The 250,892-nt window shown below is 36.5% G+C and overlaps 8 protein-coding genes and 2 long non-coding RNA genes across 13 annotated transcripts; 7 read left to right on the top strand and 3 right to left on the bottom strand.

Moving 5' to 3' along the window:
- The first annotated feature begins 8,664 nt into the window (after positions 1–8,664).
- LOC109073584 (netrin-4-like) lies at positions 8,665–20,688 on the top strand. The gene is made up of 10 exons (XM_042733885.1): positions 8,665–9,206; positions 9,587–10,047; positions 11,193–11,537; positions 11,772–11,898; positions 13,417–13,605; positions 13,976–14,192; positions 17,994–18,121; positions 19,505–19,573; positions 19,691–19,861; positions 19,949–20,688. The coding sequence occupies exons 1-10, from the start codon at positions 9,119–9,121 to the stop codon at positions 20,083–20,085; spliced, it is 1,932 nt and encodes a 643-aa protein (XP_042589819.1). The 5' UTR covers positions 8,665–9,118; the 3' UTR covers positions 20,086–20,688.
- A 19-nt stretch (positions 20,689–20,707) lies between these two features.
- LOC109073572 (mitochondrial intermembrane space import and assembly protein 40) lies at positions 20,708–23,364 on the bottom strand. Its single transcript, XM_019089676.2, has 3 exons — positions 23,200–23,364; positions 22,062–22,160; positions 20,708–21,951 (listed from the first exon to the last, which is right to left on the bottom strand). Exons 1-3 carry the CDS (start codon positions 23,219–23,221, stop codon positions 21,635–21,637), a joined length of 438 nt encoding a protein of 145 aa, XP_018945221.1. The 5' UTR covers positions 23,222–23,364; the 3' UTR covers positions 20,708–21,634.
- A 17,563-nt stretch (positions 23,365–40,927) lies between these two features.
- LOC109069212 (sodium-coupled neutral amino acid transporter 3-like) lies at positions 40,928–81,722 on the top strand. 2 transcript variants are annotated; one of them, XM_042733883.1, is made up of 17 exons: positions 40,928–41,197; positions 56,679–56,864; positions 58,325–58,357; positions 58,541–58,637; positions 58,744–58,859; positions 64,586–64,659; positions 65,107–65,199; positions 65,892–65,973; positions 69,514–69,596; positions 69,794–69,852; positions 72,259–72,423; positions 73,720–73,799; positions 75,305–75,405; positions 77,198–77,322; positions 77,485–77,629; positions 78,156–78,259; positions 79,445–81,722. In XM_042733883.1, exons 2-17 carry the CDS (start codon positions 56,770–56,772, stop codon positions 79,544–79,546), a joined length of 1,554 nt encoding a protein of 517 aa, XP_042589817.1. In that variant the 5' UTR covers positions 40,928–41,197; positions 56,679–56,769; the 3' UTR covers positions 79,547–81,722. The 2 variants fall into 2 exon arrangements, with proteins under 2 accessions (XP_042589817.1, XP_042589818.1); XM_042733884.1 differs by lacking the exon at positions 58,325–58,357 and having other exon boundaries at positions 40,939–41,197.
- Positions 81,723–84,874: 3,152 nt separating this feature from the next.
- Positions 84,875–147,193, top strand: LOC109069213 (guanine nucleotide-binding protein G(i) subunit alpha-2-like). The gene is made up of 9 exons (XM_042733882.1): positions 84,875–85,750; positions 131,481–131,523; positions 133,978–134,119; positions 137,664–137,824; positions 141,539–141,667; positions 143,107–143,236; positions 144,066–144,218; positions 145,908–146,126; positions 146,209–147,193. Exons 1-8 carry the CDS (start codon positions 85,633–85,635, stop codon positions 146,097–146,099), a joined length of 1,068 nt encoding a protein of 355 aa, XP_042589816.1. The 5' UTR covers positions 84,875–85,632; the 3' UTR covers positions 146,100–146,126; positions 146,209–147,193.
- A 1,563-nt stretch (positions 147,194–148,756) lies between these two features.
- LOC109069216 lies at positions 148,757–151,378 on the bottom strand. Of its 2 annotated transcripts, none has more exons than XR_002014184.2 (3): positions 150,700–151,378; positions 150,483–150,564; positions 148,757–149,720 (listed from the first exon to the last, which is right to left on the bottom strand). It is a non-coding gene; the product is annotated as an uncharacterized LOC109069216 (long non-coding RNA). The 2 variants fall into 2 exon arrangements; XR_006155866.1 differs by having other exon boundaries at positions 148,757–149,717.
- Positions 151,379–153,211: 1,833 nt separating this feature from the next.
- LOC109069215 (PAK4-inhibitor inka1-like) lies at positions 153,212–156,251 on the top strand. The gene is made up of 3 exons (XM_019085882.2): positions 153,212–153,396; positions 153,548–153,593; positions 155,195–156,251. Exons 2-3 carry the CDS (start codon positions 153,591–153,593, stop codon positions 156,116–156,118), a joined length of 927 nt encoding a protein of 308 aa, XP_018941427.1. The 5' UTR covers positions 153,212–153,396; positions 153,548–153,590; the 3' UTR covers positions 156,119–156,251.
- Positions 156,252–199,350: 43,099 nt separating this feature from the next.
- LOC109069217 (E3 ubiquitin-protein ligase TRAIP-like) lies at positions 199,351–204,464 on the bottom strand. The gene is made up of 16 exons (XM_042733881.1): positions 204,256–204,464; positions 204,017–204,120; positions 203,630–203,687; positions 203,440–203,526; positions 203,308–203,347; positions 203,087–203,214; positions 202,906–203,000; positions 202,458–202,571; positions 202,157–202,244; positions 201,934–202,023; positions 201,030–201,118; positions 200,787–200,942; positions 200,670–200,709; positions 200,467–200,574; positions 200,146–200,196; positions 199,351–200,033 (listed from the first exon to the last, which is right to left on the bottom strand). The coding sequence occupies exons 2-16, from the start codon at positions 204,112–204,114 to the stop codon at positions 199,917–199,919; spliced, it is 1,359 nt and encodes a 452-aa protein (XP_042589815.1). The 5' UTR covers positions 204,115–204,120; positions 204,256–204,464; the 3' UTR covers positions 199,351–199,916.
- Positions 204,465–204,570: 106 nt separating this feature from the next.
- Positions 204,571–210,575, top strand: LOC109070997 (protein SAND-like). 2 transcript variants are annotated; one of them, XM_042733879.1, is made up of 6 exons: positions 204,571–204,718; positions 205,339–205,596; positions 207,019–207,435; positions 208,070–208,835; positions 208,937–209,084; positions 209,393–210,575. In XM_042733879.1, the coding sequence occupies exons 2-6, from the start codon at positions 205,467–205,469 to the stop codon at positions 209,531–209,533; spliced, it is 1,602 nt and encodes a 533-aa protein (XP_042589813.1). In that variant the 5' UTR covers positions 204,571–204,718; positions 205,339–205,466; the 3' UTR covers positions 209,534–210,575. The 2 variants fall into 2 exon arrangements, with proteins under 2 accessions (XP_042589813.1, XP_042589814.1); XM_042733880.1 differs by having other exon boundaries at positions 204,622–204,713.
- A 574-nt stretch (positions 210,576–211,149) lies between these two features.
- On the top strand, positions 211,150–213,451 carry LOC122138888. Its single transcript, XR_006155865.1, has 2 exons — positions 211,150–212,940; positions 213,052–213,451. It is a non-coding gene; the product is annotated as an uncharacterized LOC122138888 (long non-coding RNA).
- Positions 213,452–214,330: 879 nt separating this feature from the next.
- Positions 214,331–230,614, top strand: mst1rb (macrophage stimulating 1 receptor b). Its single transcript, XM_042733878.1, has 21 exons — positions 214,331–214,561; positions 216,111–217,404; positions 220,337–220,513; positions 220,587–220,709; positions 220,883–221,053; positions 221,373–221,533; positions 221,939–222,077; positions 222,207–222,343; positions 222,667–222,846; positions 222,948–223,047; positions 223,729–223,947; positions 224,064–224,210; positions 224,328–224,481; positions 224,612–224,704; positions 224,820–225,032; positions 226,040–226,120; positions 226,931–227,112; positions 227,353–227,462; positions 228,253–228,418; positions 228,510–228,646; positions 229,743–230,614. Exons 2-21 carry the CDS (start codon positions 216,202–216,204, stop codon positions 229,960–229,962), a joined length of 4,113 nt encoding a protein of 1,370 aa, XP_042589812.1. The 5' UTR covers positions 214,331–214,561; positions 216,111–216,201; the 3' UTR covers positions 229,963–230,614.
- Positions 230,615–250,892: the final 20,278 nt, after the last annotated feature.

Raw genomic sequence — 250,892 nt, 5'->3', positions numbered from 1 at the left:
AGTGAATGCCAGAGAATGCCATTTATTTTATTTCAATCAGTTTAAAAAAAAAAAAATCCATTTCCTCCAGCTAAGAAAAAAACATACTTTGGTAAATTTTGACTTTTTATGTCATAATTATGAAATAATTGTAAATTATAATTATAATTAATGATAATAATTATAATTATGACTTTTTATCTCATAATTTCTACTTTTTGTTACAATTGCAACTTTTAATCTCATAATTTTCCATTTTGTTTAAACATAATGACTTCTTATCTTACTGTTTCATCTTTTTTTATCTCATAATTATGACTTGTATCTCATAATTACACCTTTTCATCTCATAACTATGAGTAGGATTGGAAAAAGTTGGAAACTTTCCATAAATTTCCTGGGATTTTTTTAGAAACTTTAGGAAAATGTAAGAAATTTTCAAAAACTTTTGGAAAGTTTCGGACATTTTCCAGAAATTTCTCACCACTTTGCAACCCTAAATATGACGTATTATATCAATTTTATAATAGACATTTTACAAATGTTTTCATTATTATGATTTTCCCCCTTATGTAGCAGAAATTGTCTACCATAGTTTTGAATCAAGTGTTGACAACTGTAAAGAAAAAAACAAATCACAAAATGATGTGAAAAAAATAGACCAAACAACAGCTAGCAATGTCAAACTAAAGAGTTTGATTCCCAAGTTAATTTGTCAGTTCACTTTCTGATTCTTAAATGCATGTTGCAAGTTTCTCTGGACAAAAACAGCTGGCAAATGTGTACATTTAAATGAGGGCGATACTATTGACATGGAGAAGGTGAGCCAACTTTCATCTGCTGATTTTTTGATTGTACTGTATATTAAAACCATCCACTGAATTTATCTGTGGAACTTGCACACACAAAAAGTCCTCCTCTTCCAGTTATTCTCTCCTTTTACACCCCTCATCTGCCCTTCTTGCCTTTATTCCACAGGCGGTTGTGGGTGTCACGCCTGCTTGAGTGTGACTCCTATTTTGCAGTAATGAAAGCAACATGTGCTTCTAACTTTAGCTGCTCATGATACCCAGATGTTGGTTTTGGAGAGAAGCAGAGGTGGGCCCCCAGCTTCCCAGTGTCACATCGCCAAAGAGACATGGAAGAATATGAAGCTTCTATAAGTCTACATCTTTGTATTTGATCTGTGTTTTTAAACCGCTGGAGTCTGTTTTATCTCAGTTAGCAAACACATCAAAGATTGCAAAAAGCGTTTGAGCTGGTATTTGTTCCACAGCAGAATATGTGGAACAGCTGATGTAATGTAAAACACACACACGTCTACCATAACAACACACAATCTAGCTAATGTCCCATTTTACCATTAGCTAATTGGTTAAACATGGTGTCTAATATGATTTTAAAAAGTCAGTTTAACAGCCCTGCAGCGGTGAAATGGGTGAAATGTATACACCATCAGGTCAGCGAGTGTCACACTGTAGTACTCCAAGCCTGTGTGTTTTATGAGAGGATAAAAAAGAGCTGTGCCTTTTTAATGGAGACCTGCATGACCTTAGAATGGTCATTAGGGGTCAGATGAGATCACGTGTGGATACCTAGCCTGCATGTGGCCATAAAAAAGAAAGGATAGGTTTTAATTGCTGGTGATGAGAGACCTGGTCACAATTCAGGGATCACAGTTCCTATTAGAAACCCCTAACCCAAAGTATTGACCTTATAAAACAAAAACTTACTAAAGAAAAAAACCTAGACAAATAGAGGGGAACCAAAACCAGAATATCATAAAGATTTGGAGGTGGCCATTTTTGACTGCTGGCCAAAGAAATAAATTATAATGGATATTAAAATGAAATATTCGATAGCAGTATATTTACAAAAACTTCAAATACAATACTAATACATTCTAATGTAATCATTTAATAACATTCATTATTAAATTATAGTCAAATTATATATTAAATATTACTATTAAATAATATATACTATAATTTAAACACATACACACACACACACACACACACACTTAGATTGTTTGACAGACAATAATAACAAAATTAATAAAATACTTATTATAATAAAAAATATAATAAAAATATAAAATTATAATTTTAAATATTTAATCATTTCATATTTCAAATATATTAAACCAATTCAAAATTTTGCAGATTTTATTATGATGAAAATTACAAAAATATATAATTAATATTATATAGTTTAAAATGAAAATTTATCAAATTTAATTATAAAATAAATTGCTGATTCTTTGACAGATGATAATAATGAATTAAAAAAAAGATAAGAAAATAATAAATTATTAGATTAGATAAGATTAGATAAGAAAATATGAAAAAAATAAAATGTAAAAAATCTACAAAAAAAAATAATAACACTGATTCTTTGACAGATTATAGTAAAATATTTATTATAATATATTATAATAAAAATCATAAAATTACAATATTAAATATAACATAATTAACAAGATAAAATGTAATAAATCAAATAAAAATATAAAATAACTGGGTGCAATGCACAGGTTTAAAGCATAACGGGTTTACATTATTTATTAATGGCACTCCAATCCACCATGCCTCCTTTCTTTTCAAAGCACCTCATAGTGTGCCGGGAAATTTATACTCTACTGTTGCACATTTTCGCTATACAGCTCATGTTATTTACAATCCCTGTCATAGATATTAATATCTTGCAGAGGCAATTCAGAAAACTAGTAGCTTGCTGTAGTAACCCTCAACGATGAGACTTGGAAATTGCTAAATCCCTTGGTAAGCACTTGTCTTATTTACTTAGCGAACCCCTATGAAGGATGTGGGGTGTGTGCTTCTGCGTGTTTATACAGACCTCCATATGTGTGGGAAGCTTTACTCTGCTCGAATAAAGTGTGGTTTCAGCTGCGTCAGTGCAGCAGGGCACTACCAATCAGGCACAAACCTCTTCAATCAAAACCACCCTTCTTAAAATTCCTCTCATTCCTGCTTCTTAAGACCTAATAATGTTGAAATTAAATGGATTTGGAACGCTGGCACATGTGCGAGTGTTTATGTGCAACGAATCCCGTCATAGACAAACATACCATTGCGTGATCGGCCATTCGCATATATAAACAGTGACATGAGCTACTGCATGGAATGGTTATCTATACACAATAGACCCACACAGAAAAACATTAGCAACCCTGGAGACACGCACGCATGCATGTAGTCACACAATTGCTTTGGCAAGCTTCCTACATGTTCCACAGGGGCTCCGGACTGTCACAGCCGTTCATCTGGCCTCTATCAGTGCCCAGCTTGACAGCTTAATCTCACTCATTCATTCTCACAGATCAAAGCAGCACACTGCAATTTAAACCTATTACCCACGTATAAAGACATTCGCATGTTGTGACCCTCTCTCACACACACACACACACACAAATGTTTGCAAACAGACATGCAAAGACCATCACAAGCCCACATTTATTCACACATATTTTCAAAGGAAAAAACAAATCAGAATGTGAAATAAAACAGATCAAACAACAAAACATTGGCCTAGCAATGTCAAAGTCACGCATTCAATTAATTGGCACAATTACATAAGGGTTACAAAAGACAAAATGACATAAAGCTAATTCTGTCTCTTAAAGTTTCTCATTCAACATCAATGAATACAAATGTGGGATATACACACAGATGTTCTGATGTGCCTAATTTCAAACATCCCTCATTACGAAATGCATGTTTTCCATTATACAGTACCAGTGGTGGGTAAACAATCATCTCAAGTGCTTGAATATACTTTGATGCCAAAACCTCTTAGCAATCTTGAATATGATGGTCGGATGATTTAAATTGCTGTAATGAATATGGATTGTTTGGTAACATCTGTCATTCATAGCAGGGTTGATGTGGTTACATTAACAGCTCCCTGGGAAACAGCAATCTACAAATCACCTTTGACCTTTATATTGATGTTTGCATTCCACACATTAAGCTTAACTTATTCTGTCCTGTATATGGGGATATTTATTGTGGTGGAGATTTTCTACTTAATTTGATTATTTTATTGAATTTTAGGGCGGAGTGAAATGCTTAAATTTTAGAATGTAATGGCCAACTGATTAAGAACAATAACCAATCATAAACTGAGCAGTGTTTTCCATATGAAATATCAAACAGTGACTAAAAAGTTACAGTCTGAAATAAGCTAGAAAAGCTGTTATTTACATGCTTTGTTCATTTAATCAATGATATTCACACATTTTCAAATAAGAATGATGATCTTGGAATTGAAACAAAATTCTCAACTCGTAAAACTGAAGAGTGTGAAACATGAAAAAAGATAACGCAAGATTTAGAAAGACACATGGCTGACAATTTAAAGTGTGAAAAGCCTACAAAGTGGGTAAAATCTGGCCAACACACAATATTTCCCACATATAGGCAAGCTGATATAAATGAATACTGTGCAAAGAGTTGCTTGCCATTTAAATTCCTTCCCTGTTGAGAAAGTCTTGTTCAACAATACAGCAGCACACTGTTTTGTGCAAATATTTTAATGAGCGGCTGAAAAGCTTTATTGGGTGCAGGCTGGATAAAACCCAATTATTTTCCCAGCATTTAAATGAACCACAGTTACCATCAAATCAATTAACTTTTGCATTTTTAGCTGAAACAAGCATCCAAGTATGAAAAAAATCCTTTTTTACTTACAACAACAACTCAGACTAAACAGGCATCACTCACAGAAACTGTGAGAAAAAAGAAAGAAAGAAAGAATAAACACACACACACACACACACACACACACACACACACACACACACATTAAAAAAATAATTTACAAAATAAACTTTTTTTGTATCTATGACAACTATTCAGCGAATCTATTTCACAAAAGAGAGTGTTTCTTTCATAACTTCTGATCAGGAATGCCAACTATGTGTCATCTGTTTTATTTCTAGGTGGAAATGGCTGTTTCTAATTCCAGGCAAGACCATCTCTTCCTGTTTTTGGCATGCACTCAGTCAGTGGATATAAGGTGTGTTACATTGATAGCCTAAGGCTCATCCAGTAGACCAGACATCCCCGACAAGCTCACAAAATGCAACCTAGACACTAAAGTTGCTGTATTATCCCTAATTTGTAATGCCATGAGGAGACCATGGGAACAGCCAGAGGAACCCCACACAGTTAAACTTTTGAATTATGCAATGGCATCTGGTTATATTTGACCATGTATGAGGTCAGCGACAACAGATAAAGGATACTTGAATTAGGTTTCAATGTCAGCACAATATAAATTATGCATCGATATTCTGCTGACAAACATGAGAGACAAAAACATAATGTTTTTGGCTGTAATTTTATCCTACATGTATGCCCAACAAAAACACACACATATGGCACACACATACAATTTAATATCAAATCCTGAATTATGCTTTGATTCTGTCAAAAAGGTTGACGGCGTCTAAATCAAACCTTCTTAAAAAGACAGATTCATCCATTTTCCACATCTGGAAGTAATAAATATTAATAGCTCACAGCTAATTCACCATCAATAGGATTAATGTGATCCCCAATAAAGATAGTTATTGCTCATGCAGTCTGCAGGGCAGCAGAAAAGCCCACAACAGAATGATGTGAGGTTTGGAGATGAAGGTCTGCTCTCTGAGCTTTTTTATGACCTGGAGGGCAGCCAGCCGCTGTAGTGAGTGTCAGAGAGGATAATAAAAGCATGAAGAGATATATGTAGGATATGAGAATGGGGGAGGAAAACTAATAAAGAGCACAGAAATCATTCAGAAATCAAAGACATGAAATTTAAATCAAGCAAAAGATAAGAGGAATCAAAAAGTACGAAGCAATGTGCAGTGAGTGTATAAGCATAGGCTGACACTATGTCTAAACTACACTAGCAGTCTGTAGAAGCACCTAGTCATTATGTATTATTAAAAGCACAAAATGTGAAATCATTAAATTAAATATTAAATAGAATTAAATAATTAAATTGTAAATCCATTTTTGCATCTGTTTTTGTATTTAGTTAGTAGTTCCTTGCTTTAAATATAAACTAGACATCCAAACTTTTGTATTATTAAAAACACAAATTTAAATAAAATAAAATAAAATAAAATAAATTAAATTAAATTAAATTAAATTAAATTAAATTAAATTAAATTAAATTAAATTAAATTAAATTAAATACTGGTAATGTTTATTTTTATGTTAGTTAATAGCTTTGAATATAGCAATAAACTTTTTCCTTTCAATATCATGTTCACTCAACATGCTGTCACCATGCATAGAATTTCCTGCACAGAACTAACAATTTTTACCTTCAGATTTAATCCCTTCTGCAATGACCAAACATAATGCATAGTGCATTTTATTTACATTAGTATTTATGTGCATTAGGTGGGATTGTCCTTTCATTCACTCAGTTATTCAAGTACAACAGATGAAGGTAACTATAAGAACCTAAGTTTAGTTCAAAAGAACCTAGAAAAAATCCAAGGGGGCTTGCGGGAAATTTGCACATATTGTAAACAGCTTTTACGTGACTACAATAAAACTTTGCTTTGTAACGCTCTACCATAAAACCAAAGACTTCATTTAAGCCTTTTGTTTAACGCATGTGGCTTTGAAATACATTTTTTTCCCACCAGCACAAAACATTCCCTTTCTGCTGGCATGACTCTTTCTTTAGTTATCAGCTTATGAATTAACATACCCATTATCCTCTGATGTAGCAGAAAGCATAATTAACTCATTGTCTTTATTTGTGAACGAGAGCTTTATTTCACAACAAATATGGAAAAGATATGGAAACACACATCATTTAATTGAAGATTAATGAGTTTTCATCTTTGTCTTGAGATTTTTTATGTGTAGTTAATGAGCGCAGCATATGTTTGAATATGAACTGAGCACATAAAAGGCAAGACAAGTTGGCAAAGACACACAAAAGCATTCAGCCATACAATGAAACCACTTGGGGGATTTTTGTCTATATTGCGAATGGTGAAACACTTGGTTAAAGGAATAGTTCACCCAAAAATTAAATTCTGTTGAATACTTACCATCAGGTGATCCAAGATGAGTCTGCTTCTTCATTGCATATGATTTAGAGAAATTAAGCATTATGTGACTTGCTCACCAATGGATCCTCTGCAATGAATGGGTGCCATCAGAACAGAATCAGGACAGGAAATATGTACAAATTAAACACTGTTTTCAAGTTAAAACAGTTCTAAACAAAGGTGGATGGACTTTTTCACTGAGGAAGTGTTATTATGGATTATGGACTTGTATATTGGCCCAAAACATGTTTTTATGTAAAACGTCTTAATGATGGATTTGTTTATTACAAGCAAGCACATAGCTTTTCACACATCATTAATTGATTAATTGAATGACTAGAGTTGTGTGAACTATTTTTAGTTTATGGATTATGTTGACGTTTTTATCAGCTGTTTGGATGGATTATGTCAAAGTATAGGCTGAGAATTTTTCTGAACTTCAGTCAAATTTAATTCCAAATTGTTGCAACTCAACTCAAGGCAGAAAATTTGGGACAGTTCAGCTCTTACCTCATTTAATACCTTTCAAAATATACACTACCACCTCCTTCAAATGTGCAAATGGTAATAGTTTTATGTAGAGAATTTATGATTTCCATAACCACTCTTCCAACATAATATAGTGCTGTATTTCCTCATATACATCTATAGAAGTCCACATATATATTTTTGTATGTATTTCAATTTCCCTTAAATGAAACATCAAAGGCACCCATAATACAGAACTAGTGCTGTTTAAAACCAGGAGGAAAAGGCACATCAGGTAACATCTCTCACCCCATTAAGGAGAGCAGGTTTTGGTGCTGTTATATATGTATAGACAGTTTCTGGAATTCTCCATGTGGCTGGATCACATTAACTTTGTTCTCCAGCCCCAGCGAATCTGACCTAACTCACACATGCACCCACCTGCAAACTCATAAAAGACAGAGAAAATCATTAGTGCTTTGTCAAGAAGAAATATATTGTTTCAGTATATAATATAATGTTTCAGTAAATTAATGTAATTGTTTTTATATTTTATTAATTAAAAAACTTATCTTAATATTGATAAAAAAAATTATAACACACTCCAGTATTATTTTACTACATATCAATCTGGTCAAATCATACATTTATATATATATATATATATATAATATATATATATATATATATATATATATATATATATATATATATATATATATATATATATATATGTCCTTTTTCACTGTATGGAAAAGAGCAGTGTGGACATTCTTATGAATGTTTCCTTTTGCGTCCCACAGATGAAAGATAAGTAAATGTCTTTGGAATAGCATGAGGGTGAATAAACGATGTCATCATTTTCATTTCTAGTTAAATATTAACTAACTAAAACTTTTGTTTGAAATAAATAAAATAATAAAAACATAAAAAATTAATTCATACGTATGTGTCACTTTTCTATTATCTTTTGGTTTCACAGGATGCTTCCTTTAGATATAGGACGTTCAGTGGCATGAATCATAGCGATAATCATGTCTGGTACCGTGAATAAAATGTAATCAGGATCACTTGTTTGATGTCTGCAGGGAACTGTACTAATGTATAATTCCACTGTGGGGCAGAAGAGAGCTCTTTTTCGATCCGTTCAATGCTTGAGATTCAGGCCAGTGGATCACAGTCATGCATCTCTGCTCTCGGGAAGCTGGAGCAACGCTGCGCGTTAAGAATAGAAGCGACATACTGCTATTACCAAAGTACCCTGCGCGTTTTTATCCCTCTTTTACCTTCAGTTAGAAAGTGCTGTCATGTCTAAAGGTCAATAGTTTCCTCTTCATTTGAATGCGCAAAAACAGGGAAGGACAGGTGCATCCCAGATCACCACCAATAGCAGAAACTTTTTCTCACTGTCTTGCTCTGAAAATGGATTACCAGCAGCTGGATTTCATGCAACTTGTCAAGAAAACTCTGTTTCCAAACTGACAGTTAAGGAGATCTCTCCAAACTTAAGTGAAAATGCACTGGGACATGATGGTTTATCTGTTATAACTGGATAACTAACCTGCCTTTACATCCAGACTGCTAAACATGAAACCTCTTTGGAGTCCTCAGTTTGTGATGTTGATACTGAAGTGCGCAGTGATCTTATTTCCTGGATTCCTGCAGGGCTTCACAGGTAAGTGATACAAAACAGTCTATTCATATATTTCCATATATATTCACACATGTATATACACTTTTTTTTAATGTTTATTTAAAGTTTAAGTTGTGTAATTAATTTCGCATTTGGATAACACTTTTTTTTAATCTATTTTCTATTGAAATATCTTTCACTTTTGTTGTCATATCAGTGCTGCAACATTTTTTTTTTGGTTCTGTGAAAGCTCTACTGTGAGGTTTATTAAAGGCTCAGGTTGTCAAACATTGTGCTGTGACATGCCAGAACCTGACTGTAGTGTTTACAGAAGTTCAGTGTTCAAAAAGGTGCATTTCAAATCAGCAGCGTGAAAGTTTCTCTGGATTTGTTTGTGAATGCATGTTTCCTCTGTTCCACAGAGTCCAGATGTGTTGGCCGTGCTTGCAGCCCTCCTATGGGTAACTTGGCCAGTGGCAGGACCCTTTTCACGCTGACTAGCTGCTGCACTAATAGCTCTTCCTGCCTGCCAACCCAGCCACGCTGTCTAGCAGAGCTCCATCCTCCTGCCCTCATGGCCGATGACCCGTTTATTCATCCAGATACCTGGTGGGGCTCAGCGGCTGCCACTGGAGAACAGGAAGAAATCCGTCTTGACTTGGAGACACAGTTCTGCATGAGTCACGTTGTGTTGTTATTCCGTTCCCCACGTCCTGCTGCTATGAGGTTGGAGCGCTCGCAGGACTTTGGCCAGACCTGGGAGACACTAAAGCTGTTTGCCAGGAACTGCACTGAGATGTTCGGGCTTCCTGATGATGCAAGTCAACCAGGATCTCTCTGCACTTCCAGATATTCTAATGCGGTCCCGTGCACCCGAGGAGAGGTAAGGAAGGAGATAAGCACCACAAAACATCTTTCTTTTTTGTAAATTCCATTTCTGCAGCATTGCAGTAAGTGTAAATGTGAAGCATATAGGGCTAGGCAGTATGACTGTATATATTGTTACCGCGGAATAAAGTGTTTAAAGTGTTAGAGATTTTGCTATATTGTGTATTCCACAGTATGCAAATATATTTGCGTGACATAGTACTACTTAAAAGTTATATATGCCTTTGAGTGATAGAGAAACATGCATGAATGAGAGCGGGATGCACTTGATAGGGTTATAAAATGCAATAAGCAGTAAAAAAAAACTCAATCTGCTGCTCGTGCTAACTGACACACAGCTGAAAAGCCCTGAACACTGCAAACACTGAAAGCTCCTCTCAGATTGCATGGCAATTGCAAAAACAGATCTCTTTAGAGTTTTATTGTGATTGAATGGTCAAATATGCACACAGTTATGTCAAAATGCCCATTATGTGGAGTATTCAAGTAAACAAAGTCGGTTATGTCTTAAACAGAAACAGTTGGGTGAAAACCGAATGTATATCAGTAAGTCAGATCCATGAAGTTGGTCTTAAAGGGACAGCAGTATGTCATTATTAATGTTACTCATACTCACTGCACTTGACTGAATCACTTTTGGATCTTTAATAAGAATCAGTTCATGTTTGATTGATACAGTAAAGACTATGCAGTGTTTTATTTATACACTTTATTTAATTTCTTTAATATTATATTTTAATCATAATAATATACTGAATAAACCTATAAACCTAACCCTTTAAATCAAAATTCTTTATAGCCTATCTCTCTAATACTTTTAAAATGAACAGTTCACCCAAAGATAAAACTCATGTCATCATTTGCTCCCCCACATGTCATTCCAAACCTTTAAGCATTTTTTTTTTTTACTGTGTAACATAAAATCATAACAGTGTCAACAGAGTCCCATTGACTTCCATAGTGTGTTTTATCCAAACTATAGAGTAGATGGGACTGTAACATTTTTCAAAATATATTCTTTTGTGTTCCATGGAAGAAAGAGTCACGAGGTGGAGCAAATGATGACAGAATTTTCATTTTTGGGTGTATTATCCCTGTAAATATGATCATTCATAATGATTTGCTTCTAATTGTTTCTAGATCATATTCCGGTCCATAGGATTGGGAAGTGGGATTGTTGACCCCTACAGTCCCGAGGCACTGTCCCGTCTGACAGTGACTAACTTACGAATCCAGCTCCTAAAATCTCAACAGTGTCCCATCTCAAAGGGCCAGCGAAGTGTCCCAGAACAGTCAAACCCACCCTTTTTACCCACAATTCACAGCAGGACGCTGACTGCTCCGACACAAAGTTCTGATCCTTTGGATTCAACCCCGTTTGCTGTGTACTCTCTTCTGGCTAAAGGGACGTGTTTATGTAATGGCCATGCTGAACATTGCCTTACTGAAAGTGAAGGACAAGACAGCCTGCAACCTAGTAATGTGGTAAGTGTGTCGATTTTGTAAGTGACTTTTGGGGACGAACAGCAACGCAGGCACATTTAAATGACAGAGTGATTGTGTGAAGCAACTTGTTTCCTCTTCTGCATACTTGAGGGTGTATGTGAACTCACCCAGTATTTAGGAGAATAGGAAGTGGGCTGTTATATGTATTTTTATAAGGCTTTGTGAGGCTTGAATGGGCAGCAACTGAAAGTGAATCATTCCTCTGGAGCACAGGTGTCTGGCAAGTGTGTGTGTACCCACCACACAGCGGGAGAGCACTGCGAGAGGTGTGCCCCACTCTACAACGACCAGCCCTGGAGAGCGGCCAACGGAAGCAGCGGGGCGAGCAACCCATGCCAGAGTGAGTGCATTTACTGTACGGGTTGATTCAGCCTTAAATTCCTATAATCCTTGAAAATTGAAATTGCGCTATGAAACATATTTCTATCTTTTTATCACGTCCTAATTAGTGGCACTTTCTAATGCAGGAGGGATCCCATGTATATCTAAAACCACGAAATGATTTACTTATCCTCAAGTTGTTCCAAACCTCTATGAGTTTTTCTGCTGATGAACATAAGATATTTTGAAGAATGTTGCTAACTAGGTTCCCATTGACTTTTACATATGACTATTATATATGAATCATGATTCCTATATAACCAAATATGAGTTTCATCAAGTTAGTTTTTTTAAGCATTTTACATTTATTCAAAAAAAAAAACTAAAAAACTCAGTAATAATGCAGTAACATTAACAATTTTTATTCATGTACTCTTGTTGAGCTATTCATTTTAATCCAAATATATTAGAATTTTTCGGGTCATCAAAGCTCTGTAAATATTGGTAACAGAAGTGGAGATTTTCTTTAAATATCACCAAGCTGATTACTCACCAAAATCTCCCGCAGATCATGTTTTCATGCAGTTTAAAGTTTGATTTTGATGTTACAAAGAGGTTATATACAGTAAGTGTTTAAATTGTTTACTTACTTTATATTGTTCAATCAGACTGATTCGCAAATGCAGAATGCACACAAACACAAGAGGCAGAATTTATCACATGAACCAATACCAGCCGATCATAACCAGTCATATCCAATCAATCATATTGCGTTGCAGCTATTGCCTCCTTTTACATGACGTTCCCCCGTCCATTCTCAATTACCCCCCACCAAACTCACGGCATGCATTAGGGGGTCTGTTAAAACTCAGTGGGCTCAGGGGAGGCGAGAAAGATGTGTACTCATGCTGTAAATTTACCTGCTGGTGTAGCGTTTGGACAATGTTTCTTTAGAAAAACAAGTTATTTATACACCTTTAATTTTATATTTTGTAATATTGGCATTGTTTTATTTTTGTACTACAATTTTTTTTCTCGTCTAGTAAGATACACTGCCTCCCTTGCAGGGGAAATATATATATATATATATATATATATACATATATATATACATATATATATATACATATATATATATATATATATATACACATATACATATATATATATACATATATATATACATATACATACATATATATATATATGTATACATATATATATATTACATATTTACATATATATTATATATATATATATACGTATACATATATATATATATATACATATATATATATATATATATATATATATATATATACAGATATATACACACATATACATATACATATATATATATATATATATATATATATATATATATATAAAGCAATTTTAATTACAGTGCAAAAAGCTGTTACAAGGACTTTTATGTAATGATAAATATTTTTCAGTTTCTTGGATAATTTCCTGATCCATAATGTCTCATTCTGTCCCTAACTTTTTCACTTTGTGTTCTCTTTTTTTTTCACTGAAGAGTGTGAATGTCACGGCCACGCAGAGAGCTGCCACTTCTCCCAGCGAGTGTGGTTGTCCACAGGGGGCAGTAGCGGGGGCATCTGTGACAACTGCCAGCATAACACTGTGGGCCGCCGGTGCCAGCGCTGTCGCCCTGGATACCACCGTCACCCTGCCAGACCCCTCAACTCCCCGCATGCTTGCACACGTAAGACAGCTAGAAAGAAAGGAAGGAACAAAAAGAAAAGGACAGTAAGCTCTCAAAGGATTCTGTCCTCAAATAATTATTCCCAACTGATCCCAGAATGTACTTATTTTATTAAAGCACGTTGATGGTCAGTATGATACAGTATGAAAAAAAAAATCCTTTGAAATAAAATAAACCACCCATCAATGTCCTAGCAGCCACTCAGAACTATTCACTTTTTTGTATCAAAATGGTTAACCTTGCAATCATTTAGTCTTTTATTGCCTCCTACTGGTGGCAGAGTGGCACGATCAGTAAAGTGACTCAAAAACAGTGGGAAAGCTAATGAACCGATGATCAAAGACCAAAGATTTTTTTTTCCATGGCACAGGATGCTGGTGTGACCCAGTTGGTTCGGTGCCAGTACATTCCGACAGCGGGACACCATGGTGCCATCCTAGAAGTGGACAGTGCCACTGTAAACCTGGTGTGGGCGGCACCACCTGCAGCCACTGTCTACCAGGGTACTGGGGCTTTGGAGAGGAGGGCTGCAAATCTTGTGTGTGCCCTTTGACCTGTGATCCCGTCACAGGTCATTGCCTAGACAGGTCAGACTACATTTTCAATTCTTTCTAAATTTACTATTTGTGATTTAAAAACTAAAACACTGAGAATTTCAAATGTAAATATAGCTGCAAGCAGCGATGGCGGGCTCAAGCCATCAGTGCAAACGCCACCCCTGTGGCATCGGGAAAACTGTGCCCACCGGGCACATGCATTTACAGTAACTCTCTGGCAGTCTGGTTTTAAAGAATTCGGCAATTAAAGGGTTAATCCAAACCATCAAGACTGTGAAAGACACACACACAGAACAATATATAAAACTTTAGTAACACTTTTTAATAAGGTTTCAGTTATTAACATGGACTCTATTAATGAACATGAACAATAACTGTGAACTAATATCAACAAACATTAATTATTTTAAAATTAAAAATTAAAAAAATAATAATAATCTGTTAATATTAGTTAATGCACTGTGAACTAATATCAACAAACATTAATTATGTGAAAATATATTGTTCATGTTAGTTAATGTATTTACTATTGTTAACACATGAGACTTTATTATGAAGTGTTACTGAGACCTTTATTGATTTACACCACGTGCATAATTATTAGGCATGTTGATATTGTGATTATTTTCTAAGCACATTTTACCAATTCCAAACGACATCAATCTTAATAACTACCATTAACTTTGTGTTTAATCATTTATGAGTGATATATAAATATCCATGAAGGCTGGAAGAGAAAAACTCTTTATTATTAGGGTTTTTTTTTTTTACAGATGAAATGAGCCAAAAAAAAGAGTTGTAACTCAGACTGAAAAGTCAAAAATTATTAAATCCCCATGAGAAATATTCAAAACTATTGCAATACAGAAATTGCAAAATTAAGACATGACCATTGGACAAAAAATGCTGACTGGGACAGGGGGGTTAAAGTTTTATTTTAAGATTAGTTTATGTACTGTGAAATAACATGAATATTAATATTTTTAATGATAGGATTAACTTACATAAACAGATTGTTCATTGTTAGTTCATGTTAGTTAATGCATGTATTAATGTAAACCAAAGAGAGATTATTATAAAATGTTGCCAACACATTTCATGATCTATAACCATTTTGAAAAATAATTTTAATGAGCTATAAACATTTGTGAAATGATTATATAAAACTATATTACCAGTAAAATTCATTAGCTTTTAAAAAAACGCATTATTTTTCTTTGAAAGATTTTTATAAAAGATTTAAATGCTCTTTACACGTTTCTACAACAATTATTTAAAAGTAATCCTAAAGCGCCATCTAGTGGTGGCCATGATTGGTATTACACACTGCACGTTTGGTGTTGCTCTCTGAACCGGTCAGAATGAAGCGCCGCTAAATGAAGCGTGAGAACAGAATACACTGGGCATATGTCTACGTAACTCCAGGTTTACACACTCTGTCTGTAATGCGTATTTTTTCCGAGCCCATGTTAATGGATCAGAGCCTTCACACTGCACACGGTAAAAGATGTGAACAGAAAAGGTTAGAAATAGAAAGGTGTGAAAAGAATGAATATCTAGCGCATCAGCATAGAGGGTTGTGAGTGCACAGGACACAGTTTGAGCAGAGGAAACTCGTTTTAAGTGCGCGCACTGAGCGAAATCAGCATGTATCTGAGCACCCGTGTCTGGGTTTTAAGCGTGCCAACAGAGAGATTCGCGCTCGCGCATTATTTAATGTGCTTTCGCGTTACAATAACTCGCTCTCGCTGCTGCTTCTGTACCGCATAAACATACTGCATACGCACTGCAGACGGAGTACGTGTGAACCTGTATAATGTATAACAAATCTATTTCAACACCCGAGGCACCGCTGCAATGAGCTCTATGACCAATGCACGGCAAGAAAACATCCCTAATAATTCAGCACTCCTGAATATAAGGAGTTTTTCACTTCCAGCCTTCAAGGACAATTATATATCACTCATAAATGATTAAATAACAAATGTATAGTATTTATTAAGATTGATGTGATTTAGAATTGGTAAAATGTGCTTGGAAAAAAAAGTATATCATCAGAATATCAATGTGCCTAATTATTATGCACTCTGTGAAAAAGCATTTTTAATGATTTTATTGACCTATAAGCATTTGTAAAATATTTTGCCTGCATTACAGCTTAGTCTTCATCTGTGAGCTGAAGACCCCCCCTCCCTTCACACACTCAATCTCCAACAACAAAGTCAGCCACTCAGCCCCTCCCTTTCCTCACACAGAGAGAGTGGCCTCAGAGCGACATCAGATGTCTGACAGTTTTTTAATTTTCTGTTATCCATACAGTGTTGTAAATTTGTGAAACTATGCATATTTCCTCAGAATGATATGTTCTCTGTATGAAAAATGGTTTTGAAGTGTTTGGAATCTGCAATTTAAAAATACAAGACAATTAATGTTTCCCTTTTTACTGTTATTTCAAAAAATCACCACGGCAAAACCATTCAAGCTATCCAAAATTCCTTCGCAATTTAAGTTCCTCAATGTTTTGGCATCATGTAGAAAAAGTTTAGTGTGCATAGTGTAATTTTCCTCTGAGCAGTGTACATTAATTCCCAGCTATATTTTTCCAAAAATCCATATTCAAATCAAAATACCCGACTTCCTGTTGGTCGTAGCTGATGACTGTGAATTAGAAAGTTGTCCGTCTTGATAAGAACGATATATGTGTCGAGTTTGGTGTCTGTAGCTAAAACTAACCCCCCCACTTTTGACAAAAGGTGGCGCTATAGAGTGCCTCCTCCACGCACATTTATGTGCTTTTGCCAGTGTCTAGCTATCATTAATACTGATATGTGTTTTGAGTTTCATGTAATTCTGAGCATGTTAATTGCCTCAAAATCACCAGAACAGAATATTCAACTTTGACACGTTGCCATGGCAACATTATATTAGATATCAATATCCCCACAACAGATTTACATTGGCCGTGTTTTGTCATTATTCTGATGAAGTTTGAAGCAAATCAAGTAAAAATAAGATGCTGAATTCAAAGCATTTTGAAAATGACACACTTCCTGCTGCCAGTTGGTGGCGCTATAACTTTGACTCCTAATAGTAACATGTATGCAATCGGCATCATACATCAAACAATCCGATGAAGTTTGATCAAACTCAGGCGATGTATGTGGATGTTATTAGACATTTCCTGTTTCTCATTTTTTGCCCTAATTTCAACGCCTCGCCACGAGCAAACCGTTCAAGATATCAAAAAATCCCCTGGCAATTTTGCATCCCCAATGTCTTGACATCATGTTCACTGAGTTTTCGAGGCAAACGGTTGAAAGACCTCAGAGGAGTATATCAAATTCCAGAGCATGCTTTTTTTAAACAGCCTTGAATAACTCACTTCCTGTTGGGCGGAGCCTATGACATAGAGCGCGAAAGTTGTTCGGCTCAATGAGATCTATAAGTGTACAGAGTTTCATATAAATACATGCAAGTATGTGTGAGCTATGGTTCAAGATTTCGGAATTTGTTCCAGGGGGCGCTGTAGAGTCCCTGTGCCACGCCCGGGTCCCAGCCTCTGCGCCGTCCTGATGGCCGCAGGTTCCAATGTGTGTGCCAATTTTCAAGAGTTTTTGAGTATGTTAAGGCACCCAAAAACCACCGGAAGGTTTAAGGAAAAATTAAAAAAAATAATAAGAATAATCCTTAGGAAAACAATAGGGCTCTTCGCCCCTTCGGGCTTGAGCCCTAAATATCTGGTTTTAGTGACTTAATTAGGTCGATTATAATTGGATACCTGTTGGGGATTTTTAAATAGATTTTTGTTGTCGTATCATTTTCCTTTGACAGCAAAGGCGGTATCAAGCTTTACAATGTACCAATTGGTGGGAAAATTCCTGAACTGTCCCACTTTAAACCTCAAGAGGATGAGAGGGTGTGGCCTAAAGAACTGGCCGTCTCTGCGCTGTACTATACAGGTGAGCTGAATACAGGAACAAAACATTCCACACTAACAGCAGCTATTGTTAAACGTGGGAAACCACAGCATGAAATGTGACTTCAGGATGTGGCTTTTCAAAAATGTGGCTTTTTATGTGGTTCCTTCACCTGTAAGGCTGAGATAATTATGCAATGCTGTGTAAATCGGTGAATTTCACAAACCTATCTAGAATATGTCCAGGTCATCCAAAATTGAAATAAAACAAAAATAGAAATATATAATTATAAACAGTAGCACAGTCTCAATTGAATGGCCACTCCTGAAACCTGACTGCTTAGCGTCCAGTTTGTTGTTCTGTGAAAGAAACAATGATACCTGGTTGAAAACAACTCATTTGAGGGTTTTCGCTATGAATGGAAGGAGAGAGACAGGTCTGTAGTTATCTGTAAGTGTTTAATGTAGGTTTTTTGAGCAGTGGGGTTACCCGAGCTTGTTTGAACGCAGTGGGGTAGGTGCCTGTGAGGAGAGATGTGTTGATGAGGTTGGTGGGTTGGTGGCACACAGGTAGCAAAATGTAGTTTAAATGTAATGAAGAAATGGTCAGAGATACCGCAGCCCATTCAGCTCCTCTAGGAAGGGGCTTGAGGGTGGTAAATTACCACAACCTGGAGTTTTATAGAAGCTCTTTTAGTAATAGTATGAGATTCAAATGAGTTACAATTTCATAGGGGAGAGTGGGTTGAGTATTTCCAATTGTTAGAAATGAGCAGACCAGTGCCCCCACCCCAGCCAAACTGACGGGGGGTTGAGAGAAAGAGAAATTGTTAGATAGAGCAGCTGGGTCTTCTGGATGAATACGGGTCTCAGTCAAGCTCAAGATGCTGAGTGTGGATTGTAAAGAAAAAGCAGAAATGAAGTCTGCTTTGTTGACAGCTGACTGACAATTCCAGAGACCCACAGAGAATGAAAGAGGCACAGTAGATGATGTAGAGATAGGATGCAGGTTAGCAAGATTGCGTAGCCATCTGCGTGTGATGTCAGAGCAGTGTTGAGAGTCAACGGGAATGTTTTGGAAACACATGATAGAGGTGGAAAAGACAGAGGACAGAAAAGGAGAGTGTGTAAAGGTTAAAGATAATACTTAAGTGCGTTGCCGGTTTCGTTGCTCGGTGAAGTCGCGCAGGTAAAGTCGCAGGTCTTTACACTCATCGGTTGTCCCACGTGGAGGCTGAACACTTCAAAGAATCTATTCATGCTCAGTGCGATAATGAAAACTTGGGGTAAAAACATTTAATTATCATTAAAAAAAAGTGATTGCATTCGATCTTAATGGTCTTAAAATTAGCCTTTTATCCATGGAAAATACTATATATATATTTATATATAGAACCTCTAAATGTTTCTTGTTAATTCTTTCCAGGGAAGTGCAGCTGTAAGGAAAAGAAACTGAAAAGTGTGTCAGATCTTTGCAAGATGAAACACGCATATGGTGAGGCTTTTTAGTGTATTGAATCATTTAATTTCATGCTATGAATCGTTTCGGTTGACACTTGCTGTCTAAACATTTAAATCTAATTATAGAACTGACTGTTTGTGGTGTTAATAGTGATCAAAGCCAGCGTGCTGTCAGCTCATGATAAAGGCACACACGCAGTTGTCCTGGTGAAGGTGAGGAAGGTGTTTCGTTCTGGAAAACTGCCCCTCTCCCAGGGCACACACAGTCTCTATCCGCTCTCCTGGACCAGCCGTGGCTGCACCTGTCCCATCCTCAACCCAGGTATAGCACCCAACATCTATTTGGCTCATGGCTTTGATTTAGTCATGTTCGCCATTAGAGAAGTGACTTTTGTGTCTCCATCTTTAGGTGGGAACTATCTACTGGCAGGTCCTGAAGATGTTGACTCAGGACGGCTACTGGTCACCATGCAGAGTCTAGTAGTCCTCTGGACCCCCATCCTGGGCTTTCAGGTCACAGAAGCACTGCATCAGGGCTGCTTATGAGTGTGACTTTACCCAAATGTACAGTAGCTCAACACTGCCCAAACTTGAAAGCCCTCATTATGCCAAAGCAGGCAGCCGGATCCTAAATGGACCATGACCGCCAGATGCAGCTGAAGTGGAATGAGGGTAGTTAGCAGAAACAAGATTCATGGAGAAATCGCATGGCAACGTGCACTGAATAGCCACTTCAAATAACTGTAATTGTCATACAGCACCTCTTGAGCAAGGCTCTTAAAAATAACTCTTTATCTTGTTGGCTGTTGCCTTGTGGACATTGAAGAACATGGATACGCCATTCATAAGACTGAACGAATTGCTTCTGTACTCATTTCTCTGTAGTTTCTAGATTATCCTCTTCAAAAATTAGTTTCTTGAAGATGATAAACGCAAGCCAGTGAATCCACAGGACATTTTTGAGATTCATTCACACTTATTTTATTTGCTTCTCTTACTACATTTCAGTCAAGCTTTTTTTTAATATATATTTGAACATCACACAATTGAAAAATTAAAAACTAAAGGTACAGTCTGATTTAAATTCTCCTAGTGCTTATGCATGATTTGAACTCCATATCTTTTATTAAAAGATTTTTGAGAAACCGATACATCACCGATGAAAAGATCATTTTGTTTCTTGTTTAATCAAAATAAGAAAATTCACATTAGGCTTTGAATGACATGTCAAACTCAAACAGTCAATCTAGGATAAACAAATGTCATTGATTGAATATATCAATAAGCCACATAATCTTAAACATTTAGAAGTTATAAAAAGGATCTGATATAAGCACAATTTTTAAACTTTGTTTATTATTAGCATGTGTTGAAAATGGATCTAGAAACAGCCCTCAGTGTTAAAATACTTCAACTGAACGAACCTACTACTCTTTGGAACAACAGATCTTTGCATATTCTTACTAACACAGAAGATCTACTCTTTTATAATGTGTTGTTTTGCCATTTTAATCGTTTAACGTCAACAAATTATGTATTTTTATCAGCAGATGACAGGTAAGGCTACTGGTTTACTTACTCACACCCCCTAATGTCTGTACTTAGTCTGCAACCTCGGGATACATGCTTTCCAACACATCAGCAACAGAACATCTCTTCATCATAAAATTGTTTAATCATGTTCTACAACAAAACAGCACATCAAATGTTTGTTTTGTTTATTCAATCTCCAATGCCAACTGGCCTTTGATCTGTTGTAGCACACAAGTCAAACAAGCAAAGCTTAGGTTGTGGAGCAAATAATAACCAGAAAATACAAAACCGGACGGTTCAAATGGCAGCTAATGTTTCACAGGCCAAGTGCAAACTGACTCGTACAGATCCTCATTTCTTCATAGGTCCCTTAAGTGCATGTTAATGTCATTTGAATATTTGATTCACAAAACCTGACATTTAAGGGCTTCCTGCATCTCTGTGCATCATGCAGTTAGGTGGAGTGCATCGATCCAGTGGCATAGTAAGATATTATCTCTTCATACTCAAAAGCTGAGCTGTCTTTGCTGTGAGGTGTGAAGGGAATGAAGCCAAAATAATATTAGCTAGCTGCTGGGTTTTCTGTGGTTGCTGGTGTGGACTCAGGAGAGGATGTAGGGACAGAGTCAGAGGGTGCATTATCCGCCCCACCAGAGGGGGCGCTGTCATTGTCATCTTCCTGAGGGTAGAGCTCAGGGTACTTCTGCATACACTCCTGCATACTCCGGAAGTTTTCCACACAATCTGAACCCTTTACCTCCTCTTTACTATAGTGGAAACAAGAAAAGGCATCCTTGAACTGCTGTCCACAAGGGCCACTGGCCATACCGCCCAAACACGGGCAGTTCCAGTTTATATCACCATTAGGGAGAATAAGACCTGAGGGATCAAATGAAATGAGTATCTTAGACACAAGATAAGGCATATTTCTTGCTAAACTACATGATAATTCTTTACTCAAGGATTAATATATTAGTTCATAAACTTACCGTGATCCTCATATGGATCATTTGGATCATCTTCGATAAGCTCAGCATTACTGGGTGCTTCGTGATCCTCCTTGGTGACAAATATGATGCGATCTTTACCTAGTGAGAGACAAGAAGGATGTTATACACAATGTTATCAAATGTTTTAGGGGGGATCAAACAACCACCCACTGAATATTATATGTTAACTGACCACTAGACCAGTGTTATTATTGTTAAAAACAAAAATATTCATTTATGTAACCGAATTAAAGCTCAAATTAAATTAAATAAATATGAAATGTTACATTAAATATACAAATGCTGACTTGGCGATTAACTGAAAAATGTTTATGTACAACAACAACAATAAATCGTAATAATAACAATAATAATAATGTAATTAACTATTAAAGCTAAATGGAAATATTAAAAACAAAAACTACTAGAAATATCACAAAATTATTAAAACAAACTAAAATTCAAATGAAAACTGAATATATAAATAAACAATAAAATACATTACATATTAATACTAGTAAATAATATTAAAATGAAATGAAAATGAATGAAAACTTTTTTATTATTAGATTTAAATAAATCTAACATTCTAACTATTGCAATTTTGTATGTTTATGTTCATATTACATCATATTTTTTTATATAACTCAGAATGTGTTCATAATTAATAAATTAACCATTTGGTGGACTTTAGGTTATGAGCTCCCCGGGTTATGACCTTGCAGGCACCTGCTTCATGTAGGGTGCCACAACATGGCTATGCTGGCTGAAGAACTACATCAAAATAAATCAGATATAGGACTCATGGAAAACGTATTAAACTACACTAGAGATATATGATCTTTTATTGAGCGCTTGCGGACTCAAGCGGTTAACTAGAATTTTCATCTTTAATTTAACCAATAATCAGTAATTCATCACTAAACTCACAACACACAAGCAATTTAAGATAATATAACACCACACATCTGAAAAGAATGCTTTGCAGCTCATAAATATATTTAAATAACTCATAGACAGTACTAAGCATGGCTGGTGAGAGTGACTTTTAAGGGCATGAGCATTAGCTGCACCGCTAAACGACAGTGAAAGATGGGTATAAAATGGGTTTAAACGGTCCGAGTCAGTTCAGGCATACCTTCCTGCTTGCAGTACGACATGTCCGCTGACAGATCCGTCTAATCGCCGTTTAACCGATCAATGAATCTCAAACACCGGCACAAATGATCAATCCGCGCGGCCGTTACATCCACTCCAGCATGGAGGCAGCGACAGCGACCATGTGAGGTCACAGCCGGGTTGTATCAAAATAAAAGTCTTCATGACATTCAAAATAAAAGTAAAGGAACCTAGAGTGCTGGAACTATGAGTCAATGGGGTTTTTGAATGGGAGTTTAGTTAAATCCCCTAAAATAAGGTCCGTGGTTCACACAAGCTCAAGATACTTTCACGTTTTATTCTAAGACAATAAACACACCAGCTACACCCCACTCGTGATTTTTTTTTAAAACTGTTACCTTTCTTAAAAAAGACGGTTGCTAACAAGTTGCTAAATGGGACTACAGGCGCTGTCGGAGACATATAACGTCATCACGCCGAACAGTCTATCAATCTACAGTATATTCCATAAAGTTCAGATGAACTGTAATTTACACATTAAGGATGTTGTTTGCTTTTTTGAAAACCCAAACAAATCTTTAGAATCAACTGTTAACTGTCTTATCCTTGTGGCAAAGATCTATTTTCACAAACAGAGATTTCTTAAGAAATAAAATACCTACTTTTATAGATTTCTTATGCGAAGTAGAACATTTAATTAAGTCACTAAGATTAATTAATAACAAAAAAATGTATATCTTCTGAGGAGATTTGATGAGATCTTTCATGTACATTGATTAATACTTGGTTTGATGTATTTTTTTGTCTTTTTATTATTATTATTTTTGTTGTTGTTGTTTATAATCCTCTTTTCTTTACTTGTTCTGTTCCTGCTTTTTTTCTCTCTCTCTTCTCTTCCATTAATTCAAATGGCTTTGGATGTATTGTTAATACATTTTATGTGATGTATGCTAAGTTGTATCACATTAATGTCACTTTTGAATTTGCAATGAAAAAAAATACAGTATATTCCAATAGTAGTATAATTTATAGTACAATGAATTGTAGAATAACCTATTAAAAGGTTTCCGCTTTTTATATTGTTGTTTGACAAGGTGTTTTTTTTTTTCCGCGAAATGCAACACAATTCATCGGACCATAGGTAAACTCATATGATTAGTCCATGTAAACACCACATTTACCGGCTTAGTCACGGTAAAAGTAAAACTTGAACGATGCATAGTGCTTAAAGCCACGTGAAAATGAAATGGCCAGAAGCAGCTGTTAGAAAACATATAGATTGAGGATTTTCTAGAACCAAGGATAAAATAACATTTTGTGTACCCATCCTAACAAAACGATAGCTGAAATTTGGTACTTTAACTAAAATAAGTTTAATCTTACCATATCCAAAAACTCCCTCACTCTGCCGTTATTAAATAGATTAAATGCACTAGAATTTCACTGAATAGTGGAGACACGTTTTTAATTAAAATATTCATATTAATCAAATATTTTTTCACTTTTAATGCACATTATTTCGAAATGTAGGCTACAGAATATGTGCTTTCATATGTCTTTTAGTTATGATTATTTCCTTTATTCACTATACTATATTTTACTAATGTCTCTTTTCAATTTTAGTTTGGCTCTCGTTTTGGTGGGGGTGGGGGTGACGTCGAAGGCGAGCGACGGCGGTGCTGTAGTTCGTTTAGAGCATAAGTTTAGCTTTTAAATTCTGGCGCTTTTATTTTGGCTTCAGAATTCAGTTATATTATTTTGTGAAGATTATCTTTATTGATGGATAAACCGTGTAAGTTTCATGAACTATGATTGAACACAGAGCTTTTTTTTTTTTTTTTTTTTTTTTTCCCATAATCCAAAAGCCTATGGAAAAATCCCATTGGGTTTTTGTCGAGGGAACCAGTGTCATGCTAACAGCCGATCCGCCTACAAAGTGACGTCATAGCTCCCCCCACTTCTCTTGACCGAGCAAGTGATTCATTTTTAAAGTTTGCAACTTTTCAAATGATTATGTACAGATTATACTGTTTTTTCCTTTTTCAAGACCCAGACTTCAGCCTTTTAAAAACTATGAAAATGCATCTACAAACAAGATTATTTATTTATTTATTTTTTTAAAAATCCAGTGTAGTGGAGTGGAATAAACAAGCTGCCAGTGTTTACATTATGAAACTGGTTTATTTAAATAATAATAATACATTTTTTACAAATTATATCATGCAGTTGTGTGTCTGAAAAGGCTGTTTATTTGGCCCAGTAAAGTTTAAGAAAAACACAAAATGTATTTGTCAAGAATATCAAAATGATTTGCAGTACAGTTTCAACCATAGCAGCCACTTTTATTCATGTCTTATTCTTTTAAAAAAGCTTGTACTGGAAATCTCAGTCTCAGGAGACTGAACAGTTGCAGTTATTTTACTGTCATGTCCTCAGACTTCACCGACAGCTTGTCAGGAAACAGTCTTCATGCTGTATTTTACTAATGAACCCGAGGCACCTGAGGTGCACTACAGCCCTGTGCTTTTCTGCTGACACCTTTTTACCTGCGTACACCTAATTACAGAAGACACATACTGAGAAAAACAAACTGGGCCTAATATTTATATTGATATGCAATAAGTTGCATTGTTGTGAGCTTTTATACTTTTTTTAAACAAAAGGTTTGTGGGGGGTTAAAAGTGTATTATTGATTATTAACTAACTGTTAAAATTGGTGTAGAAACAATTTTCTCTTAGAGCTTGCTAGTAAATATCACAAATAATTACAATAAATCGGCTAGTAACACATTTAACTCAATTAGGCCTAAACGTGAAATTTTGAAGTAGAAAGACTAAAATAATATTTTATTGTAAAACGTTTTCCAATAATATTTGTTTCACTTGTAACTTTTAAAAATATGTATTTGTTTTTATGCAGTATAGCTGTTTTGTAACACTAGATTTTGGTATCAGTGTACCACTAGGTGGCAGCATATGTTGATTATCACTGTTTAGCTTACTGACAGCGATTATTCAGTGGTAGTAAACAAACATCAGCTTTCTGTGGTTGCGTTTTTAATAAATAAGTAAAATAAAATGGATACTGTAAGTGTTTGCCCTTCAGTCACAGTTTTGTGTAGAGCTTGTATCAGCTCATCTGGTTTTGGCATGGAGAGATGCTAAATTAAATTTGCACGAGGGAGGAAATGATGTCACACCTATCGCCCTCTTATGTAAATACGTATTAAACACTATCTGATGATTAACATTTACATTTAGTCATTTAGACGCTTTTATCCAAAGCGACTTAACAGATCGTTATTTAATGTAAATTGAAATGCTTACAAATGTGATTAAACTTTCAGTTAATTTGATCATGTACTTTTTTTTAAAATGCTTCAAATTATTTTGATAAAATGCATTACAATGATTAAAATCATTTATAAATAATTAACAAACATTACATAGGCTAATGCTTAACGGATCATTAATTAATGTTACAAATGCCAATAAACTTTCAATTCATAAGATCTTGCACTTTTTAACAAATATACAAATGATTTTAAGTAAGGAATAATTGACGACGGGCCGTTGAATTATTAGAAAAATAATGCACACCCGAGGTGGTGATGCGGCCAAGACGTGAAGCGGAGACTTCGATCAGAGGATATATTTAAAGGGATTCGTCCAGGTTTTGCTATTGTGAGTGGGATTATTTCTTCCGCATCTCATCCAACGTGTCTTTTGCTGGTTCTAAACGTCATTTTAAAGTTGGTAATGGAATCTTGTGCCGTTGATAGCATTCTAATGCAGTTATTAATGAAGTTATTAGAAAGAGAGCGAGAGAGAGAGACACACACAGAGAAGGAGAAAGAAAGAGAGAGAGAGAGAGAGAGAGAGAGAGAGAGAGAGAGAGAGAGAGAGAGAGAGAGAGAGAGAGAGAGCTTGTGTGAATTAGGCTAACGTTACCCCTGTGCGTCCCTCAACAGTGTTCTGCAGCAGCGTCTCTAAACAGCGCTGTTATTACCTCGCAAGTGAGAAATGTCATGTGTATTTACTTTCGGAAAATCGTCTGTCATGTTGTTGTTTTTGTGAGTCCTGTAATTTCCGTTATTACAGTTTTACTATGCGAAGTGATATGGAACTGTAATGCGGTCAAGAGAGCTGCCTGGAACTACTTTCGCCAGAATCAGATTCAAGCGTTCAGCGGCCCCGTAGTATAACAGAAATTATACAATGATTACAAGTTTATTTGTTAATGTACTTCTGAATTCTAACAAACTCATTAAACTTCAGTTCACATATTACCTAATTTTCTTTCTTTTTTTCCCTTCTTTTTTTTTTCATTTACAAATGTTGTGAAAATAATTAATTAGTCATTTTAACCACTTGTCAAACTTTTCATGTTAACATTAGTGATGAACTCATAATCACAGTCTGTAAAGGTTGCATATTTGGTCTTTGTTTGACTTGACTACTGTTTTCACATCTTAACAAATCATTTATTAATTATTTGTTCATGTTTTTGTAGTACCCAATCTAAAGTTGAGACCATTTATCATTTGTAAATGTTTCTAAACTTTTTTTCAGTATATTTCTTGGCACTGGACTTTTAACTGTTGTAACAGTGTTTGTGTAAAGGGTGGTAAGTTAGCCTAAGTTTATCTAAACTTATCTGCTTGCTAAAGACTACACACATTGTAATTTGAGTGCAAAACATGCTTTTATTGTCTCAACACTAATATTAGTATACTATTTTGTACCATTAAACAGAATATTCCTTGAGTCATTTATCAACAGGAGAAAATACATTTTTCAAGAAAATCCTTTATTTATCTTTTATCAAAACAATGTAATATGTATAAACAGATTGAACCATGTTGTTGACCCCTCAACCCTTAAACCTACCCACACCACCAAACCTGTCCCTAACCCATATCACACCCCAATAGCAGCAAAAGTGTTGTACATTTACAAAAGCGTTTAAGAATTTTATAACATCTGTTAAAATCATTTGTAGATTTTCAAGATGTGCATGATCATATGAATTAAAAGTTTAATGGCAATTGTAAGCATTTTAATTTTCGTTAAATAATTATCTATTAATCATTATAGGTAATGTTTGATAAGTTTATTAGTCAACATTAACAGGCACATTATCTCATGTTTTAGCTATGTGAATATATATATTAACTAATGATCCATTAATTGATTTATTAATGAAAGTTATTATTAAGTGTTACCATCTTCTGTATAGATTACATGACAATAATGACTGCTAAAAATTCAGCTTTGCCCCTTTGACCATAAGAAATTTCTTTCAAATGCATTTTAAAAATATAATTTACCATAAACTTTTGATTGGTAGTGTAATTTAATGTGTGTGTGTGTGTGTGTGTGTGTGTGTGTGTGTGTATATATATATATATATATATATATATATATATATATATATATATATACATTATTTCAGAACACCTTTTTTAAAGATATGAAACAAAATGTTAGGGTTTGGAATGCCATCAGAGCTATTCCTTTAAAACTTTTTCTGAGCTTGTGTGGTCAGCTTAGCTGTAATTGGAAAATTTCTGGTTATAGAAAGGCGCTTTTAGGATATGATGAATATGACAGATAATTATAGCGTTCTAATGCTAGAATCCCTTGCTTTCATTTACAAAACAGCTATATTGTGTGTGTAAAATAAATAGGGCATTCTTGAATTTATTGAAGCTGTGTAGGCGATCTGTTACTTGGAGCAGTCTTGCTCGTTGACTGCATCAGAATGCTTATGTAATTGTTGTCTGTGTTGTTTTTACTCCTGTTGGAAGCGCTGGTCAGACTATCTTTTTTTGTGATTTGCTTTGTGTAGATGCAGGCTGAATAGCTGTTAATTCTTAAAAACCCTTTCAGATCATGTAATAGGCTGCTTAATTCCGTCTAAAGCAAGCAGTTAAAGCGAAGGCAGATTTTCACAGATTGGTGGGTGGCTGCCTGGCAGTCTCACACTTTGCCTTTCTTCATAAAGCCCCAATCCCCAGACATTGCCTCATGCATGCTCGGTTCCATTCTTCATGATCTGTCCACAGTGTTTGTTATCCAACCAGTGTAAACCAGAGTAAACCAGGCCATTGTGGATGGACTGTTGTTTTGTCAAAAAAAAAAAAAAAATATTATACGTGTCGTATGGATAAATGCATTAAAATTCACGACCAAAAAAGAGAAACATTTTTGTTTCTTCATAAGAATCTTCTAGTGGACAGTTCTTAAAAGATCCACTTCATTTAAACCAACATTTGAATGTTTTTCCACTATAAAGAACCTTTTGTTCACTGGAAAGGTTCTGTGGATGTTAAATGTTCTTAATGGAACCATTGATGCCAGCAAAAAAATCTTATTTTTTTAAGAGTGTGCTTAAATAGTTCAATACTTAAACAGTAAATAACCTAAAGTCTGAAAATGAGGTTGGAGACCTTTATTTTTATTCTCTCGCCCAATGAACTTTTACCACAATTATAAATATAATTATCAGGTCTCCTTTTCCTCAACCTTTACAATAAAAATGAAATTGCTTGGGTCTTGCCATCAGATTAGTCTGGGCTCTGAAGTGTTTTAATTTTCTTCATCTTTAACCCAACCCAGCTCTCCATTTGCTCTATTCTCAATATAATTTAAGTAGTAGTGTTTTTTGCTTAGGGCTGTTAAGGAATTTATTAAAAATGAACTTGAAAGAAATAACTCAGAGAATCAGTGCTCCCCATGACCTGTATTTAATTCTCCCTTGTCTTGAAGCAGCATGGGGTCAGCTAATATTTTATAGATTATAGCAGAGTTCTATAGTGCCTGTGGCATTCCATGTTCTTTTGCTCAGTCTGCACCAATAGTCTGAAAGTCTGAAAGAGAGAATGTCCTGTATATTCATAAAAGCAGAACATAATGCTATGACAAATCCAAAGATATTCAGGTGGCCGACATACAACACTAGCAGAGACCTCAAGCCATCATCAAGAGTTATTGATTGTGTTTTTTGTCTTTACAGCAACTGCCTGTTCTCAGTGTATTTATAATGAATGGACAAAACATTTGTTGTCTGTGTGAGAAAAACATGTGATGATAAAATGTTTTTAAGCTGTACCTTTTGATTTTTTTTTCATAGCACGGCATTTATTCTGTCACATACCTATTATCTAATCTATTGAGGTGTCTTTCTTGTGTATTGAAGTGTAATCATTTTCTCTGAGCTAGAACTTTATAGGGCAACTGATGAAATCTTTGATATAACAGGAAGACGTGTCTGTCATAACCTGTTAAATCATTCACAGCTGCATAAGCGTTGATGAAATCAGCATCAGAGGGCAACTGTAGATAACCTCTTTTTGCTTGGTCCTGCTTTCCTCTCTTATTGCCAACTATTGTGAGTTTTGGTCCTATTTATCCGTTTCTTAAATGTGCTGTGCCATTTAGGCCAGCCTGGTTCATAATCCATATTCTGGGGTTGAGATCTACAGTATGTGAGTTTTCAGGAAGAAGAAAAGAATAACATAGACCAGCAATCAATAAAACAGGTGGTGGAATATGGGTCAAACAAACTTTTTACAAACTGTAAAAAAAAAATAGCTGTAAAAATACAGGAATTTTCCTATAATAAGGCACCGTTCTTTCTAAATACAGTTGAATACTGTGAATGATGATAGCTTTGCGGAACAAATTATTAATTGCAAACTACTGTTTAATTTTATGGTATAAAACGACATGTTCCGGAGTTTTCCTCATCTCCTACTTAAAGGGATACTCCACCCCAAAATGAAAATTTTTTCATTAATCACTTACCCCCATGTTGTTCCAAACCCGTAAAAACTCTGTTCATCTTCGGAAAATAATTTAAGATATTTTGGATGAAAACCAGCAGGCTTGTGACTGTCCCATAGACGGCCAAGTAAATTACACTGTCAAGGTCCAGAAAAGTATGAAAGACATTGTCAGAATACTCCATCTGCCATCAGGGGTTCAACCGTAACATTATGAAGCGACAAGAAAACTTTTTGTAAGTGAAGAAAACAAAAATAATGACTTTATTCAACAATTCCTTTGTCAACAGTCTCCTCTGTGTCTCTCCATATCACCATATGCTGCGTATGCTCTTCTGTATCAGCCGCGCAAAAAGGATGCTAACTTACTTGGCAGTCTATGGGACAGTCACAGGCCTCCCAGTTTTCATCCAAAATATCTTAAATAAGTGGTTACCAACTTGGTAGGGTGTTGCTATGTGGTTGCCATGGTGTTCTGATTGGTTGCTAACTTGGTAGAGTGTTTCTGTGTGGTTACTATGGTGTTCTGGTTGGTTGTGTGGTTGCTATGGTGTTCTGATTGGTTGCTAACTTGGTAGGGTGTTTCTGTGTGGTTGCTATGGTGTTCTGATTGGTTGCTAACTTGGTAGAGTGTTTCTGTGTGGTTACTATGGTGTTCTGGTTGGTTGCTGATTTGGTGGGGTGTTGCTATGTGGTTGCTATGGTGTTTTACGGTGGTCTTTAACTTGCTATAGTGTTGCTATGTGGTTGCTATGGTCTTCTGGTTGGTTGTTAACTTGGTAGGGTGTTGCTATGTGGTTGCTATGTTGTTGGGGGTGGTTACTATCATAGTTAAGGGGCTTTGCTATGTGGTTGCTATGGTGTTCTAGGGTGTTGCTGTTTGTTTGTTATGGTGTCCTGCATGGTTGCTAGGGTATTGCTATGTAGTTGCTATTGCAGTTCTACAATTTGTTAATGTGATTGTTATTGTGAGTCCAGGGCTTTGCTCTGCGGTTGCTTTAGTGTTCTGGATGGTTACTATGGTGTTCTGGGTGGTTACTGGGCTGTTGCAACCGTGGGTCCCAGGGTTTTGATATGTGGATTCTGATGAGGTACCAGGGCTTTGCTAATGTAAATAGCTGCTGTGGGGTTCTAGATGGTTGCTAGGGTGTTGCAGTGTGGATGCTTTGCTGTTCTTTGTTCTTAAAGAGTTGCTATGGGTGCTAAAGTGTTCTGGTGGTTGCTAGGCTGTTGCTATGGTGTTCTGATCTCTTTGAAAACAAATAGCACACCTCTTTTCAGCAAAGCAGAATGTTAACATTGATATTTGTCATGCAAATAGTGCAAGTTGGATTACTGTCGTCATTAAGTTAAGTGTGATCCAGACTTGAAAAACGGATCCAATGTTTGAAGAACACTGTTAACACTGAGTTTCCTTATTTATGACACAGAAGAATGAGCTGAATTCTGAGTTTTATTTTCTACTCCCACTTACAATCCAGACAGCCATCTGTCCAAGACAAAGAGGAACGCTGAGCTCATCAATCTCTGTGTTAGTGCTGTTCTCCGCTAATCTGAGACCCAGCTGAATCGTTCTCATAGAATGGAAAGGTTAAGGTCTTTTTAAGGACAACAGTTCGCAGATGAATGTATGCCAATGTCCCTCAGAGCCACCGAATCCCTTGAGAAAGTGGGACAGAGTTGTGGAACACAGATAGTCACATGAGGGCATTTGATCCTTGCTGCTTCCAAAGAGATTGGTTTACCACAAAGTGATCATTAGTTACAATGGGTTGCAAGCAGAGACTGTGCTACTGGACATGTGTATCTCTTTCATGATCTCTGGATAGTCGACAACAGATGAAAAGAGCATCACATTAGCTCATAGTCATCATGAAAACACTGTTTACTAGAGTGTTGCTATGGCATTTCATTGCAGTTGCTAAGGTATTCTGAGTGGTTGTCAGTGTACTGAATGGTTGCCAGGGTGTTACTATGTGCAGTGTTGGGTAAATTACTTACAAAATTGCAGTTCGTTACTGATTCCAAATAACATGACAAAAATTGTAGTTAGTAATCAGTTACTACTCAGCACTGTGGTTTCTGTAGTGTTCTGGGTGGTTACTAGGATGTTACTGTGTGGTTGCTATCATAGTACCAGGGCTTTGCTGTGTGGTTGCTATTCTAAATTAATCTTACTTGAATTTTTGGGGCTTTTAGTTCATGTCATTAACTTTGAAGCTATTGGCCAATAAAAAGGACTAGCATTTTGATATGTTCCACCCTAATTTCCTGTTTCAGAAAGTCAGCACAGGAACAGCCAAGTGCCTTTAACACTCTCACTTGTACCTTTGACCTAATTGAAATCACTTGGACTGCTTTAATTTATTGTGCAAGACAAATCTAGACACATTACACAGGCATAATTCCTCACATCCCCTCCCCGCTGACCCTTTGGTACAGTCGGTCCTCGGGTGGCTCTGTTCTGTAGTTTTAGTGCTCTGGCTTCAGTTCACTGGGAACTTGAAGAGACGTTGGGTTTGTCAGTGGAGGGTGTTGAGCCACCGGCGCCGGCACTCACTGTAATTTTTCCTTGTCTGTGTATTGTGTTATGACCCAGGAAACTGTTTTGTGTGTCAGCATTAAACATTTAAGAGCATACAAGTATACACATAAAAACTTTGATTATAGACTGGCCTCTTACCACCATTGGTTTGAAATAGGGTATTTTGGGTAATAACAGGGTTCATTTCCTGATGTCCACTTACAGTGTTGGTCACAGTTTTTAAGCAAAAATAAAATATACACTGCAGTTAAAAAAGAAACTAGTCTCTTATGCTCACCAAGGCTGCATTTATTTGATAAAAATGCAGTAAAAATAGTAATAGACTTTAGTATATTTTCAAAAGCTGAATTTTCAGCATCATTATTCCAGTCTTCATTGCCACACGATCCTTCAGAAATTATTGTAATATGCTGATTTCTTATTATTATCAATGTTGAAAACAGTTGTGCTGCTTAATATTTTTGTAGAATCCATGATACATATTTTTCAGGAATTTTTTTGTGAATGGAAATTTCAAAGAGAGAGTGTGTGTGTAGGTCGCTCTGACCTATAGGCTTAAATGGACAGTTTTTTATACTTTGCCTTGATGCTTTTATAAAAATGTCAAGAAGGTCAATAAAACAATTATCAGTCAGCAATCCCAATTTTCCTCAATGGCAATTGCTAATTGCAAATCTAAATTAAGCCCTGCTCTCTTACAACATTGTGGAAACAGGGTGTTTCAACACCACACACAACACCTTTGGCCATTTATAGCTCTTTTTGCCTGAAGCAACTGTTTTTAATGTGTAATGTGGGCTGTTACATGTTATTGTATTCATCTGTTTGATATCAGTTGGTAAAAGTGTCTTCATAGCACATTAAGCTCTTTTATTTCAAAGGATCCATTAAAATGAGATTTTTCATTTATTCAAATAAAATATTCTACTTCTGCATGCGTTTATTGGTGTTTGAGGCATTTTGGCTTGTTTTGAATGTCCCCAGTAACCCTGAGACAGATGAGACACACAAAAAAAAAAAAATACTGTATCAGTGTTAATTTCGTTGACGGATAATTTTCGTCATAATTTTCGTTAACTAAATTTTTTCAAGACGATAATGAACTTAAACTCTTTTTGAATGACAAAAACTATGACGTAAATCTTTTGACATTTTCGTCAATGACATTTTCGTTTATTTATAGAAATAAATATGTCTGCTTGAAAGAATGAAGAATATGGTAAACAAGTTGCCATAAAGAATGCAGAATTAGCCTATATAACCATTGGTATTTAATTAAAAAGAAGACCATGTTCTTGTTATTTATGAGAAGTGGTTTTATTTAATTTAACATAAAGGCATGTTGTGTGTCACCGCAGTTAAATCGATGTCTGTCATGATAAAACCTTAATACCAAACCTATATAATGAGTTTGGAAATTTTAAAGAAATGCTTAATAAATGCAGCGTAACTAAACTTGTTAGATTTTAGCTGACTAAATTTACTGTCGATTTAGTCGACTAAAATCTTATGATATTTAGTTGACTAAAACTAGACTAAAACTAAAAACAATTCAGATGACTAAAATATGTCTAAAACAAAAGACTATGACTAAAACTAAATCAAAATTAACACTGTACTGTGTATAAAAAGCCACATAGGAGTGATTCAAGCCGATAGTTCGTCTCATACGGTTCTTGCAGCTGTCTAAATGGACAACATCTGAACCCAATAAACTCTGTAAAGCGCAGACACAGACTTCATTTGTGGAAGATAACTTTTTTATTATTATTTTTTAATCTGGCTTTACCTGTGAGACTCTGTGGGGTTGCATTTTATCCACCCTAGCTAAATAAACCCACTGTGAATTTACTTTTGCTTCAAATCTTGGGTCTCACTAGACAGCTTTGTTTTGGAGACTTGAAGCTTTTTGCCCTAAAACTACTTGACCTGATTTTCCTCAGTAACCAAATCCACTGGATAAACTCCAGGTTTTGTATTAATTTTCTGTCTACATGGAAACGTTTAATTTAAAATGTATCAGATCACCATAACATGATGTTACAATTTGTGTACAATTGGAGTTACCACCTGTATTTGTTGCTTCATTCACAGTGTTTGAAAAAAAAGTTTGAACTGAAAGGAAAACGAGTGTTTGTACATGAGCGCACAGGGTAATTACAAAGCTCTTATGTAACCCCTCATTTCAGAAATACTATTTTGGGTATAAAAACAAAAAGTGCTTTGAGTTTTGGAGAAACTGATGAGACGGGCAATTTGTCATGCCAATACCTGTTTTCAAGACACTGTGGTTATTATTGCTCATGTTTCCCACAGTTTTTACTACTGCAGATTCTTGTTTCTCCCACTAAACGTTTCCTTCATGTGATGCTATAATGGATCTGGTTAGAAAAGACTTTTGTATGGCTTAAGTGTTTCTAAAAGGCAGTTTGAGTTTTTTAGCTCTCACATTCTTCTCATGTGTGTGCATGATGTTTGGCTGGATTAGACAATATACACTGTTTGGACAAAGTCATTTCATTGCATTAGATTATAAAGTATCAAAATAATTATTGTTAACCAGCACATTAACTTTGAACGTGATCCACTTAAGTTTGACAACCAGAAAGAGTCCAAAATGGTAATATGGTAATGGTAAAAATGCAGTAAAAATGTTTTTAAATATTTATTGTTTTAATTTATATATTGTTTCATTTTTTATATAAAATGTATAAAGCATCTATCTATCTATCTATCTATCTATCTATCTATCTATCTATCTATCTATCTATCTATCTATCTATCTATCTATCTATCTATCTATCTAATGCGTATGTGTGTGTATGTTAGAAAATTTAATCACATTCAGACAAATTTACAGTTTTTCTCAGTCGCTTTAGTGCATTTCTCAAATCATCCTTAATATTTGCAAAGAAGTACGTGCATTTCTCAAACCTGAGACTTAAGAAGCCTTGAGAGTTTCTCAAAGACTGTAACTTACTCAAAACCTTTAGATAGTCTCTCAAAAGTAAGTATTTACATCAATAAACATATCAGTGCCGTCAGAATGAAAAGTCCTTGTGTCATTGTTCACAAACAAGATAGTCAAAATGCTTAGTCATGGTGTCAATATAACAGTGCCCTCTGTAAGTATTACCTGCTGTAAACTATGGTAGCAGTTTGGATGACAGTTACTGTATTGAAATGCAGAAGGCTGCACTTCTGTATGCCATGTAGCCATTTCAAAAGTACAAATTTACACAGTGTGGGATATTGATTGAAAGAGACTGGATAGGATTTACAGTTACACTTTTACTAGTGGTCTGACAAAACACACACACACACACACACATTACAATGTCATTGTGATATAGAAAAGAAAAAGAAATATGGGCACAAAGGCGAAAATACAAAATTAGAAAGTCCATTGTCAGAATTTGAAACTCTTGTGTTGTCCTCTGTCTATATTCTTTCCAATTGAAGGTTCATGAGATGCACCTTTGAGCTATTTCAGAGAACTGGTTTATCATTAGCTGATCTACATTCTCTTCATTAGTGAAAGTTAAGATTCACTTGCACAATTCATGGTGAATTTAGAAAAGACTATAAGAAATGTGTAGAAAAATGCTTGGCAGTTTTTGACAACTAGATCTTATACAATGAGCCACTGAGAAAAACTGTAAGAATGGTTAAAGGGTCTGATTACTTTATTGAGCTGATGAATGTCACATTCAACATATTTATTAGTCTGTTTGATGTTTGGTTAGTGTAAGCACAATAGATATGATGGATTTGGTTTGTGTGAGTTGCACTTTTGCTGATTTGAAGGATTGAAACAGAATCAATCACCTGACAGAATCTGACCTTGTGTTCCCTGGCATTTCTCTTTCATTTTAATGCATAACATATTGTCACACAACGTTCCCTTTGCACAGTTTGGCTTGTTATACATCATGACTTGATCATTTATACATTAAATTGATTGCTTTGAAAAAAATTGTTCAAGACATGTAATGTATTGTAAATTATTTCTGAATGTCTTTGAATTGTACAGGGGGTATGTGGTGGTGTGGATGAGGTCATATTTACCATAGCATGAACTGCATCACCTCACTGAACTGTACTTCTATTTCCAGCAGTGTCAACATCAGCAGGTTCATCTATAGCTTTCCCCAAGCACCTACACTTTTGTTGTTTTGTACATTTCCCTGTACCGTCCCTGGTTTAAATTTAGTATGTTTTTATGTCTCTGTTTGTGTTTGTAGACTGCTGTAATCTTTCAAATCTGGACTTATTCTGGTTTTCATTTGAGCTTCAGTTTCAATCGAATTCCATCCGCACTCTCGGGCCCCCCGGGGCCTCCTCATCATGTCTGAGCCCTAATAGAGGTGCACCTGGCCTGTTTGCGGAATTCCGCACACGGGGTGGAACAATGCTCAGCGGTTCTTTGTTCCCAGTGGAGCATCCGAGCACCGCGGCGCGGGCCGTGTGAAGACCTGAGGGGGGAGCGAGGGGGTTTGAGTGGGTGTGTGGGGGGGTCTGCTCTCTGAACTTACTCTGTGAAAGTGATCTCTGACCTTTGATATCCAGAGAAGAACAACAAACATGACGTTTGTGGTATGACAGATGTCTAATGTTGATAAACCGTTCAAAGACTGATTGTGCTTCTGCTGTACACTGTATTATGCAATGTTTAGAGGTGCTGCACCTTCTTTTGTTCCATTTCTGAGCACTAGATCTGAGAGCTTTTATAGTCTCTCATGTTTCGTATTATAGTAACCTGAAATAACCTTCAAAGTGTTTGCTGCAAAAATTGTGCGTGTGTGTGTGTATAGAGTATATCTGAAAGTAATCTGTTTACTTAAAGATGACTTGAAAATATAAGCATAAAATACATTTAAGAATTTAACTTTTTTTTATTTTTAAATAATTAAATTCAAAGGTCTTCAATCTTTGTTTGGACTACAGTTTATTTAAAAAAGTTTCAAGTTCAAGTTTATTTATTATTTTGGAGGAACTCTCCTTTTAAGGTAATGATTCACCCACGGATGCATTTAGGTAATGAAAAATACAAAATGCTAATGATATTTTATGTCTTTATGAACACATGGCTGATTAAGCTCTATGTAATATGAATTCATAATGTCTTCGTTTTAAGGCATAGTGCCAGAGGTCCTGATTAGCATAAGCCCAAAGTTGTCACTGTCAGACATGATTAGTATTCCTCTACTGTTTGGTAGTAAAGCCAGCTTCTGTGCCACAAGCCACGTGGCAAGTGTATTTTCCATGACTACAGTATGAAAGAATGGTCTAGTTGGAAATCTCTGCAATATTATAACTTACACCTAACATGGTAACCCGGCCACATAATCCTGATGGTTTCCGGTTAAAATAACAAAATAAAACATTTGGTCTCTTTTCATTGTTTAAAAAACCGAGTGAGGGATTATGCAATCATTTTAACGAGATGTGATTAGAATTCTGTATTATACACTGTAAGGGTTTCCGAGAAATGTTTCTCTATCCACAACAGTGTAAAAAGTGCCCTCCCCAATCAGAAGTTGTGGTGGGCTGTAAAAACTGACCTCGATTGAGTTTGATTGTTAACGTCCAACAACAGGAGTAGCACAACATGTTCAATGGAGTTAATTATCTGTGCTGGATATTTTTTCTCCCCCGTTCTCCTAATTAGGGGTGCTGGGCCAAGCTGCAGCAATGACGTTACTGTATGTCCACATTTTTACCTCGTCGACAGTTGCATCATGCAGTTACATGCTGCTAGTTAATGGAAATGTGTAACGGATCTGAATTTACACGAGGAGTGCATGTTGTTTGTGGGATATGCAGCCTACTTGTGTCTAAAATAATTATCTCACCCTGTGAGTGGCCTGCGCCTGTTGCAAACATAAATCAAAGCAGGAATAGCCTACAGTCAGAGAGATTTAGCAGTAGTGCTGTCACTTTTAAACAACTGAAAAACATGAAAACTTAAGATCTAGTGCTTTTTATGTTTAAATTGTCCCTTTTCCTTTTGCATCTTTTGTCAAAACATCTAAATCAAACATTAAATCTACAGCGTCTTTTACAACAACAGAATAACTTTTTTAAGAAGCAGGCTTTTATTACACAAAGCATTTGTATTGAATGGGATACTGAATTGTATCCAAGTTATAAATAAAACAAAGATTACTTAAATATTTAAATATGAATATGAATTCCCATAATTCCTGGTAGTGAGGTTGTTAAGGATATGAGTATTTCGGTTTCTGGTTGTGTGGAGGTACACAGTGGCCCCTTTGACTTTCCCTCAAAGGTTGTCCGGAGATCCTCACTGCTGTGCTACATGTGTGCTAGGGACGCAGCTGTACTGACGCACCTGGGACCAGTACAGCAGGGCACAGTGGTTGGGGATATGCCTCTGCCTTTAAGATCTAGCTCCCCATAGCCACAGCACTGTGTGACATCCAAGCGCAATATTAAACCAGTCTTTGAAGTCATTGAATTGTTGGGGATTTGTCGTTATTGTATATCCTTGCTATGCGGCCACATGCCGGATATATGGCTTGTGTCTATCATTTTCTTTATGTACAGACCCATACGTTGCACTCATGCTGTCACCCCTTCTAGTCCCTCTAAAACACGCACACATACAGAGTTAGATGCTGCTTACCTCTCCAATAGCCATAATGACCTGTATCTGAATCCAAATTAACCACAAATTTTCCTAATCAACAGAATGCACACGCTGAAGAAAACTCGAGCCAGAGAGGGGGAAAAAGCAATTAACTGTTCTACATCACATCCAAATAATTACACGATGAAATGTGGAGAATTCTGTGGCAAACACATTCACAGAGATTTTACAGATTTTATATTCAGTTGCCTGGGGATAGAGAAAGTTACCCTGAATAGCAAAATGTAAATCTCAAGCATTTGAAGTAGCTAAATATTGCATAATTTTTAGAATGAGTTTATCCTCCCTAGTAAGTGAAAATACAGTAAATATTTTGCCAAAGCAGATGTTCACAGAAATCTTAGTAAAAAAGAGTGATCTTAAGTGAGAGAGGTGCAGCATAGAAATTACAGACAGACAGATAGATAGATAGATAGATAGATAGACAGACAGATAGATAGATAGATAGATAGATAGATAGATAGATAGATAGATAGTGTTGTTATAGCAGTGTTAATATTTGATGCACAGTTAGATTTGATGTCAGTTTTCAGTGTCTCTTTTCTCGCGTCCATCATCACTCCATCAGCAGCACAGCACGGTCGCGGGTTGAGTATGACTGAATTCTGACGTCGCCGTCATATAAATCCTCGACCAGTTAAATGCTAGCGGCGCGACGCGACGCGTCACAAGCTGAAGGCGCCCGTTATAATCAGCGCAAGACACGGGAGCGTTGCGTCCAGCGCGTGACGAATATTCGCGGAGTGAGTGGATTGGTCGTTGCTCATTGCTCGGTCTAGACACTCGGAGGCGGGGGAACTGAAGACTCTTTACAGCCCACTTTAAAAATCCGTCAAAACCGACTCACGGGCGCCAAGTCAATGAGAATAACGGCAGTAACTCATAGAGGACGGTCCTCACATCCCCATCCTCAAGTTTTGTGGCGTTACATGTTTCATCCGAGGTAAACCCCGGGGAGAGCTTCATCTGAAGGACGTTTCTCAGAAATTCACCATCTAAGAAAATCCGTCCGGTAAGACTGAACGTTTTTAATGTTGTGATATTCTTCATATAATAATTTCATCTTTCATAGATACGATATGTGTCGCAGTTTCCCATATTTTTAGTCCTTTGTGACCCACATTTTGGATGCAAGTTGGGCTTATAACAATGACATTATTATTCCTCAAAGGACATATAACTACTGCCCCTGTGACTCATGGGCATCTTAATAGACATTTATTTCTAAATATACTAAACTGTTATACGTGCTTTAATTCATCGTGTGGTTGATTTGAATATCAGTGTGTAAATACTTTCTGTCGCTTAGTAACAGCAGAAACTTTAGCTACTGCTCGTTAATGTCTCAAATCTTGGTGCTTTGTCTACCTAGACAGCATTTTTTTTGGCATCCTAGGTACGTGTGCGGATTTAACAGCTAAATCATTATCAGCTGAATTTAGTGAGTGCGTGAAGAGGAAAGCATCTGCGCCCATGATTCCCAAAAATGCTGTCCAAGTAGACAGCTCAGTAGGGATTGAGAGACAGCCAATGACATGATGACATGCCAGTGTGGTGTAACTGTTTGCTTAAAAAAAAAAAGAAAAGATCCTCATGACTGTGTTAAGGTCAGTATATATATATATATATATATATATATATATATATATATATATATAAAGGCAAACAAATAGCCTAGAAACCTTTGATCTTCTGGAAAATATATACTGTTATATTAGTAGATTAGTATTTTAATAGATTTTCGCTTACACTATTTCAAGGTGTCCTTGTTACAGTGTAATATATATTTAAGTGCTGAGTAATATTAATTAACTACATGTACTTACTGTATGGTTAGGATTAGGAATAGGTTGTAGTTTAGGGTTACTTGCATGCAATTATGCATAATTTATTGTTAATGTAAAAGTAAGTGCATGCAATGTGTGTAACAAGGACACCTTAAAACTAAGTGTTTTATCGATCTTTCTTTGATGGTTGCACCACTTTTTTTACACAATTTTTAGAGTCATTAAATCACAATTTTCAGAAAAGTTTTTTTTTTTTTTTACACAAAGATTACCTAAGACTTAGCTGCCTACTGTAAGCTTATAACTAGTAAGTTTATACCTCACCTCTCTCTGGCATCAAGTTTTTCCCCCTCCAGACTTCATGTTAAGACTCACTACAGTACAGTTTCAGTGTATGAATGGACAGGAGTTACTTGTGTTCCTGTGTGCACCTGTGTCTTTTATCATCCCAGAGCGTCTGGGTAGCAGATGCGACCCAGCAGAAGTGACCTAGCTGAAGCTGAGATATTCAGTATCGTGTGTTCTAGAGCACGTCAGGTGGTTGAGGTGGTAGATTACGGCACAGAAGGTGCTGTGCTCTAACCAGTGATTAGCTGGGGACGAGTGAAAGCACGATTTCCCTGTCTCTCTCTCCTTCTCTTCCTTTCTGTTTAGGTCTGTGCAACCACAGCGGGTGTTAGACAGAGCATAATAATCACATCTTGACTTCAAAAGAATTGATTTCTCTCTAATCCTGTCATTTTGAATACACCTCGTCTTAGATGTCTTAGGCCTGCTCTTAGAGTGTCCCAGTTAGTCTATAGTGACATGTCAAGATAACAGCTGAATACATGAAATATGATTCTTATGTGCACATTGATTTACATTGTTACTGATTTTCTTATTGTATGCCCTTTCGAAATATACAGAAATGTATCTGGAACATCACTTGACAAACTAATCCATTATAGAGTTGTTTAAAAGGTGGTGGTTTAATAAGAAATGTTTCAACAAAATTTATTTATTCTTATCCTAAGGCATTTTGGGATGGCTGTTTTGTATTTGATATAGAATTTAATTTCTATGTGATATGAAGTCAAGCATCAGAGGTCACGCACTGGAACAGGTGGTCAGATCTGAACCATGTTAGCTTTAGTAGAGTAGTCTGATGTTTGATTGTTTGTGATGAGTGCAGCTGTTTTTTTAACTAAATGAAAACCAAACATCATTTATTTGCTTAATATGTGTGAAAATGAAATAATAGTGTGCAGTAAGAGAGTTTGAACCCAAAGCATGGTTAGGCTACTCGACTCAAGGTGACTTTGTTCTTCTTAAAGGAATAATTAAACCAAAAATGAAAATTTGATAAATAACTTACTGTAAGGCCTGTTTGTTTCTTCATCTGAACAGATTTGGAGAAATTTAGTAGCATCACTTGCTCACCAATCGATCTTCTGCAGTGAATGGGTGGAGTCCATCAGTTAACAGAGTGAAATGAAAAGCTGCATGCTTGTAATAACCAATTTCATCATTAAGACGTTTTCAACTTTAAACTGTTGCTTCCTGCGAACCCATAATCCATAATGCCACTTCCTCCAGTGAAAAAAGTCATATAGTCTGAGTCAGTGGAGAAATATGCACAGATCAAGCATCATTTACAAGAACAAGTAAACAAATATGTCAGTGGACTTTGATTTGAGAGGACAGCACCCATTCACTGCAGAGGATCCATTGGTAATCAAGTGATGTAATACAAATTTCTCTTGGGTGGCCTGAGAATGAGTACATTTTAAGCTAATTTTCATTTTTGGGTGAACTATTTCTTTAAAGCATTTTTATTTTATTATTGTTTTTTTTTTTTTTTTTAGTTTAAGATATAGATTATTTATTGATCGACAAATTTCGGGCCTATCATTCATTTCCAACTTTAGATTCAAAAGTTGCATAACAACATTGATTATCACTCTTCATGCATGTCGAAATTAATGCATGTGTGTTGCTCCTATAATTGCTGAATAGAATAACACAATAGAACCAAAAAGAAAGAGAGGATGTTGTTGAACACAGATACAGGGCAGCTGGTCTGTTATCACTGGTTCTGTTGAAAGCACTTCACATCCCAAGCAGATTGTGAGTGTTGATGTGACAGCTCTCAGAAGGGTCAATTGTGTGCTTGGAGTGGGCTGAAAACACAGGCAGGACCTCCATTACTGCACAATGTAAGACGTCTATTGTATGAAGCCCCAATTGCGGATACTTATGTTTTGTTTTGCAATTTAAACATTCATAATAAGCAATTCATGATTGTGCATCACTGAGGTTTTAAATGAGTTCTTGTCAATTATTAAGTAGGGAGGACAGGGGAGTGTTGTAACATGCAGTGAGTTGTAACACAATCTGTTTAACCATTCAGAAATGTGCTACATGGTGCTTGCCTTCATTATCATATGTGACTAGCACCCTCCTAAAGTAAAATTTGAAGATACTATATTGACAAACTACATTTGGTATGTTGTTATTGTCATGTGACCTACCAGTGTCGCTTCACTGCCATTCACAAGGCTTCATGGGATAGTAAAGTGTCCATGAATGTGCACTTCAGAATCTCAGTGGTAGTAGTAGGTCATTGGGGTACTTTTCACCTACTATTTTTTGAATGCTATGAATTTAGAAATTTTTTTACATGCTGTTTTCGCCTGTTGTATAGTATGGAGGTAGGCATATTCAAATGCAGCATCTGTGTAGATCTATAAAGAATGTACAGGAAAAAAAAACTGTCTGTGCTGAATTAAATATTTTTAAATATCTTGTGTGTTCAAGGCTCGCAAAATTTCAAAATCCCTGGCAGCCCTTCAGGCAGGTACTCTTGAGATTTTGGGAGCCCAAAATGTAATTAACTAGACCAAATAAAAAAAGACCTTTATTTAAAAAATAAACACATATAGAAAATAGGAGTTTAATAGGAGTTTAAATGTCAATCAAAAATATATTTAATAGACAAATATCAACAAATATGAAGGAAGGAATTTACAGGCTATCTGCAGAATTTGTAAAAATAAATTTAAAGGGATACTTCACCCCAAAATGAAAATTTTGTCATTAATCACTTACCGTACACTTAGCTTTTATGGGTTTGGAATGACATGGGGGTAAGTGATTAATGACAAAATTTTCATTTTTTCATTTTATGACCCATTTTAAGAGCTGCACAAGTAAAATGAACAGCGTATGAGTGGTGTTGGACAATGTCTATGGTAACATACAGTATTGAGCCATACAATTACATGATTTACAGTTCAGATACAGGTTTTCACAAAACAGCATTTCAGCCTTTAGACCATTTTTATGAAAAGGGATAAATCAAGCATATAAATTATGTCAATTTAAAATTTATAAATATTATTGTCTTAATTGTTTAGATTTTTAGAATGCACATTAACTTCTTTCTCATTTACAACTCTATGTGTTTGCTGCATAAAACATGAGTTGATATTTGCGTTGATCTGACCACAAACAGCAAGAAAGGCTTGTTGGAAATGCTAATTTATTCTCTGCCATGAGGTTGCGCTTTAGGAGCGTTGAAATATTGCGGTTTCCCCGGTAACAAATAAAGACATCCACGCTGCGTTTTGACTTGAAACGTGCAGTGCTTATATTTATTCAACGAAATCATTGCCTTTTGAAGTTTAATACAGCCGCATTGCGACTCTTGTCTTTCCGTCACCAACTGTTAGACTTCTTGCAATTATATTTAAGACATTTCTTATAACATTTAACATATGTAAAACTTTTTATGGCCTTAAGTTTGCTACTACTTACTTTAGGAGTTTTTAAGGACCCGTGGGAAATCTGCATTTAAAATAGCCCGCCGGGCAGAGTGCTGATACATTTTGGTAGCCCGACTGGAAAACACAATAGCCCCGGGACGTCGGGGTTATGATTTTGCGAGCCCTGGTGTTTATCATTTTGAATTAAACTGCTTGGTGGGTGGAATAGTTATTTTGAGCAAGTCAATTCTTGATTACCACAATAAATTCATGCAAAAAATTTAAAATGTGAGTTTTCTAAGTTTTAACAATGTAATATGATACTAATTTACAGTTTATGAAAAAGTACTAGTTTCTAGACAAGAACAGACAAGTATAGGAATGTTATATTAAAGTTTGATACTTATCAGCACATGTAGTTACACATTTAAACAAAATGTTAACAAATAATTAAACTTAATGCACTTCCTGGTCTTTGTACTTAGAAAAGTGTTAGTTCACACAAAAATGAAAATTCTGTCATAAATTATTTATATATTTATTTATTATTTACTCATGTCATTCCAAACTCGTAAGACCTTCGTTCATCTTCAGAACACAAGTGAAGATAGTTTTGATGAAATCCGAGAGCTTTCTGACCCTGCATAGACAGCAATACAACTACCACATTCAAGGCCTAGAAAGGTAGTAAGGACGTCTTTAAAATAGTCCATGTGACATCAGTAGTTCAACCGTAATTTAATGAATCTTTGAGAATACTTTTTACGCTGAAAGAAAACAAAATTTTGACTTTATTCAACAATTTCTTCTCTTCCCTGTCAGTCTTCGACACACGTTCACAAGAGTATCACGATGCATGCATGTGGATATGTTGAAGCAGGAGCTGGCATTCTGACGTAGAACCCAGATATGCTGTGCCTTGTTTACAAGCAGAATAAGATGTAAACATGTCTGAAGATTTTGACAGAGATGATGACTTGCAATCTTTTGCCCAGCCTTACTTAAGCCCTATTCTGATGGGATTAGTTTTACATGGAAAGGTGGGGTAAAGTATTATTACCAGAGCTTCTCAGTTATTTTAGACCCGTCCGAATGCGCCATATTAGTAATCATTACGGACAATGTCAGTAAAGATTACTGCAACCTTTACCTTCTATAAAAACGACCAGAGAAATAACCTCAGGTAATACTCCAGTGCGAATAGACCAGCAGTAAAAATATATGTAAATATTCCATCATTTCCTGTAATTTTTAAGAAGCTTTCAGTTGCGTTCTAGGCGGTGGGACAAATCAGTCGCATCATGACGCATACCTTTTAAAAAAAGGTCTAAAGCACTTGTCAGAGGCATGAAACTTTTGCTTGCATTAGGTAAGTGCCTATTGGTGCAGAGCGGGGGTGGCTTCTGGAGCTCCAGCCCTCCAGCCCAGAATCTTTTGGGTTTGTTAATAGTTTTGTCAAAAACATCATTTTTCAATGCATATCATACAGAAATATTTAAAACGGTTTAATACTGCTTTCCTGCAGGATTGGTAAAATGTAACGATAGGCAGGTAATGGCGATGCATAAATCGAGTTAGCCCTCCCACTTCTGATAGTTTTACTGAGATTTCTAATCCCGTGTGAATCGGCCATTAATATAATAGATGTCCTGTGGTAAAATTACATTACCCCATCTACACCTGTAAAACTAATCCCGTTCGAATAGGGCTTTATTCGATCCAGAATATACAGACAGTGAACTAAGAGAGGTGGATGTTCTATTTCAGAACGCCAGCTCCTGCTTCATCAGATCCACATGCATGTATCATGATACTCTCATGAACGCGTGTCGAAGACTGACAGGGAAGAGAAGAAATAGTTGAATGAAGTCATTATTTTTGTTTTCTTTGAGCACAAAAAGTAATCTCGTAGCTTCATAAAATTATGATTGAACCACTGATGTCACATGGACTATTTTAATGATGATACTAAGGATACTACCTTTCTGGGCTGGTAGTTGCATTGGTGGAGGGTCAGAAAGCTCTCGGATTTCATCAAAAATATTTTTGTTCCAAAGACGAATGTAGGTCTTACAGATTTGAAATGACATGAGGCTGAGTAATTAGGGCCTGAGCACCAATGGTGTGTATTTTCATTTTTGGGTGAACTAACTGTTTAAGATGTCTCAATGGTGTATTTCGTATTATGGTTCAGTTTGGATGAATTTGGTTAATTTCAGCAGGGCTACAATATTTTTTAATATTGTATCATGATTGAGGTAAATATGAAAATCAAAAATGATAGATCATGTGAGGAACGTTTATTTGTTTATCTATCAGTCATAGTTGTATTGTATTGCATTGTGTACTCTTCTGGTATGAGCTCCATATTTCCCCTATATAATACTGTATGAGCTGTAAAAGCCTGATGTATCAGATATGATACTCATATTTTGTCTTAAGGTTCCATTTTTAAAAAAAAATCATATGTCAGGCTTTACAGGGTCAGCAAGTCATTATTTCTCACAATTAAAATGCTTTAATTCACTTTAAATGATTGGATTTGATGGAATGTGACACCAATTACAACACCGTTAATTCTCGCCAAGTATGCTGCAAGTCAATGAAACATTGTCTGTCTCTACTCAACCAATAGTGTTATTGTTAAAGAGGAAATGAATGCCAAGTATCCTTTGTCCTGAGACCTTGGATGTGATTGGGGGTCACTTGATGTTGTCAGCTGAGCTTTGGCATCCGATTGGTCACTCGGGTTCATCAGAGGTGTCAGCAGTATATAGATTTGCCATCTGGTCACGGTGACATCCCCTCTCGATATTCTGCTCTAATCATGTGACTCAAGAGAAGAACATCAGGGAAGACAGGAGAGGGTGTCCCTTTGTTTGGGGCTGGTGTGTGGACACTGGCACAGAATGGCGTTTGATGGGCCGACCGAAACGATATCCCCTGTTTGGACCACTGTAACTCTCTTCCATTGTTGAAGACATGCCAACATGTGGAGGCTTCCCTCATCTGCCGAGCGCCTGACTGACCCAACACTGCCTCAGTGTTCTCCTCGATGCTCAGAGTCACACAATAACTTCCTAACAGCGAAACATGCCCCTATCACCGGAAATGGCAGTTGTGGGAAGAAAGTGTGACGGTCACAACCTTTGAACCTAGTGAACTCAAGTAAAATAAGGCAGATTCTTATTGAAGATCGAGCCTATTTTCAGTAAGCAGGATATAATTACTCTAACTTGATTGCTCTAGATATTAATTATGGTACTTACAGAGTGAGTACTTTTACTTGCTATCACTTTCTCAATGCTTCTAGCCAACAGACACAAAAGTGAATGTCATAGCATTAAATAATAAACTATCAACTAAGGAAATTTTTTTGAAACTAAACATTTTCACATAAAGATTTTAAATTATGAAAAAAACAAATAGATACAATGATGACAAAAAAGTCATTCTACACACTTTCTGATTGTAGTAGATTGTTTCCAACTTTTTAATTAAATTTAATTAGGGTCAGCTACCCATAACACAATGAGGATCTTGTCATGTTAGGGTCAGCTACCCAAAATGGAATCTGTGAATGATTTTCAGTTTCTTTATTGTAACTGTTTCTTTAGAGTTACAACAAAAAACAACTTCAATTATCAACTTCGGTGCAGTCAGGCAGTAGTATCTAATCTCTGCGTTTCTTATGGCCTCACATGCTCTCATTCTTCATGCCATCATCTTATACAATCTGGATTAATGTGACAGCTTGCCAGCACATAACTTCTTTCTTCCCTTTTTTCCTGACATTTATTTATTTATTTACAGCTTAGTAAAGTAATGAGATCCCTCATGTTAGTCACACTTTTTAATCTGTCCCTTCTCACTGGATAAGGCATTATTCATCACACAAGGCCTTATTCTTAACTTTAAAAAGCCCTATAGTATCTCACCATTTACAGCATTTACACCTGCAGTAACTGTAAATAGATAAGAAGAGTGTGAAATAAGACATGATCGGCTACTGAAGACAAAGAACTAAATTTCACAGTATTTTACTTAATTCAGAATATCATTTTTTAGAATGATAAATATCATCTGTTATTAATGGCTCTGTACCAACACCTAGTGTGCTGCTTTGCTGTGTACTATGTACAAAGACAGCTACCTTCAAAGGCAGCATCCCAAATGAACTGGAACCTCAGTAACTAATTTGAAACTTTATTCACAAGCAGCTAATATAAAAATAAAAGTAAAGTATAGAAATGTTCACAAAAAAGGTAAAAAATAAATATTAGCTAAGAGCAAAGTTTAATTCTAATATTAATATGATCTGATATATAATTTTTCATTTAAATATTTTAAAGAAATATATATTTTTTCAGTCTTAAATGAAATGAAAATCACTGTCATTTTACTTAACAGACATAATTAAAGCAGATGACTATGTCTACTACAGTACATCTTTTTTTCCTGTCTACTAGAACATGTGTCCGCCGTGTGAGGCAAGCCATTGTAAGTGGTGTGGTTTTAATCCTGTGCTTGGTTTGTGCATGTGTGATGTTAACTCCACTACCTGTGGCGATCTCAGTGTGGTAACCTGAGCAGCCCCAACAGGATGTGGAGCACAGGCCTATAAATAAATCACATTTGCAATGAGTCACTCGCCACGCTGCCTCCGGGGAAAGAGACACAGAAAGCGTTGGGGGTGGAAATGGGAGTGAAGGAGAGTTGGGGAGGAAAAAGAGGCCAGGCGAAGCTCATCATATATGATCAGCCAATGCCTGATGCCTGTGACGTCTCCAACCCCTCCACTGTGGCAGCCGACATGAAAAAACTCTTCACCAGGATCTGACAGATTCATTCTGAGCCTGAAGCTTCTTTTCGAGATAAGAGCGAGAGTGTTTGCTTGGGATGAATGAGATCTGCTAAATCTCCCTGCTGCACTGGAAGCATGTGACGTACTTCCATGTGACAATCGTCCCCTTCTTGAGATGCACCTGCATGCATGTTTTTTCACCATTCAATAAGGCTGTAAAATAATACAATTATTTTATCTATTATGATTATTAAATTAAATTTATTGCAGTAAATGTATTATGCAATAATACTACAGTACTGTAAAATCAAAAGTAGTATTTTATAAAAAAAAAATGTTTATTATACACTGTAAAATCTTATTTCTGTCATTTTCAGTTGTTAAAATGCTAAGCTTTTAATTTTGTCTGTCTTTCAGCATCTCAGCCTTCGCTATAAAACTATCGCATTAAGCCATATAACGATATTGATTTTATTTTTATATATCGTACAGCTCTATTATGAACCAATTATATTATGGTTAAAATTAAGCAGAATTTTCCAAAAGAACAATGTCTCCATCAGCAATATTGAACACCTAATACAGACACTCAGTTACTGAAACTGTCAACTGAATTTTGCATTTTTATCATGACAATCAGAAAATATATTTTCATTCTTGATGCATTTGTTTATGTGTTGTTTATGTATCCGTCCCCTGTGCAGATGACTGTTATCCACACACTTCAGCATTAGCCTTGGCAGAATGTCACTGGATCACAGGATAAACGGTGTGATGCTAGCACTATACATCCCTGCTTGTCACATGACTGAGTGTGAATGTTTTATGCTATTTTTGACAGCAAATGGAGACTCTGGATATTTATCCTGCAGTCAGGCGAGCATGATCCAGTTTTAATCCAGTTTAGCCCCTGTGTGACAGCTTTGAAAAATCCAACAGATTCTGCACTTGTGTGAATGTGTGTTGGATTGTGTTTTTGGAGTATGACTCATTAAAACATTGCTGTATTAGCTGCTCTCCTAAAATAGGAGAGAAATGTCGTCGTCAGAGTCTGTTTAATCCCCTTCATTTCTCCTGTGGAAGGAAGTTGTGTATGATTATACAAACTGACAGATATTAAAGAAATAATTCACTCTGAATTTAAATTCAGGTTTAAAACGAGAGTGAGTAAATGATGACAGAATTTTCATTTTGAGGTCTAACCCTAGGCTAGGCTTATTTTTTATGTTTATTTTTTATTTTTTTTTTTATTATATATTTTTTATTTCTTATTTATTTTTATATTGTAATTCATATTATAAAATAATATATAATATACACTACCAGTTAAGAGTTAAGATTTTGAACAATAAGATTTTAATGTTTTTAAAATAGTCTCTTCTGCTCACCAAGCCTGCATTTATTTGATCCAAAGAACAGCAAAAACAGTCAAATTTAAAAAATGTTTTTAGTATTTAAAATAACTTTTTCTATTTGAATATATTTCAAAATGTAATTTTTTCCTGTGATATCAAAGCAGAATTTTTAGCATCATTAGTCCAGTCAAGTGATTCTTCAGAAATCATTGTAATAAAAAAAAAAAAAAAAAAAAAAAAAAATATATATATATATATATTATTATAATAATTATTATTATTATTATAATTAATATGTTGAAAACAGCTGAGTAGATTTTTTTTCAGGTTTCTTGGATGAAACTTGAAAAAAAATCTACTCAGCTGTTTCAGAAGAACAGCATTTATCTGAAATAGAAATCTTGTTTTGAAAATTTGTGTGCTTTTTGTTTTGTTTATAGAAAATCTTACTGGCTTTCTGCAAGGGAAGAGCCCCTTCAATTTCCCCAGTACATTAAACTGAAACAAGTCTCAAATATTATGTTGTTTTAGTAAAACCTGATTCATTTTTCTTGGAATAGGGTGAATTTGTCAGAGTACAGTTAATCTGAGATTATAATCCAGATGGTAGGGTGGACAGAGGGTTGTTCGCAGCAGTTCCAAATCCTTCATCAGTTAATTAAAGACCTGGGGCTTTTGACTGAGCAATTAGCCTGGATATTACAGTGCAGGTTTAACGAAGTGAATAGCAGAGGTGTGTGAGTATATGTCAGAGATACATGCAGCTGGTATGTCTGTAAGTAATCACACAGCAGGGATCATTTAAGAGAGTGGGACACCAAACCACGTACACAGCTCACGCACATCTGAAAACTGAGGGGAAACATTCCAGAGCTGTGTAAACCTCTGGGGCGAGTGACGTCCTAATGCAGCTCTGCCCACGTCACTGATGCCGTGGAGTTGCATCAGCTGTCTTACTAGTCTTGCTGTGTTAAGGGGGTGCTAGATTTTTCTTTCTACGTTTTTTTTTCTCATCTTTCTTTCAGACTCACTTCATCTCATTTTGTCTTTCAGTTCACTTTTGTAAATACGATTCTGTGGTTTATGGAGACAAAGAGATGATAACTCTCACGATGTTTGGGTTATCTTAGGACTGCTTCACCCTAGAAAATCATGCTGTGCCCGCATTAAACACTGCTCTCATGTCCCCAGGAGAAATGTACTACTATTAGCACAGTACTGTAGGTGCACAAATTACTTTTCTAATAAAAAAATTAGTGATCAAATAAAAAAAAAATACTTTTATTCAGCAAGGACTTGACCAAAAGTGGCATTAAAGACATGTACTGTATGATGTTTTAAAAGATTTCAAATAAATGTGTGAAAAAAATCATATTTTCCACAAAAATGTTAAACAGCACAACAGTTTTCAACACTGAAACAGTGCAATTGTTTTTTTTTTTTTTTTTGACCAACAAATCAGCACATTATAGTGATTTCTAATGTAACGTGACACTAAAGAGTAAGTGGAATAAGGAATAAATTGCATTTGAAAATATATTAAAATAGGAAGCAGTTATTTTAAATTGAAATAATTATTTCACTGTTGTATTTTTAATTAAATAAATGGTCAGCATTAGAGTCTAAGAATGGATACTTTATCAGACTGCATAGCAACATCCTGACAACCACCCACAATAATCTTACATTTTCTTCTTGCTCTAATCCATTCCTAATCACACTCAAATTTTCGCTGCCGTTGAATTCCGTGACAGAGAGGGATGAACCAGTCTTAATAACAGTAATTTATGGACACTTAGGCTGTTTTTAAGGAACACTGATGTGTCTCTGCAGCACTTCTAATAAGTGCTTTTCACAGACACAGAGCTAAATCAGCTCCTGACAACACCACATCATGTCACGACAAATGCAGCGCTCTTGTTTTTTTGCATGTGACTGTTCGAAGTCACGCAGACATAATGAGTACAGATGAGCATGTCCCAGCCTCTTTTTGAGAACATAGGACATTGTTACGTCAGCAGGGAGTCGATGTTATTACTCTTTGGAAGTGTGCGTCTGTACAAGCGAGTTTAGTCTCAATGCACAATTGAAAGCAGGCTGTGTGGAGTATTTAATCCATGAATAAACTTCTCATTATTCAAGAAACTTAAGCTATGACCCAGTTGGCAAAGCTGTTTCTTTCCCAATGTGTTTAGGAGCTGCCAGATATCGGAGAAAACAAATTCTGTTTGTGTTTTTCAGACCCGGTTGAAAGTCGTCACATGTTCCGGCGCAGAGTAAACACAGCTGCTATTATGCGTTTGAATATGCGACAATGGGACCTGTTGCGATTAACTCAATTGACTCCGCCCAAAGGCTTGAACTACTCCGGCCAATCACGTGTAACCATCTATTTGGTTGGGTGTCTTTCTGATTAGCGCAGTGCATGACGGACAGGCTGGTTCTCCATTCAGCATCTTGGCACAGACCTCTGCCCCCATCATAGGTCCGCTTCCTATTTCATGAGACATTCCCAAATTTAAGGTTCACAGTTTTTTTGAATCAGGGAGCCCGATGGATTACCTTTTCAGCCCTTCGAGTGCTCTGGCGAGTTTGAGCCGAGGAGGCCCCACTGGTATAATGACGCTTGGCACAATCACCCTTCTGTTCCTCCAACCCTGTTCCCAGGAAACCACAGAGCATGCACAATTGCGTACCGCGCTTTGCTGCCCAACCACATTGCTCTTGGCGTGGCTGCGCAGCAAGCCGAGTAACGTGGCATCTCGCTGGATCAACCAGAGTTTATCTTCCCAGAGTTCACATCGATTCGTTTTCTGCTCGATTATTAATTCACGTTTGTGGGGCGTAGCGAGGGAGCAGGAGGATAAAAAGGGGGAACTTGAGGTCAAGCATGAAGAGAGCATGACTTTTATGTTAAGCTTCTCCTAATTAAAAGCAAAGGAATGGGAAGAAAGCTGTAAAAAAAAAAAAAAAAAAAAAAAGTGAGATGAATGGACAAAGAGGGCCAGAACTGGTTCTGAGCTGGTCATAGCTGGTTCTGCTGGCTTTCATGGCATTCCTCAATGGGCCCGCTGGTTTGGAGTGTAGGTTCCCTCCCCTCCTCTTCCCCTCTACTTCTGTTTATGCTTTGTAGCTAATGTTATACTAGGGCTCAGTCCTTTCAGACTAGGATTGGGAATACCAGGGGCCAAATGGGAGCCTGGAGACGCATGTCAGCTTGTGCTTTCAGGACTCAGCACGCCAACAGGTCCATCATAAGCAGCCACAGGGAGTCAGGCACCAATGAAGGCAGGAAGAGACCACAAAAACAGCTATAGAGACATCAGGAGCCATATAGTGAAAGGAGGAAAGCGAGAACAACACCACTCAGTAGAGTCAGGAAAGTGAAGACTTATTCAGTTGTATGGTACCACTGCAAAAGGTTACTGGTTGTTTTGCAAAGTTCATTTGGCAGTGGCAGAGGTTTGATGGAGCTGTTTTGTCATGCAAGAAGTAAGAAACATGAGAGAAATACAGAGAAGCCTGTCTGTCTGTAAGGCCTATAAAGGCCCTATATATATAAATAAACAGACTCTTATTACAGCTATATAAATGTATTAGATTTTTTACATTTATTTATTTTTTAACACCATGTCACCCCAGATGCCAGGTGTCAAAAAGAGTTTATTGCAAATCCATTTGTCCTTTGTGCCACACGTGTTAAGCCCTAAACCCACTACATGATTTTTGGCTGTCACAGATCGTGAAACAGTTGTGGCGATTTATGTGATCGTGGCTCCTAATCGGTGGTCCTCTGTCGTAGAGTGAGATTGTGAGGTTCAAAGAAGGCCGTTGTCACAGTGTCGCGACCAAAGATAGCCTACGATATAGCATGCTTATCGCACAGTGTGTTTGCTGTTACGATCCATGTTTACTGACCAACCAATAAAAATTTGACATGAAATTAACGCGACATGGCGCTAAAACATAAAACTGCTTACCTCAAGCTCTTATCCCTTCCTCTTTCACTGCTTCCAGTTTTTTTTTCAGCACACATAAAAATACAACTGCTAAAGTGTGATCTATCATGCTCTTTTTGTTTACCACTGGCGCATGCTGATGACGTTTTATTCTACTATAGTAACGTGCATCATATCGCACAAGTCAATAGTTGTCATCATCGGACAGTCTACATGCATCTCGTGGCCAGTTTTATTAGATCCAAGTCCCACAGTGTGACATGCAATGATCTTATAAGATTGCTAAAATCGTGCAGTGTGTTTTGGGCTTAAAAGGTACTTTGAATATGGCAAAAATAGACCAGGGAATCAGTTTACTGTTGGAAATTTGTCTTTATAATCAGTTCTGTTGTATTTGGTTGTGTGGTACCGCTAGCATCCGGTGTAGAAGTAAGTCTCCTTCCTTTTATTCAAATTTGAATTGCAGTTCTGCTTTAAATTCATTTCAAATTTTGGAATTGAATTGGATTGATAAAGTTACCTTTAAATGCCTGTGGCTTTAAACCAAATGGGGTATTGTTGAAGTAGCATTTAAGAAATATATTCAGTTTAACTAACTTTTACTAACTAGAAAAATTGTCTTCAAACTCTTCAAATTTCAGAAAGCAACAACCTTAAATTGAACTTGTGTAGATGTTCATGTACCTACGTAGAGTGTGTTTCAGGCATTGAGGTTCACATCATATCCTATTTCAAGGTCTTACATAATACTTCACTGCTCCATTTTACACAGATTAACATATCATGTGTCCTTTAAACAAGCTGGGATTAATATGCACTGTTTTTGCATCCTTTTCTTATAGGGAAACAAGGGACCGACACAAAGTTTCTCTATAGATCTTCCTCTCTCACACACACGCACACTTTAAGGCCGAGAATAATCGTTCTGAAAGCATGGAGCCCGCCGAGATGAACACTATCCCCAACGGGAAGGGGCACGGAGCTGGTGAGGTGACTGCAATAAAAAGCCAGTCAGAAGATGCAGCTCAGTAAGTATTCGCTTAAGGGTGCAATATAATGTCTCTCTGGTTAAGGATAGTTTATTGTGAGTCATCCAATGTGTATAGATTTAGTAATACAGTTTCAGTTGGTATAAGCTTTATCATTGAATCTATCCTTCAGTCTATCTTAGGGGTGCCTTAAACTTTATATATGTTTAGTGCTTATATACAGTATGTGTGAACATTAGTGTGTGTTTTTGCAGTATCTTCCAGCTAGCATTAAAGCATCCAGTCATGTCATCTTAATAAGGTGAAGCCTGTCTGTCATCACAGTCCTAAATGTCACTGAACAGCACAGTTCAGACATCACTGAGCACATTCAGTAGCACTGATGTCATGATCTCACGTTCAAAGCTCCAACGTGTCTGTGATTGTGTAGATGTTTTTGTGCAAATTAATGTGTATGGATGTTTCTTCAACTACAGGAACTTTTTATGTGAAAACAACAGATTTTTGATTACAACTAACTTTGTTCTTTTGGTTATATTAAAGGATTAGTTCACCCAAAAATGAAAATTCTGTCATTAATGACCCTCATGTCGTTCCAAACCCGTAAGACCTCCGCTCATCTACGGAACACAAATGAAGATATTTTTGATGAAATCCGAGAGCTTTCTAACCCTGCATAGACAGCAATGTGAACGTGTCAGTTGAGTTGCTGTCTGCGCACAGCCTGAAAGCTCTTGGATTTCATAAAGAATATCTTAATTTGTGTTCTGAAGATGAACGGAGGTCTTACGGGTTTGGAACGATGTGAGGGTGAGTCATTAATGACAGAATTTTCATTTTTGTATGAAGTATCCCTTTAAGGTCACATTAAAATACTACATACTGTAATTGTTTTACCCTTTTCTCAGACCTAGACAATCAAATCTTTTAATATGAAAATCACCATAAAAACATAATCTGTTATTAACTGTTTAAAACTTTGATGATCTACACATGGATAAAATTATTGTCAACATTTATTTTGTTAAAATTATATCTTTAATTAAAATTAAAAATTGTTTTAAAATTTAGTTACATTTAAATTATATTTTTACACAAATTAATACAGTCCCACAATTATGCCATCATTTCTATTAGAATACAACTAAAATGTTTCAACTAATAGTTTTTTTAAAGTTAATGCACTCTATAAAGAAGACAACAGTGAAGAGCCTTTAAAAGTGTCTTTTAAGGTAATTATTTATTTCTTTGCAAGACTTAAAAGTGCCCATAGTTGAAAAAAACCAACAACTGTATGTTCTTTTATATGCAAAACAAAATCACTCTGCATGTAGAAGAACTGCTTGCATTCACAAAAGCAAATGAAATATTTCTCTACTAGACATCACTTTCTCCTTGTTGCCACATGCCTTCAGTAGTGTGTTTATCTATGGGTGTCTTCATCATGATTTCCCTGTCTCTTGTGCTTTCGTGGATGCGGCTCCAACACTGCTCTGTAGGGAACTTGTACCAAATAGCACTGAAAATGCCAGGTATGTCATGCAGAGAGCAGAATCACTAACAAAACAGTACTTCTCTGCAGCTGCACATCATGCACCTGTAAATAAAGCAAAGCACCCACTTTAAATCAGTGTTTTGGTGGCGTTAACCCCTTTAGTAAGTTATCTGTGTTGCACTGCCAGCCAATCCCTCACAGGTGTTATGTGTGTCTTTAGTACTGACAGAACTCCAGGTAATGTAGAGGCAAACCTGGCAGAAAGCTCAGAGTTCCTGTCCAACGCAGATGACAAGAAAACCCCTCACTTCACGGATGTAAGTTGAGCTTTTGGTAAGATTTCATGTATGTCAAATTTTACCTGCGTGTCAGGATCATAATATTTTTCAGATGTGAATGTGTGGACTCTGTTTTTCTTTTTAGTTTGAGGGAAAGACTTCTTTTGGGATGTCTGTCTTCAACTTGGGAAACGCCATCATGGGAAGTGGAATTCTGGGATTAGCGTATGCAATGGCTAACACGGGCATTGTCCTCTTTGTGTAAGTTACAGTTTTAGGTCAAACTCTATGCATTCAGATTGTAGGAAATGGCTTAATGGAGAATAGATTAATAGAATTAATAAAATCATTATGCATTTGATAGCATCCTAAACCACTCTGTGGTGAAACATTAGAGTCAGAATTGATTGTTTTTACTGCTGATCAAACATAAAATTTTGATATTTTATTCAGAATGAAAGCCATTGTCATTCTTGCTGAATATGTGTCCTAATGAGTTTATTGTGGTGTGTATTAATCATGCTGTTAAACCAGTATAATTGATGATATTAATGAATGCTTGTGAAGTACTTGCTTTAACATGCACATCCTTTAAAGGATTAGTTCACTTCCAGAATAAAAATTCCTGATAATTTACTAACCTCCATGTCTTCCAAGATGCTCATGTCCTTCTTTCTTCAGTCGAAAAGAAATTAAGGTTTTTGAGGAAAAGTTGTTTCAAGATTTTTCTCCATATACTTCAGTGGCAGCCAACGGGTTGAAGGTCCAAATTACAGTTTCAATACAGCTTCAAAGAGCTCTATACAATCCAAACCGAGGAATAAGGGTCTTGTCTAGTGAAACAATCAATCATTTTCTAAAAAAAAATACTTTTTAAACACAAATACTTGTTGTGCACTAGCTCTGTGATGCTCGTCCGTTACTTTATGCATTACATAATCACGTTGGAAAAATCACACACGGTTTATTTGTGTCCTTCAGTTTAAAAAGGTAGAGTAGGAGGAAAAACTTAATCTTATTTTCTACTCCCAACTTCAAAATTGTCTGATAACTTTGTTTTTCCTTTTTTGTAAAGGGTGTTTGACTTACTTCTTTGAAAGTACTGGCTCGGTACGTCTGCCTACGTCACGCGCGCCTGATTACATAATGCGTGAGGCCAAGCTAGTGCAAGATGAGCATTTGTGGTTAAAAGTATATACATTTTAGTTTTTTTAGAAAATGACAAATTGTTTCACTAGATAAGACCCTTATGCCTCGGCTGGGATCGTGTAGAACCATTTCAAGCTGCACTTAAACTGCAGTTTGGACCTTCAACCCGTTGATCCCCATTGAAGTCCACTATATGGAGAAAAATCCTGCAATGTTTTCCTCAAAAATCGTAATTTCTTAATTTCGTACATCTTGGATGACATTGGAGTGAGTAAATTATTAAGAATTTTTTTTATTCTGGAAGTGAACTATTCCTTTAATAAGGAGATTCTGGACCCCTTCTTTTTTTGACATTTTGATTTTGATTTTTTTTTTTTTTGAAAGAAAGAAAGAAATGAATACTATTATTCAGCAAAATGTATTACAATCTCACAGCTTCCCTACAGTTTGTTATGATCTGTGTTAATTCCCGTTCTGTGAACTGGTCCTCCTGCTGTATTAATCCTCTAGTAAAGCAGCCTTTATTCGAAAAGTCAGATTGCCAGAGAGATTTGTTTCCTGATTGACCTTCAATAGAGCTGAGCGGGCTGTACCAGGACTCTCACTTTCCACGGGAGCTCCATGTTCACGCCAGCCACACTGTATTACTTTTGTGAACTAATGGTCTGTCGTCTACAGTAGTTATGATCTAATGGTCTGTGTTACTTAACGTGGGCTCTCTGCTGTGATCATGAAGATTAGGTTGTACATGCTTTATGAAAACCAGTCAGGCCTTTTAATCTGGGTTGAGGAATGTACAGAGGATTTTATATTTTTCTTTCTGAGAGGGCTTTGGGTTTGAGCTGTTCGGCGTGACTGGGGTTCTGTGATATCTGGCACATTTTCCATACTCCCGATTCTCTACATGTGGACCTGTCTGATCTGAGAGCAGTGTTTCTCCGGTGCTGATTGTGGCTTCGGGCTACTCATAAATCAATCCCAGACACAATTTAATAATGCAGCTACTATTCCTTTCAATAACGGTGCAGCTCTTGGGAATGAATTCATAAGGTTTATGGAAGTTTCTTAGACCTTGCTATGAGGAAATCATTGTGGAGTCTCTATGCTAGTATAAAAAGATTTTCTTAGTATTCCTGTGTTCCTGTATACACTGTATACACAGTGTTCCTGTGGCTCAGTGGTAGAGCATTGCGTTAGTAGCATGAAAGGTCATGGGTTTGATTTCCAGGGAACACACATACTGTTAAAAAAATGTATAGCCTGAATGCACTGTAAGTTGCTTTGGATAAAAGTGTCTGCTAAATGCATAAATGTAAATGTTGTATTCATCTGTATGCTTTTATGATGAGCATTTTGTACTGTATATACTATCATAAATTTTACATAGGAACATCTCTGCTGATTATTGTTGTATATGGTATATATAGATGAAGATTCTGAAATGTTGATGTTGGGTTTTGTTGAGATGTCACTTTGAATTTTGGCAGTGGTTCCCTAGAGGCGAGAGTGAATCCACGACTGAGAAATACACAACATCATAAAAAAGGATAATGTATGAATATCCAGTGTCATAAAATTAGTCTATTCTAGAGTTTAGGAATAGATACCAATAAACTCCCATCATCATATGTATTTATATATATTTGCTTCTATTTTTAAGAAATTTTAGGGGAAACATCTGGGACAATCTTATTACCTAAATTAGCCTAAACATATCTGGGGACTCCATTGATCGGCTTTGAAAGAGCAACTCTTTGTACAAAATAATGACAAACAAAAAAATCTTTGCTTTGAAATTCAGCTTCCTGTGGCTTACTGGGAAATGTTATTGCTCAAGGATATGCGTTTATTTCATGTTCCTGGAATTAAAAAGACATGTTTATGAGACAAGTCTCAAAACAGTGGGAGCAAGAATTGTGTCATACAAATTAAATATGCCAAAAAATGAACTGAATATCTAATATGATGATTTGTGGTAGCACCACGCTCAGTTAAATGTATATATATTCTTTCTCAGTTAAAATAATCTTTAGTAGCCTCAGTGACAAGAGTGCCGCTGGAGTCTCATTTAACAGTGTGTTTCTATTCATTCACTTTTTCCTCCATTTGCTGAAGATGTGTTTTTCCATTAATTCACAAACTGATGAAGCCGCTTGGATAAACGGCCTTTAATAAATGGAGAAACACGTCCAGATACTCAGGAATAAATTGTGTGAGATACTAAATTAACAGTAATTTGTCTTTAGGTTCTAATAAGGCGTTCTAGCACTGTAGCATTCAACACTGGTCTTGATCTCAGATTTAACACTCTTGAAAAAAAACAAAAAATGAAATGTTGCTTATTAATTTCATTCTGAGCTGAAATTAATCAACAGAAAAAGATTATATTAAATGAATAATATCGTTTTTGTATATTATCATTATATATATCATTACGTTCAAAAGTATGGAGTCAGTAAGATAATTTTTGAAATTATTTTAAGCAAGTAATTGATCAAAAGTGACACAAAAGACTTTAATAATGTTACAAAAGATTTCATTAGGGGTTCAAGCATGTAGCACTGTTACCCTATTGTAATTGTTAGAATGATCAAGGATCAGCAGTCTCCGCGTAAAACTGATCGTTCAGACCAAACTGTAAGTCGTAGAGACTTGAAACTTGGAGGGATGGAAGTCCTCACACCGTCTACAGCGTCACCAAGGCTCGCCCTAATCGGCCTGTTGGGGGCGCTACAGCGATCAAAAGTATGAAATCGCTCATAACTCCTAATACTACTTTTGTGAGCTAGTAGTCCTAGGTTTATCACCTGACTGGAACCGAACCAGTGCAGAAAGCTTCTCTGGACAGTGAATATCAATTATTATTATTATTTTTTTTTTTTTTAAAGTAGAGATTTTGACTGACTGTCACAAAGGGACGCTAAAACTTTTTAAGGGGCAGGGCCACTTTTACTAAAATGGTTATAACTTATGAACAGAATGAGATATTGTCGCCAAATTCTGAACACTTATGTAAGAGCTCAATCTGAGGTCACTTGAAAAAAAAATGTGGAGTTTGGCCACTTGGTGGTGCTATAAGAAGGAAAAAAAAAAAACTAAAAATGGCTACAACTACGCAACCATTTTCAAATGGTTACAAATCATGTACAGTACAAATCATGTTGTATTCTATTCATCCAAGTCATTTAAGACTCAAGTAAGTTAAGTGTTCCAAATCAGTCACTTGAGAGATTTCATTTCAGTTAGGAAGCTTTCGAAGGGAGCAGCTAGCTTTTGGAGCAGTTATAAATGCTAAATTAAGAACTTTTTTTGTCTTTTGGAGCTTGGATGAAACATCTCATCACAATCAGCTGCTAAAGACGATGATTAGATGCTGAACTGATCACATTCATTCAAGCCAGCTGCCTCCATTAACGCACTGCAGCTGGTGAACAAATCGCATGTTCTGTCTCTGATTTTTCAAACCTTTTTAACCTCACAATGTTGCCTCCTCCAGTGTAATTTGTTATGAAACGTAAGCGATTAGCTGTACTAGTTGTGCTCCACTTATTTAAATATGAGCGGAATGTTAGTCAAGGCTGAGAGTTTTTTTTTTTTTTAAATGCTGAATATCCGTTTCAGAGCTCATGTGAGTCAGGGCACTGCTGTTTCCAGTAGAACTGCACTCGTTGACTTCTCCTCCTGCAGTTCAGCCACGTCATTTGGAAAAAATAAGGAAAATGGAAGACGTGAGAAAGTGCGGAGTTGAAACTGAGTGCTTGGCAGAGGGTGGTTAGGCCTGGTCAGTATAGATGCCAAGACATTCTGGAACTAGGAAAAGGGACTAAACAGGACATTTGGATGGAGGAAAAAAGAGTCAGTAGAGCATATTTTGGGTTCCCAGCTTGAGATGTTTATCCAGATGTTGGCAGCTGGAGGGTGCCATTGCATTTATGTGCTATTTGTGATGTGCCTGTGATTATGATGTCTAGTATTTTTCCACCTTACTGAGACTATAACCTCTTTCCAACTCTAAGAATTAGGCCTGTTATATATATATATTTTTTCTATATTTTATGTCTTAATTAATATAACCATAGCATGTTTAGAAATTTAGATATACAATGAAATAGTTAAATTTTTTAAATTCTATTAAAATTATAAGTTATATATATATATAAATTATGTGTGTGTGTGTGTGTGTGTGTGTGTGTGTATATATATATATATATATATAAATATGTATATAAATATATATATATATATATATATATAGAATATATATATATATATATATATATATATATATATATATATATATATATATATATAAATAAACAAACTACAAATCTGCATGAAAGTATTCTGCTCATTTACAAAAATTGCCTAAAATTACCTAATTATTACCTAAAATACAGTTGTTGTTTTTTTTTTTTTTTTTTTTTTTACCCATAAAAATAAGAATGAAGCTTTTACAAATTATATTAATACAATATTTTTTTTTTTTTTTTACCTTACAAATGGTTTTCAAAAGCAAAAATGTTACGAAACTCGGATCATATTTTGGTAAAGTGATTTAATTCAGCAAGTATGATGTATACGGCAGTGCAATTATATTGTATGATTGATAGAAATTCCTTTTTTCATGATCAATGTAATTTCTTGTTTTTAACCTAGAATATTACTTTGTGTCTTGAGTGGGATTATCCCATGTGTGTGTTGATCCTACAAGCTTTCCATACTGTGCTTTTGAACCAAAGGCTGTTTTAAAGTACTCTATAAATATAACACCTAGCCATACTCAGACTTGACAATGACATTTGGTTCCAGTTGCAGTTAATTTGTCTTCTCTCTTTCAGAATTCTCCTCACTGTTATCGCTGGTCTGTCTGCATACTCCATTCACCTGCTGCTAAAATCTTCAGGCGTTGTGGGTGAGTATTTCATTACACTGACCCAGTACCAGTTTAAAGCTCTCCTCTGTCTCCTCTTTGCCCAGAGCTAAATTGAAGAGCTGGTTTAGATGGAGGTGCTAACTGATGTGACATTGCTCTCTCTGTTGGCTCAATGACCATCTGCCTCACTCCTCTGTGAGAGATTTTAATTGGCCAGAATATTTCTGTTGTGCATAAGGCTAAAAATAGCCAAGCGTCTGTGCTTGATCAATTATGGCTGTCATTGTCAGTGCTATATAAACTATAAGCCCATGGTTACATTGTTTCCCCAAACCACAAGCTTACCTTGAAAAACGAACAAACCTTACATATACCATGATATTACTTGCTGATAGTGGTTTTAATAAAGACTGTCAAATAAATGTTATAAAACAGAACCTGATTAATTTATTTATTATTATTCACATCTTTTTCCTTTGTTGTCAGGCATTAGAGCTTATGAACAACTGGGCTTCCGAGCCTTTGGCACACCAGGCAAGATGGCTGCCGGCATTGCGATCACCCTACAGAACATCGGAGGTGAGATTGTCGAACGTTACGTCTCAGGAGACACAATGTATTGCTTTGTGACCTGTCAAGGGCACAGCACATGTATACACCTCTGCAGAGAGAGTGACTAGACTTGGATAGATAGCAATGCCATTTGTTTAATATTTACACTCTAGGTCATCACAATTATTTTTTATTTCTTCATTGTCATGGTGACCTGTCCTCCCTGTTTCCTCAGGGCTGTACACAGGCTGTGTTCTATTTCACTACAAATAATCATAGTACAGTCTATCTGCTGATTATTATTGGAAATATAAATTATTTTCTTTAAAACAAATTGAATATTTTTATAGGCCATTCCAAGATTTCTGATAATAAGTTAATTATTTTTAATAAATATAAAGTAATTAAATGAATCTCAGTCTCAGGCCTGTTGTGTAACATGAATTTAAAGATGTATAACATGATTTTAGATAAGCTGAACTGTTACTTAATCTACAGTGATGTAAAAAGACTCTGAGCTGAGCTTGGTTGGCGTTTGGTGCATGTTTATAAAAACTAAAAATAGAACTGATTCTCTTCTTTACTGTGACATTTGCTTCCAGGATAATAACCACAATCCCCTGGAGTGGACGAATGCGTCCTGGATTAGGTTGTTTACTGTATGTGTGTGCATGTGTATGAATCTCACAGCCGTCCTCTCTCTCTTTCACCTCTCATAGCCATGTCCAGCTACTTGTACATAGTAAAGTATGAGTTTCCACTGGTTATCCAGGCTTTTCTCAAGGTGGACAATCCATCAGGGTGAGTACACATGTCTGTGCATGTTTTAAGTTGTGGTTTAGTTCTCAGAAAGCAACACCAATACATCATCTTGCATCTTCTTATTACCATGTGACCCGTTTCAAGCATGTTAGTGTATCAGCATACACAAAGACTTACTAGAAAGACAAATAAAACATGAGATCTGTGTCATTTCTCTAATTGGTTCTACTAGATAACAGTGGCGTTAAATGAAAAACAGATGAAGTCTCCTGCATCAAATGTTTCTCTTGAGAAAAAGAGCCAGTAATGTCTCATCTAAAGTCTCAGACTGTGTTTGTGATTAAACGTCTTCAGTGTTGGAATTTTATGAAGTTTTATTTAAATGAAACGCAATAAAAATTTCCTTTGAAGAGAAAAATGGTAAGAGACAGAAGGCAGTGTGTGGGCATGTCTAAACTAAAAGGCCAAAGGGGAAAACGGTCATTTGATTAGTTGAGTCTGTAAAAGCATCTCTTTCAGTGGTATTTATTTTTCTTTGTGTCAAATGCCAGCCTTTCATTGTGGGCATGAGGGTGTTAACGCTAGCCACCACATCAGTTTGGCCTCTGGTATTGATTACTGCCAATTTGTGTATGTGTGAGCTGTGCAGTTTCTCTCAGATCAATAGATCTCTGAGGATTTCTGAGTCACACACTAAAATCCTCTGGCACTATTGTGTGAAAGTGTGTGCATGTTAGAGAAGAACTATGATAGATGGACTAGATTTGATGAGAACAGGTTCGTATGCATGTGAAGGTCAGATCTCCCCTGACTATAACACTCGGTTGCCCAGCCAAGGGTGTATGTGTGTGTGTGACGGTCCGTGACGCAAGCCGACTGCAGATGCGATGATTGGAGCTCGGCCTGACAGAAGGCCTGTGCACACACTCTGGAGGACACCTCAAAAACTCCACAGAAACGACCTTTGGCTGCCTCATTTGAATTCCTCACCTCTCCAGGCGAGCGAGGAGGATCACGAAGCAGTAAACAGTGACTATTCATCTCAGTTTTAGCAGGCAGTGCCCATGAATCTACATGTGTGACAGTCTGTGTAAATTAACACCAGTAGGAAAGTTTAAAAAAAGATCTTAGTCATTGTAGACCATGACACAAATGAAAACAAGGAAGAAGGATGTGATTATATGCACAACAATTCAAAAGTTTGGGGTTGGTAAGTCTCTTATGCTCATTGAGGCTTAATTTATTTGATCAAAAATACACTAAAAGCTGTAATATTCTGATTTTTTTTTTTTTTTTTTTTGCAATTTAAAATAACTGTTTTCTAGTTCATTATATTTTAAAATGTTGTTTATTTCTGTGATGCAAAGCTGAATTTTCATCAGTCATTACACCAGTCTTCAGTGTCACATGATCCTTCAGAAATCATTCTAATATGCTGATTTGCAGCTCAAAAAACATTTCTTATTATTATCAGTGTTGAAAACAAGTTTGCTTTATTTTTTTTTAGTGCAAACCATGAAACACTTTTTTTTTTCAGGATTCTTCGATGAATAGAAAATTCAAAAGAATAGCATTTAATTTAAATAGAAGTATTGTGTAAAATTTGAAATGTCTTTACTGCATTCTTACTCAATAAAAGTATAAATATTTTTTTTTAAAAAACTGCTGGACCCCAAACTTTTGACAGCTGTATAAAGTAATATAAAGAATGTAAAAAAAAAATGTTTTTTAATTACATAATCGACAAGGCAACATATTTAATCTTTATTTTTTGTGAATTTTTAGATTCACAAATAGATAGATAGAAAAGTTTAAATGTCTCATAGAACCAACTAGATAGGCTACTTAACGTTTTAAGTTGAAGTGATTTTTTTTTTTACAGTCTAGATATTTTTGTTAGCAATTTTTAACAGCAATTTGGTCCTGATATGCGAATGATAGCAATGCAGATAAAAGACAGAAAGCTGTTCCATGTGTGAAAGTGGCTACTTCCTCCTTTCCTGTCTTGCTATTTGTGCACCGTATTTTAAGTCACTTTGGTAAGAAAGTTGATTAAGAGCCTGTTAATGTGGCCATTCATTCTGCACCCAGACATGTCCTCATCCAGGCTAGACATGGAGGGGTGGCTTGGGTGCAGAACTGTTGAGAGGAAGTAACTCAGGCAAGTGTTGGCATGCATTTCAATGGCTGACTCACACTCCTGTCCATGTGAAACTCCTGTGGCAGATAATAAACATCACACACATACGGATCCTGAGCCAACCAGTACCAGGGACGAGCACCAGTTCTGCTGATCTTGTACCTGGTACTGTACATCCTCACTGAGATCACAACATCTCAACTTCATAAAATCCACACTCCACTGAACATCTTTGGCTTGATGGAGTCACTCTATTGTCTCAAATCAAGCTGAATTTCCGGGCAGGGTACAGGCCGTCCCTAATAAGTCTCTCTCTCCCTGTCTTTGTCGTTCAGAGCTTCTTCAAGAGATGCCATGTTTCTAGTCTTAATGGGGGGCAGAATAACAAGATTAGCAGCTTTAGGATGAGTTGGAGAGGAAGAGGATTTCCTCTAAATTGGCCTGTGATTGAGCACAAGGGTTTGGGTCTAAAAAGCTGCTCAGTCACACATCACATTTAAAGGGCACTGATCACTACCTGTCCTGATGTTGTCCAGTAATTGTAAACCATTAAACAACATACAAGTAGCCATTTTAGTAATATGAAAATGTAATACATTAGTAATAATTAATAAGAGAACTGCTGCTCCATATGTAAATGTTCAAGGGAAATGTTAAATGGGTCGATATTTGTTAAAGCATTAAGCCACTCGAAGCCACACAGTGGTTTCATTACAGTTAATGGGTGTTGTTTGGCCTGAAACTGCATGGTAAAATCACTGTAACAGAGCATTGATTGAATTTTTTAAAACGGCAGCAATATGATAAAAACACACAATGTTCAGTGAATACATGCATCAGTATTAATTATCACAATTAACAATTTTTACATAAAATAAGCTAGTAAAACAAGCAAAAAAATTGTAAAACATTGAATTTGAATTTAAGAATGTAAGAATCGTATGGTATTTATTATTTGAATTGGCTTTTAATTTTTTAATCATGTGTTTTAGTCATTTTTAGTTTTAATTTTTTCCTCTTCTTTTTTCTGTTTCTATTTTAGGTATAGTAATTGTACTTCTTAAACTTATTTTAGTTAGTTGCAAAGGAAACATTTCTCATTTTAATTTTTTTAAGTTTCATTTTTTATCTATTTTTTTTTTAATAACAAAAATGTTTTAGTTTACAATAGCACTAAGAATAATATCTGACCCTCATTTTTATCTGACGTTAACTAAATAGAAAGGAAAGGCTTTATGACTCGCATACCTACTAAAAGTGAAAAAAATGTATTGTTGTAACGTTCCATTGTACTAGAAACAAAAATTACAATCCTCATCATCTTCCTTACTATTTTAGGGAAACTTTCATTTACACAGAGTTATCATTTATGGATAAGAGGATTGTGGAAGAAGTGTGGACTAAACCATTTCTAACTCTGTTTTTGTGTTGTTTGGCAGGGAGTGGTATTTAAACGGCAATTACCTGGTTGTCATTGTATCATGCAGTGTCATCTTGCCGCTAGCTTTAATGAAGCAGCTCGGTAAGTCGTCTCAAACTGATTCTTATATCAAATTGCACACACCACTTATTCTGTTTGCAACTTCCTGTCTGCACAGCCACATAATGTAAAATATTAGTATTCATATTTTATTGAATTGTTAGAGTATTGCAATGATCAGACTTGTCACAGAGGTGTTGTGGGTAACTGTCACTTATTCATCTCACTGTGTTTTTCAGGGTACCTGGGCTACACCAGCGGTTTCTCTCTCAGTTGTATGGTCTTCTTCCTTATTGCGGTATGTTTGATGCTCTCTTTAAATGAATTGTTATAATTTGTATAACCTTATGTCCTCATATATATATATATATATATTATATATATATATATATATATATATATATATATATATATATATATATATATATATATATAAAAAATATATAAAATATTATAGTATTTATGAATATTTAGCATTCATTTTTTTATATTTCAACCTTAAAAATTAGTTTGTTTTTGTAAATATGTGCTTTTGTCTTTTTTTGTATATTTCTATTCACCTTTATTTCAATTTTGTTTTATTTTGAATCATTTTTCATTTAGGCAAGATGTCTATTTTGTTACATTTTTCATCTAATATTCATATTTTGTATAAGCTTTCTTTCAAGTAACAATAACAATTTTAATAGTTTTATCAACACTGCCTTGCCTTGTCATGAAACCATTCATTCCATTTGTTCGAAACAATGCGTTCAGTACACTGATTCATGGCTTTGTTTGGAAATATTGTCATTGGTGGACCAAAAATTGACAAAGTAACTTTCAATATTGTTTCTAAAATGTAGGTTACTCAATATTAACTTCTTGTCGTATACTAATCTGAACAAAATCACTCATGATTGTGCAATGTTGATGAAGTACATATTGTTTTGTGTTCCACCAAAGAAACAAAATAAGCAAGTAGATGACAATTTTCATTTTTTGGGTTAACTATCCCTTTAAATATGCTTCATTCAGTTGCCATGTGCTGCTTAGTATTCTAATCATGAAGCAGAACTCTGCTATTTTGAAATTTCTCTCCGAATAAAATGCTGAGAGCATGAAAATTTATATTTAATCTTGATACAGTTCCAATTAGCAGTTTATACATTTTCCACCAGCAGGTTCAGTGTGTGATGTTGTGTGAGTGTGTCTTGTATTTTTAGAGTGGGGTTGTGTTTGGTGCACCTCACTGACCTAGTTTTGAAGGGGAGCTTTAATCTTTGCACACGGCTCTCACTCGCTCTGTCCTCATGCTGGTGTGTGAGTGTGGCATTGGCTGTGCCACATCTTTGCGCTGGATTTATGAAACGTCTTTACACCATAGTCCAGTCTGAATCGGATAACATTGCCTCTCTCTTCTTCTCTCAATTTATCATCCCTGCTGTGATTGGAACAAGCACCAAATGAAAAGACACTTCAGCTTACTCTCTCTCTCATCTGGCTGGTCATGTGACACCGATGAAGGACATTATAAAGCAGTGATGTGTACCTTTCAGAATTAAAGGGGTCATATCATGAGAAATCATGCTAAACCATCTCAAAAAGAACATTTACTAACATTTACTAAGCAGTAAATGTGACTGATCCTTGAATTTCTGACATCAGAAGCAATGCATATTTTAAGTCTTAAACCTGTAAAGTATAAAATAATAGTCAGAAAAATCTACTTAAAAAAAAAAATAGAACAGTTTATTAAACATTCAGTCCATATATATGTGTGTGTGTGTTTTAATGTGTTTTTTTGTTCGAGATCATATCTGATACTTCAGGCTTTTATGGCTCATAAAGTATGATACTGGAGAATATGCAGCTCAAACTACTAACATAAAATGCATATGAATATCAGTTGTCACTCTATAACGTTTTAGTAAAATGATCTTAGTTTTATGCTTAGTTTTATGCTAAGCATAAAATAAAACTGCTTAGTTTTATGATCAAAGCTCTATATTTATTTATTGTGGTGCACAACATATAATGCAATGTGATACAATAATTATTAAGAAATGAACAGATAAATGTTCCCCAAAGACCTGATGTATCATATTTGATACTCTCATTTTAACATGATTAAAAAAAAAAAAAAAAAAAAAAAATATATATATATATATATATATATATATATATAAATATATATATATATATATTTTTGGATAATCAAATAAACCTAAGTTGCTTTAATCCAGTAAGTGTATATCTTGAAATATTACTAACAATATAAAAAATATTCTTAAGTTTACTTTATAAAAATAGGTTTTTACAGGAAAAAAAGACACATGTACCACAGCCTAAATGGGATGTCTTTAGAATTATACTAAAAGGCCTTTAACTTGCTAAAAAAAATTGTCAGTCACACATCAGAAGGCATGTAGTAGATTATGCATATTAAGTTTTGATGTTACTAATTTAAATTCCTTACAAACTTGCCTATCAAATATAACATAACAGGCTTTATATGATTAAAAAATCATGCCCCGTTTGATTATAATGAGGGACAGAAATCAAGAAAACAAGAAATAGTCATGAAAACCCAATGTGACTAACTATAAGTGGAACCTAAAGGGAAAAATGATTAAATGATGACATGAACCCATAAAAACTCATTGCAAGTTCAGCACAACCTATGCAGGACTTGTTAATTATTCAATCTCTTGTCTCCCTCCAGGTGATCTATAAGAAGTTCCAAGTGAAATGTCCTTTTGCTGAATTTTCCCATAACAATACAGTGACGAGCGTTAACACAAGTGTGGCAGCTAATGCCGGAGGAGTACAGATGACCCCTGGGGGTGACCCTGCCTGCATCCCCCGCCTCTTTAACCTCAACTCACAGGTATATCATCGTGTAACTGAAATCATGCTGCGAGTCATGTGATATAAGACTTTAAGCCAAATCAAATGACAAACACTGTAGTTCCCAATAAGCCTTTGCATGACTTGCATATATCTAGGCTTAATCCAAACAGGCCTTTAGATATCAGTTCTCAAAGTGTATGAAAATCTGGATTTACAGCTTATGTAATATATTCACATTTATAAAGTACAGGTAATCGGGAACTTTTACTGGACTGTAGTTTTAAATATTATTGCCAAATGGTTAGCTAAATTGGAAAAATATGAGCCATGAGCCAAAGGATGGCCATTTCTCACTACCTCTCTTTTGCTCTCTTATTGTAGGAAACAAAAATCATAAACGTCTCCTTAAAGTGACAGTTCACCCAAAAATAAATAATTTGTTGTCATTTGCTCACCCTGTCTAATTTGAAACTTTTATGTTTCTGAGACATTGATACTTAAATGAAACGTACAGTTCAGAAGTTTGAGGCCGGTAAGATTTTTATAAAATTAATTATTACTTTTATTCAGCAAGGATGCAACAAGAGATGTTGATGTTGAAAATTATGCTGAAAATTCAGCTTTGTATCAAACTAATAAATTATTGTTTTAAAAGATAATAAAACCAAAAACTGTTATTTTAAACTGTAATAACATTTCACATTATTATTGTTTTTACTGTATTTAAATCAAATGAATGCAGCCTTGGTGAGCATTAAAGACTCAAAATCAGGAAAAAATAAATAAATCTTACCGATCCCAAACTTGAACAATATTGTAATTGAGAGTTTCTTGAGCTATAAAAGAGTAAGCTCTGAGCCATAAAACACATCCATTCATCTATCTATCTAGAACAATGGATCTTTTGTTTGTATAGTCTTAAGTCAGTACAAGCTTTTTAAGATGGGTTACCCAAACACATTAATATTCCATGCAGTCTATAGCTTATATTTCCATTATTATTCATGTCTTTAGCATAATCACATCCTTTGCACATACATAAGTGTCAGCTCACACATGGCCATGTGCATTTTTCCCCACATATGTCCTTTACTGTCAGAGAGATAAGTGTGAAAGTCTGTAGTCAGCTCAGTCCGTCTCTATGTGCACAGGACTGGCATTTTAAATGAGCCCAGGCCTGAGCTCTGTCCAAGTCTGACTTAATCACAGCTACAATTAGCTCTCTGTAATGTGCTACAGTGTTTAATGGGCTTTAAAGTGTGGGGTTTGGGGTTTATGGTTGCTGCTGTTGTATCCGTGGTGATGTGACGTGGTTTGGTCTGTGTGCTTTTAGACTGCCTACACGGTTCCCATCCTGGCGTTCGCATTCGTGTGCCACCCCGAGGTGCTGCCAATTTACACTGAGCTGCGCAAGTAGGTGGCAAGTTCTTTCGCAGGTCTAGAATCACACATGAGTCACGTTGTGCATATGGATGCTATTACACTGTGCGTGGCTACCCATCTGTTTCACTGTCCAGAGAGCTGCGGTTTAACCATTCTGGAAGTAGCATATTTACTCAGGCATTCAAGAAATATTATGGCTTCAATGCAAGTTAAGCCCAACCAACAGTACCCGTGGCATGCTTTTTTAATAATGTTCTTTTAAAATAGCAAATGTGACCCTGGACCACAAAACCAGTCATAAGGGTACATTTTTCAAAATTTTGATTTATACACCATCTGAAAGCTGATTAAATAAGCTTTTCATTGATGCATGGTTTGCATGGTATAGTTTTTATGTTTACAGTAGGAAATGTACAAAATATCTTCATGGAACATGATCTTTACTTAATATCCTAATGATTTTTGGCATTAAAAAAAAATAATAATAATTTTAACCCATACAATGTATTTTGGCTATTGCTACAAATATACCCCAGCGACTTAAGACTTAAGGTTTTGTGCTCCAGGGTCACAAATCTGGATTACAGTGAGGCGCTTAGAATGAAAGTAAATGGGGGTCGATCTGTAAACATTAAAATACTGTTTTACAGAACTTAAGCAATATGCAATAAGCTTGGTTTTGGCATTAAAAAAGCCTTCTAACCTTATCTGTTTAAAGTTAAACTGTTGTTCAAAAGTTTGGGATAAGTAAGATTTTTTTAAAATAAATGAATACTTTCAGCAAGGATGAATTAAATTGATCAAAAGTTGACTTGTATCACTCTTTTAACATATATATTAAGCAGCACAACTGTTTTCAACATTAATAATAATAATAATAATAATAATAATAACTTTTCTTGTGCATCAAATCAGAATATTAGAATGATTTCTGAAGGATCACGTGACACTCAATATTGGCGTGATGATGCTGAAAATTCAGCTTTGCATCATAGGAATAAATTAAATGTTAATATATATGAAAACCATAAACCGTTATTTTAAAATGTAATATTATCTCACAATATGATTGATTTTACTGTATTTTGATCAAATAAATCCAGCCTTGGTGAGCATAAGTGACTTCTTTCAACAACATTAAAAGCCTTATAGACTCCAAACTTTTGAACAGTAGTGTATTTACAATTTTGCACACCCTAAAAACTTTTCTACACCCCAACCTTAATTTTTGCTTTTACCAGAAAAAAAATAAAATAAATAAAAAATAATCATTTCAGCTTGTTTGTTTCTTGTATAATCAACATTACACCACAAAATGTGGAATATTCCTTTAAGTACATAGAAAAATGGTTCAACATTCTCTTATAAACAGACTTTAAAATGCCAAAATGGGAAATTAGTATAAATATTTCTGCCTTATGACTATATCAGAGATTGTTAGATGAGACTGAAGTGTGTTAAACTTTATAAACTTTATGAACTGACATTTTGTCTATCACTATTTTTTGTCCCATCCTTATATTCACTGATTTTAGCCCTACAAAGACAAAGATGCAACACGTCTCCAACATCTCCATTGGAGTCATGTACATCATGTACCTCTTGGCTGCTCTGTTCGGGTATCTGACCTTCGTTGGTGAGGCCTATTACCATCACTCCCTTTACTATATGTGCATTCTTTCTTCATGCATACAGTGACATATTTCTATCCAAAGATAGAACATGAGTACCATGATGACAGGAGTAAGTGACAATAAAACTATTAGTCGGATTGCAGTGGCATTTGTAATATTGACATATTAAGGTGTGGTCATACTTACCATTGCTTGGTGAAATTTAACAGACAAAATTGGAAATGACTAATTTTATCAAGCAACAGTAAATGTGCATGAGAGGTGTCATTACATGTCTTGAGGTAGCTTGCTAAGGCTTAAACTATAGAATCCGTAAGAAAGTGTTTGTACCGGATGAGCAGATAGGAAGGGAACACTATTTTAAACCAGATAGAATATCTTAAAATGCATGCAACTGTTTCCAAGTTTCCAAACGTTCATGTTTCATTTTGGTCAGGCTGTTGACTCCATTGTAGGCCAAAGATAACATTCAGAGTCTGATTTTGGACTGGCGTGGATGGCTAATACAGAATGAACTAAAATCTAGGGCAAGACAGAAATGCTGTATGTTACAGAGCAAGAAGCAGCAGGGAATGGTAGTTGCCACATTTGCTGAAAGTCATTTGGTCGTCCAGGACAACTCCCTGCCTTTTTACACATCAGCAGGAGACAGCAGTGTGACTCAGCTGAGATGGAGAGAGTGGAGGAGGTTTTGTTGAGGAGAAAGAGGAGGTGAGACCTGTCAGGATGAATGTGCTGAGTGGTCACTCAAGTTGAGATGTCAGAGGCCAGCTGAGATCAGCGGTAAAGAGGCATCTTGTATCTCTTGTTTTAGATACAAGATTTTAATATTCACGCTCATGTTTCAGAGCTTTTGAAGCATAGGAGCAGATTAAGACCTGCTCAGCTGTCAGCATGTGTTTGCTGATGTCACAGATCTAATCATCGGTTTCAACAAATCAGTGTTATAGACGCAAGGTCACGTTGAAGTAGTACTAGCACTCCATCTAGTGGCCGTTGTGCATGAATAAAAAACATTACCGTGTGTGGAATAAGAGAGATCTGATGTAGTAGATCTCAAACTGTGGTCAATGAAAAACCAGTTGCTCAGTTAACTGATTTACATACACTACCATTGAAATGTTTATTAATGGGTCTTTATGCTTTTTTAAAATGATTTTTTATTAATATTATTACAATTTACAATAACCATTTTCTATTTTAATATATTTTAAAATATTGTTTTTCCTGTGATAGCAAAGCTGAATTTTTAGCATCATTACTCCAGTCTTCAGTGTCACATGATCTTTCAGAAATCATTCTAATATGCTGATTTGAAAAACATTTCTTATCAATGTTAAAAACAGCTGTTGTGCTGTTTAATATTTAATGTATTTAATATTTGATAATCTTTTAAAAATTATGATTTAAAAAACCCCAAACTTTTACTATATATACAGTATATATGTGTGTGTGTATAAATGACCAAAAATTTAATGAATCAGCTGGGTTTATCAACATTTATTTGTGATCAAATCTTTTTGTTGTGTCAGTTAAGAAATTGATTCAATTCAGTCCAGCTTCTTAGCTAGTCCGTTTAATTTCAGTAAATTAAAAGATTTATTAAACGTGAGAGTATTTTCTGGTTTCCTCCAGATTTGGGTTGTCAGGTGTCAAGTTTCTTTTTTTTTTAAATGGTCCACCACTTTAAAAAAGTTTGAAAACTACGGAATCATTTTTATTATTAAGAACGATTTTTTTTTTTTTTTAATTTCAAATGAAATTGAACTTATATTTGAATATATCTCTGTGTAGATAAGGTGGAAGCTGAGCTGTTGCACACCTACAGTCGAATCGACCCGTATGACACACTCATCCTGTGCGTACGTGTGGCTGTGCTGACTGCCGTCACACTCACTGTACCCATCGTGCTGTTTCCTGTGAGTTTTACACACTCTCACACACATTTTAAACCTTTACAATTTGAAATAAACTACATCTTATTAGGTTACAACTTACTTTGTTAGAGGAATCAGGGTCAGATGACAGGCAGTATTTCAGTATCTGATTTCAAAGCTTTGCCTTTTGATGTGATTTCTCAGGTAAGGAGAGCGATTCAGCAGCTGTTCTTTCCAAATAAAACCTTCTGGTGGCCACGTCACATTGCCATAGCTGTCACCCTCCTCAGCCTCATCAACTTACTGGTCATCTTTGCCCCGAACATCCTGGGCATCTTCGGGGTCATCGGTGGGTTTGGTGCTATTCTAGTCTCTTTGTAGCACTCATTCTCTTCTTCTTTCTTTTGAAGATTCATTGGTGTGAAAAGAGTGTGAGAGAAGTGTACAGTGTCCTTAAGTTTCACCATGACAACCTCAAGGACCTCACAGTCACTTATCTCCACATGCATTAAAATCTCAGACTATAATACTGAACGAACAGTTCCAGCCGTGGATAAATCCATTGCCAACAACATTATTAATCGCCTTTGGAATGTGTATATAATTATCAGCAAAGTCCTTTTATTACATTGTAGTTTCTCCTGGTCTCACACTTAACTCGACAACACTAATTGTGCATTTTACCTACCTCAGAGAAGAATGAAGACTATTGTTCTGCAAGTGCCTGACTGCCATGAGAAATCTCTCAATGGCTTATGTAACTTAAATAGCTTTAACTCAAGATTTTCTGACACAGTTAAGACTTAGGCCTGAGGCATGATGTTAGTGAAGTATGAAGGTTTAGGTTTAATGTACATGTGTTTATTGTTCCGTAGGTGCCACGTCCGCGCCGTGCCTCATCTTTATATTTCCAGCTGTGTTTTACATCCGCATTGTTCCCAAGGAAGAGGAACCCTTGCGCTCAGCACCAAAAATCATCGTAAGTACTTGGACATGCTGTATTCGATTCCTTCCCATTCATCCACAGTGGGATCTAGTTTCTTACCTCTTGTAGGAATGTAGATGCTTTGAAAACTTTCACACTGTTAGATTGAGATCCTCTGAAAACTAATCATGCTAAGAGCTTCGGAAATCCCTTGGGTAAATCTTTGGTGTGACCCAAGACTATTGTAAACTAGTAAACTAATTCCCCTCAAGTTACAGCAAACTGGAGGAATCTTGGGCGAAACCTGAACAAATAATTGTAGTATGTGAATCTCATGAAACTCTCAAAACATTTCCAGGATATAATTCAATCTTTTATATATATATTATATATATATATATATATATATATATATATATATATATATATATTATATTAGAGAGATTATTTTCATTGTGGGATTGTTGACATGACATGGCAATTAAGCATTTTTTCTCCCTCCCTTATGTGTTTTTTTATTATTACAATGCCGTTAAAAATACATTTGTAAAGTATGCAAATATAAAATATTTAATTAAAAAAAATATTGTGTCATTCACATGAATGTCACAATGCAAAAAATAAATACATCTTAATGTTCTAAAAATTGGCTTTTTGTTTGCACATTTTATTTCCTTTTTTACCCAGACATTTCTTCATAATATGCACCCAATCATATTTTTAGAAAACATTTCATCATGTATTTCATATTTCATGTGCTCAAATGTGCGTAATTTTAATACAAAACATGTTTAAATGTACTTACTTTTAAAGTCATGCACATGAAAATGGCACAATGCAAGAAAGAAAAAAAATCGTAAGAAAATAAACCCGTAATGTGCTGAAAAGTGTCTTCGTTTTGTTTGCAAATTTAATTATTTCATTTTGACCCAGACTTTTGACCAATCATATTTTAATACATATTTCATTATGTATTTAATGTGCTCAGCTGTTTAATTTAATACAAAATGTGTTTAAATGTGCATGATTTTAAAATAAAGCATATGAGAATGGCGCAATGCAAACAAACAAACAAAAAAAATCTACATTTTCTGAAAATTGGCCTCATTTTGTTTGCAAATTTCATTTTGACCCAGACATTTCTTGATAATGTGCACCCAATCATATTTTTAGATTACATGTTTCATTAATCACTTTGGCAACATTGTTAATAATCTTTCCTCTCTCCTTCTTTTATAGGCTGCTTGCTTTGCCTTATTAGGAGTCCTGTTTATGATAATGAGCCTGAGCTTCATCATCATTGATTGGACATCAGGGACCAGTAAAGGAAGTAATCATTAGGCCTCCCCTTCTAATGGTTTATTCTTTTTAATATTACTTTCGGGTCAGTAGTTGGGGAGGATGCATAATCTCTCAGTGATCAGTCACAAAAGTAGTACCAGATTCTTAGCTTTAGCTGCATTCAATCATTGTATTAGTTAGCCATGTGACCTGCATATGCTGTAAATGGGGTCTTGCCCCATCTCAGGCCGGCATTAAATCCATATAAAGGCCATCCGCTGCCAAAAAGGAGTGGTTGGGACATGGAAATTGGGAGAAGATAACCAGAACAAGAAAAACAAAGCCCATGATAGTTAGATTGTGCCATAGCATCAGCACATGCAGTATGCAGGGTTTGCAAACAAAAGGGATTTTGCATTCTAACCAAACAGACTCATCCGCTGGCCCAACCTCCCATACATCCCTTCATACCTCTGCCCTTCGGCCACATTCACAAGAGATTAAAATCACAGTAAGTGCTCCGTTCTTATGGGAGGATTGGTGGTTATTAAAGCGTTCATTTCATCATATCTCATATTAGATATAGCAATACTCTGTGCAATAGCTGTGAGATATCTGACACTGAAGGCTGTTGAGAAGCCACACACGACCTTGTCCAGAATCCAGGCTTGATTTGGCTGCAGTCTATTACACAATTTCAAATTATGCAAACTGAACGTATAGATGTACCTGTCACATTTTTATATGGATTTATAAGATTTATCCTTTCTACAGTATTTAGAGAAATATATTAGTAGATATACAAGCATAAATATATATGATATATATAAGAGTATTCCAATTCATCCGGTGTTCTCAAGGTTATCTCTCACATCCCTTTACAATATTTGTGACTATTCAGCTAAAATGCAATCTTTAGAAGATTTAGATTTTAAAAGACAGAATTATCCAAGATGAAAGGCACATTCTTCTTCTTTTTTTTTTTTCTTTTTTTTTTAGAAACACTACTGGTTGCAATGAGAAAGCACAGATTGGAAAGCACAGTTAATCATAGGGTCAGTTTGTAATGATCCCATGAGTTCTGCTGACAGACTGATTTTGAAACACTCTCTGGATTTATATGCAGAGAAAACCAAAAAACACAGATTCACAGGGTCTTCTCCTTAAGTGGAGAAACAAATGTGGTGCATTGATGCACATAAAGTTTTAGCTACAGGGTGGTAACATTGCCCGGTGGAAGCTGATCGGTTTTGCTTCTTTAAAAAAGAGGCTACGTAGACGGATGATTTTGGTCATGCGGCGAATATTGAAACTGTAGCACTTTCAGTTGAAGCACAACTTCCGCTCAGTCTCTTGACCCAGTTACGACTTATGACATATTCATAGCTTAATATATTTTGTAGACAGATATATGAATAAAAGCCTATGTACTACTAACTGTAAACTGTTTGAAGAAAAAAAGTAATGTGTGGATGTCTAACATGGTACATGAATATTTTAAACTTTGTAATTGAAACTTGTCATCCTAAAAAACTATAAATCAAGCACTTACTGGCCCATAATGATCTTAGTGGTAACACTGTGGTGTTTTAGTGTGTGTTTGTGTGTGTTCTCTCCTCTTCTCGCTTATGGAGAAAGAATACTTCAGTAAGTGAATGTACTGTAATGGACTATAAGATGTCTAAATGAGATGTGCATTTAAATTGTGGTACTTTTTTATTCATTTTTGTCTGTTTAATTAATGTTTAATGGATAGACCAGCCACACATATAAGTAAATCATCATCATCTGTGAACCAGTATTGCCATAATTGCATATCTCGATATCTTTTTTCAGTGTTTTACCTGTCCCTGGTGCTGCATCGAGTGCCTGTCAGACAGCAAAAAGGCACTGTAATGTATTCCAAATTACAATCTGTACTTCCTTGTTTTTTTTTTTTTAAATGCCTTGGTTATCATGGCTTCATTTCCCTTTTGTGGTCTTTTGGATATATATACATATATAGAGAAATGAGAAATTAATGATTAAATATGTCTGCATGATTGCTGAAGTGCATCATTGAAATAACCCATTGATCGTTTTTTTTGGTAAAGAAGCATTTAGTCGTGTGTTCTGGTGATGGTCAGATGTTATATGTAGTGGTGTCATGCCTCACACACCAATGTGGTTTCTCAAGCACAAAAGTGTCCCATCGTTTTAGCAGTGTGTGTTGATGTCTGAGAACTAAATGTGCCAGTTGTTAAAGAATTGCCAGTATCTGTCCTTAAATATACCAGTGGCTCTAAATGATTCTGGATTGCTTGAAGTCTGAACATGACTTTGAAAGTAGTCACATTGCCCAAGTTGCATTTAAATATCAGACAAATATATAATATATATTTCATTATTTATATACTTGTATTCAGCTAGGATACATCAAATTGGACAAAAGTGACAATTAAGATATGTTTCTGGTCTTTTAGAACTATCAAAGAATGCTAACAAAGAGCACAAAACCAGCATTTTAGAATTATTTCTGAGTGACTGATGGAAATTTTGCTTTGCCATCATGGGCATAAATTGCATTTTAAAATAGATTCAAATAGAAAACAGTTATTTTAAACACTTTCCTGTATTTGTGATCAAAGATATGTAGTTTTGGTGAGAATAAAAGAATCTTATCGGCCCCAGATGTGCATATCTATTCAATTATGACATATATATACATATAAATATATATGTGTGTGTGTGTGTAACAGGCTAAAAATATAATTCCTGTCATTTGATTTTGGGGTGACATTTGGTGAGATTCACTGAGAGAGATTTTAATTTTGATTTGTTTTGTTTGTGATTATTTTTAAACAGAACATAATGTTTGTGAGTATTTTTAAGGAGAAATGACTCCTGTCTGATGTATCCACTGCATAAAATTATGATTTTATGATGACGGTAGTTCACTTTAACCAGTAAGATCTTATTAACTTCCTATCAGTAGAAATCTCTAGTATCAATGACGAATCATGGATAAATATGGTTCCCTTTATAAAAACACAGTCTGATTGCTGCAACTAGAGCATTAGCAGTGGTGCACCAGAAACTGCCCTGAACGACAAGATCCCCCAAGATGCTATGCTTCCATCCCCAGGCTTTCACACGCACAGCTTTGTAGCTTTTGAGCTGATGTCTGGACTGACAGCAGCACTTTTCAAGCACCTGCAGATCACACCGTTACACGATCTCCAAATCTGCAAGGTATCACAAAGTAGCAGAAGGGGGGAAGAACTGAATTGTCTTTTTAGCAGCTGTGTACTTGTGTTCAGTCAGTGTGATGTTTCCCTTGTGATGTAATGAAAGTGTCATCTGTTTGTAACAGTTTCTATGAGTTCATTACTTACATGGCAGCATTTATAAATAATGTACATAAATGTAAACCCTTTATATTATAAGCACATCTGTAGTTTGTATATTGTAAATAGTCAGATGATGTTTAGTCTGATGATTAAAACGTAATAATTTTTAAAAATGCTTTTTAAAAAGCCAGTTTATGTCTTTATTTTCTTTATTCTCAGTATCGAGTACATTGCTGGCAGTTAATGTACTGTAAACAATGTTCAAATAAAAAAAGAATAAATAATATTCATTCATTCTTGATTCAGTCTACAGCTGTATTTCTCATATTCATGTGGTTACTTGATGTCTCTGTGGCTCACTGAACAGGTGACCAATGCAAAGAGGAGTTCAATGCTCTGTTTACGTGTCGTAGATCTATCTAAAGCAACCTTGCAGGCTGAGATGAGGTGTGTTTTTCAAGAGCACAGTCAGTGGTCTGAAAGCAGTTCCTGGGGCCAAACCTACAGATCTTTTCTTCCACCCTCAGCAACTGTCTCTTTTCCTTCCTGCTGATTGTCCACTTAAGTGTAAAGCTGTTTATGTCAAAACAGAATCTTGCTTTGAAGCAGCAGTTTCCTGAAAATGTTCACATGGTTTGTGTTTCCTCTTTACAAGAAAATGTGCAGATAATCTAATTGAATGCATTCGATTTGACAGACACGCTGAATTCCAAAAAGATACTAAAGTTGAAAGTACAGTATATGACCTCAATACACCTTTTAAAATAGAGGTGGGCCTACTTTACTGGCACAATGTAAAACCTGTAACCTTTCTATTTTACAAAACGTTAATTTAATTGTTTTTCAAACTGAGACAAAAAAAAAAGTTCTTTAAACAAAGATTCACTGGAAGGTTCTTTCAGAATCAGAATGTTTCTTCTGTGGCACTGCTGAAATTGCTCAAATTGATCTAAATTTGTTTCCCTATAACACTGTTTACATGCATGTGTTATCCAACTATAATCTGATATAATCTTCATTTCACAAGGAAATTACGCAGTTACACTTTTAAACTCGTTCTTTCAGTTCTGTTTATCCACCTTGTTTTACGGGTGCTGCCGTTTCTAATCTAACTTCAATGTGCGAAACTTCCGGTGTCATTAGCTTCCTATTCTTTTAGCAGTAGCTACAAGAACTCGTTATGCCGTTTTACATTTCAAAATGGTATTTCTTATCATATTATTTTACACATTGGTTTGTAGCGCAAATATTTTACAGTTTACTACACGATTCTTCTAATCATTTACATATCGCCGCTAATAAATCAGAAGTCTCGCACATTCACAGAAATTTCGAGTTGCAAAATAAGGTGGAAATTGAGAGTCGTGTCTTTCTATCTTGAGTTTAGAAATAAAGACAATCTTTTCAGCTCTTAAACTCAACTGTTAACAGTTCAAAAATACTTTCTGAATAACCGTTAAACAAGCTAAATGGAATTTAGACTGGTGTCTAAAGTATAATTTAACATAATTTCAGACACACGGGGGCGCTGTATTTGCTCTCGCTAGCCAAACGATGGAAATGCACTCCATGTGGAAAAATCATTGCGAGCATTTACTTTAAACAAGGTTTTATCTCCTGCCTAAGCGCAAATCATCCAGAACACGTTGAAATCAGTGCGTCAATATTGACACAAGTCTCAACAAAAGACATTTCTAAAAGAGACTCTAAAGAATGTCATTTGTCACCGTTGAAGGGCAAACAAGAGAAAGTCAGCTGCCTGTACTAACTACACACATCACACACACAGGCCGTTTTGTGTAAAGAGACTTCCAAAAATAGTTATAAATTTAAAAAGAAGGTTTAAATTAATTTATAAAATAAAATAAAAGTCTTACCAAACCACTTTAAATATTATTTTGTATTTTTTTCTGTAATTAATTAGCTGTTGTTTTGTTTGCTATTCAAGTTAATTCGGGTGTAAATACTTGATATTTACTTTAAACGGGAATACTGCAGAAAAACTACATTTCCCATGAGCACCCGCGGTGGGCGTATCAGCGAGGGGCAGGCTGGCAGCGCGTGAGGAGCCCAACAGTTCTGAACTGTCTTCTGCTGCGTGTGGCAGAGAGCAACAACTTCTCAGCAGACTGGGGTGTGGCGGCTTTGAAAACGCTGAAAGAAATCAGAGACAGCTCAACGTTTGCTACCTAACGGCGCATATTATTAAAAACCCTCGGCGATCAGTGAACGGACTTAACCGAGGAAGAAAACAGCGGGGATTTTTGCATTTTCCGATTCATTCAGCCTCTCGTCGCCCAATATCTCAACGTTCGGTTTGCGTTTAAAGACCTGAGCACAACGGGTTGATCTCAACGGTTTTTTTTTTTGACAAACTTTTTGTATTCGTGGTTATGAGTTTTTCTCCTTCCCTGTCCGCGTGATGTAAAACTCCAGCGCCTGGCTAACTTACTTATTAACGTTAAGTTACTTGGTTTCTCTCGGGAGACTTAACCGTGAAAAACATTCCAGGTGTTGTCCTAATCTGAGGACCTTCAATATATACATTACTCTTTTTTCCAATCCCAAAACGTCTTTTGAAAGATTTTTCGGACGTATAAAACGTCAGTTTTGGATCTACTAGTCTTTTAAAGACATTTCCCCTCCTTGGACTTGCGACAGGCATTTTTTTTTCAAAGCCAAAAGAGGAAGTTAGTCACGGAAGACTAATAAAAAAAAAAAAAAAACTCCAGTCGCTTTAAAAGGGTTATACCTTTTCGTTTTTTCTCCTAAATCTGCACTCCTAAATCCGTCGCCCTGAAGCGCGCATTCGGAACCATGGGCTGTACCGTGAGCCAGGAAGATAAAGCCGCGGCAGAGCGGTCCAAAATGATTGACAGGAATCTGCGCGAGGACGGAGAGAAAGCCGCCAAAGAAGTGAAACTTCTGCTGTTGGGTGAGTGACGGATCTAGGATAACGGTCAGGGACGCGATGCTGCTGTAAAATATCACGGTTATAAGCACTCTGTCACGTCTGTAAGTCTCTGTTTGACTGAAGAGCTCGTTTTAAACCTTTTTGAGACGGAAAGGGACACAGTCTTGCGAAGTTTAAGGGCAAGTTTCAAGGTAATGCACGTGTGTCAGGTTTCCTCCTCAGGTGTGGCCTGCGAGAAACTGTCAACTACGATAGTGCAAGCGTTTACATGTTCAGCAGTTTAAGTGGGACATACTTTACTAGTTTTTTTATTTCCTCCCAGTTATTATTGTTGTTTACTCAAAAATTTGACCTGAGGTATGTGCTAAATTGATTGAGATAAACTTGTCATGTGAGAAGCTTAGTTACCCAAAAAGCTCTGTGTGTGTGTGTGTGTTAGATGTTGACACTCATTTTTGGCACTCAACAGGTTAGTGTTATTGCTTCACAAGGTTACCAGTTACTTTCAGTAATCATGACTATTGACTATTCCATGACTCAAATGGAAGAATGAGATTTATGCAACAAGCCAAAAATGTTAATAATAATAAAATATTAATCTTCAAAGTAGCCAGCCTTATTTACATTATATTTACATACGTGTTTCACAAATGCTTTTGTTCAAAGTGACTTACATTGCATTCAAGGTACATATTTACATTTTTATCAGTTCTTCCTCTTCCAGGGAATTGAATCTATGAACTTGGTGTTGCTGAGGCCATGCGCTGCTGTTTGAGCCACAGATTCTTAATGTGGTGCATACTGAAGAAGGATGCATGTTGGGAACATGTTGTTTGTTTCTTCAATATTTGGTCCAAATGTTCATTCTAAGGATTCGATTTAGATCAAAAGCTAGATAATCCTGAGAAACTAATTGACTAGTGTGCCCAAACCTTTGCCGGGTGGTGCATGTGCAGAACTTTCCCAATCACAGAGAAACAGCAGTATGTAGATGTGGAAATTGGTTATTTCAGTGTGACTTTAAGGGGAGAGGTTGAGGGAATGTTTTGACAGCGCCTGTGATCACTCTCAACATCTCTTGTGGTGCAGCATGGCCACACACACTCACACTCAGCATGCACTTTGGCCTGGCCTGAACTGTTTTAACAGAAATGCAGGAATTCAGTGGGGGGAATGTTTTCGGAAGGCTTAGAGCCCAAACAGAAGCCTGGAACATCCACCCTGAGCCAAAGAAAGTGTTGGAAGTAGATTTTTGGCAGGGGTTGTTGTGTATTGTACCTCTTTGCATGTTTGTTAAGGACTCTTGCTGAGAAATAAAATACTTGATGTGGAGCTTTTTATGAGGTGTTCTAAAGCCTTTTGAATTTTACTTTATGAAAGCAGAAAATTGCTTTGGCGTACCACTGAGTTGACTTTTAAAAACATATGTGAGGGAGACGATGTCGTGCCCAGCAGTTTTTGGATTTGCACAGTCATTTTGTTTGTTTTCCCCTCCTTCACGTTTAATGTCAAACACAATCTGTTAGATATCTTTCAAAATGGTGTTTGTGGCAGGTGAATTTGAAGAGTTTAACAGCCACGGATATTTTGAAATTTGTATAAATAATGTATTTTTGTCCCACTGACAATGAGATTACTTGGTTTTTCCTTCCATATGTATGATAAACACCTTCAGCATCATATAGAGGATGATCCATTTTCAATGCCGGCCACAAAAAACCTAAGACTCATCAAGATTTTGTTTTTGATATTTTTGCTTTGGTATCTTTATTTGAGGAATATTCCATATGTGTTATGGAGAAGCTTGTATCGTGGATAAACTTATGATGGTTACATTTCCAATGGTAACAAATTTACCAATTTGAGTATTAAATTTACACCATTGTTTTAAGCTTTCTAATGAGTCAATCTGCAGGACACCTACTCGATTAAGTAATGATGAACAATCCCAATAATGTTTCTCCTGTCAGTAACTATAGCCTACATTTAATTCCAGGTTTCAGTGGGCTGTGCTTTAATAGCAGACATGGAGAGTAAACACTAGGTTAGGGATTTGAGTCACTGTCTGTGAAGGTTTAAATGACGCACATCTAGACAAGTAACTCATTACATTTAAATGGGAAATGACAACAGAATTTTACACACATACAGTCTAATTCCCCCAAATCACCACCAATTTCTAAAAAAACGATTACATCTTTACCCCCAAAACTTTTTCTAATGCCAGGAAAAGTTGGTTGCTTTTGGAAAATGCATGGTCTGTCTCACACAGGCTGATGTCTCAACCTCTATTCCATCCCTCTGGTCTTTCCAAACTCAAACTTTTGGTTCAGTGGGGAGTGTTGCATAGATGGATGATGGACTATTTTTAGCTTGAGGCAGATGTAGGGAAAAGTTGTATTTGCAGGCTCCCAGAACTCTGAGTTAAGGCCTTAGAGGAAGTTTGAGACCTTTAACTTTACCTCCTCTAAACGTCTTTCTGAAACTCCTTTAACGATAAGCTGGTGCAGACCTTTTCTGTTGTTTTTTTTTCTCCTGTTAAATTGCAGGAATGAATCTTTAGCTGGGCTTACCCTTCAGGTTTTCTGAACTTTGTTCAAATTTAATCTTCCACAGTGAATTCCAGTGCATTGCTCTGTTTATTTATTGTAGTCCTGGATTGTTCTAACTGCTTTGTTTTTTCCGTCTTTGCTGGCAGAAGGGGAATATTCATTTGTGTCTTCGTACTCATCACCCTTGATGCACGTACAAGTCTGAACATCTCCAGACCATTGCTTTCAGCATGAGTGCACTTGAAATCCTTTCATTCTTACTTGATTAAATTCATGAAACATTAAAGCCATACTATTTCATGTTTTAATTAATTTAATAAATTGTTTTCAGAGTTTCTGTGCTGTAGCCAATAATTTAACTCTTATCAAATGGCAAAAGGTCCAGGCAAAATAAAGGTCCAGGCAAAATATAGTCAAGTATGTATGCATCTGTGATGCTTCCCTGAACCCATTTAACAGGTTTGACAGAACCTGTTGAACTGATTCGTCCTTTCGCCTCTTTGCTTTAGCTATTGGGCTTAATAGCGTTGATAGTGATAAATAGAGCGAGAATAACTCTCAGAACACAATCCCTCAGCCTGTGTGCTCTTTGTTTGTTTTTTTTTTTTTCACACTCTTACTGTACTGACAGATGAATGCCGACAGGCATTTGGCAAAAGGCCTCTAGAACAAACAAACCGACACAAAAACCCATTAAGGCATTTTGGACTGGAGAGATGGCTGAAACTGGCACTGTTACACTCTCCTGTCAGTGTGGCTGTAATGGTCCTTCACCACATGGAAATCACGCTTTGCATGTACACACCTTATTTGCATCGTTTAGTGGAAAAAGCCGGCAGGTCCGTTTAGGATTCGGCTGCAAACCTGTCACAAGTCTAAAGATGTGTGTGTCTGTCTATCTGTCTATCTATCTATCCTTTTTTTTCAGATTTTTTGTGTTAGGTGGTGTATAGTTATAATATAGGTTAGGTTTGAAGTGCTCCACTGTATGATTATAGTCTGAGGTAATTGCAGGCTATGTGTGGAAATGGGTGTGTGTGTATGTGATCTCTTACTACTACTGACAAGGCTGGGTCTGCTTCTTTTTTTTGTCTTTAGTAGTAGTGAGAGGAATGCCCCAGCCCTACTTTTCTACTGCGTAAGATAGGGCTGTGCAATTAATCGAAAAAACGATTCGATTTCGATTTTGGCCTCCAACGATTATGAAAATCCAATAATCGAGATAAAACAATTATTGTGCTCCATTCTGCCCCCTTTTGCAGCGCTGCGCTTTCGTTCCTCCATACAAGCCCAATTTCCCGTGCAAATCAGTAAAATCATGTAACGTGACATTTGCAAAATGGGACGTGCTTGAATTATTGAAGTATATTTATTCATGTTTTTAAAAGCGTGAAAGAGAACTTGCGCTGCTCCTCAGGAAGAGATATGTGCTCAGAGACAGAACAGAACACGGACATTTAGTCATCTTTTAGCTCAAGGTGCGCGCCTTATCGGTCAAGTACATGCAAAAATGCTGCGCTTGGTGATTATTCATTTATACCTTCGTCGGTCATGTAATGAATGTAAAGAGTTGAGAATGAAAATATGCGTGTAACAGTAATTTGGATCTGTGCGGCTCTTAAAGTTACAGTGGGCTATATTTTATTTTACATTTGATTATTAACTTCTGCAGTAGGCTGTACCACGCTACATGAACCTTTTCATATAAACTGCAATAAATACAAAACTAAAGCCAAACTTAAACTGAAATGAGACATTAATAATAAATGGTATAGTGAATAAATGAAATAACCATACTGCTTGAGACTTGCATAAATAAAAACATTAAAACACAGTTTGTTTAATTTGTATCTTTTTATTCTATTGTATTTGTTCCTTTGCTGTTTTATTACTGACAGTTTAATTATTTTCAATAATTTTGAGGACTTTTTGTTTGTTTGAAAATCCGCTGGTCTCTATAATGTAGATGTAATAGCAAGTCAAGTCAAGTGTGCTTTATTGTCAATTCTTCCACATGTACAGTACATACATACAGACAATTGAAATTGCATTACTCTCAGATAACACTAACATACAGATAACACTAACACAGTAGAACATTAAATACAGATAATAAAATATAAAGTACAACTATACAACTATACAAATAGGTCATGTAAAAAGAAAGATAAGTAAAGCAGCAAATGGTAGATAGAGTGCAAACCAGTGAAGTAAACAGTGCAGATATAATGATTGTAGCAACCTTATTTACAGGAAATACATATTTGATATGTATCACTATCTTTAAATAAATCTCTCATATGAAGTTTTGGTCATATGGCCCCCTCATGGCCTAATCGTTAGTGCAAACTCTGCATGGGGTAGACCTTCCTGGTGTGATTAATCTAATATGGAGTAGTTTTGTTTTATTAAACTTTGTTTAATGTTTTATATAATTTTATGTATAAAATCACTTTGTCAGATGGCAGGTAATAAAATAACATTTTGCATAAAATCTCTTAGGCCTATTTGTGCAAGTATGCACATGCATGCCAAGCAATGTAATTTTCATGTATTTTAACATGATCTCTGGTCACCCTATTTGCCAAAGGCTTGAAAGGAACACAGTTGAATCACTAGATTAAAATGAGATGCAACACAAATAGTTTACAGAATTTGGCAAACTTTTCCTAACTGCTCTTGTTAATTTTGGTTTTGGAGGTTGATCATTAAGCTAATGTGAAAAATGGCCTTATAATGCCCTTCTTGCCAGTTTGCATGCTCTGATGAGCAGTGCATTTCAGATTGATGAAATCAAGCTGCATCTTTCCTCAAAAGGTTTTTTTTTATGTCAGTCGAGCTCAATGACCCATCACGTTGTTCTCAACTATTTCCTTAACGCAAGGTCAGAACACTCAACAAGTCCCTGTTGCTCCAGAAGGGTTTTGTTCTCACACATACATCTGGTATTGCATTATTTTTGCTTTCAAAATAAACCTTTCTGTAACTTGTAGAGAGGTCAAAAGCATCCATTGTGATCAAAGAGGACTAGCGCATTGCTGAACTCATTTATCATTAACCGTGGGGGAGTTAAGTGTGAGACTTACTAAGAAAGTCTACTGGATTCCTAGAAGTTGCTCACTGGAGGTCACAGGTTTTGTTTAATGTATTCTTTATACAGTGACTTCATGCGTGGCTAAACTTTTTAAGTGATCCGTTTGGTACCTAAATATATTTTGACAACTTGTGGAAAAACCTTGACTGGTTTTGGGTGTAAATAAGATTCAATGATGTGTTGATTAAAGGGGCTTTCCTCCGCGTTTTTACTTGGCACCTGTGCATGAATGAAATAATCAGTATGGCAAATTGCTTAAATAGTTCTTACTTTTTTTTTTTTTTAATTTGATTAATCTCAGCCACTAAATTACTAAAACCTATAGCTAGTGGTTAGTAAAAATTGCAAGTGCAAAATAAATAACCACTATTTTCTCTGTAGGCAAATCTCCTGAGTGCTTCATGGGATTTTATCAAGTATTAAATGTATTTTTTAAAAAGCCAGATGTTTTAAATGAATAGGTCTCCCAGAAGCAAAATTTACTCAGCTTTGTCATTTTTCTTGAAAGATGATGTTAAGCACCAAGCACTAAGTAGTTTATGTACCTTATATGTGCACTACATTACAAATCTTTTGAAGTCATAATAGCGTTGTATGAATATCAGGCTGAAATGAAATTTATTCACTGAAAGTCTTACTTTCCGCCACTGCTCTCAAATCGTACTTGCATTTGATTCCATTTAAATATCGTGGCAGCTTGGCATTAGTGACTTTAAAATAGTTTTTACTTGTAATTTTTTGTGATTTGCTTTGTTTGTAAGGGGTAGTTTAACAGCAGTATGACGTTGATGTCAAACTTGGTGCTAAATTGGAATGGACTCAAACACAAATAAGATTGCAGAATCATTGACATCAAACCTGGTGTACAGTCTTGACCTGGTTTATTTGAATGGACGTGAATACAAATGACATGTTTTTCTGTGTGTGTGTAAACAATGACAGCATTTCCATTTCCAGCATTTATGGGGTTTTGTAGCAGCAAACTAAGTTATCGATGTTTATCAAACCCATTGTGTACATGAATCATGTAGGCCAGTGTTCAGATTTTATTCCCTCACGCCCCTAAAATCAGGCACATTCTTTCCACATCCATGATAGAAAACAATAGTGTTGATGATAATGACGAGTTCTACAGACAAGCAGACTCTTGAAAAGCCTATACTAGGATTTCCTTTCTGATCTTTTCTGCTCTCCTCAGATCCGATTTGATCAAAGTCTTTGTATTTGCTATTGGCTCCAGTGCTTCTCACAGGTCTGAAATATACTTGCTTTGGTAGCCACGTGGTAGCCTCCTGTTACCCCTGGCACAAAAATGGTTACTATATGTTAGAGGTGCTACAGTCAGGATTTTTGAGGCTGATCACAGAAAACAGTATCTGCTGATACGATCACCGATACCGATCTTTTTAAAGCCTTCTTTTTATCATGTAGAATTCTTTATAGTGATACACCAATCAGGATTTTTAGACATTTATTCAGGGTCTGAATTTCATTTTTGAAAATGGGGGAATTCCCCTCTTAGGTGACTAATGTGAGGGTTTTTTTTTTTTTTTTTCCCAGACATTGTTACTGAAAATGCTTTTTCAGCATTGTGATTGTTTTTTACACAGTACAGTAATATAATCTTTCATAGATGTGATTAAACACAGTAAATATAAGCAACACATTATTCAATGCTTTTTACTTTTGCATTTACTTCTAGATTTATATAAGTGGCAAAACATTGAAACTACTTTTCTAACTTCATCACAAACATTCTAAATTAAAACTTACCATTGACAGAAACAATCAGCCCTACTGCCTTTTCTTTTGCATTTAAATCTTTATTACAAGCAATTCCTGCGATTCATAAAGAACTTTGTTTTCTTACCTCCACGATTGCCTTGTTTATCTAAAAGTGCTCTTTTCCTTTAAACCCAGCTAAAAAGCCAAGAAGTTGACTGTGAAACATAGTAGACTTTAATTATATGCATTTATGGTGTAATTACTACATTTTCGTGTCAATCCATGTTCATATTTACCACTAACAATGCACTGCCACTTTAATTCAATATGTGCAGTGGAAAGATTATGCAAAAATATGCACCGCATACGCACTGCAAACGGAGTATGTGTGAACCTGGCGTTATATGTGTGTGCTGCGAGTGTACATGACCACACGGTCTCCAGGACAGCGCGCGAGTGCTGCATGGTTTAAACACTGGCAAGACTTAAAAAGAAATGCAAATTATAAACTTTATAATAGTTTAGTGACGATGCGACACTGCCTTGATTGTGCAAGTGACAATTCCTGTGTCGACTGTGCAGCTCATTTGCACATTTTGAGAGAGAGAACAAGAGAGCGCACGGTGATTCACTCACGCTGTTTATGAAATTATGTCTCACAGAAAGTTTTTTTAATTGCTTTATAAGTTATTTAATGAAGAAATATGAATTATATCTCACCTTCAACATTATAATTATGCAGGTTGTGCCAAACCTCTTACGGCAAATGCGTCATTAGCTTGAGATCACTTTGAGATCGGCCTTTATAGGGACTGCCGATCAAACATCCCATAGCGTATATCGGGCGATAGTGATCGGTATCTGATCAATTGGAGCACCCCTACTATACGTGACAAACAACAAATAAGCGATGCTTGGAATCTGAAAATTATGCATTGATATTACAGTGTCAGTCTCGGTCTTTGGGACACTTGCAACTATGCTGCTCGATCTCCTGCACCTTCCTGTGCCACTGCTGCTTCTTTTAGCTTCTCCCTCACTCTCACTACTTACATTATGCCCAAGGCATCAATGACCAACTGGAACGGAGAACTGGAATGAAACTTAAATTGTAGTTTTGACTCTGCATTTTATATCATTGTTGACTGCTTAGAGCTCAACGCTATGGTTTTTTCTACTGGCCCAGAAGTTGTCATTGTTTTTGACCCTTGTTATCTTGTATTCTATTAAATAAGCTTGTATGATGCCAAAATTCATTGAATATTCTTCACTGTATAAATGTAGATTAATTCTTGTTAAAGCTACAAAAGTTATTCAGTCAAGAGCAGTGAGTGATTTTTTTTGTTGTTGTTGTTGATTAACATTAAAGACACAGACAGCAGCTGGTAAGACAAGGTAGACACAATGCATGGGTCCAATAAAGTGATACACATCCAATTTCTTTCTCAGCTGTTCACCGAAGACATAACCAACTGTTTTTGAGGATACTCGCCAAGAAGGTTATTTTGACATACTTTTGTATGTATTTTTCCATTAAAGTACACAGAACACAATGAATGGAGTTGTTATTCATGTCTTATTGTGCTTTGTTGCTTTGAAATTTGTCAAATTCACCTGTTCTGACTCCTAAGCATCTTTCACGCTGGCCCCAGGCTATTGTAATTTTGTTAAGTTAAAAATAAAAATAAAGTTAAGTTTTGCATTTTTTTTTTATTGCCATTTCATGCCAAGTTACCTATGGTGCTGTTCTTCCTTCTTCATTCTCATACCGTATTTTATATATGCTAACCTTAGCTAAAGTTAGTGGTCTTTGTCTTTCTAACTGCCATAGACCAAAAATAGTATATTTGCTGCTTTCATATAATTCAAAGCTACGGACCCCAGACATGACTGGTGGAAAGATATACATTGTGCCCAATTAATAATTCAGTTCCTCATTTGTTAAAGCTGCAGTCCATAACTTGGGGCTCTAGCGGTTACATTTACGTTAACATTTATGCATTTAGCAGACGCTTTAATCCAAAGTGACTTACAGTGCATTCAGGCTAACATTTGTTACCTAACATGTGAACCCACAACCTTTTTTTGCACTGCTAACGCAATGCTCTACCACTGAGCCACAGGAACACAGGTTAATAAACAGAACTGCGTGCGTCTTGCAGAAGAACATTGTAGCCGGAGCTACTTCTCTCTGTTTATGTCTATGGCGAATCATGCAGGTACTGGGCTACTCCGCAGTGCTACCTACCCGAACCAGTCTAAATAGTCAGAATATAAAAACTTATTATTGGTGCACCATAGTGATTCAGGACAAGCCAGAAATACTGTTTGGAAAATGGCTTCATGGTGTACTCGCTTATTATAGAAATTTTGTAAATTTTGAACACAAAAAAAATTACGGACTGCAGCCTTAATGCATTCCCATGTTTTAATAATTGGTCCCCTCACTTTGATTTTACTGATATGAGGGAACAAATTAGTAAAAACAAAAAAGTTGCTGGCAAATAAACAGCTGGGGTCAGCCTCATTTAGTAAAACGTGGTCACGGTGTAAATATATGTCTTTGGGCTCTTTACAAAGCTGCTTCTAAAGTCAGAACAATTATACAAGAAAGAGTTACTTTACCTAGTCTCGCATAGCCTGATCAGACTGATGATAGAAGGTCTGGGAACCATGGCCTGCCCAGGTAAAGTCTATGTGTGGGAAGCACTTTTGCTCTTTAGCAACTTGCCTTCTAAGGTTTGAGAAGTGGAAACTGCCTCTTGCCGAATAGTAATGTCCATCTGGCTCCATTTTACACCAGGACCAGACCTTGCTCGCTGCCTCTCGCTTTGGTCTGCTCATCTCTAAGTGGGAAAACAGTGCTCTGCCACATTTCTGTAAGAGCAATGAGAACGTTGGCATAGATGTGCGAGGTGGCCGGAAATTAGGGGGGAGATCACGGACACTGGCCCAGCCATCTGTTTGTGTAAGGCAAGGTGGCGTTGACATTGTTCAGGCTTGCTTATTGCCAATTTGCTGACATGAAAAATGGCAGATGATTGTGCAACATATTATACTTTCCTTTGAATTTAGGAAGTTGGAGCTGTATGAGATAGTACAAGCTGTATATGTTTTTAAACAGTCCAATATGAGCCTGCCATTCTGTAAACGTACGTCTGCGTGAGTGCATCACTGAGCGTCTGTTCGCTTCACTGAACTGTCTCGCTTCGGCTGTGAGGAGAAAGCAAGAGCACTCTTTGTTTACTTCAATCTGACCCATATGAACCAGCGACGTGCAGCTATTGTAAACTGCGATTACTGAGAAAGCACATTGGGGGGGAAAATGGCTTTATCTAGGGTTTTTTTGCCAGAGGTTGCTGAAATGCATTAAACAGGAGTACATAACCTCTTACGTCATCAGGAAGGTGTAAGGTCACCTCTGTAGTGGGTTCACTTTGACCGTTTTAACTCAGGAAATGGCCGTCAGATTGCATTTCATCTTATGTATTCAGCTTCCTTTTATTCATTGAAGTTAAGGTTAGGATGGGTATAACTAAAATGGGCCACATGTGTGCCTTGTGGGTAGAAGCCTCTCCATTTGTGGATTGTGATGCTGACAGGATATTTCCTTGAGCTAAAACAAGCATATATTTTATATATTAGCCTATTTATTATATATATTGTGTTATAAAGGGTTGTGTTTAATCAAAAATAATGAATGGTATTTATAATAATGTTCTATTTTAATGTTTTTTTTTTTAAATTATTTTTATTGTAATTTGTTCCAGTGTTGTTGCCGACAGTGTAATAAATAAAAAAAAATTCATCCGCCATTGCTCCAGTCTTCAGTGTCACATGATCCTTCAGAAATTATTTATTTATTTTTTTTCCGTATCGTCAAAGACGGAGAGTGCAGGAAGTGCGTAATGAGTCACATACCCCTCCTCCGGTTGGTGCAAGTGGTCAGAGTCACCTGTGTGGACGAAGGAGGTGAATTCATGGAACTTTTTTCCCCGTCGAAAAAGATGAAGTGTGTCGTATGGGAATTTTTCTGGTAATGTAGACTAACCATGTTGACTAACCAAGATGACATTTTAGCGCCGATCACTAAATAAATATTTCCAGGTTGAACATAAACTATATATCTGTGTCATCTTTATTTCTTCCTCTTTCACCCCCGATCGAGACCCACCCGCCATTTGTTTCAGTGTTGAAATAAATACTATTTGGCTTGCTACCGTGGCAGATAACACGGCTAATTAACTAGCTAACCTCAACTAATTTCCTCCCTCACATTACTTTATAGAGCAAGGAATAGCAGTCTAAAATATGTACTGTACTTTTCTGTGATTTAGTACAAAAATAAAAAAAAGTAGTTTTTTTCACCCAGACATTTAAAAATAGCATATTTTAGAGCTGTAATCGCAATACCGTGAAATCGTGATAGGTTATCATACCGTCAGAATCTCATACCGGCTCTTGCCCTACCACAGACTTTTGAATTAAATAGTTTTTTTCTCATATACTTTTTTTATTCAGAAATACATTGCATTACAGATGTAAAATAGGCAGCAAATGTCATTATGTTGAGTTCGAGCAATTTTTGGTCCATCATATATGGTCTGCCTTTTCTGAAAGTCAGACTGTAAAATCACAAGACTGATTGACGTCCACATATTTCAATTTATTGAAGGAACAAATTTTAATTTAATTTAACTCCAAAAGAGTTAATCTAATACCAGAGATTTTATCAAATAGACTGAGATCTCTCATCACTAATACTGGATCAATATGGCAAAGTACGAGAGGATTTAATGTTTGCCTTTGTGCCAATTTTCATGATATGCTGCCATAAACATTGCCTCAGTAGCTTGTTAGGAAGTGCTCTGTTTATTACAATTTGTAATTAGCTACAGATTTCTTCCTTTTCTGTAAGCGACGAGTTCGTTAAACTATACTCTCTCCTTGACAGTTAACAAGAGAGTGAGACAGTGAGGTGATGCCGCTCTGGCAGATCTTTGTTCTCAGGACTGCAGGGCATGAAGAGATGGTGCTAGTCTCTTGGGAGAAGAAATATCAGCCAGCTCGGTCTCAGACGTGCTGGTTGGAGGGAGTGTAAATGAAAAACACTGAAACTCCCATTTCCTTTTCAGCCTATTGCTCGCCTACACTGGCCCACTAATCTTTGCGTCTGTGCTTGCAGAATGATGCACAAAAGAAAGACATTCATTAGGGAAAACACTTAAATGAAAGCTCTCGCTCGTTCCTGTATTAGCGTGCTCTCTAGATTTAATGGTCGACTGGTTGGTATTAGTGACGTTAACTAGATTATCTGCCTTTTTTGTCCTATTCTGTCAATCTCAGTTAATTTGTGTTTATAAATATGACCAGCATAATAACACTGGGCCTCTTTTGACTGACAACAACCCAACAGCTAGTTGATTATGGATACATGTAGTTCTGCACATCCCTGCTTTGGATTAGCATTGTGGCGAGATCCAATTTAAGTGGCCATGCTGTGCCTGATTTCTTTTATATATTCAGTCCTGTCCCCATAGCTGATGTTCAGCCCTAATTTGTATAATGTCTTCCTTTCACTTTTGATTTAATGGCTGCTCAACAGGCGCAACTTGTGCTTGTGCCTCTCGCTTGGCCCTTTTCCCCTCATTTGGTCAATTCAGCTGTTCAAGTCACATTGATTTTAATTATCACAGAGAGTCTGGAGCTTGTACACGGCCACATAATGGCCACTAACAGTAGCCCAAATTTTTTTATTTTCGGTGACATGGCTAACATTTGTTATATTTATCCAGATCCCTGGGGGTGGAACAAAACCAGCAGCTGTATATAGAATCTTTATAGCACTCTCAACCACAAAGCCATTAGCTGTCTCTCAACCCCTGTTTTAAAAAGCTGGTGTTTTGGTGCTGGAAGAATGATGTCGTTTCCTGTCCCCCCCAAACCACTTCCTGTTTTGGCTCATCTCAGCTAGTGCTGAGACTGAGGTTGGTGCTATACCTTTGTTCATTCAGAACTGGAAGCTCACACACCCATCCTGTTGAACGTTTCATACTCATTCATGGGCAAATTGTCAAGTGCTTCCTTTTAAGTGGCCCAATTTTAAGTAAAAAAAAAAGCCTTTATGGAGAATCCACCTTGAAAAGTATCATTACAGATCATAGCTTTGTACCTTGCGATTTAATTAGATCCAGATGTCAGTTGAAGACTGCACTGCTGTATATGATAATTAATTTTGTTTCTGAGTGTGTTTACACTCGTAGTTTGGTTGTATTGGTAAATTATACAATTAGTCCTGGTTCTTTTAGTATAATTTTTAAAACCTAATCTAAAGATACTAAACTAAATGCACAAGGATACAGTCACAACCTGATCGCACATTTTTGATGTGGTTCTGATACCTGCATCAAACTTTCATCATTCACTTGTTTAGTGAACACCAAGGTTTAGATGGCAGTGTTCACATTTACTCAAATGATTCCTTGCGTTTGTTTGAATTAAACCAAACCTGCCTAGTGTAAACACATCCAAAGCAGTGGTTAATTAGTATTTCAGTCCTTACATGAATTTATTAGAATTTAATGAAAGCATGAATGTTATCAGGAAGTTGGTTTTCTTGTTGATGTTTCGAACAGCTCAGAGTTGAGACCACTTCTCTCTTCTGTCAGTTTTCAAGCACATCACATGTCCATTAGTGCAGGAAGCACATCCACTCAGATGTCAGGACTAAAGGCTCATTCTCCATCTTAAAATCAGCCTTTACCCAATTTCATTTCAGCATTGCACAGAAAGTGGTAAGCTGTGTAACAGACCATCCTGTCTGTGTTTTACAGTGAAGTAATGTTTATGTAAGAGAACTAGATATTGGCACCTACTTCACAGTTTAATTAAACTTTTAATGCAAATGTTATGGTTTACCATGCAGTTGTGCTTGAAAGTTGGCCAAATGCCTGAGAGAGACTGTCCACATCCGCAAATGAGAGTGAAACTGCAGTATCAGTTTCAATCTCTCTTGTGTGGCTTGCTTCACTTTTGGTCCAGTACTCCATCTCATGGAACTGAGTTTAAAAAAAAAATGCCTTTTTTGAGTTTGAGCTTATTTAGATGACCTGCTGTTGTTATATTGCAGGGAGTGTTGCTTTGTCAAATATTGATCTGTATGCTATAGTATAGGTTTGCAAGCAGACAAGAAGAGGAAGTGCTTGTACGTTTATTTCCAGACTGTCATGTGCAGTCTTTTTTGCATGTGCAAAACTTTTCACTTCCATCATGCTTTTCGTATCTCAACACACACACGCTAAATCAAAGTATGTGAGCGTGTTAATAACAGTATACCAAGATCAGGGTCGTTTCTGACACATCTGTAATTATAACTTTGATTATCACCCTTGGCTTTGTGACAGAGCTCTGCTGACGTACAGCTCGCGTAGATCAGTTCTGCAGGATTAGATGAGCTTCAGGAAGCCGTTCATAGAAGCTGTCAGTCCTGTGTCTCTACAGCTGATAAGGTAGAGCGGGCAGGGCATGTAGCCCGGAAATGCCCTATAGAGCTGTTACACACCATTCACAGGTGCCACAATCTACTTGCTGTCTTTGTGATGTGCTACAAATGTGGAATCCTTCCATCCGTTCTCCTGTGAGAGTCTCAACAGAAGCTTCATTGTTTTGTGGTCTTTTAATATATCTATACAGTTTTTTTTTTTCAGTTTTAGTTTTAAACATTTTAGTACATCAAGTTTTGCACTAAATGAAAATGAGAATGGTTTTCATGCCAACTAGCTGAAATAAAATAAGTTTGAGGTTATTATTTTGTGTTATTTCAGTTCATGTTATGTCAATTAACATTTTTTTTTAAGTTTTATATAAAATGTTTTGTAAAGGCAAGCATCACTCATATTTTCCTTGGTAAATGTGTAAATCTAGTTGTCATTGTTGCTTGCATAATTCACTTAAATTATATGGCAGAATTCAAAATTCATGCTTGAAGATGATAATACAGCTGTCATGATTCAGATCTGTGTGTGTGGAACGAACATTGAAGGTCTCGCCATTTAACAGAGATGTTTGAAAGACTTTCTCTGAAAAGATTGAAAGAAAAGAGCTTTCAAATAAGTTTAAATACTGCTGTAACAACCACTGTGGTGCCCAAGCAAGTTTAACTAAGCATTTAGTGTGTAATGAAGTGTACACCACCCATCCGCTGTGTTTGGGTGGGAGAGCTTGTGTGTATGCTGGAATAAAGTTAGCTTTCCCCACAATTAACCTGTGTCTTCTATATGATACCTGTTCTTACCTCACATACACTCTTTTAACCCAGGGCAGGAGGAAGCTGGCAATCATTTTACTAGGGGAAGCACCTTTTGAAGTGCTGACTTGCAGTCACGCCTCAGGCCTCTTCACCAGCTCTCTGAGACTGTTGAGAGCCACTTCATCTGTGTTTTTTCCAACAAATACAATCAAAAAAAAATATCAAACAAATAACATCAAACACATAACTTATTTCATACATACACAAACCACCTCCTTCTCACCACCTCCTTCAATAAACATCTGGAGTCTAAGGGTATTTTTGGGGCCTGGAGAAGTTTTGTCATGCCCTGACATTTCCTAAATATCTAAATGGCTAAAGTCTAATCTCACTGTAATCAGCACAAACTAGGCTATAAATAATATGTGAGCAGCATGTATGTACATGATTGTGTTTTTGAGAAAAAAAATGTTATGCGTGGTTAGTGAAAAACTAAAAATGTTAAATCACTTGAAAAAAGATAAAAACCATACAGTTGGTTCCCAGGAATTTTGAGAACTGGAGCTTGTAGCCTAGAATTTTTTTTTTCTAAATGATGTGAAAATCATCTTGTTTACTCACTTACAGAAAACAATATATTGATTAAATTTTCTAAGACAGTTTTTGTTGGTAAAAGTCATATGCGAGAGGCGTCAACTATCATGATTCACACTGAGAAGACAAAGGCCTGCATAATGAGCTGCATAATGACCATTCAGAGACTGAGAGGGATGAGTTACAAGAAAGAATGTGAGCGTTTGTAGTTTTTATTTAGAATACATTTAATTATCCCACAACATAATTTAATATTCACTTGTGAGTGCAGTTAAACAGTTTATTAGGAAAAATCAAAGCTGACTTTCACACTGAATTTTTTTTCCATCATTACTCCAGTCACACAGTCCTTCAGAATCTTTTAACAATCTTATTTTCTACAAAAAAACATCTTATTGTTATTATTTCATCATCATCATTATATTATTAGTTATTATTATTATTATTATTTCTTTATTAATGTTGAAAAGAGCTGAGAATATTTTTTTTTTAGGTTTTTTTAGGGGGGATAAAATTGAAAGAACAGCAATGATTATTACATTTGTTACAGTTACATTTATTGTTACATTTATATTATTTACATCAAGCTTTTGAATGGTATAGTAGTGTATATTGTTATTGAAACTTCATAATTTCACTTGATTATACATTTAGTCAGGAATTATAGTTTGAAAAAGTCTTTGGAAAAAAGTCTAACTAGTAAAATGTTTACACGTTAAGTATATAAATAAATAAAAAGAGACTTACTCATGTTTATGATCTCTGCTGAATAAAGTGCTTCATTCTTTTTCTGAGGAAATCCAAATCTCAGTTCACATCTTTTTGGGGTGAATTAATGTCTTATTCCTCTCATCGCGAAGCAAACAGTAAAATAAAAAAACTTGAAGAACAGTTTTGCTTATTGTCTTCTGTTGTGTGGGCGTATTCAAAGCCCCGCTTTCAGTGAAACATTTGAATCTCAAAGCGCGCTCGGCGCGCGGGGCGTGTTTATAGGATAATGAAGGGAGACGTGAAAAACGGACATCGCGTTGTTTTCATATGGATTACTTTATCACAGAATATTTGTTTTTCAGCAGCACTTGTTTGAGTGTAGACATGAGGCTTTGATATCTCTCTCATGTCTCTTCGTTGAGTATGCACTGAGTTACAGTTCATTTTAATGACGCATTTGTATCTGAAGATCAGCCAGACAAAGGCTTCCTTGTTTGTTATCTTTAGTGCTTTGTGTTGTTGATTATGTCTGTATACAAAAAAAGTAGACCCTTTACAGATTCGATTGATGTATTGCACTTATCTGTACGATCAAAACGAAAGTGTAATTTAAGTTCTTTTTGGGGTTATCAGGAGAAAATACCCCAAAACGCGTATACGCGTTAATCGACTCCAGAGGGTTAATCCAAGACGTATGGCAGGAGAAACAGCAGTCTGACTCACACTGTGACAAACTCTTACATTACTCATGGTTTTAATTGTTTTTTTCAGTATGTCTGTAGGTGGCGGATGATGTGCGTATTCAGTGCCACAGATGCCTGAATCTGTGCCCTCTTATCTCGGACAACTGTGGCTGTCATCAGCCTGCCGCTAAGAGGACGATTAGAAGATGGATTAAGACCTTCATCTCAATGAAGAGTAAATCCCTCGATGTTTGAGTAGACAGGAACGGATGAGGAAGGATGATAAAGACTGCACTTCCTAAGTACTTAGTGACTCAGGCAGGGGAATGAATTGCACAAATGAGAACGTTTGAGAGGGCATGATGGTGGGATTTCAGTGTTTTTTTTTTTTGACTGCTGCTTATACCTGGATGGTCTTGGCTCAAAGGGGTTTATTTAAATTAGAGCATTTTGTGCAGACATTTAATGTCAGAGGTTGATATTTAGTTGTGCATGCTCATTTTCTGTTTTTGCCTTGGATTAGCTTTGCTGTCATCTAACGTTCACTTACAAACGTAGCCTAATTTATAGGGGTGGGGGAACATTTTTTTTCTCAGATGTATCACGATGCAGATGTGGACGATTCTGAATCGATTCACAAATGTCAAAAATCTATTTTCTGTTTTTTATTATTAATTGATAGCATGATGTTGACGGAACGCAAAAGACAGTACTCTAACTCCTTATTTATCCTGCATACATCCGCGGCATGTTATGGCTCCGACAAGGTTATGTTCCATCTTCCAAGCGTTGCCAACTCACACCAGAAGCGTTAAGGCACTTTCACACGGAACGCAAAAAGCGGTGTAATCGGCGCGCGGCTGCTGCTTTCTCTCATAGTGAAAGTATTTTTTGCAGTTGAAGGTGGTGCTTCAGAAATGTGCTGCGGCATGATGGCAGCACGTGAAATCAGACTGGCACCTTCTGCTTTAAAAGCTAGCGTATATAAGCACTTGGCTTCAAAGAAGTTGAAGCGGGAAAGACCCTGAACAAGAGCCACACTATGCAAGTTGTATCAAGACAAACTAAAATATTTTGGAAACACAAATATGAGAAACCATACTACAGCATATGCTTAAGTCCGCATTAATTTACTACAAGTATGCTGCTACACTCACATGTTTCTTTTCCTGTTGGTTCTTTGTAACCTTGTTGTTGACTTGCCAAATCACTTCCATTTGTTTCATTAATATAAGATCTTGAAAAAAAAAATCATTATGGATCATTCCAGATAGCACTAGCATTCAGTAGCATTTATGGTAACACTTTAGTACAGGGACCAATTCTCACTGTTAATTAGTTGTTTATTAGCATGACTATTATTAATATATTGGCTGTTTATTAGTGCTTCTAAAGCACATATTTACCACATATTTATTTACTACCTTTATACTATTAATAAGCAGAAAATTAGGAGTTTATTAAGGCAAAAGCTGTGGTTAATGGTTTTTTTTTAATAGCGAGGATTCGATCTCGTAATAAAGTGTGACTGCGCTTTTAAATATATAATTGTTAAACTTTCTTTATCTTTAACAGATCTAAAAATGAATATTTATTTTTAATGCTGTACATTAGAGTGTTTCTTGTAACTTTTTTTAACAGCTTTATTTAGAATTTTAGACAGCGTATCTATTGGCTCCTTTAGCGAGTCTCAGAATTACTATCAGATTTTGATACAATACTTTAATTTTTTTTTAGACAAAATAGTATATCATTATATTTTTAATTAATATCAGTGCTTTCCAAGGTCACTAGTTTTGAGGCGAATAATATAATTTTAAAAAGAGACCTGTAGGGGGCTCTAGTCCGGCCTAAGCAAAAGATCCAAGAGTTAAAACTTGTGGTGTGCGTTTGGCCTAACTGAGCCTTGAAGTCCTTTATGCATGATTTAAAAAGATAGTGAGACCTGTTTTTTTACTGGGAGGAGAAAGTGTGTTTTTAAAGAGAAAATAGGAGGGATTTCAGCCATTCGGGAGATTGTGTTTGGGGTTGGAAAGGGTGCAGAATGCAGCTGGGGCTGGCCCGCAGTACTGAGGGCTTTGTGATTTGTAATTATGTCGTGCTCCGCAGGCCTGTAGTTTTGTACCCTGCCACAGAAAGACTCTTTGTGGGGCAGCATAACGTGAGCAGACTGTGAAAACCCTCAGAGAGAGAGAAGTATGGCTGCAGCCCTCAAAGATCCACCCACATAATGAGAGAGAAAGTGAGTGAAAGGTAATTCAGCAGAGAGCCTACGAGTCTTTACGATCATCTCAACTCCACTGTGACTCCTCAACCTTCACATTTTGATGTTTATGCCCGAATGGGATCTGATGGTCTGCCACACGGCATTGTTATTATTATGACGTTGTTCGTAAAGGTTTTCTTAAGAATAGTGCGGCACAGTGCTGCTGTACCTTTGAACAGTCTATGTCAGAGCTGTTCCTCCACTGCTGGGCTAATCATTAGCTTGGGGCAGCTGTGTTTCACACCACTCCAGTTGCAGGAGATGGGACACGGCGATCGATAATGGCAGGATACACAGCTACCTGATTGTGAGATCTCTAGGGCAGTGAGAAGTGCATGAGAGAGAGAAGAAAGTGGCGAGAAGGGAAAAAGATAGGATATAAAACCATATACTTATGTGGTTTTTCTAAATGCTGTGATTCAGTGTTTTGCAACAGGTGACAAATAACGTGTCACGTTCTCTGATGTAAGTGAACCACAATTATACGGTTGCGTACTTTACAGTAAGTAATCACGGAAAATAACAGTTCGGTTGTATTCTGCTTTAGCAATAAAGTCATACAGGTTAGAATTGATATGAGGGTGAATAAATGAGGAGAGCTTTCCATTTTTGGGTGAACTGTCCCTTTAATGAAATCCACCACAAAAAAAAAAAAACAGTGCTTATTTCTTCACAATCTTGCATCCATTGAATCCCAAGCCTTGAGTGCAAAGGTTCTTTAAACAAGAAAGAAATGCAGGAAACGGGGAGCAAGGGCAAGAAAACCATGTGATTACACAAAGCACGTAAGAATTGAGCTGTGTAAGTTCCAGAGAGAAAGCTTGTAGAGGCTGTCTGGAATAAAAGACCTATTTTATAGTCGGCACGAGCGCTGGAAACCTGAGCTATTCGAGGTTAAAGTGCAGTGATTCTAACTGCATGCACATAAGACACTGTGAGTGCCATTAACATGATGACCCAGTGCCCCATTCGTGTTCTCACACGTACTCGTGCATGTCAGTTGCACATATTTCATAAACGACAATCAGCTACTCAGATTAAAGCTTGCTGCCACTGTAATAGAGTTGGCTTCTGGAAGTAAACATCCCACTGTTTTTCTCCAAAGAGTAATTGATTTTTAACGATAACTTTGTTTTTGTTACTCAGTGGTACATGCTTTTTTGTAAGCCATTCTTTTACATTATTTCAATTTATTTCAATGTTTAATAGCAGAATTTGTGGCAGAAAAACTACATTACCCATGATTCTGCAGAGAAATCTTTACTAATCACAGAATTATGACAAGCAAATCCTGCTAAATATCTCATTAGTGCTCTTAAATTACTTAAAAAAAGCAAAAAAATTACAATTATATTCTGTTACTGTATGTATAATTAACATCTTTAAATCAGTAGTTTTATATTTATCTGTCATTTTTAATTCATTTGCATGCTTTGTGGGCGTTTAAAGCCATTTAGAAAGTTACAGTGTCTTTTTGTCCAGTTTTTCGAATATTGTTATTCACTTCGTAGCTGATTGGTTTGGTTCATGTCTTGTTACCAAGACATTGTAAAATCCCAATGGGAAAACCCATCTAAGGTTGCTGTAAAAATGGACGGGCAATGTTGCTGTCTATAGGCAGGGGTGTTTTGAATAGGGAGTTTTAGATGGTTGCTTACTACTTTTTTCCTTGTAAACATTTATCACGGTTGTTCCTGTATTTGGTTGATACCCTAGTTCAACTTGAATGACTCTGAGGTTAGTGATGTTCTTTTTCCCTTTAAGCTCCTTTTAGTCTTTCCCTTGGAAGCCTGGAATTTCAGTCTGCCACACACAGACTCACACCTCAACCCCACAGAACTCCCTCCTAAATTGAGTTTTCCTCGCCTAGCTCTTGTAACCATGGATACGGCTACAGGAAAGCCGTCTTGAAGGGTCTGTCAGTGCAGAACTTTCATTAAATGAAATTAATTAGCAACTGAAAACTTAAACGAGATTGCTTATGCTAATAAAACGTGCCTCTGATTCAGAAAGCAAGGCTTAAGGTTTTTTTCTTTTTAACATCAGCTGGCAAAGTCATTATCTTCTGTAATTTATACCGTGAATTCTTCAGGATGGTAATGGGGAGCTATATAGCAGTTGAATTCTGCTTTAGTCGTTTTCTCTTTCCCTTGGGTCACAGAGATAGTGGCTTGACAACATTTCCTGGCAGTTTTTGCTCATTTTGATGTTGTTTTTGTGATGTTACACACAAATCCTCAGTATCGAAGTAAAGGAATTTATTATCAATTGATTAATTTTTGAAATGCCAAACAATCATAAAACTTGTTTATATGCAACATATTCACTTTCTTAAAAGTCCTGTTGCAAGAAAATTTAGCATTCTTGGAGCAAAGAGCTGAGGAGAATGTTTAATTTTCAGCATTGCCTTGTTTATACGAGTTACAGAAAACCGGGCACCTTGCCTTGAACTCCTTGAAACAATGGAAAGTCAAATGTCTGTCTATTACACTCTTTGTCCTTCAGTCAGGCGTTCTCAAGTTGCTCGATTTTTTTGCTTGAGGTTGAATAAAGGTGGAAGCGAGTGTGCCAAAATTGACTGAAAGATGTTGAGTCAGGGGTGTTGAAAACTTGTTGCAGTAAGGTACAATACAGTGCAGAGGTGACCGTCTTTAGCGTTATCTGTGTTATAGTGCTGTGGAAACATTAATGAAGGGCGGATATTTTGTGCTACGCTAGCTGGCATCCAGAACAGGAAGGGTTGGGGCGGAACCCTCACGCAAGCTTCCTGTTAGGCAGGAAGTATGTTTGGATAGTGACACCGTTTCACCCTAGCAGTGATCTAAAGCAAATAGCTCTCCACAAGCATCAGTTATGATAAATGAATAACAGACACCAAATCACATGCACAGTATTTTCCCCTCTCTGTTAGGAAGACAGTTCCTCCTTTTAGTTTATACACCAAGGAGATTTGTCTTCTACGTTTCAAACACGTTGTAATTTATTATATAATAAGATTCTGCAGCAAACTTTTAACATTGAACCAACACTATGCCTGATGGGAAAACAACCAGAATCTACCAGGAACTATATTACAAAATTGTGACACCATCCTTCATCCTGAAAAGCGGTAATGAAATGTGTAAGGCTGGAGTTTTGGCTCTGTATAAATCAGTGTTGCACATGTTGACAGGAAGTTCTTCAGTTTGGCAATGTTTCAGGGTATCATATTTGGACAGAATGGAGAAGGATGGTCACCAAAAGAGCATGGGATTGAACTGGTAACTTAAATAGAATGTCGGTTAAAAAAATGAACCATCAAGGCATATTTCCTCCCACATATTTATTTTTGGTTTTGTTAAGCTTGTTTTTAATTCTCTCTGCTCATCTAAGCATTTCTGCAGAATCATTTATGGCTGACGTGCTGTGAGTGACACGATTTTACACTTCATTAGGCTTGGGCCAAAGTGACATCTCACAGATGTAATTAAAGATGTAAAAGTCGCTGTTGTTTTTGTTTTGCGCATCTTCTCTTGCATTCCACGTGATTTATTTACTACAGGGAATTCTGGAAATGGCCTTCCCTTCATTGAGCTTGCTTCGTCCAAATCAATGTGTTGAGAAGGGCTGTGGAGACGGAGTGGGTGGCATTTAAAAACGCTTTGCTGGTCACAGTGTGTGACTCTCTAAAGGTTATCGATGTCTGTAGCTGACCCTCATGAGGAGAGAAGAAAATGCAAAGGAGTCTTTTGTCATTGATGCCAATTTCCTGAGGTTTCTGAAGTAAGTATGAGAATTTGCATATTGCACCCTCCCCTTTCTTCTCTTCCTTAAATTTGAAATACTTTTTCCTCTTTAAATATTTTTCAATTGCAGCAGCACAAGGTTTGTCGTCTTGTCTCTTGAAAGGGACAGTTCACATAAAAATTTAAATTCTGTCATACTCTTGTGTTCGAAAAAGATATATTGTAAAAAAAAAAAAAAAAAAAAAAAGTTTGTCCATGCAATGAAAGTCAGTGCAGTGTTATTTTAGTTTTATGTATATACTACTATTGTATTTATCATATTTTGAACTGCCTTTTATTTTTATATTTTCAGTTTTCATTTTTATTTTAAGTTTTAGGAATTTAGTGGTGTGCTTTTTTATGTTCGTAATATTTTTATTTATACAAATAAAAGCTAAAATAAATATTTTAATACTTCAGCTTATTTCAAACTCATTCCAGTTAGTTGCCAAGGCAGAATTTCTGTTTTTCATCTAATATTTATAGCAGCTTAATTTCAGTTAACGAAAACAATTTTTAAAAGTTTTACATTACATTAACAACACCGCTCCAGTGTTGTTTTGGTCCCTGTTGACTTAAATTGTAAAGAGATCATTCTTCAATATATCATCTTTTGAGTTCCACAGAAAAAAATAAATAAAAAAATGCTGATTTGGAATAGTAAAAGAGACAGAATTTTCATTTTAGGGTGAACTAACCCTCAAGAAAACCTTACAAAACACTAAAAAGACTCTTCTTTGCAAGTCACAATCATTTTAACCACATTTTTTTGCATTGATGACGCCTTGACTGTTCTTTGACTCAAAACCTCAACTTCCCTTCAGCTCCTTTTAGCAGAGTGGCACGTTGAAACACACCCCATCCTCTTCCTATGTGAACGTTCACAAACCCATGTCAAAGTTTTTTAATGCAAAGTCACTTAAGGTTGTTTGTTGCTCAACAAGCTCAGTGTCCTCCATCACACTTCTATCATGTCAGAGATTTACCTTGCTAGCGGTAAATGACCGTATCTGTCCCTCTGTTTGTTGTGCCCTCAGACTAAAGCACGTAGTTGTGTTTTCACAACTAAAGACGACGGCGATAGCAATCGTTCGCTGCAGTAACCGCCAAAGACTGAGGCCCTGAGAACTTATCTGTAATCTTGACTCATTCTGCATATTATATTTCACATGCAGTATAGTAGATTTTACTTTCTCCAGAAAATGGGATGTCACAACTAGGACTCCATTGCTTACCATGTTTTAAACAGTCTTTGCTACATCAAGTTTTTTTATGCCACTTTTATCATGCCACTTGGCCACAGTCAGACAAGTGTTTCACTAAAGTCGTCATAGAAGTTTATGCTTTGATAAAATTGCATCAAACTTAATTTTGACTGTTGACATGCTAGCCCGGCATTGACAGCCCAGCTTTGACATGAGATGTTAAAATGCATTGTAATTGTTTTTGTATGCATATAAAGTGGTGCAGGGCTAGCTTGGCCTAGCTGCAATGTTTGTTTCCATGAGACTGCAGTGACGTTTGTTTTAAAAGCAAACAGGCCTGTTTAGGCGGGTGAAAGAGAGAGGGAGAAAGGCAGAAAATTGAAGTGCGAAGCATGAAGTGCTGGGAATAAGGGAGTTCATGATAATACAGCCATTCATGAAAGTGTTGACTGCGGCCAGCTGTTTGCACATTCAGCGAGGTGAAACACTTTTGGACTTCAAGCAGTGTTGTGTTTGGAGTTTTTGAACCTATGTGAGCTTTTTCTTGCAAGCTGTTATTTTACTGCGCAAGAAACAAGACCAAACAATCCTTCCTAGACACATTCTTTGTATTATTAATAGCCCATTTGTGACGTAGTGTACAGCTGTTCTTCTTTCTAACAGAATTCAGATGAATTTGGTTGTTTTTTGGAAATGTATCCTTTACTGGGATTGCTTATTTACTTCGTCTCCCTTATTTCTCAACAGTCCAAACTAGGGGTGGGTGATATGGAAAAAATGTCATATCACGATTCACGATTTTGTAATGTTGGTTTTACTATTTTGCAAGTTGTCTGAGCATTACAGCCAAACTAATTTCCCTATTATAAAGGCAAACCCTTTCAAGGTAATGAAAAAAAGGCAGATATTTAGGCCAAAGTTCGCTAAGATAAAAATCTTTGTCATTATTTTATCTTTATTTAAAAATAAGAACAAAGATACACATTACAACTACACATAATATACCAATAAAACAAACAGTGCTTTATTTTCAGGTCCAATAGGTGTATTTAGAAGGAACATTCAAGAAATTGAATGAACAAATATAAAAATAAAATACTAGGCCTATATAGACTGATTCTTAAAGCAACTGTAGTTGCTTCAGTAAAGTTCTTCAGTCACGAGCAGTGAAGGTTTTTTTCTCTTTACGTTTTTTTTTTTTTTTTTTAATGTTAAAGGAATAGTTCACCCAAAAATAAAAATGATGTCATCTGTCTGTCAATTCTGTAATAGTGTTTCATTTTTATGCCATCATTTACTCAAAAATAGTTTTTAAACCTGAATGAATTTCTTTCTTCTACTGAAAGTAAATGCTATTTTGATGCTCTTTAGTTGCTGGTCCACAGTGACTTCCATAGTATTTTTTTTCCTACTATCAAATTCAATGTGGACCAGCAAATGTTTGATTACCCACATTCTTCAAAATATCTTCTTTTGTGTTCAGCACAAGAAAGAAATTAATACAAGTTTGGGACAACATGAGAGTGAGTAAAAAAATGCCAGAAAATAAATGTTAGGCTGAACTATACCTTTAATGACAGTCGGCTGCATGTTTAGTACTGTCCCTTTAAAAGCTGCACGCATCTAATATACAGGCACGTATCAGTTTTTTCTCTCAACTGTTTACTTTCATTTTAGACATAACCAACTGACTCTTTATGTAAACCTTATGTGTTTTGACAGTATTAGGTCAAAAAATAACTTAATTCAGTAATCAGGTGCTGTTTGACAGGCTTTTAAGTGCCCGTGCTTTGGGTATATGTGCTTAGAAATAGCAAATGTCAGAACAGAACGTGTTTGAAATGTTTAACTGGCAAGGATTTAAAATGCATGGAAATAATGTACTTTTGTGATTGTGAATATGTGCAGTGTCCTGTGCGAGTGACTCTACTGCTGAGTTAACACTGATGTGAATGTATGTGGCGTTGTACAGTATCTTGAGACGGCGGCGCCAGAACTGCAGCTGATAGAATGTGCGCTGTAGCGTGATACTAGAATATTTCTTCAAAAGCAAATCGTGGAGATGTTTTTATCATCCACAATCAAAAATCGTCATATTGCACACCCCTAGTCCAAACTGTGGCAGTTGTCAGCTGCATTTGAAAGAGAGGGAGAATCCTCAAAAGGAAATGGAATAAACAAAAGAAGAGTGAAGAAAAGAGAGCATTAGCAGGGTTGAGGGCCGTGTAAGGTTCAGGGGAAGGTTGTCTCAAACAGTGCCATCTCTGTTAGCGCAGTGGGGGGCAATCGCTCCGTATTCCTTGTGCGTGCTGTCAGGCCTCTCCACTAAACCATTCGGCAGGTGCAGCTACACGTTCCCCTTGCTGATCTCAGGTCAGTTATATTGTTTTGTTTCAAAGCAGTGAGCAGCAGGGTTTTGGTGTGTGAAGCTTTTCCACGATCAGGGTGCATACTGCAAAATATATATTTTGGCTTGAAAGTCTGTTGTAGATTTTTTTTTTTTTTTTTTTTTTTTTTAAACCGTGCAATGTATTTAATAGCAATAATTTACTGTGCAGGGTGTCCTTGTCTGTATTTTTAGAGGTGTCAACAATTGCAAACAGCAAAATGCACATAGCTTCTCTGGGGCAAGCTTGCACTGTCATTTTTTTATAAATTGCATCAAAACAAAAGTACTGTTGGATAACTTGATAATTAAATGTATAAATGTGGTACCAAATAGTACATGACATGCTTAAGCACAGATGGGAATTCATTTGGGTGGGTAAAACTATCAGTTTTGAAATAACTATATATGTATATATTAAGGCTGGGTATCGATTTATCATTTTTACTAAACAACATTGATTAAATCCCTTAAATCCCAAGAATTGATTAGTTAAGCTTTGTGCTTCATTATTTATGATATGAAACAAAGGCTCAGATTTCAAATTCTGTCCATTTTATAGCAATATTCAAACAATAAATGCCATTTTGGCGCTGTTCGATGTGAAGTGACAGATTACTGTATCACCTCAGTTCAACAAGAAGCAGTGCGAAGCATACGTAAACTGATCTTTGCTTTAATACCAGTCACAGCATGAAATAAACATGAATGAATGTCCAAAGGTATGTTAAAAGAACAGTAAAATGTACCAAAATCTGTATCCTGTCTCATGTAACTGCTTAATCAGTGGAAAGATTCACCCGCGGAAAGATGTCAGCGTTTAAATGTTGTCATTTATGTGTTACGTAACGTTTACCTACGAAACTATTCGGTGACCATAAACTCGTTAGTCAGCTAGAAAAATTAACTCTAGAAAGTAGCATTTTGCTAAATATATTATGCACCACATAACATATTCATTATCAATTTATGTTTGAATAAATCCTTCAAGTTTTAATGACAGCCACCAGTAAATGTTTATTTTTCAAAAACATAATATTAATTTTTATGTAACGTAATAAAAATCAGTTAACTGTAACCAACTGACTCGTGTATGCTTGTATATTTTACAATGTTAGTTGAGAGATCTTTTTCCTTGAGAAATTTTACCTTGTACTGTACATGATATATCAAAAATTAGTATCGAATTGAATCGGAATCCTGTTCAAATATCAGTCATACAGTGCCTCCTTGAGCATTAGTGGCTGCCTTTTGAAAAAGCAAAAATAAATAAATAAATCATGTCGTTCCTCCCCACAGTGACTACATGATCCTCCGGCCCAACTTTGGCTCTCAGGACAACTGAGAATTTTTTTTCCCCTATCTGTAGTTATTCTTTTAGCTATATTTTTAATCTTTTAGAGGAAGGTGGTATATTAGATATAATGTGATATGGCATCTGAGCATATATTTTCAAAGTTAATAAATGAAATGATGCTTTAACAGAGCCTCAAATAATAAATGAACATTGTAGGTCTGATGAGACCTTTTGCCCTTATTATAAATATTTTTACTCTGACCACACCTCTTTCCCACTGTTCTCTTTACATTTCCTGTGTTTTTTTTCTTCTGAATTTAGCTGGGTGAGGTCACTATGGCAATGTAAATGGGACTGAACTTCCTGTGGTCGGACATGTTTTCTTTCCGAGAATTCGGAAACAGTAAGTCCTGTAAAGCATTGATACCTATTTACCAATCTCACCAAGGAAATTAAAACTTGAATGACAGGAACAATCAAGAAATATTGACTGATTGGGCTTTGCTTGTTTGTCACAACATATTGTTCCTGTAGGCCGAACTTGCGTGTGCATCAGGGGACAAGGCAGATTAGGCTGTTTTGAGTTCGCTTGATGCTAATCGAGATACAAACATTTCTTCTCAAAGCTCCCAAGTTCCCAGTACCGATCGAGTGTAGGCCCCTGAGAGAGGGCTGGCCTGTTCCCAAATCATTGCTTCTCAATCTGTAGTGTGACGCAGGAGCCATTAGCATGGCTTGCCAGGCAGAATGTTTACAAAAGCATCACTGAGATGAGAACTGGACGTATTGCTTAGTTTGAGCTGTCTGTTTAAACCTGAGGCATAAATAATTAATCATATGAGGCAGATTAAAGGTGCTGGAGTTTTTAAATTACTTATAGTTTCATTGCAAAGAGGGGTGTGTCAAATTGTAGGGAATGACTTGTGGTTGACTGATATGGATATTTCAGTGGCTGACGCTGATAATTTGTAAGTGGGTTGGCTGATGGTCTATACGTAAGCAGACTGATTTGCAACATCGGTAGCATACAAAATAAGCTCCACACATGACACTATGAACAATTAATATATTTGTATTAAACTCTCATTGTGTCGCACTAGCCTACTTGAAGTAAGACTTTTAATATTTATAAGTACAAAAGGAATTAATAAGTCATTGACTTTGGCTACAGGATAAATTGCATCAATTAATGAGTTTTATAGACCTAACTCAGTCACAGTCACGCATGCTGTTAGATGTGAGAGGAGAAAATTGATGCAGTTGTGTTATGATATTTCCCCAAGTATCAATATTTAATTTTAGTAGTTATTTAAAATGTGAAATTTTTTAATCGTATTTGAATTATTAGTTTGGCACAAACAAGCAATTAATTCATTCATATATAAATTGACTGGATCAATTTTGGACTTCACAGCGTTGCATAGGAAAAAAGGTTGATATAATTATTTTAACTTAATAGTTAAGTTAAAATAGTCTTTTCATTGATAGAAAAAAAAAGCAGTGTGCAGCAATATTTTGCAATACAAGATATTCTAGTTTGCATGGGGATTATTGTTCAGAACACAGATTGTTGATATTAATCACTTTACATTTGACCTCCATTGTAAAAATGAAACATTGATCTTATTTTTTGTTTTGCAATGACAGCCTTAACTGCTTTATTTTTATATTAATACAACATGTTAACATTTTCTGCCCAGCAGTGTTAATTTGATTAGAACTGCACCAATTGATCGGCCAGGGATTGGAATCGGACGATTTTCCTTATGATCGGCCCGGATTGGTGACCGGCCGATCAGTCTCACTTCTTTCTGATTTCGAGCTGATCCATTTTGTTACCAGCGGCACAGACAATAACGTCATGTCAGCCGCGCATTCTTGCTCTCTTCTCTCTGACGACCACATCTTTCTCACACGTCTCATTCACGCCAGTTAAATGGTGCTTGTATTGTGGATTATTTTAGTCATTCTCGCATGTTTCACCACTGATGTATATTAGTGTAGCGCACAAGCCGCGCTCAGTCTCAAACAGCTTGTGAGCCACAAATGCTAAAATGAGTGGCTAACTGTGCTAAAACATTCAAATACATACAAAATTATGTCAAAATGCCCATCTTGGTGAGAATACGGTTAAACACAGTCAGTTTTGGAACGTTAAATAGTTGAGAAAGAGAATGCATGTTGTGTAACAGTATATTGGGTCCGTGGATAAACACTTAAAGGGACCGCAGTCCAATATTCCTGCTGCTGTCTGTCATGTCAATCAAAGAACAAAAGACAAAGAAAATCACTTTCGGCTCTTGACTGAATACGTTTTATAACTTTAGTGGTAAGCATTAATTTGTATTTAATTTTTACAATGAAGACTACAGAAATTACCTTTGATAAAAAAAAATTACATTTAATTACTGCCTGGTTTAAAATACCACCTGTTTTTAAAGCTGCTAACCTAAATGAAAGAATGGAAGGGGTGTTAATATACACAGATGACCGTGGATAAAGGTGTTATTAGTACCCATTTTTAATTGATGTCAAATTGCATGTGTAGAAATGTTGCTACTGTGTAAGAGAAACAGTATTAACTCAGTTTCATGCTTTTTTTTTACCCGAATATTCAGAAGTTGAAATGAAATCATAAAAAAATTTGTCAGGATTTGGCCTTCGGGATATTATAATTTTATGACAGTTTGTCTTCTGGGAATTTCATGCGTTTCCCTACAGTGCCCAGGCCTTGTAAATGACTGGCCACCATCCATCTGTATCTAACCTCTGACAAGTCTCAGCCTGAGCTCAGGGTCTGGAGATCGTCGGCCCTGAGCCACAGATTTCTTTTGAACTCCGATTTCATTTGAAGAGATGAAAAGCAGATATTTTCACCTCTGCTTGCACCCTGTTTCAGATGTAAAAGAACAGCGTTGGTGCTTTTCAGGTTTTATGCATATTTGAATCCATTTGGATTCAGTTCCCTATAGGAAGTAGAGGTGAATTTAGTAAAAATCTCTTTAATATTTTAATATATCTCTTTTATATGTATAGATAAGGATTTTTAGTGTCTTTAATATAAAACAAATCTCTTTTTGTATCATATTGCCAATATTACAGATTGTTTAATTTACTGATTTGGTTAATATTGGATATACATTGGTTGATACTGGATTGGTTTCCACTGTTTTTACATTTAGATTTATCTTTGCTGTGATCTAACACTAACTTAAAATCAATATTTAAAATACTAATAATTAGGGATGCATGATATTGGATTTTGCCGATATCTGATATGCTGATAATTTCATTTCATAACTCATTTTTACCGATAGCCGATGCCAATATCTGATATATAATTATTTATAATTTTGGTTAGTTTTAACAAGAACTTATTTGTTAGAATTAAATAGTTATTTTACAATGACAGTACATTGAAGATTTGAAAATAGCTAAAAATAAACTATATTTTAATCACTGCATTTTTTATTTATTTATTTATTTTTTTTCAGTATGATGCAGTGGTAACCTTAACATTTTATTTTAAGATAAAACATCTGTAAATGGTCTAAAGCAAAAGAGTTGTAAAAATTCAGAAAGTTTTGTAGAGCTTTTGATTTGTTTAAAAAATATAACATATTACAGATTAATGAATAAATCAGTATATATAAAATTGTTAAGTGTCACGTTTGTAATTTTTTTTTTTTTCTGACCTTTAAATCAAAACATACTCATGATTTTATGGCATCAATTACTGCTTTATTTAATCAGATACACAGTCTAAATATTATTTGTGTATTTTGCTTTCATTTTATTAGAAGTAGGCCAGTAGCGCCCCCCCACAGAATTAAAACTCCTTACTGAGCGGGCATTAGGACCCAGTGAGGCTGACACTGCATGTCCTGTTACTGGTTACTCTATCATACATGAACATGACAATCTGTATCTGCATTCTCAGTTTAAATGCAGGGATCCAATCACCATTCAAGCAAAACTTTGCTTCAAGACTGAGCCACACTGCTGACGTGATCTAATCGCTAGCACACCCTGACCACATGTGAGTTAATGTACTCCTCTTATCGGCAAGACTTATCGGCATAATTTTTCATATCAGGCCGATATTTACATTTAAAGCCATTAACAGCCGATTCCGATGTTGGTGAGTAGGAAATAGGTCACTAAATCAACCATCTTCCTTATATTCACTCCATGCCAAAAAGTAGCACTTTGAGTTGGTGTTTGCTAATACATATCAAAGCAATCCAGAGTTTGGAGGCTACAGTGACTAATTTCTCTTCCACTGTGGATGGAAGATGATTAGGGGTCGTTTGTCGGGCGTAGTTTGATATGATAAAGCTCCCAGGTTGGCTTTGGGAGAGGTTCAGTTGAATGTCACTTTAGAATGAAATTGGTTCGGATCCAGATCATTAAATCTGAGACACTTTTTTTTAACGGATGGGCGCTTTTTATTTCACTTCTTTTGGACTGAAGCACTGCAACACCTGCTGAGTGCCATTAAACAGCTTGAAAGATCAAAGACAATTTTTAATATAACTCTGACTGGATTCGTCTGAAAGAAGAAAGTCATATACACCTATGATGCCTTGAGGGTGAGTAATTTATGGCCTAATTTTCATTTTTGGGTGACCTAACCCTTTAAGGGCAGTTTGGTTTGTGTGTGGCTGTCTGGAATCTTTTTTCTTCTTTCTTCTCTTTGGGCTTCAAGGCAACCTGGAGCGCCAGACAGACTTCTTCCTTTGATAGAAGCCCTTTCTGCCAGAATTAATTATCAAGCCTGGTGCTTGTGTGTTCTGTCCATTGCGTAAGTGTGTGTATGAACAGGCATCTGTCAACACTCTGCCTCGGTTGCTTTCTTACGTGCCTCTGCCAAAACGGCACAATAGCAAAGTCTGGCGCGTTACACATTTAATGCAGAATTGTCCTTGTATCCCCTCATCTCTTGGCTGAAGTGCCTCCGTCTGTGGAGCCTTTATTTAAAAATCCAGCATTTGTTGCCTATATTTGAGCTGAACCACTTTTAGGTAATATAATGATTGAACTGCTGTTCATTGTTGAAGGTCGTATCCGTGCCCCCACCCCCGCGAAGCGATAATGATATTTTAGTAATGCATTGCCTGGCATGGGGTAGTGGCTTGGCTTTATTAAGCTCTTCTCTATGCCTAGAGCAGGAATCAAACACAGGGCTTTCAGAGAGTTCAAAGTGCGGGGTACTTCACAAATGTGGATTAATAAAAGCTGAAATTAATACAAGTAGGCCTATGTTAAATTCTTTTTTAGAATAAATAAAAAGAAAACAAGTAGATATAATAGAAAAAGGATGATCAAATCAATTTCCTTATCTTATGAATCCAGATTTTTTTAATCTATATTTCTCTTTGCCTAACCTTATACATGCAGGTACAGTTCAAATGGGAACTACTCCTTCCTCTCTCTCACATTTCTTTTTTCTTACTTATGCTTTGTCGCCATTATCCATAATTTATTTCTGTGTGTCCAGGAAGCCAGCTCACTAATGGAGGTATGCATAATGCATTCGTCGTGCTTTTATTGGAGCCTCTGGTGGCCCAATTCAAGTCTGAGGCGAGTACAGCGTCTGTTCCATGACGTACTAAAATCTGGGCCTCACCATGGATTCAACAATACAACACATTAATAACTGTAGCACTATAGTTTTCAGTGTCAAATGATTTTCAGAGTTCTTCAGAAATGATTCTGATATGCTGATTTGGTGCTCAGGAAATGCGTTTTGCGTGATGTCGACCTGCAAATGCAGACACGATGGCTGGACTGCATTTACATTACACTGAGATCTGATCACAATGCGTCCTCAACTAGCTCTGGACCAGGACGTGCTGATCGGATAACATTCCGATCAGAAGCGCGTTTCAGGCTACAGAGTGTATGTGGACAACATCTGGACACATTAATCACAAGAATAAAAACAGCAAATACATGGCAATTGTAAGATTTGCTGTAATGTATCCGTTACACTCATCAACCCTAGTAACCAGTGTACTTCCACTATTTAGAGGAATACTCTTGTCTACAGAAGGAAGTCCAGCTGTACAGATTTTCAGATTAAGCTTTGTTGCAGCATCATTCTGTTCTGAAGTGGATGTCGGGTTTCCTTCTCTAAAACAATGGCAGCTTAAGTACCCGGAAGCATCTGAAGTGTCTTTTCACATTCATGCCTTTCTTGACTCATACAAGTGTCTGGTTGTGTATGTTTATGTCTGTATGTGGTTTATTGTATTGTACATGTGTGTATAGTTCATTGTATAGTCTCCGGACAGTCACATGCTTTTGTTCATTTGTCCTCTTTTGCAGCTGTGGAATTAAAGGGGATTTCCTGTTTGTGTAGTTAATCAAAGCAGCCGTTTTGATCTGTACGTCAGCTAGAAGAAACCGTCACCTCGGATAAGGGTTCACATGGCTGATTGATTTTTAGATGCTTAAAACATCAGTCATGCACATACTGTTCTCTCTCTGTCTCTCTCTCTTGAATAAATGCACACACGCTCTCACTGGCCAATCGCCCGGTTCTGTTTAGTCAGATCTGCAGCAAGATTGTGCTGAACACTTAGACTCCCCCCACGCATCCGCATTTATCTACGCTCATTCATCCCTGGTCTATAAAATTGAGAGGAGAGAGTCTTGATGGTAATAGGATGTGCTGGTTTAAAAAGTCACATGACTGTGAGAATTACTTTTGGAAATGACTAACTGAGATCTGCATACTCGGCAGACAGACCAGAAGTTGTTCTTTCTGCCCAGATCTAAGACTTTACCTATTAATGGCAACTCTGTCTGACCCCTCAGCCAGTGCATGGGATGCAGTCTCCAACCTTTTACTGTCATTTACGTATCGATCAGCGCAAACAGCACGGTTGCCAAGCGGATGAGAGCTGAAACTGAGGCTAGTGTTGCCTAGCCAGACTTTTATGAAGAGCAGACGGTCTGCTCAACAACATATAAAGTGACTGAACACAGTTTATTTTTTTGGATTTATCTGTAATAGCTTATACCCCTAATCCTAACTTGGGCCCTATGAAATCTGTTTTATTTGTTTCCAAATCTTTTTTTTTTTCATCTTTTTTTTCAGTTTCAGCTTTTTTGGATTCCACTTTGTTCTGTTTTACTATTTTTAGACTTTTAATAGTTAAATTAAAAAATATTAATCAAAAAGCATGTCTAAATCATGAAACCTACACAATTTAACAGTAATTTAATAAAAGTTTAACAAAAATAAAATTAGGGCCCTATGAAATGTTATTTTCACTAATTCATTTCTTTTTTAGCAAATTCTGTGATTTCCATTAATTTTCTGGATTCCATTTTAATGGTTTCATTAAATTATCATAATCAAAAGCATGTCTAATGTATTGATCTTATAAATAATTACGTTATTATTATTATTTTATTTATTTATTTTTTGTGTATTTGTTTTATTTATTTTTTTGTGTTGTGTATTTACATTTTTCTGGTAAATAAAATCTGGTAAATAATTTTTCTGCTAAATATTCCTTAAAAAGAATGTTTTAATAATAATTTTATCATTAGTAGTAGTACTATCATTAATTATTATTAAGGAATTTTGATTTAAGTATACTGACCTACTTTGATTTATTCATTTAAAATTTGGTCAATTCCATCTTATGTACTAGTGATGCGCGGATGGTGGTTATATCTGCAGGCGCTGCGGATAATCCATTGGTCTGGTAATAAAAAAATTCATTTTAATTAATTGCGGGTGGGTGGCGGGCAGATCATTTATTTGAAGCAGCGGATTTGAGTGATGTTTGAGCTCATCTGATTATCTATATATACATCTGTATATATTACTATATACAGTAAATTCCATTGTTATGACTGGATCTTGCGATTCCATTTCCCCACGCATTGTGGAAATCCTAGTGCCCCACCTAACACAATACAAATATCATAACTATGGTATTTTGACTGGATGAATGTGGATTAATATCATTATTTTTTATATATTTCTTAAATAGAATGCATCATGGCTGAAAATTCTACATGTTCTGTACTGCTTGTAGGAATAGACTTGAGAAAACGGAACAAAAAAACAATAACATTTGAAAGGTTGGGGTATGCCACATGCCATAGTTTTGAGGAAGCACTTGCTTTTTTGTGTGCAGTAAGCTTGAAATGGCTTGTCAGTGATTTGAAGGTGCGCATGAGCCTAAAGGTACCAAAACTGGGAAGAGAACAGCGTGTGTTCATATGTGATAAAACTCGTTGTCTGTGAGTTTTGCTCCGCGTTGAGGGATATAAATCTTTTTGATGCATCTGATGTGTTTTTATATGTGTTGAGAGGGTTTCTCTAGATGAGTTAGACTGGAGAGCTCAGAGGAGATCTGCCGTCTGCCAGGAGACTTCAAGGCCTCTGGGCTGCTGCTTGCTTGCTTTGAGAATTTCACACTTACACTTACACTTACACACACACACACACACACACACACACACACACACACACACACACACACACACACACACACACACACACACACACACAATGCTCCGTCCTTCTGCTGTCTGCCTAGATTAATGAGACCAGAGTCATACTTTGCCCAGCCAAACACACAAACTCACTCTCTTATTCACAAGGGCCCTGAAGGCAGGTGTTTAATAGATATTACTATGTGCATAACCTCTAACCAAGCAATTTATTTACATCAACATGCCTCTAAATGGACCTGTTAGAGTCATTCAACAACACTGTGCTTCCCTAATTAAACATATCATGAGCTGGCAGAAGATGCAGATGTTGCAGCTGGAGAATACTCAGAAATTTCACTTCTTTGTAGTGTTTATCCCTCATTGTTTTGATTGTTTGCCAAGGGCACATGTGATGTGGGTTACTGAAGTGTGCGTGTGCTGAGTGGACACGTGGTCAAAGGTCATGAGAATGACCGTCGTGCTTCTAAATGAATTGGTCGTTATTTAACTTTCACACATGGAGCTCAGACTTTTTCTCTTAAAGTCTGTTGAGGCAGGGGTCTTATTGATTTATCTCTCTTATTTAATGTCTTCAGCTTTATTAACAAACATGTGTTAGCCGGTTTTGCTATGGATGTGATACCTCAAATCACATGGTTTGTTGAAAAGCGGTGTGATGTTCCTTTTCATAGCAATTAGACCTAAAATTTTTATCTTGTAGAGGATAAAAAGACCTGCCATTTCATTACACATGACTTTCATATAAGGAGGAACATGAGCCAACGAGAGACCAGAATTTATTTTAAGTGAAAGTGAAAAGTGAAGTGACATGACGTGTAGCCAAGTATGGTGAGCCATACTTGGAATTTGTGCTCTGCATTTAACCCATCCAAGTGGACACACACATACCCGGAGCAGTGGGCAGCCAATGCTGCGGTGCCCGGGGAGCTATTGGGGGTGTGGTGGTTCTCACCTCAGTCGTAGTATTGAGGGTGGAAGAGAGCACTGCACATTCACTCCCCCCACCTATAATCCCTGCCGGATCTGAGAGTCGAACCCGCAACCTTCGGGTTACAAGTCCGACTCTCTATCCATTAGGCCACGACTGCACCACATGTTTATTTTTTTATATTTTTAATAATTTATATATTTTAACATTTGATTGATTGATTGATTGATAATACTTATTTTAATTATTATACCATATATATGTGTGCTATTGTATTCTGCCTTGGGAAATGTTTTCATTGTTTTGACCTCCTGCATCCTGGGTCTGTATGACCACAGATGTGGAAGTGTAAGGCAGGAGGAACTCTGGGCAATATCTCTCTCCCTCTGTCCTTATGGGATTTGGAGGAAATGCTTTCTGCTCAGACCTTTTGTTCCCTTATTCCCTGATCTAGGACCTGCTTCCTCCCCACCCACATCTACCCTTAACTGTTACAGGATAAAAAAGTTGTATCGTCTCGCCGCAAAAGGGTTAATGTCTGTCATCTTTTGGTCTTAATTCAGTGTATTGTCTTTCTTTCTTTCCTTCTTTCTTTCTTTTGGTAATTAATTGTGAAATTGACTAGCAGTTTTCAGTGCATATCTCGGTCACCAAAAAAGTGGCAATTAACAAAAAAAATTGTATAAAGAAAATTAGGCTTGTTTTTAGAACCATCGAAGATTTATTTATATATTTACTTCATTTTAGTGACATTTCTGACTGTTTTTTTGTGACACATTTTTTTTGAGCAATTTACAAGGGTCTTATTCCCATCATTACTATAATATAAAACAATTATACAAATTATACGAATTTTAACATATTTATAAATTATTTGTTCATTTTACTCAATTTTATTTGGTTTTTAATTTTTTTTGAAAAATAGTCCTGAAAAAAATCTAATGTACTCTTAAGGTAATAGATTAATTATAATTTAATAATTTTGTTAATTATCAAAATTAAATATGTTTTGGAGTCAAGTGTAACCTGGTCATTTCTTCATGATATTAACCAGTGTGGGTATTATATGTGATATTATATGTGGTCATGGCATTGAGAACTTCTTCATTCCTGTAGTTTTGACATCACTTCCTCCAGAGTGGTCATGTAAGGAGTATATCATCCAGGTGGATGCTGCACACAGGTGGTGGTTGAGGAGATTACCCTCCTTCTATGTAAAGCGCTCTGAGTGCCCAGAAAAGTGCTATATAAATGTAAGGAATTATTATTATTAATTATAAGGAAATACTGACTAACAGAACTGGAGAAAGCCAGCCGGCATAAAAGCTGGAATATTTAAACATCGCACCATCTGAACAGCCTGTCATACCAGACCAGACCAGACCAGACTGGTGGGTGCAGTCCAAGCTAGCCAAGACAGACCGCAGGCTAAGAACAAAGAACGAACCACCCTAAATTATAGACAAACTCAACAGCCTGATTAGGAGTTCATTACTGCTGCTTCTGCTGAGCTTCAAAAATCTGACATGGCTCTTTGTCCAACTTTCAGAGCTGTAATTTTAAGAGGAGACAAAATGATTGAAGCTGGAAGTGGACTAGGTTGTTAACGCCTCTGTTTGATGCAATCATATTCATCCTAACAGTGCAGTGGGCCCATGCAAGTGCTATTATATTCTGTCTGTGTTTGCTGCCTCCCTTCTGTTTGAATGAAGAGTTTTGCAGTGCTGATGGAGGCCCGGGGCATTAGAGGCTCTAACTGTGTGTGTGTGTGGGTGTGTGTGTGTGTGTGGTTCAGCTGTAATTGTTGTGACCTAAATGATGGTAAACAGTGACATTGCTGTCCAAACAACCAGAGCCACACTCACACTGGCCTCTTTGTCCTTCTCTTTCCGCCCCCTCTGACATACACACACACACACACACACGGACCATTTGTAGCCCCATAAGGGCCTATAGGGAGCAGGATGGCCCCAGGCGGATGGGACTGGCATGGATTTCCCTCCTTTGGTGGAAACTGGGGAACTCTGGGACAATGGCCACGTGATGCTCTTTGGCATCTTAGGAGCCGGATGAGGAAAGGGTCTTTTGTTTCTATTCTGCGTTTCCCAACGTGTTACATCACACATCCACTAATACACACGTGTGAGATGTTGTGGAAGTTGTGATTTTAAATGCATGCTAATGTGCTTTCCAAAAAGCCTCACTTATTATTCCTTCTGGATTGACCACATCACATCGAGAGTTTCGAGATGTTTCTTCTTTTTTAATATTTTAATACATCTGTAATATTTCATACAGATGTCTTTGCAAGTTACTTGCAATTCATGCTGTTTTTTTAAGGGTTGCTTTTTTAAGATACTAAATCAAGTTCAAAAAACTTTTCAGGATGTATCTAGATGCACTGCACTGTTTAATCAAAAGAACATAGTAACATGGTAATAATGTTTACCCAATATACTATATACTACCAATATACTACCCAATATAATGCTATACATTTTCATCCTTAGAATATCACGTTGTTAGCTTAGCTTCGCAACATTGTCTGTTGAAATCAGTTGTTCTAATTTCAAGATGCTGCCTGTGTAGTGCTAAGTTATTTTAATGTCCTGCCTTTGCTGTCTTCTAAGTAGCAAGTAAATTTTAAACAGAGCTTTTGTGTGTTAAAGTTGGCCAGCAGGTGCAACCAAGCTGTAGACATGCACAGTCTCTGTTTATTGTCAAGGTTTTGAAGGTGTCTTGCCCACAGACCAATAAAAGCTTATTTACTGAACACACAAACTTCTCACTACGTCACCAAGGAATGGTGTGTGTGTTGGTGTTTCAGGTTTTACAAATGTGTGCAATACCTTGTGAAACCACCAAACAAATGTGCAAGACATTTGGACTTTTGTCTCACTCGTGTACAGAACAACATTTCTGAACTCTATCGATCTGACTAGAGGGCGATGATCCAAACTTGGGGGGAAAAATTAAAGCCATAAATAAGCAGACAAATAAATTTTTCAGACAGCCCAATAAATGGCTGACAGTTTTATCCATTTACTAGATATAAACAGGGACATAAAAACAATCACACTCACCCATCTGCGGGGCATCATCAGTCTGCGGTCTCCACCAGAGCATTGATCAGGGTGAGCCGCATCAAAAGTGTTTGTTTTAACAACAGCTCTGTCTTTGCCGTTTCATTATCCAGCGGTGGTTTGAGCAGGCAAATAACATTATAAATGACCCTAGAGGCACTGCAAGGATGTTCAGTGCTTATTAAACCATCACTTCATCAATCCAAAGTATTTGGTGTGAAAGTGTGCGGTTGTATGTATTGTGTCAAAGAGTGCATGATTTCTTGTTTGTGTTATTTTTTTTTCTTTTACAATTATGCTGCCATGAAGAGTTTCACCACAATATTGTGCAATATTGTACTCTGCACAGAGAATCCTAATGGACTTTTCTTGTCCTTTGTTTCAGCTCTTTGACTTTGCATATGTTTTAAGGGATGCTTAGAATACATATTACAATGCTTAGAATACAAATTACAAAGGAAACTGCAAGATTAGGACTGCAAGATGATAAAATAAAATGTGGATATTTGATAGGGTGGGCATATAAGCCATTCATCCAGGACACGTCCTGGCCAGGATTTTAATATTGCCTAAAACATCCAAAGCAGTTTGACCAATAACATGCAGGTATTGTACATTATTGACCAATCGTAGGGCTGCGCATGAGAAGGGAAGATCTACAGGGAATGATCAAAGCGATGCAAATATGTGCACATGTTTGTTCGTTCGTTTGACTTGAAGCATCGCTGCGCACCGGTCAAAAAAGACACCAAAGTAGGTGCGAGAGCGATTCGAAAGCATAAAGAGCCGTCTGCTCTGCTCTCTATAGCTTTCATGAATCGATCAGCACAGTGCAAACAGCCGAAACCTGGATATTTTAGGCAATATTAAAATCCTTGCTGGGGCGTGTCCTGTATGAATGGCGCATTTGGCCACCCTAATATTTGATGTTTAGGAAAAGCTACTATATCCTACCCTTAAAATTATTTTAAACAACATTTATCTTATTTTTGTTTTTGAATCAGCTGATGACTTTCTGAATTTCATGTTTTTTATTTTACTTTATATTTACTTTTATTATTTGCTTTATATTAATTTACTTCATTTTTCCTGAGCATGTACACAATTCACTATGGCAAAGCTCTGATGTACTGATATTAATTTTAACCTATAACCCTATATTGTACCCCTAAAACTATTTTAAATATTTTCCTTATTCTTAATTTTTTAATCTAATCCTATTTTATTTAACTGAATTGTTCAGCTCTGACACAGCTCATAAAAAATTATTATTAAAAATATTTAATTTAATTATTTATTTATTTATTTTGAATTTGATGGTGACTCCCTGAATTTAATTTAGTTTAATTTAGGTTAGGTTATTATTTATTTATTTTAAAAAAATATTTTTAATGAATATTTTTTTAATTTGTAATTAAAAAATACATGTTTTTGTTAACTGCCCATGTTTTTTTATATCATCATAATCATTATCATTATTATATATATATATTTTTTTGTTTGTGTTGTTTTTAAAGGCTCTCTTCGGATCAGATTATTAGTCTAGCATCAGGTTATTAGACTAGCCTGCGAACACTACAACAGAAGAAAAAGGAGAAGAGGGAGATGCATTTATTAAGTGAACAGTCAGAGAGATCACGCTTTGCTTGTGGAGGCCTGGAGATTCCTAGAATTTGAGCAGAAAGGAGCTAATGCCTAGCAACCGCACCACAAAGGGCGGAGAGCTGTGGTCAAGTCTGTCTGCTGGAGCAATGAATACAAAAACCCAGAGGACGAGTGAAGTGAGAGAGCGAGAGCAAGAACTTAAGTCTGTTTAAATGCGATTAGATGGATCACATGCATGATCTCAGCCTTTTAAATAGGTAAGTTACTTGCTTTTGATTTCATAATGCAGTTGAGAGGCCGTAAAACTGGTTAAGTCATGGTCAAGCTAGAAACTAAGACAGGCAGGGTGGACAGAGACAGATGTGTACTGTGGTAACCTGGGTCGCAGCTGCAGCAACAAAACGAATTATTCTCGTTTCCACTGTGAAGCTGTGTTCCTCAGACCATAATGACCACAAAAACTCAGTCAACCTCAGCCAGACAACCTGGCTCCGGATCAGGAGTGCACACCTGAGCTCACTGGCACGTCACTGTACTATATTGGTGAGCTCTCATTAGCGTAGCCCATGTTGTCATTTACACACCCACGCCTGCCCTCAGATCTGCAGCCGTGTGATGGGACCAATGCAATGCAAAAACAACACCTGATACCTGATACCAGGTCTTTTGCACGCATGTGGAGGTCTTGAGTCTGTTTGGGTTTAAAGTTAAATTAAATTAGTTAAATTTACATTTTTATTATTATTTATTTATTGTTTGGGATGTGCAATAATTATTTTCAGATTATTCCAATACCAATAATTCGTAGAGTCTTTACTACTGCATTTATTTTTTCTAGTACAGAAAAACTGGAAGTGAATAATGATGTGCATGAGCTCATAAAATGAAAACCGGTCAGGTTTAATTGGTAGTGTGCTGAAAATACAGGCCATTGTGTAATAAATGTTCTTTGATACAGGAAGAACCCGGCTGCCATCCCAGTCGAATCGCTGATCATGTTTAAAATTAGTTTCATAGGAGATGGCACACGATTTTCAGTTCAGAGACACTGCGAAGAATCTAAAACCGTAATTGGATAAACTGAAGAGATGTAGCGTGCTTCCATGTGTAGCTCATTTATGATTGTTTAAGAGTTTTTCTGGTAATTCACGATTACTGTTTGGTTGAGTTCTGCTCATGTGATGACCTTTAGTCTTTTGTCATGGTTTAAAAGCATTCCGTGGAAGTGGTGCCAGTTTTATTCACAGACAATAACTAAAACATACATGGCCACATCCTGCAGGTGCACATCGCTAGATGTATGAACACTAATACACAATAGACATGTTGAGTCATACAGGCTTTTATTTTCCCATGAGGGCTATCCCGTCTCCTGTCTGTCCTCTAAGGCATTGAGCACAATGCAAGTTCACCAAGTATAACAAGAACTATATTAGTGTCCATACACAGGGACGATAAAATAGTTTTTTTTTTATAAGTGTAAACTACTGTAAATGCTCAGGCTTCATAAAATTATGGTTGTACCACTGATGTCACATAGACTATTTTGACAATGTCCTTACTACCTTTCTGGGCCTTGAACGTGTCAGTTGCGCTGCTGTCTATGGAGGGTTAGAAAGCTCTTTGGATTTCATCAAAAATATATATTTTTTTGTGTTCCGAAGATGAACGAAGGTCTTACAGGTTTGGAAAGACATGAGGGTGAGTAATTAATGACAGGAGTTTTAATTTTTGGGTGAACTATCATTTTAAAGTTAGATCATGTAGCCGTAGCATTTATTATAATAATAATAATAAAATAGTTATAACCTTATTTTTCAGGAATATCACACAATTTTTCAATAAAAATGCATTTTTAAGTTTTAATTTGATTTGAATTTAAAAGTGTTTAAATTAAAAACTTTTTTTTTTTATTGCTTTATTGCATTTGATAACTGTTTTTGATAAGAAATTAGTATTAAATCATTACATTTACAATAATCATTATCATAAATCATCACACTGATAAAGTTTTATGAATTCAGGTGAATACACATTACTTTTGATTATTAAAAATAATTAAACCATTTAATCTGAATCCATAAACATTACAACTGAAAAAAAAAAAAAAAACTGGTTTCTTAGGGCCCTATTATAGTTACAATCCTTGGTGTGAAAAGCCCTTTACACCAACTTTCTAAATGTGCAGTGGGAGCAAAAGTCTCTCAAATGAAAGTTACAAACTGATGCGTGACGGAAGTCTGAACGGCTGCCGTCTCCGTAAGATGTGGGAGAACTGATTTAGCATGTTTGAGGTGTTGACAGCAGTTGCTCAAGTGTGAAGTCGTCTCTTCACGTAGATTAAGTGGATGTGAGTGTGTGGCACGTTGACAGGTGTGCTATCACTGTGATTTTGAAATCAGTAGGCCATCTTTTGACACACACACAGGCTTTCTTTACTTTTCTTTTTCAGGCTTTCCTTTTTTTGTGCATCTTCGGATACCATTTCATTGGAGTTTGAGGGCAGTTTTCCGCTCGGTTTGCAGCGTAATCCGTGTGTTTAGAGTTGTGTAAGAGGGCCACAGACTGACGGCCGGGGGGCAGTGCTACATCTCAGAGCTGCACGTCATGTGACACGAACACGCTCCCCAGAGCACAAACATGTGCCAGTCCGTATCAGATACGCCATTGTGACACGTAGATGTTTGTTTTTGAGATGTTAGAGGGTGCTTGTGAGAGCTTGTTGATTCTAGCATATGGCCGTTATGTTTTGTGTGTTTATATAATGTTCAAATTAGGGAGTTATATGTCATGAGTAGCATGCCCCCACAGGCCTGTGGAAATTACCCTGATAAGGCTGCGTTTCCTGTTTGTGAAGCACTCAGACATCTCCATTAAAGGCCAAACTTGATAAACACCAGGTCTGGGAGAGAATGGAACGATGAAGATCGGCTGCTAAGTCAGCAAATCTTGAGTTACTGGATGTATAGGCTACACACACACACACATTCACAATACAGGGTGGGCATTAGCGCTAAGACTCTGACTAGACGGAGAAAAAACTGACTGTGAGCTTGCTTTCCTGTCTGAAGATAACGTGTGTGCATGAGTGTTGTTTTTGTAACCCTGTTTTCCTTGTTTCTGTCACAGGTGCTGGAGAATCGGGGAAGAGCACCATAGTAAAACAGATGAAGTGAGTGAACGATGTTTTCTCTTTTCAAAATCTCTTACTCTCTTTCAGACACATCTCTGAATGCCAGCTGTTGATGCTGGTGTGGATGATATGAGAGGGAACAGCTGCAACCCTAAAGTGAGAAAATGTTAAGAAAGAAAATTTTCTTTCTCACAAACGTACACATATTCCTTCATATGGGACATTAGGAGTTTTTGCCCCTGCGCTAGTTAATAAACTCAAAGTGCACATACTTGTACACAAACCCCAGAGTTTCAAGTCTAAATAAGTGTTTAGAATCCTTCACTTCGGTGAGTCAGATTCAGGGAGTCATTTCAAAGGCTTGATCGTCAAGTTTAAAGATGCAATATAACAGTAGATAGATTCAAATCTTTTCTTCCACATTTTATGATGTACTGTATATCCGAATGAGAGCAAAGGTAGCACAGAGTCTTAGTTCAATCCTTCAGTCGTTGGTTGAATGGAGGCAGATCTGAATTCAAGCTCGAGATCAGTTTGTAAGAATGGGACTAGGTTTATGCAGCCAAAATGATAGAAGAAGACGCGAAATACGTACCAATGTGTACATATCACTGCAGTTTCCAACAGAAATGAACACTAGAGGCAGTAAAACAACGAGCGCTTGCATTAGAGCATTAGAGTTATAGGACTACTCAACGAACATTTCACATACAAACACCAACGTCACATAAAACGTACCACATGTGCGTTCATCAGTTCCGGAGAAAAAAAAACCAAACACTCTTTTTGTCCCACTCAGTGGACATTTCACATCGAATATGTCATGAAAACCTACATGCCGCTACGTATTTTGTATCTTGCCAAAAAGTTCCCACAGGTATGTTTTCATCATGAGATCAGGCTCGACATAACACAACCATAAAACTAGTTCACGTTAATTCATGCAATAGCACCCACTGTGGCAGCTCTGAGAATGCAAAAATATATTTGCATTGCATTATCAGTTGTATTCTGAAATGTTTCAGAACTTAATAAAATGTGAAATTGTTTATGCGCTGTAAGCATACTTGTGTAGAGTATTTTTGGGGGCCTTACACATAGAAGTCATAGAGTGAGTTGCCTACCTAGACAGCATTTTTTGGCACAAATGTTACAAATGTAACGCTGATGGCTAAAAGTCCTGTCTGGGTATGTAGCCTATGTGTCTCCCTTGCTTACACTCAGATAAACAGCTGTTGATGTGTGTATGTAGTCGGGCCTCTGGCAGCAGTTAATGCTGTTTATCTGACCTAGACCTCTGCTGCTCTTTTTACGCCTCTGTTTCCCAAAGCAATTTTTCAATCTAATCATACTGATGGAAAATATTTTGTACTCCATCTCATCACTGAATGCATCCTGACACACACACTCTGACCAGCATTCATTCCTTAATAATCAAATGACATTATTATAAAAAGACTCTAGTTGTGCAGCTATATATTTTCCCTTTAAAGGTGTTTTAAATGGCGTCTGAGTGTCATTTGAGTGATACACGGTGAACTGGCTTTCTGGTTGTATCCTCAGAGATTTTCCTCTGAACTCCTGAGCCAGAGCTGACTATATTAAAAAAAATCTCCATAGATTTGCAGTCTTACAAGATCCACAGGACTATTCCCACCAGCACTTAAAATCAATTCAGTGGCTAAGTTCCATCCACTGCAAAAGTCTGTTCATATTAATACATTTTATATTACATCTGGATATTAAAGCCAGGCTTTGGCTTAAAACCTAATGTTCTTACCTCTTTGTCTTTTGTGCCATCCTGAATTTGTTCTCTGTTTTATTTATTTATTTATGCATGTTTATATTTGCTTTTTCTGGTGAATATAATAAATATTTAGCTTTATATTTACATTCAATTTTGAGTTTAGGGTTAGAAGTCTCTTATGCACACCAAGTCTGCATTTATTTGATTGAGGAAAAAAAACAAAAAAAAACAACAACAGTAAAATCAAAACTGACATTATTACATTTTAAAATAACTGTTTTAATGTATTTTACAATTTTTAATGATTGATTTTAATGACAGTATTTATTTGAAATAACTTTGTAACAATGTAAAAGTTTTTACTGCCAGTTTTGATATTTACTTTAATATATATAGTGCTTTGCATTTTCAAATTTGTATATATATATATATATATATATAGATATATATATATATATATATATATATATATATAGTCTAATTTAGAAATATAATCAGATTTATTTCTATATATTCAGACTTATATATAAGTCTGAATATATAGAAATAAATCTGATTATATTTCTAAATTAGAATATTTATATATATATATATATATATATATATATATATACACATACATACACACATTATCTTGTGTTATATATATAAATCACATTAAAACAATATAAATGAAATTTGAATGAGGGCTAAATATCCTATACCACACTGATGATTGATTGATGGTCTGTATATCCGTTATGCAGGATTATTCATGAGGACGGATACTCGGAGGAAGAGTGCAAGCAGTATCGAGCTGTGGTCTACAGTAACACCATCCAGTCCATCATGGCCATCATTAAAGCCATGAGCAACCTCAAGATCGAATATGAGGACGGTGGCAGAGCGGTGAGTACACACAGCATTCCCTCCGCAAATAAATCACACACATCCTCTGTACAGCATTACACACACACACTCAGATCGGCTCAAACACCCACCGCCTCAGATGATCCTTCCCTCATCACAAAGCCAGACATCTGATTATCAGCATAAAGTCTGGTCATGCTGCTCAAGAAACATTTCTTATTTCTTCTCTTGTGGAAATAGAACTATTTATAACACTTTGTCTTCATCACTTTTGATCAATTTAATTCATCCTTCTACTCAAGTACTGTAAGAGACTTCAGATCACACATAGCACAGTAACTATCTTTTATTCTCCTGTCTATGCACAAATCTTCAAAACCTGCAAGAGATGGAAAGATTAAGTGTAAAAGAAGGCGAAAAAAAAATGAGGAAGTCCGAGTGTTAGAGAACAGCCTGAAGGCAGCAATATGTTCAGCGCATCTGAGCCACCTGAGGCTTTGGAGAAACTCTGATCTCTATCAGCACAGATTTATCCTCACTATATAGTCGAATCCATGATATTAGACCAGATTTACAGTGAATGTACAGGGTTAACACTGACTGAATGGAAGGAAGTAGGACGCAGGAGTCTTGAGACGTGTTATTAAAAGTTGAACTTTTAACTTGTCACAGTGTCTTTAAAAAAGCAGCACTCATAGTGCAGAGAATGAAGTGAAGAATTCGGCTCCTTTAAACCAACACAGGCCCTGTATTTTTACTGTGCAGCAGCAATGTATAGTTTAATTAAACGTGTGAAGGGAGAGATGGATGATTGTGTCTCTGCTCTGGGAATAGAGCTGTAAAGTGCTGTTAGAGAGGCTAACAATATCTCTCCATCACATTTAATTAGTGAGAGCAAGATCTGTTGGAGACATTCCTCAAGTGTCTTGCTCTCTCCTTCTTTCTCATTTATGAGGTGTTTTTGATGAAGCATGTACAAAACTGATAACTGATAAGGGAGTGTGTCATCTCAGTAGCTCAGAAAACCCTGCATAATTACTGTAAGCTAGTTCAGGGTAATGTTCACAAGACACCAATCAGAAGCATTTCTGAGTTAATTATTTAAGGGTGTCAGACTCATTTTAGGTCAAGGGCTGGACTGGGAAAAACATATCTTTTAATGTGTACATATTCATAGCAACACATGCTTTTATCAAATTAATGATGTTAAGTATCAGCTTTATACTGCTGGAATAAATTAATTGGAAAACATGCAAGTCAGTATTGGTGTTTGTGTTGTCACAATACCAAAACGTCAGTAGTCTGTTCCAATACCAAAAAAAAATTCACTTTTTTTTTTTTGTTCTAATTTTGATACCATAGCAAAACTGTTTAACTTTTTTAACTATGTGACAATAAAAATACTGTACAATTTAATACACAGATCAATTTTGACCTTTTAACATATCCAATTCCAAAATAAAAGTTTGATAGTTTAATGCTTGAAACTGAAGAAATTAAGTAAATGTTAGTATTATAATTTCACTGTTAAAAAATAATATAATACAGTATATTATTATAAATAATATTGTATATTTTTAGTAGCTAATTTTAGAGAGCAATGTTTATATTTTTTGTGTATTATTATATTTTAAATACAATTTTTGTGATTAAATATTACAATAAGTATTAGTAATACTCCTTGTTTTGTTTAATATTTTATTTAATAGTAATAATATTTATTTAGTCATATTGATATGGCTGAATTGTGTAGCCCTACAAACAAGCATAGCAAACCTGGAGCTTTATCACATTTTAAATCACAGTTTGTATCAGGAAAAAAAAAAGATTTCTGTAATGTAGTAGAGACATTATCCATTTATATAAAAACTAATAAATAAATAAACAGTGGACCTCATAAATCACCAACTTGACCATACCATATGTTTAATTTGATTCTGTTATTCCCTAACTTTATCAGAAACATTGAGTACACAGTGCTTTGCATAAAACAAGAAGTAGAACATCGGCCAGTGTACCTTTTAAATAGTATGAGAGAGTACATGTGTTAACCATATGTCACAGTTTGAGCAGTGTGCTTTAGACACGTGGAAAACTGCATCCCATGGGGCTGATCGCTGCATCTCCTCATTTTCTCTCTCTTTTCCTCTCTCTCTCTCTCTCTTCTCTTGAGGTCGTAAATCTTTTAAAAGGCCTGTAACCATCCTGTCCTCTCTCTGTTCATATCTGTTGCCTTTTTTCCACCGCATAGTAAAAGAACCTTTGGTATTCTGGTTTCAAGAATTCTTTGACTCTACGAGCTATTTAACTTCTGAATTGTGGAACGCGGTGTCGTTTCACATTTACAATTACTGTATATACTGTATTACTGCAGTATACAGTAGCACACAGTTCGAATTCAGAATTCATCACGTCCCCTAAAAGCATGGGGTCGGTCGTGTCACACATCTCTCAGCCCATCATTTCTGCTCATGGCTCCCATGTTCCACCCCAGGGTTGACTTCCTGTGATCTAGTTCAGCTCCCTGGTGGGAGGGGTTTTGGTGTGAGACTCCATTCCTGCAACATATACTCTTGGGAGGAGAAAGACAGCTATGTAGGTAGACAGATATTTTTGTAGCTTGGAGAGTGTGTGGGAGACAGACAGCTCGTCAAGCGGTTCGAGACTCGAGACTGAGATGCGATAGTAGAATCTGGAGGTGAGATCTAGTCATAGACTCCTCCTCTTCCTCTCTGTTTTTCTCTCAGGGGATGCATAGCTCACATTTGTATACTGCACTTTTGACCTGCCTGGCAAATAAATCTCTTGAGTAACATGAATTAACCCCCCACAAAGTACACATACACACGTGCACACACAGCAGCAACTGTAAAAATGTCCCTTCTCCCAGAATGCCACCATGCAACCAGTCTGCCGTTAAGATAATGGGTGTGTAGATAATGCAAATGGAAGACCGATATTTCCTTTTACTGATATTTAATCAATAAACAATATCAGGTCTACTAACAAGTGTTGGGGGTTAAACAGTATGTTTAACAGGAGCTGTCATTTCAGTGTTTTACTTTAGATATTTTTTTTTTTTTTTTTTAATTGCAGTATATGATATGCATCTCGCGTTTTTTTTTTTTTTTTTTTTTCCTCTTTTGATTTTAAATTATATTTATAAAAAAAAAAAAAAACTATATTCTGCCCAGTGTTGTCCAGTGAAACAATGTTTATATTAAAGGCTATAAAAAACAAATATGTAACTATGTAGACTGTTATATATTATGTGCAAAACGAGTTAAAATCACATGACATCCTAACATTGTAACATTACAATCTAAAAACAAAAATAATGCTTTGTAAAGCAAAAGTTAATTGCACTAAACTACAAATGAAAAAAAGCACAGACTGTTATATCTTGATTAGGGGTTGCACGACTACTGATTTCTGCTAGTCGATTACTTATTTAAAAAATACTCGAGTTACTCGACTACTCGTGGTTCATGCTACTGTAAATGAATAGACATTAAATAGTTAATAGTTAATTTTTGATTAATTTTTGATTTTGATTGGATCTGTTTATTCGTTTGGTTTATAGGATGATGCACGTCTGTTGTTTTCCCTGGCCGGGGCGGCAGAGGAACAGGGCATCCTGCCAGACGACCTGGCCAATGTCATCACCAGACTGTGGGCTGATGGAGGGGTACAGAGCTGCTTCACCCGGGCCAGAGAATACCAGCTCAACGACTCCGCTGCATAGTGAGTACTCTCTCTGTTATTAGTCAGAAAGATATTGACCAATGGCCATTCATCAATATTCATGCTCATAAAGCACACCCTCAGTCAGATGATAAATCATGCATTTACAGACAGAACAGGGTGGTGCACTACAGCATTATTATTATTTTACTTGGAAATTAAAACAAGTGTTTTTTTTTTTTTTAATAGACACCAAAACCGCTCTGCTATAGTTCAAAATATTATAAGTGCCTCACTAAATGAGAGGCAAAAAAACTGAAACTTACTCAAGAGTGCCTTTAAATTTAAAAGAACTAGAAAGATGAAAATATGTGATGAGAGTAGGCAGGATCAGATCGATACGTCAAAGCGAGCAGAAAATCTGGCACTAACAGTTAACGCTCTGTTGAGAAACCAATTGCTATTAAATGGAGAGGGTTGGCCTGGGTCAGGACTTGCATGAATTTTCCCATGCTTGATACACTCAGAATCAATCAGGGGTAGGAGGAGCGTTCCCTCACAGGAGGGGGGGGATCACGGTTGTTTGGCCTTGAATTAGGAAATGAATGATGATGTCATTTGTCGGTGGGAAAAAAAGGTTGTAGAAGGACAGAGGGAGTGCTAATCTTAGTTTTCATAATATTTAGTTGTGTTTGCTAGGTTCAGCAGATGTTTATGTGAGAGGGTTTATAGCCTGTGTGTGGGTGGGTGGAGAGAAGTGTGGTTTTACAGAGGCAGCCACTCCTTCCCTATCCTCAAAACAGAGGCTAAAGATGTCTGTATTGAAAAGAATAGCAAAATCTTCATGAAGAGAGTTGCAGGCTATAGAAGTTATAATTGGCTCATAATAAAAACAATGTATACATAGACGACCATTCAGAATTTTGGGGTAAGTAAAGACTTGCATTGTTAAAAAAAGATTTCAAATATGTGATCATACTTCTGTCAAAAACATTGAAACGGCTTCTTGAGTGGCTTCTTTAATGTTTTGCACTGCTTGCACTGGTGTGGTAGGCTTCAATGACAATAACAAGATGAGTTTGAATGTGCTTAACCAAATACTTTTAGTTAATATACATATTTAGAGTTCAAGAGATTGCAGAGTGACAAGACATGTAAAAGTACCAGACCACGAATTGGATGACATTGGCTCAAAATTGGGATTTTGGTGACTGCTGGAATTCATGTTGGTGCTTTGTGAAGCCCAGTCAAGTTTTTCCACACTTAAAATTTCTTCTAAAGCTTCATGGAGTTCATTTCACAAAAGGGCCCTCCCAAAGCTAAGTTAGACGCACACACTTCTCTAGAAAACCAATAGCAAAAGAAAACCCTAACTTAACCCTAACCCACTGGAACTACAAAGCCTGGAATTGGAACATATTTTTGGCCACATTTCACAAGATCTCCCCTGCCTCTTGACCAGAGCAAGAGGTCAAGCACAGCTCCTGTTCCAGAGAAAAACAAGACAAACTTTCTGTGCATCAAAGAAAACATCATCTTTGTCTGTTTGCAGACATGTTGTTATGAGTTAATGCCAAACGTCAGAATATAGGTACTGTATTGCCTGCATCAGTAAATAGCATGTACCGATTCCCTTTAAATGTGTTATGATGGTGTATTATTTTGAACAGCCACTGTATTAAGTGTCTAGCCTTGGTGTAGTGTTCTCATTACAGGTCAGCTACAGTGTCAGACTGTTCTCTTGGCTCTCATAAACTCTAGCTTCATTTATTAGAGACATGACTTTAATTCTCTGTACCTTAAATGACAGCAGGTGGTCATTAATCTCTCTCGACACAGGCCCATATTCCTGCACCCTACAGGTCAGATCCCTTATTGCATAAATCAGAGCACATCAGGGCACAATAAGTCTTCAAGAGAGACAAACCAATCCAATCCAACACCCCCCTACCCCCCATAAATGTTTTTAAATATCTTGGATTTGCGGAATGTAAGACTACAAATCAGCTCTTTGTGAAAAGGGATTATCAGCACTTTTCAATTTGATTTGGGTTGGGCTTGATTGTTTTGTGCTGTTGGACTCCAGCGGAGTGAGAGTGTCTGCAGAGATCCACACAATATTGCAACCACACACAGAACCGATAAACATATAAGAACTAAGAAAGAAAAGATTCAACTAGGAGAATCTTGCATGCCACATGGTTCTCTTGTAATTCAGCATTGAAAACCTGAACTCTTGGTTGGTCGTGGAACCGTACGATTGTGTCGTAGTGGGATTGTGTGGTATTAGGTGGAGCAGTAACATTCAGTGTTGTTGGCAGGAGTTCTTGCCTACACAGCTTATCAAGCTGTGTTTCTGTGAGGCTTCATTAGCCGTTGATTGGCAGCTGAATGGAGATGTGCATTGTCACCGTCGCAGCCTCCTAGACTGAGGCGGTTTGTCTGTTCCTGTTTGGAAATCTGATTAGACGATTGCACACAGAGTATTTTGCATAAGAACATCATCTACAAGGCTTGTTCAAACCAAAGCTGATGCAACTAAGAGAGACAGAAGTGTGCAATATTTTGCATTATAAATACATAAGAAATATTTTGAGGGAATATTCAACATATTGAAGTAATATTTAATATTTTAGACCAGTTTTCAAAATAAAGTCAGGCGTGCTTTGGTGGTCTATGGAAAATTTAAGAGAAAAAAAGAAAGATTTTCGAAAATATATTTTTGATGTTAGATATAAAAAAGCCCATCTGCATATTTTTATATGCAATACATAGAGTATAAAATACTATATATGTGACCATGGACCACAAAACCAGTCATAAGAGTCAATTTTATGAAACTGAGATTTATACATCACCTGAAAGCTGAATAAATAAGCTTTCCATTGATGTATGTTTGTTTGTTAGTATGTATGTTTTTTTAGTATAGGACAATATTTGGCTGAGATACAACTATTTGAAAGAGTGCAAAAAATCTTGAGAAAATCACCTTTAAAGTTGTCCAGATGAAGTTCTTAGCAATGCATATTACTAATCAAAAATTAAGATTTGATATATTTACAATAACAAGTTTACTAAATATCTTCATGGACCATGATCTTTACTTAAAATTCTACTGATTTTTGGCATAAAAGAAAAATCAATAATTTTGACCCATAAAGTGTAGTGTTAGATATTTCTACAAATATACCCGTGTTACTTATGACTGGTTTTGTGCTCCAGGGTCACATATTTTTTTGATGATATTATTGTTTCATTGCTTATTTTTATTTTAAAGCTGCAATCTAACATTATGCTTAATATAAAAGTAAATAGATAATATTTTAATTATTTTCTTTGGCTCTAGCATAGTGCCATTATATAATACAATTATTTAATGTTGTCTTTTTAATGCATAATATTTTCTTCACACTACATTTAGTTTGTATGCAATAGTGAATATACCTAAAGAAGCAAATAGTATTAATGCAGCTAAGTGCAATGTTTATAAGGAAAAGAGAAATGAGTCACACTTTATTTTAAGGTTCAATTCTCGCTGTAAACAAACCATTAACTACAGCTTTTGCCTCAATAAACTACTAATTTGCTGTTATTAATAGTAAGGTAATTAAGTTTAGGTATTGGGTAGGATTAGGGATGTAGAATATGGTCATGTAGAATATGTGCTTTATAAGTACTAATAAACAGCCAATATGTTAATAATAGGCATGCTAATTAGCAACTAGTAAATAATGAGAATTGTCGAGAAACGTATTTTCTACCATCCTTTTGCAGTTATCTGAATGACATGGAGAGGATAGGAAAAGTAGACTACATCCCAACCCAGCAGGATGTGCTAAGGACCAGAGTGAAGACCACTGGCATCGTAGAGACACATTTCACCTTCAAAGACCTGCATTTCAAGTAAGAAACCTCTAGATGTCTTTATTTCGCTCTGATTTTAACTGAGAATTTTTTTATTCACACTCTCTAGTAAGCACTCTGACGTGTGTGTTCACACACATTCACACTTCAAACAACTCATCTACCCAATCTAACAGCCTCCACTGTTTCTGTTAGCTAGCAACACCCACTTTAACCCTCGCTGGAATCAAGGAATTAATTCCGTGCCATCCATGTGGTCAGGTCTGGGGTTTTGGGATTAATTTCCCTTAAACCTGTTGAGGGCATTTGGTTTAGAGTTTATGGGATTTAACAGGGCTGGAATGATTCTCTTTGAATGTGTCTGCTTTAATCTACAGAAGAAATGTCAGCCCAACCTTTAGAAAGATCAAACACAAGCCAGCTGTCCAAGATGCTATTACTTTATTTAATATTTTGTAAATCATATTATGTATCGAGTTAAAAAAAACCAAATGCCACATAAGAGGGAAGATAATTATGGAATTTCCTAGAAATGCCAATGACGTCTTCTGCAGGTCCACGCGGTAACAGAGACAAGTGTCTGACAGGCAGAAATGAATGATTCCTGCAAGAGACAGGAAGTCCTAGCTCTTCCATCCTATTTTCAACCTCTCCATTTCCATAGAAACAAAGCCAAATGTCCTAGTCAAATGTCAACAAATGCCACTGACACACATAAACGTCCAGATCAAAAGAAGAAGAGACATGGTAAACATCTCACTAATAACTGAGTCAGCAATCTCACTATTACGCATTCAAAATCTCCCACAAATTTCCAGTGGACAGAAACAAGCTCTGGGGAAAATATGGTTTGTGGACAACTAGTAAACTGTAAATGACATAAAATGTGGTGTAAGATTTTTTTAAATCTTTAGAAATAGATTAGGAAAAATGTTTGAAGAGCCAATGCATACATGTATTACATTTATTATATATATCATAGAGCATCATAGAAACTCTCCATTCCCCATGTATCTTACATCTTTAAATGATTTTGTAAGTGTTTTATGCTAGTATGGTAAGTTTTAGTAAGGAACTGACTGAAATATAAGTTATTGTTTGATATAATCTTCTTATCTGCCATAAATCTCAAATCTTGGTGTGCTGCTGACCTTTATGGGATTTTTTTTTTCTTTTTTCTTCACAATTTATGGATGAAATCTATATGTATTTTTAAACCCAGACAAATGAAAATAATGGCAAAACTATTCGTTTGCGGCAGTATGATATATTAAACTGAGTGTGCTTCTGCCTTTTACGTCTTTATTGCATTTGCGTCACATTGAATAAGCTTGTTGGGCTGATGATCATATGTTCTTAGTTGTTCAGGGCATTTTTCTCCTTGATGTATCATTGATTTCTTTGGTTTGTCTGGTTTATACCAGATTTTCTCGGGTTATACTGTTGACCATTTACATGGGTCTGCTCTCTCTATATAGGATGTTTGATGTTGGCGGTCAGCGTTCAGAGAGAAAGAAGTGGATCCACTGTTTCGAAGGGGTGACGGCCATTATCTTCTGTGTGGCCATGAGTGCGTATGACCTGGTGCTGGCTGAGGATGAAGAAATGGTGAGACCCTCTTAGGTTTTACACCATGTTAGTCAGTAATTCACAGAACATGACACTAAGAAGTAAAGAAGCTGCAGTTCTACATTTTGGTAGATTTCTGGCAACAAAATTTAGATTTAAGTTACCATGTTCCACACTCTCTATCATTTAAATTAAACCGGCTGTTTTACTAATGCACCTTTAAGACTTCTTAGTAGAAGTGAATTTTCAGACATCGTTTGAATTTGGTACCTTAATATTTTGTTTAAACTGTGATTTATTTTTATTTATTTATTTGAGGAATATAAAGTTCAAAAGAACAGCATTTGTTTGAAATGGAAATCTTTTGTAACATTAAAAAGGTCTTTACTGTCATTTTTTTATCAGTTTATTTTGTGTATCTTAGTGTAGTTGCTACTGTTTATAGTCGTAGTCATAGTTCATGCTGTCATTTCTTTATTTGACCCTCTAACTCTAGCACCTTCTATTCTATTTTAATTCTACTTTATCTATTTATCTTTTTTATTTAAAAAAAACCTAACACTAGCTTTCTATTTTTTCTGTTTTTCTTTGTGTGTGTGTGTGTGTGTTATATATATATATATATATATATATATATATATATATATGTATAAAAAATACCTTGCTATGTGTACTGCGTTATGCTAACCGAGGCTTGTCATTTGCACTTACATATTGTTGCTCTTTTGTTAGTTTTTGATTGCTTATATTGTCCTCATTTGTAAGGCGCTTTGGATAAAAGCATCTGCTAAATGACTAAATGTAAATGTACATGTATCAGGACAGGCCAAGCTCCTGAATACTGACCAGTCTCTTAAATCTACCACAGAATCGAATGCATGAGAGCATGAAGCTCTTCGACAGCATTTGCAACAACAAGTGGTTCACTGAGACCTCCATCATCCTGTTCCTCAACAAGAAGGATCTGTTTGAGCAGAAGATCATTCACAGTCCCATGACCATCTGCTTCCCTGAGTATGCAGGTACTATGAAACGGCTGGCCATCTACCCAATAAATCATCTAAATCCAATCCAGAAGTACTCCAGAAGTGCTTTTGAGAGCTCCGGTTCAATAAATCGCAAGCTTTTGCTTTACCTGCATTAAAGGCAAAAAATTAAAATCAGTATAGATTAGTGCTGTCAAACAATTAATCGAGATTAAACGCATCCAAAGTAAAAGTTTTTGTTTTCATAATATGTGTGTGTTCACTGTGTATGTTTATTATGTATATATAAATGCACACACATGCATGTATATATTTAAGAAAAATAAGTTATGTTTATATTTTAAATATATTTATTTAGAGTATAAATTATATGAATATAAATATATACATGTAAATATTTTGAAATATATACTGTATGTGTATGTATTTATATACACATAATAAATAAACAGTACACACACATATATTTTGTAAATGAAAACTTTTATTTTGGATGCGATTAATCATTTGACCTTTTTAATAATTGTACCTGGTATTTTATGTTATAAAAAAAATAATTTGGAATAAAATTATATATGAGACAAAACAATTATTCCACCAAGTATTAATAGTCCATAAACCTTTTTAATGGTACAAGTTACTTGACAATTTAGAAACTTATATTTATAAAGAATGGGCTTTTTTTCTGTATATAAGTCGAAACCATGTGTTTTATAATTCTGATCAGTTTGTTTTTCTGAAGACAAAAATCATAACATAGTCCATTTTTTAAAAACAAGTTCTGACTTAAAGGAATAGTTCACCCAAAATTGAAAATATACTCACCCTCAGGCCAAGATGTAGAAAAGTTTGTTTCTTCATCAGAGCAGATTTAGAGAAATGTAGCATTGCATCACTTGCTCACCAGTGGATCCTCTGCAGTGAATGGGTGCCATCAGAATGAGAGCCAAACAGCTGATAAAAACATCACAATCCAATAAGGCATTTTTTAACTTAAAACCAGTGTTGGGGAGTAGCTAGTTACAAGTAGTGATGCTACTAGCGTAACTAAATGTTTCAGTAACGTTACGCAATATAGTAGTGTGCTTATCATTTGGCAAAGGGTGGTTGCAGCGGGATTGCATGCAGAGTGCAGTGTTAATAACTATATTTTATTATTATGTGTATCGGATAGTTTACAAAATCAAACGATTGGGACACTTTTTGTAATTGAAATTGAATGTAATTGAATTGCTTAAAACTATTGCTTCTGCCTAAAATACGAGTCCTCTATTCATAACATTGCTTTCTCCAGTTAAAAGTCATTTTGGCTGAATAAAGAGAGAAATATACACTGATTAAGCACTGCTTACAAGCAAGAACCAAACCAAACTGTTCTAAATAAATATGTTGGTGGATTTTAATGTGAGAGGACAACAGGGGATGGATTATGGACTGTTTTGGCCACGAGTCTTTTGTGAGGATATTGACTTGTCCACTTTAGTCATCCATCAGTGTCGATATCCAAAAGGTCAGCAATTCATAACATCCTATGTAGGGTTGTGCATTAGACATCAGTCTAACACAGGCCAGGCAGCTTTACTGATATCACTTAACTGAAAGAGGTCACGTCACTTTAATGATCATTATGAAGGATTTTCTCCGGTTTTGTTTTGCTAGCTTCATGTCTGTCCATCATCCACTCCTGCTGTTTTCTCATTGTGCTTTGTATATCCCCTTTCAACGGTGCCAACAACTATGAAGAGGCCTCCGAGTACATCCGCCTCAAGTTTGAGGACCTGAACAAGAAGAAAGAAACCAAGGAGATTTACCCTCACTTCACCTGTGCCACAGACACGAAGAACGTGCAGTTTGTTTTCGACGCCGTCACCGACGTCATCATCAAAAACAACCTGAAGGACTGTGGGCTCTTCTAGAGCCCAAAAACAGGAAGATGAGTCGAGGTACGAGCAAACTGAATACTGAAACTAACTGGACTCCTTTGGTTTCCACACTACTTGCAACCGATTTCTCTTCCTCTTTCAGATTACTTGAACAGTTTTGATGAGCAGAGGAAGTAGGGGTGGAATACGTCCTGAGCATCTGCACTGGCCAACCACGACTCCTGCTTCCACATGACGGAGCCCGACACAATTTCAATGATTGCCAACGAGCTTAGCCTCTGTTCTCCCTCCCTTCCCTGTCCCAGCGTTGTGTTTGACATTTAATATCTGTGTTATTAACTCCTTGTGCTATGACAACAAATCACCAACTGTTGTATTATCCAGTCCATTTGTGTTGTTTATTTTCTCTTCTTTTGTTCTTTTTTTTTTTTTTTTTGAGAAATAGCAGAGGAAACCTTTTTTTATATGATGCTTTTATTTTACTCTAGAGAATCTGATGTGCAAATTTTATTAAACTTAATTGCATAATGCTTATTTTTTAAACAACAAGCAGGCATTGGATATAGAGAATGATTGAAAAAGGAAAGCGCTTTTTTTACGGTTTACATGATGTTCTTGTTGATAGCAAAATGGAAAGTTGTCTTGCATGATAGAAGATAGCATATATATCAATACAAGTAATCAGTTCACATCAGCGTAACATTCCTTTTTAAGATGAAATTTTAAAAAGTACAAAAAAAGAATAAAAAACAACAAAAAGCACAAAAAAAGCTTCACAAATGGGGAAAGAACTGCTACAATGTAACTGATATTTAAAGTATGTAGTAACAGTCTCTAACGATCTTTTTCTTCTCTTCTATCTTCCCGTTGCTCTTTCTAGCATTCTGTTTGTGCCTTGACTTCCGTTTACAATGGACTTTATTTTCCCCCAAGTTGTCCTACTGTACGTAAACATTTCTTCTCCAGAATTTTCACATGTAAGAATAAATAGTAATAATAATGGAAATCTAACTGATAAAAAAGGGTAGTGTTTTTGTTTCTGTTCTTTTTTTTTTGGTAAAGATGAAACTTATTTTGAAAGTCCTATATGATGATTTAATTTAAATAAAAGTTCATTCACTAGGTAACGCTCTGCCAGCTGTGGATTTTATTTCAAGTGTACTTTTTTGGAGGTTAATAAGTTCACATCAGTGGCTGAATAATTCATTTAATATCCAATCGCAGTAATTAAATACACATTTAAGGGCTTGCTGTAGGGCATCAGCTGGAACATACAAGTATTATACTCTGGCTGATTTCGGCTATCCATTACCTGGAGAGGTCTGTGAGAACATTAATAACTTAATTATTTAAGAACATCAAGGATAATTTATTGTCTGAGATCAAATCGCAGAAAGATGAGGTCCCAGCCAACGATGCTTTACTTTTTCTGGATTAAACAAGTAACACTGTCCTGCTGAAAGACATTAGAAATCATTTCTGGCCAATTACTCCTCACTTCAGAACATATGCTTCTCGAAATTATAATTAAATTCATTTGAAAACGTCTAACTTGGGTCTTGAGCTTTTTTCATTAAACCCCTACGATGAAAAGAAACGAAAGGAAAATGATATTCAAGTTCTGAAGTAAATTAGGGTTTGGAGAGTTGAAGTGAGTCTTTTGAATGCTCTTTGGACAGACTGACATCGCCATCTAGTGACTGCTTTGTGAAACGATACATTATACTTTAATGCGCTTTTACAGCTAGGCTACATAATCTTACATCTCATAAACAGACCAGCAGTGTGTCGCACTTTGTCGTTCTCACCTGATGCTGCTGGATTGCCTTCACCGTTAGCATGAGTGCTGAAAATATATTTAAAAAAAAAAGTGCGAAACAAAACCATGAGAAACACATTTTTCAAATAAATTTCAAGTTCTGTATTACACGACTAAAAATTTTTTGTAAAGAACAATGTTTTTTATTTATTTTCTGTAATGAATGTCGCACTGGTGAGTTCTATGGCTGTCATTTTCTGTTGTTTTTACTATATGTTGGGAAGGTTATTTTGGAAATGTAATAGGTTACAGATTACAAGTTACCCTATCTAAAATGTAATAAGTAGTAATGTAATTGATTGCATTTGATTACTTTTTGATGACTATCTAAAATTCTAATGTTAATCATTTTGGAACATTTAAAGCAGGCAGGGTAACGTTACAGTAGTACTCAGTATCAGACTCCCAAAAGCCTTTATCACTTGAATTAAGATTATAATTTAATTTTAAGGCACAGCCACAACAAAATCAGACTTACTTTGAGATCACTCTGAGGTTAAATACAGATTTAAAACCATAATAAAACCATTTGCTCTGAAGTGGAAGTTGTAGAAATCAGACCATTTTCCTTAACAAAATAAATATCTAAATCGAAAAAAATATTTCTTAGTTTCTGCATGTTCCAATGAGTGAAATTGTTTCATATCAAGAAACAGGTTTGGGTTGCCAGATAATAATAATAATAGTATACATTTTTTGTCTCATAGAAATTCATATTTGATAGTAGCTTGAGTTAGGATGCAGAGGTCACTTTTTGTTCATTATCAAAACCAGTAACATTCGTAAAAAAAAAAAAACTGTAGCAACCTCAGTTTTATATGGTTACATTTATTCTGACCAAGGGTTTTTTTTTTTTTTTTTTAAGCATTGGTCTCCCATAGTAGCATACATTTAAATCATGATAAACAGTTTAAACCACATATATTATACCTCTTTATGTATGTGTGAAAAAAAAAACCATTTAACCCCCCTTTGTAATCGTTAACATTTCAAAAGTAATTAATTTAATTACACATTAAGTTGTTAAATTACGTAATTTAGTTACATGTAACTGGTTACTGCCCAACACTGCATAGAACCGTGTTTGACAGTCGAGTTATAGCATCAAGCTGGAACTGAGTTTTTCAGAGAGGTAACTTGAGGCATAGGCAAAATAAATGTTTAACTTTTTTTCTTCTTTTTTTTTTTTTTTTTTTTTTAAACAGCTTCTTTAAATTTTTTCAACACAAAAATGCATTCCCTTAGTGAATTTCTCCTAAGGCAGGGGTCATCAAACTTGAACCTGGAGGGCCGGAGTTGAGCACCTGCTGGAAGTTTCAAGTATACCTAGCAAGACCTTGTTCAGCTGCTTCAGGTGTGTTTAATGGGTTGGAGCTAAACTCTGCAGGACACCGGCCCTCCAGGACTGAGTCATACCTGTGGTGCCCTTGTCTGGGGAGAACAGACACATCAACTTGGATACATGCATCTGTACTGTAAGAGATAGTGAGTGTCAGTTATTGCTAAACATTTATATTTGATAGGAGATGCTCACTATGGTGGTCCACAGTCCAAGAGGTTTTACATGTCAGACTCAGACCATTCGTTTGGAAACAGTCCACAACACCACTTTTGAGTACCTAGCGGTATAATAGATGGATAGATGAGGTTCTGCTGTTGGAGTCATCATAGAGCTGATGGTGATGATAATAGAGCATTGGTGATGGTGGCACTTAGGTGGTCTCTATCAGGGTCTGTGCAGCTGAGGGTGATCATGGGAACTCCAGCCACCAGGGTGGAGAAAATGATGTATACGAGAGTGGGTCACACACTGGAGCTTTATCATTCATATTCTGCTGCAAAAGAAGAAAAGAATCATGTTTACTTCAGCGTCAATCTTAAGACATTCTGGAAAGAGACTCTCAACGGATGGGTCGTGACAATACAGAATGCAGTGTAATATAATTATGCAGCAAAATAAATAGGCATAAACATTTAAAAGTCTTGAGTCCAATCAAACTAGTATTTTTCATCTGTCACTTGACAATATGGCTAATACACTATTTAGCCCAGTGTTTATTTCTTGTGTTTATGTATTTACAAAATTGTCAATGCCTATATCGTTATTAAATGTTCATATTATTTTGCTTATGAAAGTTCATAATTTTATTCAGTTAAAAAGCACATTTTAAGGATATTTTTGTTTACTTGTATATAATGAAACGGTGCAATGCACATTTTTGATACATTTCAAAAATGCTATATAGGCATTTTGTTAATTTTGTACAATGTATTTTTGCACATTCAAAAATGTTTTAATGTTTGACATTTTACTTTTATGCATTAAAATTGTAAAGTAAATGCAAAACTATTTCAAAAATGTTTTAAGGAATTTTTTGTTACAATACAATTTTGTAATACATTTTTTTTTCCTCGTGTATAAAAGCAATTTGTAATACATGTGTAATACATTACATGGACATTTTTATTAACTTTATATCTGGTGTAAAATCTGGGCCCCACTTGTTAAACAGTAGTTTACACTTTAAAGCTTCAAGCATTAATAAGTAAGTTTTATCTAAATGCTTATCTTAATTTAGTAGCATAACATGCCTGACCTGAACTTGTACAGTGGCGTCATAGCTGTGTCCACATCCTGGTCAAAATCCTGCTTTTCCTCCAAATCTATCACTCTGGGTTCTGAGAAAACAAGAATGATGTAACTAGAAAATGTAATTATTGTGGTGGGCAATTTAAATAATCATTTAAAATTTTATTTTGAGTATAATGGACCATTTATGAGCATTTAAGTTGGAATGATCTATATGATCTCACCTCTGATTGGATCAATGGTGAAACCCGAGTCTCCTCCGGAGATGCCTGAGATGGGCAGCTGGAGGGATTTAAAGGGCCAGTCTCGATCAACTGCATGCTTTAACCACACCTACGATGTTCCACGATGGGCATCTTCTGGGCATCTAACCGGCCCTCCAGGACCGTGTCTGGTGACCCCTGCACTAAAGACTCAGACCAAGTGGACAGTCTGGGTTAATGAGCTCTCAGTTTCCAAATACAGATTATATGCTGTCCTGATGACACCATCCTATAACCATTAAATCAAAAAGAATGAAAAAGGTGTGTTCTTCTTAGCAGGTCACAAGTGTCTTAAGCTGTGTTTGACATTTCAGTCACAAGAGGGAGACAGATCTAGGTGGATATGATATCACAGACATGTAGAAGACTGAGGAAATGTTTGGATTGGGTTGAACAGATACCACGGAAACATCAGACCCTTGGTTCTCGAAGATGGATACATTCTGGAAGGAAAAACTATGAAAAGTATGTAATCTAAATGCATTTGAATCAGTAGTCCAAAAAAAAAGAGTATTTTAGATATTGCCATTAATGCACGTTTAATGCATTGAAAGAAACTTACAGGAAATCAAAGGAGTACCCTCACGACCTTTATACCACTGCAGTTCGATCCTGCTCTGTCCTTTACTACCACAGATATGGAAAACTTGAAAAAAATAAAATAAAATAGGCCTATATTAGAAAAAACACACTACATTACTTATATATATATATATATATATATATATATATATATATATATATATATATATATATATATTGCACTATACATAATTAAATATAAATATGACCAAATATTATATTTAATTGATGATATCCTGATAAAACCTATTGCTGGATAAAGAGAATTCTTAAGACAGGGATAAGAAGACACTGATATCCCATATATGTCTGTTTAGAAAGTGCAGGTAAAGCTGAAATGAATTTCTTTCTTGATGAACTGGGAGACTGGAAAATATTTGTTTTACGCTGCTTTGATTGCTTGGAAGTGTGAATTACTAGCACTACAAATGTGTCAAATTATGACCTAGCCTATCTGGTCAAGCAAAACTTTGAAAACTGATTGTAGACTTGTAGGTTATTGTCATCATGAACACTAACAGATAAATCTAAGCAGTATTTGCTGGGCTGGTTCTGTTGGGTGAAGGCGAATAAAGAAATAAATCTTGAAGACATGCCCAAGTCACTGACAGAATGTGTGCTTACCACAGTAACCACGTACAGTAAAGTTTAATGCTTCGGGGAAATCTCTTGAACAGCCCGGGTGAAGTGGCCATCATTAAACACAATGGGTGGAATTGCATGTATAGTTAACAGCTCACACTTTTTCCTAAACTGTATGCAAATTGGATTGCAACATTTCAGCTTTGTATCACAAAAGGATCAGTGTGTTACCGTCCAGTCATGTTTTTATGTGAGCCTGATAGTCCACACACCTCTAATCTAATCTAATGTGTCCCAAATCAGGATGGAAGAAAATTTTACTCTAATTACAATAAACACCTGGACAGTGCCATAAAACCCATGTGTAGGCCTTGTGGGAATTTCAATGCACTTGTTAAGAAAATAGTATTTCTTCAGAGCTAAGTTCATTTCTGAAACATTTGTGCTTTGTTCAGTGGCTCGTGAATTAATCATTTTTAAATCTGTTATCAACCGCCAGAGGGCGCTGCTCAACGCGCCGTGAATATCTCTGACTCTTCCAGCTCTCACACGGTGAACTTTATCAGGTAACATTTTATGTTAATAACAGGTAAATACATAAACGTGATTTGGCATCTGGAACAGCGGTGTATCTTATTAAATCTTAAAAGATGGGGAAAAAATAAACTCGGATTCTCACATTAGCAAATCTGGGCGAAGACGTAACGTTAAATGCATTCGTAGATTAAAACTGATGTGGTCTTTTAATGATGCAAACAATGCTGCTAAACTCTATAATTTCCATTTTAAGCACACATATTACTATTATTGACAAATGAACATCAAGACACCCATTTACTTGTGCACCCTTCAGCATTTGACACGTTTTTAGGTTTTTACAGACACTTCGATGCATGTTTCTCCGCCTTTATCACTAATACGAAAGAAGAGCAATTAAAAGAAAGTAGAAAATGAAACTACATAATTATTTGATTATATAGAGTCGTCAATAATAGCTATTTATTTATAATACTTTATTATTTACAGTTTCTATGTACCAAATTGTTTATATTTCCATTTTAATACTGTGAAGCTGCTTTAAAAATCTGCATTGCATAAAGCACTACAGAAATAAAGGTGACTTGGCATATGTTTAAATGATAGATAGATAGATAGATAGATAGATAGATAGATAGATAGATATATAGACAGTTAAAATGTAATTATCATATTGAATCGGATATTGTCTGATACTTTGGCATTTTTAAATATACTCATAATTTGAGAAAGGGAGGAAATAATCGCGCTCATATTTCAGTCAAGCTGTGATTGGCTCCTGGTAAGATGATTTGATTGGATGGCGCCGCGATGCTGCGCTGTGATTGGCTGAGACGCGCATGCTGGAATGAAACAGACGCACATATGCGCTTGAGGGGCTTATGATCTGGAGTTTGAGTCACAAGAGCCACATCTGCACAGTCTGGATTTTACTGAAGGTTCCCCCTCACAACAAATGTAAGTGCAATCTTGATTCTACATTTGATCCGCTTTATTCATGATAAAAGTTACTCATGTCTTATACGAAAACAAAAAAGCAACTAATTTATATTGTTTTATTTTACTTTTGCAAAACATTTTTTTTATAAAACATTTATTTCTATTTCAGGAGTACCTAAATTACTGGATTTGACTGTCATCATTCCAGAATCATGGTAAGCATGCCTCCAAATCATCATCTTGGCACACTCATTAGGGCTTTGTAGTGTTAATTACCATAGATTGTTTACTCAGTAAAACTTTACATTATGTGCTGAAAGGATTAGTTGCTGTGAAGAAATGTCCGTTGCTAAAATGTCAGCATATGGGATGACATCTGTAGCCCTTGCCAATCTGTGTATTGGAAATAATGGCAGTCACTCAACCCTGTGTGTATGCTACTATTGCTGCAAGCATGGGATTATGCTGTTTATTTAGATACAGATTTCATCAAATATGTTTAAAGAAAAACACAGGCCAGTTCTTTATCTGTTAAAACGGCAGAAAATTTTCCCAAAAGTGGACGATTTTTGTGTTCAAACAATCATGCATTGGACTTTAATTAAGATATTTAGACAAATGAAACTGGATTAGGCTCTTTGTATTATTATGCTTTTTTCGTTTGTGATGAGTTATCAGAAATTAAAATGCATTTTGGGTTTTCGGTTCATTTCTCAATTTTAAACTACTAAAATATCAATCATGGCAGTAGCATTGCTTTTGAGTTAAGAACTAGGACTAGCTTGTTGCTTATAGTGAACACTTTGAGACTGTTTATCTTAGGCTCATGAGATCATATTTTCTTGGTTTTCTTTGACGTAACCAAGTATTTGATTTAGATTTTTTCTAGATTGTAATGTATATGAACCAGCTTCACTCTTATTCACTCAGTTTGTATTGAAATTGCTATTAAGTAAGCTATTGCACTTCCGTTTTTTGATTATGATTTGTGTGTATGTTTGTGTACATGTAAATCTGACAGCATGGATAGAAGGTGGGGTAATTACTCTATTGAAAAGAAGTGTTTCAGGTGTGGTTAGTAACAGGTTTATTCTAACTGATTTTGATGTGAAGGTAGTAGTCATCCATCCTTTTGATAGCAGGGCGTGAGTGTGTCCACATGATGTGCATTCATCGGTTGTTCGGTTGCCCTCTACCTAGAATAGAGTGGTTTTTCAGCTCCTCCAGACAAATAGAGCCATGCCCTCTCTAACAGAGCTCATGCAGGTCCAAGCCTGTCTAAGGAGCACGATTACTCAATCTAAGGAAAACAAAATCAAAGGGAGGGTGAACCAAATTTTATATACCGTAGATGCTTTTTATTTTTTTATTTATTTTTTGGTAACTATTGCCTAATCTTAATTATTATTAATATGTATAAATGTATACATACATATATATATATATATATATATATATATATATATATATATAATAAAATTAAATGCAGATATGTATTTTTTTCAAATGTATTGTAAATTAATTTACTTTTTATGATTTTTTTAAAATAGAATTATTATATATAATAGTTTTATGAGATGTGTAATAATGTTTTTTTTAATTTATAAAATAAGATTTTTTTTAATCTAGTACAAATGTATTTTAATGTTATTTTATTACATATTCTATTGTTTTATTATTGAAATATATGTATTACAAAGACTTTCATCATAAAATTGTTCTAAAATCTGCATTTTTCAAATATAGTACCAATATGTGTTTTATAATCTGAGATTTTGCACCCAGTAGTCTTACCTGTCTTTCTGTCTTTTTGCAGTTGTGTCTGCAGGAATCAGGTGACTGTCTGCGGGAACAGATGCGTTATATGATGCGATCCCTGCAGGATCTGAAGCATTTGCGGCGGAGCTGCGCAGCGCCCCCTGTCGGTCCTCCAGTGAGGTTACGTGCTTGTAAGCAGCTGATAGCCCAGCGGGAACGGCGAGCACGGTTGAGGATCAGCGACGCCAGTGAGGCGAGCAGTTACGACTCTGCCTGTTGTCTGTCTAGCTCTTTGGAAGAGGAGGACTCTGCGGGCGGCCCGTCGGCTGTTAGCTCACCGAGCAGCGAGCGGAGTCTGGAGTTTGATTCGGGATACTCTGAAGCCTCCTGGCAGGATGAAGGTGTGGTGTTACGGCGCACCAAAAACATCCGAGTATCTTCGTCCGCATGTCTTCGCACCAACCAGCCTCCCAACAACCGAGTGCGTCCTAAGTCCACCTCTGACGCTTGCCTAGAGAGCTGGACATCGTTTGAGACCACAAGTGACCCTGATGACTGGACTAATTCATTACTGACACGCGGACGTAACCGACAGCCGCTGGTGCTGGGAGACAACAGTTTTGCTGATCTGATTCAGAACTGGATGGAGTTACCGGAATGCCCGGAACAAGCGGAACAAAAGCACAGTTCTGGACGCAGTTTCGCTAAAGACTTCTTGGTAAATGTCAAACGGAGAATAGCTGGGATTTCACAGAGCGCTGATGGGAGAAGAAAGTCGTCAGATGTTACAAAACTGAGCAAATCAATAGTTGCTCCCAAAAGATTTTCTTGCCAGGTTGACGTACAGCACAAAACGCCGTTCTTCTATAAATCCCACACTGGTCTGAACGAACTGGACACAGATATCTACCAGTTTACAGCATTAATGAAATCTGGAAGCAGAATGCCCATTGTCTGTAATGATGTTATTGGGTACATATGATTATGTTTGTGTCATTATGAACTCTGAATGAGTGGACAATATCTCCAGGAGAGACCAATTTTTTTTTTCTTTTAAGAAAACATCTGTCCGTAATTCTGTGTAAAATGCACAAAAAATAAAAATATTAAAAATTCATATTGGTCATTGCATTGCTTTTGGCAGCGGCCTAACTGAACTAAAAAAAAAAAAATAAGAGATAGTGTTCGCTTAGGCTGTCATTATCACAAAATAAACCCAGACAGGGTGAACATGGCCCAGCCATAGAGAGAAGGGTCCTTTATCACCATGAAATGTTTAATGTACATTATCAAGCTGTTATTACACATAAACACACTACTGGGGAGAGTAAGCTTCCTGAGGACACATTAAACTGATCCAAAGTGATAGTAAAAACATTTCTAAAGTCACAAATGATTTCTAAACATTCTTAATCAAAGAGTTTGAAAAACTGTATCACAGGTTTCACAAAAATATTAAGCAGCACAGTGTGCTTAAATTGATGATAGAATTGACAATGATAAGATTTTTTTCCCTTTTTTTTGAGCAACAAATCATATTAGAATGATTTCTGAAGGATTATGTGACACTAAAGACTGGAATAATAACTTTGTGTCATGGGAATAAATTCATCTTAAAATATATTCAAATAGAAAACAGCTGTTTTACATTGTAATAATATTCCACAGTATTACTGTTTTTACTTTACAAATAAATGCAGCCTTGATGAGCATAAGATTTTTATTTTTTTTCAAAACATTAAAAATCTTACCAACTCCATACTTTTGAATGGCATGTATATTATTGCAAGCATTAAAAAATTATATTATAAGCACTGTTTTTGAATGTGCGGTGTCTGTACGTGTCCAGTTAGATCCTCAAACCAGTTTATGTTATTATAAACAGCTGAAATTATATTTAGCAGCTCACAGCACTGGACAGGAACGCAGTGTTCCTTGGAATACAAGTTCTTGCTTTTTGGCGTCTCTGGAGGGGAAAATGTAGTTGAGCGGAAAGCTCTTTAGTGATGGCAGAGAGGCTGTTTCAACTCAGATATCTCAGGTGGCCCCGGCAGAGCTTGCGACCCTTTGTGACCGCATGGGGGAAAATTTGCAGCAGCTGAATAGAGGGTGAGGACGTTGATTTTAGCTTCATTAAGTATTAGAGTGCCTCAGTTAGCAGACTAATGCATCCTGCAACAACGCAAACTCATATCTGCTTAAGACTTATTAATCATTTTCGGGTTGTGTTGCAGTCACAGATTGTGACCACAGAGTCATAAAAGAAAATAAAACACTACACACGGCGGAGGCCGTTCTCACCATGTAATGTCAGAGTTAATGAATCAAGATAATAACAGGAATAAATGACAAATGCATAACGGCCTGCTGTACTGACCTCAGACCAGCCAAACAGACATACTGTAAGAGAAGAGAGAAATACTCCGTATGTTGTTTATCTTGGCCTTCGTGTGGAAAAAGTGAATTTTTGTGCCAGTAAAATCAGGCCATATCCCTACACAGTCTTAAGTTACCATGCTTATAAAAAAACACTTGATATTTAAGGCTTTTTCTTTTTCCACTGAAGTTACACGGAACAGATGGACCGAGTTGTTGGTGTGCAAGTGGAAACAGAGGATTGCACTTAGCGCTTAGAGAGGAATACATAACAGTCAACGTGTGCCTTGTCAGATGTTTTAAAAATATCCAGGCTTGTGTCTCACTCCTTGGGGAGAATTTTGGCAATGTGACTTCAAAATACGTCCAAAATGATTCAAATAACTTAAAGAGAAAAACAAAAGACCCATAATAGAGCCAGGACAACTTGAGTATTCCATGTTTATACTTGGAAAAAGCAGCAGTGTTTATATAATATTAATTGCCACAAGAAGCACTATAGTGGAGATTAGTATAGTAGCAGTTTGAAGTAGTGTTGTGTGATATGCTCTACAGTCATATCGTCCTTTTGTCAGTCTGTGAGATTGCCAATACACCATATCATCATTTATTTGATTATTTACTTTGTTTCATAGCCGGAGAGTGAACCAACAGGGTAAGGCTAAAAGCAGCCTAGTGTAATCTGTTAATTACACAAATCTATATTATATATAGTTAAGTAGCATATGGATGTCATGTCATAAAATATTTTTAATAAGACTGATTTTGTATTTAACATGATCACAATTTAATAAAAACATTGAAAGTTACTAATTATAATGCTTACATTTCCTCACTTACAGCTACAGAAAACGAGCAAAGAGCATTTACATTATCAAAGAACATCACTGACTTCGGTCTAGCGCGAGTTTATGCACTTTAAAAAACACTCCCATTATAATCAGTGAAGTTATCTGTTATACTTATATTGCACATACATCTGCACTTTTAGATGTGTTTGTTTATGATGTGAGAATTCGCGAGAGAGCAGAATTCAGTCAGTGGTGTTTCAGCAATGACTAATCTGAACGCTTCTGACTTGGCCATTGCATTCTAAACTAACAGAATCATGTGTGATTGGTTATAATGCGCAACACTGAAAAAAAAGAGTAAAATATTAATTAGATCAAAACACTAACCAAAAAACATCAACAGCACAACTAAACAAAAACACCACATGCAATATCTCTCGCTATCATTGATACACAATACTCATCTATTGGCACAACCCTACTTTGAAGCGCAAGTAAATCTTTCATACCTGTTTAAATGATTAGCTAACTACTTGAATTATAACACATCTGGTTTAATTGACCCCTTAAGTTCTAAGGTAAACTTTGTGTGTCTTTTATTTACAACTGTACTGCATGCTTCCGATGTATTCGCCAGCATTTGCACACTTGTCTACTGCTTGTTTATGACAGAGTCTTAAGTTGTCACCACATTTATTTAGTTGTAAAGACTGAAATGTGAAATGTTGGTATTGTAAGATTCCTCACATGCATGGAAGCTCCATCCGCTGGTGGCGTTTGTGTTTGAAAGCTGTAGTGCAAAGCTTTGAATGTGTGCCAGTCTTCACAACATGTAAGTGTGTGTGGAGTGTGTTAATTGAAGTAAATGTGTAAGTGTGTGAGGGGGGCAGATGTCAGTGCTTTCAGACTGTGTGCTGCGGGGGCAGCCATTCAACCAGTCAACCCAGACCAGATGCACAGAGACACAATCATCACCTCTTGTCTGTGTTTGCAAACACTGTTTGAAAAGCTTCCAGTTCCTTCTCAAATACATCTTAAATTAATAACAGCACATGACTGCCACTGTCGCTGTGGGTTAACCAAAATATGATTTTATAAAAAAACATTTGGGGTGCAACATCTGCTCCTTTTCCAGTTTGTAAACATGCTTTGAATTCTCAGCGCAGGTTGGGAGATGTTGTTCTAATTGGTCACACTGTAAGCATCTACAATGGAAAAATAGGCTGACTCTGGTGGTCATATACATTACAATAGAGTATGAAGTGGGATGGAGAAGTGGACAAGAGATGTGCCACATGCCAACAATGACACACTAATGTCACTTTAGACCAACGTCCAAGTGTCAACGCCTGTGTCAAGGGGGCGGTTAACTTTTAATAGCAAATCCCTGCATAAGAGTCTGCTTGTCTGTTTAGTACAATTATGAAGCATTTAATAGATGAAAAGAAGTAAAGAAGCTTAAACATAAAAGGAAGTGTGGCCTAAATTATAAATTGAAGGGAAGTCCCTGTTCTAGTCTAACAGGTATTGATTTTGTTACCCATTTCAATACACAATGGAAATTGTGGCCTTTTTTCCTCAATTCCCTCAAAATTGGAAAAGTAAGCCTGAAGACTGTAGTGATGTGCCCAGGAAATGTCATCGAACCCCTTGGAAGACTGAGCCATTTCCAAAGAACGTGACTGGTGAAATAGAGGGAATTAAAAGCAAGGAAGTAAACATGTTCAGACTTGTTCGCTAATACCTGTTGTCTGTGTATGCACGGGCTGCTGTTCTTCAAAAGAAAACTGTCCTATTTTTTATTTTTTTGTGTGAGCCTTTTCTGTGCACACACCTCCACTCATCCCCCTCATCAGAAGCAGAGTTCACCTCTTGAATTAGCATCCCAGTCTATTATACTAGCCAGTCAACCAGTCGCTAATGGCCTGGCAATGTCAGGAAAATGGTGAGGCACACATTAGGACTTTGTGTGTGTGTGCGTGCGTGCAGATGTGTACATTAGTGCTTCTACATGTTCTTCAGTGCCTAATTGGACATCAGTGCTTTTGGGCTCACTCAAATCGTACGTAAAAGCCTTAAAACACACACACACACACACACACACACACACACACACACACACACACACACACACACACACACACACACACACACACACACACACACACACACACACCTGTATGTTCATATCAGCAAGATGTGAGCTAGATTTTGAAAGGAGAAAGCACTATACTAATACACTGCAATTATGTCATTATATTGAGAGCAGTAATGCATCTCGGAGGTGAACTAAAATGTGCACAGGCAAGTTGTCATAGACATTTATATGTTACATGCACATTTATACATTTTACTTTAAGAAATGTAATAAAATTTAGTACAGTTATACAATCATTAAATTGTAGAGTGCTAAATTGTCACGTTTCATCGCACTATGGAAAATAATATAAATGAGCAGGAATGTGACGGGAATGGAGATACTGAACAGGACCTGTTGGCAAGGCATTCTAGGTGAGTTTGATGCATGCATTGTTAATTGTCCATTTTGTTTACAATATGATGTATTATGCAATGTTGCTATTTATTATAATGATTTTTGTAATGATTTAACAAGAACAAGAATGCTTTTATTGGTAAAAATACAATTGCTTAAATTAATTCATTTAGCGCATGCTACAATTATGAACGTCACAAAGTAAAAGACATCTTATTTTTTACTACCAATGCATAGCACTATATACACTGAATAAAATTATAAATGCAACACTTTTGTTTTTGCACCCATTTTTCATGAGCTGAACTGTGATAAAACGGCACATTTTAGAGTGGCCTTTTATTGTGGCCAGCCTAAGGCACACCTGTGCAATAATCAAGCTGTCTAATCAGTATCTTGACATGCCACACCTGTGAGTTGGATGGATTATCTCGGCAAAGGAGATGTGCTCACTAACACAGATTTAGACAGATTTGTGAACAATATTTGAGAGAAATAGGCCTTTTGTGTACATAGAAAAATTTTTGATCTTTGAGTTCAGCTCATGAAAAATGGGGGCAAAAACAATAGTGTTGCGTTTATAATTTTGTTCACTGTAAATGTTGGGTAAAATAGCCTAGTTTTAATTATTACACAAATAGTCATTATATTGTATACACTTTTAAAAAATAAAGTGCTAGGTATTTAGGTGCTAGGTATTTATGGTATATGGTATGGTGCACACACGTCAAATAATCTGCCGGTTTGAACCCAGGTGAATGTGATGAATACCCATCTCTCTGCAGGACCTCTGGGTAAACAGACTGGATTCTGGGTAAACAAGAATCATTCAGGACGAAGACCAAAGCTGTCACTCCGAGGTCAATCCCTCCCCTCCTTTATAGAGAACTACCTTCTGCTGACCAAAGAACATTTATCTGCTCACAACAGGATTTGAACAAATCCATAACTGCACTGCTTAAATATACTGAGGGAAAAACTGTGTTTTCTTGGACATTCAAATTAAGTATGACTCTCTCATTGATCACATTTAACCACAATAACAGTCATCATAAAAATAAGCACTGTTTGATGTCAAAGCAACCCTTCTGATGTTCCATATGCATTGTAGGTGGATTTGAAGCCTCATCTGTAACCCAATGCTAAGGTACATGAGAAAGAAACAGGCCTATAGGCAGAACTGACAGCATATCCCATGAGGCTTTGCAGCACTGCTCATGAGTCATGAGTTCTCATAGTCATAAGGAAGGCCAAACATGGCCTTCAGGGTCACAGGCCATTTCCCTTTGCTGGCCAAACATGATCTTTCACAGGCCAATAATAAATTGTTAAACACAATGACAGACTCTGCTATGAAGTTGTAATACTCACAAACTGTGGTTTATTTTTCTTACCTTTGAGAACGTAAATCTGGGTTAGGGGTTGATCTGCAGTGTGAATGTTGCTTTGTTTTACTTGTCATTCAGAGAGGAGTTTGGTGTGCTGTTTCAGATCAGTCTCACCATGCTGCTAGAGTATAGAAATATGATAAATTATAAAAACTTAGTATGTAAATCTTTAAAAGTTTCTGAAACACAAAGTATATCCATCAGATCTTTTCTGGTTTAATGAAGTATTTTGGAAAATGTTCTTTCTTATATGTATTCAAATCACCATGGATTTTTTTATTTATTTTTTATTGTAACCAATCACAGATGTGTTTATTTATCGCATGAATGGATAGTAAGATGTATTTCAGTTTTTCCATAAAGTCATTGTTTTTATTTTATTTTATTGAAAGCCACAACGATTACATAATTTAATTTAATAATTTTAGGCTATTACTTAATTAAAATACATAAACCAGATTTTTTTGTGTGGACCATCACTGATAGAAGTCAAACGGTGGAAATGTTTTTTTCGATGTTTCTACGGCAAAACTATTGGTTACACTTTATTTTGATAGTCCACTTTAGACATTCTACTAACTATAAGTAACTTTGTAACTACATGTCAACTAATTCTCATTCATTTGCAACTACATGTCTACTAACTCTCAGAGTAGACTGTTAGGGTAGGTTTAGGGTTAGTGTTAGGGGTAGGTTTAGGGTTAGTATAAGTTGACAATAAGTTGACAAAGAAAGTGTTAGAAGAAATTAAGCAGACAGTCTACTAATACTCTACTAACTGCTAGTTGACATGTAGTTGCAAAGTTACTTACTGTTAGTAGAATGTCAAAAGTGGACTATCGAAATAAAGTGTTACCAAAATATTTATCTTTTCTCAGAGTGTTTTTGTTGTTGTTGTTTTTCTTTAAGAACTGTAGACGCTTAAATGCAAACGTTCCAATTCGTTTAACAAATGTCCAATCGTCGCAAATGCGCAAGCGAATTCATTTACACCTTTCAGAAAACATATTTTTAAAGTTAGGAAATTGGATTAATTTACATTGCGTATGCATAAATGACAGCTGTTTTGCCAACTGTTAGTGGGATATTGAATTAGTGCATGGTTGGTCTTTTAAACGTTTGGCAAGCTTTTGCTGCTGTTACTGTGGTAATAGTTCCAGAGATTGTCGTAGTTGTCAAACTTGACTAACCAAGATGACGGGGTCACCAGCGCTTTCCAACTGTGCCACCACTCATGCGCACTTGACGCTGTTCTCTGTCATCTCATACATTAGTCTTAGTAGCCTACAGAGGTCAGTTGTTCGACAATCATGTGTGATTACTAACAATATATTAAAATTAAATATCTTATCATTGGTGGTTGAGGCAGACCAAGTTTCTTGTGGTGTCACAATGAAGACCGATGATCGTCTAGTGCCAAAAGTTAAGTGGAGGGAAAGGGTTGTTTTTTCCTACAGACAGAGATTAACATAGGATAAGTAAGGAATTACAGTCAGCTATACAGACTAGTACAGACGTCAGCTATTATCAGTAACTTCTCTTTTTAGGGGCTATTGGTTTTTTTAGCATTTAACCTAGCTTGTTACTGTTTATTACTTTCACTTATGTTTCTCTTTTACTACGTCAGAATGTGAACTCTGCTATATTAACCATTGTGCAAAAGTATGTGTGTGAGTAGCAGAAGCCTTCAGGCTGTTCCCCATTACAAATCCAGAATCCGTGGAGCCACGTTCACTGCATCAGTGTCAGACGTGATCTGAATTTGCTGTGGTTTAAAGGACTTCTGGAAAAAAAGGGGCTGGGGGGAGAGACAACTTTGGCCTACAGATGCACAGAAAGACCTAATTTACAAAGAACAGAAAAACACATGTGCACCTCTGGACACAGTTCATGTTACTTCTTTTACTGTGTTTCATTGTCGTTTATAAGTTTTGTGAATGTTCCTGATGTCATTCTGGATTTTTATAAAACCATTAAACCGAACTAAGTTACACTTTAAAATTGTACAAATATGTATTTTCAGTTGGTTCTGTGTCAGATGTTAATTCTATTATTATTTTCTACATTAGCTACTATAAGAAGGAAAAATTAGATCCCTTTAAAGTCAGACTGCACAGAAGTAGTTCCATTTCTTTGATATCCAAGTGAAATCAACTCTCAAAAAGAGAAAACAAAGTAGCCTGGAGATTTGGTGGTAGTCATCGGCTGTTGATTGATTGATTGGGCAGATCTGAATGTGAGCTTGATTGTAAAAATTGAGCGGGGTTTATAAAACGATTTGGGAAGTCGATAATTTTATTGGAATATCAAGTTATATTTTTATTAAAAAAATTAAAAATACATGGATTAATCGTTCACAATAAGACTAATAACATGCATTTAGAAAATAGATAGATTTCCATTTCTTGCTGACTTTAATATTTCAGTTCTCAATTCTCCCAGTTTCTCTTTCCTGAGATTCTGAGATGTTTCTTAAAATGAAAAATGATATTTAGGGCAAGATGTATTTTACCTCATTTGGCTAAACATATCTAGAAACTATAAGCGTATAGTTTGTGACAATCAGAGCTTTTCTCTGATGCAAGAAAAGCCACTCAATTTCTAAATATATCGCTGTAGTGCTGTGAACTGAGCTGTGTCACATGTGCTTCAGGTCAGAGGTGAGACTGTGTTTGTTTGAAAGTTTATGCTTCTTTACAGCCACAATAAGCAGAAGGTGCCACTGTGGACAGATACAGGGAATACTCCACATTCCTCCATGTCTATGCTATAAAGATCAGTATATGTGTGTTTGTTCTGAATAGCCAAATAAAAGCCTTTAGTTTCATGATAGATTCTTTTGGGCTTTCGCTGACTGTTGTGTTTACTCCAACAACAACACATTTCACACATACTACAGCTTTTATGTAGGGCTGTTCTGATTAAAATTGTGATTTAATAAATAAAAACCGAAGGGATTCCTCAAAGCTTCACTTTTGTTGATAAGCGCTTCTCAAGTTTGGAAAGATGATTGGCACGTACCTTTGCGATTTGACAATTGGACTAAGCCATTTCAGTTTTATTTAAATTAATCCCGACTTTTGTGCATATTTTTTACACATATTTTGTGCATATTTTTCAGTCAACACCTCTAAAGCTTGCTAAATTGTGTGTCCCAGAGCTTGTGATGATGTTTACACAGATCAGCATTATATACACAGATTATAAACATTATATAACAAAATATGACATTCAAAGCCATCATTAGTAAATCTTTCATTTTTATAAATATGACAGATGGAAAGGCCTGGAAAAACTGTGAAGTGATGAAATAACATCCTTCCCATTTCATCATTCACAGGAGTCATCAGTATATGAAAGCCATTCGCATTTGACGTGTTAAGCTTTCCACTTGCATAATATGCTATATTTTATGATCACATTCATTCATATTCATTTGGACGTGAAGAATCAAGAGGTCTTATGGACAACCAGAGTCACCACAATGTGGGCCATGACCTCTGTTGACCCACAATTCCTTTCATCGGCAAAAAACTGGTGCTCTCAGAGCCTGGCTGATGTCTGAAACACAGGAAATGGTTTGGAATGGAGGAGTGGATGTTCTTCTGGCCTTGCTACAGTTGGAATGGGACTCATAGTGATAAGGACACACATACACACACTGTCTTTTTTTTTTGTCTCTCTGTTTCTCTCACACACACAAAGCCGGTTCTGTTGAGCACTGTGGCTGGCTGCAGGGGTGTAAAGTGCAGATGAACAGTGAGCGACCGCCGGTGGCGACCATGATGTCACCCTGTGTGGTCACATAAAGACTGGCTTTGGGAGACAGGAAGCTGAGGTCAGAGCCCCGACCCTGATGCGGAGCGACGCTGTGGCAGACAGTAGAATAGACATGTCAAGTGGTGTCCCACTGCAGAAGAGACTGACTCAGTATGTTACAGCACGAATGAGAGAGAGGAAGAGTTTGTGGGTGTGTTTTTGTCTTCTTGGATTTCCTGTGTGTGTCTTTGAATATTCCATTTCAAATTTGAAGTATTTTATCAGTCTGTTGCTCTTATGCATTTTTTTTTAATTAAATTCAAGCTCCAATGGACAGCACCTGTGATGTTGATCATGCCACATACAATCATTTCTAAAGACGCATGATGTTATTGGCTGATATTAGAGTTTTTTTTATTTATTGGTATCTGTATTTAATTGAAAATGCTCATTTCCCTTGTTCTTAGGTTTAGATTATTTTGGAGTCATGTAAATCCCATTTAAAGTTATTCTATTTAATTTAATCACATTAATTCATTATTAGTTGTATCTGTTAATTTTAGTTAATGTCTGGAGCATTCCTTTAAGTATTTTCTTATTACAAAAGTGCATCTACATTTTCCCATTGTTTATGGAAACAAGAGCTGCTTTTTCTGTGCCTGCCGCCACCTTAGCGGCACAAATGCTTAGAGTATTATAAGACCAAACCTGACATGACGGTTTGAATTTTGCCCTCAGACAACACTGTTGCGGCAATAGCATTCTCATTAAGCTGAACGCATGGAGATCATTGCTAAGCCTGAGTGATGATGTAATCCTGTATTGATGCTCTCTTTGGGTTAAGCTCAATAGCTCTTGTATAAGAGCTGTCTGCTCGTCTGGATGGGTGGCAGTGGCCGAAGAGGAAGTCAGCGGGCAGTCTTGTGGCCGAGAGTGAGAAGGAATACAGAGAGATGGAGAAAAGTGGGAAAAGATAGGGAGAAATAGGTCTTGGGAAGGGTCACATGGCACCCACACTAACTGTATGACCTTAATGTGGATAATGCTCTTATTCACAACAAAAGCATTCACATTCTTCCCCTCATGTGCCCTTACATTTTTAAATATATTAAATACAAAACATGATTTATTTTTAGTTATTATTATTATTATTTTTTTACAATTTTATTTATGTTTAATTTTTTATTTATATACTGTACTTTTTTTTGGAAGAGTAAATGGCTTTTAAAATCAAGACATAACACTTTATTAGACAATGTTAAAGGGTTAGTTCACCCAAAAATGAAAATTAGCCCATGTTTTACTCACCCTCAAGGCATCCTAGGTGTATGTGATTTTCTTCTTTCAGATGAATCCAATTGGAGTTATATTATAGTTATGAATTATCCTTGCTCTTCAAAGCTTTAGAAAGGGAGTAGGTGGGTGTTTTTTAACAGTCCAAAAGTCCATCCATAATAAAATGTGCCTCACACGGCTCCGGGGGGTGAATAAAGGCCTCCTGTAGTGAATCGATGTGTTTTTGTAAGAAAAATATCAATATTTAAAACATTATAAACACTTTTCTCTCACTTCCGCTGACTGTCATACATATAAGCCGTTCCGGGCGGATGACGTTGGACGTACTGTATGTGCAGCAAATGTGAGATATGCTAGTCTTGTGATTTTGTTTACAGGAGCAAAGGAAGCAAAGTTTCCTTCCTTTAGCAAAGGAAAACGTTTTTTCTTTACAAATCCTCGTTTTGTGCTTTTATTTCATGACCAGCATTTTGTTTTGCTGTATCTCTGCTGCGCTTCAACGTTCGTCACTAATCACCGGCACGTGCGCATCTACCAACATCTACCTAGTGCCATTGCTTGGAAGAGCAAGGATAATTTTTAATATATCTCCGATTGGATTCGTCTGAAAGAAGAAGTCATATACACCTGGGATGCTTTGAGGGTGAGTAAAACATGGGCTAATTTTAATTTTTTGGGTGAACTTTCCCTTTAAAGCTGTTATAAATGTACTTTTTATTATTAAAAGTTTGAAAACCTCACTGAGTAATAATTTGCGCTGTGGTGTTTATTCTTGGTGAGTTAAGAGGTGAGCGGGATAGATGGTGAGTGTGAGCGGCTGTTTTCTTAAACCTGGACATCTGCAACCTCAAACTCACCTGTCAAACCAAAATACACACTCATGAAAAACTGACCTGCCAGTTGAGTTAAACATTAAACTGTGCACATAAACCCCACTGCCAAACACACTTACACACATGCGCGCTTGCACACACACACACACACACACACACACACACACACACACACACACACACACACACACACACACACACACACACACACACACACACACACACACACACACACACACACACACACACACTCATGTTATGCACACTTATAGGTGAAGCTGAGAAAGAGATTGTGAGATTTAGCTCTGTTCCAAAACCTAGTAAGCTTGTCTTAATATTCAGCTACCTTCTGAGGCAGCATAAGATCAGAAGCTCATGAGTGAAAAAAGTAAGACCATAAATGACTGATTTGGAATGCTCTACATAGAGTACATAGAGTGCATACAGTGCTGCAATGCTCTATTAAAGGGTTACTCCACCCAAAAATGAAAATTGTGTCATTAATCAGTCAGCTGCACCACACGGATATGTTTTCTATGTGTATTTATGCTTTGATTTGAACGAAGACAGCGTATCCGTGTGGTGTGGCTGACACAGAACAGCATACGTAGTTTACGTTCAGTGGATACTCTCCAAAATGGCACTACGGTGTAACAGAGGATAGGGATTTTGAATAAAGTCATTATTTTGGTTTTCTTTGCATACAAAAAGTATTCTCATCACTCCATAAAATTCAGCTTGAACCACTGATGGCAAATTGACTATTTTGATGATGTCTTTCATACTTTTCTGGACCTTGACAGTGTAATTTACTTGGGAGTTAATGGGTCACTCACAAGCCTCCCTCAACTCTCTTGGATGAACTGGTTTCACAGAGCTAGTTGCAATGCATTCTGGGATTGCATTATCACTTGATGTTAGAGTTTTGCCAAAATGAGGAATCTTTGAAGGGACAGCCTCATTAGATTTTTGAGTCTTCTAAGTGATTATGGACTGTATTGATTTAAAGTTTCTATTAAGCAGTTTAACTAACTTTTTATGTAACTTTGGTCTAATTGTACAACATGTGTAGCATTTAAGTGTTTTCTTTGAAATTCTGTCAGTCAGGTTGGCCAGTATTTCAAGTACTGCCAGAACAAACGGATAATTAAACAGTAAACACAACAGGTTTGGTAAGAGTAAACTACTGATATGTGTAAATCCTTTGCAATCATTACATTTTCATTTTGCTGCTGCCACATAGGTTGACTCTTTTATAATGTTGTACATTAAACATTACACAAATCAACAGTAGGCTATAAACTTGCTTGATCGAAAACGTAAGCCATAATGAACCCTTTCTGGAAAAATGAAAGAATCCCTTGTGATTCAACTCCCTCTCTTTCTTCATTTCTCTTTTATAGTCTCTTAATGCAATAAGGCAGTTAAAACTGATTGAAAAAAACAAGAATCACACATTTACAATCTCCTTTAGTTGGACTCTAAGCAGTCATGTGGGGAAATGTCTTGTGTCCCTGAATTAATCTTATCTAACAGAGCATCATTTGATTACATTATATATAAAAAGAGATATTAGCTAATCTAATCTGTGTTAGAATACATTTGTCCTGTAGATACCACACAATGTTCTCTGTTTTACCTGCATTTATCCTTTTCAGGGCTTGACCCTATTCAGGTGTATTCCTGACAGGTACGTGACATTTTAGACCTAATATTAGCATGTAAACCCAATTATCACAAACCAGTCTACAAGGGCAATGTCACACCTGAGGGAGTGCAGTCACATTATGACATTTGTGTTTTTTAACGGTGTAACGGACTGAGTGTGTGAAATGAGATGAGTCAGCGAGTTACTGACAGTGGCAGTGCCGCTACAGGGCACAATGGATCGTGGGAAACGAATGTTGTGGATATACCTGCAAAACCAGCTACACATGCAAAGGAGGAGGAAAATGTATCCAAAATTAGCACCCAGAAATCCCCACTAATAACTATATAGGTGTGATCATAAGAATTCGATTTTTACATTTTCTTAAGAAAATGTGAATGGTGCCTGTCATGCAAAACCCATCACTGCAATGTCAGAGTTAGCTTGACTTTCTCAGTCATTTCCATGCAATTGCTAGTGGTTTCTTGGTCATTTTTTAGGAGTTCTGAGTAGTGGCTTGGTTTTTGTTAGCAGATTGCTTGGCTAAAATGAAATGAGCTGATATGACATGATATTTTGTTCGCTAGTGTTTTATTATTATTATTATTATTTTTAATGTGAGTTGTGCATCAAAATTTTAGATTTTTTTTAATGTTTTAAATCCATATAATGTTTTAAAACTATATATTTGCTACATATATGCTAGAAACTAATATGAGGGTTTTTTCATGTGTGTTAGCAGGATGTGAGATGGGGTCATGTCAGTGATGACCATGCTGGCCTTCTCTTCTTTTCATTGGGCTCGTGGGCAGCCGTAGGGCAGACGACATCAATAGCTCCAAACATCTGACAGCACAGCCTGACCACTGTCTGCCTAATTAGCCTGACCAGTGATCTGACCCTGCACAGCCCCTGCTGAGAGCCCATCAGCCATTACTGCATGACACCAACCACACACACATGTATAAGGTGATATTTTGAATGGTTTAGTGTGTTTTTTCATAAAGATGACTTGTTTTACTAAACTCAGTTTTCTTTTGCAGCTCAATATATCCTCAAATATAAACTATATATACACAAACACAAATGGTGCAAATTAACGCAGTATACAAAAGATTCTTTCTCTTTCCTGGTAATTCTTATTCAGATCAGCCACTGCATGACTTGAGATACACATAAACACTGATTTAAGTGATGCTGACAAGAGAGATTCTTGGCTTGTATTTCAGGAAATATGTTGCTCTGCCCTGTTGATTCATGTGTTACTCACATATGAAAGTGATACACAATAATTATTTCCAAAACCTTTAACTTAATTATTAAACTTTGATGTCTAACTCATCCTGCACTGTTTGTGGAACAGAAATCGAATGATTTAGAGAAAGTACTATTAATTTTTGAAGTGATCAGGCTAACAGTCTTACCTAGCAGGTAATAAATGAAGTGCAGGAGGGACCTAAGCCATATCTACAGACTAGAATGTCTGAAATTAGTAGTAGCCATACCAGGTTATGCTTGTTTCCCAGTGTGCTAAACAAGATGGGACAAGTGTTACTGCATGATGTAGCCATTAAATAGTGCATTTTTGCTCTTTTATAATCAGCTTCAGATATGCTTTCTCAAAACATGCACATACTTTTGTTTTTGTTTGTTTGATAATTTATTAGTCTTTGATTTTACTAATCATTGTCAGTCCAGCATCTCATTGTAGCTTGTGCTGGAGAAATTTTTCTTTTAAAATATTGATAAAGTCTGAACTAAATTGCTTCAAACTGAAGGTTACATGTATTAATTTGATCCAAAACAATACAACGGCATAATACACCCCAGTTTAAACAATTTGACTTCATTTATTCATCAAAGTAGTTCTGAATAATGGCAGAATGAGTCATATGGGACACTTTTTGCTTTTTGAACAAAAAAGCTTACTGTATGCTTTTGGTATATGCAAGAGCTGTGCAACATTTTCCTAAACCTCTTCTTTTGTGTTCAGCAGAAGAAAGAAATTTTGGAGAAATATTTTGTTGCATAAATACTGACTCATTTTACATCTTTACTTGGTCTAACTCTTCAAAAGCAAGGATTATTTCAACATAGTTCGTTTACTTTTAGGAAACTATAAAATAAGGAGGCTTTATAGAGAACCAGGCTTTATTTGTTTTTATGTTGATATGCAACCCTTTTAAAGCAAGCGAGGCAGAGAGCTAGTTAGACATGAGTTCAGAACAAAACAGTCGTGAGTATAACTCATCAGTGTGATCATATAAGTGCCGGATCGTTTGCATTGTAATCCACTTCCTAACACACATTTTATTAAGCATCTGGGCAGCCAGTGGCTCTGATTAAAGAGTCTCTTTAAAAGAAAAGGAATGACTCTTTAATGTGGCATGCTAAGAAGTCACACAAAGTCGTATTAACCAGACCAGGCCCTGGAGGCATCCGTCCACGTTACCGCTCTTTAAAAGTACAGCATGAAGGATGTGCACAAATAGCCACTCTCTTCTCCCACTAAACACATTAGCATTTAAACAGCGGTCATGCGGATAGCATTTTCCATTCTTTTCTTTTCTTTTTATGCTCCCTTGCAAACAGAAGGGCTTTGATGAGCAACACTAAAACATTCTTTGTCAATTTTGACTTTAATGTATGTCACATTGTGCTTTATTTATTCCAGCATTACGTCAACACAAATAATCGGCCCTGTCTGCTTTGAATTCCCTTGATGAATTCACTTTTGCATGTTTTTTTTCTGTTTATTTCTGTGTTTTTATGAACATCTGGTAGACGGTGGTCTGTAACGGTCTCTGGATTGGAGCCGTTTTTAGTAGCTTTGATGACAGATCTGAATATAAAGACATTTTGATGTTACAGGCCAAAGGAAATGGGGCTCACTTTTGACCTATGACCCAGGATTAGTCTGGTTTTGGCGTGTGTATATGTGTGCTTGTGTCTGGGGGAGAATAGTGTAGCAGGATGCTATGTGTATATGTGCATTAGTTTAACTAGTGAACCACCTACAATCATCATGAAAAGGTAGGCAACATAATTATTATTTTAGGAATTGCAGTGGTTATGCTGTCTTCAAAGATGTCTGGTTTTGAGTATGTTTCTCAGCATTGCACAAATCTTTCATGCCAATAATCCCAAAATTATGAGAGAATGAAGAGAGGAGATGAGAAAGGGGTTATGGCTATTTTTAATTGAATAGCAGCAAGGTATTGATAAAATAATTCAACAGTAATAATTATTACAGTGCATTCATAATAATTATTTATTATAATTTTAACTGACAAAAACTAACAATTTTATTTGAGTAACTATATTGTTTTTAATTATTAGAGACTATTGTTTTGTTGGTGTGCAACATGTAAACGTCAAACTCTGCTGGATTCAGCTGTGACACAATGACAGACAGCGAAACTGACTTTGAATAATGATGCTCTCCTTTGGGACACAGCAGATGTCAACTTTATTTTTTGCATTTAACTTTGTCTGCTCGGTCAGACTGAACTGAAAGGGACCAGCTGTTTTAGATCTTGGCTCTGTCTGATGGTCAGTGTAGGCTGTGCTGAAGGGATCGTAATTACAGAGTGTATGTATTTCAGTAAGCAAGTTGACATGGAGTTAGTTTTACAGCCTTGTGTTGCTTTTTGGATCTGAAATAAGAGAGTTATGATAGATTAGAAACTGATGATCTTAATATCTACCCTATTGTTTCTAGTCCTTATGTCTTTGTTCACCTTGATTAAAAGAAGAGCTGTAAATCTGAGCTGGCCAGCTAACCTCGGCCGTTCCCTGCTGGGTTAAGTGCAATCACCCCAAATCCCTCGTGTGTTCCGCCTCCACTGCTGTCCTCATATCCAGTTACAACTAAACTGTGCAGTTCTCACACCTGACCACACACTGCCCCATCCACGTGATGAGAATGGTTTATGGGGTGCATGTATGTATGCGTATGTGTTTGCAAAAGTTTTGTGTGAGTAAAATTTTTTTATATGTTTTAAAGACATCTCTAATTGTTAACAAAGCTGTATTTATTTGATCAAATATTGAGTAAGATATAAACAGTAATATTGTGAAATATTGTTATAATTCCAAATAACTGGAATATAATATGCTGATTTGCTGCTGAAGAAACATTTCATTATGTCCTTGCTGAATAAAACTATTAATTTCTTTAGATTAAAAATCTTACTGACTCCAAACTTTTGAACAGAAGTATTTCTAGATTTTAGATATATAGATGCATAGAGATGTGTTTGTGTGTTATGTTCTGAGGTGGGTGTCTGTATCTCAGGATTAGAGGAGTTTAAGCAGTATGATGTGGTCCCCTGCTCTGACTCTATAGGAGATCATTTGCATGGCTCTTAAGTATAGAGAGCTGCTCTCAGCCATATGGACCCCCAGCAAGACTTTTAGCATCACATAACAAGGGCATCACACACTCATTCATATGCACCCCACAAACCATTCACAGCAAAAACCACCAATTAGAATGTAGAAAATAGCAATCAATTTGACAGCTGAGACGAAGAGATTGAAAACACATGAGATTCACATGCTTTATTCTCTACCTCTGCACACTTAATGTTTGGTTATTCATTTTTTGTAGTTGTAGTGTGTGTGTGTGTGTGTGTTTGTGTGTGTGTGTGTGTGTGTGTGTGTGTGTGTGTGTGTGTGTGTGGATGCACATCTATCTATCTATCTATCTATCTATCTATCTATCTATCTATCTATCTATCTATCTATCTATCTATCTATCTATCATTATATCTGTCGTTATATCTATTGTTATATCTATCTGTCATTATATTTTTTTCTCATTCTATCTATCTACAGTTAATAAGGGCAGATAGTCAACGGTGCAGCTCCAGTGACTGTTACACATCCTCCTTTATGCATATTAGTTGCTATCTCAACTAACTGAGAGCATTGAGGTTTTGCAGCAGTGGTTTGTTTGAGAATACACTGTGAGCTGTTCACCCTTCTGTTTTAACACTTTGTCACAAGCCATTCCAAGAGAAACTGCCTCTTTGAACTCTGTCAAAGTGCCTGCTTATTCTCTGGATCACTTGGTGTACAAATATAGGCAAAATCTGAGGAGCAGAATGATATATTGCTGTCTGTGCTTCCAGCAGCCTGTTACAGAAACATCCCTGCTGCTGCTGCCAAAACTACAGTGCATCCCAGCGCTGTGCAGCTCCGCTGAGGAGATCCAGATTGAGTGCAAGAGAGAACTCACCCCGTAATTTTACCCCTGGATCTGCTGTGCGTGCGTGACACTCAAATAGATCTTTCTTTTCTTGATTTCATGGGCGTTTCCAGTGACACAACCACACACATTTTCAGTGTTGGACCAAGATAGGTGCGGCTCCTGATTGACTGCACATCAGACCACAGTGGGTTTCACTCTTAGTCATACTGCATCTTTTGCCACACCATAAACTCATTCAATGTTTTTTGTCAGTAAATCATAACCAGTAAGATGGCAACAGACATTTAGAATCTGTTTTGAATAAGGCTGTCTTTAAGTGTTAAAATGTAAATATACATATATAAATATAACATAAATATATACATAAGTTATTTATAAAAGTAAATGTGTATATACATCAATCATATATTTAATCTATTGATAGCTGTCGGTTTGAAATGATATGGTGTGTGAGACATGTTGGCGGCGATGTCAGTCTCTCTTATTTGTGTGGAACCTGCTAATTTAAGACGCAGCTCCCCATAGATTCACATCTGCACGGCTCTGCTAACCTCAGCCCACCTGCTGGGTTGCTATGAAACCTCCGCCTGGCTGCCAGCACCTGCCCAGGTAAAGTTAAGAGCTTACCTCACCGTCCAAGAAAACAAAAGCTTTGAAGACGGCCGGCTGTGACATGCACTGGCGCAGAAGAATCTACTCAAAGAAAATAAAAGACTCTAAGTGAGATGAGAATTCCAGGAAGTGAAACAAAATACAGCGACAAGAAAGGCAAAATAGGCTGGAGTTAACTTGCTTAGATTAACAAAGAATTGAAGATTAGCCTTGAACGCCAAAATGTACTGGCCAAGGGGACCAATAGTCAAAAGACAGTTCAATTGCTTTAATGATTGGGTGTGCTGTGTCTAGATGTTTTCAGACTTACAGTCATTCAGGTTGTGTCAGAATGACTCGGAAAGGAAACTTTAATCTTGTGTCCTTTTGGCTCTTTTGTCCATTTTAAACTAATTGCACTTCCACAAGTTACTGCAGGGAGCTTTTTTTCAAGCGGAGCTCATAGTTAACAACATCGTTCTGGAATGACAAATCTTTCCATGGGCTTTATCCAGATGTCTTAACACTGTTCAACATTTGTTCAATAAAAGCCAAGAATTACACAAATAAGTGTATGGAAAAGCTGAAAGTTTGATTCAAATTGAATCTGTGAGTAAAAACAAGTAATGTTTTGGATCATTTGTAAGAGTTTGTCAATTCTAAATTAAACTTTTGCTGGAAAATCATGTTTCTTTGTGCCTTTTCCTTGTAGAATTATGTTTTACAAAGAACATAATCTTTGAAATGTGATAAAATCATTTTATAGATTCATAGTGGCCTCAAAACAGTTATGGACACCGGGGCTGTATTGATGCTAGGCAATTCAAATTCACCTTTTTAAACTCTTTTTCCTCCCCAGTTACTTTCAACAAACTAAAAACCATCAGTTTTAGTGGATGTGTCGTAAATTCACTTTATGGTTGACATATCATGGAAATCTTACTTTTTCTGTCTTTGTGCTATAATCGTCTCCCTGGTGCATGTACCAACCCAGAAAACATGAAAAAGAATAACCAAGTGAATATATATTTTCTCTGCAAGCTTGTGAAAAAACGAGCGAGTCAGATTTTGCTCCTGATGTATAAAGGGGATCTTATTATAATATTACCACCCCTTAATCTGCACGTTTTCACCCACAGCGCTGCCATTATGTTTTCGAAAGTGAATTTATTGATTTATTTACTGTATATTACACTGCTGCCTGCCACACAGATGCAATATAAACATGCTATTTCTTTCCCAACTGTTTACCTTCACAGATATAACTGACTGTTTTTGTAACTCGTGTGTGTTTTTAATATAAACCTGTGTGTACTTGACAGTTTAAGCACAATAAGACACGAAAGAGAACTTAGATTAGTGCTCTCATGTTGTGTGACAGCTGCTTTCTGTGCATGTGCGCGGATGTGTGCGCTCAGAAAACCCTATGTCAAAAGTTTAAACTAATATGGTTTAAAACATGATTTCAGCATGAGAGACATTATCAAACCCAAACAGATGTTTTTTTAGCAGAGTATCTGAGGTACAAGATGTAAAGGCACAGCCCTAATCTGGAAAAGGGGCAAGGAACAGCAGCTCATTGGATGTCTCTTTAATGCTTCCACTCAAAATAGGCATTTTCTAAATTATAATAAATTATTTGTGGGACTTGTATTACATCTTGCAAAAAGGGGCATAGGTCTCCTTTAAGCGTGATATTTTGTTATCTAATACAGTGGCAGTGGCATTTTAAGAGCCAGCTTTTTTTCTATACAAAGAAAAGCAGTGCTTTTCATCTATGCTTGCATTAGACTTAAATTTCAGAAATAACTCTAATGTTTTCTAGCCAGTTCATGCGTGATGACATCTTCCTTTTAACATACATTATTTATGTCACACAATCAAGGAACGATGTTGTTGATTTAAATCCAGAACATTTTCGAATGTAATGCTCTCATGCTCATGATGTTATAAATACCCACAAGGCCCCAGGAATGACCTTATATCTTCCCCGCTGACTTCTCTTTTGGGAGTGAAATACGCTTTGAAATATCTATTAGCCTCCCATGTAGACTTGCCGCATTCTTACAAAAGAGAAAAGATCAACAAGGCATCTTTAGCGCTACAGTAATGTACACAGGACGGTCTAGGGCTCCTGCCTCAGTGTGGGGGGTCCTTACACTGGCACACTTCCACTGACCCTCAGGGTCATCTCCATGGCAATCCACATCTACAGCTCCCATAGTGAACACTACTGGATTGCATTCAGATGATCATAGGTAGAATGTGGTGCTGTCTGCTGGTTTTAGTGTAATAGTTTTAATGCTAATTTGACTTTTTTATTTTATTTTATTTATTTATTTTTAATAGCACATTGATTTTTCTGTCACTGTTTTTTTATTTTATTTTATTTTTTAATAAGTAGACCTATAATAAAATTAAGCTTAAAGCTTAATTTATTTATTATTATTTTGTTTGTAGCACCTTGGTTTTTCCTGTTTTTTTTTTTTTTTAGTAAATAGGCATATAATATTCTTAATTTTAATGGTGCTGACTGGTGGTATTGATTTTATAGTTTTATTGTTATTCACTAATGCAAAGCCTTCTTCCTGCATTTTAGTTTAGTTAAGTTTAGTATCTCCATGTTTTTTTCTATCAACATTTTTTTTATATTATATTTTTTATCATTTGTTTTGTTTTTTACTTTTTTGGTAATATTGCATGTAAAAATCATGCCAATGAGACTACAAAAACTGATAAACCAGATAGACATGCGTGTATACTGACTTAATAAATATCAAAATAATCTAATCTGAATAGGATAGAAATGCTGTCTGTCAGTGTTCATAAATCCAAATTAATATCATGCTCCACAAGTAAATATCCCATGACAAACAAGACATCATACGATGGAACCAAAGTTATCCTCTCAGCACTGGATTCATGAGATACGGAACTGTTATACAATACAACAATAGATCCTGCTGATCTGCAGGTTATATATCTATAACATAACCACCCTGACAAACACAAATACACACACATTTCACTTGAACATAATCAGCTGTATTTTTACAGCATGTGTGTGTGCTTGAAGTTTCAGGCATTCTCCAGCGCAGCAGGACGGGGATGTTTGGGTTGACGCCAGGGTCAGTTGGCTCTGCTTTGACAGTTTTATATATACTCAATAGATGGCTGGCTACGTTCACTGGAAGGTTTCATATCTTCACTCCCACCAGTATGGCTTTCTCTGATTCTCAACTGGCTGTATTATTTACTTTAGCCGAGCTGATGAGACTAAGCCTGTGTGGGCGGCCCGTGGCTCCTCTGTTTGGGTGTTTCCCATTTTTGGCTCTCCTTTGTGTTTATATTTGAAAATCTTGCGCTGAAACAGGAGCAGACAGAAGTAGAAAGATACAGAGTTGATCTTTCTAACAGATAAAAAGTGAAAGGAGAAGGAAATGGAAAGACAAAGTTGATGAGTTTCAAAACCTCCTTTTCCTCCCCATTATGTTCCCTCTCTCTCTCTTAAACGATTAGCACAGAGGTCTAGATCACAGGCACCGACGGGAGAGCAAATCTGTTTCCAATATGACTTCTTCCTGTGAAGGCAGGAAATGGCCCTTCACTCTCAAAAGCCTTGACAAAGCCTCCCTGTCTGCAGCACAAGCTCTGAAAACTGCTTCTCCTGCGTTCCTAAGGTCAGTTTCCCCGCAGGAGCCACATTAGAGCTGCTGAGGCCTGGGGTGAAGCCATACCCGCCTGCTTTTAAAGGTCACCGGAGTCACCTGAAAAAATCTGAAGCCCGTCAGCAACATGTGGAGCTGACCTGACACCAAACTCGATGTGATAATGATTTTTTCTCAGGCATAAAGATGTGGCGTTTTCGGCCTGGGCTGCACACCTTTCTGCAAATGAGGTTTCAGAGATTAACAGCCAAATATTTGTGCATGAGTTTTGGGTTTCCACATTCACTCCAGATCCACGTTTAATAAATATGCAGGGAGGATTGTGATTGGAAAAGCAGATGTGTTTGATGGCACTGACTATTCCTTGAGGAGCCATGAGATAAGAGGTTGACAAAGTTGAATGTATTCTTTGTTCTGGCTTAAGAAAACAGATCTCAACCATCTTAGGTTATTTCCAAATGTTATTTCCTCTTTGCCAACAGTGTTGAGATTTGTAGTTTTGATCAATGGTGTAATTTTATTTTTTATAGCACCTTAAGTTTTTTCTGTCAACTATTTCAGTTCTTATCATAGGCCTACTTAAAAATAAATAAGTTTAATGTTAACAAAATGTATTGATTTGAAATAGTTTTATTGTTATTAACTGATACAAAACTTTCTGGCTGTGCTTTATAAAAATTTAATTTATTTATAAGTATTTTGTTACTGGTTTCTTATCACTAATTTTAACTTTTTTATTTTTTTAAATCTATTTTTTATTTATGCTCTTTGCCAGCAGTGTTGATATTGTACTTTTTATTATTAGTTGTGTTTTCTAAGATTCTCTAAGCACCAATTATACACTAAAAACCAAAACGAAACATTTTGATTGATAAAGGTAAATTTAGGCATCAAAACGTTATAATGTACAGTATGATTTTTATTTATTTATTTTTTAATTTACTACAATTGTAACAGTGTTATTAAATTATAATTGTTTGTAAAGATTTTTGACTTGAGCCAGAAAGTAACCATCAACCACCTGGAAAGTCTTTAATCCTCTGCATATTGCGTCATGTTGTATTATATCCAGTGATGTCTTGTGCTTGTACATTGTATACTGTTGTCTGATGTCACAATGGTTTTCTTTTCTCATAACTTTAGTTGATTGTCTAGGAACACCATGTACTCATGTTCAAATGACAAAATTTGCCTTAACTTGTTTCTGTCTCTAAGCAGTGAGCATCATGTCTGCATCATTGCACTAATGGATTGTTCTGTTCTTCTACAAGTAAACCCTTTTTTGCCTTTGCTCAGCGTTTTCTTTGTTATACTGCTTGTGATATTATTATGTGATCTCTCTCTCTCTTTCTCTTTCTCTCCAGATAATTAACCTGTGGTCAAACCATCTAATGACTGACTGCTCCCATTATTGAACAGTAAGATGTCGCACCTCCTGCACAATGATTAACTTCTTTTATATGTTTGACACTGTTAAAATGCCTGTAAACATTCTGACTGCATGTTTTCTCCCAGCATGGTGCCCATTAGTGTCTCAGTAGTAACTGTCCATGATAAAAACACAAAAGAGAGTTTTTCCAGGTCTGTAGGGAAAAAAAATGAAGAGCATGTTTTTGAAGTGTATGTGGCTCAGAGACAAATAAAGATGTTTTACATTTTGTAAATTCTATATTAAATTCTTTATGTCCTTATATAAATATAAATACATATTATATATACAGTTACAGTTACATATACATCTATATATGTGTGTGTTGTTGTTTTATAGATGCTTAATAAAATAAATATGTGTATATAATACATATTAATTTTATTAAGCATCTAAAACAAATTTCACTGCTTTACATTGAAATATTTTTAATATTAAATTTAACAATTAAGTAAAATTTCAGCTTTGCAATTATTTTTTTTTTTTTTTGCAGAATTTTGATGAATTTTAATTTAGAAAGTGAAAACGTGCTTTAAATCACATATAAGACTCTGTGAGATCTTTATGAGATGTATTTTTGAATAACTTTACAGATCTGGCAAAAATTGTGCATCACGTCATTGATTTTTCTGCATGTGTATATGAGGCGTGAAGTGACCCGTTCATTCTGGGCAGAACAAAGTGGACATCTTGCCAAGGTCTGTGTAATCTCAGCAAAACACTCACTCACACACCCTGTTCTTGAAGGGTTTGGTCATTTGAAATAGTAGCTGCAGTGTTTTAATACAATTAAATATGCATGTACATGATGCTACTTGTGTGTAATTGTACTAGTGTGCATGAATGTGTATTTATGACTCCAGAAAAAACATTTCTGAAGATCTTTTAGGGTAGATCTGAAGGGCTTTTAGGTAGGTGATCTTAAATGTTAGTGAAGGTCACTGGTGCAGATCAGGTAATACCTCGCTTGTAATCTGAGAAGCCAATTAGTGTACTTCAGCACTGTGCCAAATGCCCTGTTTCTCTCTGCCTCATTAGGCCAACACACACCACTATGACCATTTACAAGTTGCCAAAAACATCTGAAGACTCTTTTTAGGTCCAGTTAACAGTTTGTGAAAAAGCAGTGTCATCTTGCAATGTCAGCATTCAGGATTGTCAAACTTCAATCTTAAGGCAAAAGCACAAACATCAGCTCTCAGAGAACAATCCAGTTTGGTTTGGGGGTATTTTGCTTTAACTGAAATGTATGTTCACTTCCTGTCCACCCATTCTGCCATCTGTATAGTAGCTCAGGTACACCAGACTCGCACAAAGGAAGCACCGTGAATTACCGCTATAGGGTAACTAAATACAGGGGCAGACCAAACCCCATCTGGCCCTTAAATCTACCTGAGACCTTTCGCCACCGCAGGGTGTTTTCCTTTTCTTTTCCTTTCATTGACTTATTATTTATGATTGTGTTATATTAAAGATGTGGTTTAGAATGTAGCACAGCCAAGGAAGCATGGCTTATGTAAATTATTGTTCAAATTGTTTGGGTTCAGTAATTTTTTATTTCTTATTGTCCTGAAAGGACACATTAAACTGATAGAAAGCAAGCAACATTTCTATTTTAAATAAATAAATGCTGTTCGTTTCATTGCTGTCCTTTCAACAGGTAAAGGTAAAATTCATACAAGAGTTATTCCTGCTCATATAATTTAAGTTGACCAGTAAATGTGGGAGTGCTGATATTTTGTGTAACATTAAAATATTTTATAAATTGATCTATAAATGTGTTTTTCTTCCTGGACCATCCCTTATTGCATGTATTTTTGCTTAAAATCTTTGTATAGAAGCAGGTTTTCAAAGAAGCTGGACTGCTTTATGAGAGCACAATAGAGAGGATAATGCTATCAGCACGACCTTCACATGAAACCTAATATAATCTCTCCCTCTCCTCCCTATCAAGAACACTCGTTCACCCCCCTAAGAGCCGTATTAATAATTCTCACTTCATTTGAAGTGCTAGTTCAAGCTCTAACTCACTGTATCCTGCACATAAATCTATCTTAGATAGACTCAGCTTTCCTTCTCGGATTATCACAGACCCAAAGTGCCGCTTGAAGATGCTGTAATTCATCCCAGATGAGTGTCGGTCAAAGCAACTGCCGCTGGTTCAGGGGTCACCAGGGGTCACAGAGAGGGGTTACAATTGCCCGAAGGGGCCAGAGGTGACAGCAGCCCTGAGACAAAGCCCCTTGGGTTACTCCCTGTGTGATGATCACTTCGACAGGGAGCTTTGAGCTTTTGACAAGTTTAGCCCGAAAAACGCCTGTGTCTGCTTCTAGATCTGAACCTTATCAAAGCATTTTTATCAGACCTTCAGCCACACTTTTACTTTTTACCGTTTGTCATTCATTGCCCCTGAGAGAGAACTGTGTTTAATTAGTTCAGCCAAAAATGAAGACTCAACTGTCATCATTTATTCACCCTCAAGTTGCTCCAAGTTGTTTGAGTTTCTTTCTTTAGCTGAACATAAAAGAAGATATTTTGAATACAGGTTTGGAACCACTTGAGTGTGAGTGAAGTCCCATAAAAGTACCATAAAAATCCAACTTTTGCTCTTTATTTCAAGTCTCCACAATAGTTTTGTGTGAGAAAAGACTGAAATTAAAATTATAAACACACTATAATAGTATTAAAATGTTTGGGTGAACTATTCCTTTAGCCCTGTCAAATCTATCTACATACATTAGCCTGATATTTTAATAATAAACACACTTGCTTGCGATAGACCGTGAACCATGATTTTTGATCTTTAGCTTACAAAACAGTTCTGGAATTTAAGAAAAATTGTGTGTTTTGTGAGAACTGCTGGAGGAACTCTTTGCCCCTCAAGTGTGGCTCTGAGCCCAGACTCGCTCCCCTGACAAAATCTATTATGTCAGCGTGTGGTTACAGTCAGTGTGTAGGGTGAAAAGAGAAGTGTTTAGTTCGTGTTTAAGTCAGGTTGGTTCATATGTGTGTGCTCTTGGTGTGGAGAAAGTGAAACACGTATGCTACAGTTCCAAAGTTTCCTTTTATTCAGCAAGGATGCACTAAATTGATGAAAGGTGACAGCAGGGACATTCATACGTTACTGAAGATTTCTAGTTCAAACAAATGCTTTTCTGTTTGAACATTTTATTTATCAAAGAATCCTGAAAAAAATATATCACAATTATTAAGCAGCACAACTGTTTTCAACATTGATAATAATAATAATAATACGTTACATAATACAATCAGCATATTAAAGTGATTTCTGAAGGATTATGTGACACTGAAGACTAGAATAAAAAAAATAAATTATATATATATATATATATATATATATATATATATATATATATATTCAAATAGTAAGCAGTTATTTTCAATTGTAATATTTTTTTCACAACATTATTGTTTTTACTGTATTTTAACCAAATAAATGCAACCTTGATGAGCAAAAGAAATGTCTTTCAAAAAAAAAATTTGTGAAACATTTAAAGACCACAAACTTTTAAATGATAGTGTATAGTAGCATCATAAATATATATAAAGATTGCATGAATAAATATGGTATAAAATTAATACAAATAAAACTGACAGAAAAATAGTAAATACACAAATGCATATAAATTAAAAAAAACATAAGAAATTAAAATACAAATGCTAATAAATAGACATAAACACAATAAAATGCAAAACTAAGGAGAGAAGTGAATTAAATTGCATGAAAGGCCCTAGTAAACGAATGCAAATTGAATAAGCTACTTGCAGACCTTTTTGGAGAGAGTTCCTCGGCTTGGAAGTGTGTGTGAAGTTAAAGTTAGTGTGTATGATGAATGTAAAGTGTGTTTGGCTGGTATGAAGATGTGAGACTGGGGACATTCTGATGAATGAGCTTTGGACCAGAATGACATGTGGAAACCAGATGGTGGAGAGAGAGAGAATGAGAGATTGAAACTAATGATGAGGAGTGAGGAACAAATAGAAGAATGAAAAGAAAATCACTTATGACAGTAACGATGGCAAAACCTTGTCCTGTCGTAAAGAAACAACAAACCAGATTTTTACATTTCCTGCATAACAACTAAGTGATGTTTGCCTGTGCAAAATCCTGGAAAAAAATCTGGGTTACTAAGGTATGGATGGTTGCTACCATGGTCTAGGTGGTTGCTATAGCATTGCTGGTTTGGTAGAGTGTTCCAAATAAAAGGAGCCTTTGTAGAACCATCAGTGTAACCTTAATTTTATAATAGATACTTCTCATAAGGGGGTATTCAACTATGAATGTAAGACATATAAAAACAGTTCAGTTCTAAACTCATGCTAAACTGTAGAAATGAGCAACAGGCTTTTGTTTAAGTGATGTATGTGTGTGTGTCTTGCCTTGAATCTGTTTATGCACGCTCTTACTGGAGGACTGCCCGGCCTTCAAATGTCTGCCAGAGGAGTGTGTGAGGGAGTTAGGTCAAGTGTACACACACACATTCACACACACACACACACACACACACACACACAGATTATGACTTCCCTCCACCTGGCTTGGCTGTTTGTGAAAAGATCCACTTCGGTAAACGATTGGGTTTGGTCTTTAGATGAATGTTAGGTTAGGACTATAGTAATGCTGGGTTTTCTCCAGAACTGGGCCGCCTGTCTGGCCTTGAGGTCTGGTACCCATCACACGCCGGAAACAGAAAGCCACTTTAAAACATGCAGGAAACAAGGTCTGGACCTTATACACTCTCTCTCACACACACACACTCGCAGCTCCCTCCCCATGAGGACCACGAGCCAAAACCCCAGCCGACAGAGCTGACAGACTGTCTGACATCTCTGTAAGGCTACGCACACACTCTTCGCCATACATTCGCTTGGCTTGTTCTCCTCACTATAATCTCTTTCCAACTAAAATCACTCTTGGTTTGAAGATTTATCTGAGCAAAGCACAATCCGTCTGTAACCCAAGGACTGAAGTCTACCCAAGATCCTCTGTCTTTCTTTGCTTTCTCTCGTTTGGACATGTAGATAATGACCAAATACAAATGGACGTCCATTCATCTCTGCACGGCCGAAGAAGCCGCTTTATTCATTATCCTTCCAGCTGAGTCCCGCGGAACAGAGCGCGGCTGTCATCACAATCCCTCTCTGAGAGAGATAATGAGCCGCCTGCGTGTGTTTACTCTTTGATTAATCACAGTAATTATTTTAACGGGGCTTTTTTCGGTGTGCCAGAACATCTATTGATACCTCACACTCGTTTTTCACTTTTACGTGGAAGAGAGAACAGCAAGTGTTTAGTGTGGTGGCAGCAGGGAGTTAAACTGGGTTTTTCATGTGTTTTGAAGGTGCTGGTTAAACTGAGAACAAGGTAACGCAGAGGGAAATGCTTTTGCTCCAAGTGTAGCTCTTTCATAGCTCATGATGTTTTATCGAAATATCGACTTTGTAAATGTAAGTTTATAGAGTTGTGTGTAATATAGCTCAGATTATTTGATTTTGCGAGAATGTGATGCTCATATTGAAATCTCTGACTTTTGATCGCAGACTTTGGAATCTTGTAGAATCTGAGAGATCTTCGAAATCTTTTGAGGTCTTCTGATATTACTAAGTGTAGTCTGATTGAACCAATGACTCTTATGAACCAATTCTTTTTAGTTAAAAGCATAGTTACTCACCCTCATGTCGTTCCAAACCCATAAGATTTTCATTCATCTTCAAAACACAAATTAAGATATTTTTGATGAAATCCGATGCTGATGAAGACAGCAATGCAACTGACACTTTCAAGGCACAGAAATGTAGTAAGGACATCTTTAAAATAGTCCCATGTGACATCAGTGGTTCAACCGTAATTTTATTAAGTTATGAGGATACTTTTTTCACAAAGAAAAAAAAGAGAATACTTTTCTGGGCTTTGAACCTGGTAGATGCATTGCTGTCTATACAGGTTTAGAAAGCTCTCGGATTTCATCAAAAATATCTTAATTTGTGTTCCGTAGATGAATGAAGGTCTTATGGGTTTAGAACGGCATGAGGGTGAGTAATTAATGACAGAATTTAAATTTTTGGGTGAACTATCCCTTTACTCAAAAACGTGCAACACAACCAGTATGATTCCAGAATGAATGACTTTTATGAGCTGGTTTGTTTTAGTGAATCAGAATCATACATTGCACCCAGTGTAGTCTGATTTCCGAACCAATGACACATGTGAACCACTTTTTTTTTAGTGAATCAATAGCTTAGCGCACAACCAGTGTATTATGATTCCCTAATGATTGATTCTTAATCAGACATAGAACCTCATGTAGTCCAGTTCCTGGACAAATTAATTATGTGAACAAGTTAATTTAAGTGAATAAACAACATGCATTACACCCAGTTTAAATAATTTCCTGAATAAATAAATCTTATGTTTGTTTCAGTGAATCAGAATCATACATTGCAGTGCAGTCTGATTCATAAATGAATGACTCTTATGAAATGGTTCTTTTAAGTGAATCACAAGCTTACAATACAACCAGTGCTGTCTGATTCCCAAATAAATTACTTTTATGAGCTGGTACATCATACATTTCACCCAGTGTACTGTATGTCTTACTCTTGAATTATTAATTCTTATTATACATCTTTTAGTGAATGAAACAAACAGACTCTATACTTCAATTAGTGTAGTAACTGTAGTTAACTATATACATCATGCATTATGTCAGTAGTGTTTTTAATAAATGAAAATTAATGAAATGTGTTATCACTTTTTTGTTTGTTTAGTATGGTTGTTTAATATACCGTATAGTATTGGTCTGCGGTTATGCTGCCTCTAAAAATACTGGGAAAATCATTAAGTAAACATATCTTGCATACCCCCCCTGAAAATGCAAAAATATAGATGATATGGGTCAATTTGCGGTTAAATGCCCTGCTAACGGCAAAGTGGTGATAGTGTTCTTTCAATAACCCTCAAGTTCACAGGTTGCCCCCTCTTAGGATGAAACCTGTGACAGAATAAAAGTGTATGGCTTGTATACTGCAGATAGAAAGGAGGAAGACATGGGTGGGTGGTTTCTCTTCAGCATGTTCAGACAGCTCCACTGAAACTGACGCACCGCAGCGGGTTCAGTCAGCGCTTCTGCTCCCTGTGACACGCGAGCCTGCTTGAACACACACATTCTGATTCACGCTGCATGAAAATCTGAGGGGCCCACTGCCAAACCTCACTCAAGACTATTCATGGCTGCAGGGCAGGTGTGCACACACACACTCTTATTAATGTGTAATTAGTGTAGGGGGAGGGAGTTTTCTTTTCTCACCTGTCTTTTCTACCCTGAGTGGGCAGAAGGTGTTTATTTGTGTGTATGTGTTGATGGATGGCTGTTCACACATGTTTTTGCGTTTATTAGTTGAATTGCCTTTGGCTACAAATTTTGCTATTACGGGTGCACATGCAGACATAAAACTTGCAAAACAAACAGATTTCAGCAGTAATTTCACAGAATAGTGCATTAAAAATTCCAAATTATCCTGTAGGATTTTCTTTCTTCCATGTTACACAGAAGGAGATATTTCAAATAAAGTTCACACTACTTTTTTTTAAATAAAACTTAAAACATAAAAAGGTTATGAATGTGAATGAAGATAAGCTGTAAAACACCAAAAAGGCAACATAAAAGAAGTCCAAATGACTATATTAAGTGCTGTATTTAAGTATTCTGAAGCTATATGAAGTACACACTGAAAGTCAAGACTCTTTACACTCATATTTCAGTCTGTTCTTTTTATATTTTGGCAGTTTATTTACAAACACCATTGGTTGCAACATTCTTTGTAACTCAATGTGATAGACCGGTTTAAATATGTGGAAATGTAAATTTAATTTAAAAGCTTCTGTGGATGAGAGGATATTGTCAAGATATTGTCTGTTTCTCACATATTGTATGACTTCAGAAGACTTGGAATATAGTTGAGTCATGTGGACTAATTTTATGGTGCTTTTGTTGTCATTTTTCGATAGGTGTTGGTACTGCTAAAACTATAACTATTAAAAAAGACTAAACTAAAACTTAAACTTAAAAAGAAAAAAACACTTAAAAAAAAATAAAACATAAAACTTAAAAACTAAAAATCCAACCATAAAGCTAATTCAAAATATTAAAGGGGTCATCGGATGCCCATTTTCCACAAGTTGATATGATTCTTTAGGGTCTTAATGAAGAGTCTATAACATACTTTGGTTAAAATTTCTCAATGGTAGTGTTAAAAACACCCTTTTTACCCTGTCAACCATCTGCTCTGTTATCAGCACGCTGTTCTAGTCCATGTTGCTTTAAATGCTAATGAGCTCTGCTGACCCCACCCCTCTCTTCCGTGGGGTGAAGAGCAGACTGTAAACTTCAGCCCGCGAAATTTGCTAACTAGCACATAACAGGAAAGGCGATTTGCAAAGATTCATAAAAAACGCTTATACTCACTTCTTCTGCAGATGAAGTTGGATCACGAATGATTTGCACAAACTTAAATGCGTTTAGGCAGATCGGGGATCAGCGCATTTCCTAATGTAAATCCTCTGTGTCTTCAGGGCCTCAGATGTCGGGAGTAAATGACGACTGCTATGTTTATTATTGCATCAAGCAACAAAATATCTTAATCGCTTAGGAGACATTCTTTTCTTCCCCTGCACCGGAGTCGTCACAATGGCGGACAGCTCACAGCTCATTCAGGGCGGGTCTAAGGTAAGACGGCGTTGTCAATCAACTGTCGTGGGAGTGGCCTGTGCAGAACTACGTCATTCTGACAGGAATCTCAGAACAGCCTGATTTGAGAAAGGGGATTTTAAAATATGGATTAAAAAAAACACTGGGTGGATTTTTATCATTATAGTGTACACACACTATCGACACACATTTATGTTCAAACAACAACAAAAGCGAATTTTGCAGCTGTTGACCCCTTTAATAAATACTATAGTGTTATATAAACATACTTAAAAATACTAAATGAAATACAAAAAGAACACTGTTTTAGACTTTAAACGGCACCCTTTAACTTGCATTTTTAAAAATAGCTCAAATTAGTTAAATTAAAAGAATAAAGGTCATACTAGTTTGTAATGACATGAGCATGAGTAAATTTTCATGTTTGGGTGAACTTGACCCTCTGATTCATTCAAGTGACTAAAAAACACAAATACATTTTTTTCCCCATAGAACTGTTTTTCAGCAATGAAAGTTTACAACATGTCTGAAATGGCTCCGAGAACTTGCTGAAAGCAACATGTAAGCAAACAAGAGCAGTATCATTTTCATAGACTGATTTAATGATGACTGAAATTTTGTCGACATGAGGTCACTCTCCTTGCGTGTGCGTTTGAGTGTGTATAAAGTATTTGGTGAAGTAACTACAAGAGCCAGAGGGATATTTGTGGGCTTTTGACATTTGTTTTGGGAAATCCAACACCTCTGGAATCCCAAAGCGGCCATTCTGTTCATTGGTTGGCTACCTGCACAGGTACTGAGGTCAGTGATGCATGCTTCAAGCCAACACCTCCGCTCTGAAGTCATGCATCTATATAAATGACCTCCCTACAGTGTGTTCGGACGTTGATAAAATCATGTACGCTGATGATACGGTTATCTTCACTTCTGGGGAAAATGAGCTGGAGGTTGCTGACAAATTATCAAAAGAGATGCAAAAAGTTGCACAATGGTTACATACGTCTTGTCTGACCTTAAACATTGATAAAACGGTCTCAATGTTTTTTTCAAATAAACGTAAATTACAAGTAACTCAAGAAATTCAAGTAAATGGACAAACAATTAAAAATGTAAATGAAACAAAATATTTAGGTCTAATACTCGATTCGAACCTTGGTTTTAAAAGTCACATAAAAAATCTTAGTAATAAATTGAAATTTAATTTGATGAACTATAAACATATTAGAAATTCATTAACTACGGAAGCCTCAAATATATACCTCAACACTATGATTGTCCCACATCTTCTGTATTGCATGTCTAGTTGGTCTCAGGCGTGTAAAACATCGTTAAAATTACTTGAATCATTATATAAAAGGCCCATAAAAATCCATGATAAAAAGCCTCGCCAGTACCATCACTGTAAAGTACAAAGTAAATATAACATTTTGAGTTTTGAAAACCTCATTAAATATAATCAAATTTCTGCTTTATTTAAAATTATCCACAACATTGCTGCTCCCCCCCTTGAGAAAATTTGTCACATTAAATTCGGAGAGAATTTCTAGAGCCACACGGTCGACAGTCAGAGGAGAGTGCAGTGTTCCAAAACGTAGAACCACATATGGTCAACAATCATTCTTTTATAAAGCAGCGAACCTTTGGAATATTCTTCCAAATGAAATTATCTCATGCACAAACTACAGTACATTTACACGCCTGTCCAAACAGTGGTTATTATTAAAGCAAACCTGTACGCACTAAATTGACTGTGATATGAACGATGTAAATTCTGAGTGAGTGAGTAAGTGAGTGAGTGAGTGATAGATTCCTGAAGTGGAGTGTGTTTTTATGATGTGTACGTAGGGCCTATAACATCTACCTGTCCAGGGACTGCGGGTGGAAATTAGCATTTTTTGCTATAACCTGGCACATGACATCTCTTCTTTTTTAGACTAATGTTTTTTCTGTGCATTGTCCCTGATCAAATAAAAATAAATTCAAATTCAAATTCAAATGCGTCCATTATGCACTCCGTCATCTCTTGCTCCGTCTGCTCATCCCCAGATCCGCATCTCAGCTTCGGTGCGGGGAAAAACAGCAGAGCTCGGAACAATAGGAACGCCACTCAAACCAAACTCCTGCTGGAGGGAGTGTGTGTGTGTGTGATGCTTTAAAGAATAGAAAGACTGTGGTGTCATCTAACCGTAGGGCCAAGACTGTTTTCAAGAGGTTTTTCACAAATGTGTGCATGATATTTCACTGGACGCCCCCTCCTCTCCCCTCATATGCTTTATTCTGTTATTCTATTCATTTTTCACTTACATAATGAGAAAAAAAACACACACATTTTCAAGAGCTTTTACAGCAGGGCACCGTAATGGACTGGAATAGCGAGAATAAGAGAAAGAAACCTTGCCAAACAAGAAACCTTGTTATTTTAAAAAAATTTTAAAGAGAAGATAAAATATGTGAGTGATTGAAAAATACAGAGAAATAGATCGTCAGAACCCTTGTCTTTCTTATAAGCAATTTATTTGTTACATGTCAGGAGAGTCTTTAGATGTTTGGTGTGGGATACTAGCTTAAAATATTCTTAATAATAATACTTATTATTTTATTTATAAAATGGTACATATTTCGGTACTTCATATTAGTTTATATTTCAGTGGTTTTGGTTCTGTCAAATAATTAGAATTATTGTATTTTTGAGTTAATGACTGAATCGAAGATTTGCACTAACATTCAATAATATTAATATTAGTTAATATCAGTAATATTTGCTTGTAAAAGAAATGAATACTTTCATTCAGCAAGAATGCAATAAATTGATCAGTAGTGACAGTAAAGACACATGGATAATGTGAGAGAAGATTTATATTTCAATTAAATGCTGATCAAAAATATTATGCAGCACAACTGTTTTTAACAAACGTTGATGGAGCAGCAAATAAATATATTAGAATGATTTCTGAAGGATCATGTGACACTGAGGACCTGAGTCGAAACTAAAATATTCATGAAAATAGAATATTTAGAATAGAACCCCAAACTTCTGAATGGTAGCAAATACTATAATAGCAGAGATATGAGTAACATAGTAGTGTGCCGATCTGAACACACACTATGTCAAGCTCTGAGGAACTAGAGGAGCATCCTCCTTACTCAGCTCTTACTTCATTTCCTCTCTAACACCTCCAAACTAGCCACAGTCAGAAGAATGACGCTCTACATAATGACAAAAACGTGAGTATCCAGACTGGGTTTGATCCTATTTTGTATGCATATAGGTATGAGTCACATGATTTCCTGCAAACCTTTGTCTCCGTGTTTTACTTAATTGCAAAACAGGCTTTTATGTCACCGAGCGGACAGGTTCAGACATGGATGTGGTCAGGTGAGAGGCAGGGTGGCACAACAACCCAAAAGGCCAGTATGTTTAGCTGCCGACTGTTGCGTTGCGTTGGTTGGGAGGATCAGCTTGGTTTCTTGTAAACTGTTTTGCTGATTGACTAACCTGTTTTGATTCAGTTTCCTTCATCCAGTTTATGACTAACAATTTCATGAAAGAACTGTAATGGATTATAATGCATGCATAATTATTGTACATCAGATCACATTATTATATTTTATATAGTATAATAAAATAGGCTATAAAGATAATATCTAATCACTGTTCAGTCGTTGTGATGGAATATACACATTATCTTATTTGGACTCTATTAGTTTGGTCTGAACTCTTGTGGTCTTTTAATTGTATTCTTTGTTGTGACCTTTTTAAAAACTCTGAGATCAGTTAAATAAACAACAGCACTGTCTCAGGTAAAGGTCAAAGAATTAAAGAAACTGTCACCAGGCCTCTAGACAAAACCATGTTATCAGCAGCCAATGAGTCACGGTCAGCCCAGCTCACACGTGAACTCTAAAATTTACACTGATCTGAGACCAGCTTAGCTGATCCCTTGGAATCACACAGGAGAGGCTGTTCCTGGATCAGGGAGTAAGACAACTACCTGACTGTGACATTTACAGTGAAACTCATCCTGCCTTGTGACTTTAGGAGAAACGAAACTACACAATAAAGATGCCAATTTATGTTAGGTATGAATATACGTAGGTCTCTATAAGACATACTCAGAAAGCTCTCTAATTTCTGATCTTTATTTTTAATATGTCATGTCTGCGAAATGTAATTTCATATGATATCAAAATACATAATTTATTTATTTATTTATTTTTTCCTATTTTCTTTTCCTCCATATTTTATGTCTTCATGGTTCATTCTGTACCCTCATAACAAAATTTTCCATCTGGTACTGATGAAGTATTATTTATTTTATATCCATCCTATTTATCAGTAATTAAAAGAAAAGAAAATATAAATACAGAACGTAAAAGAGACACATTAATGCAACAATACAAGACAGTCCCATGCACATGCACCATGTGATGTTCATGTCAGAGCGGGTCACTTCATCCGAGAAAACACAGTGGCTTAGTGGGAGTCTTTCCTGTTTATGGCTCGTCATTCTTAATAGAGTTTGTTCTCCCTTCCCATGATAAAATAAACTCTGACACAGGATGTGAGCTTCTGACTGATGTGTTGACCATCCATGAAAAGCAGCAGTCAGATTTTCATACTGTCCTTTTCTTTCTTTCCCCCCATACAGAGGTTTTACCCAGTCCAGTTTATTTTTAATACAGACACACTGGAATATTGATGGAGATTGTTTCTTGTAGGACTTTCTGAACTAAGAAAAACACTCTATTTTATAATTTTAAATGTATAATGCATCCCAGAGGATAGTGTAAATGTTTCAGGTATGACTGCAGGGTATTCATATCTAGCTATCTGCTTTTACTTTTCATTATTGTGAAACTATTATAAAGATGTTTGTTTTATGATGCCATCAATCTCATACTGCCCCCTAAAGACCACAGAGTTTGTTCAATGATAGACCAGTGCCATCAGTTTGAATAGTTTGCAAAAGCGCAATGAGTTTGTAAAACTGTACTAGTGAGTAAATGCTCACTGTGATGATGTTTAACGCCCTCAACAACTCCTGTAGTCTCAATTTGGCCACTTTTTTAGCTTGTTCCAGACGAATAAAAGTAACAAAAAAAAAAAAAAAATTGTGAATGTGTTATTACTGATGTATTTAACCTGTTTAACTTGGAAGTTTAACCTGCCACAGGAGCAGCTGAAACAGTTCTACTCAGCCGTCATTGAGTCTGTCCTGTGTACTTCAATAACTGTCTGGTTTGGTCTGGCTACAAAATCAGACATCAGAAGACTACAGAGAACAGTTCGGACTGCTGAAAGGATTACTGGTGCTCCCCTGCCCAGCCTCCAAGAACTGTATGCATCCAGAGTGAGGAAAAGGGCTCAGAAAATCACTCTGGATCCCTCACATCCAAGTTTTGCCATCTGGCCAGCACTTCAGAGCCGCAAATACCAGGACAGCCAGGCACAAGAACAGTTTCTTCCCCCAGGCAATCTACCTCATGAACAGTTAAATGTTCCCCACTTATGCAATAAAAATGTGTAATATCCTTATATTTATTTGTTACCACCTCCACCCTAGTACATCCCTGCATCTCACTCTATTCTATTCCATTATCATCTATAGCACAACTGTTCATACAATTTAATTAATTTTCGATATATTTTGCAATATTTGTCTGTTTTTTTTTTTTTTTTTTTATTTATTTAATTTTTTTGTCTGTGTGTTGTTGTTGTCTCTGTGTACTAGAAGCTTATGCCCCTAAAACAAACTCCTTGTATGCGCAAGCATACCTGGCAATAAAGCTCTTATTGATTCTGATTCTGATTCTGATATTTTATGGTGTAGAATAAAATGTCAGACCTTATTTCAGCCATTTGAATAAAAACACATGCAAGAAAACCCACTGAGTTCTGGAAAATTTAACCATAAGTGCAAAAATGCCAAATTTCCAGGTTTTAGGAGGGTTAAGAGTAGTATGCTATTCTAATTAAGCCACAGTCTTTTCCTATTTGTAATTCCATAATTATCCACTCCAGAGGCTGATTTCACAAAACGTTAATAATAAAATTAAGTATATTTTGTATTTACAAAAACATTTAAGAATGTTATTATCTTTGTTCTTAAAATTGTTGCAAAGACAAAACTTAAGAATAATTTGAATTTCTGAAAAGAATATAGCCTTTTAAGAGTTATTTACTTTATCTTAAATGCCCATAGTTAAGATGTTTAATGAATTTATTGGGTTGTTTCAAATATTAAGCATTACAAACAAATACAGCCTAGAAATACTATAATGCATATTACTATTACAAGTGATGTGGATAAGTACTGAAGTGACAACAATTGATCAGTTAGATTATGCACAGAGTGACTTTTTTAATAGATTGGACATTCAGTAAGAACTCTACAAGACTCGAATTGAGACAAAAAAATAAATAAAAATAAATACACAAATTATTAAATGTGAATTCTGACCTCCTGTTAAATCAGTAACAATGAAAAAAGTACATATATGTGAAAACAGTCAATAGTGTACATGTTTAATATCACAATAATCTGAAGGCAGTGCAAAAAGATGGCTATTGAGGTGTTTTTCATTGACTTGATCAGTAAGGCTTTGGCAAGAAGCGCTATATAATCATCTAAGACATTTCATCTAAAAAATTAGATGTTCTTAAGGCAATAGTTGAGAACTTCCTAATAATTTTTAAAAAAAATGTACTTTTGAACATTCTTAGGAAATTTCTTTTTTTTTCTTCACAGAGGAATGTGCACATGCCTACCCACAATATATTTTTGGTGTTGTATACTTGAAAATGATTAAATTTTAGCTAGGGGCAGGAAACCCTGTTATTTAAGATGGGAAACTGTGTATGAGCACTTCTCACTTGCTTACACCACTTGTCAAGAGTCCCTGCTGGAGTTTAGGAGCGATAAAGCATTTGTACGAAGATCTCAACACAAATCTACGTGATCTATGATTCGTTGCCAGATCTGTATAGACATAAAATAAAGGAAATGGAGACCCAGCAGAGACCCTCTCCTGTTTAAGCTCTGCCAACTCGATTTGGTTCACATGCTTGTCTGGCTGCCCGTTCCCCCACAGGCTCTATGTAAACACTCCAGGATCTGCTTTAAAACAGCCCAGAGGAGCAGAACGACCAAATCAGCCACAGATGTTTATACTGCTGCCCCAGCTGCTGCCCTGAACAGGAAGTTGCCATGGCCGGAGCAACTTAAATCATCGCTAAATGTGGCAGTAAATATTTTCTGTTTAGGGAACATGAGAAAAGCCACACTAATTTCTTCTGAAACCTTGTTCCAAGTCTTGAAAGAAGTTCAAGGCACTGGGAAGAGAGTGAGAGGTCAGTAGGACTGTGTTGCTTTCCCATGAGCCTCATGGTCCATAAAAGACCTTGTATCTTATCTTCCATAGCTTCATTAACTTAATGAAAACAATTACGGATCACGAGTCGGCCCAGATGGTTCTTATAAAGCCAGTGCGCTGATCTGACAAGAACACGCTCTGAGAAACATTCCGAGAAATCTGAGAAGGAAACTTTTGTAGGGATACATGAAGACAAAGAAATTCACATCTACACATATATGAGTTTGTCATGTGCTTTAGACAAGGAAAATCCAAAACCATGTCATTCCAGAGGACCAGTAGTTGACAGTATGCCTTTTTAAGTGCGATATGTCACTCAAAAATAAAGGTTCCAATAGAGGGTTTTCACAGCGATGCCTTTTGAAGAACCATTTTTCATTTCCCAAAGAACCTTTCAGTGAACAGTTTTAAAAGGAAAAGAAAAAATGATAATGTGCTAAAAATGTACTTACCCTCAGGCCATTCAAGATGTAGATGAGTTTGTTTCTTCAATAGAACAGATTTGGAGAAATTTATCATTACGTCACTTGATCACCAATGGGTGCCGTCAGAAAGAAAAGCTCAGGAGAGAAATATACACAGATGAAGAACTATTTGCAAAACAGTCCAAAACTGTTCCAACCATATATTTTGGTGGATTTTGATGTAATAAGACAGCAGGTGTTGAACTTTTTCATTGGAGGAAGCATTTTTATGGATTATGGACACATATTTTGGCCAGAGGCGACAATTTTAAGGTAAAACGATTTAATGATGGATTTGTTTTTTTATAACAAACATACAAGTTTTCACCAGACCGGAGGACTTGAGTAATGTGTATTACTTTTGGATTATTATGATGGATTCATCAGCTGTTTGGACTTTTCTGACGGCACCCATTCACTTCAGAGGATCCATTGGTGAGCAAGTGATAAGGCTAAATTTCTTCTTTGATGGCCTGAGAGGGAATACATTTTCAGCAAATTTTTATTTTTTAGACGAAGTATTCCTTCAAAAGAACCAGTGTGAGGAACATTTTAATAATAAAAAATGAACCATACGCTTATAAAGAACATTTTGTGCAATAGGAAGTTTTCATGCATGTTAAAAGTTGTCATAGATGCTAATAAAGAACCTTTATTTTTAAGTGTAGGAAAAGCAATGCTCCCAAAGGAAATCTTCCCAACAGAAATTTGTGTTTATTTTCACTGAGATTAGACACTAAGACACTAGGTGAAAATTGCATCACTCAGTGTACCTCAAAGAGAACTATGGGTACTCTGGGAGCACCGGGAGATGAAATAATGACCTCTATGACACAATTACCTGCTCCATGAGAGGCTTTCAAGATCAGTAATCATCTCATCAAAAACAGATTCCCTTTGTGCTCGCTAAATAAATCCCAGGCTTCTCAGCCTGATGGAAGCCTTCCAGAGAATGAACAGTGTTCAGCAGGTAGTCCACACACCTCATAAAGGAAAAATATGGGACAAAATTGGAATTGAGAGGCCTGATACACAAGAGGCTTACAGGCATATAATGAAGTGCCAAGAGCTGATGATAAGATCACAATTATTCACCACAGGACATCAGGAGACCTTTACTGTGATCAGTAAGCTATGGCTTTGTGTTAGCTGTCTGAGATGAAAAACTTGATGGGTTTTGGGGTTGTTTGCACTCTAGTGTAATGCTGCTTGAGTTATAGTCTTTTTTTTTTTTTTTTTTTTTTTTGAGAACATTGTGATCAAGATTCAAATAATTCACTGAATTTTTGCATTTTAAAGATGTGCCAACTGCAAATGGTATCATTGGATAAGGTTTTTCATGTTTTGGACTGACAGCAGCTTGGGTGGCATTTCTTAGATATATATATAAAAAAATTATTAAAAGATAGATATAACAATATTTGTAAAAATGCATAATGCATTTGTTGCAAATTGCATGCAAATAATGCAAGTGTTTCCACAGTCGCTGAAAGAAATCTCTTATGCTTCACACTGATGCATTTATTTGATCAAAATTACAGTAAAACTGTTAAATGTCATTACAGTTTAGAATAAGTGCCTTCTATTTTTAATATATTTTAATATTTATTCCTGTGATGCATTGCAAAGCTGAATTTTCAGCATCATTACTGCAGTCTTCAATGTCATGATTGTTCAGAAATCATTCTAATATGCTGATTTAGTGCTCATGAAACATTCCATATGGCTGGGCTGCATAGTAAATTTGTGCAAATCATGATGCTTTTTTTCAGGATTCTTGAAAGATTACTGAATTTCCTAAAATACTTAAGCCTTTAGCACCCCCTGCTGCCTGGTACAGACAAACACCTTACTTATAACATTAAATTTTGTGCAAGACTCACAAAAATGTGGTCTAATTCTGCTTGTTGCTGTTTATCTACATTACATGCTACAAATGTTATCAGAAGGCTGAAGATCAAGTTAAGTTTTTGTCTGGCTTATACAATATTTTGGAGTTCGATCATATATTACAAGGCATATATTACCTTTTGTCAGTTCCAAATCTCCTGATAGGGATTACGAATGGAGATTATATATTAATAAAAAGCTACAGTTTATTGTTTAAAATTATATTCATCTGTATAGAGACAAGTAAAAAAATGAATTCCAAAAACAGACACATTTCTATCAAAATTCATTCAGAAAGGAAAAAACAAATCAGACAAATAAATACAGAAGTGACAAATTCTGACCTAAAGATGCTTCAAATGCCAGAAATGCAGGCCTGTTAAAATATGTTGGTGAGCAAACTCAAATAAATAAAACTCTCTTCTATCTCATGAGAGACAAGTTCATTTCAGTGTAATATGAGGCACCCAATAGACAGTGGCACGATTCAGTCTGTACAAGGAAGAGCCTAAAAACACACATAGATAAACATACAGATCTGCTCAGAGTGGCCACTGAGATTTCCACAAACACGTCTAGCACTTAACTTCAGTTTCAGTCTCCACTGAGAATTTCCAAAAGCAAGTGGCATGAAGTGTTCTGCATTTATCACCAGCTTCCTGTGAATCCAGATGGCCCTGAAACTGGTCAGACTCGCACAAGAAAATGTTCTTAGAAATAGACCATTAGGACCACTTCCCTTATTAAAGTTGCTGTAAATAGCTGCTTCCCTTATTGCATTTTTGGCTGGCATCATGGGAAAAATGTCTCTTGCAGGCCTCAAAAGAGAGATGTTTTATTCCAAGAAACCATCCAGAGTGGTCAGACTGGAGGTGGGCTTGCTTGTAACAGGCCTGGAGACCTTCTTCCTCTTGGACTTCATGGCGAGGGGTCGAATCTCAGATAAAGGAGACTGTTGGACATACTAGAGTTAAGGAAGCATTATAAAAAATAAAAAGCTACTTCAAATATTTATGTATATGCATAATGGTAGCAATATAAGTATTTTCACTGAATAAGGATACAGGTTGGATAAATTTGGCTCTTCCTCCAAGTCCATCATAGCCAGATCTTACCTGGAGTAAAAAAAGATGCATTAAGGCAAACTGCACAAGATATAAAAAAAAACTACACTTTAACTAAAGTTTATAAATATATATATATTGCAAGGATGCATTAAATTAATCAAAAGTGACAGTAAAGATATTTATTACATATAATCGCATATTTAGAAACATAAAAGAAAATCTCACCGCCCCTAAACTTTTAAATGGTAGTAAATATGTGCATGAAAATCCAAAAAGAGTTAAATTGCTAAGTTGCAAAAACATATAGAAGTCTCTCACAGTGCCAAATTTGCATGGGTCCAGCATGCTCCCAAATGCATTCTTTCTGAAGAGCAACGAGTTCCTTAACATGGGCCCCATCATGACATCATCTTTAACACGAGCGTTCTGAGGAAAAAAACAAAACAAATGCAAACAATACACTCTCTTTCTAATGCAATGTCAGATTCTTCAACACCAAGATGGGCCGCTTAAACACATACACTATGTCCGAGCGCATTTTCCGTGTTTTTGAATGAGGGCCTGTGGAAAAACAAAAACAAATGGATATCAATAGAAATAATGTGACTAATCTGCATTGTGTGGAAAAAAAAACTCACGCGGAAGGGTCCAAACGCATCTTCTTAGATGGAACCTGAACAGGTTTCTTCTCAACCTGTTCAGGTGTGTTAATGTCGAAGGTCAGGTTGAGGTCAATTTCCTGAGAGTCTGTCATCGGACCGTGTCCAGGAGGCTTCAGCTCCAGAGGAGCAGGGCTGGAAACACAAAAATCAACAACGTCTCTTTCAGCAGCTCTACTGAATAGCAAAAAGGTTTGCTCAAAATACAAACAAATTTCAGACCTTTCGAAGACCAGTCTGCTGATGGCTTCATTAGTGCGAGTTGGAGTACTTAACGTCCGCTGAAGAATTTCCACCTTCTTCTTCAAGCTCTGTGGAACATGAGAAGTCAGATCAAGAGTTCAGAAACACAGCAGAAAAGAGACAGTTTGTAAAAATTGCACCCCCTTGTGGCTGATTTGAATTGTATCTTGAAAGTTTATTTTGATGCATTTTTACACAATTGTAGGATTTTTAGGAGGTTCTCAGTTTATCTTTCCCTTCAATTTCATTTGTGTACATATGTAATTTTTAACCTTAAGGCAAGACACTACAGGTAACGTTTAACTTCTTGATATCACCAGACTTCCCCAGTAAATTACGCACAATATTCTAGTCAACATTTGAAGTGGATCAAAACCTTTCATCAAAGTTGTCCTAAAACCTAAAACAAAATGTGTTCTTGTCTTAGGACAACTTTGATTAACTTTGTTTGATCCATTTCAAATGCTGAGTACTGTACATTAAGACATTAAATTTCACTTTACAAGTTATGAAATGTTATGTTTACAAATGCAAATTAGGCATTAAATAATAAAAATCTCCTGATTTGCATACAATGTCAGGAGAGAAATTTGAACAATGAACAATGTTTCATTTAGTTAACATACTAAAGATACAAAAACCTTTTTCAGTCACTGTATAGTTCAGAAAATACTATCAACAGTCAGAAAAAAAAGAAAAAAAAAATCAACATGTTTTCAGGAATTATTTTTTTATAATCCAGGTGAATGTTATGTGAACAAAACCTTCTGTAAAAGTCTTCAGAGTATAGATAGGATTAATGGCCTTTAAAGATATGCAGTATAATAATGTACGGACACAAACTAATAAAGTGTAATAAAGTAGATAAAATAGAATTTCTAACAGTGATCTCTTTGTCTGCGTTGGACAGGTCGTTCTGAAGTGCCTTCATGTCCTCCTTTGTCCTGTTTGTCTCTGTAGTAGCTTTTTGCAACTGCAGTAAAAAATAAAAAAATAAAAGAATGATAAATAAATGGATGCTGGAGAAAATAATAAAGAAAAATAAGCAATTATACATTTCAAATAATGATATTTTTAATAGATATTCTCAGAGACAAGAAATGAACCTTGCTGTTAGAAGAGATCAGTTCCCTTTTTAGCTTCTCACACATTTCATTTGATGACTTGAGGCTTCCTTTCAGATTGTCGTACTCCCTGGGAATGAATAAGAGGTTTGTTCAAGCTGTAGTATTTGCTCTATGGATATAACACTCAAATATAGCATATGAGGAAGCACAACTGAACTGGTGTACTGACATTGTAAAAGGTTTGAGGAAGTGAAAGTGCTGAGGTTTTAAGTTTTAAACTATATGACCACACTAGGTATCCAGCAGTGAGAGAGTGTATTTGCAGGAAAGTAAAACTTACTTTTTAAGTGAGATGCAGTATATGGACAGCTGTTCAACAGCAGACTGACCAACTCCCATATCAGTGATCATGGCCTCTACCTCTGACCTTTGACCCTGTAGGACCACGTCTAAACTAAAGGACAGAAACAGACACAAGAGAGCACATGAACAAACAAGAAAGCCCACAAATAAATAAATAAATAAATAAATAAAAAATTTTTACATTATAACTAATCAGAAAAGTTAATTTATTATTCTTATTGTTCACACGGGGAGATGGACACAAACGTTTCAGCTCTCAAGCCTTTTTCAGTTCGTTTATGTCATATATAAATTAATAAAAATAATAAATTAACTTTTGGAGTTTTGAGTGTGAATCACTATTGAGTTTTGAAGATATTATCATTTACTCACAGTCTCTCTCTCTCACATACACAAAATCCTGTCTAAGACAAATGAATTTCTACCTCTCATAGGTTTTCATTTTGACTCGGAGTCGCTTGGCTTCCTCTTTGGCTGCCTGCCCTTCATTTTTCTGACTCTCCAAGAAATTCATCTGTTTCTGAGAATTTCATGCACAACAAAATTAATACCAGCATTAAAAAAAAGACTAACACACACAACAGTTTTTCACTAAAATAAATGTACCCGGAGGACAGAACACAACATCTCTTTGTCTCCGACTTCCTTGCGGAGTCTATCCAGGTCCTTCTTCTGCCTCTCAATTGTGTCTTTTAGTGTATCCACTGACTTCTGCTTGTCCCTCCATTCTTTCTCTGGAATGCATAACACATTTAAACATTATATGAATGGATGGATGGATGATTTAAGGATCAATCAAGAACTTGAGGAAACGATTTCAGTCTTACCTTTTACAGACAACACTGCTTTCATGCGATCAAGCTCATTCTGAAATTGGAACAATAAAGCCGTGCAATTCTGTCAATTTACCGCGTTTACAACTCTGGGCACTGAATAAATTCAACAGCACGCTAAATCACCTGTAAACTCTCAGGATCCACTGGCGTCCCATCATCCTCTGGTGCTATGTCGAAGAACAGTTTGTTGATAATGTGCCGCGTACTGACCTAAAGCAGAAAGAGTGAGGTTTCATTTCAGTCCACACCTTCAATCAATTAATTTCATCAATCAGACGAACAAGTCAGTTCTCAGGTTAAGCCAATGGTTTACCTGTTTCCTGCATTGTGGACAGGTTTTGTTCGGGGCCGACTGAAACCACTGGAGAAGACTTTGTTGAAAGGAAAGGAAACATAGAAAGTCACTGAGAAAGGTTATTTATTGTTCAACATCCAAACATTGACATTTCTAAATATTTGAACGTACATACATTAATAATTGGTCAGGTTGCCACATTCTGACCAATAAATTTTCATAACATTATCAAGGCTTTTTTTTTAACAACTACAATAACAATACTTTTATAGACATTGCATGAAAGTGCAATGGCAATCCTGTGTTAATTAACACGGTATAATAATTGTTAAATATTATAATTATGCATATTCTAATATTCTAAAATCAAAACAAACGTGCAGCAGGGTAAAAGGAGACACTTACCAGGCATAATGAAAAGTGTGACCACAGTGGATTGCAGCCACATCTTTGGAATTATCAAAGAAATCTGAGCAGATGGTGCAGTATGCTCGAATGGGCATTTTGAACTAAAATGTTAGACACAACAAGGTCAAGAACTCTATGTCGATAACACGTTTCCCGTGTGTTTTGTTAAATACTGATCTGTTGCGATACTCTGTGCTAAGCGTTTATTACTTCATGTTACTGCTCTGTTTACTCACCCAGATAACGCTGAGACGATCGAGAGGTCTTATTCACACGGCTTTGTTCAATTAAACTCCATTATTATGTTTATATGGCTTGTTTTTGGTTTAGTTTGGAGCTCGTGAGTCGTGAAAACAGTGAGTGAAGCGGCGCGCTTAGTTCAAACGTAATAACTCCTCCTTTTTAATCGCGTCATCAGCATACGACTCCCTGCTGCCTGAGAAACTTACGGAAAACGTATCGGTATAAATGTTAAGCGAGATTTATAAAATGTAAGTGTTTAATTTTATTTGACAGAAAAGCGTGGAAAGTAGCACAGTAGCACTGTAGCAGTGCTTGAAAAAAAAAATGTTCGTGAATCAAAAACCACATTTCCCATAATGCAACTCTTCCGTGATGACGTCTGTGACAGTCCGAGAGTTGATTTTTGACCCAAGAGGAGAAGTCAACAAACACTGATTTGGATAAAAACCGTGTAAGGTATAGTAACGATAAATTGTGTTATTAGGAGTCTAAACTATGTGAACAACATCTGTTAGAATTGATTCAGTTCAAGCTGGGGCAGAGTAAGATGACTTCTAGTGACATTCAACGGTTTTTAAAGGTTTAGCTCCGTGGCTAGTGCGTTAGCCGGTCAGTGGATTTACATTCAAATGAGAAAATCCACAAATCTTCCATATGCGTTCAGTTCCAGGAGTATCTCTAGACTGGCATTCATTTACACTGTATGTTACTGTTTTAAACAGAGAAGGTTTTTAATACAATTTGCACTGAATTTAATTCTGCTTGCATTATCATCATTATAAATACAGTGTAGTTTAGATCCTTGCGGTGTGTGTGTGTGTGTGTGTGTGTTAATATTTTGTAAATAATTATTAATAACATTAATATTGTAGGGATTTTTTAAATTAAGGCAGTGATAATTGGCCCCCTTTTTTAATCTAACAGCATTTTAATAACGTAAATTGCATAAAACTATCTAAATCCATCAGAATAGAATATTATGAAATGCTTTAAAAGAAGAATGAAGTTTAAAGACTGAGGAATTAACTCAATTCTTGTTCCTCTTTTAATGTGTCTGTCTGTAATTTCACTTCCAGACGCTGATGGAAACTTATACATTGTACAGTAAGACCTTCAGAGCTGTTGGGATCATGCAGTGAATCGCTGGTGGTTCAGGACACTGCGTCCTCTCTTCTGCTGGGTCTCTCTCGTGTCCGATGCCAGGATGGCGGCAGACGTCTACAATAAGGGTGCACTCTGGGAAGTTAAAAATGGCAACTTGGTGCCACCAGATCGACTCCGGCAGGACCGATCGGAGAGTCCGACCCCAGGACTGGTGGAGGGGACCGAGCCAGGTTAGTTTCACACATTTTTACCTAACTGTGTAATTATTAGATGCAAATTTGTTCTGCTTTTCTCCGAGATTGTAAACTTTATTTTCCTTGGAAAATTTTTTTTGAACAAGTTTTTATGATGTTTTAACAAAGTTATTAAACAGATCACGCAGATCACTCAGTCGCACATATCCTTGTAATATCCCATTGTATTTCCCGTTGTGAGTGATCTAATAACTCTTATGTTTGTATGTGATGAATGACTAGAATCTCAGAATTAGTTTAGCTGCGTGAATGATTCTTTAGAGAAGTTGAAGTTCGTCACAACGGGAAGTTTCATAATGATATGAAAGTTTCAGCTAAATCTCTTGGAAGATTTCCCAGAAGCCCTTGGGAGTATGTGAGGGCTCTTTCCTGAAACTGGAAAGTTAAGAGTGTACCTGTATTATAGTTTGGTGTATATTTGGATTTGTGGGAATTATTCATCCTAAATAAGTGATTTTTAACACATGTAGTTAAAGCATTTACAGAAGCTTCTCAGTCTCATTTACTGTCCAGTCTCAACCTGCAATTTTTTAAGAGATTGTGTTAAATATCAGTAATAATAGTTATTATTAATAATACAGTTTCCTGAAACTGGAAAGTTAAGGAGTGTACCTGTATTGTTATTTCAGTGTATATTTATTATTGGAATTTTTGTTCCTAAATTAGCGATTTTTGACCCATTTACTGTCCAGTCTCTACCTGCAATTTTTTAAGAGATTCTGGTTAATATTGCTTGAGTTTTTAACATCAAGAGAGCAGGGTGGTAACCGATGGCTAATGTACTGTGTTACAGATATAAACTATAATTTAAAAATTTAGGATCAGTAAGATATTTCATGTTTTTGAAAAATATCTCTAATGCTCACTAAGATTGTATTTATTTGATCAAAAATGCAGTGAAACAGTAATATTCTGAAACATTATTGCTATGTAAAGTAACTGTTTTTATTTGCATATATTTTAAAATGTAATGTAGTTTTATGATAGTGAAGCTATATTTTCATCAGTTATTTTGAAATAGAAATCTTTTGTAATATTTCAAATGTCTTTACTGTCACCGTGGGATCAGTTTTATGCTTTCTTAATAAATAAAACAATATATAAACATAAAATAGTTTTATAACAGCAAAAAGAGATGAACATAAAATTGCTGGAATTTAACTCTTTATTTATAACAGTTCTCTCAAAAGCACAGAAAAATACTTTAATAAACTTATTTTTCTTATTAATTATTATCCATTGACAAGGTTATTGTTGTTATTATTATTTTTTTTAATTCACACAAGGTTTGGTAACACTCATATAATTGATGATCTCATGAATGATACCTCAAGTCGTGTAGTTTGTTGAGCAGAGGTGTGCTATTACTTTTCTTAGCAATGTGTCACTCTTTAACAGGTGCTGGACAGGAGGGTGCCATGTTTGTTCACGCTCAGTCGTTTGAGGACCTGACTGCTGACAGCGAGCCCAACATCAGTGACAAAGCTGCAGAGGTGGGCGACTCGAATCTAGGGAATGTTCAAGAAGACGCTCTGGAAGGAGGTGAGGAGGAGGCGCAGGAGGGAGGTTTAGTGGTTGAACAGGTAGAAGAAGGGAAAGAGAAGGTTCGGAGCAGCAACAAGGCAAAAGAGGAGGATGTGACAAGTGAAACATGGCGGAGCCACAGGAAGCATATGTTTGTCTTGAGTGAGGCGGGGAAGCCCATCTATACGCGCTATGGAACAGAGGAAGCTCTCTCCAGCATCATGGGAGTAATGATGTTACTCATGTCATTTGTAGAGGATAAGAAGAACATCATACGCTCCATCCATGCAGGTAAGGGATATTACGATTTCCGTTTCAAATAAATGCTGTTCTTTGGGAATTTTTGAAGCAACGCAACTGTCAACAACGTTAGTAATTTGAAATGTTTCTTGAGCAGCAAATCAACATATTAGAATGATTTCTGAAGGATCATGTGACACTGAAGACTAAAGTTAAGGCTGCTAAAAAGTCTGCTCTGCCAAAACAGAAATAAATTACATTTTAAAATATATTAAAATAGACAATACCTATTTTTAATGAAATAAAATTATAAATATTATATTTGAAATAACATTTCACAATATTACTATTTTACTGTATTTGTGATAGATACAGTCTTGGTGAGCATAAGGGACTTCTTTTCTTAACGGACCTAAACTTTTGAATGGTAGTGTGTGCATTTTTTGACCAAATGGTTTAGATTATTTATTAATAATATTGATTCCTGTTGTTTATTAATAATATTTATTAATATCATTTTGTTTTTTTAATTAAAAAGCTGACTTGTGAAATGCTTTTTGGCTTTAAATTATGTTCTAACTAAATGCAACAAGACAAAAAATCAAGCAATAAACAAATCTATATCTCTACAAAACTACTGCAACAACCATATAGACATAAACATTTGTGTGTAAACATCTTTCAGATGGCTACAGGGTGGTTTTCCTGCGGAAAAGCCCTCTCATCCTGGTGGGAGTCTCTCGCACTAACTGCTCCGACCGGGAATTGACACGAGAGCTTCAGTACGTCTACTACCAGATCGTTAGCCTGCTCACCCTCACACAGCTGAACCACGTCTTCCAGAACCGGCAGAGCTACGACCTGCGGCGCCTGCTGTCTGGCTCAGAGCACCTCACCGACAACCTTCTGCGGCTCCTCGACCGAGATCCAGGTCTGCTGCTGAGCGCCGTCATGTGCCTGCCTCTGGCCAGCTCGGCCCGTGACATGGTCTCCTCCAGCTTGCAGGCTGCTAAAGCCAAGAACCTGGTGTTCTCCATCCTGCTTGCAGGAAACAGGCTGGTGGCGCTGGTGCGCAAAAAAGACCAGTTCCTGCACCACATGGACCTGCACTTGCTCTTCAACTTGGTCGGCTCTTCGTCCGCCTTCCGACAAGGCGAAGGGTGGACGCCCATATGTCTGCCCAAGTTTAACCCAGCTGGATTTTTCCACGCACATATTTCTTACCTGGAACCGGCCTCGGATCTCTGTCTTATCCTGGTGTCTACAGATCGTGAGGATTTCTTTAACCTCTCCGACTGTAAGAAGCGGTTCTTAGAGCGCTTGCGCAAACGCAGTGCATATCAATCCCTGCAGGAAGCACTGAACACGCCAAGTTATCCAGTCTCACAGGTTGGCATACCTGAGCTGCGACACTTTGTGTACAAGTCTAAAAGCTCTGGGCTCTATACAAGGTAAGACAAGTTTAGTGATGATCATGAAAACATTGACTTTTAGATAGATAGACACATTAAAACATCATGTTTTTATGTAACTTCCTGTTTTGTCCTGTCAGTCCGGACTTTCCAGCACCATACCAGGCAGAAGAGGAGCATGAGAGGCTGATGGGATTGTACCAGCATCTGCACAGCTGCCTGCATCACCCCACACGTCCCCTGCGCTACATTTACCGCTGCACAGAGACCGAGAACCTTTATGCCTTGGTGAGTCTGCCATAAAGTGCAATACAGTGGCATTATTAGATTCCATTCAGAGATTTTGTTGTGTGTATGCATGCTTGAGGAAGTATCCCGCTAATATCACATTTGCATATGATAGATTTATAGCATTATGATTTCTGTGTTGTCCTGGTTTACAGTTTTGTGTTATATAGTCATTCACTTCCATTGAAAAATAGCTTTGGGTTAGGAAAGGTCAAAAGGACAGCTTTTATTTGAAATACAAATGGTTTATAACAACGTTAATGTCTTTACTGTCACTTTTGATCAGTGTAATGCATCTTCCTCTGTAGGTAACAAGTGGTTTCGAGCTCTACCTCTGTTTTAGTCCTCTGGGGACAAAGGGCCTGGCTGTGTCTGCCGTCAACAAGCTCCTGAAGTGGATCAGGAAGGAGGAGGATCGTCTGTTCATACTCAGTCCGTTAACATACTGAGCATGTTTAGGCAGTTCTGAACACCAGAAACACTAGTGAACGTCTGAGCCCAGACTGCTGAAAGCGCAGCATCTGTGACCCTACTTGAATGGATAGGGATGTAAACGGATGCTGTCAGATATTAAGGGCTTGATTGCTATTTTGATTGCTACTCACGCTGGTGAAGTACAGTTGTCAAAGTATAAAAAACAATATTTCGAGATAATTGCTTTTCAAACTGGCCCTGTAACTAGCAGCAAAACACTGAAGGCAGTAGATTAGCACTAACAATCTAATAAATGTTTTTGCACTGCTGGAAACTAAACATCTAGGCCTGTGCTCTTTACTAGACCAGTCACTGTTTAAACTTAACATCTATGGCTTAAATTGAGCCAACAATGAGTAACAAATATTACTAATTACTTAAATAGATTATTGAGCAGTGGCCTTCACATTTCCTTTTTTCCATGAGAAGATAAACTATTTAATAGTTTGAATTTTATGTTTCCAGCCTGGTGACATGCAAATACTGTAAGTGTGTTTTGGTGGGACTAAAAGTATTTCCTTGCTAACAAAACTGGCTTTATCTATACAACAGGCTTTTCATTTTAGAGATGTGACTGAGTAGGTGCAAATGGTGCAAAATACCCGAAGCATGGCTCGATATGAAGAGGAAACTAGAAATGAATTGGTCTGTATAAAATGTCATTGTGTCAAATGTTTCAATGACTGACCATGTGTTGCTACTGAGGGCTTCCCCAAATCCCTAAAGGACCAATCAGAGATACCTCTGAAGTAATATTCTCTTGTATGTTTCATAGATGCACTTGATTGTTAATGTGTTATTAATGCTTTAATTGAAGGACACTGCGTCAGGAGGTCTTCTAATGTACTCACTGCTCATTTATGGTCTTGTTATTCTAGTCTTATAGGAAATCATGCGATAGATAATGTAGAGGAAACTAGGTTGAAATCTGCACATCTCATGTTTCAAATATATTTGATATATCTGGGCTTCATGTTAAAAATAATCAAAAGAAATGAAACGCTTATGAAAACATTACCCTTTTGCCCCCCCTCTCTCTCACTCTCTCTCTCTCTCTCTCTCTCTCTCTCTCTCTCTCTCTCTCTCTCTCTCTATATATATATATATGCATTTATACATATATATATATATATATATATATATATATATATATATATATATATATATATATATATATATATATATATATATATATATGAATCTTGGAATTTTTATGTCCTGTACTCTAATGTTCAAAAGTTTGGGTACAGTAAGATTTTTGAAAAGAAACATTGTGCTCTTATGCTCCCCAAGGCTGCATTTATTTGATAAAAATATTGTAAAGTATCATTATAATTTAAAATAATTGATTTCTATTTAAATATATATTTACAATGTAATTTATTTATGGGAATTTTCAGCATCATGACGCCAGTCTTCAGTGTCACATGATGCTTCAGAAATCATTCTAATATATATTTTGTAATACGAATTTATACATAAGTTTATTTTTCATTCACAGTTTTTAATATTTTTGTGGAAACCTTGATACTTTTTTCCCCAAATAATAATAAATATAATGTTAAAAAGAACAGCATTTATTTGAAATGGAATCATTATTATAAATGTATTTACTGTCACTTTTGATCAATTTAATTCATCCTTGCTCGATACAAAAATAATTAATTTAATAAAAAATACAAATCTTAATGACCCCAAACTTTTAAACATTTGCTCAGGCATGTGTCTAGAGAGAAATGCAAACTGATGATTAATTAAAGAAATTTGGGTTAGTTACTGGTTGACAATAAACACATGATTATAAAAAGAGAACCGACATGAAATGCAAAAGTATAAAAATCAGTATCATTGACAATCGCAGAAATAATAGATGCTGAAAATATGCTGATGTTTAAATAATGGCATGATGGTTGCAGTTAATATTAATGGATTAGTTCACCCCCAAAAATAAATATTTCACCTGTCCTGTTTGCCTTTGTGTTTCACAGATCAGTCATATAGGTTTGGAACAACATGAGTGTAAGTAAATGATAACCGTTGAACAAAGGGCCTCCTCTGCTGTCAAGAACTCATATTTTATAGTGAATAAATCATTCTAAAAAAGGAAAGAATACTAATGGGGTCCAAATGAGATCAAATAAACAAGCACGCTTGTTGATGTCCATAAAAGGGTAAAGGAAAGAAGTATTTTCAACTGCATTCCTTTAACAACTGACAGTCTGTTTTTTAAAGAGGAATTTTTGTTTGAAAATATCAACCTACATATATATGCAAAAATATATAACTTATCAGCCCATCATTTTTCACAGCAGACTGAATATGGGATTTTGTTATAACTTTAACATCAGTTCCATATGGAACATGCACACCAACTGCAAACTGTTCTCAGAGTTTACAGCCACAAACAGTAAGAATAACATGATTGTGAAATAACTGGTAAGAAACATTACTGACTTGGTCTGCTTGTAAATCTTAATTATTTTTAAAATGATTCTTTGTAGATGGCACTGGTATTAGCATTAAGAATTGCATCACCTCATATGGTGATTGGAGCGTAAATGTTGGACTGATGAGATATACCTCCCAATGCTGTGCATTAGATCTCTGCAACAATACTGCAGGTAGTACAAACATGTGAGAATAAAGAAACATGGACTGTGATGTTCCTACTTACGCTAAACTTTAACTCTGTTACACTAACAAATATTGCATTTTTTAAAAAGTTTTATATTAAATTGACTATCTATTCTAAACATTTCTACTATACTGTGAACATTTTTGTCACCATGATTTGAATTGACTTGCACATGAATTAAAAGGTCGGTTCACCCCAAAATTAAAATTCAGACATTGTTTACAGACTTCTTTTGCAGAATTTCAATTTTTCTCTCTCTATTCAGTTAATGGAGGTTTCAAGCTTTTAAAAGGACACCAAAAGCCCCATAAAATTGACCCATAGGCCTACAACTTTTATGTCATTATTCACTGATAAGCTTCCTCTCTGGTGAGAAAGATTTGAAGCTGAGAACCAGGTCATTCTGACAGCTTTTTTTTGAACCAGATTAACTGTGTCAATGAAAAAAAATTGCTCAAAGAATGCGGCATATGTCAATTTTAAAGAATAACTGTTTAAATGATCAGTCTGTTCCTCATGAAAAGCTGTTGTATAGATTCAGAAGATTAATAATGCACAATATGGACCAATTGTATGATACTCGCGGTCTTTTGTGTTTTGAGGTGTGGCTCCAGTCTCTGCTTTTCTTTACCTGTCCAGACTCATCTAATGGAATAAAGTGTTACACCTGCAGTGACACAAACTGTTCAACCTATGAAACACTGGATTGTTAAGGTTTTGAGGACAAGTGCATCACTGGAACTGGAGGTGAATCATGGATAACTGCTTCTTAAAATCTAAAGTAATAATGTAAATAAATTGCAGTTCTTTTCTGCTTAACTTTCTACCAAATATCATTTGTCTTCTCTTTTCTTGCAGCTGCATTAAATGGCATCAATGTCACTTTAAAAGGATGTGCGAGCAAAAACTTCTGTGACGATGTATACAAACAGGGATTCATGTTTAATGCTTTATGTTGTGATGGAAACCTGTGTAACAGTGCCCAGAGTCTGACACAGGGAGCTGTGCTGCTGCTGGTACCAATACTTTCCATCCTTTTTTCCATCTGAGATCTGTTTTAGGAGGATTTGTTATGGTTGTATTAGTATGTGTATGCTCTTTTTTTTATGTAAATGTAAAGCCATTTCAAGCAACACCTTTTATGATTAATTGAGGGCCATTCATTTGTTTCAAATGACTACCTCTCTGCTATAAAGTGTGCTTTTGTATTTCTATAATCATGAATCTAATCATGCACAATAAAAATTAAATGACTTTATTAGCAGTCTTAACATTTCTATGACCAAACTCCCCTCCCCATCTTTTTGTTATGTGCAAAAAGATGAGAAAGCGTGAAGAGTAACATTGAATAATAATTTTATATTGACAAAAGTTAAATTACAACACACTCACTGTCACATGAGGTCATACACTTTAGGTAGCCTATATTTGTAAAGTAGAATTATTTATATATTTTCTACAAATGGATTGCATTTTGTGGACACAGCAAGAGAGTGATTTAATTACATTGTGAAATGATAAACAACTATTTGGACTGAATTTTCATTTAATCAGAAAACTACAGGAAATGTTAATGTTGGCTGTTTGCATCTTTGGATATACAATATTATTGAAAAGACAGTTGGGATACTTTGAGGGTTAAGTGCATGCTGACTCACAATTTTTAAAAAAAATTTAATCAAGCACAGAATAACCTCTGCGTGTTTGTCTGGACATGTTAAATATAAAAGTAGGCTAGATGCAAAAATACAACCACAAACATTAATCCACAGTATACCAATGCTTTCTTAAGCTGTTCTGTAGCTCTACAGATACACTTCCACGGAATAATGAAGGATGGCTGAACATTTACTTAAAAAAAAAAAAAAACAACCTTTTCTGCCTCCACCTAAGCTCCGCCCACAGACAAACGTCACAATATTTACTAACAGAAAAAGGGTTTATTCATCAAATTAATAAAATTAAAACCTAATATGGGGAATGCTTGGCTTATGAATATTAATCAGGTTACGTGACTGGTAGTCTGCCAAGCGACGTCTACAGCGTAAGTAATATTTATGAGGGATGGTGTCGCCACAGTAGCGATTATTCCCGTATGCTGGTGGGCGGGGTCTGTCAACTCCAGTCAATGCTTCAAACGAATCAAGCAGTCACCCGACACTCCAACACATCTCTTTAATCATGTTTTAGAAGTTTCGTATCTGGCTTTATGCACAGATTAAACTGAATATATTGTGGTAATATAAACTGAAAGCTGTTTTCCTTTCTTCATTGTTTTTTACAACCACGTCTACATGTTCAGAGTTGGAAATGCAGTTATTGATCCATCCTGAGATCTGTACTTCACCGGTTTAACATCACTTAACAGGTGAGTGTGTTCTTATTGCCTATTTTTTTCCCTTAAATATGAAATTAGATATCTACAAGATTAATTTTTTTTTTCTTGTAAAACATAATTGTGTAATTCGATCATTTATTGTAATTTTGTTACTAATAATTTGGCTAATAAATACAATAAACTAAATAAAATAAAGACTTCATAAGTGGCATCAGCTCTGTTAGTTCCATAGATACAGTGCATTCCAAATACTTTTTCCCCTATCTATTATTAAACTAATCAAATAATCATTAAAACTATTGGTTAGTCTGTGACTCATGTCAGACAAAAGTTAAATCCTCTTTTCAAAGACTAAACAACCTTCAAACTTCAACATTAACCATTCCCTATATGCATGCTACAAATAAATCCTTCACCGGCACTGCCATCACCAAGCAGCCTGTATACAACCTACAGGCTTTGTGAGTATGATCAATTCAAATAAAATTAATCAAAATAACAGGTAGTACGTTTACCATAATAACTGTATACTTAGACTCTCCCTAAAAACAAGTGCAAGTATGCAAGCCTGGATCCAAGTTACTGAATATTTTAAATGAATATAACATTACAACAAGCATTTGTCTAGTCAGGGGAATTTTATTATTTGCGTTTAGCTTTCTTTTTCAATCCGAAGAGACCTGTGGCTTTGATTCTTTTTTGTGTCACTACCAAGCAGTCAAGATCTTTTTTTTTTTTTTTAAAGAAACATACTTTCCACTGTTTCCCTGAAGATGTATAAATGCTTTTGTGTATGTAGTCTGCAGAATGCATTCAGTGCAGAGGTGCAGATGCTGTGGCATGATTTTGAATGGTAATTAGCTCGCTTATTTGTTAAAAAAAGCTCTTGACTGAAAAGCACAACAGTCAGTTTGCAAATTTTGCACAAAAAAGCACGTTTAGTTTGTGACAAGAATGACAATTTGAGAGGCCCTCAGTGTAGAACATGGTGATGAGCTCTGTTAAAAAATAACTCAGATGAGAACCAAGCAATATTATATAGAACATTGTGGTAAGAAGCCAACCATTCTTTCCCAAAGGCCTTTTATGTATGTATGTATGTATATATATATATATATATATATATATATATATATATATATACAGTATGTCTTCATATTTTGCTTAAAATACTTGCAAATAACTTGCAAGTTATGTGAAATAGCCTCTCTATTTTTACCTTTTAATGACTTTCTCTCTTGCAGAGACATGACCTAAAGCTGTAAGTGCAGATAGACATGAATAAGCGAAACCTCTTTTAGTGTTTACAGACTTGAAACGTATCCTTTTGCCATTTAAGACAAATCGAAAAATAATTTCCCCCTCAAATACATTAAAACATTCTTTATGTCATCACTGATTCACATAATTTTATATTTGAAACCTTTCTTTTATAATAGTATGCCCACTTTCCAGTCTCCTATCAGTTGGGCTGGTGTGTTTTAGGTTTTGACTAAATGATCACGGAATTATCATTTTTTTGTGTGTGTCTACTCATTAACCATTTTAAAATAAGCTTCTTTTGTGGTTGTTCTCTCAGGGCTTCCTGTTCTCAGGATGTCTTCACTGACAGACGCCAGCTGGAGGTAACCACAACACTCTACAGCCATTTTCTTCACCCTGAAGAGGACATGGTCCACTGGGCCACTCATTTGGTGACATGTGTCTGGATACAGGCTCTAATGTCTTCTGCATTAGACACTTGTCCCCCAGTGGCTCCCATCGCTGTGGACTTCTCAGTGCCGTACCCCATGCCTTACTTCCAGACCCACAATCCCATCCAGAACATAGTTACCAACTCCTTTTTCCAAGAAGTCTATGTGGCCTCTCAGAATGTCATTGAGGCGGTGAACATCACTCTAGGTAAACTCTGGGAACTCCATACGGGACCCGTGGGCAGTCCGGAGTGTGAGATGTGCAATTTGTGTGATATCGCAAGAGATCCCTTCCGTGAGGACACAGACAACGAGGTGTTGCTCCTAGACACGTTCTTGATGTACTTGTACTCATGTGGAAGCTCCCAGTATGGAGTTTGCTATTTCCATCAACTCCATGAAAATGGAAAACCCCCTGGGCCTTCAAAGTGTTTATTCCGGAAAAAGTTCAACTCTCCACAGTTCTGTCCGGATTGCATCGCTAGTCCTTTGGGAACGAAAGTCTCCATGGTGGAAGAGGGCCAAACGGTGTACTTCTTTGTTGCGGCAAAGGTGAACAACAGCGTAACACAAAAATACGGTCGCATGTCCATTTCCGTACGCCGACCGGTTGCAACCGAGGATGGTTTTTACACCGATGTCAGAGGGTTGACTGTGTTGCCTGCTCTACAGCAGACATACAGCATTGAGTACATCTACAGCTTCTACACACAGGACTTTGTCTACTTCTTGTCTGTCCAACGAGAGAAAACTGACTTGGACTCGTCGCCCTTTCAGACAAGACTAGGCCGTCTGCCCCGCCACGAGTGGGAGATGCGACGCTACCGTGAAATTGTTTTAGAATGTCGCTTTGAGCCCAAAAGGCGAAGGAGAAGCAATGGCAGTGAACCTTTTAAAGATGTGGTCTACAACGTGGTTCAAGCGGCCCACTTTGGCAAGGCCGGACGGGAGCTCGCCGGTGAGCTGGGTGCTGAAGAAGAGGATGATATCTTATACGGCGTATTTGCTGTAACCGATGACTCGGGCGTTCCTGAACACGATTCAGCACTTTGTGCATTTCCGATGGATACGGTAAACACAGCAATAGATGATGGAGTGGAGGACTGTTGCAAGTCAGGACCAGAGCAGCTTTCCAGAGGTCTTTGCCATTTTCAGCCCTGTGAGAGCTGCCCACATGAGGTGGGTGGATTTTCTCAGTTTATTTTGGTTTTTTGTTTGCAATAATCTGTTCATATTCTCTATGGTTTTGAACCATTAGCAGATAAATCATTTTATTGGTTAAAAACAACAGTTTACTGTTGTGTACCACAAAAAAGATCCTTGAATTGCTTTAAAGGAAAACTGCAATTAAAAGTTACAAATAAACATTTAAAATATTTAAATGCCACACTGTTTCTAACATCTAACTTTAACACATGACATTACGTGTGGTTTTGAAGAAATGGCTGTTGGATTGCATTTCTTGTCCATCATCGCTTTGCATGTTGGCCTTATTTTTTGACTCTTCTGTCTGGTCCCTTCTCACTCTCTCATGTGACATGGTATTGTTTTACGTTGAGACTTACCAAGCTTTCCCGTGGGAGTTGTGGTGCCATGCCCTCTTAACAAAAGCTTGAAGGTATTTTAATTGGCTTGCTTCTTTCTATTTTGTTCTTTTGTTGTAAAATGGTTTGAGTGACCACAATGTGGGTCATAAGCCTTGTGTATTCTGTCTCATGTGCTTGTGTATAGGACTTCAACTCCTTCAATTTGAGAGTAACAGTGACACTGAAGGCACTACACTTCATCAAAAATTCTATGGTCTGATGGAAGAAACTATTTAAAAACCTTTTGTAACCATTAATACTGAGACTCTGAGACTGAAGACTCTGAAACTTAGTAAGTTTTATTTTGCCTGTGGCACACACACACAGAATACTAAAACATTTATGCAAGAAATAAAAGCAGCTATTGTAGTCCAATAGAATAACAAATTTGCAAAACAGTTTGGTCCCTGTAGGAAAGTCTAACCATTGTGACCCGAAAAAGAGGTTATGCGGAGTTCTAAGTTCTTGTTTTTGTTGAGTCTGATTGCCTGAGACTTTACTCATAACTAGGAAATGATTTAAACTTGATTCAGACTTGCAAAAGAATGACCCATGCTTGACCCTGGTATACCAACATTAAAACCCTAAATTTCTAAGTTTTTGGTGCTTCCATCATTTTGAGTTTTAACATGAAGTTCAAAACAAGTTGCTTAAGTAGCCTGTGCTTTTGTTCTATTTGTGTGTGTGTGTGTTTTTAACAGCTTTGAAGCTTTTGCTACACCACCTTTGTTATGAATTTCATATTCAAGCTTGCAGTAGTTCTGTGAGATTATCTAAACAGCTTAAATCTAATGTTCCCCTTCTCTGTACTACAGCAGGATTCTCAGAAAACAATCTCAGCCACTTACAGGATGAGTTTTCTTACATTACCGCAAGCATTAGAAGTCTGATTTTGAGTATTGTGAATATACAGGAAGGTAAGCTATTTGAAAATTAAAAAAAGATCATGGAAAAATTATGCACTTGCAAGGCAAAGTGGTCTAGAGGAATATTTTCTGGCATGCAGCAGCTAGATCACTTTTTGGCTCCACTGAAGTTGTCAAAGAAACTTTGAAAAAAAGCAGAACACTGGGTTAATGCATGTAGTATGTATTCTTAAAATATCATGAGTATGTGTAAGTATACTAAATCTTTTCTCAAAATTAGCTCTTTTTGCATAGCCATTTGCAGTTACTTTTAACCAGCATGTGTTAAGGTGATTTTTAATGGATGTATGAGATCAGTTCCCCTTATGTACCACTTGGTTTGATTTTTTTGATATCTTATGCAGTGATTAATTTTTACATGTATAAATTCTATGCCCACTACATACTTAAAAAATACTCTTTTTAAAACCCTCATTCAAACAAAACAAAATGAACTTATTTATATCATATGTGTCAATTTTTTTGTTTGCCTATAAAGCTAATGCACAACTGAAATGAGTGACAAGCTATATAAATGTGGTTCAGATTTCTTAAAAGCTGCAAAGACTATCATGTTCGTGTTCAGATGAGAATTAGCCACTTTTGCCATCTAAACGATGTGTGGGAGAATGTCTCAGAAATCTCATGGTGCGATTGCGAGTTTGCTGCCTTAAAAAGCCATAAAAGCAGTTTACAGATGGCATGTGTGTATGAGTGTGTGTTTGTGCAGTTAAAATAATAGAGTTTTCCATTGAGGTCAGTGTTTATGGGACGTGTGGAAAATGAGAAAATGACAGTGTCATTGTTGAGATTCTAATGAGAGACACTCACCAGATCACTCATTTTGGGTGCATTTGTTGAAAAGTATAATTTACCACATTTGAATAGATAGAAGTGCTGCTTTTAATTTATTATTATTAAAAAATATTCTGCAAAAATAGAACTCATTTAATTTGTGTTAAATCAATCTACTGTATTTGAGTGTTTCCACACTGGAAATGAATTTGTGAAAATGATCATGACTGCCTTTGTATTTCTAAAATAATAATAATAATAATAATAATAATAATAATAATAATAATAATTCAGTTTTGACTAGCTAGCACCACTTTATAAGGAAAGTTCACACTCACAGCCACTTCACATTTGTCTAGGTCCATGATTTGGTTAGTCAAGGATTGTGTGGTTGTCTTTTGTCTGATGTTGGGAATTTCAGTTTTTTTTTTTTTGGATTGTCAGATTCCCAGACAATACATAAATTGGAGAGAGCGACATTTGATAGTTTAAAGCAGATCAGAATAGAACCGCAGATCACTGCAGTACTGAAGTACCCAAATGAGAGATTGAGTTCTTTTGTGTTATGTTAGGAATTCTTGTGGTGAGAATCTAAATTGGTGGCCTAGATTACTGGAATATCCAAAATATACAAAACATTGTCCACATATTTCACTAAAATGTATTTTCTTCTTAGCTCTAGAAAACAAAATGCTAAAACCATATTTTTTAAATACACTATCTATCTATCTATCTATCTATCTATCTATCTATCTATCTATCTATCTAAAAATACTTTAATAAAGCAGTGCAATGTTGATTATTTTATTGCATATGTATGATCAGAGCATGGAGCACAATATGACCTGCAGGGATCAGCCCACCCTGGTGTCTCAGCCATACTACAGAGTCGACCTCTTCAACAGACAGATGAGAGGTGTTCTGCTCACTTCACTGCTGGTCACCAGCATCGAGAACAAGACAGTGGCTCATATAGGCACATCAGACGGGAGACTCCTGCAGGTATGGCTCATAAAGAAGACTATGCCAGTTTCAGTAATCATTACTTTAACCTCTTTTCTTTTTTATGCCACAGCTTGTCCTAAAAAGGTCCAGCCCCATCATCTTTGCTAATTACTCCATTGTAGAGAACCAGAAGGTGTCGTCTACCGCAGCGGTTCTCTCCCCAGACCATCTACTGTTTGTGGTTGGAGATAAGGTGTGCAGCATAAAATAATTAAAGGAATTCCAACCATGATTTCCCTTACATTTTTTTTTTAAAAGTAGTATGCAGTATGAAGTATGCTAGTATTCCAGTTAGAAATGGCCAAGATTACAGAAGGCTGTATTCCTTTTTTGGGCTAATGATGGTTATATAATTAAAACTGGCAGATGATTCAGGTGCCTCAGAGGGGTCCGGGTTGTCGGCACTTCCTCACATGCGCTATGTGTCTGATCGCACCGGAGTTCATGGGATGTGGCTGGTGCTCCGGTCAGTGCACCTGGGCTTCTGAGTGCAGGAAACACTGGGAAAATGAGTCCTGTCCGCCCGGCATCACAGAAGTGAGATATTAAGCGTTATTATTTGTTAATAAGGTTTATCCATCAGTGACTCCTTTGTAAAAAAATATTGTACAGTCTTCAACAAGAATCTAGATTATAAAACTAGATTAATACTTTTCACATATGTTTAATAGTCTTGACAATATTTGAAATATTAGTAATTTATATATATATATATATATATATATATATATATATATATATATATATATTATTTTAAATATTAGATAAGTACTCGTATTGATATATGTAAATATTTATATATCTCATTTATTTTGAGCAGGCATATAGCAAATGCATATGGAAATGTTCTGTGTAGTTTTTCCCCAAAACAGCTCCCCTGGATGGTCAGAGTGAGATGACTCTGTGTGGATGGGAGTTTCAGTCGCCCCTGCGACCCGCCATCACGGCCAGAACCCATGAGGTGAAGCTGGGAGAAACTTCCTGTGTGGTTCAGCCTCACAAAAGCAACAGCACTCAGTAAGTATTACTGATTTCATGCGGGCTTATTAGTTGACTGAAACTAAATCTGAAACTAAAAGAAAAAGAAAATTGTAACTAGAAATAAATACTACTTGCCAGAGCAACAGTTCTCATTTTAATTATTTAGTTTAACTTGATGTACTAAAATAATTAAAGCTAAAACTTACAGTACTAAGAAAGATACACATACTTTATTCACCGAGGATGCATTAAATTGATTAAAAGTAAAAGTAAAAAACAATTGTTTTAAATAATTGTTCTTTTGGACTTTATGTTCCTAAAACAATCATGCATAATAGATGCATACCAGATTTCCAACAGAACATAACAGTTTTGGTTACATTTTATGTTTTTTTTCAAAGGAAACTGTTTATGTTAAAGTCTGGAAATTTTTATGCTCAGCTTGTTGTGTAAGATCCGTTCTGGGGCAACAGAGCCACTTTTTAAATCCGTGAACATCACAGCTAAGGTGCATGAGGGCCGAGTGGAGGGCCGATATTCCATTGAAGGAAGTGCAGAGATGCCTGGATTCACCTTTGTGGTAATTAATTTAAGTTACACAAACAGAACATCAAACAAAAATCCTCCACCTGATTTTTAACAATAGTCATTAGTAAGCTTGTTGATAACCTTTGCCTAATATATATATATTTTTTTTTTTTTACACCAGGTTCCAAACATCACTGAGGTCCAGCCTGACTATGGGCCTGTTAACGGAGGAACCCTCATCACTATCACAGGTCCTTATCTGGACTCTGGGAAGAACAGGAAAGTTACACTTGATGGAGAAACATGTCCAATCCAAAGGTGTGTGTGTATTCATTATATCAAGGCTCTTCAATGTGATGGCACTGCAGAGGGTCTGCTAATTGTATAAAAACATTTTAATGTAATTGTATAAAAATTAGATACACTGTTGTTTAAAAGTTTGGGGTTGGTTAGATTGTTTATGTTTTTGAAAGAAGCCTCTTATGCTCACCCAGGCTTTATTTATTTGGGGGAAAATAAATGTAAACAATGTATGAAGTGACCCATTAAAATTTTCAGCTCTGTCTATTAATTTTCTGTGTTTAAGATTATATACAGTATGTAGTGTTTGTGTTCTAAAGGGAATGTTGTTCCACCTACAGTGTATCTGTGGTAAGAGGAAACCTGTCCTCCATCATATGTTTCTCTCAGCCTGTGACGGAGGTGAAAGATGTGGTGCTCCGTGTTTACATCGATAAGTCCCGTGTGGAGACCACTAAAGTCTTCCGCTACAAGAAGACCCCTGAGATTCTTGCTGTGCTGCCTGATTGCAGCTTTGACAGGTAAATTCAAAGTCATTAATTTTTTTACTTTTTGGTAGTTCAGAAAACAGCCTTTCAGAGAAGATATAGAATGTCTAATATTTTATTTTTCCAAATTGCAGTGGGTCAAGAATCATCATTGAAGGCCGAAATCTGGACTCTGTCTACAGAACTGTCGTCTACTTTAAACCCAAAGAAAGCCACCTTAAACCTGTTTCCACTGTATGAAGTGTAAACTTTCACTCCCGTATTGATCTATTGCTTTGTTTTTTTTTAAAAGTGGTCATATCACCAGTGAGGAATCAAATTTTGCTTAATATTTTAAAATAAAAATCTTTAAGTTTCAGAACTTACAGTGTGCAAATATATTTATTGAAAATAAAGTTAGATGAAAAAATGTTATTTTAAAATCCTCCAGAACATTAACAGAAATTTAGCCCAACCCATGTTAATGTAATAAGAAGGTAGCAGGATAAACAATATTCACTACTAGAACTAGTCAAATTTTGTGCAGCTTCTGGGTGTGTAGCACCTACAGCTCTGCAGATGCAACATTATCTAAATGTTAGAAGAGTGGCTTTTACTTTTCAGTCTGATCTCAGTTTGAGCAGCATGTTTTCAAAGCATTGTACCTTATTTTTTTGTGTTTAAGGTCATATATTTAGTGTTGGGTGATTCTGTCTCCTTTTATTAATGACCACAACAACACTACACAGGTTTTTATAACTTCACAACAGACTTATCTCAGTTCTTCCACTGAGAGCTGTGATCATGAATTAAAGATTAAAGTCTTTTAAATCTATACCTTAGAAGTACAGCTTTAGCATTTGCCAGTTTCTGGATCAAAGCAAACAGATATAGATTCCTTCTTTCACATTTGCTTCATACTGTTGTTCCCTGAAGGAGTGCAGAGGGAAAGCAAAACCCACCCGTATGGAGTGCATCACCCCTGTCTTCCATCGAGATGAGACAGAAGAGGGCGAGCTCTCGTTTGACATGGACGGAGTGCTCGGCCTGTGGAAACAAGACTTCTCCTACCACCCCTATGGCAGACCCATCCCGTTTGAGACTGAAGGTCACATACTGAGACTCTACCCCGGGTTTGATGAAGTGTCCTTGCATGTATGTAGATATATCCATGAGTACAATCCCATTATTGCATTGCAGCACTTTTTCACTTTGAATCATCTTTCTGAGAAAACATTTAACATTCAAAATCTTTCTTCTTCATGACGCAGCATCAGAAGTTGAACCTTGTGAGCTCCTGCATGTCGATCACCATGACGGTTGGAGATGTTGACTGTGGTGCTAAAGTTTTAGATAATGAGATCACATGTAGGATCCCTAATAATCTCACCATTCCCAGTGAGGGTTTACCTGTGAAGGTGAGTGTTTGGAAGTGGGTCTAGATCTATAAATGCAGTAAAATATCTCGTCTTTAGCCAAAGCAAATTAGTTGCATAATACAACCTCACAATAATGTCAGTATTTTCCTGTACCAGGTAACAGTTAATGGATACACACATAATGTTGGCACCGTAATCTTGGTCAGTAACCACTATATGGTGGGTATTGTGCTTGGCATACTGGCAGCTCTGGTCACAGGTGCAGTTATGGCCTTTATCGTGCTGAAACACCTGAGGAAACAGAAGAAAGGTGAGCACAAATTATGCCATGTCTTACTAATGTAAATCGTTTACAGTCATTCCTAAATTTCATATCTTAACAAGCACAGCTGTTATGAAAAAAGGCAATTTTATTCAGTTTTATCCTTCTTTACCCACAGCTTCGCTGGCAGAAAATCGCCTGTCTTACTTTTCCCATAGTCGTTCACGTAATAATAGTGTGGATTTATGTCCCTTAGGAGACTACAGACGTGGTGAGAGAGCATCTTCACATCGGCAACACATTTTAATTTATGTATGTTCTTCATGAAACTTTGAAGTTGAAGTCTACAGATACTTTAGAAACATTACGTTGTTTGGTGTTTGCAGAACTGCCCCTCACAACCATCCCTGCACCTACTGGGGTCGTGGCATTCCCCGGCCTGGCCTACACAGGCACCCTGGACACAACCCTGACCCCTCTCATGCCTCCAGAGAAGATCTCCATCACCAGTTTCCGCCCTGAGCTGCTGGAGGAGGTGAAGGATGTGCTGATCCCAGCCTCCATGCTCAAGGTTCACCTCCACCAGATCATTGGAAAAGGTGTGTTTATAAATAAAATATACTGTATGCTAAAAATAAGTTTAATACACTACCTCTCAAAGCTTTAGAGGTCTGTAAGATTTTTAAAGTATCCTCTCACCATTGCTGGACTTATTTGATTAAAATACAGTAAAAACAGTAATACTGTAAAAATGTTTTTACAATTTAAAATAACTGTTTTCTAATTAAACATATTTTCAAATATAATTTACTCCTGTGATTCAAAGCTGAATTTCAGCATCATTACTCCAGTCTTCAGTGTCACATGATCCTTCAGAAATCATTTTAATATGCTGATTTGCTGCTCAAGAAACTTTCTTATTATCAATGTTGAAAACAGTTGTGCTACTTAATATTTTTTGTGGAAATCATGACACATTTTTTCTTCAGAATTATATAAAGAACATTCAAAATAGCAGTTTTTTTTAACATTATAAATGCCTTTGATTAATTTATAAGTCTTTGCAGAATAAAAGTAGTCATTTCTTAAAAGAAAATAAAATTACCTGAATCTTACTGACCCCAAACTCCAACTTAAGAACAAGATATAGATTAATTTCTAAAAAGAAAGAGCAAAACAAAGCAAAAACAAAGAGTTATTGGAAAAGGGAATAAGGTCATGTCATAAACATGAAAATGATTGGCACTAGGGATGCATGATAAATATCGACACAGTATTAATACGCATCTCGTCAGTAAAGGCGGTTCTGTAAATAGCGGTAAATCTCACATGTGTGTGCTTTCACGTGGAGCAGCATTTACTATACAGAGCTATTGTTCACTGACATGATGCACAAAACCATAATCATATTTTGCGCATGCGCATTTTTTTTAGGCTCTGTGTAGTAAAGGCTGCTCCACGTGAAAGCACGCACATGTAGATTTACCGCTGATTACAGAACCGGCTTTACTGACGAGATGTGCATTAAGATCATGCCAATATTTATCGTGCATCCCTAATTGGCACTATTTATAAACGTTTTTTTTTGTTTTTTTGTTTTTTGTAGGACACTTCGGGACAGTTTACCATGGTTACCTCACTGACCACAACAACAGAGAAATCCATTGTGCTGTGAAATCACTTAACAGTAAGAAACTCCTCATGAAAAGAGCTCATAAAGACACTCATGAAGAACCAAACTACCCTCTCGGGATTACCTGCCTGATAAAAAAGACAGTTATTTCTCACAATGAGCTGCCTTGAAAATTGGGTAGTTGTTAGCTGTAACAGCAATAGTGTTCCTGTTGCTTAAACATTAGATTGTGGTTTTAGCAACAATAGGTCATGGGTTCAATTATCAGGGAATGCATGAACTGATTAAATGTGTATTGTACCTTGAATGCAATATAAGTTTCTTCAGATAAAAGGGTCTGCATGCAGAAATGTAGCAGTGGTTTATGCAAACTTTTAAACAATATTTTGAGACATATTTTATTTATTTATTTATTTTAAAAAACTGATCTCTAAATGTGGCCTAATGGTTAAATGGGGCAGCTGTGGCCTAATGGTTAGAGAGTTGGACTTGTAACCCGAAGGTCGCAGGTTCGAGTCTCGGTGCTGGCAGGAGTTGTAGGTGGGAGGGACTGAATGAATAGCGTTCTCTTCCACCCTCAATACCCATGGCTGAAGTGCCCTGGATGAAGGCACTGAACCCCCAGTTGCTACCTGGGCGCTGGATATATAGCTGCCCACTGCTCCGGGTGTGTGTTCACGTTGTGTTCACTTCTCACTGCTTTGTGTGTGCACTTGGATGGGTTAAATGCAGAGCACCAATTCCGAGTATGGGCTACCATACTTGCCAAATGTCACGACTTTCACTTTCACTTTCATGTAAATTGACTTCAATGGCTTAAATGTACTTGCAACTGTATTTTCTCACATTCTGTCTCTCTGGTAGGAATAACAGATGTGGAAGAAGTGGAGCAGTTTCTGAAAGAGGGCATTCTGATGAAGGGATTTAATCACAGTAATGTCCTCTCTCTGCTGGGTATCCTGCTTCCTGAAGAGGGACTTCCGTTGGTGGTCTTACCTTACATGAAACACGGAGACTTGCGTCACTTCATTCGCTGCGAGAAGAGGGTCAGTTGCTAGAACTTAAACTCTTAACATATCAAATATGTTATGTATTCAGCCTTTTACCTTTGCCTTACAAAATAGGTTTGTATTTGTGGATGGATTTCACAACATAATGTTCTGCACAGCTCAGAATCAAGTTCATGACCTTTACCGAAGCTCCAGCAGTAATGTTTCCAATAATTACACAACTTAATGTGTGCCTGTTATATACGAGTCTTATGTAGTTTTGTCATCTTACCCTAGAATCCCACAGTTAAGGATTTGATTGGCTTCGGGCTCCAGGTTGCTAAAGGAATGGAGTATCTAGCACAAAAGAAATTTGTACACCGGGATCTGGCAGCACGCAATTGCATGTGAGTGTTGCATGCACAAAGATTTGGCTTTAAGGCCCTATACTTGTAGAAGTGAACTAGAGTGACATAATTTCAAACAAAATCAAGCCAAATTAAGTTTGTTTGGGGTTAGTTTTGACAGTTCAGAACAGCTTGCCAAAGCGAACTTTCCAGAAAGTTCAGCTGGTAAACACCATCGAACTACCACTGGTCTGTTTTTGTGAACCTTCTCTGGTTCATTTCTCTGTTTAATCCATCTAGGTCAGCCGTAAGTTCACATGGGAACACACTGGAGAGCTGTTAATAGTAGAAATTAAAGTTGCAATTCTAATTTAAAGCTACAATGATACTGTTTTTTCATGTTTAATACTGTAGTAAGTTGCTTTATTTAAAGCAATCTTTTGTATACAATGCTATAAATAAGTGAGACGTGACTTGATTTGGCTGGAGTGCTGAATTGCAGAGCTCATGCCAACATATCCACATTGTTATGATCAAATGCTTTCTTAACTGCTGTTGTCTCACTGCTGTCATTTTTGTAGTAATTATTTTGTCATTGAGAGGAATACATGCAGCATGTATTTACTTTGTACCTTATAGTATAACGCTGCTCAGGTTTTTCAAACTTCTTTTTACTTCTCCTATATCGGGGGAGTTTAGGGCTCCAAACCAGAATGTCAGACCATTAATTAATTATTTAAATTGACCTACCAACTGTTCTTTGCTTATGTATGTAAATACACACTGAAGCTCAACAGACAATTGTGAATCAGTTGTGAATTTGGAATTGACTGAACCAATATTCTCTCAGGCTTGATGAATCCTACACTGTAAAGGTGGCAGACTTTGGAATGGCTCGAGATGTGCTAGAGAAGGAGTACTACAGTGTCCAGGACCACAGGAAAGCCAAATTACCCGTCAAATGGATGGCTATTGAGAGCCTGCAGACACAGAAGTTCACAACCAAGTCAGATGTGGTGAGCAACATGTTTACTTCAACCAATGGATTACATGTAGGATTTGTCATAAGATCTTCTCAGCAATCTTTTATTTTGTCTTTTACTGTAGTGGTCTTTTGGGGTTTTAATGTGGGAGATGCTCACACGAGGAGCCAGTCCATATCCCGAAGTTGACCCATATGACGTCACACATTACCTTCTAAAGGGCAGACGGCTGCCTCAGCCACAATATTGTCCAGATCCATTGTAAGTTTTTCCATTTTTTTGCAATATGTATTTACGCTCCAACTTACTCTTCTCAGTTAATCAAAATAGTTGACCTAATGTAGAAAGTTTGGTTGATTAAAAGAGGGCGGTTCAGTTCTCTAGACTAGAAGGTTTCCCTTTCATTTGTTTTTGGAAATTGTTCCACAGCAGAACAGAGAGAGTGACATGGCCTTTTGAAAATGCAATGGTTTTAAGTGTTTTTCCACCATTTGAGGTTCAGAGGGTTTAGAGCTTACTCAGTATTCAGAGCAGTGGAAAAGGTCAACTGAAAGGTTATTGTGAATGTCCCTTCAATTATCCAACACCTCAAGCACTGCCCAGAGAGTTAATCATCATTCACTGTCAGACAGATGGAAATATTTAAAAACCAACATAGTAACATTACAAAACTTTGTAAACCTTGAGAAACTTCCAGCAATAACTAACCAAGCCTTTAGCTTTTAGCCAGAGTTGTTGCATGAAAAATATTTTGTGGAATGTTTTAAAAGAGATTTATTTTATTTTCTTTAAAAAAGAAATTGCTTTTATTCAATAAAAATCCATTAAATTGATCAATGTTGACAGTAAAGACTTTTATAATGTTACAACATTTCTATTTCAAACATGCTGTTCTTCTGAACTTTCTGTTCATCAAAGAATACTGAAAAAATGTATGACAGTTTAAAAAAATATTAAGCAACTGTTTTCAACATTGATAAGAACAGGAATGTTTCTTGAGCACCAAATTAGCATATTAAGCCCTGTTTACACTAAAATGGTGTTTTAAAATGAAAACGATCCTTGTCTACACTGGCGTTTTTACTGCGTTTCTACATTTCTTCTTTGTAAAGCTTTAGAATATCTGGAATACATTAAAAACAAACAAAAAAAAATGCATAGTGACTCAGAGTGTAGCAACAGGATGTGCAAACATGACCAGTGGTAAGGTTCAGCAATGGAAACTTTGAATGTGTGTGACTCATGTTCATACGCCTGATTGATGTCTGATTTATGAACACAGTTTGACACTGCCAGTCACTTTTCAATAGAGATTACCCAACTGAGAGATGACTGACCATTACCTCTGTATCTGCAGATTCACCATTATGTTACAGTGTTGGGACCCTGACCCTGAGAGGAGACCAACTTTCTCCACACTGGTGTCCGCTGTGATGAGTATACTGTCCAGCCTGGAGGGGGAGCACTACATCAGCCTGAAGGTCACATATGTCAATCTGGACCAGCCCCGCCCCTACCCCGCCCTAACAGACTCTGCCGATGAATATGATTCGTCAGATGCCGCTGATGAAGGCTAGGTTTCTAGCTGATTGGCCAAGTATTTCAATATTTACTAAAAAGGGGGCCTTGTTGACAAGAAAGTGACTAGGTTTGAAATGCCAGAATGCTATTTTAACAGGACTATTTTAAACTAAATAGTTCACCTTTTACTCACTCTTAGGCCATTCAAGATGTAGATGAGATTATATTATCATCTGTTTTAGATGAGACAAAATGGCTAATAAAACATCACAACAATCTACTGTACAAACACTTTAATGGTGGATTTCTTACAAGCATGCAGCTTTTCACTTCACAAGATGTTAACATCGACTGGAGTCATGTGAATTGTGGATTATTGTGATGTTTTTATCAGCTGTTGGACTCATTTTGACAGCACCCATTCACTGCACATCAGCACCTTGGATGTTTTAAGGGTAAGTAAATTTTCTACAAGTATTCTGTTCCAAAGTCCAAAAATGTAAAATCTTTTGAGTTGAGTTATTCATATGCAGTTCATATGATATTTTATGTATTGCATATAAAAGACACAATACTTGCCATAGAGTCAATACAGTCTAAACTACTGTACTTTCTCATGGCTGTGCTTTTAGTTACCATCCTTCTGGCCTTGTACTGTATGTGCAGTATTTTCCTACACAAAGTATTAAACTCCCAGTAGAAATCTACTGTTCATGAAGTTTTCAGTTTTGTGAGATACCTGTGCATACCTTTGAAATCAAGTCAACAGTGACAGCACATTTATGTTCATATATATATATATATATATATATATATATGTTCATATATATATATATATTTTTTTTTTTACAAATATCAAATACAGAAAAGTCCTGGTCTGCACCACTTGAAGATATTTGTAATCAGTGAGCCTATAGTTGGTATTGTGATTATATCAGATGCTTGTACAGAAAAAGGATTTAGTGCTCAATGTTTGGGATGAGTCAGCGCTGAAAGGTGTTGAACTGAATATATCACTGTGCTGCAGTTATAGCCTGTAGAAATGAGTGAGAATTTGATATCTGTGACGCACATCCCTAAATAAAATCTAATTTTGCCAAAGGTGCCAGTTTTACTGTGTACTTGAACATTCTGGGGTTATACCACCAACCAGCAATATGACAAATGTAGCTTGTCAAACTGAATAATGCATGAATGCATTAATGGAACATATTATAATTGGCAAAATCAGTCTCAATAAGTATTTAACTGCAAGTAATGAAATTATTTATTGACATGGGTATGTAATTTTCATATATTATGTAAGGAAGTTCTGTATTTTTTAGTATTTATAAAATATTAAAATCAGTTGTTGTTCTAATGCAATGACAACAGGTCTATATATTGACATTTTATTCAAATATAAAAATTGTACATTGTTTTTTGGGCAGGATTTTTTGGAGTAAAATATAACTGACATGACTGATATTATATTTGTCCCTGCATATTAACCTGGGATAGAAATAAGTATTTTAACATAAAAACACAAACTGTACCTTAGAGCTTGAGCTATAGATGAACACTAGGGGTCAGTAAAAGCCCTTTCATAATTGAGCAAATATTAAATGAGATGCTTTTTCTTATTGTTTGCTGCAAAAAAAAAAAAAAAAAAAAGGGTTCCTATATGTAATTATGCAGTGTAAATTCCAGTATTTGTGTTTAAAGTAAAATGATTTTTTTGAGTGTGTTCATGTCTTGTTACTGTGTGACAGTTTTAATAAATGACTCCTAGTCACTATGCATTATATTCTGTTATGACTATTTAGACTATAAAACCTGCAATACTGAAATGACTATCTATGCAATTACAAAACTTATTGGCTAACAATGACTGTCTGACAGAGACGTGCAGAGAAAGAAAGAGAGATCCAAGTCAACAAAAGCCACAAAGAACTATACGTTCAGAGGTAGTGAGTCTTATTCCAACAACAGAAACCAATACAAATAAAACAGGAGGAAACAAACATCATAACATTGTTTTTCCCTCCCATGTCCCTTGCTCACTTCCTCTGTTACAAGATAAAAGAACCAAAGTAAATTCCCAGAAGATGCAGCCTTTGATTGTGAGCTCATATCTGCACCAGTGTCAAAAGTGTGTGTGTGAGTGAGGGAGAGAAAAAGAATTTCCTACTGGGTGCGCAGAGATGAATAGTGAGCTGCAGACACAGGCTGCTCTCGCGGCATAGTCACAACCTGCAGCCTTGAACCCTTTCATCATGTTCTAACAGCTCAGATTTAGATCTGCACGCTCTCAACACACATACACAGGCAATTACTGATATACCAACATACAAAGCACATACTTCAGCTCTGTTCCAAAAACCAGTGAACTGCCTTGCAGTTTACCTTTTAAGACAGCATTGAAGACTGATATAATGTTGCTGCTTCCTTTTTTTTTTAATGAAAGTTTTTAGCACTGCAATGCTTGCAAAAATCAATTGCTAATAAAATTGCCAATAGGGTGATTTTTAAACTGTTTTTAAAATGATATTATCTCTTTATCTTACTTCTTTATCTTAAGTCTTAATTATCTTACATCATTTTTTTTTTCTCAGTACCTAGCTAACAAAAATGTTCTAAGACTGTTCCCATTTGGCTTTGAAATTTCTGAATGTTATGTAACTGTTTTAAAACCTTGTTTTTCTTGGAAATGCAAACATTAAACATTGCAAACATTAACATATTGTTCTGTAAACATTCTGAAAAAGTACGATTTTTGCTCTTTTTATGGAAAAAAATAAAATAAAATAAAATGCTGAAAATTTTTACACCCTCAGGCTATCTAAGAGATGAGATTATTTCACTGGAGAAAGAAGTATTATGGATAGAGGACTTATCTGGAAGCTAAAGACATGATAATAATGACGTGATGGATTTGTTTGTTACAATCATGCAGCTTTTCACTTTACAAGACTTTAATTAATGGACTGGAGTCATGCAGATTATTGTGATGTTTTTAACAGCTGTTTGGAATCTCATTCTCATGTTTGGTTCCATCGGTAAGCAAAAGATGTAAAGCTAAAATTCTCCAAATCTATCTTGGATGGCATGAGGGTGAGTAAATCTTCCGCTAAGTTTCATTTTTGGTGAACTTTAATGCTTTCTAGATAGGCAGCTCACTAGGTTTTGTAACAGAGCTCATAATTTGAGTCATTAACGTTACATGCTTTGCTTGTATGACGATACATGCTTAATTCTAATGATGGATTTCAATTGTACAAGATTGAAATCAACTCTGATTAAATGAGCTGACATGATAGATTTATGCTGCTGGAGTTAGAAAGAGAGATCGATGAGGCTAGTGAGTCAAAAACAAGAGGAGAGAGATAAATTTGGTTTCGGTTGTTGTGTTCGAGAGAAAGACAGCTCCAGAGCAAACTGAGAAAGACAGAGAGGCAGGAGGAGAGAATCAAAGACGTTCCGGCATGTGTGAGAGCTTGAAAACACATCCAGGTTTGGGTTATGATCCGTAGGGATCCGTTCCAGCAGTGTTGCTCTGACTCACTCATTATGGAACTCCAAAACAAAAGTTCTACAGGTGCTGGGAGAAGTAAAGGCTGAAAAAACCAAGACTCACTCTGCTTGAGCTTCTGTCAGCCCCTCAAAAAAAAAAAAAAAACCTTCCCTCCTGTAGATGCATCCTGCATGTTTAATGGAAGCTATAAATAATTTACTTTCTTTTTCTTAGAGAGGAGATAGAAGGGGAATATATATACAGGTATACATACATACCATGATATCCAATGGGTTTATTTCTATATTTATATTCTGGAATGATAACACTATATAATAGCGCTGTAAACATCATATCACTTTTACACAGATAAGTGAAATGTGATGCATATAAATGTGCAAGTGCAGTTACGGTCTTAGTGCACATGAGCAATTTAATAGGCAACAATGACTGTAAAAACAGGTTGAATTTGGATTGATTCAGCATCATTTGAAAACAATTTGTTCCATAAAACCAATCTCGTTTGCAGGGTGAGTCAGAATTTTCCCCCTCTAACAAATTAGAAAACGTTTTGTAAGATCTGCCTGAAAATCAGCTGCAAACAGGTTTTTGAGCATGTTAATAAAGTTTGATGGGCGATCTAGATCAAAATAAATAATAAAAAAAATAAATCTATGGAATGAATAGTTTTTCCCAACATTTGGGAAATCATCACCAAACCATATTTTGGCTCACAGCACTACCTTAAAGGGATACTCCACCCCAAAATGAAAATTTTGTCATTAATCACTTACCCCCATATCGTTCCAAACCCTTAAAAGCTTTGTTCATCTTCGGAACACAATTTAAGATATTTTGGAGGAAAACTGGGAGGCCTGTGACTGTCCCATGGACTGCCAAGTAAAATACACTGTCAAGGTCCATAAAAGTATGAATGACATCGTCAGAATACTCCATCTGCCATCAACCGTAACGTTATGAAGCAACGAGAATACTTTTTGTAAGCGAAGAAAACAAAAATAAGGACTTTATTCAATAATTCCTTTGTCAACAGTCTCCTCTGTGTCACTCCATATCTCCGTACGCTCTTCTGTATCTGCTGCACCTCAAGGATGCGCTGTTTCTACATGTATTTAGCTTTGATTTGAAAGAAAACAGCGCATCATTGTGGCGCAGATGACACAGAAGAGCATAAGCAGCATACGGTGATATGGAGAGACACAGAGGAGACCATTGACAAAGCAATTATTGAATAAAGTCGTTTTTTTTTTTTTTTTCATTTTACCCTGTATACAATACAGAAATAATAATAGTATGGTACTGTGCTTTTTTGAACATTAATATTTTGAGCACATACATATGCCTCAACATACTTCTTGCATGCTCAAATTCATCAGCCAGTCACATTACAAAACTGATTCAGAAACAGAATGGTAGCAGTTATTGTATTTGCAATGCATGAGGACACTAAAGAGAAAAAGGTCTGATTGTCAAGCCTAGTTGTGTGAGAGTGATTGGCATCACCTCCCAAAGCGCATCTACAGAGAATCTCATTTGAATCTACACACATTTGAATTGCAGAAATAAACTTATTATTCTCAATCCTAAAATAATCATTACACAACATATTTTCTTCTCTCCAAAACCAAATATAGCAAGACAGTTGACAAGCATTTCTGAACAATTCTGGACACCAAGTCTGACATTACATTCATGCATTTGGTAGACAACCACCAAGCAGCGATTTGACTGATGCAGCTTGTCATGACTACTGAATATTACATGAATGCATTAATGGAACAAAATCTAATCGACAAAATCAATCTCAATGAATATTTAGTAGCAAGTAGTGAAATTATTTATTCACACGGGTATGTAATTTTCATATATTATGTAAGGAATTTCTGTATTTCTTAGTATTTGGTGGACTTTTGAACCCTATATCATTCTTAATGCAGAGACATTAGTAAAACCTAAAATGTCTTGGAACATCATATAGATAAGGCACTTGCTTCTATCAGTTTAAATATGGTAAATCCTGTGTCTTTAAGCATTTGGCTGGCAGTCATTGCTGGAGATGAAATAAAACATTAGAACTCATCACAGTCTGAGATTTATCAGTATCTAGAGGGGCATTAGCACCTCTCTTAGGGTGTGATGAAGAGCTGGAGAGACAGGAAATCATTGTCTTGGCCAGTCTGCTGGATCTGGTGTCAGTGGATGGAAAGGTGGAGATCTCTTGAGGTTACTAAAGGTTGTTTTAGAATAGGAGATTTCATTTTAATGTGTGTTTGTGTGGGCGTTTATAACATAGAAATGTGAAATATTGCAGGTACTGTAGTTCTTGTCACTGTCATCAGGGCAGTTCGGTTCTTTTCAGATTGAAATCTGACAGGTCTGCCTTCAATAAATATACAAAGGAATGAATTGTTTTGTGATGCTATATAGCGAGTACATAATATGCTCACTGTTTTAAACACATCTTAAGAGATGTCGCCTCAATGCATTTATAAAAATCAAGTTGTTGTTCACTCATACATTCATACAATTCAGTCTGTTCCTTTTTGTTTCTTCCTACAGAATCAGAACCAGATGCTAAATTAACCTTATTTGCTAAATGTGCACAAACATACAAGGATTTTTTTATGGTGTACAGTAGCTCACATACATATACAATACAAGAAAATAAAATTCAATAAGTAGAATTTAAAAAAAGATGAAAGTAATATACTGTATATCTAGAAGCAGAAGACTTGGACATATATATATAGACAAGTAGAAGACTTAGACATACAAATGTGCACACTGATTCCGTACTATTGTATAAATATAAATACTGTATTTATATACAAGTGTATGTTATATAATATGGATGCTTATCAATTTTCTGCATATTTAAGGTTTGTATGATTTCTGTTTCTGTTTCTTTTTTTTTTTTTCTTTTTTTTTTTTTTTACAACATTTCTGCTAATCACAGTTCCCTGGAATACTTGATTCTTATACTGTAGGTCAAAAGGGAAAGCGGAGGAAACCAGCAGAGATATTTAAAATTTACCACTGTCTATGGAAACACTGCAAGTAGGCTACAAATGACCTTAGAGAATAACAAAAGTTCATACTAGTTGGATAAGTGTTTATTTTCTTAACAGAAGCTTTAAGATAATATACAGGCAAGACTGTAAAAATAATTTGAAAACAAATCAAGATTTCTTTGCCATGTATTTATTTATTTAGTGTTTAGTTCTGAGAAAAGCACATTCATTTATTGAATTATTTGCTGATGCAGCTTGGCTTGAACATTTGTGCCAAATTAATTCTGCAGCATTCACTACTGGATCGCATTATAAATACAAGGACATAAGACAAGGGCATTCAGCATAACCATCTGGCTGAAAAGATGTTTTCTGGCTTGAAGTTTATGTAATCTGTCCAATACTGAACAACTTAGAAAGGTTAAAAGAACTGGGTTTTTACTGTTCTTAAAAGCAGAAGCATCATTCCAGTAGCCTATCTAAATATCTGCAAACTGATAAACTTCCTCCGACCATCACCAATTCCAAACTTCCAAAGTCAACATCTACAGATGTCTTAAAGGATTAGTTTAAAACACGAAAGCACTTTGTTTACACACATCATTTAACTAATGACATTAGACAAGCAGATATTCTCTAACTTAAAGGAATAGTTGGGACCAAAAAGAAAATTAGCTGAAAATGTACTCATCCTCTGGCCATCCAGGATGTAGAAGACTTTTCATTGCAACAGATTTGAAGAAATTTAGCATTACATCACTTGTTCACCCATGGATATTCTGCAGTGAAAGGGTGCCATCTGAATGAGGGTCCAAACACCTGATTTTAATGTAATATATATATATATAAATAAAATACAAATACACACACCCATATTGTGCTTGTTAAGGTGATTAGCTGACCAGCTCCAGATGGGCCAGATTGATTGATTATCTGATCGTACTCCTCTCGAAGTTCAGGATAAAGCCTGAACCCAGAAACTCCCCAAAAGAAGCTAATGGCATGAGACAGCAGCCGGAGTGAAAATTGTTAGTAGCCCCCAAAAATATGCGTGCCGTGAAGAAAAAGTGGAGTGTGCGAGAAAGGCCGAATGAGGACCACGATGGAAGGCCAGGTGAGGGACTCTCGCTGCGTCTGAAGGGAGCTACGGCTCTGCTGCACCGGAAGGGAGAGCCCCTCTTGAAGCTGGAGAGCTCTGTCCAGTGCTGATGCTGAATAAGCCATTAGGCTCAAAACAACAGATTGAGGGCTCTCACTACAAACTGAAGGGAGCTGCGACTCTGCTGCACCGGAAGGGAGAGCCCTGTCCGATGCTGAAGGATCCATAAGGCTCAAAACAACGGACGGAGGGCTCTCACTACAAACTGAAGGGAGCTGTGGCTCTGCTGCACTGGAAGGGAGAGCCCTGTCCAATGCTGAATAAGCCTTAAAACTCAAAAGACAGATGGAGGGCAGTGTCAAGTGGTGGTACCAAATTGAGCAGGGTATGGCAGTGGCAGTATCAAATTTCATTTAACGGATCAGAGTTAGATGGGCTTTCTTTATGTGAGAATGACTGGTCTTGACTAGCTCTTGAAGGCGTCCAATGACCATCGACCAAGATTTTGGATCTGCTGCTGTGAGAGGCCTTTTTGAGCTGCTGTAGTTGCTGCCCCGATTCGGAAGGAGTGGCTGGAAAATCTTTCTGCTGGTATGCCTGATTGGACAAGGGTGAGTATTAGATGTTTGTGAAACCAAAAACGTGTGACGGGGTGGTTACAGTCATCAACAAAAAGAGGGTCACGAGGAGATGTAGACATAGGGTAGCCATATGCGCCGCCCACACGTGACACGCCCCAGCCAGGACCCCAATACCACCCAAAAAAAGTTTTGGCTGTCTGCACTGTGCATTCCAAGCATCTCAGGGAACCTAAAAATAAAAGCCAGTGTGAACATAGAGTTGAGGGTACAAGCGGTATGAAGTGAGTGGTACCCTGTACGGAGAATGTGGATACATTTAGAAAGAATGTCTAAAGTTATTGGTTGTCTAGCGTCCGGCTTGGAGGATGAGAGCGCTGAATTCCTTTGTTCAAAAGAGATGTTTGAGAATTGTTTATTTCAAGAGAGGGGTCGCGGTATATTAATTTGTGAAAAATTGGATGCCGCTTAGATAACTTTTGATGGACTGGGGATGTTTTTTTTTTTCTCCTGGGTGTTAAGGTAGGAAACTAAAGATCGAGAGGAGGGACAAATCAGAAAATGGCAGGTTGTACGAGAGGTAGAATGTTTTCAAGCATCTCCAAGTAGTTAGTTAAAATTGGTGGTTCTGAGTGAAACTGCTTGGAGGATTGAGTGACACGTTGAGGAGAGGTTTTAAGGGATGTGTTATGGGAATACGAGTAGCGAATATTGAGGTACTGGGGGTGGCGATGGGTCTGCCAGAATTTCTGTGAGAACCTGAGACTTGATGGTATTAGGCACAGGGGATGGTACCTGAGCTGCAGCATTTGGTGGGGTAGATAGTCAGACTGCTGTGAATGAAGTGTACTGGGGTTTAGATTGGAGAGAAGGGTTGGAAGGAAGATAAGGAGGGGCCATAACCTTTTGCAGAGGCAGCCTCATTCACGGATTAGCCTCTGGTGCTTAGGGAAGCATGTAGGAAGAGGTAGAAGGAAATGAGGGAGGAGGCCAGTAAGCTTGCGTTGCTGGCTGATGATGCCCTGCTTGGATGTCTGCAGCAGGGGATGCTGGCCATTGATAGGAAAAAGGAGTAGAGGAAGGGTAAGAGTAAGGTGGCTGAGCTTTAGTGGCTAGCGGAGGCAGCCTCACGCTAACATCTGCAGCCGGAGGTAGAAGGAAGGGAGTGTGATGGATAGGAGTTTAGGGAGCCATGCCAGTGTGGGACATTGTACACGGTGCTGTAGCTGAAAATGCCACAGTGATTGGGTTTTTGAAGAGGAGTGGGGCAATGCAGTGTGAGGAGTAGCCAACTATGGGACATGGCCCAAACTTGCTGATGGCCTTCTGTGTCTTGAAGCTCGAGGGGAGCCGGAACTTGATCTGGAAGACAACACGATTTTAAATGAAGTAGGGAGCTATGAGGAAGAGGAGCATGGGCTGCAATTGTCAGCATAGGCAGCCTGACATTTAAATTGGCATCTGGGCTAGTGTCTGCTATGGGAGCTGGAGGCCACTGAAAAGAAAGTAGTCATTAGAAATGGGAGGAAGAGCCTGAGATGTATGGGCCTGAGCTGCAAGCGGAGACAGCCTCACGCTTCCTTCAGCTGCTGTAGACCACGGGGAGGGAGTGGGGTTGGTGACATCCTGAAGAGCCTGTGCAGCCTGCACAGCTAGCAGAAGCAGCCTCACGCTAGCATGTGTTATGGGAGCTGGAGACCACTGAAAAAGAAAGAGAGGTTAGAAGTAGCAGGAGAAATATGACGACCTTGACAACATTTAAAAAGTGATAAAATGACAAAAAGACACGCTTTTCCTATTAACAACACAAAAAGTTGTAAGTATTGAAACAGCTAGACAGCCAAGTAGCACATCAGCTGGTAGGGACTTGGAGAGAGGTGCCTAGCCGTATGCACAACACATGCAAATTAGTTTGCTAGTTGCACATGTTCAGCAATCATTTTAATAGTTTCTTTATGATATGCCTTAGTTGTTAGTTTGCACCTATAATTGTTCATTATTTAGGTACACTGTTGAACTTATTTTCTCTAAATTCAATCTTTTATCTTATATGTCTATCCGAGTACAAAGTGTGATTTAAAACAGTAAAATGCTAGTGAAAATTAATACAGAAAATGTGAGTAATTTCACTGTGTGTACTACGCAGTTTTGCGTCATGGTTACAAAAATTACATCAACATCCATGATGTTATCATGCCGTTTAAAAACTTTTAGCAACAAACAACCTACCTTTAGCATCTTTACGTAAAAACTTGATTTACTACCTAAAAATTAAATTTGCAGCATGGCCTGCGCCGCTAGCAGAGGCAGCTTGCGCTAGCGACTGCTAAAAGAGTTGGTGGTCTGGCTACATGCGGGCCTGCCGTTGCGACCCAAAGCTCGAGGAGAGCTGGGTTTTGTGCGGGACGATGGTGGTGATGAGCAAGGTGAGTTCGGGGCTTTGATCGATCTATTGGCGGACTTGGCTAATTCGCAGGGTGAAGAATAGATTGTACAGATCCGCTTTGTTTACCCTTCGCGAGAATGGTTCATCTGAATAAATCAGCATTTGCTTCAGGCTTAAATACTATCCACTTTCCGATTGGATGATATATTGGCATGGCTCAATGATACAAGGATGTCCGGGAAGAAGTTGGAAGTCTCGCCGGTGGAGGCGAGGTTAAGCCTCGGCGTTGTGGAGAGCGTGTGGCTGGTTGAGCAGAGCGGCAGCTGCAATGAAGCCTGGTCCTTGGCGGCAGTGACTGGCGGAAAAGGAGTGAGCCTAGGGACGGCATGTTGCGACGAGGATACGAAAAATCCCCAATGCAGGTCTCGTCGTTGTACGGAAAGTTAAGTCTGGGATATTATGGCCAAAGGAGCAAAACCAAATGCTGGAAAACTGTTGTGGAAGAGAGATTAGTTGGCTGCATACATACATATATATATATATATATATATATATATATATATATATATATATACCCGTATTGTGCTTGTTAAGGTGATTAGCTGACCAACTCCAGCTGGGCCAGACTGATTGATAATCATGCTCCTCCGGAACCTTGTTAATAAAACATCATTTGTTTGTACAGATCTAAAGAAGCCTCTCTCTTTTGTAAATAAAATCTACACAATCTCATAAAAACATGATTATTTGTAGCGTGATGTATAATCATTTTAAAATAAGTCAGTATTGTTTCTTCACTCAAACAGGCCGTGCTGTTTTTAAGCCCGTATAACCAATGTTCTCTCTTGACCCCACTGACACAGTCTATGACTGCTGGGAAAACAACAGCGGTACTCTTGCTTATGTGATGGGTTTGCTGCAATATCACACCAACAAGTTCGCTCTTCACATTCACATCCATATTTAATATGGGGAGCTGGCTGCGCTGCCACCTGTCAAGTACCCCTCACACACACACACACACCTGACCCCTGTGGGTTTGCAGAGGGAGATAAGGGCTCTTGTGGGCATTAAACTGAAGCTGGAAGAGTTGCATGGGTACTATTGGTTCTGTACCAGTCAAGAATTGTATTATATAATCCTGTCAGCATGCTTCTCATAAGCATGAATTCTTTTATGCATGAGTTCAATAATGACGTCAATGTTTTTTTTATTTTAATTTTATTATATATATATACTTTATAGATTTCTATTTCCAGGAACATAGGTAAAATAAACAAGCTGTGAACCTTGAAAACATAATCTGACATAGTTTATCTTTATCCTCCGAAATTCAATTACATATCAGATGCTGGAGAGAATATTTTTTTGATTGAAGAGGTCTCTTATGAGCAGTGGAGGAAAGAGAGAAAATATAAACAGAGAGCTTTAGCTTAGTGATATTTTGCTGCATTCTCCCAAGCCTTGTACACCTGAAATAGTTAACCCCATACAAACGGAATAGCTACTGGGTTATATTGCATCACTTTTCACACTGTACATTCCTAAACCCCTGGTTAACGTTTCTATTGGCATGTTTGCTGTGTAAATGTCATTAATCAGATAAACTCATTGAGAACACCTATATTATTGCATTGTGAGTATTTTCTTATTGGTGGACTGTATAATAAAACCATCTAATCTTCATTTTAATTCATGTATTTTTTCCTTCAAATTAACAAACATGATTCCAATGCATGCCGAATGCAAATGCAATGTGTTTATGTGGTTTAAGGTAAAAAAACCCCCACATCATTTCCCACATACTGTACATTATTGTTTCTCCCTTTATGCCCCGCCTTTCTGAAACGTGTTGATTTTTACAAAGCTCATTGTTCTGAAAAGCAAGGTGTACGCTGATTGGCCAGCTATCCAGTGCATTGTGATTGGCCGAATGCCTCAAGCGTGTGACGGAAATGTTACGCCCCTTAACATACTGTGATGCCGTCTCCCAGCACGACAAGACAAAACCAATAAAACCCATTACAAACAAGGCATTTGCTGCATCCAGTGGGGACATAATTACTGATTATAATGACACTGATTTTTATGCGTTACACACTGTGAGTCACAAGCGCCAGACTGTCCTTGCACATTTGGAATTGCCCCACTTTATAGAAACAGACACTGGCATTGTAGGCTACTCTCACAGGAAACAGTCCTTGTCCTCCGCAAAATGTTCTGCACACATCTGAATATTTGGGTTGAACTGTTCTGGAACACCACTGTAAATGCAACTTAACCACTGATTTCTAGTTATGTCTTCTTTTGGAAGGCCAAACAAAATAGCTTCGCTTTCACAACGAAACAGAGCATCTCCACAACATGGTGCTGGCGGCAACAGTGAGAATAAAAGTTACTCCTTCTTTCTTTGCGTGAACATTTGGGTGGCGTTATGCAAATCTTCCCACATCATGATGTAGACATGTGGAGGCATGTTAGAAAGAGCCATTTTAGGGGGGCTATACAGCTCTAGTAGGCTATACAGCTTTCACACTCATCTTCAATCTCATCACATTCTTTTATTTTGTAAATGAGTCTAAATAAATATAAAAAAAATATAAAAAACATACATTATTTAGCTAGCCTCATCATACTGATCATTAACTGTTTAAGATGCCATTGGTGATGAATGATGGCATCAACTTTCAAAATTGCTGCAGATGTTAAACAGAATTTCTTATTATTCAAGCTAATGTATAACATAAGTTATTAAATCTAAAGATAAACCAACACATTTTGCATTTAACTGCCTGAAGCTGTCTAACATTGATGGGTGACTTCAGAGACACAGCGCTTTGAAAATCAATGGCTGTTACTGACTATGCTGAAATCACTGCAGGTTCTCATTTCAAATAAGCTCTGTAATACTGTAGCTAGTCATTCCTACTATGCAGCACATTTTCTTGTTCTGGTCATGCATGTTGCAAAATACTAGATAAAAAATTCAAATTTTTTAGTATCTTTTATATTTTATCACATTTTCTTTTTTAAACAATTTTTACAGTATCCTTTAACTAAAGGCCTTAATGACATCATCATCCAGAAAGTGACATCACTTTAGAGGGAAAACAACAGCACAAACATGTATGAGCAATGGATTTGAAGCAGTCTGTGATGTTTTGTTTTTGTTTTGTGTGAAATCTGCATGGGGAGCTTTTTCACATGCGTGCAAAGCTCTCCTATCATGCGAATTCCTATTGAAATGACTAAAAGAAATGCATTTGATTAAGGTCAAGTGAACACAGAAAACAATCTACAGACAATCAGAGTAGTCAACTAGTCATTCACGCAGTTGATTTTCAAAAATATGCACTTTTGCACACCATTACAAGGACTCAGATCATCCTGGAAGTGAGCAGTTTACCTACCCTGCGGCAAAATGCAAAAACTAATGCAGACAGCAGCAAAATGTCATGGTGTTCTGATTAGCCGTATGTCATGCAAATAAAAGTGCTGCTTTTTCATATGCCATCCTGTGCTCTGACATTACCTTCCTCTTCTGTTCGTTTAACAATAATGCCAAGGGGATAAAGTACTGTCAGTGCGAGTATGGGTCCTTTTGTTCCAGAGGTTACGCTGGTCGCTCATTAGAAGTCTGTTGAGTCATGCATATAATGATATGTTCTGAAAAACCACTCGCATTCAAATCAGAGTTTCGAACCTGAATCCCTGCAGGTTTGTTGAATGATAACTTGGTAATGTAGCTCATAATCTCTCTGTCTTGCTGACATGAGCAAAATGATGTTACATAATGTGTTTACAAAATGAAATACTAAAATGTGCAAGACACAAAATGGGCAATTCATTAAGAATGAATTGTGCTGATGATAGTATTGTTAATTGTCTGCATTGTCTGCGTTATTTTAGCAAACAATCCACTAAAGGAATTATGCAAACACCCCAACAATTTAATTTGCAATCTAGCATACTGTAATCAGGGGTAGCGTGTCTGAAAATTAGATTTATGGCTAATGTTAAAGGAATAGTTAACCCAAACATGAAAATTAGCTAAAAATGTACTCATCCTCAGGCCATCAAAGATGGATAGATGAGTTTGTTTTTTCATCGGGACAGATTTGGAGAAATTTAGCATTACATCACTTGCTCACCAATGGGTCCTCTACAGTGAATGGGTGCTGTCAGAATGAAAGTCCAAACAGCTGATAAAAACATCATAATAATCAGTGTTGGGAAGGATACTTTGGAAATGTAATAATTTACATATTACAAGTTACCCTATTTAAAATGTAATAGTAGTGTAATTATTTCAGTTACTTTATTAAATAAAGCACCATGCAGGATTAATCTTACAGTAGTGCTCTACACTGTCAGACTTTCACAATCCTTCCTCACTTGAATTAAGATGATCCAATTTGAACACATCCACCACAAAATCAGACTTTAGTACTGCCTTTTACTTTGAGATTGATCTGAAGTTCAATGCAGATTTAAAATCATAAGAAACTGTTTACTGATACTGTTTTTGAAACCAAATCTTTGCATAACTACAGGAAACACTGCATCTAACAATGGTTTGAAAAAAAAATGTTAATTAAAAAATAATAATAAATAAAAGCATATACAGTACATCAGCTCAAATACGATTATCTAATAAGCATACGTCCTATTCTGTGTACTAAACTCCTGAAACATTTGTCTCTTTTAAAAACATTTCTCTCTCTTATAATATAATATGACAATATCTCACAATAAGTCAAATAAAAATCACATGAAGTGACTCTAGAGATTGTTTATGTGTTCATGTACTCATGTATTGAGGCGGCAGAGGCTGAAAACACTGCTAGCATCAGTAGGCTTATGTGTAGTAAATGAAACCGCATGTCTGCACCATTAATTTCCACAAGGGGCAGACTGGGAAAAAAATTCAGACCGGGAAATCTCAAACTCATACAAACAAATTCTGAAACATGGACAACCCTATTTTTTGTATGGACCTCACATAAAAAAAGGTTTAAATCTTTAGGTTGGGGACATGCAAAATAATTAAAAGTTCTCTCCTGAACTGCACCTTCACTTTTATTTTACTTTTCATTCTCTTTATTTTGCACTGGCATGCAGTTATACAATAATAATATTAAAATAGTGGACCAAATCGGCTGTCAGGTCACCGGGAATTGTCCCGGTTCTCCCGATGGCCAAACCGCGCCTGATTTCCACAGACACGAAGAATGTGCAGGATTCATATTTGCGGCTTAATATTCACAGACACTAGTCCATATCGCGTTTTGATTCAAGTTTACTGAACTACTTTTGATTTATTCGTCCAAACTGTGGCATATTCTGTCCGCGCTGGGCAATAGGAATTCCGTTTTTATGACTGGATTCTACGAACCAGACTGTGCCTTCCGCATCGTGGAAATTATAGGGCCGTATGTCTCAGAATAGTCAGTGCAGTTTGGAAAAGGATGTGTGTAAATATTCAAATGTAATCCCCATTTTCATGAGTAACTGTAATTTAATTAAAAAAAATTCTTAGTAACTGTAACTGATTACAGTTACATTTATTTTGTAATTAAATTACATAACGCTGTTACATGTAACTAGTTACTCCCTAACACTGATAATAATCCACAAATAATCAACACCGCTCCAGTCCATCAATTAACATCTTGTGGAGTGAAAAGCTGCATGTTTGTATGAAACAAATCAGTCATTAAAACGTTCTAACTTTAACCTGTTTTTTTCTGGCTAAAATATGAGTCTTCTTACTTTCACGTTTGGGTGAAATATTATTTTAATGTCTCATTCAGTAAATTACTGCTGCCGTGATCGAAAATATACTCCTTTCTTCCCAGTAAAAATAGCTATAAGGATTAAATATCTTTCATGGCACTGCCAAAGAATAAAAGTTTCACCTTAGGAAACATTTAAGGCACGTTTTTGTAATCAAGCACTTCACATATTTTTCTTTAATAGTCATTTAATATTTAGATTTAATTAAACTCCAAACAGCAACGTGAATTGCAGAACATTCCCTTTGATTTTTGTGTGAATGATTTCAACGGGCTATTATTTACTTTAAAATCATTAATTTTACACTATTAATCATGTAACAGAGAGCATATTTGCAAGCCATCCACTTTAACACATATTCTCCTTATGTTAGCATTGTTATGAAACTAATTATCAGAGGAAATTGTTGTAGAAGTGTTGAGTCTTGGCCTGAATTCAGGGTTCATCTCAGGGCAGATCCTACGTGTCTGTACTATTGAAATGCAGAGTGTTTTGTTTTCTTGTGCCAAGTTTAAAATAAAAGTAAAAAATGTTAAAAGCAGTGATAAAGTTATCAGTAAATGATAATTCTTCCGAAACTGCAGCTATGTGCACACTGTTTGAAATGCATTGTTTGCAACTCAAAATGTAGGTCAGTCACCAGACTGCAAAGTTTTTTGGAAAAGGATGAAAGTCGTGACATTTGTCAAGTATGGTAACCCATACTCGAAATTGGTGCTCTGAATTTAACCCATTCAAGTGCACACACATAGCAGTGAGAAGTGAACACACCGTGAACACACACCCGGAGCAGTGGGCAGCTATATCCAGCGCCCGGGGGGCAACTGGGGGTTCAGTGCCTTGCTCAAGGGCACTTCAGCCATGGGTATTGAGGGTGGAAGAGAGCGCTGTTCATTCACTCCCTCCCATCTACAACTCCTGCCAGCACCGAGACTCGAACCTGCGACCTTCTGGTTACAAGTCCAATTCTCTAACCATTAGGCCACAGCTGCCCCCAAGGATGTTTCAAAATACAGATTTCATCACTGAAAATGAACTGATGTGAGTTGGAAATATAACTCTTAACTGTCACACTGTTTCTAACTTTCATATGGGATTAAGACAGCAGATCTCATCCGGGGTTGAATGATCCTTTGCCCTCTGAGAATCCCTTCTAATATCTGTCACCCTCCCCATATTTAAACCCCTGAAATGTGAGGAAGCATGCCACTAACTGTCATCAGTCCTCTTGCATTGGTTGAAGTCATTACAAAGTGCCCTTGGTCATCCCCCACCTCTTCCATTGCCTCTGATTTGTTTGGTTTGTTATGCTGCCAGTTCAGAGCCTGGCTGGTGGGTATATGGCACTTACTGAAAGGAATCTGTCTATAAACAAAGTCAGTCTATGAATATGCATATTGGGTAGTACTTCTAGTAAGGAAAGCTTTTATAAAATGTATTGCTGTTACCATGATTTACCGTGTTTACACAGCCATTTTTTAAACAATGAATAAATCATCATAAAGTCTGGACATGAAGGCTTTTGGCATCTGTGATATCAAAGGAAAGAGGTACACACATTTTTCACAATAAGTAATAAATCAGCTACAGTTTTTGCTAGAGTTTTTTTTGTTTTTTTTTCAAAGCTACTTTTACATCTGATTTTTTTTATTATTATTTAAAAATCTACATTTATATTACATTACATATCCAAATAACATCTTGGTTATGTATGTAACCTTTGTTCCCTGAAGTGTTTGATAAATTGGGAGTTGGGATCTCGCAAGAGAGCCAAATCACCTTTGAGTGTTAACAAAACAAGCCAATGATTGTTGGCATGTGAGTTTTGCACCGCGCACCCGCCCCGCAGCATGGGTATATTAGGAGAGTGTGTGCAGTCGCACATTCAGTTTTTCGCTGAGGAGCCGAGATGGTGTGCCTCGGCCATACAGCAATGGTACAGCAACTGTGGCGATGGAAAATAACATCTCCGTTCCCTCCTTCAGGGAACAAGGGTTACATACACTCACCTAAAGGATTATTAGGAACACCATACTTATACTGTGTTTGACCCCCTTTCGCCTTCAGAACTGCCTTAATTCTACGTGGTATTGATTCAACAAGGTGCTGAAAGCATTCTTTAGAAATGTTGGCCCATATTGATAGGATAGCATCTTGCAGTTAATGGAGATTTGTGGGATGCACATCCAGGGCATGAAGCTCCCGTTCCACCACATCCCTAAGATGCTCTATTGGGTTGAGATCTGGTGACTGTGGGGGCCATTTTAGTACAGTGAACTCATTGTCATGTTCAAGAAACCAATTTGAAATGATTCGAGCTTTGTGACATGGTGCATTATCCTGCTGGAAGTAGTCATCAGAGGATGGGTACATGGTGGTCATAAAGGGTTGGACATGGTCAGAAACAATGCTCAGGTAGGCCATGGCATTTAAACGATGCCCAATTGGCACTAAGGGGCCTAAAGTGTGCCAAGAAAACACCCCCCACACCATTACACCACCACCAGCAGCCTGCACAGTGGTAACAATGCATGATGGATCCATGTTCTCATTCTGTTTATGCCAAATTCTGACTCTACCATCTGAATGTCTCCACAGAAATCGAAACTCATCAGACCAGGCAACATTTTTCCAGTCTTCAACTGTCCAATTTTGGTGAGCTCGTGCAAATTGTAGCCTCTTTTTCCTATTTGTAGTGGAGATGAGTGGTACACGGTGGGGTCTTCTGCTGTTGTAGCCCATCCGTCTCAAGGTTGTGCATGTTGTGGCTTCACAAATGCTTTGCTGCATACCTCGATTGTAACGAGTGGTTATTTCAGTCAAAGTTGGTCTTCTATCAGCTTGAATCAGTCGGCCCATTCTCCTCTGACCTCTAGCATCAACAAGGCATTTTTGCCCACAGGACTGCTGCATACTGGATGTTTTTCCCTTTTCACACCATTCTTTGTAAACCCTAGAAATGGTTGTGTGTGAAAATCCCAGTAACTGAGCAGATTGTGAAATACTCAGACCGGCCCGTCTGGCACCAACAACCATGCCACGCTCAAAATTGCTTAAATCACCTTTCTTTCCCATTCTGACATTCAGTTTGGAGTTCAGGAGATTGTCTTGACCAGGACCACACCCCTAAGAGCATTGAAGCAACTGCCATGTGATTGGTTGATTAGATAATTGCAATAATGAGAAATTGAACAGGTGTTCCTAATAATCCTTTAGGTGAGTGTACGTAACCGATATGTTCCCTTTCAGTCAGTCACGTTCAGCGTTACGTCAGCAGTGACTGACGAATTGGGATCCCAATGAAAATGGCACTATTGCTATCCCCCTCCTGTGCCCTGCGAAAGCCAGCAAGTCCCCCAACGCCAGTTAGGGCGGAAGATAGGACAGGGCTTAGGCAAAGGTGTCTGCCACTGCTGTTCCATACAGTGGGATATTGGATAACATTGGGAAAGCGTACCCAAGTAGGGGAACACTACAGAAGCCACATTCTACGTATAGGAGGTATTTTGTGGAATTTACACATATGGACTGGCCACAGGGCAGTGCTACATATGGAAAGTCCCTGTGGTAGACTCAGCCAGCCTTGTGTGAGATCAATATGCAGCAGAGACGGCAGGAAAATCTCTGCCAGGGAAAGACATGGGCTCACCATGAGGGTACTGTGGAAGAATACACATGTGGGATAACCCGAAGGGGGAATCACTACACACGGGCACATAGCCCAGCACAAGGGCTGACCTTGGGCATACACACAAGTGCTGGACCTGGCATTTGGTGGTCTGCCATGCCTGACCGCCGAGGGTGCTGGAGGAACTTCAAAAGGGTTCACCAAAAGGGAAACTGAACTGAGAAGCACTTAAGCATGCATATCCATATCCGTGATCGACAACGTGCGGGTCTGGTGTCACTGAACATCTGAGGCAAGTACACGAGAGGACAAAGGCTCTACCCGTAGATTATAGAATCTCGCAAATGTGTAAGGTTTTGCCCAGCAGGCAGCTCTACAGATGTCTGATATCGAGGTGCCCTGCGCCAATGCCAAAGAAGATGCCACGCCTATCGTAGAGTGTGCTCTACGAGACATCTCATCCCAAGGACGGTGCTTTTTACAATATAGTGGCCCTGTCACTATACTGGGGCCTTAGGACCCACAAAGACTGCATGGTGAGCACCACCTGCTGGCCTCACTAACACCTCTTCCAACAGCATCCTAGATTTCCCAGGAGGTCTCCCATCCACTGACAAGTCTCAACCCTGCTTAGCTTCAGTGGGCAACCAGTCTTGGGCTGCAGTGTGATATGGCTGTGGTAAACGTAAATGTGCAAAATGCGAAAGGGTCAGAGCAGAGCAATGACTGGGTCTGCCTCCTCCCAGGGCAGCGCTTGCAAGTTCACCACCTGATCCCTGAAAGGTGTGGTGGGAACTTTGGGCACATATCTGGGCAGGGGACTGACCGAAGCCAGTGCAGTGAGTCAAACTGTCTTTAGCGACAGAAATTTAAGCCTAATCCATTTTAAAAATACTGCAGATACATTTCATAATTTTTATACTGTATGTTGGCTATATTATATTAGGCAATGTTATATGCAATCCAAACAGGTG

The sequence above is a fragment of the Cyprinus carpio genome, chromosome B11 (genome assembly GCF_018340385.1).
Source record: "Cyprinus carpio isolate SPL01 chromosome B11, ASM1834038v1, whole genome shotgun sequence".
NCBI lineage: Eukaryota > Metazoa > Chordata > Actinopteri > Cypriniformes > Cyprinidae > Cyprinus > Cyprinus carpio.
Note: the sequence above shows the minus strand (reverse complement) of the source record. Positions and strands in the feature narration are given on the sequence as shown.

What these genes read in the sequence shown, in the direction of transcription:
- LOC109073584 (XM_042733885.1), top strand. Translation starts at nt 9,119, where the DNA reads ATGAAACCTCTTTGGAGTCCTCAGTTTGTGATGTTGATACTGAAGTGC. An exon ending in ACAGGTCATTGCCTAGACAG is followed by an intron (nt 14,193 to 17,993) that starts GTCAGACTACAT and finishes TTCCTTTGACAG; the next exon opens with CAAAGGCGGTATCAAGCTTT. An exon ending in CAAGATGAAACACGCATATG is followed by an intron (nt 19,574 to 19,690) that starts GTGAGGCTTTTT and finishes TGGTGTTAATAG; the next exon opens with TGATCAAAGCCAGCGTGCTG.
- LOC109073572 (XM_019089676.2), bottom strand. Translation starts at nt 23,221, where the DNA reads ATGTCGTACTGCAAGCAGGAAG. An exon ending in GTCGTACTGCAAGCAGGAAG is followed by an intron (nt 22,161 to 23,199) that starts GTATGCCTGAAC and finishes GTCTCTCACTAG; the next exon opens with GTAAAGATCGCATCATATTT. An exon ending in TGATCCATATGAGGATCACG is followed by an intron (nt 21,952 to 22,061) that starts GTAAGTTTATGA and finishes TTGATCCCTCAG; the next exon opens with GTCTTATTCTCCCTAATGGT.
- LOC109069212 (XM_042733883.1), top strand. Translation starts at nt 56,770, where the DNA reads ATGGAGCCCGCCGAGATGAACACTATCCCCAACGGGAAGGGGCACGGA. An exon ending in CACCCTACAGAACATCGGAG is followed by an intron (nt 65,200 to 65,891) that starts GTGAGATTGTCG and finishes CACCTCTCATAG; the next exon opens with CCATGTCCAGCTACTTGTAC. An exon ending in GCTCAGCACCAAAAATCATC is followed by an intron (nt 78,260 to 79,444) that starts GTAAGTACTTGG and finishes CTTCTTTTATAG; the next exon opens with GCTGCTTGCTTTGCCTTATT.
- LOC109069213 (XM_042733882.1), top strand. Translation starts at nt 85,633, where the DNA reads ATGGGCTGTACCGTGAGCCAGGAAGATAAAGCCGCGGCAGAGCGGTCC. An exon ending in CTCAACGACTCCGCTGCATA is followed by an intron (nt 137,825 to 141,538) that starts GTGAGTACTCTC and finishes ATCCTTTTGCAG; the next exon opens with TTATCTGAATGACATGGAGA. An exon ending in TTCAAAGACCTGCATTTCAA is followed by an intron (nt 141,668 to 143,106) that starts GTAAGAAACCTC and finishes CTCTCTATATAG; the next exon opens with GATGTTTGATGTTGGCGGTC.
- LOC109069217 (XM_042733881.1), bottom strand. Translation starts at nt 204,114, where the DNA reads ATGCCCATTCGAGCATACTGCACCATCTGCTCAGATTTCTTTGATAAT. An exon ending in CACACTTTTCATTATGCCTG is followed by an intron (nt 203,688 to 204,016) that starts GTAAGTGTCTCC and finishes CTTTCAACAAAG; the next exon opens with TCTTCTCCAGTGGTTTCAGT. An exon ending in TGATCTCTTCTAACAGCAAG is followed by an intron (nt 202,024 to 202,156) that starts GTTCATTTCTTG and finishes TTTTTACTGCAG; the next exon opens with TTGCAAAAAGCTACTACAGA.
- LOC109070997 (XM_042733879.1), top strand. Translation starts at nt 205,467, where the DNA reads ATGGCGGCAGACGTCTACAATAAGGGTGCACTCTGGGAAGTTAAAAAT. An exon ending in GGTGGAGGGGACCGAGCCAG is followed by an intron (nt 205,597 to 207,018) that starts GTTAGTTTCACA and finishes ACTCTTTAACAG; the next exon opens with GTGCTGGACAGGAGGGTGCC. An exon ending in CATACGCTCCATCCATGCAG is followed by an intron (nt 207,436 to 208,069) that starts GTAAGGGATATT and finishes AACATCTTTCAG; the next exon opens with ATGGCTACAGGGTGGTTTTC.
- mst1rb (XM_042733878.1), top strand. Translation starts at nt 216,202, where the DNA reads ATGGTCCACTGGGCCACTCATTTGGTGACATGTGTCTGGATACAGGCT. An exon ending in CTTAGGAGACTACAGACGTG is followed by an intron (nt 224,705 to 224,819) that starts GTGAGAGAGCAT and finishes TGGTGTTTGCAG; the next exon opens with AACTGCCCCTCACAACCATC. An exon ending in TCACAACCAAGTCAGATGTG is followed by an intron (nt 228,419 to 228,509) that starts GTGAGCAACATG and finishes CTTTTACTGTAG; the next exon opens with TGGTCTTTTGGGGTTTTAAT.